At 39.5% G+C, this 216,705-nt stretch overlaps 5 protein-coding genes and 1 long non-coding RNA gene across 8 annotated transcripts; 3 read left to right on the forward strand and 3 right to left on the reverse strand.

The window, feature by feature from the left end:
• Positions 1-1,510: 1,510 nt before the first annotated feature.
• LOC124410108 (bone morphogenetic protein 1) lies at positions 1,511-30,483 on the reverse strand. Of its 2 annotated transcripts, none has more exons than XM_046888271.1 (15): positions 29,946-30,483; positions 14,022-14,174; positions 13,612-13,816; positions 12,530-12,793; positions 7,006-7,377; positions 6,736-6,914; positions 6,123-6,353; positions 5,811-6,035; positions 5,261-5,728; positions 5,069-5,191; positions 4,489-4,807; positions 3,909-4,200; positions 3,622-3,835; positions 2,954-3,204; positions 1,511-2,878 (listed from the first exon to the last, which is right to left on the reverse strand). In XM_046888271.1, the coding sequence occupies exons 1-15, from the start codon at positions 30,124-30,126 to the stop codon at positions 2,714-2,716; spliced, it is 3,642 nt and encodes a 1,213-aa protein (XP_046744227.1). In that variant the 5' UTR covers positions 30,127-30,483; the 3' UTR covers positions 1,511-2,713. The 2 variants fall into 2 exon arrangements, with proteins under 2 accessions (XP_046744227.1, XP_046744226.1); XM_046888270.1 differs by lacking the exon at positions 29,946-30,483 and adding an exon at positions 15,047-15,584.
• Positions 11,881-27,094, forward strand: LOC124410110. The gene is made up of 3 exons (XR_006929569.1): positions 11,881-12,066; positions 16,841-16,843; positions 26,916-27,094. It is a non-coding gene; the product is annotated as an uncharacterized LOC124410110 (long non-coding RNA).
• Positions 30,484-80,241: 49,758 nt separating the features above from the next.
• On the forward strand, positions 80,242-81,066 carry LOC124408484 (U1 small nuclear ribonucleoprotein C). The gene is made up of 2 exons (XM_046885432.1): positions 80,242-80,395; positions 80,472-81,066. Exon 2 carries the CDS (start codon positions 80,518-80,520, stop codon positions 81,025-81,027), a length of 510 nt encoding a protein of 169 aa, XP_046741388.1. The 5' UTR covers positions 80,242-80,395; positions 80,472-80,517; the 3' UTR covers positions 81,028-81,066.
• A 1,927-nt stretch (positions 81,067-82,993) lies between these two features.
• On the reverse strand, positions 82,994-135,260 carry LOC124408485 (NHS-like protein 1). Of its 2 annotated transcripts, none has more exons than XM_046885434.1 (11): positions 134,324-135,260; positions 100,773-101,029; positions 98,703-98,869; positions 98,388-98,594; positions 97,727-98,302; positions 96,893-97,340; positions 95,826-96,696; positions 94,751-95,056; positions 85,055-85,703; positions 84,132-84,600; positions 82,994-83,793 (listed from the first exon to the last, which is right to left on the reverse strand). In XM_046885434.1, the coding sequence occupies exons 1-11, from the start codon at positions 134,607-134,609 to the stop codon at positions 82,996-82,998; spliced, it is 5,034 nt and encodes a 1,677-aa protein (XP_046741390.1). In that variant the 5' UTR covers positions 134,610-135,260; the 3' UTR covers positions 82,994-82,995. The 2 variants fall into 2 exon arrangements, with proteins under 2 accessions (XP_046741390.1, XP_046741391.1); XM_046885435.1 differs by having other exon boundaries at positions 84,135-84,600; positions 134,324-135,258.
• A 3,487-nt stretch (positions 135,261-138,747) lies between these two features.
• LOC124409305 (ubiquitin-like domain-containing CTD phosphatase 1) lies at positions 138,748-141,530 on the reverse strand. Its single transcript, XM_046886844.1, has 2 exons — positions 141,130-141,530; positions 138,748-139,893 (listed from the first exon to the last, which is right to left on the reverse strand). Exons 1-2 carry the CDS (start codon positions 141,287-141,289, stop codon positions 139,061-139,063), a joined length of 993 nt encoding a protein of 330 aa, XP_046742800.1. The 5' UTR covers positions 141,290-141,530; the 3' UTR covers positions 138,748-139,060.
• A 7,601-nt stretch (positions 141,531-149,131) lies between these two features.
• LOC124409405 (lymphocyte antigen 6G) lies at positions 149,132-203,667 on the forward strand. Its single transcript, XM_046886997.1, has 4 exons — positions 149,132-149,908; positions 167,825-167,955; positions 194,775-194,832; positions 203,049-203,667. Exons 1-4 carry the CDS (start codon positions 149,842-149,844, stop codon positions 203,195-203,197), a joined length of 405 nt encoding a protein of 134 aa, XP_046742953.1. The 5' UTR covers positions 149,132-149,841; the 3' UTR covers positions 203,198-203,667.
• Positions 203,668-216,705: the final 13,038 nt, after the last annotated feature.

The following is a 216,705-nucleotide window of genomic DNA, read 5'->3' on the forward strand; positions in this document are numbered from 1 at the left end:
TTAAAACAAAATTTATTGCAGGCATAATTTTCTCATTTACTGACCGACTTACTCAAGTTGTTTTAAATTTTTATAAAATCAGGGACTCGAAAACCCATATTTTAAGGAAGGAAATATGGCGTCACCACATTTTTACAAAATAACAGAAAAAATTCTAGAAATTTGAGACATCATTTTTGACCGAAACAAACCCAAAAATCCATCGGGTTAGGTCTAGGACCCATTGGATTGACGTGAATGCACCGTATATATACTAGAGTGTGTAAATAAAAATTCTTCCAAACTGTTTCAAAAGTTCCATTTACGTATAAAAACACGCCTGTTAAAATTTAAGCTCTAAGTATTAACATTATGAGGCTGCTCATCGCACTTTTCTATTTTCTATAAGAATGACATTGGAAAAATGGTTTTTGCTCTTTCTGATTTTTACAACTGACTAACGATGCGTCGTACAGAAAATTTGCAGACATATTATTCTAGAAAATTGAACACTCTTAATTATTTTGTGATGAATTCACTCGTTCAAAAGTTATTCCTGGTCAAAAGTTATTTAAGGACCTTAAATAAATTTTGAAAGAGTAGGTTTATTATAAAGTGACAAGAGAGCTTTTTTAAAGAGCGTGAAATCCTTCACAAAAATATATTTATGAATCTTCTGTACGACGCATCGTTAGCTAGTTATAAAAATCAGAAATAGGAAAAACCATTTTTCCCATGTTATTTTTATGGAAATTAGAAAAGTGCGATGTGCAACCTTTTAATGTTAATATTGAGAGCTTCAATTTTAACAAGTGTACTTTTATACCGAAATGAAACTTTTGAACCTTTTTCGAAATGCTAAATATTTTTTTTTCCCCAACACCTTAACGTGTATCACCATGGCGAATATTGTTATTGTTACAAGTTAAATCGAAGTATCGACATAACTTATCCACGAAAGTGTTCAATTCTACATTAAAATCAAACCGATATTACGCTTACAATATATGTGTATATATGCAATGGTCAAAATATGATTAATAGATTATGGATTCGGTTTGTCAAATTTAATTTGAAACTACAGTATGAGAAAATTTTCTTATCAAAATTTCATTCAGTATTTACTTCATGATATACATTCAGTATAATTCATTGGCAACTTCTTGAATTTGGCAAGATTTTTTTTTTTTTATATACAAACTACAAGTACATAAAATATTTTGCACATTGAATTGTAAACGCAGAAAAAGGAAATCAAAACTTAACTCAATAGAATAGCAGCGTAAAAGTTGATACGTAAATCTGAGCGGTACACTAACACATCTTTTTATTTACTCATTCGTCATACACCATGTACACATAACAATGTACGTATTATACAATATATATATATATCACTAAGTTATTAATTAATTATTTATTTACAATCATAGCAATTATAGTAGTATAAGGTGGGTATATTATATTATTAATGCTTTATAGCATGTTTTTTTCTTTACTTTTTTTGTTGCAACTTTATCCTTTTGTGTTGTTTCTACTATTTTGTCTTACACTGACAGAAATTAATCCTTCTGTTTTATGTGGATATAATGAATATTAGTTTAAATACTAATTATTACTTTCTCAAAACTATTACGAGTTTCAGGAAAAACCGCTAAGTTTAAAAAATCAATTCGCAGTCGATATGAACGGAGAAATTCGGTTGTTTGAGCATTTGATGTTATTACGTACATACAAAGAATCCGACTATAGTACTTAATATACTATTATTACGAACAATATAGCAGTACATGAATGATCACATATAGCTTAATTTTATCCATGACAAAATCAGTGTCAAAATACAAGAGAGGAAAATGAAAATATAAATTGCTCTTATCTTTATTCATGTTTACTTAAATTTATTTATTTATTTATTTATTCACTTTTTGTACCAGAGCCGCTGTCATTTATGTCATGTACAATAATGGACTTCAACCGTCCATGTACCTTTTCGTATTATCTATACATTACGGATCGATTCTTTGTTGCTTTTATTAAATTCAAACAACAACCTATCTAACGCTTGTGTTATTAAAAAGTAATTAACATCGAAGAATAAAAATGACATACTGAGATTTAAAATAACCAATTAATGTCGTTTAATGTATACATGCATGTATATAGAATTATAGATATATGTGTATATATATAATTATGTATACGTATAGTTTAAGTTGGGCGACCTTTGGATTAAATTAAACTTATGCGCATACATATAGATATAGTTCGTGGCACGTAGTCCAAAGTTCGTCTCTTTAACACATTTTATAATCATCACGATGATCGTCACTAAATATTGTTTTTACAGTATATTGCCAGTACCATTAATGGCTAACTGTAACAATAATCGTAATTATAACTATCAACGTTATTATTATCATTATTATTATTATCATGAACGCAATCTTGCTTTTCATGTCAAATAACGTTGTCTCATATTCTTACACCGTCAAATTTATCACCTACGACAATTGTTGAAACATCAGTCGTTATACCAAAATCGAGGCTCTTCTTATTGGAATACGTTTGATTAAAAACAGAGAAACATCATATCACACGTCATTCGAAGAGCAAAACGATCGAAGAGATGCTGGTGGTAGAATTTTCGCACCCACGTTCATCGAGGAATTATTGCTCGTGAGACAGGTACAAGGAATTGATTATCCTCGCGAATAACATTGATGACGCTCGATCAAAGATTGTCGTCATCTTCGTCCTCGCCACCCTCGATGAACTCCTCGCTGTCCTGGGAATCAACGGCGTAATATTCGGCGGAGAAACCCTTGTTCGATATCGAATCATCGGATCGGAACCTGATCAGAAGTGCCTCGTTCATCGATATAATGTCCGTGGGATTCTGTGAACCAATAGCAAAGTGAACAGAGGATCAAAATTTATGGTCAACAACTTTAACAAGCTTCCAACAACTAACCGAGTCTCCGCAGAACCTTCCGTAGCTCGGACCCGAGGTGTCCAAGCTCGCATAGACCTCGACAAAGTCGTAACGACATCCACTCTCGTCCTCAAGCTTGAAGGACTTGAAGGACAGATGAACGTTTTTTCCAATCGGCGCCTCTATCGCCCAGTCGCAGTCGGAAATGTGCTCGTAATTGTGGTCACCAAACTTCGCGTGGGAGTAGAGATACTTTGGTGTTTCACTGGCCGTCAGGTGACCACCGCAGGCTGGAAGCAAAGAGAGGATCATGGGTAACCGCTGAAACAGCGCTTGGAAGGATCAGGAATCCTTGCTCGAGGAGCAGTAGTTATAGTTGTGGTTAGTATGCAGCTTGCCTTAGAAACATAGTTTTGGATACAATATGAATTTGGTTGTAGGTCTGACCTTCTGAGTTCAAAAATTCGAAAGGACTTCATGACTCTACATGATTTCAGGCTACCGCAAGTGACCTCAAGTGACTTCACAAGACTTTTTTACAGTGTTACATCCGATTTGAGCAATCGTTATTCGCCCACTGGTACAACGTTTTTTGTAATTCCATTGATACATAAACCGTCATTGACGTGACGATATAACCCATTTTACAAGAATTGTCTATTGACTTTAAAAAAAATGAAACTTTTCTCACTTATGGGTGAACTCACCAGTCGTATGTGTCGCTAGGAATCCTTTCCTCTGCACGGACTCATCGCTTTTGAAGATCATGTACATCTGGTTACCCGTCGCCAGGATTGGGTGCGGGACTTTACTGCCACAGAACCTTCCCAGAGTGTGACTATCCGGTGAGTCCCCGTCGTATATCGCGATGTGGTCATAGGCGCATTCCTGGTGGGGTTCCATCTCGAATACGTTGAAAGTCTGGAGAAGTCAAGTGAAGTTGAGTTCCGAGGTTGGTTCGTAGGCATTTGTCGTTCTCGACTGTTTATCTTACCAGCTTTATCCTGTGTCCCGCTGTCGTTGTGAAGTGCCAAACGCAGTCCTTTCGTCCTGGATAGTACTCCGGGTAGTTTGGAGAGGTAATCGTACCCGATGACGAGGTGATCTCGTACTTGCAGCCACCCTCTTTGCAGTCGTGACCGTTCTCATGGAGCGTGAATCCGTTGTGACAAAAGCACTGGTACGATCCTATCGTGTTTCGACATTCGTGTTGACAGCCACCGTTGTTGATCGCACACTCGTCCATATCCGTAAAGAACACTGCTGCGAATCCTGACTTCTGGACGCTGAAAGTTAAACCGTCAAGAAGGGTAATCGGTGAACGCCGAGACATAATTGACTTTAAAGTGCGAGGGGTTGAATATTCCTCGATCATGCAGCTCCGCGTTTTCATTATGTTCATTTTGATGCACGTTTTTTATCGGGAAATGTTACTTCAGCAACACTTTGAGAACTGAGGACTTTTTACTTGGAATAGATGATGAAAAATTAAAAAAAGAAAAAAAAATTTGACTCGCCAAAGAATTGAATGGTCAACCCCTCGTCGAAGTATGAGTATTATGATTTTTTTTAACCTGTTATCAGACGTGAAGGTAATGCGCATTGAATTACCCTCAGAAGTTAGAAGAGGAGGAAATTTTCCACCACAGTATATACCGTGCTTCCGGAGCACGTCGTCGCCCAGCTTGCTGTGTACCTCGACGGAATCGTACTCGCACTCTTGCTGATAAACGTTGTTACCCTCCAAATCGAAATGCGTGAAATTCAACGTTATCCGGTACTGTGGCGGGGCTATTATCTCCCACACGCAGTCCTTGTTGCCCGGATACGCCTCGGGGAAGGACGGACTCGTTATCGTTCCGTTACTCATATCGTATATCCCCCCACATGCATCTGTGAAGCATTGTTTTTTCAATTATCAACCCTCCGAGTGACAGCCAGATTCATTTTTCCTTTTGATACAGCCTATTTTGTGTTTTTAATACAATTGTGATATGAATTATCGGAACACTCGTGATTTACCGAACCATTCCAACGTGCTTATCCAAATGGAAGATGTTGGAGACCAGAATTCTTCTGACAAGTACAAGTAAATAATGACTCGTTTCTAAAACTACCACAGATCACCGAACATGTGAAAATTTTCTCACTCACCTTCGCAATGTTTTCCATCAGAGTGCAGCTCGAATCCAACTCTACACGAGCATTCGTAGCCTCCCAGGGTATTGATGCACTCGTGTTCGCAGCCATGATCGATCAGCACGCACTCATCGAACTCTGTTGTATAATGTGAAAGAAATTGGATTAAATCAGAAACGGGAATGGAAGCTGAAGCGAGCAATTTACCTTTCATGAAAGTCGCCGAGAATCCAGCCTTCTGGACCGAACCGTCGCTGACGAACTTGACGAGCAGCTGGCTCCCGGTGGATCTGATGTCGGGTGGCACCTTGTAACCACAGTAGACGCCGATCAGATGCGAGTCAGGATTGTGGCCATCGCGCACTTCGACGTAGTCGTAAACGCAGTTGTCGTGGTTCTCCACCTCGAAGGACTGGAATTTCAGGGCGACCTGATAGTCGTGCGGAACCGAAAGCTTCCACACACATTCCTTGCTGGACTGGTAGTCTTCAGGATAATTCGGAGACTCCAGGTGACCAACACCGTCAAGTTCCAGCTCCCCACCGCAAACAGCTTCGTAGTTCGCGGTGAAGCCTCTGTGCCCGTTGTGGTGATTGGAGGTCACGTAAGTGACCAGCATCCGACTTCCCGTCGATATCACCGGCTCCTGGATCCTCCCACTGCCGCAGTATCGCCCTGTGGAATCGATCGCGGAGGTCAGAGAAGACGAGGAACATGAACACCCGGAACAAGACGGAGAGACGCGACCTTCACTCACCCAAGACCGCGCTCTTGTGCCAGTATCCGTCCCGGATCTCGATGTAATCGCTCCTGCAATAATCGCTCGTGAATATGTCCAGCGAGGTGATATTCAGGACGATCCGCTCACCGTGAGTCGCCGTTATCCGCCATTCGCACCGCTCGCCTTCCGGGCTTGACGAGCCCACCGGATAGACGGGGGAACCGAAGCTACCAGCGTTATCTTGGAAGGTCCTTCCACACCCTGCAAAGAGGATCAGGTATCATCCCGGATAATCATCGCGTGGAAGTGGTCGATTCCTCAACCATAACTTTTGCCAGCCATACTCACTGTGACACTTGTAAAGCAAATTGGTCTGCGCTATGTCCCCCTCGCTGAGCCGGATGCGCTGACCGATTTCCGGACGCTTTTTACCGTGTGTCTCCATCGGCAGTATAGTGTCCAGGTATGTTCCTTTCGAGAATGTATTCTTCGCGTAGTGCATTATCGAATCATAGTCGTACGGGAGTCCCAACGAGTTTACCTCCTCTTCTGTCAGCTTGTTGAAGTTGTACTCTTGACCTGCAGGTCCGACGATTAACCGTAAGATTAAACGTTAGCGAATAGTTAAATTGCATTTGATTCTCCAAGAATATTCACGGAACTCGATCCTGGGACAGTTATATACGTACACAGTAACTGAGTAAACTGTGCAGTTGAGAAGGGTTCATTCTACAGCGGAGCGGACACTGTATATATATATATATATGTACACGCATAATTAAATACAACTTTACACAACCATTAATTAAACCTGTGAATTTCAATTTGTCTTGGCCGTTTGCTGGTGTTTTACCTAAATCACCGTTTCCGTTTAACGCAGGCTTCCGGATACTTGGACCGAAACTTTGCGCCGGGGGAGGTTTAACACCGTGATGCAATAGTCTGGTAAACTCAAACTCACCGCTCATTATATTGTCGCGTATAATCTGAACGTGTCTGTCTCGGTCCGGGCGAGTGTGCTCGTGCCAAAAACCAACCACGTGGCCAAGCTCGTGGACCACGATTCCAAACTTGTCGCAGTTCTTCCCGATACTTATTGCCTGCGGTCCGTTACCCCTTTTTCCAACGAACGAGCAGCACCTTCAAAAAATAATTATTCGTTGGTTACCCTGATCCTTTGGCCTGGCAGAGGTCCTGTAATTAAAGAACTTAAAATCGACGATCGACTTACCCACACGGTCTTTCGGTGAAGACGATGTAGTTTGGATGCTCTCGTGGTACTCGTTCGACGAACTTGACGCACGTGAAATTCTCCCAATGTCTCATCGCCTGCTTGAAGAGCGCCTTGTGAGCACCTGAGAAATTCGCGTCTATCTCGTAAGGGATTACACCGTGGTCCCAAACCCTTTCTTTACGAGCGGTTGCTGCACGTCGGGATCGAACGCGAAGCGAAGTCCTCGAGAAGGACGTACCTCGAGTGTTCAATTGGTACTTTGGCTTGTGCTCGTTGTAGAATTCTATTGAGCGAAGACGCCGGTCGTGAAGAGACACAACCTCACTCGAAGAGTCGAGCTCGTCGTTGACTATCAAGTGACGTTCTTCTCTGAAAAGTTCGTTGGTGAGAAGAAAAAAATATTGGATGACTAAATACCGGTGAACACTCGTCATTTTGAGTCACATAATATGTGTTCGACCGATTGAAACGTTCCTTGTTTTATTTGGAAACTCTATTTGTGATATTCGTTTTTTGATAATTTTGCAATATATATGACAGTGAATTATGATGTGCCCCAACGTTTCAGGAGAGTCTCTGAATGATTAACGATAACCAAAAACTACCCTTTTCCCCGGTAATCCAGGTTACTCTAACTTAAATGTTTACTAGGGGATTACAAACAAGCCCCTAACAATGCTGCATGAGGGGTGGGTGAGTTTATTCTTTGCAGATGTGTTAATTAATAATATCACTGCAAGCGTTGCGTGCTCTGGCTGCAGTGACGCACAGTGAAATATGTATAACAAGTACCCTCGGATCAGCACCGAGCTCGATGGATAAACGAAAATGGCTCGCTAGGGTGGCTCAGTCGAAGTCAATTACTAACTGGGCGCGACGGGGTGTAATTATCACTAATAAACCAGTGGCAGAACCTCACGCTAATCTTCTCTCAACTCATGAACACCGTCTGTACTGAACGCTTGTTAAGAATATATGATCAGGGAAATTGACATGTTTCCTGAAATACGTGATCTCCGTGTTCTCAAATCTTTTTTGCTCGGATTAATCAGTGACTCGAAAACTTGTATTAATTGTTTTTTCAATTAACCAATTAATCGATTGATCAGAAAATCGGTTGACTGAAAGGGTGGATTAATCGAAGAAACGACTGATTAATTGCTTGGCAAAAACTGATTAATTGGAAGCTTTTATTTGTCGATGGATATGTAGAACGATTAATTGAGAGGGCCAGTTTGTCGATTACTTGGAAAGAGGATTGATTCATGGGGCCGATTATTCAATCCATCGAAAAGATACGATGAATGAAATGGAATTGTCGATCAATTGGAAAAACGTTTGATTAAAAATGCTGGTCGATCGATTAATCACAACAACGCTTGATCGAAATTTTGATTATTCGAAAAAACAGTAAATCCAAGTCTACGAGTAGTCGCACAGCTCTACTCAACGCACAATATTATTCATCCTGAATTCTGCAGAGGATAAACGAATCTATATGACAGCTGCAGGCTCAAAATTCAACAAAATATTTCATTGAGATTTCCATATGAGAAATCAGTTTCTATTAAAAGCAAATGAAGTCTCCAAACCTTGGATTAATTGCTGCATATCATATGACTCTGAATTTGTTAATTATTCTGAAAAACTTCACAGGCTGAGATTAAACTATGTAGTTAGAATTATTTCTAATATCGTTTGAAAATTTTTTGTAAAAGTATTTCATGATGTACAGTTAATGAAAAATAGACGGAAAAAAAAACGAAGAACCTCAACCCTCGATAGAAATGCTCTAATCAATTTCCGGTACACCATCTCCTATTTTTCTTTTCTGCCCAACGTTCCCGTAAAAAAAAGTTGAAAAAAGAAAAGCAAGAAATATGAGGCAGCTTAACACGCGATTACCGCTATATAATAATAATGGCGACACGTAATGACTGACGTGTTTTTCTCTACTTCCAGGGAAAGGATGTTGGGATGACGAGCTAATATTTCCCGAGGGTTCGCTTCACCGCACAGAGGCAACTTTGACATGACGTGATCTGCATTAGGCTGACAGCTGAGAAAAGGCCTCTTTGTTCGACCGGACGAATGTGCACCCGCGTCGATTTCGGACAAAAATTTACTCCACTTCACCGTCCTATCAGAATATCCCATCTTGGCGTAAAAGCTGCAGAGATTAGATCTCACGCATTTCCAGAGGCAGTCCATTTGGTGAGTCAGAGAACTCGCCAAATTCTAAACTTTCAATTTTCTGAGTAGAGTTGACGCATAAATAAAGATAGAGAGTCATTCTTTCGAGAAGACTTTCTACTTTTCTAAAAAAAAAAAAAAATTGCCGACAAAAAATGTTTACAATCACAAATAACAAAATAATTCAAACAGACTACGCTGTTTAAAAAATCACCATTTTGATTTTACAAATATAATTGCCTTATTATGCTTTGTTCGATACCTTTTCGTGAAACCTGAAGGTTTTCACTCGGGTAAGTCAATTCTGTTTTTGAATACTAAGGATTTCTTCCAAGCAAGCTGAGAAAGCAACGACAGCAGAAAGAACAGAAAAATGGAAAAATGTGAGCTGAAAGTAAATTGCAAACGGTGCGATTCTCCGTTTTGAAAGCCGCTTTCATACCGTTAACTTACTGTCGCGTTGCTGGAGGGTTTTATTTTTACGGTATGCGATATGGGGCGTCAAAAGTGCCTCTCGACAGCGATATTTTCAACGATGTCGACTTCTATCTACGAACCCTCGGGGGACCGATTCCAGTTTCATTCGTACATCAGGTTGCGCGGAATGTGGGCATGAGTCGATTACCAGTCGCCAGAGCTGACGCTCGACTTTTTGCAATAAAAATGATATTCCTACCTGCGAAATATATACTCCGGCCTCACCCCTCAGGTGATAAATTTTAGAGCTGCACCCCGCTGCATACACGAACAATATTTCGGATGTGAACCGCGGCTGTACGTCCAAATAGTCCATGCTATACGAATTATCATTGCACATATATTCGCAATTTTGTGCGGATTGTGTATCGAGTCGAAATTTGTCCAGTTATGAATCAAGTCGCGAGTCACGTAGTTTCAGAATTATCATGCGATAAATGGATCGTTAAGTTGTATTCTGTCGATCTCTTCGCTCATTTAAATTACTAAGATGACGAAAAAGATAAAAATAATGTATGAAACGTTTGCGATCTAAGTTTTGTGTTCGATTTTTTCGGAATTTTGTATTTTTTTATTTTCTGTACATATAATATGTACACTTTTTTTTTTCTTTTCTTATAATCTACGAATGCAACATTCTAGTTTTTTTCCCAATTCATATTATGTCGAGTTTGCATCGTCAAGCATAAATTTTTTGCACATGCCGCATAATGGCTGTGAAAAATATCAAGCTTTCAAATTTTGATTACAGAAATATTTTGTCCATTGAAGAGAAAAGGTTTTAAATTTGTTTCAGAAGCTTCGAAAAGGGTGAAAGATGTTATTAAGACTATCGGTAAAATATATTCCGAGAGTTTCAAAGACAACAAAGTAGTATTTGAAACATTTTTTACATCCAGTAAAAGGAATGATACCTAAACCTACTTTTTCGTTCTTTTCTGTAACACTTTTCTCAATTTTGACCAAACGATCAAATTTAAAGAGAAAATATTTCAATTTTCACGTAAAATGGAATCATGGAAAATGTTTTTGGTTGAATGGAATTTTGTTTTCTTTAGTACACCCAGATAATTTATTTAATTGACCTACAGTGTAATAGGAAATCAATTCGCAGCGTTGATTCAGTATGATATGAAAGAATATTCGATAAGATCGATAATTCGATTCACAGTATGAGCAGGAATGAGTGCTGAAAAAATGTTACACTTTTTGAGAAATAATAAAAGCTCAAAAGTGGATAATATAAGGTAGAAGAAAAAATCGAGCAAAAGAAAACAGACTCAATATGAAAATTTTTCGAAACTACACTTTTAATCACGGGTTGAAATTCGTAATCGTTGAAAATTTGAGGGACTCTACAAGCCATTGCAAAAAATTTCCGCTGCAATTAACTGCAGCGGTTGGCTTCGTGAGAAATTTCTATCAAAATTTGAATCATAATCGCACTATTTAAGCTCGACCCTGCACGTCGACATACGTGTCGATAAAACGGATGAAATTGGCCCACTTCCAGGATAAAGTCCGGCATAATCAAGTAAGCGAATTGTTCGCCAGATCCGGATCCGCAATTCGCCGTGTTTGACGCTTTCACAGGCTCGCCTACATACGTACATACCTATAGATATAATCCACACATGCATCGATATTATGATTATTATATACACATAATTTAAGCCAGAGTAACTAAAGTTCTTTCTCTCGGTAACTTCCATTGTCTGAATGGAAACGACGTCTAGTTTTCCAGGTACTTGACGTAGGTTTCAATCGTGCAGTGCGGCTTTTGCACGACGCATAGATCATTCCATTATCTCTGTCGGGCCACCATTACGGCTCACAAGGGACCCCGGCTCTATGGGGGCTTGCAAGCTCGCGCTAGCTGCTCCGGACTTCCGCGGGTTTGCACGTTTGCTTTTGAATTCGCGAATCACACCGCGAATCGTCAACGCGTGCATTGCAGGAGTCGCTTTTTTCCTTTCGTGAAATAAAAGTTTGCGAAAATTGGTGGACTTTCACAATAGCTTTAGACTAATCTAATAAATCTGTTATCGATTCTCGAAGTAATATTCATGCCTGAATTTGATCTTCAGTAAATTGTTTCAAATCTTTCTCTTCATTGGTAAAACGATATTGCATTGAATATTTATCTTCTCTACTCATCGTCACTGCAAAAAAGAAAAGAAAAGAAAAAAAAAAAGGCACACGTCTAATTTTGAAGGGAGAATTTTGCTCCCGGTCGACGATGGACCGCTTGAATTGAAGTCTTTTTTATTCGGCAATGCGTCGATATATCAATCCTGGCACAATGGGAAATGAGCCGGAGACCCTACAAAGGCGCAGATCTGAACGTTCCGGAGAAAGGCCACGTCGAATCTCTGTTCTTCGACGCACGTTATCTGCATGTATATATACGTATGTGTGTGTGTGTGTATATATATATATATATATATATATATATATACATAGCGCAGGGTACGAATGACGCCTGATATTTGTCCCGAAGCTAAACCTGAAGCCGAAGCCTAACCTGAACCCCGGAGATTAATAGCTCAACGTATTAGCTCGCTTATATATATATATAGATGCGATGCTTCGGTGGTCTCGCTAACTCGCCGAAAAACTTTTTGAATTTGGGCCCTGCAGAAACAGGTAACTGATTTTTTTTCTCCTCTTGTTCGAAAAATGTATTGAACGCTTTTGAAAAATTTCTTTTACGTGTAAATTTACCGCAATATATAATATCATCCACGTTATATATACTATCAACAATTAACATCCGAGTGAGAAATTTTTTTAGCATAAAATGCAGGAAAAAATTCAATTCAACGTGATATGATCTGAGTGAAAATAGTACCTGTGTCTCTGATGCCGACGACGACGTTTTTTATTCCCGCCGTTTTCCGACTCCGAAATTTCAGGGAGCTGAGACGTGGGTCCGGATGATGCTTCTTGGTAACCCGGATGGCGTAATCTTACTTCCCGTGGTAATTCGGTCGGTTCTGAATTTTTCCGGAGATTTTTACTCTCGGTTTCCACCGCGTCGATCCGGTGATCTCGATTGCTTCGATGATCGGCGTGCCTCACGCGCGATGATTCCTTCTTCTCTACTTTACTCGATCTTAAAACGATAATGGATATCAGAGCTGAATGCTTGAGTCCCAGATAAAATGCCGGGAAATTAGACAGTTGATGAAATCAGGGTTTAAACACTGATCAATTGGTCTAATCGATGGATGAGTTGAATTTTTATAAAAATGAAAGTTGGAATTCTAGTTTACTGACTCAAACAAAGAAAGCTTTATTAGTAAAACGTATTGGTAGAATAAATATATCCATTATTCTATTCCTTTAAAAAGAAAATCGTATAGTTTATCAAATTTCGATAAGACCTTATTCTATTTGCAACAAATTCCATGAAAGATTTGTAAGGAATTCATTTTATACGGAGAAATTAAGCTACAATTCACTCGAATTGAACAAACATTGCATTTTTCGAATCGAAAAAACGGTGGAATATCATGCAATTGATAAGTAAAGTTCTCGAAGTATGAATCATCATGATTTTTTCATTGGCACTTGTGGGTTTCAAATTTCTTACTCAGTCAAAGAGATATTCTGTTTTAACAAAATTTGATTGAAACCAGATTTTTTTAAATCGTCCGACATATTTCTGCATTTCAATCTTGTTTCAATTTCTTTTTTTTCTTCTGCGCAAATTTTTTTCCTCCCCCTCCGACGCCGTTAATTTCATTCTCTCATTTTTAGAATTCCCTGTTGTAATTAAATTATGGAAATTGGCCTTTTGTTCTCGTCCCAAATAGCGGCGAGACTCCAAAGCGAGTGAAAAATTCCCATAGAAATCACAACTTGTGTAATTAAAGTGCGAACTTGGATTCTGTGCAAGGACTTGAGCTACGAATCGAAGGTCCTACCCACCCTGAATCAACCCCGTAGTTCGCCGGCGAGTTCTTCGTCTCCGTTGGACTGAACTCAAAGGCTTCACCAAAGTCGGATCCTCCGATTTCGTACTCGTTTCTGCTAACCATGATTCCCTCCGAGCCTCCCTCGGTCAGGTGAAGTCCTGCCTCCTCCGAGCTGAATCCTTCAGCCCCATCATGTTTCTTTTTGAACTGCAAGACCTCTGCGGGGAAAACACCCAAGTTTTTTTTTTATTTTCTCCTGGTTTTTTCGGTAACGTGAAAAACCAGTGAAACCGCAAAGTCAAATTCATTGATTAATCCTTTCGAAAAGTGAAATTTTATTTACAATCAGTGAAAGAGACATCCGAACCTATGAAAAAATATATCTGAATAATATAGAAAATTTTAAGTGAATGTTGTACGAACCCGTGAGGCCTTCTTCTTCGACTTGAAGACCCTCGTTCAGAATCTCGTCTCTGTATTTCTCCAACTCTTCGAGGTAGCTTTTGTTGAGCTTTTGCTGTCGCCATTCTGTCTCGTATTTGATATTTGGCAATGCGATATCACCGAGAAAACCACCTGTAATTAGACCTTGAATTGCATACTAGGAAAATGACATTAACAACATTCAAATTCAGATTTGGTACAATTATTGACTTTGTGGTATAAATACGTCCCAATTTAATTAGGAAGAGTATTTTTATTTCAAAGTTCTGTTAAAGGATTTCAAATATTTTTCAGAAAGACGATAAGTTTTTTCGTTGAAACCGTTGTCAATTCATTACTGGGGTTTCATGGATCAAAAATACAGCTGTTTGGGCATGAATTGATGATTAATTATTTTTGACAATATTTTGAGACCCTACTTGACGCATTTTGTGGATCCAGGAGAGAAGGAGTAAGGAAATTGAAAACTAGCAGGTGAAAAATTGAATAGAGCGTGGTAATTTGAAATGATCAAGAATCGTCGTTTATACATAGGCTGTTGATCGCAGTTAGAGGCAGTAACCGTGACCACTCCGAGCTTATCTCGTATAAAGACACTCGGCGAAGAGGTCTAAGGACGCCTGAGCGTCAGAGACACACTGAATTATCGTTTGCCATAAATCAAACTGAGTTATCGGTCTGGACACAAAAAAAGAGGAGAAACAGAAGAGAAACGAGACGAGAAGCCATTCTCAAATCGTTGGTGAATGTAAACAGCCGAGCATTCGCTATCTAGCTTTCGACCTCTTCTTGGAAATAATATCTATATGCATTATAGAATTAAAGCCGAGTTCACAATAACACGAATTGTGTACATAATCGTTGCGTACACGTTGTTCGACTTTATCTCTGATCGAACATTATCTTCCAACGACGTGTCATGAGTTGAGTTCTTAATCATCGAGCACTGATCTTCTCACGCCATCCACTACATTTTCTACTACAACAGAAGACTCGTTACCGACCAGCCTTGCAGACGTCGAGGTCCAGGTCGCCGGTGATGAGGGTTGGAAACTCGATCGAGAAGAGCTGCTCGATCGTAAAGCGCTGCCGGTTGCTCGATTCGGGTTTTGCCGCCCGCGTCTCGGCGCCGACGAGCAGGGCGAGAAGGGCGAGGAGGGCGAGGAGGATCGGCGTCGACCCCATGCCAGCCTTCGAACCTCCGGCCGATTCGAATCGACGGATCGAACTTGACTCCGACTCGTAACACGCGATCACTCAGGGCGCCGATCTCGGCTCTCGGGGATGCGGGAGAGGCGTCGGGGAGCTTTCGATGCTTCGCGAGGAACTTTTTCACATCTTCCGCAACTCCGCGCGCTTTCCGACGCTCCGGGCGACCTCGTGCCGGAAAAGCTCGGCTGGAAGCGCGGCTCGGATGTCGGCGGGAAACCGGAAGGCGACGCGACTCGGGACGGCGGAGGATCCGCGGGCAAACTGACTCGAGACAGGCGCGGGGGCGGCCGAAAGCGCTCTGGCCTTCCTCGGGGCGCAGCGGGCGGATCGCCGGCGTCGAGGGGCGGCGGGGGCGGCGGGGGCGAGCCGGGACTTGGCTCCGCTAATGAAAGAGAGCCGACGCGCCGCGCCGTTCGGTCAAAGTTCGGATCTCGGTCAGAGTCAGCCTCGCCTTCGACTCGCCGGCATCGCCGGACGACGCGAGTCGCGCTCAGCGCCTCGTGGAGCCTGTCGCCGGATCGGAATCCCGAAAGAGTCCTGGAAAAACTCCCGAAGGATTCCACGGCGTCGCCTCCTGCTCCTCCTCCTCCTCCGCTTCTTCCTCCGATCTTCGTCGCTCGCGACTCTCCCTGCACCACCCAGCACTGACCTTCCCGGCTCGGCGAAGAGCGCGGATTGCTCTCGGCGTCGGCGGCAACTTTCTTCAACCCCGATCCCGCCCCCGTCAACCCCCGCCGCTGCGCCACTGAGCCACAGAGGCACCTGCGCATTTCGTATACAGAGCTCGAACCGTTACCGCGTGAATAGATGTAGATGTTTAAGAGTCTCAAATGCACCGAATAACGTTTCAAACACTGAATGACGGTGAAAAGACGACCGATGAAAATTTGGTCATCTTAGAAGGTCTTTGATAGCTTGAAGAAGTCTGTTTTCTAAAAATAATGTAGTTGAAACGACTCTTAGCTTTGGTACTCCGAGTTTTCGAAAGTGAAGGTATACATTAGTGACATAATATCATAATGTTTTCAAACAGAATAAGGTCTAAAAATATAAGAATTTCAACACTTCAAACATACCATACGATTGGATTTTTTTTTTTTTTTTTTTTACTACTACATAATTTTGTTTGTTGGTATCATTTATGAGTAGAATGTTGGAATCTATCAAAGTGTACTTACAAGTGTGTAGTTGAAAAATTCTACGTAAGGTTGTTCGAAATGGATTGATCAAAATGAAAAAAAAAAATTAGTTCCATTTGCATAAAACCGCAGAATTCATCGCGTTTTCTGTCGAATATTTTTCACAATCTACGTTCGTCCGAATTTTAGGAGAAAGAAAAATTACGAAGACATTGTAAATAAACGGATACGGGATAAAAATTTGTAAAAAAAAAAAAATGAGATCGAGTTTTACGAGTTAGGCAAAATTCGATGCAGACAGTAAAACGGACCGTAGATATTATCAGAGATCAAAGTTACGTGTAAGCTGTCGATTTCAACGAAACGCTTCATGCATTCATGATGTATCCAACCCAACGTTTTTTATTCTCGGTAGTTTACGAGGGTTTTTGCCCCCCGGCTCTGCAGGATGTATAATCTATGCAAATCGCACGAAAAACGATGATAGCTTACAGCCGCGTGTGCCTCCGTGACAAACACACACGAATCGATTAATCGCTTGTGTGAACTTCCGTGTTGTCGGTCACATGTGTAGGTACATAGAGCTCTACTCACGTCGCAATGGGAACCGTGGACACACGGCATGGCTGCTCAGGTACACAAACGCAATCATTCGACAGGCACCCCCGAATTCACGTTTAGGTGAAATAGGGTGGAGCGCAGCCACCCGTTACTGCATTTGCGAACGTGACGCAGGGGGGCCCATTAATTAATAGCATATACCAAATTATACAACATAGTGCGCATATAAATGCGTTGTTCAAGCGATAGGAATTTTCAGAGTTCTGCCATCGTTGTTACGTATAATTGTGTGTACAGAGCTGTATGCGCATATCAATGTTCACGCGAAATCGATATCGATATCGTCTATAACCACGCCCCTTTTTAATTCTGGGGGAAAAATCTGCGAAATACTATTCAAAAACCAAATGAATTGCATCAGGCTCTCATTTACCTATTTCATCTCTAATTTTGTCAAATAAGTATCGTCGATTTTTATTTCGTTCTGAAATTAAGACTTTTTTTTTCTTTTTTTTTTTAATAGGGTTTAACACGTAAGTGTCAGCGGGGTTTCGTTAACTTTTTGTGGAATCTTGGGAATTGGTATGGACATTTTGGAAATTATTATGGGGTTTTGAGAGTTTCTTATCGGCATCAACTTCCGATGTGAAAAACTTGGGTTCTGAATTTTCTCAGAGCTTTCATAGCCATTTTGAAAATCCCATGGATTTGGATTCTTCGATGGGAACAAAGAGGTAAATAATCAATTTAGAGTGGCTGTTTCAATTCTTACTCACAATCGTTTTAAAAAGTACTTGTGATTACAGTTTCACGAAATTTCTGTATTATCATAAATTGGGACAGCTGTCGGTAAATCCCCAGTCATTCAATTCGCCACATGTGAATTCTGCCTTATGACTGCAGATCACTATTGAAGCCCTCAATTTTTTAACCTTCGAAAGGCTTCGATAAATGTTCAGGACATTACACAATCAAGGTGGGATTGCTGCGATGCAGAAGTAAGTCTTTCTTCATATATAATCTTTCGAATAAAAGCCTGCAAGTACAAAACGATCAGAGATGCAACAAATCGCAGTTTGCGATTATTAATCGCGTATGAGTTTATTTTTTATTTTTCTCCAAAAGCCAATACGTCGTGAAAAATATCGTTTGTATATATCTGAAAATTTCTGAGTTTAACTATAGTTAAATTTCACGGCGTCTTTTACGTCTTAAAGACGTTCCATTTGAATTATGCATATTTGTCATATTTTTGTGAAACGAATTTTTTAACTCGCTTGTACTTGCAAAGTTTCTTTAATCTCGCATCATTTTCTGTCGATCTCACTCTCATTCATCACCAACAATTATTCACAGCTTTTAATTTTACTTCTAATTCAACTTTTTCACTCTTTTCTTTTTCACCGTTTCACAGAAATGAAACTTTAATGAACGCAGACGTAGAAGGCATGGCAGAGCTTGCAGTGCACACAGCTACTTGAATTGGAGCGTGATAAGTCACGGCCAGAATCCAGTTTTATACCTTATACGTACACCATGCAGGTCGTTTCTAGTTTCATTTTGTCGACGACGCGCCTGTTCTTTCATAGAATCACGCGGTAATGTTACCAAAGACAGAGAAAAAAAATAACGTTTTCTCTCTCTTCTCAGCCATCAATCATTCGCACGGTTGTTCACCGGAACACAAATTCTTCCAGATTTCGTGCAACGAAGATGATTCGCCGAGGCTTGAATATACGATTTGGACACTCACGTGCACTCGGGTAATTTCTACCGTCTGCAGAAGTGACTGCAGTTTCGTGTCGCGTATTGATTTCAATATCGAGAAGCCTCTTCATGCGGCGCAAGGTAAATGGACGTGTACCGTACATGATATACGCGTTCGCACGTATAATCGCGAGTGTGTGCAGTTTCTGTACTTGCAGCTGTGGAAGTTGCGTAACTTTTGCAAGCACCGTTTACCCCGCGCTTGAGTTGCATAAGACTCACCTTAACGTCGCTACTCGCCCTGCGATACCGTCCAAATCCTGAAGTATGAATGAAACGTTAGCATGCAAGAAAGAAACAATATCTTTGCTGTGTAATGGAAATCAATTGGAGAAATTTTTTTAAACATAAGCTAAAATATCAACAATTTAAGAAAAAGTGGGAATATTATTTATAGGTCAATTCAGCCAGCCTCCAGACAATAACATTTTTGATTTGCTTTTGGTAATTTTTTTCTCTTAAACATTTTTATGAATTATTTCAGATTTTTCGGAACAACCGTTTCTGAGTTAAGATTTTTTATTCTTTCTACATTTCTGAAAAAATTCAGAAAAATTTTTCAGAGCAAGGACAACAACAGAAAAAATCACAAAACCAATTAAAAATGTTGTGGTCTGGAGGTTAGCTGAATTGGCATGGACTCAAATTTGTTCAAACCCATTTCCATCACATGGTTGTTCAAGATGTTTTTTCATTCGTGTTAACTGTACTATCAAACGCGCAAATTCCATGACTAAAATTGTTTGAACGTTTCCTTGCCTTTTTCCATTATGGCTTCTGATTCACGTGTAGAATAATTATATTCATCGCCGTAATCGGTGTTTATTAATTTCCTTTTCTTACCTAAAAAATTAGTATAAGTGTATCACGGTAGCTGCAGTTCAGTAATTCAAATTAGAAATGACCTCGAAGGTATGAAATGGGAAAAAAGTTGTGATATTCTAATATTCTGATCCGTTTCATTCTATCCTACATGTTAATGTGTTACAAATTTATCACCCTATACATATATCTAACGTGTGTACGCGTGTGCATTCGAGGACACGCGTGAGACCTATACATGTTCCACATTATCAGCGATGCGACCTAATCTCAGCGTCTTTGACGTCCTCACGTTCGTCCCTTCTTTCCAAAGCCGCCAGCTGTAGGTAGTGTGTCAATCTTGGGGAGAGTAAGAAAGACCAGAAGGAATAATAAAAATGAAAAAGAGGGATAAAAAAGGGAGGGAAAAATTGAGAGAGAGGGAGAGAGAGGGAGAGAGGAAGTAGCCTCGGTCGGAATAAGTGTTCTTCCGTTCTTGCGCGACACGACCTGGTGACGATGGCCTCCTTAACTTTACTTTTCACGCAGCTAAACTTGAACGGTGTTTTGTATTTCAGGATATGTTTATGCGGCAAAGATGATATCGGATATCGAGATGCAGGAGAGTGAAAATGAAAAATACCGTCCAAATAATAAATCCGTGACTAGAAAATGATACAACGATAGTTGGAAAACAAAGTTAAGGACGTTTTTACTCAATGAGAAACATAATTTTGGTTAGAAAAGTTCATGGAAGTAGAACTTGAATTATAAAAATAAAGATTAGGATTAAATCACATCAATTACTTTTACGTATTGTTTGATCAGTTTTTCGTTTTTGTTTCTGAGAATCTCTATTTCGTTACAACGGAATCTGGAATTCATTGCCATTTTTAGTAGAAGGTCTGAGGCGAAAGAATGATTTTTGAAGAGGATTCTTTCGATGTAATTTCAATTGGATTTTATTGTCTACTTTTCCTCTTATTTCTTCTCGATGAGAAAACGGGGAAATTACAATCTCATCGTGATGTCATTCCAGTTCTTAATCACCCTCACCCCATTTTCAATTGCGATTCTCGCGATAATTTCCGCGACGATTTCGCAGTCTAACAATCACCGCTTCTGTATATATGCTGAACGCTGCAGCAATTTCTTGCGATTAATTGTCGGTTGGAAATTGAAACGAGATCTTGTTTGTTCCTTCTTCCTATATATGATGCAAACCGCTTACTTTACAAATCGCAGATGAATCGTATATTATTGCTTTTTCCTTCTCCACTGTAATCGACTCTTTCATGCTAAAACTACAATCGAAACCCTTTTTATAACATTTCTCATCATTGTAATAATTTATTCAAATAAATTTTGAATGAAAACAAAATCCTCGTGTCAATTAACGAATTTGAAAGGTAAAAACTGATAATAAAATTAAAACAACAATTAAAGACATTCGCATCCTGCAAGCTGGCGACTTGGAAGGAATAAAAATAGCTTTCAAATCGTCGAGTTAATTACTAGCTTCAAATTCTCAGCCTTTAACATCCATCACTAATCAATTATGGCATGTCGATAGTTATATAATAATGAAATAAGAATTTGTATTTAAAATAACTGAACTAATAAGGTAAACTCGTAGCGTAATGTTAATAATTTCGTTCGATTATTCTTTGTTTTTTTCCTATTAAAATAATGTGATATTAAAATAAAATCGATTGTTTAACAAGTTTGAAAAGGAAGTTTGAATACACTTAAACACGTACATTATACCAAGTAGCTACAAGAATGATCGATGAAATTTAGCTTTCAAAAGAAAGAGAAATGAAAAGCTGAAGCTTTCAGCTTCTCCATTTTTTACCTCTCGACTCGATGGAGCTTTTTTGCTTTATTCTTTTCAATTCAGTTCGTTTAACAGGAAAATCTTAGCTCAAGTTTCAAACATATCTCTTACGTATATATATATATGTATATATTATATATGTATGTATACATTGTTGTATACTGAATATATATACACGTGGCTTTCCATGTCGACTGAACCAATGATTTTATAAGTGATATAATTTGCCACGAGATTACAGCGAAATACTCGCACGTCAGGCAGAAAAAATAAATCCCCATTTTGCAAATGGTAGATATTACATTATCCGCATACCGCGCGATAAATTGCACTAATCATTATAATTATACGGTCAAGATACCATAATTGCGCAGATCGAATTTATCTCAGGTCCCTTCAAGCTGCAAAGTTTCCTGCAAAATCTCTCTTCTCTTCTTTCATACAATTTTTCTTTTTCTGCAGTTATTAATATTTTTTTCCTGTGCTCCTCCTTTGCGTTCGTTGATGTTAGAATTAGTCTTATATCGCCTATACGTATTGTAAAACTTTGCGTAAAGTAATAAAAACATTCCGCTGAATTTTTCAGGAATTTAACATTTCCTCTTTTTTTTTATCATTTCAATTCCATCTTCAATTCTTTGGAGGCTTGGGGAAAAAATTGTTTTTGCTCGTTATTTCTCTAGACTCCATTTGCAATTCGCTCGGATCTATATTTTTCTTGCTGAGGTACGTACAATGTATATATACATAATATTTCGGTCAACTTCAACTAAAAGTATATACTTCAATTTTCTCTCCCCTTCTCTATCTCTCTCTCTCTCTCTCTTTTTTTCTTCCTCTCAATTATACTGCAGCTTATCACGCGTTTCTTCGAAATCCGTTAGAATCGTCGACAACTTACAGTGAGACTGGCATCCGTATATACTCAGGTATATGTACGTAGACGCTGTTATGTACGCGTTTTCCTTAGGTATACCGTATATACACGATACATATGTAAAATATAAAGAGAACTGCGACAAAAACTCGTCTGTGGTCCTCATCCCTCTTTAATCCAGCCGATGGTTTATGCTCCTCTATCTATGTACGAGGCGTAGCCGGTGTATGTACTTATATACCTGGTTATATAACTATATATGTATACATATGTGTATATATACGTTTATACACTCATCGCTGAAATGGAATACCTCGACGGGAAATTTGATACGGCTAATAGAAGTGTAGCGTGACACCTTATAGACTGCTCACGGATATTGTTAATATTTACATAAATTTTTGTGTATATATATATATATATCGTGTATATAATAAATTATGCCGAATGGAAAACAATACAACTTACTAAATCCGAACCGCCTAATCATGTTATTATATGTATGACTTATGTAATACATTTCTCTATTCGTGGCTATACCAAGCAAGTTTTAGTTCTTTAGAAGATGACCTGGCTTTATACTTGCATTTTGATTAGTGAGTAAAATTGATTTTAATAAACAATTTTACGGTATTAAAATGATTATATGAAATATCGTCTTTTGTCCGACAATTTATATAAATTACTTTTGTTCTGGATCAATATCGAATGTACAGTCTTTGTAGAAGAACTTTCGAGTCAAAACTAAGGGGAGAATCGAACATCTCAAAAAGACCGTCTGACTGAAGTTAATTAAATTGATTTTTTTTTTTTTTTTTTGAAAGTATAAAAAACAGTCTAACAGAACGGAAAATTTTAACGACAATATAGCACGATATTCCAAATAAATGCGTCTATTTTATCAGATTGGGGAATAATTTCTTCTCTGAAAATTGTGTATGCTTTCACCTATCTTGATCCTCTAGGGCTTTCTTTTTCATACTTGAATTCTCCGTAAGCCACCCGCAACGTCAGATTTTTTGTAGCCATAAAATATTTTAGCTCACAAAATATCCATTCGCTTTTATACACTAACCCATCAAGATTTTACTAATCTTAATTATAGACTTGAGATCAAAGATTTCCAGAAAATTTAATTTAACATATACGTAAATTAGAAAAGTAATTGGTGATTGAATTTCGTTCTCACTGCTCATTATAAAAGTAAAATGAAATCAAAATTTTACATTCACATGTCGCGAGAGATATTGTTAATGATAGTTTTCGTTAATTACAGTTTTAATAACTTTGGATTCAAAGAGATATGAAAATATTTATTGCCTCGATATGTTTTTCAACGCGCTGTATAACTTTTTTCTTTGCATCTTTTTTTCCTTGTTCTATTTCGTTCTCCCTTTTTCCTATTTACCAACTCCGTAATTGAATCTAGAAGAGCTATTTGGCAACGCGGTCATTCGGTAACTAGATAGCTGCTACTGCACTGGAAGGATTTTGAGATGGATAGATGCTGAATCCGCAGGAGCTCGACCCTCGACGTTATACTTGACAGGAATCCTTCGGGAAGGTTTCCCCGGAATACAGGATGATTTTTCAATCCAACACGGGTAAGTCTTTCAATTCTAATTATTTTAATTTTTCTTCGTGTCGTCGTTTCTTCATTTTTCCCCCAATTTTCATTTTCAACGTGTTTGAAATACTTACTCTACCGCAAATTATTCCTGACTTCCATAATATTTTGTTAACAAAATTAAATCAATAAATTTCAAAAATAATTGTCGTGAATCAAGCTGAATAAATTTGATTAATTGTTGTTTTTCTTTTATTTTTTAACTATTATTATTATCCTGTCTGGATTGAAATTCTGACGTTTCCCAACTGCTGCAGCGTCTTCTCACAGAGATAATATCGCCTTTATGAGTATTAATTATCGACAAAGTCGTGGCTTTCGACGTGACCTTGAACTGGTTGCAGATCGCTATTAGAACTGTTTTTAGAGTTCTAAGAAATCAGAAACGTACATACAGCATGTAAAAATTATGTTAAGACGCCTCACGATGAGAATCGAATTCGTTTATTAACAAAGGATGTAAAATAATATCGCAGAATGTGATTGTAAAATAATCGCACCCGATCGCTTAAATTATTCAATAACGACGATAATAATCGTTGATTAGAATATATCTGGCTTAGAGTGCATGAGTAAAATAGAAATATATTATATTATAATATATATTAATATATAATACACAATAATAATAAATAATAAAAGAATACTATGGAACACGTGAAAAGTGATATAATTAATAGTTTAAACAGAAAAGAGAATTTGATTATGCCAGTAACAAATATTCCAATTCAATAGTTGAGAGTAAAAATATAGTACATATTTATAAATTATGATGAATTTATTATTTTTCTATCGTCTACTTTCAGACTCTGATTGTTTATCAAAGTGAAATTTAATCGTCACTGCGGCACCCCTTGAGAGGCGCCTAATGCGAAAGGATATACTGAATTAATTAGCTCAACTTTGAACTCGATACGGATTTGAATCTCCCCTTTAAGCGGGGAGCTTAAGCTCGTTCCAAAGTCTCGGCTGTTCGCTGTTATATAGATTCGCATGTAACGTACGTCGTGCATGCAGCTTGTATGCGAAACTCGGTCTTACAGCGATTATACGATCGCCTAGAAAATCAGTTTCTACGTACATTATCCACACGGTTTCTGGGCTTATCGGTAATTGCAGTTTGACAAAGACCTAAAGCGCGCTTTCAGAGCGAAACTTGTTTGACGCTTACGCAGTCACAGGAATTAGTAGTGGAATGCCAAAAGCGTGTGAAACACCCCATGGAGGTGATTTAAAAGAATTATAATAATCAAACGATCGATTAGAATACCATGTTTAATAAATTTTTAATAACAGTTTACATTTTAACATTCGAAATATAGTCTTTTAACCACACAGCGAACCGAGCGAAAAACGTATTCTAAGCCTATTCTAAACATTTCATAAGAATAATTCATTGATTAATAAAAATTGTTCGTCCAGGGAGAGAAAAATCTGTGTTCAAATTTAACTTCGCTTGTTTTTTAAACCAATTCAGGATTTTTCAGTGGTTATCGACATTCTTTCAACATATTTTGGTGATTTACAATATACTGTACGTACGCAACTAAAAATTTGCAAACACAAAACACGGCTGGATGGTAAAGGAAGCTTGCAAATGTGAATAGAGTTATTTTTACCAACCCCACCGCGTTGGGTGGTGTTTCGTTCGGAAAAGACAATAGAACGGGGGTTGAGAACTCACGCTTACACCCACTCTTTGGCTAATAAAAGTAAAGCACTCGCGACCCAGTTTCTGCTGCTGAATTGTTGTGTTGTGTGGAAGCTGTGGTGAAACTTGGAAACAAGCCGTATCACAAGTGCAGATACATACGTGTATATTGTAGGTACATTCGTGTGCACATCCATATCTCTAAATAAATTATTCATCCATCTAAAGTGAATAAAAAAAAAGAATCGCCTGATTCACACCAGAAGTGCACTCAGCAGTATATTCATTCGTACGCATGATTTTTTTTTAAGACTGAATCAACTGAAACGTGCAAATCAAAAGTTTGGAAAAGAGAAGAATTAAGGGGTCAAGAGATCTCCAGCGATGATATTTTTGCCAGTGATAGTGATGTTATACGAAAGAAATTTCATGGAAGAACATAAATTGAAATTGATGTTTTGAGAAAAGGCTTTGTGATCAGAACATTAAAAATGATTAAATTACTACGTTCTGACCCAATTTTTATACTTGTGATGACGAGTTCAGTGTACACGTCTTAATCTACCAACATATGAAGCAAGAATTCCGCATTATTCTTCCCCTTGGAAAAAAAAAAATTGGCGCGAAAAAAATAACATCAGTAAAATTGAATCGAATTAACAAACTTCAGTTTTTTATTTTTTGAATAGCTATTTTATCATTCATGTTTCCGAACTGTGTGATCTTTGTAAATCTTTGGTTGTGAAGAACGGGTTTGATCCTTACGTACATATTAATTATTCATTATTAATATATAATTAATATATTGAATAAACGGATTAAAAGCAATTGTCACTGCAACGTAAAGCTTAATTTTGATCAAACTAACTAAAATATAGTAAACTGATAAAAACCTCTCCGCGAACTTTTGGCTGCAACAGCCTTCGCGACGGTGAGTAGCAATAAAGTTCTGGAAAGAAACGAAGACTAGGATCTGGTAAACGAGGATACCGGATAAAACTATTGTATTCAGTTCGACGATTGCTTGCTGCCTAGGCACTATTGAAGGTATGTATATATATTGAGTGGAGACCTTAAAGGCTATCCTCGTGACAAGAGGCTCTTTTATCTCTTCAACTCTCTCTCTCTTCCTCTCTTTCTCTCTTTTCTTACTCTCGATTTTGCGTGCTTGTGATCGAATGTTAGGCGATGGCTACTCTAGTTGTTTAATTCTTTACTATCAATTGCTACTATTATATTGTTAATTATATCTCTTTTAGTCACAGACTAATTCATTTTTAATTTTCACTGTCTAATATCGTTCTAGGCTATATATATATATATTCATCTATCTATACATCCATCCAGCCCTCCCTCCTTCTCTCTATCTTTCTCTCTTTCTCTCTCTTTCTCTCTTTCCAGAAGATGAGGGGAGATTCGTCGCATGCTCCTCCTCCTCCTTATTGTTCTCCTCGTTCGCGGCTGATCTTGAACGAGATCGTTGGTCGCCATGATCAACGAAGCAGCTTCGGTTTTCACCCTTGAGTCACTTGAGACCGAGGAAGGACGCTGGGAAGGGTGATTAAACTTATCGGACGAAACGGTATATGCAATGGCTGTGATGTTTGGGAAGCTTGATAGAAAGGAAGGCATGATCTGGTATACCAATATTATACGCATCGGCAGGTCTATCGATCATTTGCTAACGATCTGGGTCCGGGATTTCAATTTTTCTACAATTTTAAAATTTCATATCATGTACTTATACGCAAAAACCCTGCAAGTTTCAGACCTTCAATTTTTTAATTTGTAGTGGGCTGATTTTCACTTTTGATTTCTTATTGTTGCCAACTAATAGCGAGAAAAAAAATGTACCATAGAAGCTGTTTTCGATGTGGAAAAGTCTGATTTTTCCAACCACATAATCTGTTTCAGGTAGATACTGAGGAACCTTAATAGCAAGTGTTTTTCGTATGTTTCCCAACTTTTATCTCAAATTTGACATTCTTACATCTTTTACAACTCACGTTCTTGGGAAATGCAAGAAATGATATCGATTTTATACAGCATATCAAATTTTTCACCGTCTTATAGTCAGAGAGATTTTTGTTCCACTATATTGCTAAACACCATACAAAAATATTTGAAATGAGTGAGTAAATTTGAAAAAAAAATTAGAGTGTAGAAGGTAGTTTAGGGAATATTATATTATACAGAGCAGATGGAACGAACAAACAGTTTGTGGCTATCAGTATTTGTTTACTGCCGTTCCCAGTCACAATGAAGACTAAATAATCAGTGCCTTTCACGACAACACGCGACGATGATGATGATGATGATGATGATGATGAAATCAAGAATGACGCGTGAATCGATTGACGGATGTTATTATGTTAAATGGATTCGCACAAGTAAAAAAAAAAAAAAAACGTAGATAAAAAGCAACCTTACATGATCTCTGCTGATGATTCGTAATGGGAATTTTGCAAGGCGATAAAAGCCGAAGAAACAATCAATTTTTATTCACTTTTCTGAAACATCAAAACCCCAATGCGTGTTTTATATACTGTGTCAATATGTATTTATCGATATTGGATATTTCATGCTGACAGAGATTTCTTTTTATGCTAGTATGATACTGTGACTTTGATATTATACGGTTCGAAACACGTTGTAGATAGGATTTTAAATCAGTCGATTGAAACTCGTATGAAAATCCAGATCATCACGCAAAAATGAAAACAAATAAATAAATTAAAAACTGTTTAAGTCAGTACATTGCGTCGGCGATGTACGTCTTAGCCAGTCAAGATGGCAAGTTGTTTTCGCAAGTTTCGCGTATTGATCTCGCCTCCTAAAGTTCGGATCTCTTATATAGGCATAGCTGTTGCTTGCGAAATACGCACACATCGTCAATTTTGAGGCTTGAAAGGCTCTTTATTCAAAACACACATACATACAGACATAGGATTATAATAAATTTCCAAACTTGGGGAGCGTGATCGATTATTAAGATGCTTATAAATTCTGCCTCAGCAGCTTTTCTAGTTAGGGAGAATTTTTTTTCTGAAATAATAAGCAGCAAGAGAAAAAAGTGTACAATTACATTTTCGCTGTGCGAGGAATTTTGAGTCATCGCAGTATTCGACACCGGTGACGAATCAGAAGGCGAAGTTATATCATCTGCCTGGATAGAAATGCCTTTCACACACGACGAATCCGAGCTGGCGGTATTATAAGTTTCGAAACGGTCCCAGGTTGCGGATCAAAGGAGTCTAATGGCCTCGTTGCGCAGATCCGAACTCGTCTATTTGGGGCATGGAAGAGAGTCTGTCTGTGTCACTGTGCTCAAGTCCTTTGAACATCAGTCGAAATCGGATCCCTTTCTCGGATCTTCCTCTCAATTTCGGTACGACGTCAAATACAGGGATGACAAAATGCAGCGAAAAAATTGACGACTCTGTGTAACTTCCTACTGAAGGGGTTGCGGTGGAACCGCGAAACTGCAAGAGAGAAGTTGGCGCGCAGGAAGTTACGAGAGGCCACTGCAGAACGAAGAAGGTATGTTACGCTGAAGTCGCTGTACCGAGTGTTCGCTAAGCCTTTTTCGCAGTTAATTCGTCAAGTTGTCCCTCTGACATTTCATGTAGTTGTGCACCCCGCGAGTTCATTAATTAACGCTGCAAACCGCCAGTCGGTAAATAGTTAGGCACATGTAGAAGGGTGTCGTTAAGTGATAAATACAGAAGCGAAGGGATTATTTTCACCGGCCAAGTCCGTTTCGCACGGAGAAACAACCCCCTGATAAATATTTACCCCTCCATAATTTACGTATTCATGAGGCGCTCGGATTTGAGTAAACGATAAGTTCGTGTGCTATTTGAATTCGAAGTGTGGACCTTGAATTCTGCGTACTTGAGCCAGAAAGTACTTGCAAATGATCAACGCGATTTTTCGTAGCGTTTATAGCAAAGAGAGAAATGTATTTCCGTGCGTACTAGTTACAAGCGCGTATAAATTATGGCTTTGGAATTCCTGAACGGTAATGCTAACGAGCAAAAAGTACACGCGGGTGTTCTGCCGCGTGCTGTTGAGCCGTCGCGTCGTTGGGTTGGATCTATATCACGTCTAGGACTCGCGAATTGTCGCGTGCGTGTATTTTGTACAATGTATGATTTATCTATGCATGCAGGCTGCGGCCGAGGGACGGCGTATTCCGTCCCCTCGAAATGCCGAATACAAAAAACTGCGCTCGACCTGCGGTGACTGCGTTTCGATTATTAGATTAAAGATCGTTGTACGCGGACTTTTGGCGGCGCCTATACAAGTCTTGCATAGCACGACGCCTCGTGGCGGCGAGATTTCACTGCTTATTATAGAGCGAGGAAGAAGGATGGTGATCGACGAGGAACACTGATGTTTTCTTGAGAGGTAATTGAGTAAATTACTGACCAGCCTTGCAGACGTCGAGGTCCAGGTCGCCGGTGATGAGGGTTGGAAACTCGATCGAGAAGAGCTGCTCGATCGTAAAGCGCTGCCGGTTGCTCGATTCGGGTTTTGCCGCCCGCGTCTCGGCGCCGACGAGCAGGGCGAGAAGGGCGAGGAGGGCGAGGAGGATCGGCGTCGACCCCATGCCAGCCTTCGAACCTCCGGCCGATTCGAATCGACGGATCGAACTTGACTCCGACTCGTAACACGCGATCACTCAGGGCGCCGATCTCGGCTCTCGGGGATGCGGGAGAGGCGTCGGGGAGCTTTCGATGCTTCGCGAGGAACTTTTTCACATCTTCCGCAACTCCGCGCGCTTTCCGACGCTCCGGGCGACCTCGTGCCGGAAAAGCTCGGCTGGAAGCGCGGCTCGGATGTCGGCGGGAAACCGGAAGGCGACGCGACTCGGGACGGCGGAGGATCCGCGGGCAAACTGACTCGAGACAGGCGCGGGGGCGGCCGAAAGCGCTCTGGCCTTCCTCGGGGCGCAGCGGGCGGATCGCCGGCGTCGAGGGGCGGCGGGGGCGGCGGGGGCGAGCCGGGACTTGGCTCCGCTAATGAAAGAGAGCCGACGCGCCGCGCCGTTCGGTCAAAGTTCGGATCTCGGTCAGAGTCAGCCTCGCCTTCGACTCGCCGGCATCGCCGGACGACGCGAGTCGCGCTCAGCGCCTCGTGGAGCCTGTCGCCGGATCGGAATCCCGAAAGAGTCCTGGAAAAACTCCCGAAGGATTCCACGGCGTCGCCTCCTGCTCCTCCTCCTCCTCCTCCTCCTCCTCCTCCTCCGCTTCTTCCACCGATCTTCGTCGCTCGCGACTCTCCCTGCACCACCCTGCACTGACCTTCCCGGCTCGGCGAAGAGCGCGGATTGCTCTCGGCGTCGGCGGCAACTTTCTTTAACCTCGATCCCGCCCCCGTCAACCGACACCCCTACGAACCGAAGCTCTCGCATCTGCGCACTTGCCGCATCCAGCTATAGGCTCGTGGTATATGCTTCAAAAATTTTCACAGGGTCCAAATTACGCATGTGATACTTTTACCAGATCTACGATTCTACTGGATTCCCGAACCCAGATCAGATATCGAGCTTCGCATTGCGTAAAATATTTCACTTTTTGCAGCTTAAGCTCTGCTATAGTAATTAATCGCCCGGCTTTTTCTCTATTGGATAATCATGTATTAGGCGCGACTTACGTGTCGTTATTTCACCATCCGCAGCGTGAAAACTAATATCGTTGCGAAACAGCAACACTGCAAAACGCGGTCCACCGAAGCGGTATAACGCGGCTACACTGCATCACGCCAGTTCTGACAGACGTAATTCTATTTCCTCGCTAATTAGATTCATGTGATTTCAAGTTTGTGCGTGTGTGTATAATAATTTTAATTACATCGCTTATAGCCACGCCCGCACGTCTGTCAACGTATATGTGTAGTTATTTCTTTGCGCCGCAATTCAGAGCTTACATAATGCCTCGTGTAAAGTCTAAATGCATCAATGAATTATTACAACAGTACATATTTATGGAATAGTATAAATGCCAATGCAATAAAGTACAGAAAATATTGCCCAACTTCAATTATATTATAATATCGATAAAATGTACGTAAAATCGCATCATGAACAAATTCGCAACATTTTTTCTGCAGACTATGATTACAACTGCATCGGCATTTAAACACTTATCAATGGTATACAGTCTCAGCTCATTTCTAAGGAAATTTGTGTTCAAATATTAATATCTATGCGTACGGAGATTCTTGCGATGAATTTTTTGAGAGTAGTTTAAAAGAGCCTAGTAGTCGCTATGAAACGGAGCTTCTGGGGTAGAATCCCTTCCTTATCCGCAGAGTGAACTCTATTGTATTAACAAATCCTACTTTACTTAAAGTCAGTGTTAGCTACAGAGGTAATCAGTCTATTTGTACTAAAGGGGAGTCCTTCTATACCATTAAACTGGAATTGTAATCGCGAGCGGCGCAGAAAATCATTAATTAATTATCATTTGTTGTAGATTTTGATCACTGGGGAAGACACCCGAATTTTCACCGATCAATCGTTGATCTGTTTCACCGACCAATCTCACACCATCAACCGATAAGATCTGGTCTGTTTCCGATTTTCGCCGTAAGTTGGAGATTGAATATTGTCTTTGAAATAAAAATAATAGAAGGATACTTCGAATATCTTTCTATTTACTCCTAGTTATAAATTGTTTCCTAGATAATACGATAATTCAGGATCATGTCACTTATTCATAAGTTGAATGAATTACCTTTTTTAACCTAAGTTACCTAAGTTGAATAATTTACTTTTTATTTACTCTTAGTTATAAATTGTTTCCTAGATAATACGATAATTCAGGATCATGTCACTTATTCATAAGTTGAATAAATTACCTTCTACTATTTTTTTCAAAGTTCACTAATCGGACTGTATCAAGCTATATGCTGAAATATTAAAGGCAAATTCAGATCTAGCATCAAATTCCAATCGAATGTCCACTGGTTGAGTTTTCAGTGATTTATTCTACTTGGAGCAATCGATAACGATGAGAGGGACTTGCGTAAAAAATTCATGCTTCGATAGCAGCGATTCGGGTTTGTTGTAATAAGATGTTTGAAACATGGCGTACCTACATATCATAGAATACGGCGTATTGCCAATAGAAAATATCCATATTCAAATTTTCTCAAATATATCAATAAAATGTGAGAGACTTTCAAATCTCTTATTTGTGAATACGCGTTACGTAAACGTGTGAGAATCAAATCATCCTTAGGTATTGACAATGACTCGGCAAATATCCTCGGTAAATCTCTCGATTAAAACATTTTCGGTAAGCCATAAAAAAAATAAAAAAATCGCAACGATATCATTTCGTCTCACTAGCCAACGGGTGGAGTAAAAGATCCTTGAATTCTCAAACTTACGCAACTGTTGCTTTACTCAAAAGCATGCTTGTATCGAAATTTCTGAATCCTTAATGTGATAGGATCCACAGTTGTTAACAGAGTTTCCGTTTTAGAACGCCCGTCTTCGAACGGTACCACGGTATCGTTGGTCACAACATAATTATGGTAAATCATTGCTGTGATTAAAACTCCACCTTTTTCGACTGGGCCTTGGTAGAATGCTGACTAAAGTCTGACAATTTTGAATTGTGCTGAGATCGATTCTTTATTGCATTGAATCCAGGTGATTTTGCTGCAGGAATTAATTGCCTACAGTGCAAACACCCTGCGAGCAACGCATCCAAGTTACGCTAAAAATAAGCAATTTTTTTGTTGTTATTTCAGATATTGGTCCTTTGGTGTTCTAAATGGCTATTTTGCATTTCTCAAAGTCCAATCACATGAATCGTTGTACAAAAGGCGAAAACAGCAAGATTCATCTTATGAGAAACGAATGAAAAATGACGTCAAAAATATAAGTGATTTAAAACGGATTCTAGCAGAGGCGAGGAAGCTAGATCATGCATGCAGAACTCAAATTTACGATTTATTCAATATGCCGTGATTCTGATATAGGTGTTCAAGTGTAGGTGTGTGATAATTAGGTGAAAATGGAGAAAAAAATTTAAATAGGGAAAAGAGTGTGATGCGGAGATACGATTGCTGATTACGTAGGTAGGCTGATCATGATGAAGAGGAATCGGTGTGCAGTGTACATTGTCACAAGCAAAATTATAGGAAACGTACTGCAATACATATTGAGGATTATGTTAAAATTTATATCTAATGTGTCAGCCTGTGCACAGGTATAACCCACGTCTGCAAAATAGAATGTGTAATGTATGATCTTGCATTGTCTCTATTTCATGAGACCAACTATGAAATGGATAATAAATGAATTTAAACCGCGTGTCGATTGAAAAAATATCATTGAAATTTATGCATGGATGCGATTCCGAAAAAAGAGATTGTTCAGCCAGAAAGAAAGCATTACTGACCCCGATAGATATAGAGCGAGTATTCCGATAAGTTGAAACCGTATTGGTAACTGTTTTGAATGCAGTATTCCGAAAAAGTTTGTCAAGAGGAATCGATGAAATGCTGTCCCGATACGCTGCAAGCAAAGCATCTGAAGTGACAGTCAGAAGACGAAGCACGTAATTTCACAATTTTTTTGCTGCAGGACTTTGCGTCGTGGTTTCTCTGCTGTTAGTCGTACGCTTTTTTTAATGTGTTGTTTGAGTCCCTGGGGTTCCAGATAGCCAAGAAACGGTCATACAAATCAATTCGGAGACCAGGAATTCTCAGCTCCGAAAATCGCGAAAAAAAGTGAGGCTAACCCATTTGGATTTTTATCGAAAATTTCGACGACTTTGAAAAGTGCTGTAATTAATTCTTCAGGGCACTATTTCGACGTAATTTTAAGGGAGAAATCGATTAAGCGCAGTCCCAATACGCTGCAAGCAACGGATCAAAAGATATAGCCAAAAAACCAAAGACGTATTTTCTCGATTTTTCTGCTGCTAGTCTTTGCGTCGTAATTTCTCTGCTGTTGGTTCTACGCTTTTTTTCTTGTGTTTTCTGAGTTCCTGGGCGTCCAATTATTCTAGAAAGGGTCATACAAATCGATTCCGAGACGAAAAATTCTCGGCTCCAAAAATGACCAAAAAAGTAAGGCTAACCCCTTTGGATTTTTTGCGAAAATTTCGACGATTCTGGAAAATGCTGCACTAGATTCTTTCAGGCACTATTCCGACGTAATTTTGCGAGAGAAATCGATTGATCGCAGTCCGAATGCGCTGCGAGCAACAGATCAAAAGTTGCAGCCTATAAACGCTAGACGTATTTTCTCAATTTTTCCGCTGCTGGTCTTTGCGTCGTAATTTCTCTGCTGTTGTTCCTACGCTTTTTTTCTTGTGTTTCCTGAGTTCCTGGGCGACCAATTAATCTAGAAAGGGTCATACAAATCGATTCCGAGACGAAAAATTCTCGGCTCCAAAAATGAGCAAAAAAGTAAGGCTAACCCCTTTGGATTTTTTGCGAAAATTTCGACGATTCTGGAAAGTGCTGCAATGGATTCTTTCAGGCACTATTCCGACGTAATTTTGCGAGAGAAATCGATTGATCGCAGTCCGAATGCGCTGCGAGCAACGGATCAAAAGTTACAGCCAAAAAACGCAAGACGTATTTTCTCAATTTTTCTGCTGCTAGTCTTTGCGTCGTAATTTTTCTGCCGTTGGTCCTACGCTTATTTTCTTGTGTTTTCTGAGTTCCTGGGCGTCCAATTAATCTAGAAAGGGTCATACAAATCGATTCCGAGACGAAAAATTCTCGTCTCCAAAAATGACCAAAAAAGTAAGGCTAACCCCTTTGGATTTTTTGCGAAAATTTCGACGATTCTGAAAAGTGCTGCAATAGATTCTTTTAGGCACTATTCCGACGTAATTTTGCGAGAGAAATCGATTGATCGCAGTCCGAATGCGCTGCGAGCAACGGATCAAAAGTTACAGCCTAAAAACGCAAGACGTATTTTCTCAATTTTCCTGCTGCTGGTCTTTGCGTCGTAATTTCTCTGCTGTTGGTCCTACGCTTATTTTCTTGTGTTTTCTGAGTTCCTGGGCGTCCAATTAATCTAGAAAGAGTCATACAAATCGATTCCGAGACGAAAAATTCTCGGCTCCAAAAATGACCAAAAAAGTAAGGCTAACCCCTTTGGATTTTTTGCGAAAATTTTGACGATTCTGGAAAGTGCTGCAATGAATTCTCTCAGGCACTATTTCGACGTAATTTTGCGAGAGAAATCGATTGATCGCGGTCCGGAGGCGCTGCGAGCAACGGATCAAAAGTTACAGCCAAAAAACGCAAGACGTATTTTCTCAATTTTTTTGCTGCTGGTCTTTGCGTCGTAATTTTTCTGCCGATGGTCCTACGCTTATTTTCTTGTGTTTTCCGAGTTCCTGGGCGTCCAATTAATCTAGAAAGGGTCATACCAATCGATTCCGAGACGAAAAATTCTCGGCTCCAAAAATGACCAAAAAAGTAAGGCTAACCCCTTTGGATTTTTTGCGAAAATTTCGACGATTCTGGAAAGTGCTGCAATGGATTCTTTCAGGCACTATTCCGACGTAATTTTGCGAGAGAAATCGATTCATCGCAGTCCGAATGCGCTGCGAGCAACGGATCAAAAGTTACAGCCAAAAAACGCAAGACGTATTTTCTCAATTTTTTTGCTGCTGGTCTTTGCGTCGTAATTTTTCTGCCGATGGTCCTACGCTTATTTTCTTGTGTTTTCTGAGTTCCTGGGCGTCCAATTAATCTAGAAAGGGTCATACAAATCGATTCCGAGACGAAAAATTCTCGGCTCCAAAAATGACCAAAAAAGTAAGGCTAACCCCTTTGGATTTTTTGCGAAAATTTCGACGATTCTGGAAAGTGCTGCAATGGATTCTTTCAGGCACTATTCCGACGTAATTTTGCGAGAGAAATCGATTGATCGCAGTCCGAATGCGCTGCGAGCAACGGATCAAAAGTTACAGCCAAAAAACGCAAGACGTATTTTCTCAATTTTTCTGCTGCTGGTCTTTGCGTCGTAATTTCTCTGCTGTTCGTCCAACGCTTTTTTTCTTGTGTTTTCTGAATTCCTGGGCGTCCAATTATTCTAGAAAGGGTCATACACATCAATTTCGAGACGAAAGATTCTCGGCTCCAAAAATGACCAAAAAAGTAAGGCTAACCCCTCTGGATTTTTTGCGAAAATTTCGACGATTCTGGAAAGTGCTGCAATGGATTCTTTCAGGCACTATTCCGACGTAATTTTGCGAGAGAAATCGATTGATCGCAGTCCGAATGCGCTGCGAGCAACGGATCAAAAGTTACAGCCAAACAACGCAAGACGTATTTTCTCAATTTTTTTGCTGCTGGTCTTTGCGTCGTAATTTTTCTGCCGATGGTCCTACGCTTATTTTCTTGTGTTTTCTGAGTTCCTGGGCGTCCAATTAATCTAGAAAGGGTCATACAAATCGATTCCGAGACGAAAAATTCTCGGCTCCAAAAATGACCAAAAAAGTAAGGCTAACCCCTTTGGATTTTTTGCGAAAATTTCGACGATTCTGGAAAGTGCTGCAATGGATTCTTTCAGGCACTATTCCGACGTAATTTTGCGAGAGAAATCGATTGATCGCAGTCCGAATGCGCTGCGAGCAACGGATCAAAAGTTACAGCCAAAAAACGCAAGACGTATTTTCTCAATTTTTCTGCTGATGGTCTTTGCGTCGTAATTTCTCTGCTGTTCGTCCAACGCCTTTTTTCTTGTGTTTTCTGAATTCCTGGGCGTCCAATTAATCTAGAAAGGGTCATACACATCAATTTCGAGACGAAAGATTCTCGGCTCCAAAAATGACCAAAAAAGTAAGGCTAACCCCTCTGGATTTTTTGCGAAAATTTCGACGATTCTGGAAAGTGCTGCAATGGATTCTTTCAGGCACTATTCCGACGTAATTTTGCGAGAGAAATCGATTCATCGCAGTCCGAATGCGCTGCGAGCAACGGATCAAAAGTTACAGCCAAAAAACGCAAGACGTATTTTCTCAATTTTTTTGCTGCTGGTCTTTGCGTCGTAATTTTTCTGCCGATGGTCCTACGCTTATTTTCTTGTGTTTTCTGAGTTCCTGGGCGTCCAATTAATCTAGAAAGGGTCATACAAATCGATTCCGAGACGAAAAATTCTCGGCTCCAAAAATGACCAAAAAAGTAAGGCTAACCCCTTTGGATTTTTTGCGAAAATTTCGACGATTCTGGAAAATGCTGCACTAGATTCTTTCAGGCACTATTCCGACGTAATTTTGCGAGAGAAATCGATTGATCGCAGTCCGAATGCGCTGCGAGCAACAGATCAAAAGTTGCAGCCTATAAACGCTAGACGTATTTTCTCAATTTTTCCGCTGCTGGTCTTTGCGTCGTAATTTCTCTGCTGTTGTTCCTACGCTTTTTTTCTTGTGTTTCCTGAGTTCCTGGGCGACCAATTAATCTAGAAAGGGTCATACAAATCGATTCCGAGACGAAAAATTCTCGGCTCCAAAAATGAGCAAAAAAGTAAGGCTAACCCCTTTGGATTTTTTGCGAAAATTTCGACGATTCTGGAAAGTGCTGCAATGGATTCTTTCAGGCACTATTCCGACGTAATTTTGCGAGAGAAATCGATTGATCGCAGTCCGAATGCGCTGCGAGCAACGGATCAAAAGTTACAGCCAAAAAACGCGAGACGTATTTTCTCAATTTTTCTGCTGCTGGTCTTTGCGTCGTAATTTTTCTGCCGTTGGTCCTACGCTTATTTTCTTGTGTTTTCTGAGTTCCTGGGCGTCCAATTAATCTAGAAAGGGTCATACAAATCGATTCCGAGACGAAAAATTCTCGTCTCCAAAAATGACCAAAAAAGTAAGGCTAACCCCTTTGGATTTTTTGCGAAAATTTCGACGATTCTGAAAAGTGCTGCAATAGATTCTTTTAGGCACTATTCCGACGTAATTTTGCGAGAGAAATCGATTGATCGCAGTCCGAATGCGCTGCGAGCAACGGATCAAAAGTTACAGCCTAAAAACGCAAGACGTATTTTCTCAATTTTCCTGCTGCTGGTCTTTGCGTCGTAATTTCTCTGCTGTTGGTCCTACGCTTATTTTCTTGTGTTTTCTGAGTTCCTGGGCGTCCAATTAATCTAGAAAGAGTCATACAAATCGATTCCGAGACGAAAAATTCTCGGCTCCAAAAATGACCAAAAAAGTAAGGCTAACCCCTTTGGATTTTTTGCGAAAATTTTGACGATTCTGGAAAGTGCTGCAATGAATTCTCTCAGGCACTATTTCGACGTAATTTTGCGAGAGAAATCGATTGATCGCGGTCCGGAGGCGCTGCGAGCAACGGATCAAAAGTTACGGCCAAAAAACGCAAGACGTATTTTCTCAATTTTTTTGCTGCTGGTCTTTGCGTCGTAATTTTTCTGCCGATGGTCCTACGCTTATTTTCTTGTGTTTTCCGAGTTCCTGGGCGTCCAATTAATCTAGAAAGGGTCATACCAATCGATTCCGAGACGAAAAATTCTCGGCTCCAAAAATGACCAAAAAAGTAAGGCTAACCCCTTTGGATTTTTTGCGAAAATTTCGACGATTCTGGAAAGTGCTGCAATGGATTCTTTCAGGCACTATTCCGACGTAATTTTGCGAGAGAAATCGATTCATCGCAGTCCGAATGCGCTGCGAGCAACGGATCAAAAGTTACAGCCAAAAAACGCAAGACGTATTTTCTCAATTTTTTTGCTGCTGGTCTTTGCGTCGTAATTTTTCTGCCGATGGTCCTACGCTTATTTTCTTGTGTTTTCTGAGTTCCTGGGCGTCCAATTAATCTAGAAAGGGTCATACAAATCGATTCCGAGACGAAAAATTCTCGGCTCCAAAAATGACCAAAAAAGTAAGGCTAACCCCTTTGGATTTTTTGCGAAAATTTCGACGATTCTGGAAAGTGCTGCAATGGATTCTTTCAGGCACTATTCCGACGTAATTTTGCGAGAGAAATCGATTGATCGCAGTCCGAATGCGCTGCGAGCAACGGATCAAAAGTTACAGCCAAAAAACGCAAGACGTATTTTCTCAATTTTTCTGCTGCTGGTCTTTGCGTCGTAATTTCTCTGCTGTTCGTCCAACGCTTTTTTTCTTGTGTTTTCTGAATTCCTGGGCGTCCAATTATTCTAGAAAGGGTCATACACATCAATTTCGAGACGAAAGATTCTCGGCTCCAAAAATGACCAAAAAAGTAAGGCTAACCCCTCTGGATTTTTTGCGAAAATTTCGACGATTCTGGAAAGTGCTGCAATGGATTCTTTCAGGCACTATTCCGACGTAATTTTGCGAGAGAAATCGATTGATCGCAGTCCGAATGCGCTGCGAGCAACGGATCAAAAGTTACAGCCAAACAACGCAAGACGTATTTTCTCAATTTTTTTGCTGCTGGTCTTTGCGTCGTAATTTTTCTGCCGATGGTCCTACGCTTATTTTCTTGTGTTTTCTGAGTTCCTGGGCGTCCAATTAATCTAGAAAGGGTCATACAAATCGATTCCGAGACGAAAAATTCTCGGCTCCAAAAATGACCAAAAAAGTAAGGCTAACCCCTTTGGATTTTTTGCGAAAATTTCGACGATTCTGGAAAGTGCTGCAATGGATTCTTTCAGGCACTATTCCGACATAATTTTGCGAGAGAAATCGATTGATCGCAGTCCGAATGCGCTGCGAGCAACGGATCAAAAGTTACAGCCAAAAAACGCAAGACGTATTTTCTCAATTTTTCTGCTGATGGTCTTTGCGTCGTAATTTCTCTGCTGTTCGTCCAACGCCTTTTTTCTTGTGTTTTCTGAATTCCTGGGCGTCCAATTAATCTAGAAAGGGTCATACACATCAATTTCGAGACGAAAGATTCTCGGCTCCAAAAATGACCAAAAAAGTAAGGCTAACCCCTCTGGATTTTTTGCGAAAATTTCGACGATTCTGGAAAGTGCTGCAATGGATTCTTTCAGGCACTATTCCGACGTAATTTTGCGAGAGAAATCGATTCATCGCAGTCCGAATGCGCTGCGAGCAACGGATCAAAAGTTACAGCCAAAAAACGCAAGACGTATTTTCTCAATTTTTTTGCTGCTGGTCTTTGCGTCGTAATTTTTCTGCCGATGGTCCTACGCTTATTTTCTTGTGTTTTCTGAGTTCCTGGGCGTCCAATTAATCTAGAAAGGGTCATACAAATCGATTCCGAGACGAAAAATTCTCGGCTCCAAAAATGACCAAAAAAGTAAGGCTAACCCCTTTGGATTTTTTGCGAAAATTTCGACGATTCTGGAAAGTGCTGCAATGGATTCTTTCAGGCACTATTCCGACGTAATTTTGCGAGAGAAATCGATTGATCGCAGTCCGAATGCGCTGCGAGCAACGGATCAAAAGTTACAGCCAAAAAACGCAAGACGTATTTTCTCAATTTTTCTGCTGCTGGTCTTTGCGTCGTAATTTCTCTGCTGTTCGTCCAACGCTTTTTTTCTTGTGTTTTCTGAATTCCTGGGCGTCCAATTAATCTAGAAAGGGTCATACACATCAATTTCGAGACGAAAGATTCTCGGCTCCAAAAATGACCAAAAAAGTAAGGCTAACCCCTCTGGATTTTTTGCGAAAATTTCGACGATTCTGGAAAGTGCTGCAATGGATTCTTTCAGGCACTATTCCGACGTTATTTTGCGAGAGAAATCGATTCATCGCAGTCCGAATGCGCTGCGAGCAACGGATCAAAAGTTACAGCCAAAAAACGCAAGACGTATTTTCTCAATTTTTTTGCTGCTGGTCTTTGCGTCGTAATTTTTCTGCCGATGGTCCTACGCTTATTTTCTTGTGTTTCCTGAGTTCCTGGGCGTCCAATTAATTTAGAAAGGGTCATACAAATCGATTCCGAGACGAAAAATTCTCGGCTCCAAAAATGACCAAAAAAGTAAGGCCAACCCCTTTGGATTTTTTGCGAGAATTTCGACGATTCTGGAAAGTGCTGCAATGGATTCTTTCAGGCACTATTCCGACGTAATTTTGCGAGAGAAATCGATTGATCGCAGTCCGAATGCGCTGCGAGCAACGGATCAAAAGTTACAGCCAAAAAACGCAAGACGTATTTTCTCAATTTTTCTGCTGCTGGTCTTTGCGTCGTAATTTTTCTGCCGTTGGTCCTACGCTTATTTTCTCGTGTTTTCTGAGTTCCTGGGCGTCCAATTAATCTAGAAAGGGTCATACAAATCGATTCCGAGACGAAAAATTCTCGGCTCCAAAAATGACCAAAAAAGTAAGGCTAACCCCTTTGGATTTTTTGCGAAAATTTCGACGATTCTGGAAAGTGCTGCAATGGATTCTTTCAGGCACTATTCCGACGTAATTTTGCGAGAGAAATCGATTGATCGCGGTCCGGAGGCGCTGCGAGCAACGGATCAAAAGTTACAGCCAAAAAACGCAGGACGTATTTTCTCAATTTTTTTGCTGCTGGTCTTTGCGTCGTAATTTTTCTGCCGATGGTCCTACGCTTATTTTCTTGTGTTTTCCGAGTTCCTGGGCGTCCAATTAATCTAGAAAGGGTCATACAAATCGATTCCGAGACGAAAAATTCTCGGCTCCAAAAATGACCAAAAAAGTAAGGCTAACCCCTTTGGATTTTTTGCGAAAATTTCGACGATTCTGGAAAGTGCTGCAATGGATTCTTTCAGGCACTATTCCGACGTAATTTCGCGAGAGAAATCGATTCATCGCAGTCCGAATGCGCTGCGAGCAACGGATCAAAAGTTACAGCCAAAAAACGCAAGACGTATTTTCTCAATTTTTTTGCTGCTGGTCTTTGCGTCGTAATTTTTCTGCCGATGGTCCTACGCTTATTTTCTTGTGTTTTCTGAGTTCCTGGGCGTCCAATTAATCTAGAAAGGGTCATACAAATCGATTCCGAGACGAAAAATTCTCGGCTCCAAATATGACCAAAAAAGTAAGGCTAACCCCTTTGGATTTTTTGCGAAAATTTCGACGATTCTGGAAAGTGCTGCAATGGATTCTTTCAGGCACTATTCCGACGTAATTTTGCGAGAGAAATCGATTGATCGCGGTCCGGAGGCGCTGCGAGCAACGGATCAAAAGTTACAGCCAAAAAACGCAGGACGTATTTTCTCAATTTTTTTGCTGCTGGTCTTTGCGTCGTAATTTTTCTGCTGATGGTCCTACGCTTATTTTCTTGTGTTTTCCGAGTTCCTGGGCGTCCAATTAATCTAGAAAGGGTCATACAAATCGATTCCGAGACGAAAAATTCTCGGCTCCAAAAATGACCAAAAAAGTAAGGCTAACCCCTTTGGATTTTTTGCGAGAATTTCGACGATTCTGGAAAGTGCTGCAATGGATTCTTTCAGGCACTATTCCGACGTAATTTTGCGAGAGAAATCGATTGATCGCAGTCCGAATGCGCTGCGAGCAACGGATCAAAAGTTACAGCCAAAAAACGCAAGACGTATTTTCTCAATTTTTCTGCTGCTGGTCTTTGCGTCGTAATTTTTCTGCCGATGGTCCTACGCTTATTTTCTTGTGTTTTCTGAGTTCCTGGGCGTCCAATTAATCTAGAAAGGGTCATACAAATCGATTCCGAGACGAAAAATTCTCGGCTCCAAAAATGACCAAAAAAGTAAGGCTAACCCCTTTGGATTTTTTGCGAAAATTTCGACGATTCTGGAAAGTGCTGCAATGGATTCTTTCAGGCACTATTCCGACGTAATTTTGCGAGAGAAATCGATTGATCGCAGTCCGAATGCGCTGCGAGCAACGGATCAAAAGTTACAGCCAAACAACGCAAGACGTATTTTCTCAATTTTTTTGCTGCTGGTCTTTGCGTCGTAATTTTTCTGCCGATGGTCCTACGCTTATTTTCTTGTGTTTTCTGAGTTCCTGGGCGTCCAATTAATCTAGAAAGGGTCATACAAATCGATTCCGAGACGAAAAATTCTCGGCTCCAAAAATGACCAAAAAAGTAAGGCTAACCCCTTTGGATTTTTTGCGAAAATTTCGACGATTCTGGAAAGTGCTGCAATGGATTCTTTCAGGCACTATTCCGACATAATTTTGCGAGAGAAATCGATTGATCGCAGTCCGAATGCGCTGCGAGCAACGGATCAAAAGTTACAGCCAAAAAACGCAAGACGTATTTTCTCAATTTTTCTGCTGATGGTCTTTGCGTCGTAATTTCTCTGCTGTTCGTCCAACGCCTTTTTTCTTGTGTTTTCTGAATTCCTGGGCGTCCAATTAATCTAGAAAGGGTCATACACATCAATTTCGAGACGAAAGATTCTCGGCTCCAAAAATGACCAAAAAAGTAAGGCTAACCCCTCTGGATTTTTTGCGAAAATTTCGACGATTCTGGAAAGTGCTGCAATGGATTCTTTCAGGCACTATTCCGACGTAATTTTGCGAGAGAAATCGATTCATCGCAGTCCGAATGCGCTGCGAGCAACGGATCAAAAGTTACAGCCAAAAAACGCAAGACGTATTTTCTCAATTTTTTTGCTGCTGGTCTTTGCGTCGTAATTTTTCTGCCGATGGTCCTACGCTTATTTTCTTGTGTTTCCTGAGTTCCTGGGCGTCCAATTAATCTAGAAAGGGTCATACAAATCGATTCCGAGACGAAAAATTCTCGGCTCCAAAAATGACCAAAAAAGTAAGGCCAACCCCTTTGGATTTTTTGCGAGAATTTCGACGATTCTGGAAAGTGCTGCAATGGATTCTTTCAGGCACTATTCCGACGTAATTTTGCGAGAGAAATCGATTGATCGCAGTCCGAATGCGCTGCGAGCAACGGATCAAAAGTTACAGCCAAAAAACGCAAGACGTATTTTCTCAATTTTTCTGCTGCTGGTCTTTGCGTCGTAATTTTTCTGCCGTTGGTCCTACGCTTATTTTCTCGTGTTTTCTGAGTTCCTGGGCGTCCAATTAATCTAGAAAGGGTCATACAAATCGATTCCGAGACGAAAAATTCTCGGCTCCAAAAATGACCAAAAAAGTAAGGCTAACCCCTTTGGATTTTTTGCGAAAATTTCGACGATTCTGGAAAGTGCTGCAATGGATTCTTTCAGGCACTATTCCGACGTAATTTTGCGAGAGAAATCGATTGATCGCGGTCCGGAGGCGCTGCGAGCAACGGATCAAAAGTTACAGCCAAAAAACGCAGGACGTATTTTCTCAATTTTTTTGCTGCTGGTCTTTGCGTCGTAATTTTTCTGCCGATGGTCCTACGCTTATTTTCTTGTGTTTTCCGAGTTCCTGGGCGTCCAATTAATCTAGAAAGGGTCATACAAATCGATTCCGAGACGAAAAATTCTCGGCTCCAAAAATGACCAAAAAAGTAAGGCTAACCCCTTTGGATTTTTTGCGAAAATTTCGACGATTCTGGAAAGTGCTGCAATGGATTCTTTCAGGCACTATTCCGACGTAATTTCGCGAGAGAAATCGATTCATCGCAGTCCGAATGCGCTGCGAGCAACGGATCAAAAGTTAAAGCCCAAAAACGCAAGACGTATTTTCTCAATTTTTTTGCTGCTGGTCTTTGCGTCGTAATTTTTCTGCCGATGGTCCTACGCTTATTTTCTTGTGTTTTCTGAGTTCCTGGGCGTCCAATTAATCTAGAAAGGGTCATACAAATCGATTCCGAGACGAAAAATTCTCGGCTCCAAATATGACCAAAAAAGTAAGGCTAACCCCTTTGGATTTTTTGCGAAAATTTCGACGATTCTGGAAAGTGCTGCAATGGATTCTTTCAGGCACTATTCCGACGTAATTTTGCGAGAGAAATCGATTGATCGCGGTCCGGAGGCGCTGCGAGCAACGGATCAAAAGTTACAGCCAAAAAACGCAGGACGTATTTTCTCAATTTTTTTGCTGCTGGTCTTTGCGTCGTAATTTTTCTGCTGATGGTCCTACGCTTATTTTCTTGTGTTTTCCGAGTTCCTGGGCGTCCAATTAATCTAGAAAGGGTCATACAAATCGATTCCGAGACGAAAAATTCTCGGCTCCAAAAATGACCAAAAAAGTAAGGCTAACCCCTTTGGATTTTTTGCGAAAATTTCGACGATTCTGGAAAGTGCTGCAATGGATTCTTTCAGGCACTATTCCGACGTAATTTCGCGAGAGAAATCGATTCATCGCAGTCCGAATGCGCTGCGAGCAACGGATCAAAAGTTACAGCCAAAAAACGCAAGACGTATTTTCTCAATTTTTTTGCTGCTGGTCTTTGCGTCGTAATTTTTCTGCCGATGGTCCTACGCTTATTTTCTTGTGTTTTCTGAGTTCCTGGGCGTCCAATTAATCTAGAAAGGGTCATACAAATCGATTCCGAGACGAAAAATTCTCGGCTCCAAAAATGACCAAAAAAGTAAGGCTAACCCCTTTGGATTTTTTGCGAAAATTTCGACGATTCTGGAAAGTGCTGCAATGGATTCTTTCAGGCACTATTCCGACGTAATTTTGCGAGAGAAATCGATTGATCGCAGTCCGAATGCGCTGCGAGCAACGGATCAAAAGTTACAGCCAAAAAACGCAAGACGTATTTTCTCAATTTTTCTGCTGATGGTCTTTGCGTCGTAATTTCTCTGCTGTTCGTCCAACGCCTTTTTTCTTGTGTTTTCTGAATTCCTGGGCGTCCAATTAATCTAGAAAGGGTCATACACATCAATTTCGAGACGAAAGATTCTCGGCTCCAAAAATGACCAAAAAAGTAAGGCTAACCCCTCTGGATTTTTTGCGAAAATTTCGACGATTCTGGAAAGTGCTGCAATGGATTCTTTCAGGCACTATTCCGACGTAATTTTGCGAGAGAAATCGATTCATCGCAGTCCGAATGCGCTGCGAGCAACGGATCAAAAGTTACAGCCAAAAAACGCAAGACGTATTTTCTCAATTTTTTTGCTGCTGGTCTTTGCGTCGTAATTTTTCTGCCGATGGTCCTACGCTTATTTTCTTGTGTTTCCTGAGTTCCTGGGCGTCCAATCAATCTAGAAAGGGTCATACAAATCGATTCCGAGACGAAAAATTCTCGGCTCCAAAAATTACCAAAAAAGTAAGGCTAACCCCTTTGGATTTTTTGCGAAAATTTCGACGATTCTGGAAAGTGCTGCAATAGATTCTTTTAGGCACTATTCCGACGTAATTTTGCGAGAAAAATCGATTGATCGCAGTCCGAATGCGCTGCGAGCAACGGATCAAAAGTTACAGCCTAAAAACGCTAGACGTATTTTCACAATTTTTCCGCTGCTGGTCTTTGCGTCGTAATTTCTCTGCTGTTGGTCCTACGCTTTTTTTCTTGTGTTTCCTGAGTTCCTGGGCGTCCAATTAATCTAGAAAGGGTGATACAAATCGATTCCGAGACGAAAAATTCTCGGCTCCAAAAATGACCAATAAAGTAAGGCTAACCCCTTTGGATTTTTTGCGAAAATTTTGACGATTCTGGAAAGTGCTGCAATGAATTCTCTCAGGCACTATTTCGACGTAATTTTGCGAGAGAAATCGATTGATCGCGGTCCGGAGGCGCTGCGAGCAACGGATCAAAAGTTACAGCCAAAAAACGCAAGACGTATTTTCTCAATTTTTTTGCTGCTGGTCTTTGCGTCGTAATTTTTCTGCCGATGGTCCTACGCTTATTTTCTTGTGTTTTCTGAGTTCCTGGGCGTCCAATTAATCTAGAAAGGGTCATACAAATCGATTCCGAGACGAAAAATTCTCGGCTCCAAAAATGACCAAAAAAGTAAGGCTAACCCCTTTGGATTTTTTGCGAAAATTTCGACGATCCTGGAAAGTGCTGCAATGGATTCTTTTAGGCACTATTCCGACGTAATTTTGCGAGAGAAATCGATTGATCGCAGTCCGAATGCGCTGCGAGCAACGGATCAAAAGTTACAGCCAAAAAACGCAAGACGTATTTTCTCAATTTTTCTGCTGCTGGTCTTTGCGTCGTAATTTTTCTGCCGTTGGTCCTACGCTTCTTTTCTTGTGTTTTCTGAGTTCCTGGGCGTCCAATTAATCTAGAAAGGGTCATACAAATCGATTCCGAGACGAAAAATTCTCGGCTCCAAAAATGACCAAAAAAGTAAGGCTAACCCCTTTGGATTTTTTGCGAAAATTTTGACGATTCTGGAAAGTGCTGCAATGAATTCTCTCAGGCACTATTTCGACGTAATTTTGCGAGAGAAATCGATTGATCGCGGTCCGGAGGCGCTGCGAGCAACGGATCAAAAGTTACAGCCAAAAAACGCAAGACGTATTTTCTCAATTTTCTTGCTGCTGGTCTTTGCGTCGTAATTTTTCTGCCGATGGTCCTACGCTTATTTTCTTGTGTTTTCTGAGTTCCTGGGCGTCCAATTAATCTAGAAAGGGTCATACAAATCGATTCCGAGACGAAAAATTCTCGGCTCCAAAAATGACCAAAAAAGTAAGGCTAACCCCTTTGGATTTTTTGCGAAAATTTCGACGATCCTGGAAAGTGCTGCAATGGATTCTTTTAGGCACTATTCCGACGTAATTTTGCGAGAGAAATCGATTGATCGCAGTCCGAATGCGCTGCGAGCAACGGATCAAAAGTTACAGCCAAAAAACGCAAGACGTATTTTCTCAATTTTTCTGCTGCTGGTCTTTGCGTCGTAATTTTTCTGCCGTTGGTCCTACGCTTCTTTTCTTGTGTTTTCTGAGTTCCTGGGCGTCCAATTAATCTAGAAAGGGTCATACAAATCGATTCCGAGACGAAAAATTCTCGGCTCCAAAAATGACCAAAAAAGTGAGGCTAACCCCTTTGGATTTTTTGCGAAAATTTCGACGATTCTGAAAAGTGCTGCAATAGATTCTTTTAGGCACTATTCCGACGTAATTTTGCGAGAGAAATCGATTGATCGCAGTCCGAATGCGCTGCGAGCAACGGATCAAAAGTTACAGCCAAAAAACGCAAGACGTATTTTCTCAATTTTTTTGCTGCTGGTCTTTGCGTCGTAATTTTTCTGCCGATGGTCCTACGCTTATTTTCTTGTGTTTTCTGAGTTCCTGGGCGTCCAATTAATCTAGAAAGGGTCATACAAATCGATTCCGAGACGAAAAATTCTCGGCTCCAAAAATGACCAAAAAAGTAAGGCTAACCCCTTTGGATTTTTTGCGAAAATTTCGACGATTCTGGAAAGTGCTGCAATGGATTCTTTCAGGCACTATTCTGACGTAATTTTGCGAGAGAAATCGATTGATCGCAGTCCGAATGCGCTGCGAGCAACGGATCAAAAGTTACAGCCAAAAAACGCAAGACGTATTTTCTCAATTTTTCTGCTGCTGGTCTTTGCGTCGTAATTTCTCTGCTGTTCGTCCAACGCTGTTTTTCTTGTGTTTTCTGAATTCCTGGGCGTCCAATTAATCTAGAAAGGGTCATACACATCAATTTCGAGACGAAAGATTCTCGGCTCCAAAAATGACCAAAAAAGTAAGGCTAACCCCTCTGGATTTTTTGCGAAAATTTCGACGATTCTGGAAAATGCTGCAATGGATTCTTTCAGGCACTATTCCGACGTAATTTTGCGAGAGAAATCGATTCATCGCAGTCCGAATGCGCTGCGAGCAACGGATCAAAAGTTACAGCCAAAAAACGCAAGACGTATTTTCTCAATTTTTTTGCTGCTGGTCTTTGCGTCGTAATTTTTCTGCCGATGGTCCTACGCTTATTTTCTTGTGTTTTCTGAGTTCCTGGGCGTCCAATTATTCTAGTAAGGGTCATACAAATCGATTCCGAGACGAAAAATTCTCGGCTCCAAAAATGACCAAAAAAGTAAGGCTAACCCCTTTGGATTTTTTGCGAAAATTTCGACGATTCTGGAAAGTGCTGCAATGGATTCTTTCAGGCACTATTCCGACGTAATTTTGCGAGAGAAATCGATTGATCGCGGTCCGGAGGCGCTGCGAGCAACGGATCAAAAGTTACAGCCAAAAAACGCAAGACGTATTTTCTCAATTTTTTTGCTGCTGGTCTTTGCGTCGTAATTTTTCTGCCGATGGTCCTACGCTTATTTTCTTGTGTTTTCCGAGTTCCTGGGCGTCCAATTAATCTAGAAAGGGTCATACAAATCGATTCCGAGACGAAAAATTCTCGGCTCCAAAAATGACCAAAAAAGTAAGGCTAACCCCTTTGGATTTTTTGCGAAAATTTCGACGATTCTGAAAAGTGCTGCAATAGATTCTTTTAGGCACTATTCCGACGTAATTTTGCGAGAGAAATCGATTGATCGCAGTCCGAATGCGCTGCGAGCAACGGATCAAAAGTTACAGCCTAAAAACGCAAGACGTATTTTCTCAATTTTCCTGCTGCTGGTCTTTGCGTCGTAATTTCTCTGCTGTTGGTCCTACGCTTATTTTCTTGTGTTTTCTGAGTTCCTGGGCGTCCAATTAATCTAGAAAGAGTCATACAAATCGATTCCGAGACGAAAAATTCTCGGCTCCAAAAATGACCAAAGAAGTAAGGCTAACCCCTTTGGATTTTTTGCAAAAATTTTGACGATTCTGGAAAGTGCTGCAATGAATTCTTTCAGGCACTATTTCGACGTAATTTTGCGGGAGAAATCGATTGATCGCGGTCCGGAGGCGCTGCGAGCAACGGATCAAAAGTTACAGCCTAAAAACGCAAGACGTATTTTCTCAATTTTTTTGCTGCTGGTCTTTGCGTCGTAATTTTTCTGCCGATGGTCCTACGCTTATTTTCTTGTGTTTTCCGAGTTCCTGGGCGTCCAATTAATCTAGAAAGGGTCATACAAATCGATTCCAAGACGAAAAATTCTCGGCTCCAAAAATGACCGAAAAAGTAAGGCTAACCCCTTTGGATTTTTTGCGAAAATTTCGACGATTCTGGAAAGTGCTGCACTGGATTCTTTCAGGCACTATTCCGACGTAATTTTGCGAGAGAAATCGATTCATCGCAGTCCGAATGCGCTGCGAGCAACGGATCAAAAGTTACAGCCAAAAAACGCAAGACGTATTTTCTCAATTTTTCTGCTGCTGGTCTTTGCGTCGTAATTTCTCTGCTGTTCGTCCAACGCTTTTTTTCTTGTGTTTTCTGAATTCCTGGGCGTCCAATTAATCTAGAAAGGGTCATACACATCAATTTCGAGACGAAAGATTCTCGGCTCCAAAAATGACCAAAAAAGTAAGGCTAACCCCTCTGGATTTTTTGCGAAAATTTCGACGATTCTGGAAAGTGCTGCAATGGATTCTTTCAGGCACTATTCCGACGTAATTTTGCGAGAGAAATCGATTCATCGCAGTCCGAATGCGCTGCGAGCAACGGATCAAAAGTTACAGCCAAAAAACGCAAGACGTATTTTCTCAATTTTTTTGCTGCTGGTCTTTGCGTCGTAATTTTTCTGCCGATGGTCCTACGCTTATTTTCTTGTGTTTTCTGAGTTCCTGGGCGTCCAATTAATCTAGAAAGGGTCATACAAATCGATTCCGAGACGAAAAATTCTCGGCTCCAAAAATGACCAAAAAAGTAAGGCTAACCCCTTTGGATTTTTTGCGAAAATTTCGACGATTCTGGAAAGTGCTGCAATGGATTCTTTCAGGCACTATTCCGACGTAATTTTGCGAGAGAAATCGATTGATCGCAGTCCGAATGCGCTGCGAGCAACGGATCAAAAGTTACAGCCTAAAAACGCTAGACGTATTTTCACAATTTTTCCGCTGCTGGTCTTTGCGTCGTAATTTCTCTGCTGTTGGTCCTACGCTTTTTTTCTTGTGTTTCCTGAGTTCCTGGGCGTCCAATTAATCTAGAAAGGGTGATACAAATCGATTCCGAGACGAAAAATTCTCGGCTCCAAAAATGACCAAAAAAGTAAGGCTAACCCCTTTGGATTTTTTGCGAAAATTTCGACGATCCTGGAAAGTGCTGCAATGAATTCTCTCAGGCACTATTCCGACGTAATTTTGCGAGAGAAATCGATTGATCGCAGTCCGAATGCGCTGCGAGCAACGGATCAAAAGTTACAGCCAAAAAACGCAAGACGTATTTTCTCAATTTTTCTGCTGCTGGTCTTTGCGTCGTAATTTTTCTGCCGTTGGTCCTACGCTTATTTTCTTGTGTTTTCTGAGTTCCTGGGCGTCCAATTAATCTAGTAAGGGTCATACAAATCGATTCCGAGACGAAAAATTCTCGGCTCCAAAAATGACCAAAAAAGTAAGGCTAACCCCTTTGGATTTTTTGCGAAAATTTCGACGATTCTGAAAAGTGCTGCAATAGATTCTTTTAGGCACTATTCCGACGTAATTTTGCGAGAGAAATCGATTGATCGCAGTCCGAATGCGCTGCGAGCAACGGATCAAAAGTTACAGCCTAAAAACGCAAGATGTATTTTCTCAATTTTCCTGCTGCTGGTCTTTGCGTCGTAATTTCTCTGCTGTTGGTCCTACGCTTATTTTCTTGTGTTTTCTGAGTTCCTGGGCGTCCAATTAATCTAGAAAGAGTCATACAAATCGATTCCGAGACGAAAAATTCTCGGCTCCAAAAATGACCAAAAAAGTAAGGCTAACCCCTTTGGATTTTTTGCGAAAATTTTGACGATTCTGGAAAGTGCTGCAATGAATTCTCTCAGGCACTATTTCGACGTAATTTTGCGAGAGAAATCGATTGATCGCGGTCCGGAGGCGCTGCGAGCAACGGATCGAAAGTTACAGCCAAAAAACGCAAGACGTATTTTCTCAATTTTTTTGCTGCTGGTCTTTGCGTCGTAATTTTTCTGCCGATGGTCCTACGCTTATTTTCTTGTGTTTTCCGAGTTCCTGGGCTTCCAATTAATCTAGAAAGGGTCATACAAATCGATTCCGAGACGAAAAATTCTCGGCTCCAAAAATGACCAAAAAAGTAAGGCTAACCCCTTTGGATTTTTTGCGAAAATTTCGACGATTCTGGAAAGTGCTGCAATGGATTCTTTCAGGCACTATTCCGACGTAATTTTGCGAGAGAAATCGATTCATCGCAGTCCGAATGCGCTGCGAGCAACGGATCAAAAGTTACAGCCAAAAAACGCAAGACGTATTTTCTCAATTTTTTTGCTGCTGGTCTTTGCGTCGTAATTTTTCTGCCGATGGTCCTACGCTTATTTTCTTGTGTTTTCTGAGTTCCTGGGCGTCCAATTAATCTAGAAAGGGTCATACAAATCGATTCCGAGACGAAAAATTCTCGGCTCCAAAAATGACCAAAAAAGTAAGGCTAACCCCTTTGGATTTTTTGCGAAAATTTCGACGATTCTGGAAAGTGCTGCAATGGATTCTTTCAGGCACTATTCCGACGTAATTTTGCGAGAGAAATCGATTGATTGCAGTCCGAATGCGCTGCGAGCAACGGATCGAAAGTTACAGCCAAAAAACGCAAGACGTATTTTCTCAATTTTTCTGCTGCTGGTCTTTGCGTCGTAATTTCTCTGCTGTTCGTCCAACGCTTTTTTTCTTGTGTTTTCTGAATTCCTGGGCGTCCAATTAATCTAGAAAGGGTCATACACATCAATTTCGGGACGAAAGATTCCCGGCTCCAAAAATGACCTAAAAAGTAAGGCTAACCCCTCTGGATTTTTTGCGAAAATTTCGACGATTCTGGAAAGTGCTGCAATGGATTCTTTCAGGCACTATTCCGACGTAATTTTGCGAGAGAAATCGATTCATCGCAGTCCGAATGCGCTGCGAGCAACGGATCAAAAGTTACAGCCAAAAAACGCAAGACGTATTTTCTCAATTTTTTTGCTGCTGGTCTTTGCGTCGTAATTTTTCTGCCGATGGTCCTACGCTTATTTTCTTGTGTTTTCTGAGTTCCTGGGCGTCCAATCAATCTAGAAAGGGTCATACAAATCGATTCCGAAACGAAAAATTCTCGGCTCCAAAAATGACCAAAAAAGTAAGGCTAACCCCTTTGGATTTTTTGCGAAAATTTCGACGATTCTGGAAAGTGCTGCAATGGATTCTTTCAGGCACTATTCCGACGTAATTTTGCCAGAGAAATCGATTGATCGCAGTCCGAATGCGCTGCGAGCAACGGATCAAAAGTTACAGCCAAAAAACGCAAGACGTATTTTCTCAATTTTTCTGCTGCTGGTCTTTGCGTCGTAATTTCTCTGCTGTTCGTCCAACGCTTTTTTTCTTGTGTTTTCTGAATTCCTGGGCGTCCAATTAATCTAGAAAGGGTCATACACATCAATTTCGAGACGAAAGATTCTCGGCTCCAAAAATGACCAAAAAAGTAAGGCTAACCCCTCTGGATTTTTTGCGAAAATTTCGACGATTCTGGAAAGTGCTGCAATGGATTCTTTCAGGCACTATTCCGACGTAATTTTGCGAGAGAAATCGATTCATCGCAGTCCGAATGCGCTGCGAGCAACGGATCAAAAGTTACAGCCAAAAAATGCAAGACGTATTTTCTCAATTTTTTTGCTGCTGGTCTTTGCGTCGTAATTTTTCTGCCGATGGTCCTACGCTTATTTTCTTGTGTTTTCTGAGTTCCTGGGCGTCCAATTAATCTAGAAAGGGTCATACAAATCGATTCCGAGACGAAAAATTCTCGGCTCTAAAAATGACCAAAAAAGTAAGGCTGACCCCTTTGGATTTTTTGCGAAAATTTCGACGATTCTGGAAAGTGCTGCAATGGATTCTTTCAGGCACTATTCCGACGTAATTTTGCGAGAGAAATCGATTGATCGCAGTCCGAATGCGCTGCGAGCAACGGATCAAAAGTTACAGCCAAAAAACGCAAGACGTATTTTCTCAATTTTTCTGCTGCTGGTCTTTGCGTCGTAATTTCTCTGCTGTTCGTCCAACGCTTTTTTTCTTGTGTTTTCTGAATTTCTGGGCGTCCAATTAATCTAGAAAGGGTCATACACATCAATTTCGAGACGAAAGATTCTCGGCTCCAAAAATGACCAAAAAAGTAAGGCTAACCCCTCTGGATTTTTTGCGAAAATTTCGACGATTCTGGAAAAGTGCTGCAATGGATTCTTTCAGGCGCTATTCAGACGTATTTTTGCGAGAGAAATCGATTGATCGCAGTCCGAATGCGCTGCGAGCAACGGATCAAAAGTTACAGCCAAAAAACGCAAGACGTATTTTCTCAATTTTTCTGCTGCTGGTCTTTGCGTCGTAATTTTTCTGCCGTTGGTCCTACGCTTATTTTCTCGTGTTTTCTGAGTTCCTGGGCGTCCAATTAATCTAGAAAGGGTCATACAAATCGATTCCGAGACGAAAAATTCTCGGCTCCAAAAATTACCAAAAAAGTAAGGCTAACCCCTTTGGATTTTTTGCGAAAATTTCGACGATTCTGGAAAGTGCTGCAATAGATTCTTTTAGGCACTATTCCGACGTAATTTTGCGAGAGAAATCGATTGATCGCAGTCCGAATGCGCTGCGAGCAACGGATCAAAAGTTACAGCCAAAAAACGCAAAACGTATTTTCTCAATTTTTCTGCTGCTGGTCTTTGCGTCGTAATTTCTCTGCTGTTCGTCCAACGCTTTTTTTCTTGTGTTTTCTGAATTCCTGGGCGTCCAATTAATCTAGAAAGGGTCATACACATCAATTTCGAGACGAAAGATTCTCGGCTCCAAAAATGACCAAAAAAGTAAGGCTAACCCCTCTGGATTTTTTGCGAAAATTTCGACGATTCTGGAAAGTGCTGCAATGGATTCTTTCAGGCACTATTCCGACGTAATTTTGCGAGAGAAATCGATTCATCGCAGTCCGAATGCGCTGCGAGCAACGGATCAAAAGTTACAGCCAAAAAACGCAAGACGTATTTTCTCAATTTTTTTGCTGCTGGTCTTTGCGTCGTAATTTTTCTGCCGATGGTCCTACGCTTATTTTCTTGTGTTTTCTGAGTTCCTGGGCGTCCAATTAATCTAGAAAGGGTCATACAAATCGATTCCGAGACGAAAAATTCTCGGCTCCAAAAATGACCAAAAAAGTAAGGCTAACCCCTTTGGATTTTTTGCGAAAATTTCGACGATTCTGGAAAGTGCTGCAATGGATTCTTTCAGGCACTATTCCGACGTAATTTTGCGAGAGAAATCGATTGATCGCAGTCCGAATGCGCTGCGAGCAACGGATCAAAAGTTACAGCCTAAAAACGCTAGACGTATTTTCACAATTTTTCCGCTGCTGGTCTTTGCGTCGTAATTTCTCTGCTGTTGGTCCTACGCTTTTTTTCTTGTGTTTCCTGAGTTCCTGGGCGTCCAATTAATCTAGAAAGGGTGATACAAATCGATTCCGAGACGAAAAATTCTCGGCTCCAAAAATGACCAAAAAAGTAAGGCTAACCCCTTTGGATTTTTTGCGAAAATTTCGACGATCCTGGAAAGTGCTGCAATGAATTCTCTCAGGCACTATTCCGACGTAATTTTGCGAGAGAAATCGATTGATCGCAGTCCGAATGCGCTGCGAGCAACGGATCAAAAGTTACAGCCAAAAAACGCAAGACGTATTTTCTCAATTTTTCTGCTGCTGGTCTTTGCGTCGTAATTTTTCTGCCGTTGGTCCTACGCTTATTTTCTTGTGTTTTCTGAGTTCCTGGGCGTCCAATTAATCTAGTAAGGGTCATACAAATCGATTCCGAGACGAAAAATTCTCGGCTCCAAAAATGACCAAAAAAGTAAGGCTAACCCCTTTGGATTTTTTGCGAAAATTTCGACGATTCTGAAAAGTGCTGCAATAGATTCTTTTAGGCACTATTCCGACGTAATTTTGCGAGAGAAATCGATTGATCGCAGTCCGAATGCGCTGCGAGCAACGGATCAAAAGTTACAGCCTAAAAACGCAAGATGTATTTTCTCAATTTTCCTGCTGCTGGTCTTTGCGTCGTAATTTCTCTGCTGTTGGTCCTACGCTTATTTTCTTGTGTTTTCTGAGTTCCTGGGCGTCCAATTAATCTAGAAAGAGTCATACAAATCGATTCCGAGACGAAAAATTCTCGGCTCCAAAAATGACCAAAAAAGTAAGGCTAACCCCTTTGGATTTTTTGCGAAAATTTTGACGATTCTGGAAAGTGCTGCAATGAATTCTCTCAGGCACTATTTCGACGTAATTTTGCGAGAGAAATCGATTGATCGCGGTCCGGAGGCGCTGCGAGCAACGGATCGAAAGTTACAGCCAAAAAACGCAAGACGTATTTTCTCAATTTTTTTGCTGCTGGTCTTTGCGTCGTAATTTTTCTGCCGATGGTCCTACGCTTATTTTCTTGTGTTTTCTGAGTTCCTGGGCGTCCAATTAATCTAGTAAGGGTCATACAAATCGATTCCGAGACGAAAAATTCTCGGCTCCAAAAATGACCAAAAAAGTAAGGCTAACCCCTTTGGATTTTTTGCGAAAATTTCGACGATTCTGAAAAGTGCTGCAATAGATTCTTTTAGGCACTATTCCGACGTAATTTTGCGAGAGAAATCGATTGATCGCAGTCCGAATGCGCTGCGAGCAACGGATCAAAAGTTACAGCCTAAAAACGCAAGATGTATTTTCTCAATTTTCCTGCTGCTGGTCTTTGCGTCGTAATTTCTCTGCTGTTGGTCCTACGCTTATTTTCTTGTGTTTTCTGAGTTCCTGGGCGTCCAATTAATCTAGAAAGAGTCATACAAATCGATTCCGAGACGAAAAATTCTCGGCTCCAAAAATGACCAAAAAAGTAAGGCTAACCCCTTTGGATTTTTTGCGAAAATTTTGACGATTCTGGAAAGTGCTGCAATGAATTCTCTCAGGCACTATTTCGACGTAATTTTGCGAGAGAAATCGATTGATCGCGGTCCGGAGGCGCTGCGAGCAACGGATCGAAAGTTACAGCCAAAAAACGCAAGACGTATTTTCTCAATTTTTTTGCTGCTGGTCTTTGCGTCGTAATTTTTCTGCCGATGGTCCTACGCTTATTTTCTTGTGTTTTCCGAGTTCCTGGGCTTCCAATTAATCTAGAAAGGGTCATACAAATCGATTCCGAGACGAAAAATTCTCGGCTCCAAAAATGACCAAAAAAGTAAGGCTAACCCCTTTGGATTTTTCGCGAAAATTTCGACGATTCTGGAAAGTGCTGCAATGGATTCTTTCAGGCACTATTCCGACGTAATTTTGCGAGAGAAATCGATTCATCGCAGTCCGAATGCGCTGCGAGCAACGGATCAAAAGTTACAGCCAAAAAACGCAAGACGTATTTTCTCAATTTTTTTGCTGCTGGTCTTTGCGTCGTAATTTTTCTGCCGATGGTCCTACGCTTATTTTCTTGTGTTTTCTGAGTTCCTGGGCGTCCAATTAATCTAGAAAGGGTCATACAAATCGATTCCGAGACGAAAAATTCTCGGCTCCAAAAATGACCAAAAAAGTAAGGCTAACCCCTTTGGATTTTTTGCGAGAATTTCGACGATTCTGGAAAGTGCTGCAATGGATTCTTTCAGGCACTATTCCGACGTAATTTTGCGAGAGAAATCGATTGATTGCAGTCCGAATGCGCTGCGAGCAACTGATCGAAAGTTACAGCCAAAAAACGCAAGACGTATTTTCTCAATTTTTCTGCTGCTGGTCTTTGCGTCGTAATTTCTCTGCTGTTCGTCCAACGCTTTTTTTCTTGTGTTTTCTGAATTCCTGGGCGTCCAATTAATCTAGAAAGGGTCATACACATCAATTTCGAGACGAAAGATTCCCTGCTCCAAAAATGACCAAAAAAGTAAGGCTAACCCCTCTGGATTTTTTGCGAAAATTTCGACGATTCTGGAAAGTGCTGCAATGGATTCTTTCAGGCACTATTCCGACGTAATTTTGCGAGAGAAATCGATTCATCGCAGTCCGAATGCGCTGCGAGCAACGGATCAAAAGTTACAGCCAAAAAACGCAAGACGTATTTTCTCAATTTTTTTGCTGCTGGTCTTTGCGTCGTAATTTTTCTGCCGATGGTCCTACGCTTATTTTCTTGTGTTTTCTGAGTTCCTGGGCGTCCAATCAATCTAGAAAGGGTCATACAAATCGATTCCGAAACGAAAAATTCTCGGCTCCAAAAATGACCAAAAAAGTAAGGCTAACCCCTTTGGATTTTTTGCGAAAATTTCGACGATTCTGGAAAGTGCTGCAATGGATTCTTTCAGGCACTATTCCGACGTAATTTTGCCAGAGAAATCGATTGATCGCAGTCCGAATGCGCTGCGAGCAACGGATCAAAAGTTACAGCCAAAAAACGCAAGACGTATTTTCTCAATTTTTCTGCTGCTGGTCTTTGCGTCGTAATTTCTCTGCTGTTCGTCCAACGCTTTTTTTCTTGTGTTTTCTGAATTCCTGGGCGTCCAATTAATCTAGAAAGGGTCATACACATCAATTTCGAGACGAAAGATTCTCGGCTCCAAAAATGACCAAAAAAGTAAGGCTAACCCCTCTGGATTTTTTGCGAAAATTTCGACGATTCTGGAAAGTGCTGCAATGGATTCTTTCAGGCACTATTCCGACGTAATTTTGCGAGAGAAATCGATTCATCGCAGTCCGAATGCGCTGCGAGCAACGGATCAAAAGTTACAGCCAAAAAATGCAAGACGTATTTTCTCAATTTTTTTGCTGCTGGTCTTTGCGTCGTAATTTTTCTGCCGATGGTCCTACGCTTATTTTCTTGTGTTTTCTGAGTTCCTGGGCGTCCAATCAATCTAGAAAGGGTCATACAAATCGATTCCGAAACGAAAAATTCTCGGCTCCAAAAATGACCAAAAAAGTAAGGCTAACCCCTTTGGATTTTTTGCGAAAATTTCGACGATTCTGGAAAGTGCTGCAATGGATTCTTTCAGGCACTATTCCGACGTAATTTTGCCAGAGAAATCGATTGATCGCAGTCCGAATGCGCTGCGAGCAACGGATCAAAAGTTACAGCCAAAAAACGCAAGACGTATTTTCTCAATTTTTCTGCTGCTGGTCTTTGCGTCGTAATTTCTCTGCTGTTCGTCCAACGCTTTTTTTCTTGTGTTTTCTGAATTCCTGGGCGTCCAATTAATCTAGAAAGGGTCATACACATCAATTTCGAGACGAAAGATTCTCGGCTCCAAAAATGACCAAAAAAGTAAGGCTAACCCCTCTGGATTTTTTGCGAAAATTTCGACGATTCTGGAAAGTGCTGCAATGGATTCTTTCAGGCACTATTCCGACGTAATTTTGCGAGAGAAATCGATTCATCGCAGTCCGAATGCGCTGCGAGCAACGGATCAAAAGTTACAGCCAAAAAATGCAAGACGTATTTTCTCAATTTTTTTGCTGCTGGTCTTTGCGTCGTAATTTTTCTGCCGATGGTCCTACGCTTATTTTCTTGTGTTTTCTGAGTTCCTGGGCGTCCAATTAATCTAGAAAGGGTCATACAAATCGATTCCGAGACGAAAAATTCTCGGCTCTAAAAATGACCAAAAAAGTAAGGCTGACCCCTTTGGATTTTTTGCGAAAATTTCGACGATTCTGGAAAGTGCTGCAATGGATTCTTTCAGGCACTATTCCGACGTAATTTTGCGAGAGAAATCGATTGATCGCAGTCCGAATGCGCTGCGAGCAACGGATCAAAAGTTACAGCCAAAAAACGCAAGACGTATTTTCTCAATTTTTTTGCTGCTGGTCTTTGCGTCGTAATTTTTCTGCCGATGGTCCTACGCTTATTTTCTTGTGTTTTCTGAGTTCCTGGGCGTCCAATCAATCTAGAAAGGGTCATACAAATCGATTCCGAAACGAAAAATTCTCGGCTCCAAAAATGACCAAAAAAGTAAGGCTAACCCCTTTGGATTTTTTGCGAAAATTTCGACGATTCTGGAAAGTGCTGCAATGGATTCTTTCAGGCACTATTCCGACGTAATTTTGCCAGAGAAATCGATTGATCGCAGTCCGAATGCGCTGCGAGCAACGGATCAAAAGTTACAGCCAAAAAACGCAAGACGTATTTTCTCAATTTTTCTGCTGCTGGTCTTTGCGTCGTAATTTCTCTGCTGTTCGTCCAACGCTTTTTTTCTTGTGTTTTCTGAATTCCTGGGCGTCCAATTAATCTAGAAAGGGTCATACACATCAATTTCGAGACGAAAGATTCTCGGCTCCAAAAATGACCAAAAAAGTAAGGCTAACCCCTCTGGATTTTTTGCGAAAATTTCGACGATTCTGGAAAGTGCTGCAATGGATTCTTTCAGGCACTATTCCGACGTAATTTTGCGAGAGAAATCGATTCATCGCAGTCCGAATGCGCTGCGAGCAACGGATCAAAAGTTACAGCCAAAAAATGCAAGACGTATTTTCTCAATTTTTTTGCTGCTGGTCTTTGCGTCGTAATTTTTCTGCCGATGGTCCTACGCTTATTTTCTTGTGTTTTCTAAGTTCCTGGGCGTCCAATTAATCTAGAAAGGGTCATACAAATCGATTCCGAGACGAAAAATTCTCGGCTCTAAAAATGACCAAAAAAGTAAGGCTGACCCCTTTGGATTTTTTGCGAAAATTTCGACGATTCTGGAAAGTGCTGCAATGGATTCTTTCAGGCACTATTCCGACGTAATTTTGCGAGAGAAATCGATTGATCGCAGTCCGAATGCGCTGCGAGCAACGGATCAAAAGTTACAGCCAAAAAACGCAAGACGTATTTTCTCAATTTTTTTGCCGTGGTCTTTGCGTCGTAATTTTTCTGCCGATGGTCCTACGCTTATTTTCTTGTGTTTCCTGAGTTCCTGGGCGTCCAATTAATCTAGAAAGGGTCATACAAATCGATTCCGAGACGAAAAATTCTCGGCTCCAAAAATGACCAAAAAAGTAAGGCTAACCCCTCTGGATTTTTTGCGAAAATTTCGACGATTCTGGAAAATGCTGCAATGGATTCTTTCAGGCACTATTCCGACGTGATTTTGCGAGAGAAATCGATTGATCGCAGTCCGAATGCGCTGCGAGCAACGGATCAAAAGTTACAGCCAAAAAACGCAAGACGTATTTTCTCAATTTTTCTGCTGCTGGTCTTTGCGTCGTAATTTTTCTGCCGTTGGTCCTACGCTTATTTTCTTGTGTTTTCTGAGTTCCTGGGCGTCCAATTAATCTAGAAAGGGTCATACACATCAATTTCGAGACGAAAGATTCTCGGCTCCAAAAATGACCAAAAAAGTAAGGCTAATCCCTCTGGATTTTTTGCGAAAATTTCGACGATTCTGGAAAGTGCTGCAATGGATTCTTTCAGGCACTATTCCGACGTATTTTTGCGAGAGAAATCGATTCATCGCAGTCCGAATGCGCTGCGAGCAACGGATCAAAAGTTACAGCCAAAAAACGCAAGACGTATTTTCTCAATTTTTTTGCTGCTGGTCTTTGCGTCGTAATTTTTCTGCCGATGGTCCTACGCTTATTTTCTTGTGTTTCCTGAGTTCCTGGGCGTCCAATTAATCTAGAAAGGGTCATACAAATCGATTCCGAGACGAAAAATTCTCGGCTCCAAAAATGACCAAAAAAGTAAGGCTAACCCCTTTGGATTTTTTGCGAAAATTTCGACGATTCTGGAAAGTGCTGCAATGGATTCTTTCAGGCACTATTCCGACGTGATTTTGCGAGAGAAATCGATTGATCGCAGTCCGAATGCGCTGCGAGCAACGGATCAAAAGTTACAGCCAAAAAACGCAAGACGTATTTTCTCAATTTTTCTGCTGCTGGTCTTTGCGTCGTAATTTTTCTGCCGTTGGTCCTACGCTTATTTTCTCGTGTTTTCTGAGTTCCTGGGCGTCCAATTAATCTAGAAAGGGTCATACAAATCGATTCCGAGACGAAAAATTCTCGGCTCCAAAAATTACCAAAAAAGTAAGGCTAACCCCTTTGGATTTTTTGCGAAAATTTCGACGATTCTGGAAAGTGCTGCAATAGATTCTTTTAGGCACTATTCCGACGTAATTTTGCGAGAGAAATCGATTGATCGCAGTCCGAATGCGCTGCGAGCAACGGATCAAAAGTTACAGCCAAAAAACGCAAAACGTATTTTCTCAATTTTTCTGCTGCTGGTCTTTGCGTCGTAATTTCTCTGCTGTTCGTCCAACGCTTTTTTTCTTGTGTTTTCTGAATTCCTGGGCGTCCAATTAATCTAGAAAGGGTCATACACATCAATTCCGAGACGAAAGATTCTCGGCTCCAAAAATGACCAAAAAAGTAAGGCTAACCCCTTTGGATTTTTTGCGAAAATTTCGATGATTCTGGAAAGTGCTGCAATGAATTCTTTCAGGCACTATTCCAACGTAATTTTGCGAGAGAAATCGATTGATCGCGGTCCGAATGCGCTGCGAGCATCGGATCAAAAGTTACAGCCAAAAAACGCAAGACGTATTTTCTCAATTTTTCCGCTGCTGGTCTTTGCGTCGTGATTTCTCTGCTGTCGGTCCTACGCTTTTTTCTGGTGTTTCCTGAGTTCCTGGGCGTCCAATTAATCTAGAAAGGGTGATACAAATCGATTCCGAGACGAAAAATTCTCGGCCCCAAAAATTACCAAAAAAGTAAGGCTAACCCCTTTGGATTTTTTGCGAAAATTTCGACGATCCTGGAAAGTGCTGCAATGAATTCTTTCAGGCACTATTCCAACGTAATTTTGCGAGAGAAATCGATTGATCGCGGTCCGAATGCGCTGCGAGCATCGGATCAAAAGTTACAGCCAAAAAACGCAGGACGTATTTTCTCAATTTTTCTGCTGCTGGTCTTTGCGTCGTAATTTTTCTGCTGTTGGTCCTACGCTTATTTTCTTGTGTTTTCTGAGTTCCTGGGCGTCCAATTGATCTAGAAAGGGTAATACAAATCGATTCCGAGACGAAAAATTCTCGGCTCCAAAAATGACCAAAGAAGTAAGGCTAACCCCTTTGGATTTTTTGCGAAAATTTCGACGATTCTGGAAAGTGCTGCAATAGATTCTCTTAGGCACTATTCCGACGTAATTTTGCGAGAGAAATCGATTGATCGCAGTCCGAATGCGCTGCGAGCAACGGATCAAAAGTTACAGCCTAAAAACGCTAGACGTATTTTCTCAATTTTTCCGCTGCTGGTCTTTGTGTCGTGATTTCTCTGCTGTTGGTCCTACGCTTTTTTCTGGTGTTTCCTGAGTTCCTGGGCGTCCAATTAATCTAGAAAGGGTGATACAAATCGATTCCGAGACGAAAAATTCTCGGCTCCAAAAATGACCAAAAAAAGGTAAGGCTAACCCCTTTGGATTTTTTGCGAAAATTTCGACGATTCTGGAAAGTGCTGCAATGGATTCTTTCAGGCACTATTCCGACGTAATTTTACGAGAGAAATCGATTGATCGCAGTCCGAATGCGCTGCGAGCAACGGATCAAAAGTTACAGCCAAAAAACGCAAGACGTATTTTCTCAATTTTCCTGCTGCTGGTCTTTGCGTCGTAATTTTTCTGCCGTTGGTCCTACGCTTATTTTCTTGTGTTCTCTGAGTTCCTGGGCGTCCAATTAATCTAGAAAGGGTCATACAAATCGATTCCGAGACGAAAAATTCTTGGCTCCAAAAATGACCAAAAAAGTAAGGCTAACCCCTTTGGATTTTTTGCGGAAATTCCAACGATTCTGAAAAGTGCTGCAATAGATTCTTCTAGGCACGATTCCGACGTAATTTTGCGAGAGAAATCGATTGATCGCAGTCCGAATGCGCTGCGAGCAACGGATCAAAAGTTACAGCCTAAAAACGCAAGACGTATTTTCTCAATTTTCCTGCTGCTGGTCTTTGCGTCGTAATTTCTCTGCTGTTGGTCCTACGCTTATTTTCTTGTGTTTTCTGAGTTCCTGGGCGTCCAATTAATCTAGAAAGAGTCATACAAATCAATTCCGAGACGAAAAATTCTCGGCTCCAAAAATGACCAGAAAAGTAAGGCTAACCCCTTTGGATTTTTTGCGAAAATTTCGACGATTCTGGAAAGTGCTGCAATGGATTCTTTCAGGCACTATTCCGACGTAATTTTGCGAAAGAAATCGATTGATCGCAGTCCGAATGCGCTGCGAGCAACGGATCAGAAGTTACAGCCAAAAAACGCAAGACGTATTTTCTCAATTTTTCTGCTGCTGGTCTTTGCGTCGTAATTTCTCTGCTGTTCGTCCAACGCTTTTTTTCTTGTGTTTCCTGAATTCCTGGGCGTCCAATTAATCTAGAAAGGGTCATACACATCAATTCCGAGACGAAAGATTCTCGGCTCCAAAAATGACCAAAAAAGTAAGGCTAACCCCTTTGGATTTTTTGCGAAAATTTCGACGATTCTGGAAAGTGCTGCAATGGATTCTTCTAGGCACTATTCCGACGTAATTTTGCGAGAGAAATCGATTGATCGCGGTCCGAATGCGCTGCGAGCATCGGATCAAAAGTTACAGCCAAAAAACGCAAGACGTATTTTCTCAATTTTTCTGCTGCTGGTCTTTGCGTCGTAATTTTTCTGCTGTTGGTCCTACGCTTATTTTCTTGTGTTTTCTGAGTTCCTGGGCGTCCAATTGATCTAGAAAGGGTAATACAAATCGATTCCGAGACGAAAAATTCTCGGCTCCAAAAATGACCAAAGAAGTAAGGCTAACCCCTTTGGATTTTTTGCGAAAATTTCGACGATTCTGGAAAGTGCTGCAATAGATTCTTTTAGGCACTATTCCGACGTAATTTGGCGAGAGAAATCGATTGATCGCAGTCCGAATGCGCTGCGAGCAACGGATCAAAAGTTACAGCCTAAAAACGCTAGACGTATTTTCTCAATTTTTCCGCTGCTAATCTTTGCGTCGTGAACTCTCTGCTGTTGGTCCTACGCTTTTTTCTGGTGTTTCCTGAGTTCCTGGGCGTCCAATTAATCTAGAAAGAGTCATACGAATCGATTCCGAGACGAAAAATTCTCGGCTCCAAAAATGACCAAAAAAAAGGTAAGGCTAACCCCTTTGGATTTTTTGCGAAAATTTCTACGATTCTGGAAAGTGCTGCAATGGATTCTTTCAGGCACTATCCCGACGTGATTTTACGAGAGAAATCGATTGATCGCAGTCCGAATGCGCTGCGAGCAACGGATCAAAAGTTACAGCCAAAAAACGCAAGACGTATTTTCTCAATTTTCCTGCTGCTGGTCTTTGCGTCGTAATTTTTCTGCCGTTGGTCCTACGCTCATTTTCTTGTGTTCTCTGAGTTCCTGGGCGTCCAATTAATCTAGAAAGGGTCATACAAATCGATTCCGAGACGAAAAATTCTTGGCTCCAAAAATGACCAAAGAAGTAAGGCTAACCCCTTTGGATTTTTTGCGGAAATTCCAACGATTCTGAAAAGTGCTGCAATAGATTCTTTTAGGCACGATTCCGACGTAATTTTGCGAGAGAAATCGATTGATCGCAGTCCGAATGCGCTGCGAGCAACGGATCAAAAGTGACAGCCTAAAAACGCAAGACGTATTTTCTCAATTTTTCTGCTGCTGCTCTTTGCGTCGTAATTTCTCTGCTGTTCGTCCAACGCTTTTTATCTTGTGTTTTCTGAATTCCTGGGCGTCCAATTAATCTAGAAAGGGTCATACACATCAATTCCGAGACGAAAGATTCTCGGCTCCAAAAATGACCAAAAAAGTAAGGCTAACCCCTTTGGATTTTTTGCGAAAATTTTGACGATTCTGGAAAGTGCTGCAATGAATTCTTTCAGGCACTATTCCGACGTAATTTTGCGAGAGAAATCGATTGATCGCGGTCCGAATGCGCTGCGAGCATCGGATCAAAAGTTACAGCCAAAAAACGCAAGACGTATTTTCTCAATTTTTCTGCTGCTGGTCTTTGCGTCGTAATTTTTCTGCTGTTGGTCCTACGCTTATTTTCTTGTGTTTTCTGAGTTCCTGGGCGTCCAATTAATCTAGAAAGGGTAATTCAAATCGATTCCGAGACGAAAAATTCTCGGCTCCAAAAATGACCAAAAAAGTAAGGCTAACCCCTTTGGATTTTTCGCGAAAATTTTGACGATTCCGGAAAGTGCTGCAATAGATAATTTTAGGCACTATTCCGACGTAATTTTGCGAGAGAAATCGATTGATCGCAGTCCGAATGCGCTGCGAGCAACGGATCAAAAGTTGCAGCCTAAAAACGCTAGACGTAATTTCTCAATTTTTCCGCTGCTGGTTTTTGCGTCGTAATTTCTCTGCTGTTGGTCCTACGCTTTTTTTCTTGTGTTTCCTGAGTTCCTGGGCGTCCAATTAATCTAGAAAGGGTGATACAAATCGATTCCGAGACCAAAAATTCTCGGCTTCAAAAATGACCAAAAAAGTAAGGCTAACCCCTTTGGATTTTTTGCGAAAATTTCAACGATTCTGGGAAGTGCTGCAATGGATTCTTTCAGGCACTATTCCGACGTAATTTTGCGAGAGAAATCGATTGATCGCAGTCCGAATGCGCTGCGAGCAACGGATCAAAAGTTACTGCCTAAAAACGCAAGACGTATTTTCTCAATTTTCCTGCTGCTGGTCTTTGCGTCGTAATTTCTCTGCTGATGGTCCTACGCTTATTTTCTTGTGTTTTCTGAGTTCCTGGGCGTCCAATTAATCTAGAAAGAGTCATACGAATCGATTCCGAGACGAAAGATTCTCGGCTCCACAAATGACCAAAAAAGTAAGGCTAACCCCTTTGGATTTTTTGCGAAAATTTTGACGATTCTGGAAAGTGCTGCAATGAATTCTTTCAGGCACTATTCCGACGTAATTTTGCGAGAGAAATCGATTGATCGCGGTCCGAATGCGCTGCGAGCAACGGATCAAAAGTTACAGCCAAAAAACGCAAGACGTATATTCTCAATTTTTCTGCTGCTGGTCTTTGCGTCGTGATTTTTCTGCTGTTGGTCCTACGCTTATTTTCTCGTGTTTTCTGAGTTCCTGGGCGTACAATTAATCTAGAAAGAGTCATACAAATCGATTCCGAGACGAAAAATTCTCGGCTCCAAAAATGACCAAAAAAGTAAGGCTAACCCCTTTGGATTTTTTGCGTCAATTCTGACGATTCTGGAAAGTGCTGCAATGAATTCTTTCAGGCACTATTCCGACGTAATTTTGCGAGAGAAATCGATTGATCGCGGTCTGAATGCGCTGCGAGCAACGGATCAAAAGTTACAGCCAAAAAACGCAAGACGTATATTCTCAATTTTTCTGCTGCTGGTCTTTGCGTCGTAATTTTTCTGCTGTTGGTCCTCCGCTTATTTTCTCGTGTTTTCTGAGTTCCTGGGCGTCCAATTATTCTAGAAAGAGTCATACAAATCGATTCCGAGACGAAAAATTCTGGGCTCTAAAAATGACCAAAAATAAGGCTAACCCCTTTGGATTTTTTGCGAAAATTTCGACGATTCTGGAAAGTGCTGCAATGAATTCTTTCAGGCACTATTCCGACGTAATTTTGCGAGAGAAATCGATTGATCGCGGTCCGAATGCGCTGCGAGCAACGGATCAAAAGTTACAGCCTAAAAACGCAAGACGTATTTTCTCAATTTTCCTGCTGCTGGTCTTTGCGTCGTAATTTTTCTTCTGTTGGTCCTACGCTTATTTTCTTGTGTTTTCTGAGTTCCTGGGCGTCCAATTATTCTAGAAAGAGTCATACAAATCGATTCCGAGACGAAAAATTCTCGGCTCCAAAAATGACCAAAAAAGTAAGGCTAACCCCTTTGGATTTTTTGCGAAAATTTCGACGATTCTGGAAAGTGCTGGGATGCATTCTTTCAGGCACCATTCCGACGTAATTTTGCGAGAGGAATCGATTGATCGCGGTCCGAATGCGCTGCGAGCAACGGATCAAAAGTAACAGCCAAAAAACGCAAGACGTATTTTCTCAATTTTTCTGCTGCTGGTCTTTGCGTCGTAATTTCTCTGCTGTTCGTCCAACGCTTTTTTTCTTGTGTTTTCTGAATTCCTGGGCGTCCAATTAATCTAGAAAGGGTCATACACATCGATTCCGAGACGAAAGATTCTCGGCTCCAAAAATGACCAAAAAAGTAAGGCTAACCCCTTTGGATTTTTTGCGAAAATTTCGACGATTCTGGAAAGTGCTGCAATGGATTCTTTCAGGCACTATTCCGACGTAATTTTGCGAGAGAAATCGATTGATCGCAGTCCGAATGCGCTGCGAGCAACGGATCAAAAGTTACAGCCTAAAAACGCAAGACGTATTTTCTCAATTTTCCTGCTGCTGGTCTTTGCGTCGTAATTTCTCTGCTGTTGGTCCTACGCTTATTTTCTTGTGTTTTCTGAGTTCCTGGGCGTCCAATTAATCAAGAAAGGGTCATACAAATCGATTTCGAGACGAAAAATTCTCGGCCCCAAAAATTACCAAAAAAGTAAGGCTAACCCCTTTGGATTTTTTGCGAAAATTTCGACGATTTTGGAAAGTGCTGCAATGAATTTTTTCAGGCACTATTCCAACGTAATTTTGCGAGAGAAATCGATTGATCGCGGTCCGAATGCGCTGCGAGCATCAGATCAAAAGTTACAGCCAAAAAACGCAAGACGTATTTTCTCAATTTTTCTGCTGCTGGTCTTTGCGTCGTAATTTTTCTGCTGTCGGTCCTACGCTTATTTTCTTGTGTTTTCTGAGTTCCTGGGCGTCCAATTGATCTAGAAAGGGTAATACAAATCGATTCCGAGACGAAAAATTCTCGGCTCCAAAAATGACCAAAGAAGTAAGGCTAACCCCTTTGGATTTTTTGCGAAAATTTCGACGATTCTGGAAAGTGCTGCAATAGATTCTTTTAGGCACTATTCCGACGTAATTTGGCGAGAGAAATCGATTGATCGCAGTCCGAATGCGCTGCGAGCAACGGATCAAAAGTTACAGCCTAAAAACGCTAGACGTATTTTCTCAATTTTTCCGCTGCTGGTCTTTGCGTCGTGATTTCTCTGCTGTTGGTCCTACGCTTTTTTCTGGTGTTTCCTGAGTTCCTGGGCGTCCAATTAATCTAGAAAGGGTGATACAAATCGATTCCGAGACGAAAAATTCTCGGCTCCAAAAATGACCAAAAAAAGGTAAGGCTAACCCCTTTGGATTTTTTGCGAAAATTTCGACGATTCTGGAAAGTGCTGCAATGGATTCTTTCAGGCACTATTCCGACGTAATTTTACGAGAGAAATCGATTGATCGCAGTCCGAATGCGCTGCGAGCAACGGATCAAAAGTTACAGCCAAAAAACGCAAGACGTATTTTCTCAATTTTCCTGCTGCTGGTCTTTGCGTCGTAATTTTTCTGCCGTTGGTCCTACGCTTATTTTCTTGTGTTCTCTGAGTTCCTGGGCGTCCAATTAATCTAGAAAGGGTCATACAAATCGATTCCGAGACGAAAAATTCTTGGCTCCAAAAATGACCAAAAAAGTAAGGCTAACCCCTTTGGATTTTTTGCGGAAATTCCAACGATTCTGAAAAGTGCTGCAATAGATTCTTTTAGGCACGATTCCGACGTAATTTTGCGAGAGAAATCGATTGATCGCAGTCCGAATGCGCTGCGAGCAACGGATCAAAAGTTACAGCCTAAAAACGCAAGACGTATTTTCTCAATTTTCCTGCTGCTGGTCTTTGCGTCGTAATTTCTCTGCTGTTGGTCCTACGCTTATTTTCTTGTGTTTTCTGAGTTCCTGGGCGTCCAATTAATCTAGAAAGAGTCATACAAATCAATTCCGAGACGAAAAATTCTCGGCTCCAAAAATGACCAAAAAAGTAAGGCTAACCCCTTTGGATTTTTTGCGAAAATTTCGACGATTCTGGAAAGTGCTGCAATGGATTCTTTCAGGCACTATTCCGACGTAATTTTGCGAGAGAAATCGATTGATCGCAGTCCGAATGCGCTGCGAGCAACGGATCAGAAGTTACAGCCAAAAAACGCAAGACGTATTTTCTCAATTTTTCTGCTGCTGGTCTTTGCGTCGTAATTTCTCTGCTGTTCGTCCAACGCTTTTTTTCTTGTGTTTTCTGAATTCCTGGGCGTCCAATTAATCTAGAAAGGGTCATACACATCAATTCCGAGACGAAAGATTCTCGGCTCCAAAAATGACCAAAAAAGTAAGGCTAACCCCTTTGGATTTTTTGCGAAAATTTTGACGATTCTGGAAAGTGCTGCAATGAATTCTTTCAGGCACTATTCCGACGTAATTTTGCGAGAGAAATCGATTGATCGCGGTCCGAATGCGCTGCGAGCATCGGATCAAAAGTTACAGCCAAAAAACGCAAGACGTATTTTCTCAATTTTTCTGCTGCTGGTCTTTGCGTCGTAATTTTTCTGCTGTTGGTCCTACGCTTATTTTCTTGTGTTTTCTGAGTTCCTGGGCGTCCAATTAATCTAGAAAGAGTCATACGAATCGATTCCGAGACGAAAGATTCTCGGCTCCAAAAATGACCAAAAAAGTAAGGCTAACCCCTTTGGATTTTTTGCGAAAATTTTGACGATTCTGGAAAGTGCTGCAATGGATTCTTTCAGGCACTATTCCGACGTAATTTTGCGAGAGAAATCGATTGATCGCGGTCCGAATGCGCTGCGAGCAACGGATCAAAAGTTACAGCCAAAAAACGCAAGACGTATATTCTCAATTTTTCTGCTGCTGGTCTTTGCGTCGTGATTTTTCTGCTGTTGGTCCTACGCTTATTTTCTCGTGTTTTCTGAGTTCCTGGGCGTACAATTAATCTAGAAAGAGTCATACAAATCGATTCCGAGACGAAAAATTCTCGGCTCCAAAAATGACCAAAAAAGTAAGGCTAACCCCTTTGGATTTTGTGCGTCAATTTCGACGATTCTGGAAAGTGCTGCAATGAATTCTTTCAGGCACTATTCCGACGTAATTTTGCGAGAGAAATCGATTGATCGCGGTCCGAATGCGCTGCGAGCAACGGATCAAAAGTTACAGCCTAAAAACGCAAGACGTATTTTCTCAATTTTCCTGCTGCTGGTCTTTGCGTCGTAATTTTTCTTCTGTTGGTCCTACGCTTATTTTCTTGTGTTTTCTGAGTACCTGGGCGTCCAATTATTCTAGAAAGAGTCATACAAATCGATTCCGAGACGAAAAATTCTCGGCTCCAAAAATGACCAAAAAAGTAAGGCTAACCCCTTTGGATTTTTTGCGAAAATTTCGACGATTCTGGAAAGTGCTGGGATGCATTCTTTCAGGCACCATTCCGACGTAATTTTGCGAGAGAAATCGATTGATCGCGGTCCGAATGCGCTGCGAGCAACGGATCAAAAGTTACAGCCAAAAAACGCAAGACGTATTTTCTCAATTTTTCTGCTGCTGGTCTTTGCGTCGTAATTTCTCTGCTGTTCGTCCAACGCTTTTTTTCTTGTGTTTTCTGAATTCCTGGGCGTCCAATTAATCTAGAAAGGGTCATACACATCGATTCCGAGACGAAAGATTCTCGGCTCCAAAAATGACCAAAAAAGTAAGGCTAACCCCTTTGGATTTTTTGCGAAAATTTCGACGATTCTGGAAAGTGCTGCAATGGATTCTTTCAGGCACTATTCCGACGTAATTTTGCGAGAGAAATCGATTGATCGCAGTCCGAATGCGCTGCGAGCAACGGATCAAAAGTTACAGCCTAAAAACGCAAGACGTATTTTCTCAATTTTCCTGCTGCTGGTCTTTGCGTCGTAATTTCTCTGCTGTTGGTCCTACGCTTATTTTCTTGTGTTTTCTGAGTTCCTGGGCGTCCAATCAATCTAGAAAGAGTCATACAAATCGATTCCGAGACAAAAAATTCTGGGCTCTAAAAATGACCAAAAAAGTAAGGCTAACCCCTTTGGATTTTTTGCGAAAATTTCGACGATTCTGGAAAGTGCTGCAATGAATTCTTTAAGGCACTATTCCGACGTAATTTTGCGAGAGGAATCGATTGATCGCAGTCCGAATGCGCTGCGAGCAACGGATCAAAAGTTACAGCCAAAAAACGCAAGACGTATTTTCTCAATTTTTCTGCTGCTGGTCTTTGCGTCGTAATTTCTCTGCTGTTCGTCCAACGCTTTTTTTCTTGTGTTTTCTGAATTCCTGGGCGTCCAATTAATCTAGAAATGGTCATACACATCAATTCCGAGACGAAAGATTCTCGGCTCCAAAAATGACCAAAAAAGTAAGGCTAACCCGTTTGGATTTTTTGCGAAAATTTCGACGATTCTGGGAAGTGCTGCAATGGATTCTTTCAGGCGCTATTCCGACGTAATTTTGCGAGAGAAATCGATTGATCGCGGTCCGAATGCGCTGCGAGCAACGGATCAAAAGTTACAGCCAAAAAACGCAAGACGTATTTTCTCAATTTTTCTGCTGCTGGTCTTTGCGTCGTAATTTTTCTGCCGTTGGTCCTACGCTTATTTTCTTGTGTTTTCTGAGTTCCTGGGCGTCCAATTAATCCAGAAAGGGTAATACAAATCGATTCCGAGACGAAAAATTCTCGGCTCCAAAAATTACCAAAGAAGTAAGGCTAACCCCTTTGGATTTTTTGCGAAAATTTCGACGATTCTGGAAAGTGCTGCAATGCATTCTTTCAGGCACTATTCCGACGTAATTTTGCGAGAGAAATCGATTGATCGCGGTCCGAATGCGCTGCGAGCAACGGATCAAAAGTTACAGCCAAAAAACGCAAGACGTATTTTCTCAATATTTTTGCTGCTGGTCTTTGCGTCGTAATTTCTCTGCTGTTCGTCGAAAGCTTTTTTTCTTGTGTTTTCTGAATTCCTGGGCGTCCAATTAATCTTGAAAGGGTCATACACATCGATTCCGAGACGAAAGGTTCTCGGCTCCAAAAATGACCAAAAAAGTAAGGCTAACCCCTTCGGATTTTTTGCGAAAATTTCGACGATTCTGGAAAGTGCTGCAATGGATTCTTTCAGGCACTATTCCGACGTAATTTTGCGAGAGAAATCGATTGATCGCAGTCCGAATGCGCTGCGAGCAACGGATCAAAAGTTACAGCCTAATAACGCAAGACGTATTTTCTCAATTTTCCTGCTGCTGGTCTTTGCGTCGTAATTTTTCTGCCGTTGGTCCTATGCTTATTTTCTTGTGTTTTCTGAGTTCCTGGGCGTCCAATTAATCTAGAAAGGGTAATACTAATCGATTCCGAGACGAAAAATTCTCGGCTCCAAAAATGACCAAAAAAGTAAGGCTAACCCCTTTGGATTCTTTGCGAAAATTTCGACGATTCTGGAAAGTGCTGCAATAGATTCTTTCAGGCACTATTCCGACGTAATTTTGCGAGAGAAAACGATTGATCGCAGTCCGAATGCGCTGCGAGCAACGGATCAAAAGTTACAGCCTAAAAACGCAAGACGTATTTTCTCAATTTTCCTGCTGCTGGTCTTTGCGTCGTAATTTCTCTGCTGTTGGTCCTACGCTTTTTTTCTTGTGTTTTCTGAGTTCCTGGGCGTCCAATTAATCTAGAAAGGGTCATACAAATCGATTCCGAGACGAAAAATTCTCGGCTCCAAAAATGATCAAAAAAATAAGGCTAACCCCTTTGGATTTTTTGCAAAATTTTCGACGATTCTGGAAAGTGCTGCAATAGATTCTTTCATGCACTATTCCGACGTAATTTTGCGAGAAAAATCGATTGAGCGCAGTCCGAATGCGCTGCGAGCAACGGATCAAAAGTTACAGCCAAAAAACGGAAGACGTATTTTCTCAATTTTTCTGCTGCTGGTCTTTGCGTCGTATTCTTCTGCTATCGGTCCTACGCTTTTTTCCTGTGTTTACCTAGTTTCTGGGCGTCCAAATAATCGAGAAAGGGTCGTACGAATCGATTTCCGATTCCGAATCGGGGGTCCGATTAGGTAAGAAAGACTCATACAAACCGATTCTGAGACGAAAAGTTTTTTTCTAAAAAATAGTCAGGCTTACCGCAACTGACTGTTGTTGAAAATTTCGATGACTCTGAATATGCTTCAAACATTCTTTTCATACGCTCACTCGACGTCGTTTCGCTACAGAAATCGATTGCGCACAGTCTGAATACGCTGCGGGTAACGCATCGAAAGTTAATGCGAAAAATTTCTAATCTTGTTCTGAGGTCACATTACGATCGGCAAAGAAAATGTGAAATCCATACCCCGATTTTTTCGGGTTTAATTCATTCACAGTAACTGCAACACGCCTTCATTCTATTACAAGTGCTTCCGTGTCAGTGTACAATATTTGAACACGTGGTAGACTAGTATCGAAGTGATGAACAAAAATCACATAAGGAAAGAAAAGTGTCACGCCCATTGCTTTAAGTGTATAAAGTTAGTTAAGTAAGTATAAAGTAAGTTGTTATAAACTAGAACATAAAAAGTAAAAATTCAGCGTGATTACAGTCGTCGATATTTATAAATTGTCTGATCATGTGGCATTAAATCTGTTTGTTTGATTTACTCTATTCTCACAGTTACTAAAGGCCCTCAACATCAATTTATTGCTGCATGATACTTACAATAGAATATAAGAATCACCATAATTAGAACGAATCGTAATATGCTCGATTTTCTGGTTCAACCAGCATGACTCATTTCCATATCGTATCCAGAAATATGTTTTTCAATTGTAGTAGGAAATTAAAATTGATAAATAGTGTATAATAACTAAAACTAAGAGTTTTCCTCGGTGCAAAATATTGATTTATGTTTCAAACAACAAGAACCAACCACCTTTTTATTTTCATCAATTGCTAGTACAATCGAATTGTCATTTGTAATTACAAAGTGAGGCCAAAATTATATTTTTGCAAACGTTCAAACTTGAGTCTGTTTTTATTTTCAACCATTGTCTCAGCTCTGTTTAGTTGATTAATATAATAATTACAAGTAAATTATAATAATAATTATAAGTTAATTATAATAATAATTAAGATGCGAGTTAACCACGACACGTGTTCTGAAATGTGCCTGAGTGTACATAAGTATTGGAATAATTTTGATCGAATGAAAACGTCGAAATTTAACAGTAACATGAATCCCGGCGATGATGCAATGATTTAAGATATTGAGGAACTACTGGAATTGATAAAACCCATGACTTCGGTAGAATGTTGTAATTTATCGATATTCGGTACGAAAGATAAAGCAGTTTTGGTGAAGTTAACTTTTACGCAGAAGTGAAACATTTCTTCGGGCACCTGCAAGTGTTTGTCTGGCTATTAATCACGTATGAAAACGTCAACTCATCATATAGATTTATTAAAAAGACATTGCTGTGCTTAACGATTACCTGAAATGAACGCTAAGATTAAATGGAAAGTCACTTACCTTTCGATGGTTTTGCTGTGGGCGGTTCTGCGTGCTCAGCGAGAGGTTGAAGAGTGTCTTTTGTTTACTAATTTATAAGGTTTTAGTGGTTGAATGAATAAATGAATTTTAGTCAAGTCAAATTTAAGGCAACACCGGATGAAAAAATACTGTTTATTAAATATACGTGATTAGATTACATGAACAGTAACAAAAGGTAAATTTAAAGGATTTAGTTAGATGTAAGTTTTAAAAATGTATGCAAAATGACAAAAGGTATATTGATGAATTTGATTAAACGTAATAATTTTAAAATGTATGAATAAGGGTTTAAACAAAGACGAGCGATTGTATGGAAGTGAACCCATCGAGTAAACCTGAATAAGTGACGTTTCGTTAAATGAAAGAACTGAAATTGTTGTCTTATCGAAAGTAAGAATGAAGAAAAGTGTTGTCAAATCGCAGAACTGAAGTGAAGTAAAAACCATTGGACGGAGTTCTCCCTTAGAATTTTGGAATTGACTAATAGAACTAATCAGAAAAACGAAACATACTATAGGTATAATTTCTGATCGAAAGAAATATATAAACCGGAAACACCCCCTAATTGGTTCTTCACGATTTCTGGAAGGTGAGACCAATCAGGGAAAAAAAAAGATACTTAGTGAATTCTAATTTGTTGATATTTTGCGCGCCCCGGGCCCAGGGGTGGTGGGACAGTTACGTCCACTACCGTTCTACTCACGGTTGCAAGTGAGAACCCCGCGTCCTTTGTTTATACTTACTAACTAATCTATTCTATTGTTGCGGTATCTCACGTACCACCTTCATGGATGGTTTTTATTTTCGGGCATTTGTTTAAGTATTAAGAAAATAATCAAAGGAAACCCCATGGCGTTCACATGTAGGCGGCTTATCTAGTTTTAACAAATAGAAGTAAAGGAAAGAAAAAGAACGAATCGTGCAAGCGCTTAATGAGAACTAGAATAAAATCGTATTATGATTAATATTTAGGGAAAATGCTCAATATCTAGGGGCAGAGGGTATCGAGGGTGTGACACTGCTCAGAATGATAAGCACCAAACGCACCAAAAATACGTAATATATGTGATGAAAATTTCACGTAGCTTGAAATAATTCGTTCCCAAATCCATGTTTCTGCATTATAGCCTCTCTGATTAACTGACGAACTGCGATTAGAATCTCGGCTCTCAACACAACTTTCATTATCAACCCAAAATCTTCAGTTACTGTCACTTCATCCTTTGTCAAAATGTATTTCTGTGGAATCGTTGTTGTGAATGCTTTCATCAACATCATTGTTGTGCGTGCAAGAAGCTCTTCAACTACAAGATGGCATAAACAGTCTTTAAGAAAATTGAACCAACAGCTGAGATTTCGTAGTTACGTTGTCTACACACTTATGTTTAATCTTGATGTTCGTTTATAGATCCTCAGCAACTTGCGTCCGGTAGAAAATAAAATGGCTAACTTGTTTAAATATACCAGTGATTAAAAACGCTGATTGCTTTTAATCCTTACCCTGTGAGTCTCACAACCCTTGACCAATCGGCATAACTCCCAGAGTTCGATATCGACGACCAGCAGGGGACATAGACCCGTATAATAAAACCCTTTGCGTAATATATACGCCGCGGCCATTGCCTGTTACGGCTTCCAACGGTATAAGCCTCTTACCGGGTATCGCGGTCATTATATTTAACGTTTGACATGGGCTGGTCAACTGACGCAGAGAAATGGTCAACCGTCTCATTCCCTGCTCCGTACTAATACCCCGAGAGGGCATCACTCCGGAGTATCACTGTACATAAAAACGGGCAATTTCTTCATTTGAACCAGCAATGTCCAAATTAATCCATGGAATAGTTCTAATGTTCTGTTTCACATTCTCGCAGCCACTTATTTTAGTGTTTTTAGTCACTAATTTTTGGAAATACTCTGACGCGATATTTTTGTACTGAAAAACCTGAAGTGGCAAACATTTCGCACTGTGAACGGAAAGAGAAATAGAGACCAACACGTGCCGCATGTGCAGCCGCAGTGGCAGGGCGAGAATGCGACACAAAGTTTAGTTAGTACCGCACATGAGGGGCGAACGGTCGGTGCGTAAACGGCATTAATTAAAATCACGACTCACTAGAGGGTGAATGTTTAAGGTTTCGCAACTCTCGGTATGATGTATGCTTTGAGAGAGAAAATAGCAATGGAATTGAGCGAGAACCGAGTAGAACAAGCAATGTCGTGGAATTTAATATCTCTGCAAAACGGTACTGGCTGATCGATCAGCTAATACTTTTAAGCCGATTGTACGATTAACGGAAAAAATACGAAAACTGTTCCTTTGGTATATCCTGCGGCTTGTAATAATGTTATATTATCTGATAAATTTAGTACAAATTATTATGAATTGAGAGTTTATTTGAATATAATTTAGAATGAATTGGAACTGACGAAATGAAGGTAAGTATTATGGGTAAAGAAACACGAGAAAGAGACAAATTTAAAACACAGTAAGACGGATTCAAATTACTTGAGTAAAAGTATCTCATAATTCTACGTACCTATTATACACAAATGACATCAATCGTTTGATCTTGCGCAGCAGGAATGGGAAAACAGTGAATAAATTGATGATTTTATTTCAAATTAATTGTTTGTATAATACAGCTCAAGTCGAGGATAGGAAGCTGAGGCAAGTGGAAGAGCATAATAAGCTTGGGCTGGGTAACGCGAGCTAAACTTTATCGGCGGTAATGAAGGAGAAAAAAAATTGAAAAAAAGTAAGGAAGGAAAATGGCAAAGTTGAACTCGTTAAACGGACTGGCTGTGGGTGATTAATCAATGTTAATAACATCTCAACTGCGCTACTCTGCAGCAGATCCGAGTAATGGTAGCGATTAGCCCCTGCTACCGTTTACTCTCTTCTCTAGAAAATTTACTTTAGATGTATTAACTTCAAAGTTTGCAAATTATCGTTAAATATTTTTTTCTTCAATTTTTTTTGTTGAGTTTGTATTTTGTGTGTTTTTGTACGTTGCAAATAATAAAAAAATTGAAACGATCGTACGTTTAATGAATTATTTTTTGTTTCATCTCGACACGTGTATTTTTTTAATATTTTTGAAATAAAATCGTAAGTGTTTCTATGCATATTTTCACTCACATAAAATGAGCGTAGAGTCTTTTCTAAATAGCGCAAATAATTATTTGTTCAAATAAAAAAATTAAATTAATAACATACTGAAAAATTTCATGTAATTATCGAAATATTATTGATTATACTTTTTCATCTACTGCACGGTAAAGAGTCAGAGTAACGCGTTTATTTAATTCGTACGGAATTCCCTTCTATCAGTCACCAATTGCTGTTTATAACAATATACTATTCCGGAATGAATGTTCAGCTCAAAATTCATTAAAAGAGATTTCCGTACGAATCAAATAAATGTTGAGCGAAGAAGTCACACAGCAAAGATAAATTGGTTGAAAAATATAGATATTGGGTAAGTTAATGTTCTCTGTTTGAAGTCTCGAGACTGACTATTTTTCCAATAATCTCTATTGGCTGAGCTTTTTAAAAAAACTAAAGAGTCGTTCCGACTGGTGTAAGAATGTCGAAATATCAGGGTTGGCTGAACCCTAAAGCACATCAAGTTTTTTTAATCATTTGTTCATGCTACAGAAACATAATTTGTTAACACTCGTGACATGTTTGGTTTCGACCACTGCGAGCAGCGGCAGTTTGCTAGGGTAAGTTTTCTCTGCATTATCCATTGATTTTGTAACGCGAAACACGGTAGAGTACCGGTCGGTACCGACTGGCGTCTACAGTCCAGAATGTCTTGAAAATTGGTTAGAAAAACTATTCCATGACAGAGGACGCCACCAAATAAAGGGCATCGTGGAGCCTCAAGCCTCTTGCCTCGTTCGTGTACTACGGTCGTTCGAAATATGTCACCAAGCAACCCCTCCGAAACCCTCTTATTTCCCTCTGATAATAATTGAACGAACGAAATTCAATTGCGCTCCATGCGGCAAACCGTTGTATTAACGAACCGTGCGCTGAAATCTAACTATCCATCATGTAACTTTCACATTCTCACATTTCCCGTCATCCAAGCGTTCTGATTGGTTTGCAAGGTTGAGTCAACTAATCAGAATGCTTGATTATTGGGAAATGTGAAAAGTTGCATGATAGATAACCTGACTTTGTTTTCCGGAGTTTTGTCTCCTACGTATCCGGTGAGGAAAGAAAAAAAAGATCATCAGCCATCTCTGTCTCTCTCTAACGACGTATGCACGACAAAGACAGAAATGGCTCCGTTATTGACCCTCTAGAGAGTAATGAGACAACACGGCACGCGGGTTTTCTCTCTCTCTCTGTTTTGCAGAATCAAGGTTTCGCTGACGCCGTCCAGAGAGCGCTGCGAGACAGACTTCGATCGTTGACTTGAGTCTGAATCTGAAGAATGCATCTTCACCGGCAACAATATAAAACATTAAAGATACGCCATTTTGTTGGTGTAAGTTCTAGTGGAGTTCTGCTTTCGCTTTCGAGGAAAGGAAACACGTAATTGATCGTTAAATAGCAGCCGCAGTATTTTTCTGACAAGATTAAACGATCTCTGGCAAAGTGTAGCGACATTTGCAGCTCTCGCAGGGAGCGCGGGAGAAAATCGCGAGGTAAAGCATCAGACCTAACCTAAAACCTAACCTTAAGCATAATACTCGCTAACTCAATTTCTGTTGCATTCCTCAGTCACAGCTGAGTGAAGAATTTCCAGTCAACAAATACTCGCGCAGAGATGCCAAAGTACTATTGCGACTACTGCGACACTTACTTGACGCACGACTCTCCTAGCGTCAGGAAGACCCACTGCCAGGGTCGAAAGCACAAGGATAATGTCAAGTACTTTTACCAAAAGTGGATGGAGGAGCAGGCGCAGCACCTCATCGATGCCACCACTGCAGCTTTCAAGGCTGGAAAGATAGCGTCTAATCCCTTTGCTGCCAACAAGGGCGCTGCCATTCCGCCACCGCCGAGTCTAGGCCCGAGACCTGGAGTCCCACCGCAGGGCCCACCGAACATGATGCACCCTCCAGGGATGCACGGAGGTCCGATGGGGCCTGGTGGTCCGATGATGATGGGGCCCCACGGACCAATGGGACCTATGATGGGAATGAGACCGCCAATGATGGGGCCCATGGGCCCAATGGGACCAATGATGGGACCCATGGGACCCATGGGGCCCATGAGACCACCAATGAATGGGCCACCACCACCCATGGGCGGACCACCGCAGCTGAAGACGTGAAAATAATAATGATAGTTGAAAAAATTGATGTTCAGAGACAAAGAAGAAGGACTCTTTTTGCTGTGCATCGCACTTATCATTCTTTTCTTGAATTATTCTTCTCATACTTTCTGTTCACGGTACAGATTATTCTGTAAAGTTGAAATATCCGATCAGACTAGGAACAATCCCAGGTTTCTGTATATTTGTTTCTTATGAAGTGAAGCTGTGAGAATTAAATCTTAAGACTTAATCAGTTTGTTAATGTCAGTTATTGATACTGATAATTATTATCATATGGACATCAATATTGTAAATACTATCAAATGGATATTGTGCAAGTTCATCGACAGCCTGGAAATTATGCGAAATGAACAGTAAATTAAACCGTACATTACTATTCATGTCTATATTTTCCCGATCCATCTGTTACGGTTTTCTTTTTCAAATACGTTGAATTTCGTGCGAATACACGAAAATTGGATATGTAAATTGTTACGAATTCAAAGCAGCGTTAATAGAACACGTACAATGAAGTAGTGAGGTGGACACTCGGTCACGAGCATCTCCATAGTTCGAAATTTTTAATCGCAGCACTCATAAACTTTAATCTGATTTTGCTACCCGCCATCTTGAATTACATGTGAATGAAGTCTTCCTTCCAACGATAAATTGAAAAAAATTAGACTTTTCCACACCTTTTGAATTCTACTGATTGGATTTTTCCCTTATATAATTTATCGTCACATCGTCGAAAATTAAGCTGATGATAGAGGACATACAAGGATTGGGAAATTTATTAACAAACTGAGAAAAAAACAGTAGATTACTATACGATAATATAGCTTGTATGCAATGTATAAAATTCGCTTCTTTATTCAAGAACAGAGTGCGTAACATGTTTCGGCCTCAACACGATGTGTTCAATTTTTTCTTTTTTCTTTTTCGTTTCGTGCCTTTTGTCATCCAACATTAATGTGAGTGTTGCATTGTGTGCGGACGACCGTTGTGTCTCGTTATAATCGCACTCTCGCGTTACTCTCTGTCTTCGATTCGTATAATACGTCTGAACTTCAAGAATCGGTAATTATTATCATTATCAAACTCTTATAAATAATTTAAGGCAACCAGCTTTCAATTCAACATAATATATCTAGCAGCTTTTAAATATTTTTACTCTCATTCTCTCTCAATATATTATATCAATATATACTTATATACCCAGGAACCTATATGCATGTATGTATATCGCTTAACAATAAACTAAACGTTATATAGCTTTGCAATCTTTTTTATTATATTATTATTTTTTCTGTTTTACTGTAGATTCATAGCCAATGTGCAGTTTCGATTATATGTTAATCGTTTTTCTATTTCTTCTTTTACGCTATACATCAGCTGCAAATAATTTACAAATGTGTTTATTTTCCTCTTAGTTTTTCCCTCGTTTGTCGGGTAATCGCATCTCCACAGATTATTTGTACCCAAGTACCTACGAACGATTTTATTTCACTTTCTTTGTATTTTTCTTATTTTTTCGCGTTCACCCAAATAAAACAATAGTCTAGCAAACTATTACAGAGATCATTGCGTTATAAAAACGCAAAACTGTACGAATTGTAAACTGTTAGGAATTGATTCATATTTTAGATCATATACTAGGTTTATATACTCTAATTATTGTTCTATCGCATATTTACAGTCATTTAATTTATCTTTTTTTTTTCGTATTCTCACATGTTTTTTGCTGCCCTTTTTCTCTCGCTTCAGTACAATCGAATGATAAATATTGTATGTACACTCGAAGCGTATTACTCAATAATAATAATAGTAGTAATAAAAATAATAAATTAATAACCTAATGTTCTGTGCAAAATCGGCGAAATTATAGACGTCTTTCAAAAAAAAAAAAAAAAGATGCATTAATATTTAAAAAACTGCAAATGCGGTTTTACTTTTGAAGGACTGAAATTATTCTTCTTGTTTATTTCAAAGGGCGGTTTCTAGAGCGGGTGCGCTTGGGCTGCGCGAAACGTTTTGCACGACGCCATGTTGAGGAGATTCGGACCTGGCGCGATTGTGCCTAGTAAAATAATTGGTAGAAGTTTTGTTTTGACTCGTTGTCCAGGAGGGTGTAACGGTTGCCGGAAAGCTGGCCAAAAACTGGGCCCTGGCCAACTGATTGTTGATTCGTCTGCTCTCGGCGATCCCATGCAAATCCTGAAGTCCCGCAGGAACCGTTACGCTGCACGGAATTTGCGACGAGTTCTCAATCTCTTCGAACCTTTCGGCTGAGCCTTTATCGGGGCCCAACGGCCGCCTCTTCGGGGTCGCAAAATTGGCTGCGTTAATACTTGAGTTAGGAACGTTTGTGATGGGTGCGATAATCGCCTCGGTTTTTGGGCCTGGGCCCCCCAAGTCCAGCTGCCGTTTCGAGCTGGGCCTCGACATCGGCGAGGGGTTTTCCGGTGATGGTTTCATCGCCTTCTCCTCGGCAGCTGCGTCCTCGATTATTGTCGAGGACAAGACGTCGGATCGTGGACTCGGGAATCGCCATGTTGCTCGGGGACTCAGCACCTTCACCGGGGGCGGCGGCGTCTGCAGTTGCTGTTGCTGTCGCTGTTGGTGGAGCAGCTGTTGTTGCTGTTGCTGAGTTTGCTGCCGCGATAGCTTCAGCTGCTCAGCTGCGGATAACCTCGTTGGGCCCGATTTCACGCTCTGCTGAAGCAGCAGGCGCTTGAAATCACGACGAGACGTTGACGATATTGGGTTCATACTCTTGGGTACCTGGAAATTCGAAATCGTGTTAGTGCGGCCAGTAGTTTGCCAGGAGTTTGAGAAATTTATCTCAACCTTCATTTTACCAGTCTGTAAAATGAACCATATATTTTGGAATAATTTGAGTTGATTCGTTTTTATTTTTTCAAATGAATTGGGGTTCATCTATTTCTTCGAAAAAATGACTAGAATTTTTTTTCAGCGATCTTTTAAAGTTTTTCAAATCATATCTTGACTTGGACTCTGTAATTACTTATTTAGCAACAATATGGTTTACACAAGTGTAACAATGAAATTAATAGAATGTATTTATCCTTGCGTATTATATAATTACGAAATTTTCTCACCACCGGAATGTCCTGTGACTCCGGGCTCCAGCTGTGTCTGGAGTTTGCCTGATTGTGGGAGGAAACGGCACCGGGCTCGCCGAGAGATCGAAGATCGGGTTCCTCCTTGATATTGAGGCGTTTTTTCGACTTGTGGATCATGGCGAAGAGCTCCTCGTTGGACATGGTGCTTCTCGTTGGCGAAAGGACTAGATTGGCTGGAGTATTCCTTCCGGAATTGTTCTGGACTGGCGGGGCGAGCTTGGAATGATGCTGCGTGCCTTGCGCCCCCGTTTTCGGTTCTCCGCCCCCTGGCGTCGATGACTGGAATCCCCTGTTGCCGCCAGGTCCGATTGGCGACAAACCAGCCTGCCGCAGAGGGTCTTCAACCCCGAGTGACTTCCACCCCTGATGGGAAGGTGGATTTTGAACCGGGGGCGTTGCCACGAATCGGTAACCAACCGCCGCCAAACTCGCAGGAACGATGAATCTGCAGAAAAGGAAACGTTTACAAGCTTTTCTTTTTTTACATTTTTGCGCACTGCTTTTGGAAATCCCCAGGAAAGATTATTGCGTCCGAATTTTGTCTATATGCAGTCGGATCGAATATAATTTATAGATCAGAGAATCAGATCGAATTAGAGATATTTGGATCTATTGATTATACGATCTAGTTCCACTATTTATTTCCGAGTAAATCGTATTTTTTTTAAGAATCAACCGATTCTCTTGATAAAATTGAGAATTTCAGAATATTCTAAAATCACGGAGAAATGATGTAGTCCCACAAATTGTGAAATCTAGAAGTTTGAAGAATCCTTCACACGCTTAGAATGTATATCGAACTTTTAATATTCGATATAAAGAAATCATCTTCCACGGATTCCGAATTCAAATTAATATCCTCAAAATATATCACAATTCTTTTGAAAATAAAATTATACCTATTCCTGGGAACCGACGCCTTCTGTTCCTGGCGTTGATTCTGCGTTCTTCCCGCATCATTATTGGCGATGTGTCCATCGCTGCCGAAACCGTGACCGGAAGAACGCACGGCGCGTTCCGCAGGGGCGGAAAAATTCTGTCCGCGTCTGGCCATCATGTGCATGGCGGAAAGAGGGCCGTGTACAAGGCCTCGAGTAATGTCGGGAGTGACGCTTCTCGGTGGTTCGATGAGCTCCCTTGGCGAAGTCCGGGAGTTCGGCAGGGTGTAGAACTGCTTTCCATTTCCATTAGCGTTTCCGTTTCCGTCATAGAAACGATCGCTGTTTCTCTGGTTGTTCTCCCTGTCGAAGTACGCCGATCTTTGCGGAACCCGGTTCTGGTTCTCCTTGTAGTTGGACCGGTTATCGTTCGTGTAGTTGTACAGCTTCTCCTGATCCGGCGCCTCGATCTTCCGTGTCGTTCGAACGGTTCCATCGTTAGGGCAGATATTGGTTTGCTTCAAGTTCGACGATTGCCGACGAGGATCGCACTGCAAGTTTTCCGCTCGATCTTTGAGCTGCGGTGGATCTATGTATGGTGGTGCCGTCGGCTTTTTGCTTAAACTGTCCTGGGACACGGTCTCTTTAGGAACGGCTAGCAACGCGCTGTCTGTAACAAGGAAAGATTGTAAAGATTAATAAAATTTCTATACTTTTTTTCCCCTTCTTATTCCCTTTTAATCCGAAACTTTCCCGTCCATCGAACTTTTCCACCCCCGACGTTTTAGGTTGTATCATTCACTTGGTGTACTTTTGCTGGAAACGATCAGCTGATCGCGTGGCGTGACGCCATATTGCTATTTGTTATGCTTATACTTTCTGGATTCTAAGAAGATATAGATATTATACGTGTTTTCTATCCCAGTCTATATAATCGCATTTCAATTATTATTAATCGATTCGCTGACAAAACTATTCACTTAAAAAGAAAATTGTATTTAATAATTCATTGGCGCGAAATGAGTCAATTTTTCAGTGAATAATTTAAGTAAACACGAAGTTTCAAGAACGAAGAATTCCTCTTTTATCCGAATCGTTTTTTCTGTCTTACAATTCAGGTTATTACTCATCGTGAAGGAAATTTAACCGTCGTAAATAGATTATTGAACAGGCTAGTCATACCAAGTGTGTTATTGAAGAAACGCTTAAGCTTGGCAAAATTGATAAGTCGTCTCGATAGAAAAACAACTATTGTAATGTATTTGACAAAATGAATTTTTGGCTGTTCGATGATCGTGGTAACTAATAATATTAAAGCATCTTTTACACAACGTACGAAAACATGAAAAACTGTCACAATCAAGCACTATAGGGTTGACCGTGAAAAAAAAAAATAAATAAATAAAACAATGCAAACGGAAATGAATTGCAGAAATTATAAAGTTGCATTTGAATGAACAAATACGAAAACAGTGAAGCAATTGAATGATGGTATAAATCGAGTTGATGATTTGTAATAGAAATACTTTTTGAACTCTGAAATCTAAACATAAAGAAAGCATTCAAAAGTGATTACATAATCCAAGTAAATATGTATACAAAAGTGGGTAAAAAAATGATTTAAGTATTAACATGAATTAACCGAGACCCACTCAAATTTTATCAATTATTATTAATTTTTGAATAAACCTTATCAAGTTTGTCACTTACGTTGCACGCGCACGTGATTCATGATAATGATATGTAAATGTATAATGATGAGTACTCACCTTACCACCACGAAAATAAAATGTATTGTTACAAAGTGCAGATGTGCATCCCGTGTATTATACATTATAATATAATATGTATATTATAGATATGAGGAATGAACTTAATTATTATGATTAATATTATTGTGAGGAGAAACAAAAGTATTTATCTAAAAATCTATGCACACAACACAAACAAAAGTAGAAGGTGCAAAGTAATAAGTTAATTACGTGATAGAATGAGACAAATACTTGAGAGAATTAGATAAAAAAGAAAATAGTTATAATAATAAAACAAATGAAATAAAAACACACTACGAAACAAAACACGAAAAAACAGTACGAACACTTGAATGTGAACTACGTTGTACAAAATATTTACAAATTATTATTATGATGAACGTGAGTGTTTAACTACAGGTGTTATGTAAATATTATATAATAATGAGTGCAGGTGGGTGAGAAACGAAATGACAAAATGCGTATGAAAATTATAGTAATTTTTTTTCTTCATTTCCATTAAAAAACAAACAAAAGAAAAACGAAAAAAAAATCGAAACGAAAACAACACAACGTGTCTGTTATCGATATATATATATATATATATATATGTGTGTGTGTCTGTGTGTATATATATATATATATATATATATATATATATATATATATATATATATATATATATATAATATATAAGGGTTATAAAATAATAAATTATGTACAAAAGAAATAGAAACAAATGGAAAAGACATGTCATGTACAAATGTGTGGGATGTTGATCGTGTGTTGTATTATATACTTGTGTCATATATTCAAGTTACTGCATGTTCCCCGCATGTTGCGATCGTGCGTTGTTTTTTTATTCTTCTTTCTTATTCTGTTAAGAATAAAAATTGATATCGAAAAAAAGTTCAAGTTAATAGCCGAATTAGTGTCGTATGCCACTTATAAATTTGCTTTCATGAATTCCAGTTAATACACGCATTTTTTTATTAATTCTTTCTCATGAAGATGAAAAATCTGAAGTTAGTTTGATGTTAGATGGGTGTTAGAGACGTTGCCTCGATTTTTCAACGTACGAAGGACACGCAATACGCATAATGTATGTATGCATATGTACTATACAGAGCCGCATGCAATTCTAACATTTCGTCATTTTTTGATTTTGATTTTTCTTTAGTTGTTTTCCTTCGAACAAATGAGTATAAACAATAATAATAATAATAGACACAGATATCGTACATTCAACTACATAAATACACAAATACTATAAATGGTAGATTTATCATCTAAATATGGATGGAATAACGGTGCGGTTTTGCTACAAAACGATTGCAAATTTTATCTCACTAAATAATATCGTGATTATTATTTTTTCGCTAATTTATGCAGTTGTGCATTATTATTCTGAAATTTTTATTCATTTTTTTTTTTTTTTCAAACTATCGAAACCGCGCAATCGGCAATCGTTCGTATTATACACATGTATAGAAATATGTAGAGTCGATTTATTTTACAATATTTACAATAATCTTTCTTGTACTTTTACGATTCGCCTATTAATGATCATCGACATTACACATACTATATTATATAGACGATTTTCTCCATATTACTTATATCATTAATATACCTATAACGTCGATTTACTATTCACTAATTGGCACTTATTTCTTCAGGGTGCTTCCGAAGCTATACATAATACGTCAGATATCCACAAGTCTCCAAACGAACGCGAGATTAATTATTGTACAAGATAATATAATACCGACCTCAGTCATCGTCACCAAGCCAGTTTCTGTTACAGGCTTTTTTTCTTTCGAATTAATCTAAAGAGCAGATATAATTTTATCATCACGGTTCGTCGATGCGTTGACGTTTATTTTCAGGTTTTAATTTTTCTTTTATTATTACTATATTATAACGTTCGACAATAAGTCTAACAGAATGTTCTATATTCACCGCGTAAATTAGCCGACTTTTGATCCGCGCAACAGTCGAGGGACTATCAGGGTTTACTTTTTTCAAAAGAGTTAGAAATATAACAAAATGCAAGACCGGAACTACAAGTTTCAAGTATCGACAACGTCTATATTATGGTGGTTCGCTTTAAACTTGAATTTTTTTTTTTTTTTTTTGCCTCTCGCCCGAAAACTCAGTACCAAATTCAGAAAAAACAATTCTCGTTGAAACGCAGAGCGAAGACAAAAAAATTAGAGATTGCTACAATTATCCATTTTATTGTATTATTTTATTTTTTTTCATATTGTGGATCAATTTATTATTTCTCATAAAAATCAGTACTGAAAACAAAATGGGGAAATTAGTGTGCTTGATATTTAACCATCAGTAACAACCTTCAAATAAGCTGTTCACAGCCTGGTCTTTCGGCAGAATTTCCTTCTGACTATTACACATCGTTGTGTCATGTGGGAAACAAAAATAAAGAAATAATTTATTCCAGTCGAACTACACTTAAAACAATATTGACTCATTTACGGCAGTTATTAACATTTTTTTCTCTTTTGACCTTCGGTAGCGACCTCTAAATATGTTTTTACGTTCTGCGCTTTAACGAAATTTTTTTCCGAATTTGGCATCGAGTTTTCAAGCAAGAGGCGAGAAAAAATGAAAGTTTAAAATGAACCACCCTACTCTGTATAATTAATCGCAAAAAATCATCTACTTCGTATTCCTCGTCAAATACAACTACAATCAATTGTTTAATTGCTATTTGCATACTTATTAGTGGGGCGTTAATTCCGGTACCTACTCGATAGCTAACGTCTACTACATATTGGATACATAATGTATACTTGTTTTTCGAACTTTATCAAATATATCGTAGTCATGTTCACGAGTATTTATACACACTCATGAATCAAATTTAAAACTATTGCACGTGAATATATTATATTGTACGCATTCAGGATTTTCATAAGTAACATAGGTATTCCTATTATATTTTATTAATGAATCTTTAATCAACACTCGAATATCAGGCACAAATATAATTGCGATAATTTTGCAACACGGTTAAATGCTCAGTTTTTGGAAAAAAATGTATAAGATACTAGTTTCAAACAGTAAGTTTTATTGATAGTTATTATTTGTAAAGCTGGAGATTTACGATTATGAATTGGCTGACTAAGAAGATCATATGTATATGTATTTTTGTGTAATTTGAATTGCATACAGAGAAAATAAGGTCAGCTGAAAAAATAAATTGTTGATTCGATAAAGACGAAGAAGAATAAGAAGAGGAATAAAATTTCATTTATTTTTCTCAACGGCGGGGGGGTTATCGTAGAAATCATGGCCAAATAATATTTTACTTCTAACAGATGACTGTTCGTCATATTTTTGAATCAGTATGTATGTGCGTGTATAATGTGTATAATAAATCAGACACTGCAACGAGGGGATTGCGAGTGTAGCGCGTGTAAGCTGATAAAAGTACTGTACAGATCTAATTAAAATTATTGACAGATTTACGAAAAATTTTTTCTTTCATCATCAGGGCCCCTTATGTTTTACGTAATATGCTTGAACCCAAATAATAATGTACAGACGCAAATCTAGGAAATGTTGAGAATAACAAGAGAGCATTGGAATCGAAAAAAAAGAAGTATGCTAATCAAACTTTAAAGTTCGAGCTGTGTAAACGACACGTCATTTGATCCACTTAGTTTAGTGAGATGGTGTGTGTAAATGTAAATAATTGTGGATGAACTACGACAATAAGGTAAGCAGTAAAGTATGATTTATGGTTTATATGTGGTATCAGGCCTCATTGAGGGGCGATAACGCCAGGGTGACTAATGATTTTTTTTTTGTACTTCGCTACATTTATCCATAAAGTATGTGATGTATATAACATACACGGAGATATTGTAAGCAATTTGTATAATAACGCGACTCTGTTTCCGTACGTGATGTTCGATTGGCCGCGTTGTTTGTCGAACGTATAATTGCATTAGGAAAAATACCAAATGACGAGTATGAATGTTTACTGACAAATCGCGATTATAAGTATAAAAACTAACGCTATTTTGATAAGACGTCACGTACGAAACTTCAAAGCTAAAGAGAATTATGGAGTGAGAAAAAAAAATTTAGATAGCGAGAAAGAAACGCTGAAATCTCTAGAGTTTGTCCCCCGCAGATTGTTATGTGTGCCGTATGTTGGCGAGATGCAGGTCGCGTTCCATAACCCAAATGACTCCATCATTTCGTAACGATAAATGTGTATTTTTAAACATTTCGAACAACGATATCGTCCAGAGAGAGAGAGAGAGAGAGAGAGAGCGCAATAGGTGCATGCAAAGTCAAGAAGTGAAAGAGTATATTGTGTGACTAGGAACGAAAGTTGGTGATTGTGACTTCGTTCAAGCGGAAATCCCACGAGTTACAATCGCCAGCGTTTGGCCCGCGTCACACACGACACTTTTAATGACAAGTGATTGAAAAATGGTAGGGCCTCACGCGGCAGTTTTGCGGGATGCAATTTCGCAATTTCTTCTCCCTGGGGACGAAAGTGAAGCAATTGTGGACTTTGGAAACTGTGGATTTTTCTGCGGAAATTGGCTACTTTCGCGTATGATAAAAACAAAAAACACTTTATATGGAACAAATCAGTAGAAGTAAAAAATCGGGATTCATAACATCAGCTCGGTTGAAAAATTATCACCTAGTTTGAAGAAAAATAGAAATTTCGCATCAAACAAACCGGTATTTAGTGTCTTGAGACAAAATCATGGAAGCGAGAAGCAAATTTAAAATCAAATACATCGTGAATTTGAAATATCGATAGTAATCGTTGCGATAATTTTGAAGTTATTAAATTGACAAAGGAAATTAGGATTTGGTGTCAATTGAATCGGAAAACCGGTATGTGCAAACGATAATCAGTCAACGAAGTCAGAGAATTGATAGTTTCGAAAGTTGAAAAGGAAATTTCATGCCAAACCGTAGTCACAAAATGTAAGAAATCGATAGTCATCGTTGATCAAATAAATCGAGATCATTCGAAAATCGCCATCCGTTCTGAATTAAAGTCAAAAGGAGGTAAAAAGTGGATTTGAATTCGGATCATTATAAGTTTTGAATGAAATGACAAGCATTCATACTGTTTTGACATTTGAGTTTCGACACTCTCAAAAAGAAACGGGTACACAAGATTTTCAAAATCTCTAAAACATGGTGTCTCGAATTTCCAGGACACTGATTCTTCTATTTAAAAAATAGAATCAAAAAATTACTAATCATCCGTTAAAATTTATCCAGTCATCGACTTTGTTAGAACTTGTTCTCTCGCGTGATAAGTTATGATTTTATTTTCTTTTTTTGTTTTTTTTTTTTTAATTTTACCTCATAGAACGCGTCGGTTCCAGTTATCCTCCATGATACAAGCTTGATAGGTGAAATTTTTTCTGACTTTATGTTGGCCTTATTGCACTCGATGAGCAAAGCATACGAGAGACCGGGTACCTCACCACAAAGTATAATTGTGCTAAAAGACTATTTATGGTACTGCCAATCTGGCTTATAAGCTGATTTTTATTCAAAAACTTACGGGCTCTTCGCGCTGCAAAGAACAGGAGATGCCTCGCGAGCATGATCGAGATTCGAGTCCCGCGTCGGCCGGACGACCGGCCACCAGGACAATCTGAAGATGACTGGTCTTCCGGCGACCGTTTGTCTAGCAGAGAGCCGGCCGCACAGTATTTGAAACCCGTGTCAATTGATAACGTGATTTCTGCCCATTCCACTTTTCTCTCCCTCCCACTCGGCGGCAGTGATAAGAAATGTTCCGCGCCCCCGCCGCCCTTTGTTTCTCCACATTTTCCCCACTTCTCGTTCGCCGTTTCAGGCAGTCTTATTAATTTTTACACAGTATTTATTCTGTCGTTTCGAATAACTGCGTTACTTTAGAATTGGTAAAATTCGATTGTATTTATTCCACTGTCCGACTCCTTCCAGCTAATCACCGGACCAATGTCACAAAATCGGTAACACCGCACAATGGGACTTTGTTCTCGCGTGTTGTAATGACTGTTGTTTAACATCGTCACGTGACCTCGGCCGTCTGGGGGGTTATAAACAGTCTGATGCAACCGGGCCGGCTATTGAATCAGCTTTTAATACTGCGTGTGCAATGTTACCGGCACCCAGCTCACTTTTAAACAATGTTTGCCCTGTCTAGCTCCATTCATTATTTGTTTCCTTGTTCTCTTGCCCCGAGTACATAATGCCCCTTGACTTGCTTTCAATGCGTATCGCTTTTTATGGATTCTCGGAAAAACCACATATGTATTAATACCCACATTCTGCCCCAAGATTCACTGACAGTTGACCAGACTCCGAACCCCTTTTTTTATCCTAAGATTTCAGTGATCTGAACTTCTCAGGTTAAATCCTGAGCTCTCTAACTCTCGCCGAAAGTAAACTAACGTGTAATTATTCTTGCCATCATTATCTTCCTTGTAAAATAGCTCCCGACAGTTTTTGTTAACTGGAAATTATTTTACAGCCACATTAAAATGCGAAGCGGATCAGCGGCGGCCATGTTTATCAGGAATAGATTCATTGTGTAGAATTTACATCGATGACTGTCGCGTGAACAAGGAAATCACATTTCTATATGACATTACAAAGAATTCTCGAAAAACTCTTAATCTCGTTGAATATGTATATACATATATATGTGTATACATAACCTGCTTTGTAAAACGAAAGGCGTATAATGTGTGTATACATGACTCAAGAGCGCAACAGATAGCGGTATCTCGCGAAAAATACTCTGCTCGCTCTTTGCTGGGGTTGTTTGTTTTAACGAAGCCGCAATCGAAGGGGAATATTCCACTCGCGTTGCTATCGAGGTTACTTCCCGATCGCAATTATCGTCGTTGGCAAGTTCCAATGTACTCCAGTCAATGCCCGTAACTTAGGGTAGCTTTAGTGTTTAGTCTATCTGAAACCAGAATCCCCCGACTTTCCCGTTGAGAAAAATTTCACGCTTTCTCTCTCTCTCTCTCTCTTTCATCTCTTCCGAGAAAGATAACAAACATGATGTTCAATATTTGTTTTGGCCAAGTATACCTAATGCATTTTTACAGTATTTCCTAAAACTAAAAACTGTCTTTTTAAATTATCTCAGAATTGTTTTTGCCTAAAGATAAAATGAACTGCAGACTATTTCGGGATTTTTGCAACTGTTCCTTAGCGATTCGTAACTTTGGCACTCTGACATTATCACGCCTTCACCAAATTTCTGTGTCATTTCCAGCGTACTTTAGTACTCGGGCTGGTTCGAGGTCTTGAGCTCTCGGTCTCGGGCTAGTCGGAGTCGCGGGAACGGCGAGTTTGGGCTTGATATCGATATCGAGTGGATCGTGATTGGGTGGTTCGGGACTAGATACAGTTTCAGGATAGTTAATGCGTTCGTTGATGAGATCCTCCTGCAGCTCCTCGGAGGGTGTTCTAAATATTTTGGAAGATTTTTCGGAGTTAATGGATAGCTTTTTGATGAACATAATCGGACTATTGGCCATGCGATAGCTTTCGCTGCGTTTTATTTTACGATCGGACCGTTCGAGCTTTGGAGTATCGGGGTTATCGCCGACAGTTGGCGTGGTGACGTGATCCGCGTTTATTTCCGGGGTCTCAGAGTTGATGAACTTTGATTTCTCACTGAAATTCACCACATTTTCCTTTTCCTGAACTAACCCTGACTTCCGGCCAAAGTTCGGCGTGTCGAAGTCCGATATCAGCAGCTTTCTCACGAGCTTCGGGGTTGTGCCGCTTGGTCGCAACTTCTCTAAACCGTCGGAAAACTTATCTCTACTCCGGTTCACCCGGTTGCTAATCGGCCGCAGCAACGCCTTTGACTTTTCCTCGGCCTCGGCTGCCGATTCGCGATCGTTTGGAGCGCTCGTATTGGCTACTTGCGTCGAAGGCCGCTTACCTTCTTCGCCTTGCACGTTGACGTAGGCTCCTCTCACATGTTTCTGGGGGCTGGTGGGGCTCGTGGGTCCCACAACGGTGCTCGGCGTCCTTACGTAGTTCGGACTCGCCGCTCTTTCCGGGCTCTTTGGCGCTCTGATTATCAGCTTCCCCAGCTGCGGTGACATCGGTGGCGACGATCTTTCTGGACAGTCCGTTGTGTCTCGACCTCGTCCCGATGGATCTCGATTCACCGCTCGTACCGTCGCCTGGGCTCGATGCAACAGCGGCGAAGTCGTCGGGGATACGCCTTCCTTCACGAAGGGCCCTGAAATTACCAAGTACACGACGTCAGTTCAGCGATTTCAACGTCATATCAGAAAATTATGACGAATTTTCAAGAGATTTTAATGAATGTTGATTGGACTTTCAAAACATTTGACGATAAAGATTATACTTTGAGAGAGTTTACGTGATTTCAAGGTTATTAGATTATAGGAATTTCTAAATATTTTATTTCGTCACAATAGATATCGTGGGGTTTCAAAAGCTACCACGTCATTTTGATGGCTTTTGTGAGATTAAAAAAATTTCACAGAATGTAGTAAATTATGGCGTTACGACGTTTTAAATCAATGGAAATATTTGCGAATTATCTTGAATTGAATTATCGTGAATTATGGAAGATTATTTTCAAATAAATCCAATGAACAAAAGTCATTCAAATCAACTACTAAATTCCTGAATATTTCACTTTCGAATGCACATTTCAAACACGACATGGTAGTTTGAATTTGTTTGAAATGAAGTTTATATAAATGGCATTGAACCTCTCAGAATTAATTTAACCAATTCGATTGTACACAAGCTTAAAATCTATATCTCATTCTCAGTTAAATTTCAAATACCGAATATTATCTCTCGTTTTCATGCTAATTCCAATAAAGATATCAGTGACTATTGTACATAAACGAGATTTCGAGCACTGCGCAATCTCTTTCTGGGAAGGTGTCTGTAGATATTTAGCAAGCAATAAAACAGATGCGATCCCTAAAACGTAATATGCCGAGTAACTACCAAAAAAATCCACAATTTACCCGGATTGAAGGTGGTATGAGCGCCCTTCCGCCTCTTGAGGCTGTCCGAGGAGTAAACGACCTTGCCCTCTGAGTCGAGGGTGACCCTGGCGCCCTGCCTCCTGCGCTCCAAGGAAGAGTCCTGCTTCCTGGGAAGGTCACTGAGGCTGACGTACTCGGCGTCCTTCTTGAAGAGATCGGCATTGGCGTAGGTCACGGCAGGCTGGGGAGCACGGACAAGAGTGGACGAGTGATCGGACCGCTTGTTGTTGTTATTCCTCACGTCGGCTATGGTGACATAGTCGCCTGAGTCTGGATTGGTCGGGTCCGGCTGGGCTGCGGTTCCCGTCTTGGTCGGTGCAGCCGAGGTCTTCTTCCCTCCCCCGGGAAGAACGCACCGAAGCTTGCCCAGGACGCCGCTGAGCGGACTGACCTTTGACGAGCCCGCCGCGGAAATATGCGGGCTTTGGGAAATCCGTCTGCAGGAATTTTCGCCAGCCTTCTCCTGCGGCAGGACCGTCTGGACGGTGGCGTACGGGTTCTTGTCCTGCCCGTTTATCACCTCCATCTTCGAGGTACCAACCGTCGCTGACATCAGTACCGAGCCCAGCTCCATCCGCCCACTGAAGGCCTCTCCGTCTTTCGATGTCTCGTCGTCTGAACCTGGTGGCGTTATCACGCACATCGACGGTATACGACTGGCGTTTATCGCCGTCTTTGACCTGATCCTTTCTACTCGCTCGCAGCCCTCCAAATCACTCGACTCCGAGTACTCGAACTCCGAACATGACCGACCCGTGCACGCTGGACTTGATGCCGACTCCACTGGCGACGAAGACGTGTTGTGGCCACTGTCTGGCGACTGACCACCGTTTTGGTTCTGACCATGAACCTGACAATAGTAAAAAATTTTGTCAATTCATGTAAAAGATTCTGTTCAAGGAATTTTTGGGCTGCTGACCATGGTCAGCATAAATTTATTATAGAAATACGAAACAAGCGCATCCATCGTATTCAATCTACGATTTCAGTTATGGACGCTTGATCTGACAAAGACACTCTAACAACGTAAACTGACGATATGTTACCATTGCCACAACCGTCAGGCTGGACTTCCGTTCCGGAGGAGGTGGCGCAAGAAGAGTGGTGCAAACGGTGCCGGCCGAGCTAGTGGTGGTGGAGGTGGAGCCCCTGCCAAACAGTTCGTATTCATTTTCGGCAATGGGAGAAGCAAGTTCTGGGCTGAGGTCACAAGACTTGGTAAGTGGGCTTTGAGGCAGGGATTCCTCCTCCCTTAGAGTCTTGAGCCCAGAATCAACGTGGAAAGAGGTGTAGTAACCCTCGGTGTCGCATGAGTAAACCGAGGAGTTTTCACCGTCGTCGGAAAAGGGTACGGCGGTTATATCATGGATTATATCAGGGGTCAGAGTTCCCTCCGAGGTAACTGAGGACGATGCCGAAGTGTCCCTTCCCTTCGGCCGTCTCATATGGCTCAACGACGTTGACGAAGTTCCGATCGAAGCGGTGGTCGTCGACCTGGAATTAAAAATGAAATATCTATCATTTGTTTAGCTGCTGAGAAATTTATGGAAAAAACACCCTCTATGTTAGGATTCCTTTTAAAAAGAAACATTAAAAATCATCTGGGTGTAATCATGAGTTCAAGGGTTATTCTCAAAATTGAGGGTCTATCCTCAAAAGCGGTCGGTTGTAACCATCGATTGTTGGAGTTAACCTGTCTAAAGTTGACTGTTAGCCCCGAAGTGTTGATAGTGAACCATCAAAAAGAATTGAAATCTTACTAGCAGTTTGAGAGTTATCCTCATGAGGCTAAACCACGAACTATTTTGGTGTACCCCAAGTCTGCGAGGCTTGGCACCGAAAGTTAGACTTTTTTCTGTAAGGAATGAAACGACCTGTACCTCGGCGGATGAGTGGTCGTCGTGGTTTCGCTTCCGATACTGGCCCTACCGCTCTCCGAAGAGGCACTCCAGTTTCCGGAGCTGGAGTGCGGAGCGTCTTCGCGATTTCCTTTACGGCGTTCCCTGCGCTGAGCGGCGCTCTCCCTGAGCTTGACGTTGGCCTGACGTTCAACCGGAGGTGCAGTTACAGGGATGCTGGAGGTGCTCTTCCCGCTTGAGCTCGACGAGCTAGGCTTGCGCTCGTGGAACTTCTCCTTCCTCCTCCGCATCGTCACGGTCTCGTAGATGTTGATCTCCTCCGGAGAGCCGGTCTGCTTATCCTCGGCCAACTGGTCCTGCTCCTCGGAGCGGTTCGATGCTCCTCCAACGCCTGAATCTTGCACGCTCTGACTCGACTTCGGACTGATCAACTTCAGTCGTGACATTCCCCAGGCCTTCAGCGTGTTGAAGTGCGACTTCTTCTCCGACGGTGACTCCTTCTTTGAGCCAAGGAGGTCTGTACTCGCCGATCTATGCGCCCGTGAACTCGTCGCTGGCGATGCTTCATCCTCTTCCAGACCCTCCGTCGTTGTTTCCCTGTGGAAGTGAAGCTCAAGGTTAGTAATGACCCAACTAATGTCAAAAGCTGTTCTTTCAACAGCGACACGTTGTCAATGCTTGCCCTCCTATCGCCTGACGGATTTCCTTATGGTCGATACCGGCGATGGTGTTTCGCCGTTTGCCTCTCGGTCTCCTCGGTCGGGATCTTCGCCTTATGGCAACTTCGTTGCTCTCTTGTCCAGCCGGCGAGAGAAGGGACCGTCGTCTAATGGACATTCGTTCGAAGCCCCTTCCGCTGACGTCAACGGCGACGACTTCAGCCGGGAATCTGTTGAACGAATGTTTATTAGTGTGATAAATCAATCGTTTGCTACCCCGCGGGTATTCAATATTTTAGGGAATGTTAAAAATAGTTGGGCTGAGGCAGTGTACTCACTTGAGAGCGACAGCTTGCACTTGTTCTTCCGGGCTCGGTAGCTTATGGTCAACGGCATCGTCGTCAGTTGCATCGGTAAGGATCCTTGACATACAATCCGGAGGCACGGTAACGTCGCCAAGGGCTTCCGTCGACGTCCATCTGCGCAAGTCTTCGATGGCAGCCGGCTGAAATGAACGATTGAATAACGCATACTGTAGATAATGCAACCTGACGATCAATGGTCAGGTTATTGACGGATGAAACTTCGGGGTGGAACCCACTCGGATGGAATTTGACGCTGAACAACTGTCCGGCATGCGGTATGACAGTGTAAAAATTATTAAACGCATTTTCGAGTAAGAGGGATTAGATGGTTATTGAACCGGAAGAATGGAGCCGTCGCTCATCGACACGAGCTAGCCGATCGAGACTCGCCGGAGAATTGTTATTGTCCGTGATGTTATCTTGCACGTAATTAGATCTAGTGGCATCTAGTGAAAGAGGATATTATGTTTCACGACTGGTTTTTTTTATCCCTGGTATTTTATCAGCCTGGCTAGTTGCCGCGATGAGATCTGAGTCCGCGTGTTGTGTCATGCAGCTATCCCACTTGTTAAACCGCGTCTTCGCCAGCTCGTTCTCTCGACAAGTTCAAAAATCCAGCTAAACCGATCCGCCTACCAACAACTTACATAATTTATGCAAAATTGAAGGCACGGACCAATCAAGAAGTGCTCGAGACCCCCGGGGTTCTCGGTACGAAGAATAAAATTATGCAAATCAGGTCGGCGCTCAAGCATTACAACCACCCACCGACAGGACAAGAAAAAATATATAGACATTCACGAAAGTAAAGATGAATGACGAAGCTTATCTGAGCATAAATTTTTGCGCACAAAGGCTTCAAGGCTATTGCTCAGTCGGTGAAAAACGTCCGAACAGTGAAAGCGAAGCCCTCTGGAACCGCTGGCCGAAGGTTACTGTGGATCCTCGAGACCATTAAGGCGATCTCACAATGGCAGGAGAGACATTTACGCATTACAGAGATGGACGCGACCGTTGGTGCTTTTGAATCAGCTTCGAATGTATTTGCGACTTCAAGGTCGCCTACCTCTCCAATCACGTTCCGGTGAAACTTTGCTTGGACGCGTTCAACGTCCGTTCCAATCCGTCTCTATGAGCAACAGGTAGATAGCCGTGATCCCAGCAACGAAACGTACTTCAGTTCCAATCCGTTCAGCCTATTAACGCCGCTGCCAGCAGCAGGTAAAGCAAAGGACCACCGCTGAAGATCTAATTCCCAGGAAGGCCGCATGAAGGATGAACACGGCATACCTGACCGAGGCACAGGTACCGCACCACGTCCTTACTTCAAAACATTCAATCCCCAGGGAGTGTCTACTTCGTGTCCAGGAAATGAATCAGCGTCACCGGATCTCCGCTGTGAATATTTACTTCCCGCCGACTTTCGTCACGCGCGTGTTAATCTAACAGCTTTCTGCACTCTCTCTCTCTCTCTCTCTCTCTCTCTCTCTCTCTCTCTCTCTCTCTCTCTCTTTGGAGATATTTTCAAATTTTTATGTCATTCAATATTTTTTATTTTTTAGTTCTATTGTACGTAGTGGTATTCGTATCTAACATGATTCTCTCTCTGTGTTGTACTCTTGGGTTATTCCGTATTACCTACATATATTGTTATTCACTTGCTTCAAGGCCTGACTGGGCGAGGGCATAATAAAATCCAATCTCTCTCTCTCTCTCTCTCCAGAGTTGTAATATCGAATGGAACAACTAGTCACGTCGAGAATCGGATTTGTGCGACACCCTGTATAAATCGCAGTTTGTACCCATACCAGCGCCAGGCTCAAGATCCCTGATGGAGACGAGAGACCCCATGAGCACGTTGTGTTGGTAGGAGTAGGAGGAATTCCGGCGTTGCCAGACCGGACTCTCCTCTTATTTTTGTGGTTCTCATTCGGAAACCGGTGAATGATCGTTACGTATGTGTATGTTTACAGTCCCGCGGAAGTTGACCCGATTTTAACCGGCTACAGGACTCGGAAGGTAAGAGGAATGAGGGTAACTCACCACTCTGGACTCGATTTCCAGGCTCTGATCGACGCGTTTCTTGCCAAGCACAGGTGTGCAGAGGTACATGTCCGTCGAGTTGTTCCTGCCATCCCGACTTATCGAGTCCAGACTTCTGACGGCTACAACAGCCGCGGCCTCGTACAGCTCCCTCAGGATCCTTGGCCTCGTCTCAACCGTGAATAGCGTCGTCTTGACATCGTTTCTGCAATGGTAGTGTTCCTTGCGGGACGCGAATGTCGAAATGTCAGACTCCGCTGAAAAAGAAAATGAAAATATGAACGAGAATCAAATTGTGGGAAAACTATTAAACCTCGTTTAAAAGCTCCGATCGAGTCCCATCCACAACTGGTATAGTACAGTACAGTGAATGGCTCGATTCCATTTGTAGGTACCCAGACCAGTGGAGTTGCTTTGGGAGTGCAGCTAATGCCCCTTATCCGGTCATATGGTTTTTTTTCGGCCATGTCACATTGTCGAGGATCCAGCGATACACACCGGCTGTGACTAATAAAAACTCCTAGATACCCAGCAGCGTAACGGCTGCCCAGTCGAACCGTGTCGCTGATAGGATATACCTACTGGGAATGAATAGCGGGCTCATTCAATTACATTACAACCTACCAAATGACGCCCGAATCGTGCATCATCGCGCGGTTCATCTGGAGCATTGGATCATGAATTTAAAATTATACGTTATCGCTGGCTCAGGGATCTTCAGCTTGGTCAATTTACAAACATGGATAAGTCTTCTCTCGTAATGAGTGATCAAAAGTGACGACAAAACGAATGATTACACGAATTATTGGAGGAAAGTTGAATGAATTTGACTGTCATCACGGTAATTGATCTACCAGGCTAAGCCAAATCGAAATTAATTTGTTAAACGAGCGCGGCGAGTTTGTAATTGGGGTCTTTTCAATGTAATCTCAATTCAAAGTTTAACAGCGAACTAGGTATAATGGCATTGTGCGAAACGCTTCCAGGGTATTGTGGAGCCTGTGACCGTGTTTGTTGTTTGTGGTATGCCATTGTTCAGCCTCTGGTCTTTGTTTTACCCGAAGGTACAAAACAAGAACCGAACACACGTATACATAATACACGATGTATGAGTAATAATGGGTCCAGAATTTATCATTCCATAATGACGTTCAGTTTTTGACGTGGGATTTTAGATCAAGAGAATCGTTTTATAATTGGCTGTTCGTCGCTGAACGCGACACATGCACCTAGATTCGGAGCTCGAGTCAATGGTCAAGAGTCGCTAATATCGCCGCATCTTTAATGTGCAGACAGCAGCAGTTTCTCAGCATAAGATCGTCGCTGCTGTCTTCGCGCGCGGCTGCAACGGAGTTATATGGTTACTTTTACAGACGTCAGAAGTGCGAGTTACGAGTCAAGGCCACTTTCGAGGCAGTTACCCACTGGCACGTTCACTCTATCCTCTGGGCGCCCATGGTATCCACGCTCGTTATACGAGCGAGCAGGTTTCCTGGTGCATCGGTTACGTGAGCCAGTCGGCGATTCTTCAGAGCATTGGAACCTACCCTCGCAAATTGCTGCAGCAATTTTCATCAAAAGTCCCTAATGAATGATAAAGTCGCAATTAAGCGCGTGGCTAGACTCAGAGGCGAGGGAAGAAGGCACCCACTCTTCACCTTCATCATCATCATCATCATCATCATCGTCGTCGTCGTCGTACTCTTCTTGTTCTTCTTCTTCTTCTCCTCCTTCCTCTTCTCGATCTCCGACACGTGGGAGGTCTTTTTCAGGGCAGTGCAAACTGCAAGGTGTCCCGAGGGGTTCTGCGCGGCGGCAGAACCAAGATATCAAGAAACGGTGTAATTTGTGCGTGCACAGCACACCGGTTCAAGTGGAAACGCACATTATCCCCCCACGCTCCCCGAGAAGACGAGTATAACGCTGGCTGCACCGTCAGAAATGCAACGTCCCCTGAGGTCCCGACTTCGGCCTGACTTCGACTGACTGACGCGGTCACATTACTCACGTGGACAGTTAAAGTATAACGTGAGCACACGTTCCTCTTCTAGTCATATCCTTGCTCAGTCTTATCTCACGATTACCATCTATCCCCAGACATCACCACTGTCATACATGGATACTCAGAGACGTCTATGCAGGTAATTGCCCTGGATTTCCAAGCCGAAGGTTGATGATCGAATCATTATGACATACCTAATCTTAAGCAACAATAGACACCCGTTTCGACGTTTCATCGACACGGAGAAAAAAAAATGGAATATTTTTCCAAAGATATGGAATATAAGTTATCGACATTTTTTTCTCTAGTGTACATAATGCAAATTAACTCTTCCGAAAGCATATACATTAACACAAGAACTAGTGCTTACCTGTGCAACGCAATAATATTCACAGGGGAAAAATTTATCGATGCAAAATTTTTCGCTTACAGTGAATGGCGAGCCGGACTCCTGGCGATACTTTTCCCCGTCTTATGTGTGCTTTAATTTTATTTTTACTTTTTCTTATTCTTTTTTCTTCCTCTCGAGTCTCCGGTTCATTGCAGAAGGGTCTGTTGGATCTCGCCGGTGCAGGAGGACTGGTCCGCGATCTACGGTAACCGCATTCCTTCGTTCTTTTTTTCGTGCCTCTTTCCATCCTTCTTCCCCTCTTTCTCGCTTGATCCTTTTTTTCGTTTTTGTTTTTACTCTTACTTTTTCCTTTTCATCCAGCGACCCGCCTCGAGCCCTTTCTTTTTATCCAACAGGGCTTCGCCGGCGTGTTTTCACGTTTTTTATCTTGATTTTTTGAATTGTATTCGGTCCTTCTTTTTGGTGTATTCTTATTCACAACGCAGCGGTGGATCCACACATATTTTTATTCCAACCTAACCTGTAGCCTCTGCTTTAACTTTGCCAGATACGCTGCACCGGGAAATACACGCTGATATACCTGTGTGCATCATGCACCTGCAGTTAATTTACAGTTTCCTAGATGCTTTACAAGCAATTAGATGGATGTGCCGCAGTCCTCGAGGAAGATGCAGCCTTTCGATTCTTTATTACGACAGCTGTAATGGACAACAGTTGTACTCATACATATTATTATAAGTACCGGTACCTACAGAAAAATAGTTTCAGGAAGATAAGAGGAAGAATAAAATGAAGAAATAACAGCATCGGAATTTTTGCAATTCTCCAAACGGTTATCATTTTTTAGGGTAATACGGAATAATCTGAAACCCATGCGAATGACGAGGAACGATTGGCAAAGAATTTCTTACACCGTGAATTACTATTCAGAAAGAATAACACTGATAATCAGGATTGTTTCAGAGCAATACCGCGATTACTGAGTGACAGGATGATTCACGCTTGATCTCAACACTGATGCGAATTTATACCACCCAAAAATGTAATTTGCGATGAATCAAATATTTAAAGAATGTCATGTAATGAAGCTGATTTAGTTTTACCCGTTTGAAGAAGTCCTCACAATAAAGGAAATTTTTTTACAACAATGGATTTTTACTGTTAACACCTCGTAGTTTCCACATTGAGAAAAATTACATTATTCTACAATTTCTTCATCGAAAAATCCATATTTATTATCCGATTCTCGTAACCAAAAGTTAATTTTATTTGTAAATGAGTGTTCCTCAAATTGACTAACGTAAGCTAGAATTTAAATAAAAGTAACGTACTTCTCGCTCAAGCAAAAGTCTATTATCTGTAATTCACAAAGATCGTATACATCAGATTTTTTCAACCAACTGACAAGCTAAATAGAAAATATCCTTCAACCGATTTCCACCAAATTAATTTATGAACAAGATAATCTATTCTTCGTAAAAATCAGAAGAACTATTCGGATCCTGCGGTAAAAACCTATAAACTAGTGTCATTTCTTTAAAGTGATCAACAGCAAAGTGCCAACAGTTAAAACCGAGTGTTTAAAATTGTTTCTACAAATAACCGGAATTTTTTCACTGGAACATAACGATCATCAGCTTCTGTCGCACTTGTCAAAGTTCTAATTTGAAATCTTCTTGCATGACAAATTCTCCACCTAACTCTACATCCCAAAGATCTTCAAACATCGTTCGACAAATTGCGGTTATACCTGCGAGTAGCAACGTAATAATTCACTCTCGAAATTGACATTGTCGTTTTTTTTCCTGTCGCTTGCGCATCAGATCAGAACCAAAATGCGTCATGCAGCAAGTACAATAGATATATATAAATCGTTGTCCATTGCATAATGGCGACAACAAACTTGGTGACCGCCTGGATCCCGATTGTGGATGACGAGGAGGCCTATCGGTCAGTGCCATTGCTCACAATGTGTGTAAGCCTGGTCGCAGGTACTATTATGCCTCAGGTAGGCACGGGAATCGGTTTGTGCTCCTTCTCTTTCATCCCGGAGGCAGCGACCGGTTCGCCGGCGCCGATCCGAGCCAAAACTCATTGACCAACAAGCCTCGGGCTGTTTTCTCCGTTCTCCACCAAATTTGGTCTACAGTGACCTCGGCGAGCCTTATTCGGGAGAATAACACCGACAGGCAGTGCTCTCACGATTTTAATGCTGCGATCGTTGATGTCCGTAATAACCGGGACGCCTGCTTCGCGAAAGCCTACATGAGCGGCTCGATCTAACGATCGGTGCAAGCCGTTGTGATTATTGCAAAATTCCTCCTCGATCATGCCGATTACTTTAAGTTCCCCCTGCGTATACCGAGAGAAATTAGTAGTTTTCGTTTAACCATTTTCAGTTCTCTAACAGGACTGAAAGATGTTATGATCATAGGTAGAAAGTTAATTTGTATTTAGTAGGTGTGATCAGAAAATTATCTACTATGTTCTACTATTCTCTTTGGTTGTGGTCACTCGCGTGATATTTTATTTCGACTATTGTGATAAATTAATGCTGTGACTTTGTTTAATAAAAGAAATGCACTGAAGTAGACAAGCAAATTCAACGCGACCATTGAATAGTTACTGATTTTATGACAGTTTCCTGTAATATCAATGGCAGTAGTATTCAAACTGTTATTGAAACATCCCAATTTTTTAGTCACTATAAAAAGCAAAATTTTTTATTTCTTCTTTAGTAATTTATTTGTTTTCCCTTTCTTTTGCGATTGTTTTATGAACGATCAATTGATCGTTTGTTTAACTCAAGAATTACTCACATACTCTTGCAGGCGCTGTCCGCATTACTTAAACCAATTTCAGATGGTATCTGCATTATAGCCTTGAAATGTTATTTCATGGCCATTATGTGCCACGTGCCGGTACCTACTGTTCTTGCCTCGCGTGATGACACGCCTCTCGATTATATATACTATAGCAAGGTTTTTCGTAATGAGACTTGTGCTTTTGTGATACCAAAAACCCTCTTTTTTGTCCAATTTTAGAAAATTACATAAATACCGGAATGACAAAAATTCTTATAACTCGATGAAGCGGTTTCTCCTTGCACTCTCGTAAGCTGATCGTCCTTCTTTATTTCTTCCCACATGCTCTGCGGAATTAGGTATGTGAAATTATTCAATCAAACCGTACAGTGGAGGGTGGGACAAAGTCTGCGTCTGGGGGCCCCAGAATATTTTTAAATAACAAGGGATAAAATTAATCACCTGAACTTTTCATTAAATATGAATTATTCGGAAATCATAATTACTCTAAACAATTTATTCTGATTTTAGGCATTATTTTCTTGAGGAGCCCACTTTGCCCCACCCTCCCCTAATCAAGGATCAAAAAGTGAAACTAAAGGTGATCGAGTCATAATAACTCTGGAATAACTGAACTATTACGAGAAAAAATCGTGTTATTTCTTTATAAAACAATATCTGCAAGAATTCACTGTGAGATGGAATTTTTAAGGAAATGTCTTTCGTTTTAACTAAATGAAGAGCTGATGACAAAAATTTATGTCAATCAATTTGCAGACGATTTATTTACGAACAAAATAAGCGAGATAACTTCGCAACTATTGTCAGGCTCCAATCCTAACATGCATACTTGTTAACCAAAGTGTTGAAAAAGCCGATCAATCGGTAATTTAAATGGGTCTAAATTAATCGTAGGAATTTGTTAAATTCGAGGAACATGGTGTCGCCTGATATTGGAGTGGGTTAAGATTTCATTTGAGCGTGTCACTTAAAACTTGTCGGCAGCTATTAACGCGCCTGGCGTCGTCGGCGTCGGTTATACGTTTCAGTTCGGCTCTGTGCCGTTCACTGTGTATAACTCATTCCGGGACCGAGGAGAGAATTATGATCCATCTAAAGTACAGTTAACTCAATTCTAGGCCAGAGAGTTAAAACTGTAGACGAACAACCCACGAGCCGGCAGTTTAACATTACCGCGGCAAGTTCCTCTCAAGACTCCTTATTCACTTCACAAGACGTTCGTGATACGCGGTGCGGCAAAGAGATGATGCGATGAACGCTTCATGGTCATCAAAATGAGCGATCGTCACCGTTTTGGCAACGGGAAGAGGGGAAGTTAGCATTATTATTCCGATAGTTAAACATTGTCTTTTCAACAATGTGTTATCACTTCAGGTTATTATCAAGTGGTCGTTAAGATTGTGTTATGTGATCAATTTTTATCCAAGGATATCCTGAGAACGAATCAAGGGATTTCGATGTGCTTGGTTTGAATCGATTTAGTTTTTCCTAACCTAGTGCTGCAAAGATTTTCAGCAAAGTCGGTCATCTTTCTGAATTATTTGCGAAAACATGAATTCTTTTAATCAGACCATAATTCGGAAACTGATGGATCGAGTCAGAAGAAACTTGGTTCAACGATTAGTTTTCATTTAAAATCTAACTAATCAGACTTACAGCAAAATCGTATAAATCATGATTTTTTTTTCCCGTCCTTCTGTCCCAAATTCTTATTTCCGCAAATAACGAGAATACTGAAAAGCTCTACGTGTGTTCCTTTTAGGCCAGACTACTTTGCCCGCAACTTTTCTTGGCAACTTGGAGGTGAAACTATTGGTGGGCCAAAATTTCAACATCAAGGCGAAGCGTTTAAGGCAAGCAGGGGCGATTTGCGACGGTGTGTACTTGCATGGAAAGCATCGAGCGGCTCGAATCAGCTCGAAGGATCCTCAACCCGTTGAACAATCGGTGCCAGTGTACGCGAGTGGTGTGCTCAAGAGTCGGCTTTCATCTCCAATTAACCTCGTCTTAACAGTCTGGCTAATTGACTGTTTTCGCCGTTTCTTCCTAGGCTCGTTATCGTCTAGATGTTTATTGTTTGCATTGAAATGCCGCCGACGTCGATCTTCTTCTCACACGCCTTGTCAATGCGTCCTCCGTCTATCGTCCGTAACGAATTTCCGAAGCCACTTTCCGACTCCTGCATCCATAATTGAACTCGAGATGAATATTGTGTACTGGTTAAAAATCTTCGACCTCGATGGTCGATTCCCCGTCATAAATGGCATCCTTTGGTATTTTATATCACACGACGTATTCGTCTTGATGCGGAACACAAAAGTGTACCGCAAGTCGATTAGAATTTATCGTCCGATCGCTCGAGCTGCAAGTCACGTGCGGATCAGGCAGCCTAAAGGGCACGGCTACGTATTTCAAACTGACATAAATTGTTGCTCTTGCTTCGGTTCGAATAACGCTTGTCGAGACTTATTCTGTCCGTTACTGTAAACCGAGAGAAATTTCTACTTGTGGTTAACATTATACATGATCTCATAAACCATCTTCATCTTTTGCCACTAGCCGGAAAATATTTTTCTGGGTACAACGTGAAAATCAGTTTTTTTTTGCTGCAACCAGAAATTATACGATGTGTTACTATCCTTCTCGATTATCATCATTTCTAAATATAGCAAACTAAAAAACCAGATTACACGTTGCAGCGACCAAACAATTTAGGTGACAACTAGAATATCACATTAAATTGCTAATTATATGACACTTTTCTGTAAATCAATCCTAATACATAAAATAAACTTAATAAATTAAATAAATTGTTGTAACGATACTGATCGCCTTAGAATTTTCTAGTAACTATAAAATCTTTTATGCGATATTCTTCAGACACCATAATCACACAGATCAAGCTGCAAAAAGAAATGAAATTCAGTTTCCGATCTTATCGAGTTCAATTCGAAATCTGATATCGTCGTGTGAATTAATCAAAAGGAAGTCTCGTTATGAGGCGAGAATTCACACCAGTGCCAGTACCTCGATCCTTACTATCCGACGACGTCTGACCGCACGACCGCAATCTTTTGTAAAATTTCTCTTTGATTGACAGAATCCGAGGTAGGTATAGCGGATTGACTGTCCGGTACGATATCCGTACTACGGTCGGTACTTTCGACGATAAATCAACGGTTTTATGTTTAACAGTCGAGCATGTAACTAGGCCGAACGATGTGCAGATTTGTTTAGATTCTGTACTTACAATTAGATTCTCAGTAACAGCTCGTCTAAAAAGCTCGTCTATACGCGGAATGTAAATGTCCTTCGTGCATGTTCAAAAGCGACTTTTGATGGTCTTGAAGAAGAAAAAAAATTCATTGTGTTTCAAATTTAACTTTTAAGACAGTCTGACACAGTTAGTTGTACGATTTTTTTTACTATTCTGAAAGTTAAGAGTTTTTTAGAAAATTTTTTCATTGGCAGGATTTACTATTTTTTTAATTTTTCGAATGGGTGTGTGGCTATATCACCATAAAAATTGTTTAAAATTTAATCTTTATCAGTTGTAGCACCGTACGCGTTGAAATATTTCGCTTTCAATATCACTGGACCGCATCTTGCAGTCAATATTTCGAGATGACAGACAATTTAACGATCTCGGTAAACTCGACTGCGAGTTTCATTAACGAGAACCGATGGTCTGGTTTTGTGTTTGCTTTTTTTGCGTCTGGGGCATTGAAGATAAAAATCGATGATCAATTGATGACGAAATGGCGCGACGAATTTTTCTCATCCGTCCAAATGGTAAAGCTAGAAATAATTTATTCAACTTATACTGACGTGTGCAAAAATAATTCTAAGACTGATTCCTACACTTCTATTGCATGTTTATCTTCAAGGTTCTACGGAAAAAGGGTTTGACGGATTTTGTGGCTTTGCTTCATCACGCCAGCTACACAGTCGATGAACTATAGCCAGGAGGGTACAGAGTGGGTATGGCCAAGTATGCGTGGGCAGACGTGGCTCCACATGGATGCTGGGTCCTGTTTGCCCACACCTTGTATTATTATCCCTGAATGTAAGGCCGCGCGACGCCGCTGTCTGGCTAACATTAAAGCCTGAAATATCTCCGTTTGTACGATTTTATGGAGGAAAAAGAGGCGGAAAAACTAAAAATTTTCTCAAACAAAAATGTGTCAATTTTTATCACTGAAACTCACATCAAGTTTTCATATAAATCTCATTCATAGTGAGGAAAATTATTAATGATCTTATATAACTATATGGATAAATCAAATGTTTGGCTTGTCAGACTTTCAAAAGTATAGCAGAAATAAATTTAAAAGATTGAGCTAGGGCACAAGATTTTGTCTGAATGATAAATGCTTCTTACGAGTTGCGATTAATTTTCGAGTTTGTCGGTGAAAACTTATCACCCATTAAAAATTTCCACCGGTCACCCGTGGTCAGAGTTTGTAAACTTTTGGGTAGAATTTATCTAAAGTACAAGCGATGATCCCGAGTCCTAATTGCTGCAGTGAGACACAAAAGTTCGTAGCAAACACAGCGTTAAAAGCCTCTCAGGATTCTTTTAACCAAACTCTCAGAGTGGCGGAAAACTCATTACCGGAACAATACTGTATATACAAACTCAACAAACCCGTGTTAATTCCTCTTCCTCGCACCTCCTCATAGCCCCGAGACTTCATTACGCTGCAGGCGCGAATTCACCTTGAAAGAAGTAATCAATCTCGCGATCTGATAAGAATCGCAATCTATAGACCATCAACCAGTATTGCACTCTTTCTGTTATCGAGTAAAAATTGTTTTATTTCGTTTCATCATATTTCTCGATACGTTCGAATTTGATTAACATTTTACTTAAGTTTCCTGATTTTTGGAGCACAGATCTGTTTTTGAAACACTGCTCGTAAATTTGTTTTCACCGTAATTATGAACACAGAGTTCATTACTTTCGAAGGATCTCGTTGCTAAAAGCTACACTATTTTCTCAACTGCAATTTATTAAATGTTGCTTTTTAAAGTAAAATTACAAATAAAATTTCATTTAACTGCAATAAAAAGTGAACCAAGAATAGTTCATTTCGAAAAATTTTCCAATCAGAATAGATTTCACCAAACTTCAAATGTATCAAAATTGTGGCGCAGGTGTTTAAAAAAATGATATCTGAAATAGCATAAAGGCATCTCGACAAAAGAATTCTTTAATTCATTCACTTTTCTTCCCAGGAATAAAACTCGGCACCAATTATATGCATATATGCATATACGCGCTGGAGGTTAAATACAACGAATGGTGGGTTATGTCATTAATGCGCGCGAGCGGCGGCGATAGAAACTCGTCGTCACTATACACGGGGCTGATTGTGAGACTGACCCCTTTCGCAGCCGAGGATAGACATACACACCAGTAAATCCTTTATGCTGCAGACGAAACCCGAGCCAACTTGACGGTCGCCGCCTTCCTCGTATGCCTACAAGCCGCACGCGAGAGAAACGAAATGCCCGATAATTAATCACTTGGTACACGTAAAGTGTAAACGAGCCCGCCCCAAGTACCTATCCTGCTTATAGTCCTGCGAGTGTCTGATGTAACTTGTTCGTAGGCAATCAGGACTGAGGCTCTATGGCTGTTCATTCCACTTGCTCCTTAGTCTCATTAGGAATGGAGAATAAACGACAGCGAATAATCTCGTCAACCTTCATTTAAGACCGAACCAAACTCTGATTATGCATTCAGACTAATTTCAGAATTTTGAAATATCGAAAAAATATGGTATATAATTATAGTTTATGGGAGATGGGAAGTGAGAGAAATATTGTTGAGATCGAGCGAAGAATGGGCTTGAATTTTTCAACGGAAAGTTTGAAAAATTGTCGACATGAGTAAATTTTACATATCCTATATACACCGAGAGAAATTTCTCATTGTTCTTATTATATTATATTGTAATCATTACTTATCAGCACTTACCACGATAACTGAAGTGTATAGTTTTGGATAAAAAATAAGAATTAGTTCAGTAGCTGTAGCAGAAAATCTAGTCTTTGCTACCATTCTTTTTATACTCTTGCGATAATTTTACGTCTACGCAAGAATAAATTGATATTAAGGCTTTATTTGACTGTCTGTAAAAATGTATTTAACTAAAAGAAGAAATTTAACGTTACAGAAAGCAGAAATTTTATATATGGCAACTGTAATCAAATAGAATTATAGTTTCTTGAACCACATATTCTTGTAACTCCAACAATGTTTCAACCTTTACTGTAATGATATCCGTTTAACTATAATTTTCTAGTAGGTACCCATAACAAATGAAATCTAATAACCAGCTTCGTTTTCTCTAGTTGTTTTGCAAAATTTCCGCGTATCTTGTAATACCGCGAACTGTTCTACGTGCCGTCTTCCAGGAACAAGACTGCCGGAGGATTCGCCAATTAGCTGGACTCTTCGCCGGCTTATGTACTTGGAAATCGGGTCTAGAACCTGCAGTCTGAAACAGGCAGGTATACGAAACGGAGAAAGAAGCCGGTCGGCGTCTGCACCGAGTGCCCCTTGACATTCGATCCCTTTCTTATAGATATAAGGTTTCTACGATCTCCTGTTACTCTTGACCCGCCAGAATTTCATGCGACAAAAATCGCTCTTTTATGCATCGCTCATCTCTGCATTATCGCAACGTGATTATTTTTCGCGAGTCGAATAATCAAGTAATCATTCCTGTGTTCATTAATTCCATATACAGAAAGGGGAGGAAAATATTTTAGATGATAATGAAAATATTTTGAGTCAAGTCTTTGTCAAGTCTTACTAAAAAGTAAGTGGGTGATGTTTTTTCTTCATCCAATTTCACAAGAATTATAAATTCACCAAAGTATGACGTCACTCATGCTAATAAATATCAAAAAGACTGACTATATTCAATTGCCTATAACATTCGCAATTGTTTCTTTTAACGAAAAAGAAAAACTACGCCACAATTATATCAAGTTACTGTACCGAATGCACTCATCGATATTGAAAATAAAAATTTAGGACAAAGTTTCTAATTCTCATGTGATTCGGCTCTGCCTTGCTGGATGTTAGCTGCATAGAAGCGAGAAAGATTAAAGCAACTGACCTCTCGCGTTCGTTCAACGTTGTGGAAATTAACCTATGTACACAAACGTGCCGTTTATACAGAGCCTACAAAGCGAGTAATGGTAAGACGCGGTCGTGAGTCTGCCACGAATTACACGAATTATTTCATCAATTACAACGCAGCCTCCTGGAAGTCCTCTTGCAAGTAAACGCTCTCGCATTCCTGCAGTAAACGGCGCGATACTCAAAAGGTTGTAATAATATGTCTGTTTGCCGCTACTGCAGCCCGAGTATAAATTCGCCTCGAGATGAAATCCAGACTCCCAAAGGTACCCATGGCCTTGTCAAACACGCTCTTGAAACTGCGGGACTCCCACCGTTCCACCATCCATCCCCAAAAAGGAACGAAGGGGACTCTGGCTTTTGCCTTCCGCCTTCTCCGTGTTTATAGAAAATACCACGAAACCGACGGAGAACAGAATCAGGACTAATTTCTTGGAGTTTATTACCCGGAAAATTTTCTACCGAATTGAAAGATGAGAGGACTTATCTGGGAAATAATACAAGGTAGTATATGTTTTTTTTTTCTACCGTTTTTAAGGGAGTATATAAATTACTGAAAAAGTGGGTGAATTCCGGGAATTCATGTCTTGAGAATAAATTATTCAATTCAATTGGGGTTAATTTTATCATATATTTGAATTTGTTTTTTTGTTTTTTTTTACGGGGGATGTTTCGAAAACGCCAACCGATTTACTTAAAATTTGTAGTCAGTATTCTTGAATAGGTTATCCACTTTGCCACGATCCAATTTTTTGTAAACTATTAAATTTGTTTTGTTGAATTCGTAAGAACGTCGTAAAAGTCGAACGTAAAATCGACTCTCGACTTCAAACGGTTGACATTTCATTAAGAAATTTTTATTTTCTGAACTTCGGATGTTGACAAAAAGAAAATAGCAAGTTGACAAGAAACAAGTTCGATGGAAAATAGTGTGAAACAAAGCTCGCACTACACATTTTCGACAAAATAAAATCCAATCGAATTGAATAATTGGTTGTCAAGGTATAAATTCCCAAAATTTAGCCACTTTTTTATACCTCTATACTTTGTCATACATCGCCTTATTAAGCGACGCGATTTTCTCTCCCTCGATTTCTGGACTTAGTATGAAGCTCGTTCGATGCGGGTCTTTAATGTTTAATCAAATATGCCGGAGCCGTGTCGGGTGGAGCTCATAAAGCGATTCCCAATAAGCGACGGTAATTTGGACAAAATTGGTCGCGTGACCAGAAAGGATATTGAATTATTAGTTTCCTGTGTACAAGTAATCACTAAATTCTGCTGGCAAGTGTGTGATATTAAACCTGGAAGCCGAGCGGTGAAAATATTCAAGCAGCCTAGAAATCTCGAAAAAATCTGCTTAAATATCTGCCGACCAACGCCCATTCAACTCGCAATCAGTATTAGTAAGACTCCGTGGACTTGAATATCACGCTATTTGCACTTTGCGCTGTCGCGAAGCCCACGCGCGCCTCCTCAACTCTTCTTGCACACTAATTGGATAAGTTTTAATCGATTATAAGCCGCATGTAAGGTAAAATTAGCAATTACGATGCACAAACTTGAAGCAAATAATCGTGCGCGATTGCTAATTATCGTGGTGGAAATTCAGGATCAGGAATACGTACTGGAAATCGTTGATCCGGAAAACAAACATAAATGTTTACTGGGAATTTACTTTATCGCAGTAAATCGTGCTATATAATCAAATACGATTCAAATCCACAAGAGATCCATGAATCGATACGAATTCGCGGAAAAGGTGCGACCCCTACACGTTTGGGTCAATAAAAGGTTATTTGTGGTGTGTGGCTAGCTTCGAATTCTCGTTTTTTAGATTAGATATTATTTGTGTTGTTGCTCTTATCGCTGTTTCGATATGTGTATCGCAAAGTGTATACCAATAATAATACGCTGTCGCCGAGGGAAAGTCAATGTTTAGTTCCCTAAACCTGGAGAAAATCGTGCTGCGTTGTGTGCGCTTGTAGTATAAATTTTTACGCCCGTGAAAGACTCACCTCATCGAAAAGGAACGGCCAATTTCCAAACCCATAAAATATGTACCCTGATGTACGTATACGTCTCAGGGTATCTCCAACACCCGAAATTACGGTCGACCGCATAAGGAAGCCAAAAGTCAATTTCGGGGAATCGATTTTCCTCTGACAGTATAACAAGCCAAAGTGCGCTGGCCAATGCCAATATTTCGGCATTCATTTATCGCTTGTTACAATGAAGATGAAACTGAATGTAAGCGTGAAGCATAATAATAAGATACGACTGAAGTATTCAGACAAACGCGTGAGTGCAAATAAATCAGCGCAGCACGAGGTCCGGAGTATCGGCAATTTATTCAACGATAATGCATCATCGATTCCGGTTAACCGTCTTTCATCCTCTCTTCTCCTCTTCTTATCAAAGCCGTCTCGAAGACGTGGCAATGCGGCTCACAGAGAGCTCTGGTAAAATTACCTCTGACGCGTGCCAGACGTTCCCATTGCATGTGTTTGCAGGGGTTTAAGTAGGCGCTGAAGACGAGTGGTTTATTTTAGTCTCCCTAACGTGTATCTGTATAAACGGAGAAATTTTCTTGTAATCGGTCCTCATTGATACCCCTTAGAGGCATTTTTGTCATTTTCTTTTTTTTCTTTTTCGATACTACAAAGGGAATTAAACGAGAATCAGCATACCATGTGGATGTAGTTTGCACGTATACGAATACCGAAGCACTTGAATTCGTAAGGAGACAACGCACTCGAGGATCACTGCTTACGGGACATTCGAGTCGGACTTGAAATAAGACAGGAAAGTTTAGCTTCGGGACATTTGCCAGAAACTAAGGAGCCTATCTTGGTTCCAAAGCCGAGTACCTTATACTTCTTGAGTGGGCATATATACCCGACCGACTGCTTTTGGTCTTACGTTTTAAATAGAACCGTAAGGGGTGGCCGGCCAGGAACAACCCGCACGCTTCTTGTACCCACTCGGGTATGTATCTTCTAGACTTAACTAAAATAGCCGCCGCTTAAGCTGCACTGACACTCGGTGCTCAGACCAGACATCCCAACCTTTGACTAAACACGGGGTTCGATTTTTTACCGATTCCGAATCTGGAACCGGTGAAAAAACAGAGTCCAAAAGTGGCTGAAGCCGCTCAGTTTATTATTCCGAAAATTAAATAACGTCTCGAAGCTTATGCTTATGCTTATGAGCATTTTCCCAATAGTGTTTGAGCTGCAAGTAAGAACAATGAGAAACGGGACTTTGAAGAGCGGGTCTTTCAGGAGATACGGAAATGTCAAATAGCGCCTGCCACTTCTGACTGCAAACACGGCAGTATTTTGACCCTGCAAGCATATCAGTGCGCACTAACGACAGTCTATCCCGTTTCTTTCACCGTCGGACAGCCGGCGCGTGGATGAGCAGACGGAAGAGTGGCTTTGAATAAAGTAAAGTGAAGCAGAGTAAAGTTTAGTGAAGTGGGGAAAGAGGATGCAAAGTAAATAAGCACCACGCCGAGGGAAAGTTTAACGAGAAGACAGCTAGACGGGCAATTAGGTCACGCCCAAGAACCTCAGCCTCCTTCTCACATTTTCCGGAAACGATTACTCTCTCCGTCCGGTCATTCTCCTCTCAGTCTCGCGTTGCGGCATCCATCCGCATAAATCGACACCGGCTTTTGAAAATTTCTGCCCTAACTTCCTCCGACGATGCAACGTAGAATTCAGTCGCGGTCTCTAAGGACGATAGCGCGAGGTTAGTGATCCGGAAAGTTACACGACCCTCAGCTTCTCTCAGCCGAAGGCATTAGGCACGGTTATTTTCTGTCCCGAGGGTGAGACACTCGAGGAGTAAATATACATGGTATATCATACTCGGTTTGTTTTTCTTGCTAAAAGTGCATTTCTCCCTTTCCTCTAGAGCTAGGATTCCATAGCCAAGCTCTGTTTGACCTACGCTCTTGATCCCTCCCTTCCTCTTCATCTAATTTCAGTTTTCGCAGCCCTCGGGATATCGCTTCGAGCATCATCGAAAACCCGTACTAATCGTCGACATGGTTTTTTCCCAGTATTCTCTCCGGGAAAAACCGCTTCGAGTGGTGTACAAAGCTGCATACGCGTTGATTGCGTCACTTGAAACTGAGCCGAGAGTCTAGGAGAGGAAATGGAATTTGGCCAATAGCCTGGCCAAAACCCGATCCTGACTACCACGTAAAGTGCACCTTTGTGGAAATTCGAATGCACTCGATACCACGGAAAGCCATTTGGAGCTGCTCCAGTCGTTGGCACGTACAACTTGGTTGTCACACCTCGACCATCGATCAGGCTGCACGCCACTTCACGGTGCTGTGCCCACTGTTTCTTTTCTCTTTCATCTCCTTTTCCGATCACTCCCTTTTCTTCGCTTTTACTAGCCTTCCTTTGTTCGAAGTTTGTGGAACCGCCCCATGCTGCCCACTTCTCCACTCGACTGGATCCCGGCCAATTTTTCTGTTGTCTCGCAAATTGCATCCCCTTCGCTACTACGCTATCCTGTAAAAGTTGCACCGCTGCAGTGTGCAGGCGGTCACCGAGGAGGAGTGAATGAACTCCGGCGGTAAATGAAAGTGTCCACATGCGTTACGTGAAGTTACCTTCATTCGGTGTGATTTTCCAACTGCCTGTACGATCACCGTAACTCTCCGTCAATTCTCACGTGACCGCAAAGAGTCTCGTTCAACATCCACGATCCATCGGTGTCGACACACTTTCAAAGTCCATTCTAAGAGTGAGAGGTAGCTAAGGACCAGTGAGCGATTGATCGCTGTGTGCAGTCAGGAATGTCGTAACTTCAGGAAACTATTAAAACGGAGACCGTTAAATCTGCGATGAAAAAGTTTTGTCTACCGTGGCCATAAAGAAGGAACTTTCGAACTTTGAATTGGACTTCAGCCAAGTCATGTTCTTGGTGCACAGTGTGTGCACATTTGCCAAGTAAAAAGAGCGAATCGCAATTTTTCTCGCGTCACAGCTGCAGACTTATAAGCCATTGCACCGCCGGTGTTACGCCCGCGCAAAATATTCCCTTTCCCAAAAAAGTGAAGGAAGAAGATAAAGAAAGAACAAAAAGTCTTGGCACAGTTTACCGCCAGGCTACGCCAAGGACCGTTTGCAGATTCATCGCTCTCCTCGAAGGCCGTTCAAACCAACTTTTATCTCTCCTTTACTTTCTCTCTCTCGCTCTCTTTCTCCAAAGTTTGAATGAGCCGTACGCCCGCAGTACGAGGCTTGGGAACGTGGGACAAAAGCCGCATTCTACTGCCTGCAAGCTGCACACATGCACATCTAACTGTAAATGGGAGGCTGTTACCGGACCGAACACAACACACAGCGTAACGCCGTGTCCATTCAGAGTCCTCCTACGTTCACCGAACTCTCTTTCCACCTCTTAGCTGCTTCTTTTTGGTCTTCGGTTTCGTATACGGTATATTTTGACGGAGCAAAGCAGTCTAAGCTCGCACCGATTGCAGCCACACATGTCAGGGTGCATGACTTTACTCTGCGCCCGTGAGTCGATTAGAACAGGTCCGCCCACTGATTCACTCGGCAATCGACAAAGTTTCATCCGGAGTCAGGACATCTCTTGGGACTGCGGTGTGGAGTGATGGTAACAGTGCTGCGCAGGAAACCGGCGTGCAGCGTGGTCCAAAAGTAGGCTTGGAGACGCGAACGAAGTGCTTCTGAAAAACGAGAATCACGTTCCCGACCACCCTGCCTCAGGGGCCAGCGCTTGAACCCTGATCGCCTCTTCGGGCTCGAGGAAGACGCAGTCGAGGCCGAACGATTACCACGCGGCCAGCAGCAGCGTTGTAATAACATGTCTCCTGCACTGAGGTAACGCGATAGCATAGCAGCTCTGAGATCGTTGCGAGTAAAAGCTGCATTCGGTTTGCCGCGGTCTTAACGGTCGTATAAGACCACACTGATCCATGCAGCGACTACAAGGTATATAATCTCCGGTGCCAAGTGTCAACCGCAAAACGATCGCACAGTTGCAGTCCGGTATCGCGCTTTGAGTCGTCTCTCTAATGGTTTCAGCTAATTTCCCGAGGTCGAATTCTTAGTTTCATCCAGCGAGTACGGTGGACCATTTTCCAGGAAGGCTTCCAGCTCCTCCCGGAGAAGCCGTTGTCCAGGGTGAACGCTACAGGGTGGAGGGTATCCCGAAAGGCATTCGTTACGGTGGGCCGTTGACCCCGGTTCATCGGTCACCTGGGGTTCTGGGTTCTCTTGCGCACTTGTCTCGGCAGCGATTTCCTTATTTGGATTCGACTCTCTGTCCGCCGCCTGAGAAGCAAAACGGGCATGAGGGGCACTTGGCTTCGAGAGTCTGCTACGGCGCCTGTGTGCGGCTGGCTGCGTGCAGCAGGCTTACTGCTCGCACACCGACTCCATCATGGATAAGAAGTAAAGTCGATATTACACGATTATTTATCGCCCCCTGCTGCCGCGGCTACTGGTGCAGCCCAGACGGACGGTCAACCCAGCAAAACACCGTTTCCGCGACGACGAGGAGACATCACGTGCCTCGCATTTTCATTAAAGTCCATGCTACCAGCAGTTCAGAGAAGACATGCGGGCTTTGAAGGGGTGAGGGGGGGGGGGAGGTGAAAAACGTTTTCGAAACTATGGTCTTTCTTTTTTTTTACTATACTTCTAGGCGTGGGAGTATAGAAGCTTCAGAACTTCCGACCGTGGTATTTAATTAGGGATTTTGTGAGGCGGTGAAATAGAGCTGATCGGTGTCTTGTGATACCAACACGACCACCAGACCTTACGCCATTATCTTGAAACGTGGCGACTAGCGAGGCTCGCTGGTCGGCCGGATATCTCTTTCACAATCTGTGTCAAGTTGGTCACTATTTCTTAACCACGATCCTTCGTCGACAAACCCCGGCGTACCTTGTAGAGCTGTTGGACTATGAAGGAGATAAGCGGCGAAAAGGTGAGAAGAGACCGTTTTCCTTTCAAAGGAGATAAACGCACTCGATAACCTCGCCACTTCCGGGGCATCTTTGACACTTGTAATGGGTATACCTCGCAGTGCTCGGCGACCCTCAAAACGCCATGGACACGTGTGGATACACTATGTGCATTTTTCACCCTTACTTTTTTGGTTGTTTTATTAAAGCTATGCGAGACGTACAGTTCGCTCAAAAAATTATTCAAACAGATGCTGTTAAACTAGAGGTGTGAAAAATAAAATTGAAGTTCGTGAAGTTTAATTTTGTCAAGTGAATCTGCATTCCCTTGTGTAGGGAAAAATTAGGATTCGGATATTGAGATAGAAGATGTTCAGTTCTTTGCGAATATTACATACATTATTACGAATAAAATCTCAAAAAACAGTTTGCAATGAATTTTCAACAAATTTGACGCATGAAAAAATGTTTGCGATTCAGTAAGAAGCTGGGGAAAAATTAATCTCCAACGAATATCCGAAGAGAATTAATTTATAGCTCAAGTTGGCAGTTAAAAAAATGATTCAACTCGATTTTTTCCCGCGTTGAGAAAGTATTGTTCTGTAAAAGAATTTAACTTGATCGACTCCAGTCACAGTTTCGAACCTTGGTTTCACGCTGCTGTTGTTTGGTCTTCTCTTTCGAAATCGTATAATAAAATCTTTCTAACATCCCGACGAAATGAAACGTGGTATTTCTAGCACCTGTCGATGAAAGTACCTCCGGCTAAATCACTGTGGCTCATAGGGAGATAGAAAATTAAGGGAGAGGCCACGCCGAAATGGCGGAACGGCAGGCAACTCAACCCCTTCGAGAGTCCCCCTCGTGTGGATTTTGCATTTAGCACATGTGTGGTGATCACACTCGACGCACGCACGTGTGTGCAGGTCCTCCAGGCAGCTGACCATCGGACCACTTCTTGCACTGCAGGGGTATTAAAACGACGGGCTGGCACCTAGCCGAGCTGCCAGGGTCCGTCGGGGAAAAAAGAGCTCAGTATAATGCCCTGCATCGGCAGATGCAACGCTTATTGTAATCAAGATCCATCATGACAGGCCGCAGAGCTCGTCAGGGCGCATTGTTGCCAGCTACTCCTGAATCAGAAGGGCGGTAGATTTCCGCTTCCGGATCTCCGGGTGTCGTTAATCTTGATTTTATGTTACGGTTTCCGGCCCGTCGTGGAAACGCAAAGATGGCATTGGAGCCATCTCGTGAAAAGGCTTCGGCTGCTCGAGGTGTGTTCGTGAGGAGCCTGAAGCTGTTCACGGGTGGTTCACGCTGCGCAAGGTGTGGAGGTTTATACCTCGTGGCTTCTTGGAGTGTGAGAGTCTACTGCAACGTCCCTCAAAGAGTTGTGCAATCGACGCTTAACTAATATATGCCTCGGGTGAGGAAGAACGCGGGTATGGTAATCTATGGTAATCTCTTATAGCGCTTGTACCGAGTCGGCCGATCTCTTGAGAAACCAATTTACGTACCTATCCATGCACCACTACTTGCCCACCCACCTATCTCTGTGTCACGCGATGTTAAAATATCAAATATACCATGTATGCACGCGTTTCTTGGCTGCACGAACATGACGTTTAGAGTTTTCATGCCTGTACCTACCATTATACGGTGTACTTTATGCCCAGAAAAAACCGAGTCCCGCATGTCACGCTCATTGCTGCGGACTCTCGCGAGTTAGACGAACGGTACAAGTCCAAATTCACAGTAACTCTCAAAAGTGTGATCCTCTGTTAATTATGAACTTTTGAACTGATGAGATCCGATATAACGATAAACCTGAGCATCGACCATTCGCATCCACGATTCACACCTGATTCGGAAGTCTGCCTTTTCTGTCTTCTGAAGTGAGAATTCATAAGAACCTCGTATAATAACTTAACCTTCTTCCGGCCATCTGTTTCTTCTCTAGGCTTATAGCGCTGTGAAGATAGTCGATTCAATTCACCGACTTGATCAGGATTAAGAGACCGCAACATCGAACATTGTGAATCAGGAAAAACGTTCGCGATCCAAGTAAGGATGCGGAATCAGTGAGGCAAGTGTGCGAGTGTGGAATACAGTGAAGTGGAGAGTGAGGTCGTTCGACAACCGGGATCGCGAATACACGTGGGGCGTGTGAGGTCCAGCCTGTGCAAATGGCATCAGATACGTGCAGAATCCGGTAGATATCAGCTACCGAGAAACTACCAACCAAGAGATATGAAACTTAAGGACATTCCTGCCAGACCCTGGAATGGACGCGAGCATTGCTCGGCTCTTTTGCTTTTATTTCGAGGCCGTATATGTATCCGCAAGGATTCTATTTTCTCCTGTTATCTCAACCATTTTCGAGGCGGTCAATGTAGTTGATGGAGAATAGCCGCAGAAAGCTTATCTGGATATTGCGAACGAAAATTTGAAGGATTACGGAAATCGCGAAAGTTGGTCAATGGCCAAACCAAGAGAGAGAATGAAATTGAATTTCACATTCGTTTCGGTCACAGTACATCTCCTCGACGCATGTAATATAACGTTTAATCACCCCGGGGATAAAAAAAAAATCACGCTCACGCGTTATGCTCGAGGGGGCAATAGTCTGAGGATCGTGAGAAAAAGATGAAAAAATTCCGTACTTAAGAGATTAAAATTAGAAGACCCGCTCCGGCAGCTAGCCTGCAGGCGTAATTTGATCCTTTCCACAAAAGATTATCGCGTCTTACTATCGCACGCTTTCGTCGTCCCGGCGTGAATCTGGCACCTTGTCGGTAACAGTTTCTATTCTTCTCCTTCTCTATCTACGTATATGTGTGTGCAGTTTTTTTTGTGCTGTTCAAACCTCGCTTCGTTTAAGCTATCAGCTTCCTTGGCTCGAAACTGCAGTCTGTTGTTTATTTTCCTTTGCACAAGAAGAAAATAAAGAGAAAAACAAATCGTTAATATCGATGGCTGATCCTTTTCTGCACGACACGTAGAGCCACGGTACGTGGTCGGTAATTGAACTCATGGGGTCTGCAGAAGCCGAACGTCATTCCTCCTGTCTGACCATAATGTGACGAGTTACCAGTATCGTCTATACGCGGTTGAACCGATCGCGTCGGTGCGGCTATAATCGGGTGACCAGTTCTTGAGAAATTTAACAAAAAAATATCTATGTAACGAACGTTCCATGACCATTCTTCTCGAGCAAGTACTGGTACCCACATAAAGAAACCTAACTTCAAAGCACGTTTATCCTTAACCCGTTGCAGGATTCCTGAGGGAGATTCTTTAGCCGGTTCAATTTTCGTTTCAAACTAGATTTTGTTTAGGAATCTGAAAGGGGATAGTGAAAACAGGCTTGATCCTTCGTCTGATTCCAAAGAAACCATAGAAGAGCGGTCAGTAGTGGACATGCTGCAATTATCTGCCAAAAAAACTGCTTTGATCGGCAACAACTGACAGTGAGTGAATGCTAACGAAATTGGCAATGGCTGTTTACCCTAAAAAAAATCGGTTACAAGTTGATTTCATTTTTATTTTTCACCACATCACTGCAGCGCATATCTACTCGGTTGGGAATCGAACCAGTAGTTTCTTCATTTCTGCCTACGAACATTGTCAATATCCGATAACGAATGCCATTGAAGCCCGATGATCATCGCAAGTTTTATAACGGAAGGAGCTCGCCTGCACGAGTCGGTCCATTCCGTGTGGCGTGTAAGTTTCCCCATGAAGGGGGACAGGATACACTGCATCGAGAGGATTACAGGATGCAAGAATGCTTCGGAGCTGGGAGCGCCTTTCTCGTCGTACGTGCCTTGTAACCAAGAGACAACGACGTCTACGCACACAGTGCACACCCACTTGGTGAAGAGCGTGCACCGATCCCACATCCACAAAATCATCGGTCATTTTACTCCCACCGTACTCAACGACCGTACGTGCCTAAGTCTTGAAATGAAATTTAGTACCGATAATCGAGTGACGATTAAACTGAATCCGAATGACCAAAAATATGAACAGAAGAACCCCAGCTCTGGACGAAAGTCTCGGCATAGTATGGAAAATTGAGAGCAATTCAACCGGTATATTGCAGTATAAAGTAGAGGACCAGGTCGAACCAGCACTGTTGGGGGTCGCTGATCTGACCTCACTTTCCAACGAAAAACCACTGCTGCCTGACAGCGTTTCAAGAGCGTTCAGCGATAATGATATTTGTTGATTTGGAGCATACAAGCATATACGCGTGTGTGTACAGTGCATCGGTAAGCCATTGCTCAGCCGTGGATTCAATAGCCAGTTCTGTTTATCGATTGATAGAACAGAGAGAGACAAACGCGATGAAAAGAGGCAGAAGCTGGAACGGCGCTAACACCAAGCTGCCACAGAATGAGTGGGATCTAATATCGTATCGAGGAAGTCTTTGAAGTGTTTCCGCTTCCGGAGCCGACGATCATCCAGCGATACCGGCTCGTCGAAATTCAATACCGGACCATTATTTCAACTTTCGAAACTTTTTTATCGAGTACGCGTGAAGCAGGCATCAAGAAAAGCCGAAGAGACGTGTCGCCTTTGGTGAGCAAACGACCCACTATAGGTTCGTTTGCATGGAGCTAGTAGTGGCCAGTCTATTTCCTATCCGTCTATTCATAGATCACCACAGTGCCTATCCTTAGCGGAGAGCAATATTTACCCACAGAAATAACCGAAGAGCTCGAGGTTCCAAGACTAGGCCAACATTGACTTATACCCAGGTCAAAAGCAAGCTGTAGTGACCTTGAGAGATGGAGGAGTGCATTAAAGTGTGACACAAGCAAGTTCCCAAAATTGCATTTCCTCACTCGCAGTTCCAGCCGGCAGCACTGCTGCACTGTGGAGGACGTCGCGCCGGCGATTCACCTGTCGCGAGTCACGCTCTGTTTGCCATGATAAAAGCCTCCTGATAATCCCCATGGTTACCGGTAACGGCGATAAACCAAGGTGCAGCGATACGAGAACTGGCCAGGCTTCTCAGACTTTGGTTTAGTGAATGAAATCGAGAGATCGTAAAGCGTCCAAGTCGTGTGTTCACCTACCTATGAATCCTGTGATCCGGATAATCGTTTATTACAATGTATGTGCAATGGGCGAGTCACCGAATCGAAGGTTTTGTTTGGAAAATTGTTGTTCGTTCCCTTTCATTCGTGTGGGAATTATTACAGTAAACAGTAGAAGTGATCAGTCTCGGAAGCTTTGAACATCGGTGGTTGTACTCGGAACGCTGGTACCGTTGAAAATTCATTCGTCCAGGCTCAACGAACGTCCGGTATTTTGCATTGTTCATTTTTCAGAGGGCTGACCACTCGACCGTGACTAACTTCGTGTACGATATTCAATATACCGATACGGCTACGCCTTCTGACAACGAGCGTTCAAATTTCGTATGAGTAAACCCGCCGTCTATCGCGTCTCTGCCTTTGGGACAAGGAAGCAAGCCGAGACTCAAGGCCGCGGTGTTTTTCATAGCTGTTTGTTCAAGCCTCGGTTTCGTCGTCCGTGTTTTCAAACTTCGATACAACGTCTACCGCTCGAATTCGATGACTAGTACCTAAGTGGAGCAGATCCTGAAGATCGGAATTAGGCAAGGTTTGCGGTAGCCGGACGTGATTTTTACCAGACTTCATAAGAGTGGTCATCTTTCGATTCAACCTTCCAAATCCTGGAAATAAATCAAGTGGTTTTAATGAAATTCTGAAAACGATTTCACATCGTCGACACAGACTGCAAAATATTTCCAAACAATAACCATATATCTGTTATATTTAAACGACTCTGTTATTGTCGAATAGTATGCCGAATCAGATTTCCATTACGTCATTTGAAATAATCTCGCATTTGACTGTGAGAGAGTCCATCGAATGGGATTCCTTTTTAACAATCCGTGGCACACCAAGCCGGCAAACTAAGTCACGTCACGCTGAGACATGCCACAATGATTTCATTTCATACCATTCCATTTCATTTCATTTCATTTCATTTCACTATATAACACAGCCGCACGACTACACATCGCGGCAAAATTGAATCGACAAGCGTCACGCAGCCGAATCGTCTGCAGGGTGAATATGTGCGAGTGCAGTATACCTATATGGCAGGCGGATATAACATCTGCTTGAATTCTGCGGCAGCATCAGCTACCTGGCGAACATGCACTGCACTGCTGCACTCCACTTCTCTTTTCATCTTCATATCTCTCTGTTTCTCTCTTTTTCTCTCTCACTGCAGCACCGCGTTTCGGATGTCATATGTTGCTGCTGCCTTCCCCGTCCCGTTTCACCGCACCAAAACCGCAGGCGGTATTCCCTCTCTATCAAAACACAATGGAATATATTTTCTTCTGCAGAACGGAACAACAGACCGACGTGGCGCACTGGGCTTACTGAACCGTCAATTCAACTGGAAACACTCGAGCACAGAGGGCCGATTTTGTATTCATTATACGCCGATTAAATTGATACACATTGCGGATTGATTTAACGAACGATTTACCCCCGGGGTCCGTATCGGAAAATAGTTATCGCATTTTCATTCTACCCTTCTCGTCATTCGGTGCTTGAATTCGTATTCAACTGTAATAACTGTTCTTTCGATTAGAGATAGAGAAATCACCGAGTTTTACGGTCCGTCTCTTTTGCTTCCCTTCATCTTCTCCTGATATTTTCGTGAATAATTTAACGGCAATCGGGCCGGCTGTAAAATCAAACCGATCGCGTGGCAGAAGTTAATATTGATGATACCTAAGCGATGGTAATGTGCCCATCACGCACGGGTGCGATAGAGACGTCACCTGCTGCTGCTGCTGCTGCTGCTCGGTATCTAACAAAGTAGAACCCAACATTGTACGACATTTGGCTTGCTTCTCGACGCTTTTCAACTCCCGTATCATCACGCATATTGTGCAGACCCGTAACATGTGGCATTTTGTTGTGGGTATCGTTGTTGTTGTATAGCTTGTGTCAGGACAGCCATTGTGCCCTGACCACGAGTCTTCCTGAGTACATTCAAAGACTCGTTGTAAGACCCGGAAATCAGAACAATCGTCACGTCATGAATCCAGAGAAGAGTAGGTGCGCCATGTGTTCTTCATCTTCTTCTCACCTGCAATCTCTAAATCTCAAAGAGCACTTCGACTTTCCTACATTTGGGTTTTTGAAACGGGGATCAAACTCGGTCACAGGCGAAATTAAGGTCCCACATTGACTGCCTGACAAACATAAATTACGAGTCGTGCCCCTCGGTTTGAATGGGGATTTAATTTGCTGACAATAAGTCGATTTTCGAGCATAATGCCGGGTTCTCCCACATTCAGTTACGGTCGCCTCTAAATCGAAGCGTTACCGAGGAGGCAAATACCCTGGGGGCAGATCACGGACCCCGACAACTTTTACAGTTTAACCTGATGTAGGGGGCCCGTGCAGACTTTGCAGGTAACGGTGCAGTGGAAGCTAATACGATCGAACTGGAATTTGCACGCCCGTTCTGTATTTAAACTTTCAATTTCACCCCGGCAAACCGGAGCCGATCAGCGATTGCCACTGCACAGTATGACCGACGCCTAAGAAGAATAACTAAATAGGCGAGAACTGCCTTCTCCACGCCTTGGACCAGGTGAAAATTGATGAAAAATTAAACAATCAGTGAAGTATAATAAAACTTTGGTATGACGACACCGTGAGCCGGGAAAATCCGGGCGTTTAATCCGTTCTATCCTCTTATTATTGTAGATATATGTATTCGTATAATTCATGGGCTTTTCCGGATTGTCCATCGACAAGATTGCACGAGGGGCGAGTGTACGGAATGTCAATAACCTGGGGCGTCGCGTGTTCGAGCTATTCCCTCGACCTCGGTCCTCGGCTTAGCCGGTCGATCGGTGGAACAAAAATGGGTGGTAAAATCCGGACAAAATCATTCAACGCATGAAGCGTGAGCTAGTCTCGAAGCCCGCGTGCAACGGGAAGATACTAGATGGTAACTTAATAATCGAGGGCTTGGTCTCTGGCGATCAGTGTTGTTTTTCCCGCCGGCACGCGATGTGCGAGTAAAGAGTATGACGTACAAGCGATTTTCAATACCTGGAAAACACATGTCGATGATTATTTCTGCAGCTTGTCGACAAGCTTTTTGCGTTTTCTTAGACTCCAAGACTCGGTGTTTCAGCGGATGCAGTTTTTAATCTGAATAAACGGTTTGTTTAACATCGTTTGTTAGAAACCGTTTGCTTTTCACCATTTTTATGCCCTCGTCGATGTTGGTAACAGGTGGCGTTGACCGTTGAAACACACCTGATGCCACGGTTGACCTGCCCAAGCGTCTGCAGGAAGAGACATTTTCACCTGCGACAATTCACGTCGAAAGTTAAAACCGTGAGCTATTTTTGTTTTATCTGGGTACATAGAAAGCAGAATGAACTTTTTCTCTCGTTCTTCCGTTTTTTATTCCTTTTGTGTCACTTTCATTTTCATCATAGTATGCGCAAGTGGATATTTTAATTGAAACTAAAGTCGCTTCGAAGATTCAAAGTTTCATCAAGTTTCATAAAATTACTTTCAATTTTCAGTAAAATCCAGGAATCTTAAAATTAGGCTATTCAAGAGTTTAGTGGTGAGTTTAGAGTCAACTTATTTTTAGATAACCTTAATTCACGATACGAAATTCATTAAGAAAGTACAAATATGCCGTGCAATTATCCATTCAAATAACCTAGTTCCTGTAGCTTCGATTAGTGTTCCGGTTTGTATAGCCAAGAATTTCGACGACTGCTATTCGAGGGTAATCGAGAGTGCAAGTGTGAGTAAAATGCACACACACGTCAGAACGCAAGTAAGGAAGAAGAATAATAAAAGTGGGACACTGCAACGGTTCTTGCCGTTCGTTTGTCCCCTCTCTCGAACGTTTCTCGGCACCCCTGGAACCGACGCAAGGAAGGAACAGCCTTTTATTTCCCCGCCCGTTTCTTCTTATTCCTCTTCATCTTCATCTGACTTCCGGCTGCCAGCTGGTACGCCGAACGAGTGGTGTAGCAACGGGGCGGGGATCGGTATACCCGCTATATACTTTCCGTTTAATTTTAGCCATCCGTGACACGATCTCTCTCCCTCGTCGCCTTTACCGCACGTGCGCTTTACTGCTTCGATTTGCGGCACGGAAATGCGGAATTTCCCCTCCGATTCCAGACACAAGATTCATCGGTGATCGGAGGGTGAAATTGTTGGCATAAATCCATTTCGTGATCGAAAAGAAGTAGGCATGAGAAACACAAGAGTACCGAATTTGCAATGAGAGACCGTTTTCTTGGTGTTTTCCCGACGGCTGAAGCTGCCACGCGCTTAGAAAATAATACCAATTGTATTTACAATATTTTAAATATAAAACAGGGCGACTAGAAGTGATTACTATATTTTACAGTTAAAAGTAACTATCATGGTATAATAGTATGAATTATTATAATATTGTATTTGAGATAGAGACATGGTAGTCTGAACTCGTGTTATGGCCAGAAAAAAATAGTTTCATGTTGAATTACTGTGCGGCTTATACAAGGCTCTTCAGCCATTTCAATATAACATTGCTAATTGGATATTGCTATTGATACGAACCATTGCAATCTGACTTTGAACATTAGGATAATGACGAGAGTTCATAAGCAAATAATTAAGAGTGCTGCGCTAGCTTTATGGTGCAATAAATATAGTACATTCCATATACAGCTTCTTATACTATGATGATGATGATTTTGCAGTTAACCGAAAAGATTTGTACTATTTTCCTACATGTATATAGTTTCGTATACAACAATATTCATGATATCCTTGATCTTTTTTTTAATTAGAGTTACTTTTACTCATATGTGTGTATAAATAAACGTTGTAACTATCAAGATATCGCGCCATTAATAATGATTCTGATTTATAGAAATATGGATAGACATGACCATACAAATTTTTAACCACTCAGAAATCAATCGTTATACTACATTTTTCTAAGAATTCACACGTGTACGAAATCACCGTCAAACTATACGTTACAGGTATACCTATACGTGGCAACGAACGGCAGCCGGTAGTTACTCGCTCGCCATGAAGAATTTTTCTTCCACAGCTGACGGAGACCCGTTTCTTTCCTTAACAGGGGGCCCGAGGGCCCAGGACCCCCTTCTAGCGGCCCCTGCAGCCCTGCAGAGGGTTCGAAACGCGTATCATGCCACCTCATTCAACCCCGACTCGACTGCGGGGCAGATGTAGAGAATTTTGTAGCACGTTTTTGAACACAGCGACGTGGCCGCATAAGGCCCAAAAATTTTCTGTACTAGCAGTCAGCGGTAGTCACGAAATATCTTACCATTAATCTCTGTCGTCGTCTAATGTTTGTCTCATGATCCATACGCAACGCTTAAGAGAGTACGTCTGGATCTTTCACAGATGTGATTGGATGAATGTCATCACTTGTTGGGAATCTTGAGTGTATTTAATGACTTCTAAAGCAGTCACGTGGTCCAGGCAACGCGCTGGATATAGAAATGGAAGTTTTTGTTGTACCGTTTTAGTACCCGAAGGGCGTGTGCCACGGTTTTTGTCTGAGACGTCAAAAAAGCGACGGGCACTTCCTCTTTCCCGAAAAGAACAGCGAGCAAAAAAATCGACCGCAGCTTGTATCACCGAATGTAGTTTATTTTCTTCAATATTCCGTACATCATCAACGACCCGAGAACGCGGTAATCGCACTTTATCAGTTCATGAAGGAGGAGTCAAGGAAAGCGAAACTTTCCCACGTCAATTTCCTCCTTCTAACCACGAATTCCAATTCCTTTTCTCGCTTTTGGTCAATTAATCTAATTCAATCGAGAGGGTCAAGCGACTGGCTCCATTCCTCATGCCACTTCCCGGCATCCAACCAAGTGTCGCTGCGCTATCGCGCATGCAAGGTATTATAGCGGGTGATTAATGAACTATTAGCGATCTCGAGGCGCACATACACTCGCAACAGACGGCCACAAGAAATTAAAACAAGCCTGTGTCAGTGGTAGGTATCGAACCCGCAGGGGGCCGATAAGATAAGCATTGAATCGAATCTCCGCTGCAGTTTCTGCGGACAGCCGAACACCAACTGCAGTATAATCCATATTATATATATGTATATGTATATTATGTATACGCATGACCCCCGCAAGCGGAATAGCAAACGCGAAACCTGAGCTGAATAAACACGGCCAACTGCTGCAACTCCTCCAACCAATGTGCAACTGCGTTATACACGCACGGTAAAGGGGTTTCGGTTATCACCTGCGACACGGAATGTCACTCTACGCGAATATCACGTTTGCACCGGCTCTGTCATGGTTCGTGATCAGTAGCTGCATGACTCCGTCCAACGACATGACACCAGCATTTCATCGTCGATAACGATTAGCTTAGACCCCCGTTGACATTGGCAAATTACCGTCTGGTTTTGTCCCTTGACAATTGATCATATCAATAAGTTTCATAAATATAACATCTTCTGATCTTCTCCAGAGATGTTTTCCGTTTTAAATAAGGCATTGCGTGATGGTGTCAACACATCTCACGGAGGTACTGCGGATGAAGTGCATGAAACGTATCTCTCGCAGAATACTGCAGTGTCCACCAGGGTTAATCAATGGACATTGCTGGTCACACTCTCAAGTTTACTAATTGTAAGTTACAAAAGTGTTTGAGAATTTTAATACAATGTCTTTAAAAAACTGGATCACTTAATTACGATTGTTCCACACCTGTTGCAGTGATCATGGATGGAATCGATGTGAAATTATTATACTGGTTGATTCCTGCCGGACGATCTGAGGAAGACGCGTGAGAGATGTGAACGGAGCTAGACAAGGTCTGGAATATTACCATAATTCCGTGGGTATCGAAGGGGGGATCAACCCGAATAATCTATAAGAGTAGGAATGCGTGCTTGAAGTTACGTGGTGGCTAAGCTGAGCCACCATTCACTGGAGTTCGATTAATCCCGAGGTCCAAGGTGCTCAAGAGCCGGTCGGGTTATGAAAGCCGGTACGAGAGACAGAATCCCCGCTAACCAAGCCAACTCGCTTAATACTCGGCCATAAAGATTGCTCGCCCTTTGCTGGTAAGAAATTCCCAGCAGCAAGTAACATGAAAGTAATGCTGGCAGTAGCAGAATGCGAAAATGAGAGGGGAAATGGAGAAGAGAAGAAAGGAAAGCGCCAGCTACCTGTGGCTAAGTCTCGACTAACCTTACCGCGTTTCGGAATCCGTGCTGCATGCCGAAATTCTTTGGCTAATTTTTTGACCGACGATATTTCTGAGAATTCGTGGTTTGAATAGTTTGCGGAACTCTTCCGGACACTGGATGAGAAATATCGACGATTTTCTTTTCTACACCGGGTAACGATCGATGGCAAAGCTGTAGCATGCAATGTCATTACTGGCACAGTTCACGATACGTGATATCGGGTTTGGGCCCGCCCACGAGTTGGTGTAATTACAGGTATGAGTAGGTACACAACGTCCATAATGTATGAATCTCTGATAAATATAAAATGGATGAGAGAAAAAACCCGTTCGTGTATTACAACTGATGTATGTGATAAATATCGTTGATCAAATGAGGCCAGATAGAGATCGGTGGCTCGTAAAGCCGATTGCCACTAACGCCGCGTGTGTCTGTGTGTACACACGGTATATACAGTGTGGATACCAGATTAGATCCAGAGTTGTTCAACGTTTCATTTTACAACAGCCGGAAGTATTTTTTACGTACGCTTGGGGGGCCTAAGCTCGATCCTCTTTTTCTCCCTTTCTCGTTCTCTTATTTCTTTTTGTTTTTTGTTTTTTTTTTATATTCCCAGGGTAAAAACGTAACAGAGTTTACTCTCACTCTACTCTATGGCGTTTCGCGGTTTTCTCGGTTAATTCTTCAAGATTTGTCTGGCCGAGTAAAATGATCTCATTTTTATCAGACTGGGGTTGAAGTCCAGGACACGATAACCATACAAAGTGATCCAATTTTATGAAGCAATGGTTCATCAACTGCGGCTGTTCAAAATCAGGAATAGCATTCTAAAGAAGACTTTGGATGATCGATCCTGAACGACCATCGGTTAAAATTGACGGAAAAAAATTTTCGCTACGAACTGCCATTGTGTGCAAAATCCACCGGCAGACATGCCGCGTGTACTTTTCAAAACTTGTTTTGTATTTTTACGAGCGCTGATGAGACGGAGGACACTGGTATGGCTTGGGTGTGTATTCCTGGACGGAGTGAGTGGATGCGGAAAGAGTCATGGCAAAATAGATCTATGGCTTCCATCGGCAAACAGCTTAAGTTCCTTCGGCCCCAGAGACTCCGTCCTATCCTTCCCTCGAAGGGTCTTCGGTGTGTCCAACCTGAACTGCTAGTACTTGGGAAAAAACGGACAGAAACGAATGTGGAGACTTCCCTTACCGAAAAGACTGCATAACACTGAGAAAGAGAGGAAGGGAAGATAAAAGGCGGCCTCGGATGCAGCTGACGCAGGTATAAGGCTGCAGCCAGACTGTCTATACGATCCGGATTGCGGATATCTTTGCATGGGAACACAAGGCTCTCTGATCGAAATCCATCGCGAATCTCGTCGCACGTTCAAGATTTCCCGCGCTGTGTACTGCAGCGACTAGAAAGTGTGCTTATGCAGCATCGAAACTTCCGTGCAATCTGACGAGAAAGCTTGCGAGCCAGGGGGGTCAAGGGTCAAATCCACCGGTTAGCTTGGTGATCTAAAAAAATGTAATATCTGCAATGGTGACCCGAATTAGCGTCCGATCACGCCAACACTGCTTTTGCAGGCATCTTATCTCCGCCACTACTCTCATTTTTAAGGAACCAGACTCAATGTGTGGCCAACAAACGCAACGAAGTCACAATCGCAATTTCGCTTCGTTCGCAGCTGCATTGTGCGAACGGAAAGTGGATACTGTTTGCATATGCGCATATCGGAGCCCGCGTGCTCACCGGGAACAAGAAGGCGCTCTTTGTCGGGCCCGAAGGCGAGGGGCCTGTTGGGGAGGCGAGAGTAGGCGTGGAAGAGCAAGCAGACTTCTTGGGTGAAACTGGCCTGAGGTCTCGAGATAATCGTTTCCCACGCCCGGTCGGAACGTCCACCCAATAACAGACGAAAAATTTCAGGCTCATCCCCTTGATTTTCGGAATAAGGATTTACTTACGGACTGGGACCTTCTTCGGGTCGATCGTTGCCAGACACTCGTCGACCTTGTCGACCCTCAACCTTAGGGCCCCGCTTCTGTCAGCTATGGCAGTCAGCTCGGAGGTCAGCTCGGCGAAGATGTCTTCGGCCAAAGTCAGCACGCAGGCGAGCTGCTTCAGGCAACCTGTCAGGGCCCCGTGAGCGACGGAATCCAACTCGGCCCCGGCGGTCCCCGAAGAGGGGCCCGGGGGTACGTGGCCCCTGCAGAGCAGCCGCGGTTCCACTTTTCTGGCGACGAACGGCATCTCGATTCGCTAATTCTAGCTTGTTAACGATCATAACATCCGGGTGGGTCTTCTTATCAACGATTGTCGATTCTTTTTTTCTCACGTATTTTCAACTCAGGCCCATCGCGGTAGGTTTCATCGAATACACGCTTCATTGTTGGATCCTGCTTTCGTTGCACTTGCCGGATTTCCCCATTTGATTTCACACATTTTCACAGTGTATTTAGCGCTTCACCGTTATACTAACAAATCATACACACCGAACACTTGTTGTACATGAACTGTATGAGGGAATGAAACGTGTACACTGTGTGTTGTTTAGAACGTAATTCGAGCTGTTTGTTTGTTTTTTATCTTTTATCCATTAAAAATGATTAAACAAATTCTTGTTGATGCACTTGTCCTCCTGTAAGAAATTCGCGAGTATTTTACATCCGTTAACCCCAATAATTCGGAAATTCATTTCAGATATGCGAAAAATAATAGGGAACTTTTTTGCGGAACTATCGAGTGCGGATTTACCGGTGATAAACGAATCGCGGGAAGGGGAATTTCGGACTTTCGCGTCTTTTGAAATTCTACATTTTCTTCGCCGTTGGGAAGCGGTTCACCCGGCGGTCGTACGCGAAGTGCGTTCAGGCGGAGACTCCGGCCGTCCTGGCGGCTGCCGGCCGGCGCCGTTTCGTTTTGAACCTGAAACCCGCTTTCACGGCGTCGTGACGTTGCCCAATGGAAGCGACTCGAGTCCAGAACCTGCGTTGTAGATAAGTTCAAAGTTGCCGAGTCTGTTTTGTCGATGGTAGCACGCACGTTTATCGACAGACGCTACAAACTGACGACTATTACTTCAGCGTAATAGGCGGGAAATACAAATTTTTATTAATTTTATTCTATTAATGTGTGTAGAAGCGTTGAAATTTTTTTTAAATTTATAGCTGCGAATTTTGAGTATTTTTAAGAATTTTTTCATTCAGATCACATGGATGGCATCCTGTATTAGAAACGACTGCGCCACGTTGTATCATAGCGACATTTTTTAGGAATTAAGGAAGTAAAATGAGCTCGTATAATAAGAAATATCCGATTTTCAAGGGTATTTAGTCATTTTCTTCGTACATCTTGAAACACAAAAATAGTTGTAAAATGATAAGGGCTGTTATACGTAAACAAGAGTCTAACAATATGGAATGAATCATAGTAATAGTTAATTTCCTCTTCTTTTCTCATAAAGAATAATAAGGAGTTCGACCACAGTTCGACATTTGGGGTACATTTGCGGTTATGCAGCCGGTAACAGTCCTGTAACTATCGATTAGTTGTTTCCGATTAAGCTCACGATATTTTTGGGACTCTGGGCAGGCCCTGCCTCAGCTGCTGTGTAAGCGAATGCACGAAGAAGAAATTCTGATAGGTTACATGTAAAGTCGTGATTCTGGTGCTAATACAATCAATTCCTCTCGTAAAATTACTTGTAAATAATACAGTGCATCAAAGAATTGATTCCAGAATTATTCAAAATCGTCAAAATTTTCACCAAAATCCAAAGGGGCTAGCCTTACTTTTTTCTGGTAAAAAAAAATCTTTTGTCTCAGAATCGATTTGTATGACATTGTCTTTACTAATTGGACCCCCACGAGTGCGAAAAAGTGATGAAGAACAGTAAATGAACAACAGTGGATGTAGAGTCGAAAAACTTTCCAACATGAAAGGGTTCCGTGATTTTATATGAAAAAAATAATTGGGATTGTAGGATGAAATATGGAACGAAATGAATTAATCCACCACTCAATTGAGCCAAGGAAAATTGTTGTAATTTATTGGCTCGCTGGGAAAAAGCCGCTGAGCCATAAAAACCCCTTATTAGTACAGTAATAAAGTTCTGTCAAGAGTGTATGAGGTGTTAAGAGTACGATCAATGGTTGTGTCTCGCATACGGAGAGCTTCCCCGAGGTTCATTCGCGTTCCTTGAACGCGTGAACCTACGGAAGTTCGATCGACTGGCGAGAACCTACTGTTTGTAATTAGAGAGGAGAGGAACAGAGACTCAACTGAGAGGATAATCGAGGAAGATAAGGATATCTAAGAAGGAACATCAGTTTGGTGTCCCCCTCTGATTTCGTTGAGACTCGTGTATGTTGTAAGAAATTAAAAACTAAGAGAGACGTATTTTTTTATCCGCAGAAAAACGGTTTAGAAGGGTGAAAACGACCCCCAAAGATGGGAACCCAACGAGGTGATTATAATCTTGATGCGTTTGATGGATTTGAATGAAACTAACGCTGAAGTTTTCCTATTCATTAAAAAAACATTTCAGTGTTGGTTTCATTCCAATACATGAAGCGCATTAAGAAATCACTCCGTTAAGTGCCCATCTTTGGGGGTTGTTTTCACCCCTCTAAACCGTTTTTTTGCAGATAAAAAAAAATAATAAGTCTCTCTTAGTTTTTAATGTTTTACAACATACATGAGTCTCAACGAAATCAGAGGGGGGCACCAAACTAATGTTCCTTGTAAGAGGATCCGCGGCGATGGTATTGTTACCGTAGACTCGATCAGACTGAACTATTCGAGCGTCACTTCCCCGTCAGTTATCCATTCTTCCAACAATCAGCGCCATCTTTCGCGATTAGCGATGATCCACCGAATCGCGAATCCCGCGATCGCGCCTAAACTTACCACGGCTTGTTGGTAGCGGTACTAGCTGTAGAGATTTCGGGTATCAAATGGGGTAGAAAACGCGCGCGGACATGAGGAAGGAACGGATTGATTCGGATAACGGAAATACGATGAGAATTGATTTTTTTTTTCATTTTAATATATTGTTACAAAGGGTGAAATGACCCGTTTTACCTTATTTAAAAAGATCTAGTAGTCATCACAGATATAGTGCACCAATAATTGATTTCAGCAATATTCCACATCGTCGAGACTTATAAATACCGTGGTTATTGTGACATTAAATCTCTTTGTTTGATATGAATCACCATAATCAAAACGAATAGTAATATACTCGATTTTTTGGTTGAAGCTAGAAAATGAGTTATTTTTATTTTGTACCCCAGTTAAAAAGTGTGTAGTAACCAATACTAAGAATTTTCCTAGGTGCCCAAATTATTCTTCATATTTTAAAAGATAAAAAACAACCGCCTTCTAAGCACTACTCGCGTCCTGAAATAATCCTCAGCATACATAAGTATTCGAATATTTTCGATCAATCAAATCAAGGCTTTTACCTAAAATGCGAGACGGATACTAAGCGATAATCGATTTGATAATGAACTATAACAACGGTCATTCCACACATTTTTCAGGCATGATAGTGAGATTCTGTAGTGAGCTGTGATATTGGAAAAGATAATTATGTAAATCCCGGAGTAGATGCAACGATTCAAGGTGTTATGAAATTACTGTAATTGATACATCTAATTATTTCCGTAATATAACAAAATATGATGATATTCAGTACGAAAAATGATGCAGTTTTGGTAAAGTTGACTATTTAAATTGAAGTGAGGCGATTTTTTGATGTTCAGAGACGTCTATTTTTTCGGCCTAATCGATTACGTTGGTAACACAGATTCAGCCAGTAGCGGCACTGCAGGCTGAATCTACGTTACCAACTGTAATTGACTCGGCCGAAAATCTAGCCGTCTCTGAATTAATGTCTGCGTGTGTACAAGCGTTTGCTGAAATATTCTTCATTTAGAATGATAAGCATGAAACTGGCCGACGATAAGTAATATTGAATGTGACCAAACTGTTCCACAGCTTGAAACAATCCTTTTTCAAATCCATGTGCGCTGTAAAATTATTATAGTCTCTGATCCTTGGATCCTAAAAAGAGGTCTAATGAATTTTCGTAAAACATCTCTTGAGTTAGAGGGCGGGTTAGATTATAGTTCGCTAATAATGCTGGAAAAAAGAAGAAAACAAAGAAAAATTTATTTCTATACAGGATTCATAAATAACTTAACATTTATACACGATACAATAAATGCGCCAAAGTACATACGCGAAAACGGAGTGAAAGGGTATACATATATTCATCATACTGTAAATATAATAGTACAGTCACTTATGCTAATGGGCAAAAATCATTCCTGACCTCCTGAGCATAATGAACAACAACTTCAGCTACGTATAAGAATCCGTCATATCGAAAATACATATTTTTAATTAATTTTACATACAGGTAATCTTACCATAATCACATCGTCTAATATACGACGTCTCTATTATAGGTATAAAAAACACAATTACTCCTCTTCTCATCGAATACCAAAGCTGTGTGGTAAAACCTGTACAGCAGGCAGTGTCCGCGTTCATATATTCCGTATACTTGTACAACATAAACTAAACAAGGAGATAATAATATTGAACAAAATCGTCAAGGGGTGAAAAATATGTCGTCGCAACGGCTGGAGAGGGGAATCGGAACAACAAAATTTGCATAATTCGATTCAAAAATACTAGCGTTTCTGCTCATCCCCTTCGCTGCGCCTCTCGCTCCTCTTTTTCTTCGACACATATTCCTCCCACTTCCTATGATTCAGGGTCTCAAAGTCGTTAACTTTGGCAATGAGTTTCAAATACTTGGCGAGTTTGAGCAGTTCTCGATCTTTATCCCTGTTGAAGTGTGCCTGTTTGTAAGGCCTTATCCTGAGCCCGGATTGCGGGTTCATAAGGAAATTCCGTCTTATGTCGTCGAACATGATGGTGTTCTTAGCCGAGAACTGCTTGTATTTTCCCCATATAACACCTAGCGGCTTGACATCGACGACGCTGTACTTCGGCGTGTGGACCGTTATCATCGCCAACGAGTCCAAGTGAAAGGCTATCTTGTAATTCGGATGAGAAGAGACTCCGAGCATCCGCATCTTCTCGTTTATCCACTTCATGCTCGTCGCGGACCATATCACGATGTCGTAGTACTTGTAGGCCATGGTAAGGAACTCGTGGAGATACGGCCGCATCAGTAGATGGCCGCTCTCCGCCACCGATCTGTGGTCGAAGAGGGTGTAGTCTATGTCCAAGACCAGCAGCTTCATTCCCTCTCGAAGCGGGTTCAGCTCTATTACCTGGTAGTCCTGTATCCTGCGGTTTATTTTCGCCAGGTAAACCTCGGCCTTCTCGATTATCACCTCTTCCTCGGCTATGTCCAGGTCGTTCACCACGTCCGGGACGTTTTCCGGCGCTTGGCTCGCTTCCGCGATGTCCTCCTCTCGCGAGCCCATCAGCATCAGCTTGAAGCCCGGCTTTATACTCAGTTTTCCGATTGTGTCTTCGTCCTGCGCTGCTTTACCTGGATTTGGTAAAACATAAAGTTTGTTAACAGCTCTCGATTTTGCTGATGGTGTAAACCAGAAAACGTGGTTTACGTATGGCGTGATAACAATAATTGCGATGACGACCCTTGTTGATCGAAGCTCATTTTTCCGAGATAAATTACATAAACAGAGAAGTGAAGATTATTTTGATTCTTTAGAATTATTGCAGGATTTTCTTTTCCGACATTTTCTACTGATTGAAGCGATCCTTTTTCGCATTCCAAGTAGCACTTACTCCGGATCGATTATCGTGAATATCGAAACGAGAATACTTTCGGTTCTTTCATTTTTTACTCATCAATAGAGAAAAATGTCACAGACTGAATTCCCAATGTACAAGATTTTTCTCGAGGTAAACTTATGTCTTTATTTATTTCTGACGCCATTGAATTTGGTGTGAAAGCCACGAATAATTCAAAACCGAAATAAAACGTCCAGTGTGCCAACGCCGTGCATGTTGAAATTATGTGCATACTTGAAATTTTATTCGATTTACAAAATTAATGTTCCTAGCTTTGGGAAGATGGAAATTGTTATGTAAATAGCTATGAAAACAGGAATGGCTAAAGCATAATTAAACTTTCGGCTAATTTCTAAACCTTCACCATTTATTTAAATCAGAATACTGGTTGAAATAAAAAAGTTTATGATATCTGCTAAAATTCAGCAATAACAACGATAATTCTCAAGTTCTGCTTTGAAATAACACGAATATAATTATTGGAGTTAACATATGACATCAATAATATTTTTGTGAATCGTTAATACTTAACAGTCAACAAAAACTGAATTTTTTCCGGTATATCGTCATTGAATGTCTGATGCAACTAAACGCGATTCGTCTATAAGAAAGAACTGTACAGCCTCGATGGATTCGATAAATAAAATAAGACGAATAAACAGCTTGTTATCGGCATGTTAGATGAAACTCCCGTCCACGTGTTTATATCCTTAAGGATAAATCGTGACTGTATATTACCCTGTATAGTTATTTATGTACAGAAATAAAGGCTAGATATTTAAATTATGGAACGACAGTTCGATCATCGGCATTATCCGAATATTATAAAAAACACATTCGTAAATCGATAATGAATTAATCGTCGATCCAATGATCAGCATCGTTATGGCGTTGACAAGAATGAAAACCAACGCAAAGACGAGCAGAGCGATGATAAGGACTATCGAGTCAAAACACAACATAACATAACCTTTAAATCTGAGGTTGAGAAGCTTCTGTCGTTCAGGCCTTACGCCAGTTTCCTTATGGACGATATCCTTGAGGGTTGATACGGTGTCGTTTTCGGTTATGTTGCATATTTCGTATTCCTTTCCGCACCATTTTACTATCATCCTTACTTCGTTGGCCATAATTTGCTTGTGCGGTTCTCCGCGTTGTTGTTAACAGCTGTAATTGTTATCACCGATAGTAGAAGTAGAAAAAATCAAAAATATCGTCAGACGCAGCAAACTTCACGCAACTCATACGCGCAGTTATTCAACGAAAGTATCTCTGGATGTGTCTTTCTTACATGTAACGCGTGTAATTTCATGTAATTTCACCGTTAAATCGCCACAAAGTAAACTGACGGAACAAGCGGAGATTTCACAGCTGACGGGAATTAATAACACTCACCGCAGCGCCACACGGCGGGATTTCTCACACCGACATACTTTCCCCACCCGCATCAATCTCCGCGTTGGTCACGTTGGCACACATGATACTTTTCGCTAATCCGGATTGTGGCGCCATCTGTTTCACTTCTAAGAACTACATCCGTCAACAAAACCGAGCCCAAGACTTCCGTCTCTGGTTGGTCGATAATTCAAGCCGCTTGAGTTATTTCGCCTCAAGACTGCACATCCTATCCCCCCCCCCCTCGTCCAAAATTAGGTTCGCCATGAGGGGAGATAACTTAATCAGGGTGTCCACCTTTCCAGAAAAAAGAAAATTCTACGATGACAAAGTATATAGGGTAAAAGGTAAAAAAAAAAAAAAAAAAAAAAAAAAGAAAACGCTGTCGTATTCAGTGGGAAAACCAGATGAAATGTAGGAAATGTAATTATAAGTTTAAATTGACAAAGAACGATTAATTTTTAAACAACTGGAATTTTTTACAGTAAACGTTGTTATCGTCAAATACGTGTAAGACAGTTTTTTCTTTTTTTTTTGCAAACCTGGCAAGAATCTGACCTATATCACATGTTTTTTGAAACCGAGGAGTTTTCAAGATTTTTTATCTGTATGAACATATCATAAAAGAAGAAGGATAATGCCGGATAAGAATAGTGATTTGGCCCGAGAAACCTTTTGGGCTAATTATGGTTTTGTTATGTTGGTACAGTAAAAACCTACCTTAAACTTACCAGCTCAAAAAACACAGTTTTTCGGATTTATTCCTTAACTTATCGCCTAGTTAACGAATCCTTATGAAGTAATACAGTGTATAGAGAAAGTAGATTAAATTCAATTTGATTTTTTCAGATCTTTTTCTCCCCCCTCCCTGTGAAAAAGAAAATTCCTAATTCGTTTAAAGATAGTTTTATCGATAACAAAGGTATACGCCACTGTAAAATTTCTATCTTAAGTGTATTTTGATTAAAAAAACACGCTCTATTTTTAAAAATTTTACGAAGTGGTGGAACATACTGACAATGACGAAAAACCGTTACTTTCATCGTTTTTGGCCGTTTCTACACTTCATTTTACTTTGAATCAATTGAGGAACATGGAACTAAATATTTTCTACCGAATATGATACAGACATATCATGTATAATAGACTGGTCCAGAGAAATCGACTATTTTTTTCAAAGTCACGCATTTAATAATTGTAGTAAGAGAAAATAAGACGCCCGTTTTAATTGGAGCCCTTGATATCAATATTTAAATATTCCTGAACGCAATTTTCTGTTTTCCGCCAACGCCGTAATAAAACCATAATTAGCCCAAAAGGTTTCGCGGGCCAAATGATTATTCTTATCCGGTACTTATTGTTAATAGCCTTTATTCTAGTCAAGTATACGGATGCTATTAGCAAGTAAATATGTAATTGGATCATATACTTAACCCAAGGAAAGCTTACTTCATTTTACACAACATAATATGTACAGACAGTTGGTTAATTCTGAACAGAATCAGTGAGAATTTATTCGACCTGAATAAATGTTTCACTTGCTAATAATCAAGAATTCGTTCAATTGAATGAATTTAATTATCTTGTGACTTTTTCTTGTCAACAGATGTAAAATTCAGAGGATAATTATCTGAAAGATATATTTCAATTCTTAAAGTAATTCATTTCAAAGAAGAATATGCGATTATTTTATTTCGGTTAGAGTTGATTCAAGATTAAGAATCCGAATCGCTGCATTAGTCTGATCTTGAATCTTCAATAACACTTGTTCTGGTCACCGTATCTGCAGTGATACCGAGTTGAGAATCAGGCGATTCGAAGGTCCTTCCGTTGGCCATTCATCACCCTCGCCAAAGATCAGGAACATCGGACACAATCGTGTGTTATTGATTATTGTTATCCACTGCGGGATAAATGGTGACGGCATAAGGATCGGAAAACTTGAGTCTCGAGACCGCCTTTAGAAACCTTTTCGGGTTCGCTTCGGATACATTTAGCTTCATTCAGTGCCTGTCGTCGACGATCAGACTTAAAACATACTCACAAAGGAAGGGTTTCGTGACGGCTCTTAGTCGAGCCCAAATGTCCGTCGCCTGCCGGCCCGCTTTTTGTAATGACACGGTTCAACCCGTCGTTTGCGATCAAAAAGCTCCTTGACTAAGAATCATCGTCATCAGACATGATGAAAAAGTATTACGAGAGAAAATATCTTCAAGGATGCCCACGAAAATTATAGAATTTGTACTTAAAACAAGTTTATACAAACAGTTTTTTTTTTGTTTTTTAATAAAAATTCAAAATTATCCCAACGACTCAACATTTATCCGTTGTTAAGTGCTTTAGTTCGGTATTAAAATTGATTCACTTGTCAATACAGATCATTGATCAATTATATTATGAAATTTTGTTTGAAGGTAAAAAATTATTTCACGGTTCCGAAATTATCAAATTACGTTTCTTTCCTTTTTACCCGAGTGCAGGGTACAGGCAAGTGCAAAAGTCGGTATGTATACATACCTATAGAAATTCCCAGTGCAAGCAGCACAGTGTAATAGCGGTAATTAAATTTGGTCATTTTAGAGGCTAGAACGTTTCGCGCGACCTAGAATTTAATAACCACCTAGAATATACTTTACTAGCAGGTAGAATTCAGGTTATTACACCTAGACGCATATTATGTACGCATATTACCCCTCTCTTAAAGTAAGAATTTTCCCCTCTAACCATGCATCGCCTCGACGCGTAGTATTTAATAAATTCAAACTTAGAAAACATGAAGAAAAAAAAAACACTAAAACATTGAAAAAGAAACTTAAAAAGAATTTCAAAATTGTTTGAAATTTGTTTCGTCGATTACACTAACAGGGTGAACACTCAATTTCGATTTGAAAAATCCCTGACTTTTCCCTGTTTCCCTAACCCAATTTTAAGTTTATTAATTTTTTTTTTCATTCACTTAACTTTAGCCGAAATATTTTTAAAAAATGTTGGTACAGCTACCAAATCAGACACAACATAAATGACAACTATCTATTCGAGTTTGAAGAATTGAGTTCTCTACGGAGAGTTTTCGTATTTGAAATCAGGGCAGAGGTCGGGTTTTGAGGAATACATTATTTGTCAGCATAGAATAACACGTTTTTTTTCAATCGTAGGTGTATGTGCTTATCTAAGACAAGTAAAGGGTGTCCGAAAATTCACGGAAGAAGTAATTTTGATAGAAAACACAGGCTTATAATTAAAAACTTATATTTTGCTGGTGCGTATGTGCCAGCAAATCCTTCAGGAGGTCATTTACTAGATATGCTATTCCATACATGACCCAATACTGCATACTTTATGAATCAACAAAAAATGTACAGTTTTTAATTATAAACCTGTGTTTTCTATCAAAATTACTTGTCGCGTGAATTTTAGGACACCCTTTACTTCGATAAATTCCTCGACCTGCACAAAATTCCCTGACTTTTCCATGCCAAATGGAATTCTCTGACAATTCGAGATTTTCCAAGTTTTCCAGGAGAGTGGCCACCCCGACTGATTCATTCACATTCATTAATATCATTTGAGATTGCTGCACTAATTTACATCGTGTATATTCCTCAAGTGTATAATTATAATTCACAAGAATGGAAAAATCATACAAAACTCTAAAAATTTCATTCATGACACGTTCAAACTGTCAATTAAGTGCCAAAAATTATCGAAAAAACGTAAGAGATAAAGTTTTTACTTTATCTTTTTGTATGTTGTGATATGCAATATGTAGTAGATGTGCTGTAAAAATTTCCCGCCCGCGGAACGAGATAGTTTACTATATATGCTCCATTCGCTGCAGCTGCAAAAGACTTGCGAAGTATTTCGAAACTCTCTAGCTGTATACACAAATCTCTAGTCGTGCCCGCAAGTTGAGTTCTGGAAAATTCTTGGATGTGTCTAAGATGGTTCGCGTCAGCTGGTGCTTATACGCTATACCGCGTGCAGAAGTTTCGCTTGTCGATGTTATGTACTCACCTACGTGTGCTTCGTACATTCAACCGATATAGGTAATGTATGTATATGTATACATAGTCATGTGTGTCGGCGACAACGTTGTTAAAGATTAATTTGTCCTACTGGAGAAGTGAACTCGCGTTCGACGCCGGCATTAAAGTATCGGCGTAAAATTTATATCCGAGTTACTCTATCTGAATTGCAATTTAATATACCGTAAAATACAGTTCAATTTAATAACGATCTATCTACTATGTATGTATTACAGAACTAGTCTATCAGATGATAGTTTCAATGTCAATTTTTTGTTAAATTTTTAGAAAACCGAGTGGAGCAGTAAAAGTTTTAATTTGTTACATATTTGCATGCTAAAATTAGTTATGCATAGCTTGCAATGAAACATTGCTTTGCAATTTGCAGAGTACAGGATTTCTTAGGTTATCGCAAATTTACGTGAAACATTAAAACTTATTCAAACATTCTAGCAAAAATTTTCGAGTGCGATAAATTTTATAAATTATTGTATCAAATTCTGTAAAGTCAATACAATAAATGAATAAAGAATCGGTGTAGGAAGTTCAAAGTTGTTTTAAGTTTTTCATTTTGACAAGAGACTTGAAACAGAAAGAATATAAATTGAAATGTTCACATTTTTACTGGACAAACTGTAACAAACAAGTTTTAACATCTGTGAAATGGCTTTGAAAATATGAACATGAAATTTTACGAATCAATTGAAAATTTTCAAGATTTTCGATAAAGCGTCCCAGAATTTGGTATATTTATTTAGGATTTTGTGTTGCGAGCGGTTCATATCTTCCCAAATCCTCAACATTCGGATCAGTGAAGTGATTTCACCGATTTACATTCTTTCTGAATATTTTTAAATATTATATATACCCCAGTGAAGAATTAATCACAGGAAAAATATCTTCTTCCGTCGTTTAAAAAATGAGAAATTAAAAATTGTTTCGTTGCTTGGAACGTAATTTCTAAGGTGAAAATATAATAAAATAAGAATGTAAATACCGTCAGCTCTAGCTGAAAGCTTACAAATAACTCAACTTTGTTTTACACTATTTCCCAGACACTCGACAAGATTGTATTATAGTAACATGAATAAAATTCTCGTCTAGTATTTCAAATCCCGCCCTCGACTGTCTTCAAATCGAAAGTCCGAATTTCGTTGCCGTGCAGATGGTACGAATTATAAAATAGTCCGCAGGCGTGGAGTGAAAATAAAATAAAACGTGCCACACTGCAAACACCCACACACGTGACGCGATAAAAAACCGTCTCTATCCGTAAAAAATAGTATAAGAGAAGAAAAAAGCGAGGTATAGATATGGGTTGAAGTTGCAGCATCGATGCAACGTGACGGATTTTCCCCTCTGCCACTATTTTTCCGACTATTTTGTGACATGCGTAAAAGCAAGAGCGAAAAGAAAATCAAAAGCGTGACAGAAAAAGAAGAAGATTGAAAAAAGGGTGGAAAAAAGAATAGAATGAAAACGAATAAAATCGCGCGGAGAACGGTGTTTATTTAGCATATAACACAGCACGTGGTCCCCGCAAAATTCGCGGGGGGTTTTATTTTCGCCCCTGTACACCAGGCGATAAAACGAAATTTATCACAACGCAGTCGAGCTGCTGGATCGAAGAACGCTGCAGGATATGCAGCAATCTGGTCGAGTCGTTCCCTCCATGCTGTGAAGGCGAATTGTCTACTAATCGTTTTGCAAATACTCCCCAACCCCGGCAATCAAGTAGAGTGATAAGCCAACCTGATGGATTTGGTTGGCTAAGTCATTCCGGGAAATAGATGCATCAAGGGGCTTTTCTCTTCACGCTGACGTTTCCGCTGCTGCTCGTGGATTATACCAGCGAGTGTGCAACTGGTAACATTACACGAATGTACACAGAATGGGCAAAAAAACAGATCTGTAGAACCGTCGTCTCGATTCTCGACTAGTCGATGCTGGTAAATCGTCGAGCTAGTCTGTTCGTATGATTATGTGAAAGCTCTTGAGCTCGGACACAATGAATTAATTATGGAATGTATAAAGTTGAATGCGAAAATTATATTTGACATATTGCATGCAATTGTATAGATATATTTAATCGTAACGAAAGGCTTACAAGACAAAGCGGCGAGAAATATTATTAAAATTAAACATTGGCAAGCTTTCACGCGTGTTGTAATATTTTAACGATTCAGAAGCAATCATCACCGCATTACTATTGTAAATTCATCACTTAGTCAAGCGCTTAAACTCTCTGAAGAAGTTTATTATATACAGATGAAGCTTACGGTGTATATTTGAAGCTTGCAAAAGAAGAAAAGCTACGGCCCAGACATCTTTGTGCTCAATTTTTACAAAAGAATAATTATAAAGGAAGAATTCCCGCCATTAATCCCTTGTTATAAACGCGGGAAGAGGACGAGTAGAAGGTCTACTCTTCGTAGGAATATATTTTGTATTGTACAGCCGATGAATGTTACTTTGTGTATCAAGTATACATGGCAAAATTAGCCAATTATGAATTCAGCAGCAGTTTTATGCAATACCTGTAATATTATACATCATACAAGTATATTAACTGCGCTATGTCTCATAATACGATCCAATCAAGGTTGCAGATAAAATGTGTATACGATGAATTTTTGTTCTAATTTTGTAAACAATATTTCGTTCATTGTTCGCAATTGTAAAAATTGTATCAACTTATCAAATATACATGAATGTGTAACAGTGAAGAAAAACATTCATGACAAGAAATCATATAACCCATGAAACACTTCAGCTTTATTCAATTTTTTCACAGAATGAAATTTCAATATCAGAGATAAATTAATAATATCAAATTATATCATTAGTAATCACTTTGACTACGTTAACACTGATTGAATTATTCTAAGTCGCTCAAAATTTTTTGTTGACACTCATTCATCATTATCATCATTATTCTTACTGTGGTTTCTCAAAATTCGTCCTTCCAGTTAATTTTTCAATTCTGGGTTTTTACTTTTTGGTATACATGCAGAGTAAAAAAGAAAAAAGGGAATCAGATTAAATCATTAAAAAAAAAAGAAAGAAAAACAAGCTCAATGTGACGAAGTAAAATCGATGGATTAGCAGTTTTGTCAGTTTTTAAAGAAAATCATGAGTACCTTTCAAGTTCCGCGTTGCGCACAAGGGTTGGTCCGATTCCGCGGGCCGCACAAGGCTTTGCGCGAAACTCTACGTCAGTTGAACAGCGACGCCGCTGACGACGCAGGTGAAAGCGACGCTCTCCCTCGATCGAGCTTGAAGAATATCACCGTAAAAACCGTACTCGAAGTACGGTCAAAAAACAAGGGAAAAAGAAAAAAAAACTGCCGAGGAAGATTAAGAATTTCGATTTGACAAACGAATAATAACAAGAGTAGGAATAATTTTTTATTTCTATTCCTCGTTTTCTTTCGTTACATTTGTTGGGTTTTTTTCTTAAAAAATTTTAGCCAACCGATCGCTGCTGCTGACAAAATTTTACAACAAAATATTGAATCATTGATTTTCACCTCATGATCCGATATTGAAACAGAAAGAGAAAAATACAATCCTTGTTAGAATAAACTAAGCGGAGAGAGACTTGGTGAAAAAGTATTTTACAACTTTTATTACTATACATATGAATAGCGTTGTAAAGTTTCTGCAGACGGTATATTGCAAATTTACGATTGCATTTCGTCGCCTCTGCAGTGATATAAATTAATCGATTATTACAGCAGAAATTCATGTGATAAGTATAAAAACGAATGCTCGAGTTACCGAGGGTGAAATAAACGTTGAGTCGACTGAAATCGTGGAAATAAGTGAGCTAATAGTATTAATGACAAGTTCCAGAACCGAGTTCCAGTGTCGAGGTGTTTTTTGAGCTTCGCAGTGATCGAAGAAAATTTAATAGTATAAATAATCTTTCGTTTGTAAAGTTTTGCGACGGTTTGCCAGCAGCAGTAGCAGATTCTGCGAGAGAGATATTGCAACCTCGTTCATCGCTGCTTTGATAGGAAATAAACAAGAAATAATTAAGAATACAGAATACTCAGCGACTTTATCCATCGCAGAAAAGTTGTTCGTTTCATACTTCGTTGTGTGTGATAATCAAGAAGTAAAATAAAGTTGGTATAAGCAGAGGGGTAAAAATTACAAGTAAAATAAAGGGCAGAGGGAGAGGAAGAGAGAGATACCGAAACGAAAAAGTGTGACTGAAATAAATTTTTGGACTGCACGCGCAACTTCAAGGCGGTACCATGTCTTCTTCTTCGGTGAAATTCTACGCGAGGATCACGATTTTATTACTATGCGGACTCTGCATCGGTGAGTCTCATTTAAAAATATATCTATACACAGTGGTGATGAGGAATAAAAAATAATTACGGGATTCAATCAAGCCAAGTTTAATTGCAGTAATATTTCCTTGATCTCGAAAATAAGTTTCAATTGCCTGTCAAGAATTTTAACCTTATATTTCACTGAGATTTAGGTAGTCGAAGTATTGAAAGAATACAAAACACGAAATGCAGAAAAATGTATATTTGTTATGATGTAAACCAACGTTAGTATTAGAATTACAGAATTTTATTCAGAAGGAATAAAATTCGTATTTTTTCAGTCATTTTTTATTACGTAAATAAATTTCAAGTTTATTGCAGATATTTATGGTTGATATTTACCACCATAAACACGTCTCTCGTGAGTTGGAAAAGCAAACGATGTCATCTTAACTGCTACTGAGGCTGACTAGACGCATTCCAAATATTGCTGTACCCGCTTAGGGTATTTGTCAGCAGTCGGGAGAAAATCTCCCTCAAAGTAAAAAGTTTATCTATCGTCAACATATAAGTTTTATATCTATATGTATAGATGTGTACTTACAGTGGAGGAAATAAAATTCTTTGGGAGTAATTTACGCCTACAGAGAATCGCGTAATTCGTTCGAACTCTGAAGAATTTCTCGTCGGTTGATAAGAAAAAGAATAATATCTAAAGAAAACAAAATTAGAATAGTCGGGCAGGGAAGTAAAAGAGTTGTGAAGTTGGTTAATAAACGAATTTTAAACTCTCCGATCGGGAGGAAAAAAACTGTTGAAAAAAAATATGAATCATCAATTTTCTTCTTTCCAATATCATGTAGCGAATTTGCAATTAAAGGTCCTGATAGTGAATTTCGTAATGTTTTGTCGGAAAACCTACGGGTATTAACGATTTTCCAAAAGCGGCGGCCATTTTGCGACCGGAAGTCGCGGTGGGTTGATAACTCTTCGCGTAAATCCTGACACCCGAATCGTCGAAAAATTAATCACCCTGTAACCTCATTCACACGTTTTTTTTACATCTTGTGTTCATCTATTAGAATTAGTTTTTTTCTTCAGGATCCTTAATGAAATTCCAAAAATAGAAAAAATTAATCAGAGTGTGACGAAAGAGAGAGAGAAATTGAAAAACTACTTTATTCGTTTTTTTTTTTTTAACTTGATATCTAATTTCCTTTGCGAACAATTAAAATTTTTTTTTGCTCTTCTAATAATGTAATTAAACTTCGCTGTTCTTGAATATGAACAGAAGTATACAGAAGAAAACAAAGTACGACGAAATTCAGAAAAATCGAGAAACAACGTTAATCGTGCTTTACTAGAAACTTCATGTCTAATTTTCTTTATTAATGTATTTTAATTCTTATTTCCTCTTCCGAGGAATCCAATTCAACTTTGCGAATACGACAGAAAGTATGTAGAAGGAATAGAAGTGCAAAAAAATTTAACAATATCGAGGACCAGCATCGTTCGCACGCACTTCTTATTCATCGATTTCAATTGATAAATTCTTTTTTTTTTTTTTTCTTTACAATTATAAATCCAATTAAGTAGAAGAGGACCGAAGCACAGGAGAAAAACAAACCAAAAATCTCATAAGTTGTTTTCTCGCCCTCGGACTTATCTGGCTCCATCCGGGCCACGTCGCGGCACGGAAAACAGATTTAATTGGGGAATCCATTCGACCTACATCTGTCACTATATGCCAAAACGTATCCGGGAGCCATTGGCGAAAAGTAGCTGCCACGATGATGGATAAGCTGGCTTAATGCCTAGATTCATAATACGAAACGTTACTAAAGTTGCTCGAATATGGGTTGGGGTGGTCGGTTGAAAAGCGGTGTCTATACAAGTTGAACTTTCCTAGAATAATGAAAATTCCAAAAGCATATGTTACGCATCGCATCTCTTGTGAACCGGTGCAATAACCACGTGTGTATTACCAGCGCACAAGCAGATCGAATGGTGTAACTACTGTGCACAATTGCTGTCGCGTATCAAAGCGAGTGTCTATCTCTCTTGGCGGTTGTTTCCTGCCTGCATCCTGCAGGACCAGGAGAGTTTAATTGATGCAGCTACAAGCTCACGTCAAAAAATTGGCCCAGACAATAACGTGATGAAACGAAGACTTGCAAAAAGTCTCTGACGATAGTCTAGTCACATCTGACTAAAAAAGATCCAGTGGAAGAGTGAATTTCGTAAAGATTAATTTTGAAAGGTATAGATAAACATGGAATGCAAGCCAAAGTGTAGATTATTATCTAAGAATTCACCTCAAACTTCAAATCCGCTCCACTCATGCGGTATTCGAAAACTGGAAAACAAAACGCAGATAGTAACACAAACCGGAAGATAATCAGTAAATAAAGAGTACAAGTCAAGTCGATATTCCAAGTAATATGAAATTCGCTGACACTTATAGATGTACCGGCTTTATAGCTGTGATACGTCGCTGCACGTAAAATGCATGAAACATACCGCACATATAATGCATTATACCCATAATATCACGAACTCACTCATACCGATTCGGTTTTCTACAACGAGAAACGCTGCGCACCATTTCCCCGATATTTTATCTCGCAACTGGACGACTAATTGCTCCTGTACATTGTAATAAATATATAGGTATAGAAATAAACCGGATGAATAATACCGCACCGTTTAAAATCGGGTTAACGCGCGTACACACACGATGCGAATAACGAATGTGTGTTGTGTATTATCATACAGACGCAATAAAACACGCGAAACGTTCGTCCGTGTTTGTTTGCACGCAGAGTGAATATGGTGACGGGATATAAAGGGTGTGAATCACTCCGTTTTGGTCGGCGGATGTCGGGTCCAATGTACCTATGTAGCTGCGTGTCTGCCCGTGTCGTTAATTATCACCTATACCTTATCTCCAACCCCTTATCCCCTCGCCTTCATCAACGACGGGATTATCGAGACGGCGTTTATATTGCCGTTCACTCACCGTCACTCGCTACCCTCCGGATGCAAATCTATAGGGCGAAACGGACCGGTGAATTAACCTCCTATTACCACCGTCTTTCACACCTGCCAAAGTAGGTTCCTCGTTTATTGGTTTACAAAGCGACGCTTCGAACCACCGAGAACGAAAATCTACGGGAATTAAACCGGCTGTACGGAATCTAAAGTGGCCACGGAATTTCGGGTGCAGTGTAAAATAATTTCAAGGTTAACGTGATTTGAGATTATAAAGTCGCTCAAGGCACTTGCTTTTTTTGCAATCTAAATAATCACATGTTCATAATTGAATTACACCGTGATTATGTAATTCGAAAATTGCTGTATCAATGTGAAATTTTTACACACGGAAACTGACTTTTCAATTAACCGGGTGAAAAGTATGTGAAAAATTCGAATTTCAGATGGAAAAAATCTTGGATAAATTCAGAGAATTTTACAATTGAAAATTATTGGTCAGTAATCTTTCGTTGATAGATTTTTTGACACTGGGATTTTTAATTGCAGCATGAAACACATTATTTACCACGCAGACTTTCTTTGCCACATATATACCTACTTCGGGAACAGAAGAGAATTGAGATGAAAAAAAGTCTGCATTCCGGGGAATTTTACTAGCGACTCTCCGGGTGACGCGGAACTTCAGGGTCATTTGAACAAGTGTTTGATAGGAGGCTTACGCTTTGCCTCAGGGAGCTTCATTGACGGGTTGAGAACGCGTAAATTCAATTCGAACATCGAGATCCGAAAATTGAACGGAAATTACTTTAAGCAAATGGGTCGGCGGGTATATTGAGCCACGTCACTGACGTGCTGCACACCTTATCCTGCACGTCAGGTTACGCGGGTTATGAATTATACATAATAGACGCCAATACAGCAGGAAATTGGTCTTAGCTGGTGTATAATTTTCGCGCGTACATAGAAAAAAGAAAGAGACGGAAAAGGAGAGACTAGAATGTAAGAGACATTCGGTAACGCATAATCTCTACTCGTACACGATACAATTCTGTTCTGCTCCTTGCGTAATGCGCCAGCCTAATGAAATTTTTTTTTTGTTATACCAGTAAATTTACTTTGCACAAGTCTTGCCAATTGAAACTGAAACGCAAGGACAAATTGCATGTTTAATTCAGAACCAGTCTCGCTGAGTTTTGCACCAACTGTTTTTTTTTTTCATATCATTCTGTAAAAGTAGATCGCATTCTTCTTTTCATGTTTCAAGCATGATCTACTCTGTTATATATATTTATTTTCTTGTGATGGTCAAAGAGAATATTTAACTGAGCTGTTAAAGCTCATTTGCATATCGCATAAGATAACAATTTAAGAAGAACCAGAACACACGTTAATGAAAATATAAGGAGGTACGATCCAACGAGTTTGACAAAGGTGAACACAATTTCTAGCGAATTCAATGTCTGCGAAAAATTAACGCATTCAACACCTATTGCAAGAAAATGTACATCCCGATATATATCTTATAGAATATGAATGAGGTGAAACAAATTGCATAGTTGAACTTTTAGATCAATCGTAGTATAGCGATCGTTTTGCTGGTTAGATTAATTATTGCAACGTATCAAATATTCTACATCCTTTTCACCGTGTTCCGTTTCTGGAGACGAGGATAATTCGTCCTCGCCTCGTAGTTTTCTCATTTCTCTCTACGCTGAGTTTAAAAATATATTCTGAAAAATTTATAGCTGAACCCCTGCTATTTGCCACTATGATTTATACCAAGAAGCCTCTCTGAATACTAACCGGATTCACGAGTTTAGTTTTCTGGCAACGAACTCGCGAATTGCACCCTTCAGGGTTTCATTATTCGGGGCGACAAACGTCCCTATATCAGCAGCCCGGTTAACTCGGGGTGAAAAATCACATGACAATTGCGCTAACTGTTTACTCTGTCCTCTGGTAAATAGACGAACTAATGAAAACAACAGTGAAAACTTATTGCATTAATGATTAATGCAACAATTGACGCGGTAAATAACAACCAATCAAACAATTTTCACAATCGATTGGTTGTCAGGTATATACACATAGTGAACGGTAATTACCATCAGAATTAATGGGAAACACAGACTAAAAGATTATTTGATGATACGTGGAATCCACTAGATAATCAGTCATTCATTACCAAAAGCAATGTTCGAAATGTATGAATAATTGTAAGTTAATCATAGGGTGAGCTCAATTTTATTACGAGGTAGTAGTGAAACTTGTGTATTTATCGAATTATTTATACGATAATCGTTAGCTATAACACTATTTGAAAATAGAAAAATAGAAAATACTGAAATCTTGAACAAAAGATATCTATGCTTTATTTCAAATTACTTGAAAATTGAATTCACGCTACGATGGCTCATTTGATTAAGATCACTATTATTTAGAAAGTCAGTGAAACGGATTTCATTTTTTTTCAGCAGTAAATTCAATATTTTCACTTTTAGATCAAAATCAATATCGGTGCAATGTAGTGAAATTAAATACGTAACAATGTCAAAATATTAAAAAGCGTTTCGGTAAATTTGTAAAAAACAATCTTTCGAATAAAATAAATCATTGCACAGAGTTAAATCAAACAAATATACTAAACGTTCAAGAATTTTGAAGCGATTTTAACCGAAACACGATTGATGTCGAAACTTTCGTTTACAGTAGGACTACGGGATAATTAATGTACGACTAACACGCAAAGCGAACAGAAAGTATCGATTTCGGGGCCAACTTATCTCTTCGATTTGACTGTACAAAAATCCATTAACTAGTCACGTACAGCAGTGCTTCATTTTATTCGAAACGAGGCAACACACTCGCTAAATATACTCACAGCGCCATTTTATCCATTGAAAAATCGAACAGCCCAGTTCCATTTTTTGATTTCGTACCTAAGCCTTGGCGTGTCAAGAGCGTGGAGGAAGAGTATAAATGATGAATAAGAAATGAAGAAATAAATTTCTACCCCTGCCCTCCTGCCTCTACGTTTTTTTTTTTGCGGATAATATGTCACCGAGGAAGTCTAAGCACGCGAGATTGAGGGCCTGTCGCGAGTTCTCGCGTTTTTGGGGTTGCGCAAGATGATAGAGACAGAAAGAAAGTAAACGGGCTGCTGGAAAGAGGAAGATATAGAATGTCAGAGAGTACCTGAATTTTTCAGGAGACAAGGTGACGATGTAATACCGAATCGAGGCGGTAAGTTTGAAATATATTCTACAGATCCGTTGATTTACGGTGATCCGGGCTGACTAAACATGCCACGAAAAGACCTTGACCCAAGTTATGATGACCAGAGGAGCCTGAGGGAGAGGAAATCTTCTGTTGACCCTGGGCTTGCTGCCACTAATAACTTCTTTGTAGGGTACGCCGAGGCGTCAAGCTCCTTTCAAGATGAACTTTTCGCCAGGGTCTCTCTTCATCACCCCGCCCTCCTCCTCACGTGTGCTGCGGAGCTTTTTCTATTGGACAAAAGAGGATAAGAAAGATGATGAGGAGAAAGAGGAAGATGAGGAGGAGGAGAAATAAGACATAGGCGAAGAAGAACCAAGACGACAAAAAGAAAGGGGAGAGTGGGGAACTGCACACGCACCTCCGAGTGTTTGAAGGCCTATTTTCGTCCCACTTTTGCCCCCGGACCTTTATACATTGGGCCACATCACTCACTTACTTTGCTCGTTTGCTCGCTCTTCTGGCGCTGATCGATTGCAGCCTGCCCGAGATAGAAGACTCTTGGCGATGAAGTTCCACTTCGTGTTTACTATAATTATTCGTCAGGCCGGGAAGCGTCCCTGGCTAACCGTGGCAGCGCCATTATCGTGAATAATCTGCTGGGTCTTCAAAATTGAACGAGATAGAGCTAGAAGGAAGGGTAAATATTTAGTTACTCTTAAGGGGTCGCCGAGCACTTTCGAAGTCTGAAACAGTGGCTCTATACTCAGAGCCTCTTTTCCGTTTCCCTGCAGCGGTTACTCTCTACGAGTCTCTGCTTTTGACACAAGTTTCCATAATGGTTTTATTACAGTAGTTGTAAATTTAACACAGTTTTCCTAGAGCCATAATAAGGGGATTGAAAAATGACGGAACTAACGTTACGCTAAATCGACTGAACAAAGACATCGTCTCGGTTGTTTTTGTCCTGATCATAAAGGATGGTGCATATAATTACCCCGAGTAACGTGACTACGTCAAGATCACAGAGAAGAGATAATGGAGTGTGAAAATGGTAAATGAACCTAAGCCATGTTAAGGAAGAATACCCAAGTGAATTCGAAGGGGTAACGTGCCCTCTAACGGATGACGTATTAGCTAAATGAGTGCATTGTGCAAGTGCATTACTTGGATGGATGCAAAAATCTCGGGGGAGAATGAATATTGAAATAACTCACCGTGGATCGAAACACCGAAAGCAACCGTTTTCTCTCTTGTTCGGATTTATGATTGTGATCCGTGCATATCGGCCTTTTCAAGGGTCGTAGGTAGAAGACTGTCCAAAGTGACAGTCGTTGTTAGAGCATCCACTGTAGTAACGTACATTGGATGCGGGTGGTTGAGTTTTCTGGGTGCGCTACCCCGGCTGATAGGTATACATCCAACACTTTCAGAGCAAGTGTCTAGTGCTCATCCTTTGCACGCTCTTCTTTACACGGTTCTTCCAGCCTCATCCAGACGGGCAGGCGTAGCCGGCGCCTCATTGTTAGCCAAACTACCCGCTTTTCACTTCTACTATGATGCTTAAATCCTCGAGAAAAAATGACAAGGTGCTGCTCTGTGGCCCAGTTCGTAGCTTCTTCTACGGGTCGACCTTGGCGCCCTGAGATGACTTGACGATATTTTAAGATCCGTTCGAACTTGAGACTCCTTCGGTCGATGGAATGCCGAGGTCTTGAAGACACCTGGTTAAGAGCAACTGAACAAATGATTTATTCCCACAATATTGGTATCAAGTAAATAAAAGATTGTTGAAACCGATCTAGATTCTTATACGAATCTTTCAGAGGGACCTGAAATTTAGGGTCAGCATCTAGTGAAGAGTAGTATCAGGCATGAATATGTCGAAGCAAAAGTAGTTGGTTTAATTGTGCTCAATTTGAAAAGCACTATCTCAAAATCCATTCGAACTCTAGAAAAAGAGCATCCAAAGGTGGCGTAGTACCATTAAGTTGCGGTATCAAGTGGTTGAACGGTTTCTGAAACTACTCGAAATTCTTCCAAGTACCTACTTCAACGATGTCTGAAATTCGAATTCTGACGTGTAGCAGAGATCAGCTAGGAGCACAAGAATATGGCGATGGAAAAGCTCGGTTGTTTGAGTTCGATTTGAGAAGCACTTTGGTAACCGAGTCACGGAGAAGGGTATGCGTGACTCGGTTAGTTGTAACAATATTGCAAAGCGTTGAAACGGGTGAAAGGACGATGTCGTCGAGGCATTCGCGTGTAGAGAGAATGTTTCCTAGTTTGCCTATTTGGAACGTGAGTCTCGGGAGTTCCGACACGGAGAGCCGACGAGGTTATAAACGTTTTTGCAATCTTTCCTCTCACACTCTCTCGCTCTTTCTCATCTGCATGAGACGTTTTCGGCTGGGGGTTAATATTTCAAATCTGTCAGATGCAGCGGCCCGTCGCCTCGGACGAGTTTCGCCTCTCTTCAAAAAGCCAACCCCACTTCTCATCCCACTCTCGTCACCTAGTTTGGACTTTCTTTCTCAGGTTATCACCAGCTGTCGTCTCTCCTTCCTTCTCTATCTTTATCTTTATCTCTCGCTCCAAGCCTCGAGGTGTGTCCTTTTTTCCTCGTATTTCATCGGCCTGGACGAAAGGAAACAAAAACAACTGGTAAGAACAAGGATGGTACACCATGTTTCTGGCACCTCAAGCTCGCAGCGAGCGCCCTCCTCCCCTCCCACTCTCAAAGTATTGTTTCGATAATGACAAGGGGCGAGATAAGGACTGTCAAAGGCTGCGAGACCCGTGCGAAGTGGGCTCAAACTCCACGGGGAAAGAAATAAGCAAATAAAAGAAGATGAAGAGAAGAAAAAACGCTGATAGATAATAGGCAGACTCTCAAAAACAGTCAGTGTCTGATTGTAAGAATTGACTGGTCCAGGCGTGTGCCAGAAGGCAACCGAGTGTTAGTTTTTTCTTTTTCTTTTTCTTTTTCCTTTTTGTTTTGCTCATTTTTTTCATTAAACCCGAAGCGGCAGCGCTGCTACAGGCCTGTCTCTGTGATGGTGCAAAGACAAAGATCCGTATCCGGATATCTAGCCGGGGGCAAAACGGTCCTACCACTATTAGCTGTGCCTCCTCGTTTCTCCAACACACCAAACTTTGTACCCTTCCATAATGAATACTTACGCCAGCTTCTATACTGCGACAAAAGGCCCCCGATGGTTTCCTGGAGTCGCGCCTTCAGCTCGTCTGCCTTCGAGGCTGATAATTATACGCTCTTCCGTTTTTCAGCTTATCCGGCTCGATCTTGAAACTCCTTTGCCAGAAGCCTCCAAAGACCGGATCCCAGGATAGGATCCTCTTCTCCTGCAGTTACATTACGAACGATTAGTTTCTCTGTCTTCACTTTCGTTCGTGTTTCTAACTCTATTTGCAGCTGCATCGTCGATACAGCTGAGCAAACTTCAGAAGGATCGTCGAGAGTGTCGATCAAGGAACACAAATCACAGTCCGTTACAGAGGATTCGATTAAACGCGTCCCGCAGTCACAGTATCTACACAGAATCGAGTGTTTGCGAGGTCCTGTCAGAGGATCGAAACCGCGTTGAATCAAGCTCGAGGTTGTGTAGCAACTGCAAATTTTCAGGAAACTATACTGCCAACTGTGAACCCGATATCACTGTCTCTAACTTTTCCCCGGATATTTCCTGTGCAAGTCCCGAGTGTTTCCTCGCGGCGACCGACCCTCGACCAGAGATTAAATCGCATCGGAGCAAAGGGCTAATCCTCCCTCCCTCCATCTCTCTTATTCTGTTTCTCGCTCTGTCCAGGGACGCCAGGTCATGCTGGTAAAGTTGTGTTATAGTTTATTCAGACCATGGAACGGGGGATCAAGATTAACGATGACGTTGTCGAGGCTGCAGCTTCCCCGGTCACGGTACACCTCGTTAACTGGATTAGCTATCAAAAATTCATCCACTTTCCCAAGTAAATCAAGACGAAGTTCAGGGCCTCGAGAATAATCAACGCTAATAAAACTTCAATATAAACAGAAATCATGAACCTCAAGTTTCCTGGATCTAAGGAAAGTACCTGAGATGCGTGTCAAGGATTCTCTTATCATAAAAATGTAAATTTTTTTGAAAAAATATTATTCACTATTAATAAGCGATAATACGCCAGTGATTCTACTTTCAGGAATTCAACCCTTATTTAGGGGGTTTCTTACCTCTGAAACAGCTGACTCAGTACATGAAAAAAAAAAAGAATAAAGATATCTAGTCAGCTTCACCTCGGGTAATTTCCTAATTGTTAGTCGTTTTCATTTATTATACCACGGCGAAATTATACTCGAATATGCAGAACTTACCGCTGCTGACCAATCGCTGAACGGATTTTAGGCGCTTGATGCAGATCCGTACGGTGGCATATACATATATTCCGCAAATCACCATATTCCTCTTTCCACTTGAATTTATACTTGCCGAGACGATGGTGGATGTGCATCCCAGGGTGGCAATCTGGGTCAGTTTGCCCAGAGCTTCTCTCTCTCTCTCTCACTCTCTTTCTCTCTCAAACACCGGGCCTCGCCTCGGTCACTGCACCACACACTGCACACAGCGTAGCTGTCATGTTCCGCTGAAAGCTCCAAGTTCCAGCCATCCGGTTAGTGATCAGCTTCTGGACGATTCTGCGGCTTATTATCCGCTAGATCCAAGCGATTGGAAGAATATGATGAGCGATGAACTGCTGCACTTGCGTTATTGTGTCAATTCCGCATCGCCATCGTGGTAAAGAACGGCAAGTTTCAGTATCGTTTACACTTTTACTTGACCAGAGGAAAATAATGACTCGGAAGAGTCCAGCAGAAATTTATCATTGGCACTTGAGACGATCACTTCAGATCGGAAAAACCGGCATGGGATGAATAATACAGTTTCGATATCGTACGATGTCTTGACTGATTATTGATATAATTTGCGAAGAGGATTATACAAGAGGGCGTAACTGAAATTTGGAATCGTAATAAATTTTTACGGTTAGGAGTACATATTCCTTCACTAATTTCCTGAACAATTAACGTGAATGCATATGAATTTGGTTTCCATGAAAGAATATCTTGTCTTGGGATTTTTTTTTAGATCAATGGTGAAGAAAAGATTGTTTCAACTTACTCAAAACTTCAACTCGATACTTAGAACTCAAGTTAAACAATCTTCTTTGTTACCATTAAATTTGAAAACGATCTCAAGATGACACGGCTTCTCGATAAAACCAAATTCCGATCAATTTCTATTAAAAATACAAAAAATAAATGTACAAACATGTAACATGACTGTAAAACTATAGTGGAGTCTGGCCAAAGTCTCGTACAACAAAAAAACAAAATGATCTTGTCCAAAGCCGATAGCCAAATTCATTACACCACACGGCCGCGAAAAAAACCATAATTCGCAGGAACCTGATGAAGAATAAGTCTTACCAATTTCAGAGAAAAAAAAGTGCAAGTTGATTTGGTCAGCGCTTTCTTTCAGAGCCTTAATTGGGGATTTCCTCATTTATGACACAAGCTGCGTTTCAGCGGATTTCGCGCGATGCGGTTCCGAAATTGAGGACGGTTAGAGAATGACCCGTCTTCCGATAAGAGGAAGAGCCAGCGATCGCAGACACTATATAACCAACGATCCAACACTCCTGAAAATTTCAAATACCATTTCTCACGGGACTGTCAGCCCCGCGTCGCGCGCTTTAAATTCCAAGCTTAACTCTCCTGACGATGGCGTAAAGTGACATTTTTCACTGCATGAATTCTGAATATTCGCACTTTCCCACTGTAGTTCAAAATACACGCTCGGTCATGCGGCCAGGAATTTCAATACAACCAACGCGGGTCGCTTCAACCCTTCCACGTCTTACACTTTTCTGTCTCTCAGTACAATGACGTTGAATTCACTTGGACCAAATTAATATGAATTGCATTTACCAAATGACGCAGCGTGTCGAATTTGACCAATCCTCGATGACAGTCTCACCGAGAAAAAATCATCCAAAAGTAAGAACTTAAACAAGAAATCACGACGATGTTTCCCTGTGAAACCTTCAGCAGAGTTGACACCTCTCAGCACGAGGTCCTTACAAAGGCACAAAGCAAAGGCGCGCACCACATTGTCGGGATTATGTCGTTCGACGAGAGGTTCGATCCAAACGTTGATACGACGAGGAGAAGAAGAAGCATACACTCGGCGAGGCATGACGTGAAATAATGAGGGAGGGTAATTAGCTGGCTAAGCATTTCCTCCAGGGGTTATGTAGTGGGTGCTCTTATCCTCGAAAGAGCGGACGGAGGCTGGCCGGCTGTGCAAGGCGAGACGAGGCGAACGGCGACTGTCGTGTCTAATCTGCATCTTGGCCCCGGAGGCGATGTGTGAATACTGAATAGCGCCTCGTACGACTTTCCTCCCCCTTCTTTTGTTTTTTTTTTCTTTTTTTTTTCCTTTTTTTTGCGGGCAAATCTCGTCTCCGGCTTCACCTGGCTGTCTGCACGAGCTTCCGGAGAGTCATTGAGGCCGTCGAATAACTGCCGAGTAATGTAAACCCGGCTTATTTCCCGATCTTCACCTTCGAGTCAATTACATTTTCGGAAACCTCGGGGGTGGATCTTCGAGCTTCGAGGGTCGAGATGAGTGCTCTTGTGGAGTTGCGAAAATCTCGCGACACTTAATACCTCTTCTTTACATAGTCGAGGCGCGGCTTGGGCCTCGCAAATTTTTACGGCTCGCTGGCTGGCAGGCATGCCGTGCCACTTTCGAGATCAAAGAAGAGCTTCAATCCTTCAGCGTGTAGGGTCGGATCAGGATCTTCGACCTGGTTTGGTACTCGTAAAAACCCTTCAAGCAGTACCGGTGGTTTCAGAATTTCTAACTGCAAGATCGAGCACCCGGAAGCCGCATTCCGTTGACAGAAATAATGTTAAATCAAGCATTTATAGGACGCCCAGTCGTGACGAAGAAGTTTTCACATCAAAGCTTCACAAATATCACTGAAGTTAATCCAAAAGAAATGAAAATCTCCCAGTGATATATGAAAAAATTATCGAACACTAGATTTGAACTATAAATTCATTATTATATTCACATCATGAGAGACAATCGAATTATTCAACCATTCTTTCATAAAAAAAAGGTCCATTTTGCTTAGAATTAGTCTGCGTCTGATGAACAATACATACGAGTTCAAAAATGTAATTAATTTCTGAAGAAAATAAGCTATTTCTTATTATTATTGCAGAAACTTGATTACAGTCAAATCCTTTCCTGCAACTCAAGTCAATTTTGTTAATCTTTGGATCCAGACGCCAAATCCAGGATCTTGAATGTAGATTACGGGGATAAGGATCAGTTGTCGATATACGGTAACTGGAATCGGGCGTTTACTCCGTTTACGCGAAGTTCCCGCAAGCTCGTGTACACACCATAAGTTTAACTCAAGCTGTGTAAAGCGCGAGACAATATTGAGTATCCGGCTGCCGACGCGACGTATTTTCGCCGGTTCTCGAATGCCGATTACTACCTCGGCACATCCTGAGCATGGCGAGAATCTTGTGGTTGATCGTGACGGTTCAACGCGGAATGCATCACTTCTATCTCCCTCTTGCGCCCACGAGGCGATACGGAATTGAATTTGCAAACCGAACAAGCCAAGGTAATTCGTTGTTACTCATTAGTCAGCCGACAAAGAGACGAAATTACACAAATTTTCTATACTAGCAGTGAAATTCTTAATTTATGCAATTCAGGGTACATTTCAGCAAAAAAAAAAAAAACGCATGAATTTCGGCAACTGAGTGTGAATTTTTCTCATGATTGACATGTCGATCGGTAAATAAATATCCTCAATCGCATAAATACAGGCGGATTTGCACAATGCTAAATTGTCTCGGTGACATTTCCACGAAATGACCTGGTAGAGTGGATCCTAGATTGTATTATACCGTCTCTAAAAAATCGATGAAGCACAATTTGGTTGCCTTCGGCCGATAATTGCCGATCAATTATCGCTTGAATAATAAATAAAGTCTGGGTCAGCTTTAGATCGTAAACGGACGTTCCAACTCCCGATGTAGCGAACTCGATTGGCTGATATGGCCAGGGTCTCTTCTGCTGCCTCGCGAGATTAAGGGGCGGCCGATTATCCGAGGGTGGAGAAAGTTTATAAGAGAGATTAAAGGCGTGTATATATACAATATACCTATATATAGACGTACGTACATGGATAAGAGATAGAAGGAAAAGAAAGAGAAAAAGAGGAAGAAATCTCGATACAAGGCAACTCACACTCAGAGTCTATAATACCTGCGTTCCTATTAATCTGCCAGGATTAAGGATCACGACGCTCGTGCTTCTAATACTTTATACAAAGGAAATATAAATAAGGAGTATAAAAAGGCGGCTGACGAACGATGGTAACGTTCGGATTCTAGCGCCAAAAACAACCACTAATAGCCTTACTTTCGGCCGGAGTATAAAGGCGTGAAAAACTTTCCTCTCAAGAGATATGATACACACACTCGAGTTGTGTACCTACATATATCTTGTATAGAGGTGTGTGAGATTCCCCGAATCTCTTCACAGACTCATCGCAAAAGTGTAGAGAGAAGATATGACGAGGATGAAGAAGAAGAAGAAAAATAAGAATAAGAGGAGAAAGAAGGAAAATTAATAACGTAAATGAAAGTATGAACGTCCTCGTATTTCAAGGAAAAACAGAAAACAATAAAGCAAGAGATAAACCGTGCGACGTTGAAGGATTGAACAAATCTTCAAACCTGCGAAATAACCTGCGCCAGGATTTTCACTCCTGCAGAATTAGTTATTGAATGATTTATTGCTATTCGAGTGTTGATTTTTCCCTTTATATAAGTATTCGAGGTTATATTATTCTTTGCAGAAACTACGTGGCGAACGATTCAAACTTGAGATATTATCAACGTATCGAAAGTTACTCCTCTTCTTCACAGAGCAAAAATTATTTCGTTGCGATTCTTGTGCTCATCCAACCACCGAAGTAAACCTCCTCGAAAAATGATAAAGAAAAGTTTGGCGACGCCGTGTTTTGCGCTGATTGGGTTTACGATCATGTATATAGTATATATATTTATAAAATAGACTGGCCCGGCTGCGGAAATTGAAAAGTTCTACGGAAGAAACACAGATTTTCAATGGGGTCGTCTCGGTCTGGTCGTAAAGGACTTTTTAGATTGTTTCTGAAATCCGAAGCGCGTCGTTCGCTACGAATCGCACACTTACAATAGCTTTGCGTCTCTTTCTCCGCGTCATTTGCACAAAAATGGCTTTCCTAGGACCGAGGGATCCTCGCCTTTCCCATCCTTCTATCCTGTTCCCGAAACGGACCATCAGCTACCCGATCTGAAAACTCAGGCCACTGCAACCTCCGTAATGAAGAGACTATCGGTTACAGAGTCTCAAGTAGCTGCACTGGATGTTCGGAGTGTAATTAAGGAGATCATTATGTCACAAAAACTGATTACCATACACCGTATACATGATTTTCTTCCTCGAGTACCATGAATTACTGGAAGGTTTGAAAAATTCTCAGTTACTGATTACCGTTTGAAGATCAGAAACTACGTTTAAACAGCAAACATCAGTTATGAACATCATGAAACAGTCTGAATTTGTAGTACTCGACAGAAGAAATCGATATTACTATCCTGTAATAATCAGTTACCGCAACATTATTCTGGTTTCCTTAAGTGCACTGCCATGCACCCATGAACGCGTCACTTTGAAAGTATAGGTAACCAATTAATTGTAACGCGATATCATTTTTTATGGTGCCTCAGGAATCAGGGTTGATGAAATGACAGTTACATTGATCATAAATCCTGATCTAGACCATTCGATGATGTTATTGTCGGGAATTTGTTAAAAATAAAAATTAATCAGATACCGAATGTTCAAGGGAATTCGTGAACTTGTCGTGGGCAATTGTCCGTTTCGGGTTAGAATCAATAAAATTCTCCTCTTGCACTAGGTTCCAGGTTCTTCGCGAACCATTTCGAAGGGTCGCGTCTGGTGAACACGTTCTTTCTCAGCTGACCACGGCCAGAGGACGAGACCCCCAGTCTCTTCCGATATAAGCAAGAAACAACTTTTCCAATTTCCCGCGAATTGCTATAGTGAATTGAGATCCGATACGCTAGCTATGACCGCTGGCCCCAAGTCGAGAGAACTCCTTTCATACCGACCTCTGATGATGACGACTGGCACTGCTCGCTTGCATACAAATCATCCCTATTTCATTCTGTATATGTATATGTGAGTGTATACTATTGTATACATATATTCTCTGTCATTTAATCACGATCCTGGGTCTTCGGACTTCGGGAGACCCCATTCCACGCTTGATTGATGATAAGAAAAGAGAAAAGTAGAATGGTTCGGTTGGGGTTCATAAGTTGGAAAAACACGTGTGGTAATCTACTTCGTCGTGATATGGTCAAGGGGATATACTCACGGCATTTTCTTTTGACCTTTTGAAATTCATTTCATTGTCAAATAATTGCGATTGCGATTTTTTAACTACCATAGACTAGAATTCGTGAGATTTACATTTGTCGAGATGTTTTAATTCCACTTGAAACCTCGTCGAGTTACTAAACGTAGTCATGCGAGTGCATTAACTGAACATCAGAATCATGCACCAAGATTATTGTTACAATGCAATCGACTTTTCGATGTCACTTTAGAGATGACCAAAGTACACAGCATGTGTCCAATTTCAATCAGTTATCAACTCCGAACCATCCTTTATCAATGATTCCATTTTTACAGTAGTTTTAGCATACTGTACACCTGATACATCCTCAATTATCGAAGAGTCGTCAGCAGTGTCTTGATTGCTATAGCGATACACACGTAGCAACCCATTCGATAGTAGGTACCCAGAATGCATGCGCTGCAGAACGTCTCGACTACCCTCATCAATGTTTCCGATGTGAACGACGTGATTAAAACCGCGACAAGTGGTTTAGACCTCGCGGTGTTAACTCTTGCGTAACATATCCATCGGTATTGCAATTAGTTGAACCAGGCTGAATAGTAGGAGAATCAGAAACGTGACGTGGGGTCGTGATTATTAACACATCGCTAATGCGATACTTTTTCGAAATTCCATTTCCTACAACGAAGTAGCGGCAGAAGGTCATCGCTATTCCGTTCGAAGGGTTCGGAACCTCTTTTCAAAGCCCCAGGGATACACATCGGACTCTTCTCCTTGGGAAAGACGTTATACTTTAAGACTACTTACCAACGGGATCAGTTCCAACGTAGCCTGCACTGCAGTTAAGAAAACTCTAAAACTCACGTACGCTGCACAGGATGATCTTTTTTACGCCTCCACATCGAATGCAGTCTTCGGTTTTTCCCATCATTCGAAGTTGAATCCAAGTGATAAAATTGTCCAATGAAAAAAGCCATTATTCGAAGTAACAGGATTCACTGAAAGAAAAATTGATTTTATAATATGGTGTCAGTCTAACTCTATCTGACGTCGATTTGAAACTGTATTTAATATATGTTTGATGTGAAATATATTCACTATCTGATACTAAATTTGCAAATTTGGCACAAAAATTATCCAGCAGTTGTTGTTGTTTCTCAGCTTGTTTTCAGCTTGCACTCACAATCGGATTCTTTTTGAGCTAACCTTGAGTTGTTATCTCATTTTTTTTCAGGAACGACACAAGGACTGAACTGCTTTATATGCGGCATGTACAACGACGGCGTCGGCAGCATTACTCCCTGTCTAAATTACACAGCTCAGATGCATCTGAACGAGTGTCCGAAGGACCATACATGGTGTATCGTGAGTATATACAGTTTACGACTAGCAATTACCTTTTTTCATCCCCATTAATTTTATCTCCGCCCACATTGATATTAAGAGTGTTTGAAAAAAATGGACAATTTTTTTTTTTTTTTTCAAAGAACGTTGAAAAATCGTCATAGTGTCCCTAAATAAAGATCCCGTTAAAATATGAGCCTTTAATATTATTATTTAAAGATGGCGATTCTCAATTTTCTATTTCTATTTAAATAACATGGAAAAAAAATTTCTGAACTTTGGAATTTTAGTAGGTACTTGTAACCAAATCACTGTACAATAATAGACCAGATAGATTTTTGTAGGAAATTAAACGCTCTATAAAAAACAGTCTAAATGAAGATTCGCGTAAAGCGAACCGTTTCTAAGTTATCAAGCCTCAACCATTGAACTTTTCAAAATAATATTACATCATTATTTTCAACGGTTTAATAGTTTAGGCTTGATAACTTTGAAACGGCTCGCCTTACGCAAATATTCATTCAAACCTTTTTTATAGAGCGTTCAATATCCTACAAAAATCTATCTTGTTTATAATTGTACAGTAATTCGTTTACGAGTAATAAACTTTTCAAAGTTCAAAAAAAAAAAATTTCCTTTTTTATGGGAAATGGAAATAGAAAAATTGAGAATCGCCACCTTTAAATCATAATATTAAAAGCTCATATTTTAACAGGATCTTTATTTAGGAATACTCTGACGATGTTTCAATGTTATTAAAAAAAAAAAAAAAAAAAAAAACTGGTCGATTATTTTTTAAACACTCTAATTTATGTACATATATATACAAATAACAGTGCAACTCGTACAAGTACTAGTACAAGTACAACTAATCATTAGATTTTTCTACGAGTACCTTTCTTTCTTTATTTCGTTCTTTTTTGAATTCATAACGCGTAATCGACTCTTCCCCACGATTCCACCAATTACGCGCACTAAAGCTTCCTGTGCACAATAAGCAAGCAAGGATAATGGCATACCTATACCGTGACATTTGAATCGGCGCCAAGGATCATATGCCGTGACTATCCTGCACTGCACTACATATGTATATACACACACGCGAGAGCTGACCGTGATATTTACGTTATTCGAACACACAACGGGACAACACAACGATAGCCTGATATTCCAGCTAGGCAAGCTACCGGATTTCCAGCCAAAGTAACGACGGAGAATATTGTGAATTATTCATTTATATACGTATATCATACATACAGTATACAATTAATGGGCAGCCATTGAATTGCTTATCTTGTTATCGGTTCCAATAAAAAAAAAAAATACACACACACACACACAGAAGCGCAAGGCAAAAAAAGAAAAACTCAACCAGAAGAACATGAAGAAGAAGCAAAAAAAAAAAACATTCGAACAATGAAAACCATTGTCTATACAAAGTTTGTAAAAACTGTTTATAGCCACGAGTAATGTGATAATAATTTTTTTGGTTTACAAACTTCAATCATTCAGTCTTCGGTTACAATATGTGAGAAAGAAAAAATGATTTTCAAAAAAATGGATAAGAATATATTAGATCTGACAAGTAGAGTTTATGATCCTTCGGTCGTGTAATAATTAGAACCTGCGGCGTTTTCATTTTACTTTTCTTTCCATCGCAGCGTATACCGCATACTTATATATTCCATTTTTATTCTCTTCCTATTTTAACTAATTTCGTCTCGTTCGAAGGCAGACTCAGTTTGCTCGGTGGTTCAGGTACAACGTACTCTTTATAAATTACCAAATATTACCATAATAGGACGACAAGGAAGAAGCACTTTTCTCGGCTGTATAGAAGATCTACATAGTATATACGTGTATACATATATGCATATCCTGAGACGTATATGTGTACCTTATCAAGAGACAGTGCAGTCTTGCCTTGCAGTTTTAAAGCGGGAATATTATCCTTTGAAAAATATTATAACGTCGCGGTCCCCGTCGCGTCGCTGCTTCTCGTATAATGAACCGACAATTTCCATCGTGCTATTTTCCAGCATTTAAACTGGATCGTTTGAAATTTCATCAAACTGCAGTAGAGCGAATATTTCGTGCTCTCTGAATCCTTTTTGTAGCTTTGAAATATCTTGATGCACGTTTTAAACTTTATATTATTTCCTTTTTCCAGGTAGAAATTCATCCGTTTCGTTGTGACAAGTATCCCACTTTAAATAATTATTATTAAAAGAAGAAGAAAAAAATTTAACACTAATAATAATAATTTATTTAATTTTTTTTTTTTTTCCCCAACACGCCAAGTTAAATCAAATGAAAAAAGTCAGGACAATGATAGATCAAATTAGAAAAGTACGAACGTAGACGAAAAGAAATAAATTTTTTTTTTTTGTTACGAAAACCAAAGAAAACCGGCAGTTTCCTGAATTTCTAACGTATCTTGAATCTGTTTTCATTATCTTATGAAGACTGAAGGGTTTTTCTTTCGATTCAGACGATATTTTTCGTAAATTGTTTTTTTTTTTTTTTTTGTTTTTCTTTTCTTTTTTCCATCAAGCTCAACTGTTCAAAAAAATCTTTATCCCAACTGGAAAGTGTCCCAGTTCTGAAGGAGAATTTTCGAATATGAATGAAACTGTAACAATGAAACGCGTTAGCAAAGGAATAGGCATTCTTCGCTGTTCTACTTTCAATTTCTTTTCCCCTCCCCTTTCCCATTTGGCGTGAGAAAAATCTTTCCGAGATTAACAGCCAAAGCGATTGTCGAAATATGCGGCAAAACGAACAGCGAAGACTCGCGGGAGTTTGAATGCATTGAGAATCGGGGATTACGAGTCGTTCCCGTAACACTGCTCACGGTACAAAAGACTACGCCGTGTTTTTTTTCTTTTTCCTCCACTCTTTTTACCCCCTTTTTTCACTGTCTGCACGCGCAATAGGGATTCAATTTTTCTGAAAACTCCATTCGTCTCACGTCTGCGTGTATCAAGAAGCAGAGGGTGAAAAACACAAGCCTTGAAAACCTGCAAATACCGTCTAAAATCATTATTTCCAACGAAAACTTTTAAATTTGATTTGAGTAAAATGTTGTGAAACTTTTTTGACTTCGATAGTTTTCTGAGCAAGGACGCAAGGAATATTTCACAACGGACAAAATGTAAAAGTTTTTTATGACTTTTTTTTTTTTTTAATCAGGTCAGGAATTCTGTCGTTTAACTAAAGATATTCGCAACTTGTTTCCTCATTTTGAATCCTCTTAGAACTCCTCTCGAAATGAATCAGAATTATCGTCCATCGTTGTTCGTTTTAGACAAATTTTTAAATAGGATTGCGAAGTTCTTCACGTTCATATCGTAAATTGGAATTTTTGCAATACTGTTTAAACTACGTACTGATAAAAAAAAAAAATAGTAGAAAATAAACCAATGGTTGGAAAATATTGTTAAAAAATTGGCTGTTGCTTTTTGTTTCGAGATAATGCGAAATAACGGTTTGAGAACAAACCAGGGTGAACGATAGCATTCCCATAATTCTCCATGTCAGGAAAAAAGCTGATACTTACACATTTCTTGAGCTTCGCTGCGTAACGAACGTGGCGTTTTGTACACGTATCATGGGCACGAGGTTCGGTTCGGGGACGGCGATTTCATGAACCTGCACTACTCAACTCCAGCGAATCTGCATAGAGATTGAACCGGCGGCGATGGTTACGGTGTGAAAACTTAATATTTCCCTTCAGTGGTCTTGTTATATAGGTACAACGATATTAGAGAAGCGAGAAACTGGCGGAGGAAGCAGATATACAGAGGCGAAAAAATTGAAACGACTATTTCATCAAATTCTTCATGAGTTTTTCTCCCCGTCTCGTTCACACCGCGTTTTCACAAAACGCCCGCCGCCACGCGATGAAAAGTTTTCCAACTACGTTTCGTTTCGTTTCGTTTCGTTTATTATCATCTCCCCACATCCTCTCTACGTTTTACATTCGAATCGCAATTGTATATTGCAATATCCATAATCGAAAGCTGAATGCCTTGTTCTAAAAATACGATATTCCAAAAAATCGCGGATTGCTAAAAGAAAAAAGTTTGCGACATTGAATTTTGCAAACGCTTTTTCAACATGCATAAAATTTTTGAGAAAATTCTTCAACGTACAGAAGAATTTCAAACTCTATCCTTATAAAATATACTTCTATTCAAACTCCAAAAATCGTTTCTACGTTTAAAGCGAGCTTGTGAAAAAAATGTCGAGTATTTTTACCACTTTTAACAAATTACCATGAAATTTAAATCGTACGTAACGATGTTTTCACATTAATTCATATCCTCCCGTCTTTCTTTTTCAAATTTTTCTATTACTTCAATTAAAAAAAAAAAACCTTGTAACAGAAATTTTCGACAAATTTGTCGACTTTGCAGGTATTCAAGTCTTCATTCATTATTTAATTACCTAATAACTATTTGCTGCAATTCCTAGCATTGTTATTATATTTACGACGTTTAAAAATGTTAGAAAAAATCGTAGAAACCTCAAACGGTTTTTCTGATTCATCGTATACATATATATATATAATATAGTTCAGCGTTAGACTGAAAGAGAAAAGAATTTTTCCGCGAAAATAAGGGCACTCCGCACGTGCCTGTTATACTGTGTTTGAAATGGGCGATGCCATTGACGTTGCGATATTGGAGCGAAGGAAACTCAGGATTACTGAGTAGCACTATCTATACATACATACACCCCCCCCCCCCTCCCTCCCTCACACACAGACGCACAGACACACAGCTACATGTGTATCGTACACGTAACGTAGGTACTTGAAGTATCTGCACAGGCTTGCATTGAAATTCGACTGAAACGAAATGCAAATTTCACGACTACGATTGAGCCTCTCCATGCCTTCTCCCTGCAAGCTCTGCGCCGAGTTTCAGAAAAGCGTACGAGTCTCGCTATTCGATTTTCTGCTTATGTTACGTAGGTATGTATATGCATGTATATATCATGTATACAATTCCACAGCAATCGGTGCCGGAATGTTTCTACTGGAAGAATGAAAAAAAATTTCATTCGTCAATAATTTCAGGAAGTTTTTTTGCCGTGCATTTTCGTGATTTCGTGCAATTCTTGTTCTTTTTTTTATTCGATATTTTGGTGTTAAGATTATTAACGTTTATGGAATTTGAAGAATCTAATTTTATCGATTTAAAGCGTTAAGCTCTTGCGTTAATCAATCATTTTACAGTTATAAAAGCAAATTGACATCGTATATTTGCCAATAATTTGCGTAAAATAAAACTCTTTGGGAACGCAGAGAAAGGTTTTACTTTCCAAAACGTAGCAACGTTTTTTACAAGTAGACGTTGAACTGAAAGTTTTTATACTGTAATAGTAAAATAAATAAAGAAAAGAAAAACTCTGACAAGTTTGTCTTTTAAATTTTGCCAACGAATCGTAAAGGTATTTCCAACAGACGAGAAAATATTCACCTTGTCACTTTTTAAACGATTATTAGTTATCTTTTTCCGACATCACGATCAGGGTGAGAAAATTAAATACACGGATAAAAAGAGCAGAAGTTGAGCTTCGATTGAGAATTATAAGGGTAACCCAAGTTATTCTTTCTGTCAGCAGCCTCGAAACCGTTGGAAGAAAAGTTTTTACAGAGATTATCTCCGAGATTGCGGGTCGATTGTACGTAAAAACTATAGTAAAATCCTTACCCTATAAAACAAGAATCAATGTCAGCCTTTCAAAAATTCGTACAACATAATTCATAAAAGTTCTCACAAGTTATGTAGGTGTGAAATTTTTCGCTCAAGTTATTTCTGCATTATTATTTCACAATGCTTGCTTTTGCCTTCGATATAACAAAATATCTCAACTTTCGTCCGAGTTTTCAAGATAATATACACAATCTTTTTCTACATTCATTCTATTTGTTTAAAAATCTTGTATTTCGATTCTAAATATTATAAGTCTAACTCTTTTTGCGTACCGATACGATTGATTTTTCTTTTCTCTCTTTTTTTTTTTATAAACAAGATCAAATTACGATTATTTATAGACGATCAAACACACGTTTTACAATTTTCTTATTCCTGTTATTATTTTTTCTTTTCCCCAACGTATTTTACAAGAATGAAAAACATCGTTACAGCCATGCTTAAACGAATTGATTCAGAGAAGAGACAAAATAAATATTGCATAAAAAAAAAACGATACCTACATACAACTCCCTTCCGTTGTTATGTTCCTTAATTTTTCAATTCTTAATAAAATAAGGGAAACAAATAGCCAAGGTGTCCAGTAACAATCGTCAAGCAACAATTTCAATGAGTTAATTCCGCGCGTCTTTCTCCAGCAATCGTAGGACGACTCAACTAGTTATTTGAGTTTCCGAAGCCTGTGTGAATCGACTTGGGCATTCATACAAGCCCGGACTCGGATGTGTGGTTCATGTGTACGTCACAGTTCTGCCTTCAGGGTGCTTCATTAGAGGTAAAAGCACGAATGCAATATACATGGTATGTATAATATACCTTCCTCCTTTGCAATATTGGCACGGAGGCCCCGAATGGGTAACACGGATGGAAAACGCTCCTCACATCCACACGCCCATGTTTACCAATATCGCGTATGGCCCATGCTACGTTTCCGGTCCGATAAATTGAAAAGCCAATAGCTCACCGCGATAGGATATATAGGGTTATGTAGGATACAGGATAGGGGTGGCATTCGCACGCCGCGCCGAATATCCTGCAGGGCGAATGTGTGCCGCTCTTTTTCAGACTTTTCTTCTTCTTTTTTTGGATTTGTTTTTTTTTTTTTTTTTTTTTTTTTTTTTTATACACTTTTTATTTTTTCTCAATCCACGGTATTTATGTATAACCGAAACGCGTTACCCACTCCTTGGAAATTGAAATACATTATCCTTTTATATTTACAGCCGTTCCTTCAGAGCTTTAAGGAGGTTGAATGGCCAAGTGTTTTTTTTTTTTTTTTTTTACTTTTTATCGGTTTTGTTAGGTGATTTTTGTAAGTTGATTGTTTGTTAAATTTTTATTTTAATCAGCTATGAGGTTCTTGAGAATAATGAAAACTTGGACAAAGGAAGGTAAATGTTACCGATGCTTCGTTTCAAATCGCTTCGAAATTATTGAATATCTAGAATATTGTTCGATTTCACTCTATACCATGGCTTATTTTATTCAACATACTATTTTCTACAACGTTGCTGGGACAAATCTTTTTTTCTCAATACTTTAATATTTCAATTCAACATCACCATATATTTATCAGAATCAGTATTGGCGTGATGTTGTGAAATTGAATATTCACCGGTACGAAGATGTTGAAAAAATGTGTTCAAGTGAAAATTTGTAAAGAACAGTGTTTTCCGATAAAAATTAGCCACCGTAGAGTGAAATGGAATAAATCTACTAGATGCTTAACCATTTTTAACGTATACGAATATTTAAATACATATATATGTATATACGATATGAATTACACTCAAGTTTTCGTTTCTGACAACATTTTTTTTTTTTTTTTGTCCCTTCACTTTTAAACAAATCTTCTTAGCCTGAGAATAAAATAATTTGAAGAATACTAGATGTTCGACTATATCGTAATAAAATTAATAGAGAGTATCGATTTTGGCAAACCAACCTTTGCAAGAGATTTTTTCAGTTCATGCTACCGATTAGAAACCTATAAGAATGTTAATTGAGAAACTTAAGCACGGTTTTAAATTCCTTTCACTTATCTTAAATCGCAAATAAATAATACTAGAATATAAAATATAGGGTCAAAACTGTTCTAGGATAAAAAGTATATAATGTGATAGATATAACGTGGAATATAGGTATATCTATAGATCGAATTCGATATACCGTAACTGGCAGAAGTTTAGAGAAGATGTGACACAGTTGAACACGTCGCTAACACTGTTACAGGTCAAATCCTATTTCGGTTATTTGAGATTGTACTACCTCGCAATATACAACATATAATACACATTGTACGAAGTACACAGCCCAAATGCACACTCACGCGCTGTTCATATTCAAATTTTTATTCAAACCGATATATATCTATATATAAAACATGAAAAGTTCGACAAAGAATACTCTCGGTGACAAAGGACGACCCCTCAAGGTCTCTACGAGATATCGAAGATGAGAGGACTCTGACTATCGCAGAATCCAACCTGAAGAGAGATGAAGAGGAAGAGTGAGCACAGCAACTGAGAACTACTCAAAGAAGTAACTTTACTTGCCACTATTCTGAACTTCGGTGTGATTTACGTGGGCTCTGAAAATTTTGTACGCATTGCTATAAGCCAAGTTTTTTTTTTCTTTTTTTTTTTTTTTATCGAATTTTATGCACCGGACATTGCATATAATTTTTTTTTTTTTTTTTTTTTCGTTATTGTTATCGAGGGCTTGGACAGATATTATTTTTGAATTTATATCATTTTCATAGTCTAATAATTATGGTTTTATAATTTTCTTTTTTTTACTTATAATATACATAATATTCTCGCAGATGGTTTTGCGGATTCAACGGTTTTTACTACGATGCAAAATCGATTATTTTATGAAACGTGCAAAAAGTGTTGGAACGAAAGCATGATGAGTCAGAGGTTGATAAAGTATCACCGAAGCTATAATATAGTTACATTTAACTATAAAAAAAAAGTCTTAACAATACAGGTAAAGAATTTTAACCGTATTTACTGCGTGAGATAAATCGTACCGTTCTACTAATTTGAAAACATTGTTTAATATTGCGATTTTTTTACTTTTCTAATAGTCAGGATATTTGCAATTAAAATTCAATGTTTTCAAATTTTCTCCCGAACCACCGAGCTTTTTTAAACTTGCATTAAGGGGTAATAACACCTTGTGTCCATGAAATCAAGAATCATTTTTTCCAATTTACCTAAAAAAAATGAATTCATATTTTTCAATTACGTTGTTAAAACCTTTTTCATTTTTTGTCCTAGATTAAAAATTGCGACCTGCAAGTGGTCGCCCGTAAAAAAAAATTTTTCTTTCATCAGCCACTCCACCGCCATTTTGTATTCAAATAATTAAAAAAAAAAAACAAAAAAAATTTCCTATATATCAAGCCTTATATCAACATAATTATATGAAAAATAAAATTAAGAAATATCAATTCATTTCTATTAGATAAATTGTAAAAAATTACCCTTGATTTCTCCTACGCAATGTGTTTGTTACCCCTTAAACTAGATTAGCTTCGGTTTTTCACTTTTAGACCCTTTGTATCTGGTCATATATTTGTTCCAACACATTTCTAACGTGATTACTGTACGTTCCATGCGTCTTTATATACATAAAAAAAAAAAAAAAAAAAAAAAAAAAAATGGGTTCTTCTCCGTCCAAAATCAAACCCCCTACTCGGTAGTGAAATTTTTTTGAATCCCAATCAGTAGATACCAGCAAAAAAGCAAGTGGCGTTCAACCGCGTACCGGAAGTTGCGCTGTTGAGCTTTTCGCAAAGGATGCTGAGTGAATGTGGCCGACGATCATCTGCGAGAGCAGAGATGAGTCGGCGCTTCTATATTCCAAAGCCTTTCTCGCCGACCAGGACCAGAACCGAGCGTCCACATCCGGAGTTCCTGTGGTTTCCGCCGAGAATCACACGGAGCTAAAAAGCCACCCAGCATGGTATAGAAGTGGCGCAGTCTCGACAAAGCCGAAACCCGGCCAACCCGCGGAACTCGTTTGAATGACCAATCTCACTCTGCAGACTTCCCGCAGGAATTCGTTGGTCTCCTCTCTTCGAGCACTTCGAGCAGACATCCACCGATAGCTAGAATCTCTCTCCATTTATCCTTTTCGAAGGCGATTAATGCAGATGCAAACCGCCATTTTAATCTGATTTCAAAATGCTGTACAGTTTTCCATCGATTTATTTATTCGATTACTTAACCGAAAAAATAACTCTGCTTTTTGCACTTGAATTTTTACATCTCAAACCGACTGATTGAATGATTCAAATGAAATTTTGATGAAAAATCTAGCCTGAAGGGAGGGGGCAAAATTCATTGAAATGTAGTGCTCGATGCTCTACATCGAAATATAAAAATATTAAAGCCGCTCTGATTACTCTGTGTCAAATTGGCACGTTATTCGTATCAATTAGAAATATATAATCTGTACCATCGAAGCATTTATCAGCTTGTTTTTTTTTTTTTTTTTTTTAAGTACGATCGTTTCACAGTCACGATCACTGATATCATGTTTGTTCGCATAATGTACCGTGTATACGTATATTATACACACGATACACACGTGTATCAAATCAGTGAATTCAATACCCATGGTAATTACGTGGCTGGTAATTGGCTTCTGGATGGGATGTCGATTGCGGTATAGAAAAACCAAGCTAATCCCGAGGGATGGAAGCAGTCGCGTCGAGTTGAAAAATATAAAGAAGAAAGGAAACATTTTTACAATCGCGATCCGTTCATTCACATTCTGATTGATTTATATATTTGTTTTTGATGATATCTGAACGATACAATTCATCTGGATTAAAATCTGGTTACACGAAAAAAACGCGATTATAATTAACCCGAGTGAAAAATATTGTTGAGATATTTAAAAATTTTTCAAGTGATTAGTAATTTTTTTATTAATATTTTTTTTTTCCAATATTTTTCATTGTACGTTGAACCCTCTGCAATGGTTAGAATTATTCAAAAAAGAGATATTGAGGTGAAAAGCTAGAAACAATGAGAAATAAGAATTAGGATTGATGCAAACGTTTATCCTGATTTCTACTGATCCATAAAAAGTTCCACAATATAAATATAGGTGCGATGAATTTTTCGTGGAGAAATTTTTTTTACCCTCAACCGCAATGCTCAGCATTTGTATAACAAATTTCGTCGAAATTACGGAAGCGAGAAAGCAGTTGTCTGGTTTTCGGGTGGAATACGTATCGCGGTTTTCCCCCCTCGGCAGAGTTAAATTCTTCGACTGCATTACAACGGTGTGGAAAAAGAAAAGTATAAAGTATATACTGCGAAAGAATGAATAAATAAAAAAGAACGAAAGGTTAAATATACAAAGGTAATTACACCAAATTACACCTTTTGGAAATATACTACGCAGCCTCCTCAGCTATCTCGGCTTGTAGTAATTTTTTATTGTTACGGTTCTCGTATTTCGTATTTTCTTACTTCCTTCTTCACTTTATAACAATTCATTTGAGAAATTTTTCTCGCCTCAAGTCATTTTTCGCTCTCGTTTTTCAGCTTGCGTGGAATTTCACTTTTTCCGAATTATTTTTGCGAATATCGAAATTCGAAAAGAAGTGTATCAATAACCAATTATCACAAAAGATCAAAATAAATTCACTCGTGAAAGTTAATTTCCTGAAAAGGTTTTCAAAACCCCATAAAAATTCCTAGAAACACAATAATATGTTTTCAAAATCCCATGAAAAAAAAAAAAAATCATCAAAATCTGATAAAATTTAAAAAACGCAAAACTTTCCTTCGCGTGGGATGAGAAAAAAAGCAAGAAGCACACTTAAACACTTTCTAATTCTTAGCGAAACAACAACGGTTGCCACAAGAGCGATCGGATGGAGCTAAGGGGGATGTAAAACGGGGTGAATTGCATGCTCGGCGTAGGTTCAAGGGGATGAGGACTCTTTGGCAGTAACACAACGAGCTAGGCCCACGTGGGGCAAGTAACCCGTTAAAGGAAAGGCCGATAAACAAACACAGCCAAGTCTCTAATTCAGAGGGTAATAATCGGGGTCCAACCCCAAGTAAGTGAACCCCATGTGGCTGCCCACCACTCGTATATAAGAAATGAGGTGACCGTGTTACGTTGCGCGAAAGCACCTTGTACACGTGAAGAGAGACCTTCTCAAGGTCCGCCCCCAATTTAACCCTTGTAATTTTTACTCTACTAAAGACGTAACTTGCAGGGAAGCCTGTAATTTGCCCGCCTTGCTCCAAATTTATAGTACAGCTCAACGTGCCGGTGGTGGTTGCTGCTGTTTATGATATCCATATATAGCACCGTAGAAATTAGAGGAATTTTCTCAGTGTGGAAAGATGCCGGAATATTATAATTAGGAAATTACTAAGCCGTGTGTCTGGCGCATAGCCTAGACAAGAAGTGTTCGAAAAGAGAATTGAGCTTAGATTCGACGTAGTAAAAAAATTTAATAAGCGTCGAGTTTATGTAAGTGAAGAAGTTCGACTGTTGATAATAATTCCAGACGAGTTGTAGGAGAGGATGGAGCAAAATGGGTCCTTTGAATGTTTTTAAATAACAAAGGATAAATTATCCACCTAAACTTTTTATTAAACATTAATTATTCGGAAATCATTTACACGAGTAATTGCACACCTTATAACGCGAAAATTTTCAAGTTTTGCTTTACTCTCGATTCGTCAAAGTCAAATAATTTTCTGAACTTGAATTTATGATTACTATTTCTCGAGAAAGCTAGATAATAATTTAACATAATTCTTCATATGAAAATTAAACATTTTATTCTAATTTAAGGCATTATTTTTTTAAGGGACATACTTTGTCCCACCCACCCCTATTACTGTATTGTTTTTTTTTCTTTCGTCTAACATTAGAAATTAATATTGTCATCGTAAAGGGGGAAAAATAAATTATGAACAGATAGTTTTGAAGTTTTCATCTTTTCATTCGAATTCGCTGTTTTGAAAATTGATATGAAGTAAATTACCGTGATCTAGATGAGTGATAATTTGTTGAAAGATCGCGAACCGTTTCTCTTCGTGTTGCAGGAACGATAAAAAATTATAACGATAAATAAAAACAAACATTAAAATTACTCGTAGAAAGAAATTGGTTCAATATTTACATGCGGTGTGTATAAAAAATATATATATATATGTATATAATGTGATTCGCGAATTCGTGTTCTACCGTGTAGAAAAAATCTGGTGGAAAAAATTACCCACCAATCTGAGCAGAGAATTTCGCGTGAAATTGGCTTATTTGTTGCTAAGTGGAGAAAGAAAGACGAGAGAAAACAAGAACCTAATTCGGCCGATTTCAGATACCGATAATGCAGGTAATACGTCACGTAAAATAGGGCAAAAAGATTCGACGAATAAAAAGAGAAGAGTAAAAACAAAAAGAAGGATGGAAAACGTAAACTTGCGAGCGCTGACCCGCCAGAGATCCTCGAGAGAGAGCTGCTGCTTTAGAAAGCTCGACTGCAATTTCGGGGATGATTGTATTCCAGAATTTAGACTTCCAGATTCTGCCCTACGTGCTTGAAATACTTTAGGTACATCATGTTTATACACGAGAAACAGGATTTGGCCTCGGGACGTTGCCTCTCTCTGTTCCTCGGATGGAGTTCTTAAACTGCGAACACGAATGTGGTCGTTGACTGCTTACATATGGTATGTATAAAAATCATACAAGGTCGAAACAAAATGATACGGCAAAATACATTTTTTTTTTCTTATTTTGTTTTGTTTTTTATGTGAGTTTGAAGTCGTGCTCCTCGGAATACGTGACAAACGAGAACCGTTCAGAATCCACAACGCCGGCCAACACCCAAAATATATTTTTGAATACTCGAGATTTGAATGGGATAAAGGTTTATACAGAGAGATTTTATCGGTATTCCGATCGATTGTAACAAATGCGCTAAGAATTTTTAGAAGTAGTGAAAAACAGAGCTTTTCCACTTCATCAAGTTATGTATAACGATCCACGTCTCGTGTGAAAACGTAATTGAACCATGAAACGAAAATATATTATTCTTATACTGTTTAGAGTTATACTGGTTCGATTCTTGATCCACAGACTTGTCCCTCGACTTTCTACCACATTTTGAAAACATATTAAGAGATGATGAACGAACGAATCCCCGTCTCGTCAAGAACATCTTGCAACGAGAATGGGCAAATACGTGAAAAACGTTTTATTTCCCCGGATGAGATAAGAGAGCTTTTTCTGTCCGACAACACGAACCCCAGGGTTGACCCCAATCGCGGATTTACCCTAGCAATTAACGACATTAAGGGATGATCTTAGAAGCACGTAAGAACCGGATGATCCCTGTTTTACGATTACCCTTCTGACCGAAGTCAGTGCGGGTACGGAAAGCCCGGAAGTACCACTTTATGCATGACAATAAAAGCTCAATCCACTGTCGGACGAACCTTCGGAGTGATTCTTTTTGGCAGTAAAACGCGAATACGCTGACTGCCTGGCGTTTGCGGTTTTCCGACTCGTCTCGTCTCGACTCGACTCGAGGCTGCAGTGCAGGTTTGTTGAATGGATCCGAAATACACTCCAAATAGAATACGAAATACGTATTTTTCGACGACCGTAGGTATCCAATTAGTATCAAACTTTCTCTCTACGTTGGGAAAAATCACGCGTTACACTCGAATTGAATTTATTTTGTATATATAAAGAAAAATAAAATCTGAATAAAAGCAGACAATAATTTAAATGCAAAAAATATACCATTTCTTTTTTTGCTTTTGTTTTTATTATAGCTGCCCACGACATTATTTTACCTTTGTCAAACTGTAAAATATAACCATTTATCAAAATATGAGAAATGGAAATTTTTCTGTATACATTCTCCAACAAAATGCATAAAATCATTCGTAAATTATAGTATTTAGAATATCAATAACTATTTATAACTATTAAAAAACAGTATAGGTAGCATCTTTTTTCTATAACATTCATGTATACCTGTTGAATAAAATTTTCATTACGATAAAATTGCATGAAGATTTGTATACCGGTTCAGATTTTTTACGTCATTTGTAATTTCTTAGTTTGTTCGTTTTCTTTCGAAACTGTGGTTGTTGATCACCAATATTTTTTTTTTCTTTCTTTTTTTGTGCTATCGATATTCCCAAATTATTGTTTGGCAGGGCGGCGTCCAATATTTCACATAACAACCACCGCGGTGAAATACATGCCGGACAGAATTCGTTTAATTAAATCAAGTGAAACAGGTCGTTGTTCGCAACGCGTAGCCCTTTGTGATCCAAACTTCTTCAATTAGCCTAATTGGTCCAGTGGGGTCGCAAGGATGCGTGTAAAATAAAGAAACGTGTGAAATTCGCGTGTGAAAATTTATCGGCTGGAAACAAGACCAAACAAGGAACACAAACACACACACGCACAAAAAAAAAACGGAATAAAAAGTCACCATGCAATTGGAGTGATTTTCATCTTTTTCCTTTTGTTTTTATTATTATTTTTGCTGTTGCAAGCAAACGGCGAACCTTTGTAACGCATAATTGACTAATAAATCGTATTACCTTTCTTCTGCTTCGAGGGGGAGAAAGAGAGTTTTCGCAACGTTGTTTGGCGAATAACGGTAAGAATAAAAGAAAAAAAAAAAAAAAAAAAATCGTCACGAGAAATTATACGTTCAGATACGAGTAAAATCCTCTTACGTTTCTTTTTCATTACAAATTATTAAAAAATTATTTGTTCTTATTTTCAAGGTGGCTGGAAGCTTGACTTTTTGAAATAACGAAATAACAATCAGTTTAATTTAATTCTCGTTGCGTACATTTGAAAATTTCTGTTATATATTTTGATTATATTATATTCAACTTACAATAAAAAGAAAATTGCACAAAATAAAAATTTTCACCAATAAAAATTACGAATGGATTCATATACGGAATTATGCAGCAGACGTTTGCGGATATTCTAAATAAAACCATTTGGAATTAAAATGTGCTATTTTCCGAGGCGAAATTTTTCGAACTTGTTTTCAGAAATGTTTTTTTCTTTATTTTTACTTTCAAAATTTAAGCAACAGTAGCTATAAAACGGATCACTGGATTCGGATGATTTTTTCTAACGAGCTGTGTAAAATTTCATAAACTCCCCAAAAATTTCAACTTTATCGACATCGGGGAATAATCGGACGAGATATTTGGATAAAGTTGGAATTTTCGAAATGTTTTTGAAATCCCAGACGACTTGTAAAAGAAAAAAAAAAAAAAAATTGTCCGAATCCTTTGATTCCTGCAAGTTTGTTGGTAAAAACGTTGTTAAGTTTCTTTTAGGTTTAAAGATGTTGACTGGCCAAAAGTTGATACTTTATACTAACTTTGTTACGTTGAGTATTTCGCAAGTTACTGTATCCGTAGGCTACGGAGAATTGTGAAAAGTGTAAAACTAGAAAATACTGAAATCATAAACAGAAGCTTTTCGTTAGATAGAACGTTTCATTTCAAATCATTAAGAAATAGTTGAAAAAAAAAAACCTGGTAGATTAAGAATAAAATGATTCAGAATAAAACGAATCAGCATTAGAATAAAATCAACCTCATCTACCATCTATTAAACAATTTTCAAACGATTCGAAACGTAGAAGCTTTCGTTTGAAATTCAATTATCTTTAATTTTCATATTTTCAAATACAAAATTAGCTATTGACAAGAAACAAATCTAATGATCCGATAAACACCATTTCGAAGCTTTAACTTTTCCCTCACGAATCGGGGCAGCTCTGATTAAATCTACATCATCGGAAGCAGGAATATCGGGAGAAGCGATGGCCGAGCACCCCCCCATCCACCAAACCGACCTCGTTCACTTACCGAGGTGAAACAAAAGTTGCCATTAGGGTTACGTATCTCCGTCGCAAAACGGCGTGGCGTCAGGGGTTTGAAAGGCGAGAGGCGGTTGTTCTCGGGCGTATAATATGGGTTCCATAAGCGTCGAGAGTGGCGAGGCACTCGGTGTGCCAGAAGCCATTCGTTCGGGGTGAATTCAACCCTCGGCTTGCGCAAACACATAGAAACACGAGGGGATGGTGGCGGTGGTGAGGGGGTGAGGGGGTGAGGGGGTGAAGAAGACGATCGGCGCTCTCGTCGAGCAGCCGCGAATCGACTCGAAGCTTCTTCGCTTTATGGAACTGGCAGTTTCCTCCCCGTTTCTTGCGAGCCTTAACCTCAGGAGCGCAATTGTCGATATAGGGATTCGGAGGAACGTCGAGGATGTTACGCTGTTGAGCTTCTGTTTCTGCCTCTCCGTTCACTTTGCGTAACATCCTGCCTCCAGATCATATTATAAAGGGTCCTTTTCCCCTCGAAAGAGGCTGCATGCCTGATGCTGAAGGGACGCGGAACCAATTTCTTTTACCAATTATGGATTAGTCAATCGGGAAATTGAATTCACAAGGAGAAAAACACGGGAGTCGATATTCACAAAATCGGCCGGTAAAAATTATTTATATACATATATATATATATATATATATATATATATATATATATATATATATATATATATATATATATATATATATATATATGGAGAATTCCATGCGAACCCAAATCAACGTCTGACTCTCACCATTTTTGATTTTGTTCAACAATTTTTCTACAATTCTCAGAACTCACAAATTGTACCCGGAATGTTTTCAGATCTTTTATTCAATTGGTTAATTATTTATAAGTATTGAAAGTGATTTTGAAAATGACCATTTTTTTAAATTTTTGGGCCGATCACAATGGGCCGATGTTCTTTCTATCTTTCTAACACTAATAATTTTATTGATCAACCGAAACATTGTTTAAGCGGTCTGAAAATTCCCGCATAGATTCAAAACTTCTATTTTTCACTTGAAACACCTGTAGACCGGTTTCATTATAACATTGTCAAAGAAAAGTTGAATGTGTCAAAACAATAGACAAAAATCGCTTCATAATGGAACCGGTCCAGAAAAATTCTAAGTGAAAACTAGAATTTTTGAGAATTTTTCAGGGATTTTCAGACCGTTCAAACAGTTGATGAAAAAAAAAATTGAACATGCAAAAAAAATGAGTACTTTATTTAGGGAAAACAAGCACGAAAAACCGGTTAAAACAGGCTCGTCTTACATGAATACAGTTACTGAGAATTTGAAAAAAAGTCCTTTTCTAAATCACTTTGAATATTTATAAATAATTGAACAGTTGAAATAACAAATCTGAACAAAAATTAGGATACTGTTTCGAGGTTGCGACAGTTCCAGAATTTTTTTTTAACAAAATTAGAAATTATGAGATTTAGACATTGGTCCGGTTCGCATGGAATTCCCCATATATACATATATGTATAAAGTATATTCTAAACATTGAATAATATGAATATGGGAGATAGTGACTTGATAAGTAAAATCGCTTTATTCATGAGTTTCCATTTTCCTTTTGTCACTTTTACATCCTTTTTTTTTGTTATTTTACTTTTTTTTATCACGTATACGATCCTGACGCACGTCCTTTAACGCGGTATTATAATATTCTGGAATACGAGAATCTGCGAAATTAAATCATGATCGAAAATGTAACATTTCCACAAATCACTTTAAACCGAGGTGTAATAAAATTTCTCCGTTTCTTGGTCTTTAAATAAATTCTTCAACAGCACGATGATAATTCTTCTCTCTCGCTTGCTCGGATGAGGAGAAAAAAAAAAAAAAAAAAAAAATTATAAATTCTACGGTTCTTAAGAATTCAAGCCTCGCGTTTTCTTTATAATTGTATAAATGGTATTAAATCCTGACCTATATACCGAAACCTAATGTGTCAAGACGATCTTGTCACTTGTTTAAATATCAACCGTAAAGATAATTAACTGCCTTTTAAATCGTAAAGCCTGATCACTGAAAGGATTATATTTTTACCTTATAATGGAGTTTCTGTAGAGAAATCGATCGATCGAAAATTGATAATAAAAATTTATTCAAATTATTAATTGATTGATAAACCAGTACAAACAAATTCTTTCGGTTAAAAAAAAAAAGTTGACATAGAGATTGTACAAACACATTTTTGTTGGATCAAATTCGGGAAATTTATCGATTGATCCTGATAACAGTTTGATCGATTCGAAAGATTCTGCAAAGCTCCAAAATTTGACTAGCAAAAATGACAAATAATATCAAAGTTCAAAAATGTCGATAACCAGAATGAATGAAATAATAAAATAAGAAGCTTTGATCGCACACGTGCGTCATGCTCCAGCTGATTGAAAATCACACGGCTGCCGTTCCTTCAGGATTTCCCGCTTATTAATACATGCTCATTATTCGCTTTTTATCCTGGAACGAGCTCGAGACTCTTTGCTCACCAACCAGCCAGCCAACCAACCAACCGTGTGGACCGTTCCCGTCATTTTGAATGACGTCTACTATAGAGGGGCTAAAAGCGCAAGCGTCGCTTTTGCTTAATTAATTTTAATTTGACGATCATTTTTTTTTTTTTTTTTTTTTTTTTTTTACTTTCCTTTTCTTTTTTTTCCAAGGGAGGAGCGCGGGGGGCGCGGGAGGGGGGGGGGGGGGTGAAAAGCTTTTAATACCGTGATAGAATGAACGTCCAGGACAAGGGGCGTTTACCAATGAACACGTCGATCACTGCAGCGACACAACGACAGGGAGAAAAGAGATTTTTGAAAGTAAAAGAGACGATCGCGAGCCGTTGCGAACCTAAAAATATGGCACGTGCAGAATTTCACTTGAGATTTATTTTTACCCTCCTTAACCTTTCCTTCCGCTTCTTTTCTTCGGTGTTTAACATTCGGCGACGAAGGAATTTCACGGCAAAATAAGAAAAACGAAACGAAAAAAGAAAAAAAGAAAAAAACAACGCACTACTACTGCTTGCAACGACCCTAATTGAACATCACTCGGAAATCTTCGCCTTCGGTTTACTTTTCCTCTCGTTTTTTTTCTTCCTTTTCTTTCTTTCATCCCAACGTTTTTCTTCTCTCTACGTTTTATTTTGATTTTTTCTTTCGAGGCAAGTTTTTCCGTTTTTCTCTATCTCTCTCTTTCACTTTGAATTCAACTTATTGTTGTATTTAGGAGTGAATTGGGGAAATTAGAGTCGTTAACCGGAGCCCTCGAGTGAAGGATGAACAAGGACGGCTTCGCTACGACAGCGAATGTATATATAAAGTAAAAAACAAACCAGGCTGAACGGCCAGGGTGAATATATATATATATATATATATATATATGTATATATATAACAAAATATATTGGCTCGCAAAACACGTGCCGTTCATAAATCGTGCGCATTATAATAATCGAGTATAATAAATATGACATACTTTGCTTCAACATACGCTGCAGGTAATTCCGTTCGATGTGTTATACATATATTACATAACTCGACGTGATTCAGAAAATTGCGGGAAATTAAATTAACAATACAGCGATAGAAATAGAAGAAGCGAAAGGAGAGGATACGTGAAGTAATAAAAATGCATTGAAATATGAATGCAGCTGTATGCGTAGAAAAAAAAGAAAATCAAATTATATAGTTTGATAAAATTCACTTTTTAAGAATAGAAAAAAAGCTCATCTGCAGTGACTGGCTTCGCGTTGATAATGGCGATGGCTGCATATATATATATATATATATATATACGTCGGAGACAAAGTTTAGCAGAACTTAGAACGATATACGTATGTATATACAGAACGAGAGAATTAGAGGGAGGGGGTGCATGGAGGGATGAGGATTAGTGAAATGGAATGGCGGGTTATGAAAAGGGGTGGCAAAGCGAAAGGAGGGGAAGTCTAATTAGAAACTTGATGAAAGTTCGGAGGGTCAAACCGCTCCAAAACTCATCAGTCAATTCTCAATACTAGGTTTATACTGGCGCGCCCGGGCGATAATTTGTTTTTACGGATTTTTAAAACCGTTGGAATATTTCTCAATCCCTTTAAATTTTTCCCCCGCAACTCGTCCTACAGGATTGGATACGATATCCCAATGATAAAACTGTCCTCCCTAAGGATTTGTGAAATTTTTTTACACCGTCTGTAAACATATATATATATATATATATACGTATGCTAATAACCTGTAAGGTAACTTGGATACGTAAAATATAAGTATACTTTTCACTCTGAAAGGGTTGCACGGATTTTCCCAGGGGTAGAAATTTAATCGTCATCTCGCAAATCCTCTGATTTCAAACATTCGGTTTAATCCCAAGACTGCAGGGTATGAAATCCTTCCTCTGAATGGAAATGCGATGTTAATTAAAATTTCAAAAGTTTGTTATTTCATTTTGTCACTCAGTGAAATGTTTGATACGAAATTTTTCGATAGATGAGCAAATGTAGAAGAATCAGAGAAAAGAGTATGGTTGCAATATCGAATTTTCAACGAGGCAAAAATCTATTGTTTCTTATACAATTTCAAGATGTAGAAAGTTGAAATACCAGGGAACGGAAATTTAAGAAGGTTAAACTACAGAAATATAGCAATAGCAATAGCAACAGCAATATAGCTTATTCATTATGTATTTTTTTTAAATATATTTTGCATAAATTTCTACACTTCGAAACCTTATTTGAGACCCAATAAATCATGCGATGCTAATTCGCATTCTACATGGAAATCGGTGATGCATATTACCGTGAATCGTCTGCAGGATTACGCGATAACTCGAAAACCGTGACGTGCGACGATAGATCGAATTCCTCGGGCTTGAGCCACGACGAGAGAGAAAGAACGTCGACTTGCAGTACGGACTTTGCATATACGCTCTCGTAACGCCTTCAATTTTCCGCGAATCCCCCGATTTTGCACGTGATAAGTCAAACCGCGAACAGAAGCCGGTTCATCCTTATACCCAACCTCTGGAAGCTCCTCTCAGTTACAATTTATACCCTCATCCATGAGCAGTTAGGATACCTTATCCTCGACGCGTTCTTTGCGAGGGCGAAGCGATCCCGCACTTCTACAAGCTGCGGCCGTGCCAAGTGAGGATCTGACCGCAATCGCATCCCATTTCTATCCAAAACTTGTTCAAATAGCGCACAAGTGCGGTAAAGCCTGGATATATTTTACCCGTCGTACGATTACAATCATATCTATGGCGTGAAAGCTTATTTGAAAATTTCAAATCAGTAATAAAAGATTTTTTTTCAGTTAAAATTAATCGTCTATTGCCAATTAGTGGCACAATTAGGCCGTAACTTTTCGCATCACAGTTTCCAAAAAATCTTTTGTTTCCTGTTCTCCTTCGATAACCGTGGAATTACTTTCGAATTTTAAAAAAATCACCATTTTTTGCCGCTTTATTTTTTAACAATATCTGGACATATATTGAACAGGATTTCTTAAAAACCATTTATTTTAAGCTTCAAGTAAATCAAAAATTTCAGGTGTACGATTTAGTCAAAAAAGTATAAAAACGGTAAGATTATAAGTAACGGTATTTTAAAATTAATGAATGTATTTAGTTCTGATTAGTGTTATCGAAAAATTGTCCACCTTGATGCAGAATCAGATTGAAAAGGTGAATTTTGATAGAAATATTAGTTCAATAATTCATAATCTGACAATAAGATTGAAAGGTAAAAAAATTTTGCAACGCCGAATTCGCAAGTTCATGTAATAACAATAAATAATAACTGATTCTGTGCGTATATGAGTTTCACAAAAACTCAAGCTGACACGGTTTTTTCATAACACAAACATATTTAAAAATTATGTACGCCATTAGTTCATCTGAATGTTCAATTCACATTCAACTAAAGAGTTGAACAAAAATTCAATTTTGAACATTTTATATAATTTTTATTATTTTCTTATTCTGACTCAATTCAGCTCGATTAACCTGACCTGCACTTGTTTGGTCTTTAAAATTTCGTATTTCTTTAATTCGGAAATTGTTTTCTGGACTGAAAATTTCCTTCATCCATAACGGATCCCGGATTTCAGTGATCATTCCGTCAGCAAGATTGAAAAACTTCATTTTCACTCATGTGCCTTTAGCACTTCTCAAGTAAAATTCGAAATTGCGAAACGAGTAAATACCAAAAACTATTGCATTTCAGCTGAAATTTGCAGATAGATACTCTGTTCTTGGCCTGCAAATGATGATTATATGAATAAGCGGAGATTATAGGCACGTATATTAAATGGGACTTGGCCACGAGTTGAAGCTTTAGGGGGGCAGGGGGGGGGGGGGTCATTAGGTGCGAAGTGTCGGCCTCAAGGAATCCCGAGTAACGTTTTAAGGGGCGCAGCTGGTAGCACAGAATGCAAGAAGGGTGCAAACACAAAGTTGGAGTGTCGCCCGAGAGGGAAAGGAAATGTAGAGAATAAACCGAGTCCAACGAGTGAAACGAAACTTATTTTTTTTTTGTTCGTCAAACGAAAGCAAAGAGAAGATGAAAAAGAGGAAGATCAGTAAATTCTGCCTTTCACTATAGGAGCGCTTGAGTTAGCGAATTTCAAAGGATAAACTCAGAAGTAGATAGAGAGTAAAAATCTAGAGAAACGGAGGAATCGTTCTGTAAGAATTTATGAGAAGAATCAATTTTCGCAAAGAGATGAACGACAAACGGCAAATTGATCCCACAGCTGGCGGAAACTGCAAGCGAATTCCTCGAGCCCAACCAGCTGGGAAATGAGTCAGTTGGCGGGATACATTCTCAGAATTTCACTGGTTCCTCAACACCTCCCGAATTCAGATTCCAGTTGAGATTGGAAGCGTGACTGGTGGAGGAAAAAAGAAAAACTTAGTGCCTCGGCCCTCGAGGGTTGGGATTAATGTCGTCGACCACTTTACAGAGGGACTTTTGCTACCGATGTTTGCTTTAAAATATAGTCTCCGGAAGTTGACATCGACATTTTTTAGCAGTAAAATTAATACCAATCATCATACTGTGGCAGTAAATCTATTTTCCACCATACCAAACGTGATTTTTTGGCAAAAGGAATTGTGCCAAACGAATTCGCGTCTTTCATTTTCCGCCAAGGTTCTGGTCTCGGTTGGCGAACTGTCCGTGTGACAGAGATGAACCGGAAAAAGGTCGAAGAAGCCTACGACGACGATGATGATGATGATGATGATGATGATGATGATGATGATGATGACCGCGATGAAGGAGAAGCAGAAGAAAACCTCGATGAGAGCTCTTCGGTCGCAATATTGCTCATTTACGATCTTCTGTTGCCGACCCTTGTTGCCCTCGCAAATTCGATACATTGCTGTCGTTTTTTGAACACAGGATGATTCCTCTTCGCGCCAATTGCCGGAAGTGGGTTAGACTTCGTCATTTCGAATCGGTATTTCATTCGAATGGCCATGCGCTCAATTACCACAGAAATGGCATAAATAAACAGGGAAAGTGTCGCTGGAATCAATTGCTGTTTCTTTTGTTAAAATGGATTTTTGAACCGTTTTACGAAAGCGATTTGCAGTATCATAATTGCAATTTGAATTTGAAAAGACAAATGTTCATGATTCGAAATATGAATACAATTGCAAAATTCTATAATATTATGAAAATTATACATCTAGGACTGTAACGAATGATGCAATACCATTTTTGGTTTGAATTACACATAATCAAGTTCAATAATTGTTCGAAAGATGGTTGAAATTAAGGAATGCACAACTGCATAATTTTGCAGTTCCAACACAATATACATTATATTCGAAGCACAATTATTTTAAATATTACGCAGCCTGTGAATGCAAAGAATAATTTCCACCGTTTAGAGTACGATTCTTCTGAATGAAAATTAGGCAATTCTAATAAAAACAATTACACACATATCTTGGATAAACGCTTTGGAACTTCGAGAATAGACCATAAATATGAAAATTAAATGTCAGCTGAACATAATTAAATGAATACGGATGGTGTATTCAACTTTCAAATTGCGGTTCGAGCTTCATGGTCGTAAACTACACGAAATTGTATTTTCACTTCCAAGGCATTCTCGAAGGCAACGATTCGTTGTTAGACAAAGCTCAGAGGCGGAAAGAGAGAAAGAGAGAGAGAGAGAATTATGTATATACATATCTACAATATTCGTTTGTCTTCATCGTTCGTGAATTAGCGTCAAGTCCAACTTCCTGTTCGTCGAGAACTCTCGGTGCGGCAATCTCATTTGAATTAGCTTTAGCTTTTGAGCTCGTTGCCAAACGACTCGACTGTATTATTATAACGTCCCGATGTAATACGGATACACGTGAAACGTTTCCAGTTCATATCTCGTTACGTTTCTGCTCCTCAATATCGCCAAATGATAAATAAATAATGAGAACCGTCTACTTTATTTATTATAACAGAAATGAATATTCAAATTTGAATATCAGTGGATCCTGATGAAAACTGCGGTTAATTAGCGTGAAAAAGAAAGTAATTAAATTTGTATAAAGTATCAGAAAAAAGTCTAAGCTTTTCAAACCTGCATTTAATTTTCAGTATGAAAGAATAACGCGGAAACAATGGGACAAGGGTTTCCGGTTAGGAAAGTTTATTCACTCGTCCAAGAAGGAATAAAAAAAAAAACGGAAATAAAAATCTAGAGACTATATCGTCATCTGTTGTGTCCCTGACATAAATTTACCTCATGCAACAAAATACACAAGTCTAGACATAAATGTTGTAGACATTGAATGAAAAGCTTAATTTGTTTAAATTAAAATGTAGAAAAAGGATTTAAACAACTGTCTCCGAATGAATTACACATTCGAAAAGATGAGAAATCTTCTGCGCACAGAATAAACATTGGTTCGTATTTTTCTAACGGAAGAATGTGCTAACAATTAGAAGTAAAAAATTTAATTACAAAAAAAGTTACATTCAACCTTTAGGGTTCGAGCTTTTTTCCGGCTATAAAAATTCCTTTTTCCTCGACACGTCGACGGTGAAAGGAAGCGAAAAATCTTCTTGTTTTACAAAACTTGGCAAAGTTTGCGTCTATATATATATATATATATATATAAGTTTCGCGGATCAGAGTACAGGGTATCTGTTTCACCTTCGTTTCCGCATCAACGCTTAACGGAATCGACTTTGAATGTTACACGCACTGCGTTCAGAGTGCGAAGGGCATATTCCGCCTTGACGTGTACACAATAAGATTAGGCTGGTTTGAAGGTTCGCATCGCATGCGGCGAAATGAGGAAGCGAAAGGCAATCACCTCAGACATGACTGGAGCTGTGAAACTTTGGCCAAAGTTTTCCGCTCAAGTTTCGTGAGAGCTTTCAGGATTCCGACCTAATACCGCAGATTCGGCACGCGGCTATATACGTACATATATATAATATATATATATATATATTATATGGAATCTTACGCCTTGACGTTGAGTAATCTGTTAATCGCAAGATTCAATTTCGCCAATGGGGGTCCCCTCGTTGCATGGAATAAACCGATTGCATAACGCGTGTCAAATAATTATATTCACAAGTTACGAATTTAGGTGTCCTCAAGAATGCAAAAATGAAAATACTGGATAAATTTGTGAAAACTCGAAAGCTTGAATATCGATATTTTATTCTAAATTTCTCGAAAATTGTTATAAAACTAGTAGTTCGATTTCAATCTACGATGATTCGGTATATTCGGAAGACAATAATTTCATTCGAATTCACTGGGCTACTTTTTTTTTTATATCTTCGCATCGTTAAATATTCAATTGATTTTAATAGATTAATGGCAATATTGAATTCCATACTGGAAAACGAAACTATTTCGGAGAGATTATTAAAGAGTATCGATTTTTTGTGGTTCCATCCTTTCAGAGCCGGGTAATATTTCGATTAATCGTTTATCAAATATGCGTATAATTACTGTTAGGATTTCTCGTTTCAATTTTGTGTAATCAGAATTCCATACGAGCTCTGTAACCCCAACTCATAAAAATTTACAACGAATTTTAGACGATTTTTTAAACAAGTCTATCTGAAATTCAAAGAAAAAATTTACGGATACTGACCTAAATCGTGTAAAATTTTGAATTACAAGATACGATTTAATTCTTCTCTTTTTCTTTCAGAAATACGTCAGCGAGGGTTCCATTGTTCGAGATTGTGTACCGGAATGCCAACAAAAAGGTCAGTTTGACGATAGAAAATAATTGAGCCATTATTCCACTCCGTTTTCTATTTTTGTCTTTATAGTAATTTTCTCCACTCTTTACTGACGTTCAATTGGGTGAAATGAAATAAAATCATTCAATCAAATATATTCAAATTATTTTAACGGTATAAGTTAATATACCTAATAATAATCGTCATTGGGTTTTTCTAATAAAACGTACGAATTTCCTAGATTCAAGCGAATCTATTTTCATTAAAATACAATAGTGAATTGGAAGATTTGATTAAAACAAAAATTTCCACTTCTCATGATAATTATGTATAATTAGTATAGTATTTTGAAATAATTAGGTCGTAGTTTTGCTTTTTTTTTTTTTAATAATGACAATCGCAAAGGTTATGCAAATAAGAATTCAGCTACTTAGTATGTATGACTGACCTCATACTTTATTTCATTCAACCAGTTGAATTCGCTTCAACTTTAGAAGCAAAAAAAGGAAAATTATTTTTTCTCAGCTACCAAAGAAAGAAATATTAAATTGAGCGGACTATTCACGAGAACTTCTATTGGTGTTGGGAGAAAGTGGAACGCATCCGTACGACATTGCAAATCCGCACTTACAGCTGTGTATAACTGAATAAAACAGAAAAGTCAGAAGAGTGATGAAAGAATAAAGAGCAAAAGCCAGTGAATAGAAATTCTCGCAAAAGAGAGACTTTATCGGAAATTTCGTATACCGTGTGACGTGCAGATTTGCAACGCTTTTGCATGCAGCGAAAAGCGCGAACGTAACGATGTTAAAAATTCTCTGCGAAAAGCCTTGCAACATCCATCAATGCTGTACCTATATTACATAAGAAAGCCAAGTGGTTTATTTCATTTGGAAAATTCGAACCTGTAGATTTGAAAAATATGGGAAAAATAAAAATCATCCGAGATCTAAAGGACACAGCTCAACGCGGCATGCAGCGGATTTACAAAATCGAGATAGACAAGCAGAATTTTAATTATAAATACAGTCTTTTCGAACATCAAGTAGAAGTAACGAACGATTTCCTTGTTTTTATAAAAATTCAAACAATCGTCAATAATAAGTTAGGAACTGATAGGAGAATAATATAGTTTATAACGTAAGTTTTAAACGTATTCAAGATAAAAATACATGAACATCTCTTGTAAATATGCACGATTTGGATAATGATCGGTTTTTCTTTTTCTTTAAAAATCTTAAAAATTAATATTTATATCAAAAAGTGTAAGAAATTCATTAATTTTCTTGAAATACTCGACAAACTCGGTGTAATAATAATAAAAAATTTTACATAACTAATGCATAACGCCGTAGTAAGTATCGAAATTTATTTACAATCAGACAAAATCAAATTTTTCAAAACAAATCTCTATAAAATATTTTACAACATTGTGCGGAATTTAGATTTTTTTTTTTTTTTTTTTGTCGATACTTAATATGTTGAATCGAATATTAATTGAGACGTTAGAAAATGTAACTCATCGAGATTTTCTCGCAGACTTCGGAGACGAATTTTGTGAAAAGATTATCTATTCCGATAAAAATTGTAACGAAAAATTGCTCATCGAGTAATGAACACGTTTTACTTATTTATTTTTATCACGCGTAGAAAATTATTGCATGTGTACAGTCGCTATTACCGATGTAAATGAAAATTTACGATTTTTCATTAAAAACGTGCAAAAACTGTGCAGATCTGTACTTTCTCCTGTAAAGAAGTAAAAATTAATTATTTCCAAACCGGATCGTGTTAAAATAAATCACTTAAAATAAATTCACCGTTTGTGCACCTGCGAAAAGTCCGAGGTTGAAATTTCCGTCCTGTTATTGATCGAGCGTTTACCGGGCGAGAAACACTATTTTTCTTCCTCTTATTCGTCGGGTAAATCTCGCACCAGAAGGTCCTTCGGTGTGCGGAAAATCTATCTTCAAAATAATGGGTCGCTGGCCGACGACATGTCGAGGCCCTCGTCACGCTACAATAGACACTTTGCTCTGCACGGCCAGGCATCGATCCGTTGTTACAAGCGATTAAACATTGATGAATATTCATGTTTAAAGACGTTTGAAAAGTAAAATTAAAAAAATTTAGCGGAGTCAAAATTCTTTTTCAAATTTTCACTTCGCCCTTGTTTATTTTTTTTTTTAACTTTACTGATGTACTTCTTTAATTATTATCATTGTTATTGTGGTTATTATTATTTATTTTTGCAAGCTTGGAATATATAAGTGTACGTATACATATACGTTTCGTTTTTCTATTTTCCTGTAAAGTGAAGTGCGCTATTATCCATTATACTATTATACATAACTTGTTTATTTTTCAATATTCGATTGAATTTCAGTCTTAGATTCATTATTGTTATCGCAATCTTCAACAGCTTCAATTCATTCCGTCTTAACGAATTTCTTAGCTATGAAATAATTTTTAAGGAGTTGAATTCCCAAAATCCCTGCAATGAAAATATTCACCCGCATCAGGGTTTACCAAATTTCAAAAATATCGAAGCGACGATTTCACCCTCATTCACGTAACGTTTAAAAGCAAAAGAAGATCCGACCTACTAGACCGAGGAAAAGGAAACATTAATCAATAATGGAAAACAAGGAGTGCAATATACCTGCAGGTTGTCAGGTCCCGAGTCGCATGATACAGAAAAACCAGCAAGATAAAAAATTTATGTGGACAGTATCCTCGGCGAAACCACGTAGAGAGATAAGGTAGGTATCTACCTATAATCAAGGAATACATCCTGCGGGACACCGGCGTAAACTGAGTTGAAACATGAGTCACGTTGGTCGCGTCGAAACTCGGAAAGAGATTGGCCAGCCATCCGATACGCAAGGCTTCTTTATATTTCATCGGCTCTTTTGCGGGGCGAATTTTCGCCCCCGTTACACCTGCGCTGCGCAAACGATCCGCTGGAAAAGGACTAAAGGTCCTGGAGACCGAGGCTCTGATTTATGGGGGGATACCCAGAGGACACAGGTGGACCTCAGTGCCAGGTGAAATACCTGGCTTGTACACAAGATCATATGTCTCCAATTCCCGTACCTTTCCTGTATTCTCGCGCTTCCGATTCAACATGATTTCTCTTTGATCCTGCAAGTCTAGCACTTTCGTAAAAACTCGTCGAATAAAAGTTAGGGACAAATGAAAACAAATGAAAAGGAAATCTCCAGGAGGGTTTTTGTGTTGACGATGATGAAAATGAATGCAACAACATCCCTACTACATATAATGTGAGAGAAATAAATCTGAGATAATTCGAATGAAAGAAGCTAAGATGTAAACAACCTGAAAAAGGGGGTTTAGGATGTAATTGAGACATTCCGAATGATTAAACTCTGGTGTTTCTGATACGGTTCTAACGTCTTGGGGTCGTTTTAATCGATGACGAAATTCCCACAAACTTTCTGAAAGACATTCGAAAAATCTTGCTTCATAGAGTGGTTATAATGCTCAAATGTCATTGTCGAGGAACATCTATTGAACCGTACAATACTAACCAAGTCTTTATTCAAACAATGCAACCTATTCGTTACTGAAGAATCAATTATTGAATTCATGGAGATACATTCATGAAATGTATAAACCATTTCGTTCAGTGACATTTTTTGCGTTGCTCACGCTATCTCAAAAACGGTTTAACAGGGTAAAGTCAAATTTGAGGAGAACTATATTCTTTTATAGTTGATCTTCTTTGCCACGATCCAATTTTCGTTGTTCCACTACAATGGCAAGCGTTTGAATTTGAAATTCTACTCACAGTAAAAAATTTGAGACTCTTGTATTCGATCAGCAAAACAAATATATCAATCGTAAAAAACTCATTCGAATAAATCCCCAAAATTCACTCATTCTTTCATGGTCATCTGTACTCGAATCCCCCTAGTAAGCCATTCGTCGTAAAAATCGACTCGAAGTCCTTACCTAACACGGAAAGTGACCGATTTCGTTCTCAAATGCCGATAGCCAGTGTCCAAATCCTTCGAACCCAAGCATCAGCCATCAAGTTCGAAGTGGAGCTTTGGCGCCTCGCCACCTGTATCAAAGCCAACGGCACGAGGAAAAAAAAATTTCCGAAAGGTTCAGGATCTCAAGTGGAGTTCAGGGTCTCACCTGCGTATCCGAAACCAGGGGTAAAATTGCGAAAGGCTCTTCGTGTAAGCCTCAGGCGGGATTATAATTATGATAGACTGTGCAGGTGGCAGGTAACGTAGCGGATGTCATTCGCGGAAGATGACAGGGATGAAATAAGGATTAGCTTGGTTAGCAGGAAGCTTTGGGGATACGGCATCGAATCCGCCTCCGTCACCCGCGAGTTAACCATCCGTGAAACCTTTTCCCACGCTTCTTCCTTATCCGAGATATATATACTCGGAAATCACGCACGCGATACGGTTTTTTTCTTCTTCTAGAATTCCGCCGAACCTTGCAATTTCGCAGATATCTCGACACTTCGAAATCTCGCATTCTGTACGTATCATTTTTTTTTTTTTTTATTCTTTTCTTTTCCTGCGGGCGGGAAAAGCAGGGGGGGGGGGGTCATAAAGTTTTTCACATTTCTAAGACGATTTCTAACCTGGCGTAGAAAATTGTATTGAAAATTCCACCGGAACTGCATTTATTGGAAATTGTAGAACTGACAGGTAGCAGTTCCATTTTTAAAAAACAAAACAAACATTCTGAAAATTGACACAATTATCTAAAAATTATAATATAATTGTATTATGGAAAATTGCAAATTTTGATCAACTGTATGGTCAGCAATATGGTTTGTTAACGGTTTTTTGTTTTTGCAATTGAATAGGTTTTCTCCTTACGGGGATCTCCAGAATTTTACAACAGATTTATTGAAAACAGAAGGTAGAACGGTGTCATTGAGTCTTACGTAAGCTTAGAAAGTAGATTAATGATTCTAAAATGCCTGCTTTTAGCGTTTCCGATATTCAAACCGAGCAAAACGAACATATTCATCTTCGTAACCCGGTAGTAAAACTATCGATTTTAAAACGGCGTAAAGACTTCTCTGAAAAAATTGCGAACCGAAGGTCCCGAAAGTATCGAATATGGGAAAACCGCTCGACTCTCAGTGCATCCCGCATAAAATATTCTGGATCTCGGAACGTGTGCAATTTTGGCGAAGTGTTTTCGGCGTCTCAAGGGACCAGCAGTCATTCGAAATAACGGGTTGGTACCCACTTTTTGGCGTTACGCGTTGGTGTGTCAAACCAACTGCTCGAGATACACGATCTGTCAACTCGATTGTCAGAGCGGCGTCTATATGCGAGGCACGCTGCGATCCAGGGACAAAATAACGAGGAAACGATTGAATGTCATCGATTCTTGATCGGCAGTCGCGACGAGGACGCTTCGACCTCTCCAAAAGGACAGAGCAAATGTGATCCCCAGGGATCTTATACCTCATGCATTGAGTATCCTGACGCAGTTGACACTGATTTGGATTGTGAAATTCCCTTACTTTTCCACAGTTTCCAGATCGAATATTATCATTTTCCAAATATTTCGCGAGTTTCGAAATTTCAATAACGAACGAAAAAATTAGTCAGATGATTGAGAATTATTTTACTTTTCAAACTCCCCTTGAACCAAAAGAAATGTCGTTTTTTATAGAAAGATTTCTGGTCGTAGTCATTATACAGTCCTAAGCTATTTTTATTTTCTACAATAACCGAAAAGTAATACAGTTCCAGGTATAAAATGAAAATGAGTTCTCTAGCTGTAACCAAAAAATCTACTATCTATAACTATTTTTTTTTTTTATCATGGTCACTCGTGTTCTACCATTCTTTGTCACTACCCATTGCGTTTAATAATTCGACGTTTGCGGAACAACGACATGATTCATTCAACTGACAAAAATATTGCAAATCAGACTACCACAAAATATAACCTTAACAACTATGATCACTGTGACGTACACAGGAGCTAACGTTACTTTCTTTTCCTTTTATTTTTACCAGTAGATAGCTAACGTTCCTTTGATTTCGCCGAGACGAGCCCGTCTCATCAGCCACCTTATTCATAGCTCGATTTTACACTGGCCGCCGCTCGCTGGAGCAGCCTCGTTCGGCGCGCGCAATCGCCGCTGCGCATGCGCAGTACGGTACAGCAGCGCTGCGCTCGCGAAGACGCCCAATCGTATTAGTGTGCGTGTACGGTCATCCGGTGGACTCTTCGAAGGAAAGATGGCGAGACCGCATTGCCACCTTGTAAGGTCAAGCGGACTCTTGGTCGACTTGGTACTTCCAAGCTGCTTATCCGCATTACGGAGCTGCCGGGTCAGCGAGAGCCGAGGAAATCACCTCGTCATAGTCTTTCGTCTCCTTTTCACAATTTTCTCACGCGTGCAAGTCATTTGCCGAAGGTCGTACGACACAACCGGGATTTATTTATAAGTGGATAAATCCCTTATTATAAACTAACGGCTCTTACGAACTTGATTCTCACTTCTTTGACGGAATGAAAGAGAGGGTTATACCGAGCTAGAAAGCTTAATGTTTAAAAAGAGAAAAAAAAAGCTGCGTGAGAAATAAATAATGAGCTTCTTATCAGAACACAAGTCAAAAATCACTGGATTGTCGGTTGGCGACAATCACACTAAATAAGTGCTGATTGTAATAAAATTTTCTTGCAATTTCACCAATATTTAAACTGTTATTGCAACGATATACCGGATGAAATTTTGCTCGGTGTAATTTTTTGAAACACTCTTATCTAGCATTGTCACTTTATCTCAGAGCGAGTTGCGCGATGAATAAGGCTAATTGAAAATAGCGGCTACCCTCGGGGCCTGCAGAGCTTTATAATTACACTTTCATTAACATTTTTATCTCGATTTGAGAAGAAGATCGTTATACTAATTTTCGTGATGCCTGAGCGGCTGACCTGCAAGTAACGAGCCTTTCTTTCATTTTTTGTTTCCACTCCATTCAGAAGAGTAAGCTTCGCGATTATTATCATAATCACGCAAAATACCAAAATTATGCATCCGCTTTACTCTAAAAGTAAATGTCAGATTATTCTAGAAGCGGGAACAATATTTAAACTCAAGAAAGAACGCAAAATTCAAGGGGGTAATCGATTTCAGGTTATTTGTTTCAGAACATTATTCATTCAGGATTGAAATTAACTGTATAATTCATTCTGTATGCCTTACAAAATGAACATATAAGCCCTGTCCCGGAAACTAGCAGGATGACCTGGGATTCGTTACTCTTACATACTTTCTACGAAATTCAACTCAAATCTCTATTTATAGGTATAACACCAAAAATATCTTTCTTTTCTAATGTTCAACTAAACATTTCCGTCTGTCTTTCTTTCAGATATTACCGTAAACATAAAATTATTCTTATTCACTTCGTAGAAAATAGTCTTTGGAATACCTGAAATTAATGAAATCAAAAAAATCCAATTGATTTTTAACCAAAATCTTGAATCAATATGACATAAAGGATCGATACCCAAGCTTTTGTCAACTATTCCCATAAATTTTCTATCTTAAAATTGTATTGATAAATACTCATAGTACTTAGTCAGCCTCGCAATAACATTTATTATAAACATTATCGATTTCTGCCAACCTACAACCGCCTCGACACTTTTCATCGCTTCGCATCCATGCGGAAGAGTGGATATACAAGGAGAGAGAGTTCTGGACACAGATTCCTATGCCGACATTCAGCGAATAGGAATTTTGTCCGATGAGGGATGAAACTATGGTAATACGGGGTAAATCGTGAGAAGGGTAGAGCAACGAAACGATCCGATAATCTACGAAGTCAATCAGAGTGTGAATATTCCCTACCGCCGAATAATTCAGGAAAGGGTTCGTCTCTCGGCTTAAGTATCGGTAACTGTCGGTATAGGAATCTGTATCCATAATCCTCCTCGTACATCTACTCAGGGGTGAAAAAAATTAATCTCGAAATGAATCTATCGAACAATCAAAAAGATGAACTTGCAACGAGCGGCTCATATAATAAAGATAAGAAATATCGAAGACAAATGGGAAACGATGCAGTTTATCGCCATTCTAATTTTTTCGGGATCCTAAGGCAAGTCGCCCGAACCAAGAGGGGGAGTCGTTCCCGGGGGATAAGCGGGGAATCCTCCACCCTTCCTCCACCCCGAATATCCCGAATTGAGCCGACGCGTTATCAATGTTTCAGAGTCCTGGAGCACTAAAACGTACTGCTGTCGGGAAGATGGATGCAACTCGGCCCCCAGATCGTCGTCGTCCACTTCCAGTGCCATAATGTGCGCCTTGGCAGTGCTCCTCAGCCTCTTCCTTCAGCAGGGGAGCAATCTTCGTGGCTAATAACGCTGCTTCGAGGGGTCCGGACATAAACAACAACGGCGGGTGGTAACAGACCGTGATTAATTCCCCATCTCACCCAGCGTCTCTGCTTCCTCTTCTTTTTCCTCTTCTCCTTTCTATTCTTATTATTATTCTTCTTATTCTCATCCACTCAAACTTCACGTTCCTTTATCTCATTTCATCTTTCTCTTTTCTCCCACCCTCCGCCACTTTAGCTGTCTTGTGTATTGTGATCGGAAAACAAACGAACAAAGGAGAATCAGATAAAAATATCAATAACAATAATAATGTAAGTAATAATTGAAATACGGTATACCTTGTTTCTTCTTTTTCAGTGTTTAACACTGCGAGCTTTTTTACTTTGCGAATATTAAAACTTGTCAACGAAATTCACAAAATTTTATCCGAATCTAACGATTTTTCTTTTATTCTCCTCTCTCATTCTTCATTTTCTTCGAATAAATATTCACTCTTTCCATTCATTATCATTATTACTATTATTGCTATTGATATTATTATTAGTACATTATAGGTACATTTTGCGTTGCATTATAAATTTGTAAATATACGCAACTTTGACTATTATTATTAATAATAACATAGCTTGTAAACATTGAGAAGGTACGTAGTTGTATAATCAGTTCACATGAAGGATCATATTCTAAAATACTATATACATATAATATGATAACGCGATAAAGATAATTGTAATGATAACAATTATAATACAATAAAGTGCGTACATATAATAGCGATAATCAAGTATAGAGAGAGAAAAAAAATAAAAAATCGAGAACAAAAAAAGTTCATAGGCATGAATGTAACGAAAGAAAATCGGTTACACAAAATTAAAAACTGAAACAAGAAAAGTGAGAATGAAAACGAAGAAAAAAAAAATGAAAATAAAAAAAAACACACACACCACGCGTCGTAAAAGAATAAATAAAATCATCGCCCCTAATGTACTTGTATAAATAATATAACCAACACAAATGATCGCAGCGGTCGATATAATAAAATGCAAAAAGCATATTCTGCGGGAATTCGTCGCCAGATTGATACGATAATTTCGCTGCAAACGATTTAAACCAATTGCCCCCGTGCAGCGCCATTAATTGCAGCAGCAGCAGCAGCAGCAGCAGCAGAAGCAGCAGAAGCAGCAGTGCCGACTGCTGCACTCCATTTATTTATTGGATTTTCAATCAGGCGTCGATGAGGGCGTGATTTTTATACCGCATGCGCCTGCAGTTTCCGGTTGAATTTTTCACCTTTTGTTAGGCTATATTTATATACATATATACCTAAGTGTATAAATTGCCTCTCTCTTTTTCGGTCTCTGGGTAAGTAATAATTCACGCGAATACCTGCATGAAATACAGACAGAGACCCTCCGCGTGAATAATTTCGTACGATTTTCGAATCTGACGGCATCGACGAAATGCAGATTTTATTATCTCCACCCAGACGAGACGATCTATTTATTGCAACCTCGTATTTAAATAACTTGAATTCCTTCAAATGGCGAGAATAGATATACTTTTAACGGATTTCACGATCAGGATTAAATAAGAAAAAAAATGCGATTTTTCATAAAACAACGAACTAAAATCATCCGAGGTTGTTGTACAAATGTTGTCGAAATATCGGGAAATATTTGCTTTGTAAAATGTACTAATACTTTTTAGCAATTAAATCTGTATCAATTTTTTTTTTTTTTTTTTTTTTTTTTTTTCTTATTCTTTGTTCGTTTTCGAGTAAATAATACCGCAATGCGTGGCTATAACATTACATCGCAATTTGTTGCAAATGCATTTTACTAAAATTCAATTGAGTTTTTTGTCTCGATTGTGTTTTTTTCGCTTTGTGAATGTAGCAGAATAAGCGTAATAACATGATCGACGATAAAGAAAATTCCGAAATGACGATTTACAGTACAGAATCAATTATAGTAAATTACCAAAACATAATTGCAACGCTATACAATGATAAATCTACCAGCAACCGAAACGCTAGCGTTATAAATTATTATTAAAAACAACTCTAAGCTTTACGTGGAATAACTACATACAGATAATGTTAAATGATTCATACAAAATATATTATATATATACATGTATACATATGTATATGTATACATATATATATATATATATATATGTATTATATGGATATGCATACCTATTAAACTTATAAAATTATTCGAATGAGAATAAAAAAAAAAAAGTAAAAAATAATAATACTAATGATTAACGAATGAATAAAAAAAAATTGAATTAAAATAACAGTAGTCAAGTAATAAAGAAGGTAACCAAAAATTTAATCGAATATGAAGAAAAAAAAAAGAAAAAAATCACGATAAAATATAGCTTCGACAGCTTAAAAAAATATATATATATATTATATTATATTACTATCGCGTAGTTAGTTATTATTTTAGACGACTATCATTCATCCGAGTAACAAGTGTATGATTATTAAATTATAAAAATTACTCTCAAACGATCGACGAACCGAGTACCTATTACCTAATTTTATACTAGAAAGATGAAAACTATCTATATTATACACATTCCGTGAACACCGATGTTATAAAATACACGTTGGACGATATTTTCATTTTAATATTAATTATAATCACGAGAAAATCGTCGTCAAATGATTTTTTGTCTAGATCGATCACATTTTGTGGGAGCAAAGAATAAAGTAAAAAAACAAAAAGGGCAAATTTTAAAATTGATTTTAGGAAATTTTATCAAGTTATAAAAAAGAAATGGAATAAAAAATAATAACAATAATAATAATAACGACAATGATAATCTAACGAGCTAGCCATCAGTACCAAGGCATCCACATAACTTATACAATGCATTGAATATTATTATACGTACATGAATAATTATTATGTGAACAAATGGCATACATGCATATTGAAGTTAGAAATTTAGACGGTAACGTTCATTATTATTATTACTATTACTAATATTATTATCAATATATACATATAAGATATACGAATAAAATGCATAATGATCCATTATATATATATATACCTTATAAATATAATTATTACTGCACTTCCATAGAAGATAATTTACAAAAAATTACACGCGTAAGATTGTGTGAAAATATATTAAAATATTGGCAAACTTATACCTAACATTGTATTCGTTATGGTTATTCACGCTTCATATTGATTGAAATATTTATCGCAATATTGCGTATTATTTGCATAATTTCCCTCTAATATCATTGATCGTATTTGCAAAGCTAGTGGGAGAAAGAATAGAAAACCTATTTCTGCTGGTGCTTATTTCAACGATGACGAAAAGAACACGATTTGTAATTTCACCGTAATCACCTTCGTGTAAACTTCACTATCTGAACTCGTTCATTCCATCATTATTCTAAAATACGTATAATTGATTTTTACTTTTCATTGCAGCAAGCTTTAATTCCAATGGTCGAAGTTAATCTTCCTAACTTTTGACGGACGTTCTTTCCTACACGCAGAAATAGTCTTACGCGTAACATAGATTTAGCCTTAACAAAAATTTTCGAAAACCATTTGGATGTTCTCAGCGCTCAATACTCTAACGTATTATATCAAACACTAATATTTAACGTGATGTATTATAAGTTATACGTAATCAATCAATTTCACTTGTAATCAAGATAATTCAATCAGTTTCTCATTATCGTTATTATTATTATTGTTGTTGTTGTTATTGTTTTTAATATTGTTGTTATAGTTCTTATATCTGTGCCTACATTATACATAACTTCATTACCATACGAAATACTTTCGGGAGAGCTTTGCAAGAGATATTATAGAGAATCTAATTTTTCGTTTTCTTTTTTTTTTTTTTTTTTTTTTTTTTTTTGCAGACGTATAGATCGAAATATATAGTATACATATATATAATATGCACTGATCATTTTTAGATCAATGGTTTGGCACGAAATGTAATATTAGAAAATTAAAATTCATTGCAAATTATTCTGCACAGTTCTATTTCACAAATATCGTTATGAAGAAAAAAATTCCAACGAAGAAAAAAAGAAAAAAAAAAAACGAAAAAACTGCACGCAATTTTTTAAAATCATTGTATCGTACCTGATATATATTTATCAGAAATTGGCAGCATGCGAGAAAAAAAACTTGTTCAATTGATAGACGAAGGTACGTTTCACGTCGATCGTTGAAAATCCGTATCAATTAATTAGCTCATTAATTAATTATTCCTGTCCTCGTTGTACTGTACGATAATTTTTTTTTTATCCACTTCATCACCCTTGCATTATTACATATACATATTATATTATATATATATATACAAATAGCGCGCGGAATAACGCGCAGAAATGGTAAAAAATAAATAAATAAATATATATATATATACACGTAAGAATCGTATTTGATGAGTAAATAAAATAACGAGCATTATATACCTGACAGTAGTATGTATCTATATGGAAAAAAAATATACACACACACACACACACACATCTGCATCACAGATCATAAATTGGGTACCTAATAAACTATGTAACAAGTTGTACATTTATAATAGAAGATGCAATAAAACATAATCGAAATCGAAATACATGTTTGTCAAAGTGGAATTTTGACGGCACGCGCTGAGCATTTGATGATTGAAAATTGGAGAAAAAAAAATTCTTCTCTCTTTTTTATTTACGAATAAAAAATTTCACTCTAATACGAACAAATTATCTTTCGAATTATATTGAAAAATAGTTGCTTATACGCGTATTACATGAAAAAAAATAACATCCTTTGTCGATTATCATGAAAAATTCATCGATACTAAAGTTTTTCCAATCTATTCAGATACGAAACTGAACGAAAATTTCTAAATCAAGCTTTGTTTATTCGAGCAAACAATTTGTCTGAGTCCGGTTTTTAGAGGTCGAAGAAAGTTTTGAAACATTGAAAAATCTGCTGTTCTACTCCTTTGGTTAAACTCTTCAGAATGGTTAATTCAAGAAGCATGTCTGTCTTAAATCTGCAGGAACGAGGATAAAAAGCCTCAAGAATGATCGGAAGGAAGAGAGAAAAGAAAAAAAGCACCAGCTGTGTTACTATATTTATTTTAGAATTTGTACGCTCTGTCGTCCATATGATTTCACAGAGCGTACCGATTCTTCAATAAGTGTCGTCAACGACAAGCCTCGTATGAATCCCGAATATCTGCACTATCTACGTCGGTAAAACAAATTTGCCGTATCATTGAAGGGTGAGTCTAATTTTTTAACCTTATATTATTTCGTAAGAGAAAAAAGAGAAAAAAAAAAAAAGAAAATCATTGCGTTTTATATCCCGTAATAACTGGTGCAGTTGAAGTAAAAGTTCTTTGTTGATGAATAAGAATCGGCAGAGGGTGTGAGGAGCTTTTTTATAGAGATCGTCCGCCATGTATTTGGAGGACTTTCAGTTGCGGGATCATTTTTTACAGCGGTGACCCTGCAGCTTTTTTACCCAAAGGTGAAGTGAAGCTTCCAACGGCCGCGATATACGTACACTTTTTTTTGCGGAGATTAATGACTTCGCGAGAAACGACTAATTAAAAATTCATTTCAACTTTGCTATCAAATTCTACATTATACGTGAAGCTTCCCTTTTTAACGGGGAAATGGGTATTCAAATAGCGATTTCAAGAATTTAGTCAAATCCCACTGAGTGGAATGATACGACGTTTTCAGATCGCCTTCTTTCACCCCTAATGTCAGGATATTATACTTTAACCCTTTTTTAACAACAGGGTTTTCTTTTTCTAACCCATTGATTAATTGTTTTTCGAAAGTTTCGTCGGTCGACTTATTCCCACGGGTAAAATAGGTCGAATTACTATAATTATTAGACGATCGTTATGCGAAAATCGCATGATTTCTGTTTATATGTATAAAGTTTGCCGGAAATCAAAATACGTAATTACGTTATCGTCGCAAATATTGAATTACACAATAATTTAATCTCGCCTTTTGGGTCAATCAAATCTTTCCACTTATAAGCGGTAAAAATTTTCGAGCTTTGACATAGTTTTCATAATTTTCCGTTTCAAATGTTTCAAGATTCTTATAATGATAATAAATTCTATCTTGTACATTGAATATTTCAATCAACAAGCTCGACGCTTGAAATTTCTATTATCAAAAACTCTCAAAAATCGTGAAGTTACACAGAGTCTCACATAATTATCAGTCGAGAGTAAGATAAAAATCGGGCATGAAGAGGTGAAGACACCGTCGTCAGGAGCTTTGAGAACTTAGCGAAGTAAAGAAGACTACGTGCACCTAATAAATATGCTAATGCAGCTATTTTCTTTCATTGTTTTCCTACTTCTTGTTACAAATTTATTTATTTTTTCATTTTTTTTCTGCGACGATTTAAAGCAGCTTACAAGAGTTGGACTAAAAAATTTATCAATTATCGCTAAGTAATCTCTTTTCCAAGGTATAAATCTGAAAAAAAAAATCTAATAAATAAACGAATAGTAAAAAATGTCTTGAGCAACAGGAAGCAATAATTTTATCACATCCTTCCTCGCTCGAGCGAGTTTATCCAGAAAAAAGGGGAAATTGAAGTTCGCAAGGCAATCTTGTAAGTCGCTTTAACATCACGTGACTTTATTATAGGGTTATTCGGCTATATCGCGTCAGATTTTATTAACCGTTGCCGGATAAAAACGTTCAAGGTAATGTAAAGACTCAAACCATGTTACGTAAATAACTTTATGCAAAATAATATTTTCCTCGTAATTTGCTTACCCCAGCTTACGTGTACATATAATAAGCTTTCTCCACCGCGGTTATAAATACGATTATTAAATGGGACGTACGTATACTAACTTCCCAAAAATTACATGGAAACCGCCTCCTAACTTTATACTCATTATTCAGCTGTCACAAAACCTGGGCCTTAGAATTTTTCCACCTTTTATTACAACCAAAAACGATGAGATATAATTGAAAAAACGGAGATAAATTTCATTTTTTATACTGCATTATAAATTGTAATCATCGTTAGACGAAGTAACTATTTTTTGTTAACTACATTTTTTCAATTGAATAAGACTTTGAGGTCAAATTATCGTAATAGCCCCCCCCCCCCCCCCCCCGCGCTCCAAAAAATAGAAAAGACGAAGAAAAAAAAAAATATTTAGTAACATATATTAGATTTTCTGGTTAACTAGCTAAAAAATTCATTTTAAATTGATACTCGGAACTTTATTTCCCGGTTACGATGAGAAATAAAAATAGTTAAATACAGCAGAGTAACGAAAAATAAAAATTGCTTTCCGTGTACCTGTCGTATTAAAAAATTTGAAGCAATTCGTCTTTCACTCGCGACGCGTGTTTAATTTCGCACGTGTGTAATTTCCGAGGGGTAGTGATTTTAATTAAGATAAAGGTTAAACACCGTTGTATTGAAATGCAAATTTTCCAATGATTTCCAACCGCGAGTTAAACCGGCGTAAATATTTGTCTTTAGCAATTTCCGTCAAACGAGTTTAGGATATATACATATAATACTGTAGGTACATCATGGTCTAACACAAAGCTTTTGTCGTGCTTATCTGGATAACAATCTGCGGGATCACGTCGATCGATAAGGGACACATTCTCGCGTGTTTATAATGTCAGCCATTTACACCCACATATATGCACTTTACATATACGTATACTACGTATAATCGATCTATTCATACCGGATTGTAATAATTATCTTCTCTGACCTGAATCCAACATTAGAGATCATATCTATTAAAAGGGGATTGTGTGGATAAATATTTTTACTTTCGATGAACTCATAGACGATTCTTGTATAAAATACAAAATCGATAAATGACTTTTTTATTTTTCTGAAAATCACTTTCCGAGTGGGATGGTCCTTTTTTTTTTACCTGGCGATATGAAGATTTTGAGAGTAATATTCCGATACCTATTTTCTAGTACAACGAAGTTCAATTGCCCTGCAAATAGTCCTGAATATTACGATGATGACGATGACGATCGATGAATCCGTGACTATCGTCTGAAACTTGTATTTTTCGGTCGTGTAGAAAAATTTGGAAAATATTTTGTAGCATATTGATAATATCCGAATGGAAGAAAATCTCTGAAAGGGAGAATTATACACCCGAAAACTGGTGGATCGTTCGCTGAAGCAATTGTAAGTCGGTCGTAAATTCAACGGAATTACAAATCATATTTTAAATCAAAGAAGCTCGGAACGACATTTTTATCCGTTTCTGAGAAAAGGGTTCTCGACGGACGAACGGACGGACGGAAAACGAAGTAATTCTATAAGAGTTCGGTTTTTTTCATTTTGACGTCCGGAACCCTAAAAATGAACGAATTTAATTTGATGCAAATTTTTTTTTTTTTTTTTTTGTACGTAATCTGATTAAACCGAATATATAACTTATAGATATAGTTTAATTAGACAAATATATTGAGATCTAATCAGATTTCTTTATACTTGCGAATAGTACGTATTCAGATCAGATCAAACAGAGACAAAATTTGTGTGTAATTAAATCGATTTATTTTTTTCCCGAGATCTAGTTAAACCAACTAAAGAAAAACTCAGAAACAATTATAAATCACTTGATATCTCCGTAAGTGAAATAAAAATTAAATGATCACATATACTCTGAAAAAATATTCTCCTAAAGTTAATTGAATGAAAAACAAAAAGATTCAATTTAAATACAATCCTATTAAATAATTTACATTCATTTCATTCTATATGAAATTTCTTCTATTTTTTTTTTTTTTTTTTTTTTTTCACTCTTTCTATTTTTCTATTTCAAAGAAGAAAATTTATTTCTAATAGTTTTGCATTGAGATATATGTGTAGATTTTTCTTCCGGGTGTGCATGTATGCTCGCCTGATTTAGAGAAGCGTGCATAAAACTTGTCGAAAGAAATGAACAAACTGCGGTGGTACAGACATGTGGGTGAATTCAAGATTGAATTTTATTTCAGGTTAAGGTATTCGCTCCGCGCAGTAGAGTAAGATCGAAGCTTTATTGCTTTTCTGACCCAGATGGAAGTTTGATGGAAATCGTCGAGCGCGCTGCTCTTCATTGTCGTTTTATCGAATAGACTATATACTACTTATATATATATATTATTCTACAGACAAAGAAGAAGAGGGAGAGGGGAAGCAGAGAAGGGGCAGATTGTTCGTGTCGGCGACACGCATCAGGCTCGTTATCACAGTCCCAACATGTTCGATCGGTGCTTTCCCTGCGAACTCTGGGAATCGCCCCAATATGTGTATATATAGGTATATAGGTGTGCGTGTGTGTGAATTTTATATATATATATGTATATATATATCAACAAGGAAAAACATATTACACGCGCTAATATCTCGGTTATATACCGGCCGCTGCTAACGGCTTTCATATCTGCAAGCGCAAAAGCTCGAAGGCTCGGACTCTTGCAATTGCACGCTCTTCACCGTATATATATATATATATATATACCTATATTAGGGTGGTTGTTGAATGGCTTTTTTTGGAATTTCAATGTTGGATGGTCGTGGATCGGCTCCAAATGTAGAAAAAATATTCTTCTAATTTTTTCAGATTTCTAAATCGAGTCTTTACTGTCTTTACCGAAATTCGATTTTCTTTATAATTAGAAAAATAGGGAATTTTACGACTTCCGGGATCTTGCCCATTCGGAGCGGTTTCTGTGTGAGAAATTTTCTCAGGATTACGAAAAAAATAATTTAAATAATCCCACCTGTGCGCAAAGTTGTTAAAAATCGATTTTAATAGCGAAAAATTCAGGAAATTTGATTTTATCAATATAGAATACCAAGGCTTGCTTATTATTATAATTTTTTGTTATCGCGCTCCGCTCGCTAAACGCTCACATGCCCCCAGTGACCCTATGGCCGTATTTTATCTTTTATTCAAGGATGTATGTTGCACATGTTTCAGCTGAAAATTGTATTTGATCAGAATTTTAGTATTCCGTGATTCGACAAAAATCTGAAAAAATTCAACAACAATTGGCATACTATGAACAACAATTACCAACATTCGTATTACCCAAAAGCTATTAACAAATTGTTCAAACAATGAATTATTAAATAATAAAAAAAAAATTAGAGAAATGTTTTTTCTAGATTTGTAGACGATTTATGACCATTTATCATGATATAACATTTAGCGATCACTCAACAGAAAAAAAAACAATTTTTTTTATTTTGAATTTATATTTAAATGAATTTTTATTCTATAAATCAAATAATAACAAAAATCTTCATATATTGCTGATAAAGTTTACTTTTGTCTTTTTCACGTCAACACGAATTTTGAGTCTGGATTCTAGACGTAAAATTTTAATACCATTCACGTAAGTAAAAAGAGAAAAAATAGTTTCGTTCGATAAAATTTGCTTTTGTAAAAACGAGAGAGATATTTAGGATTTTAAGAGAATTTACATATTTTGTCAAACATTTATTTTAAATATTTACAAATCCTTACCAAACGGTTCAACAAAATTTATTAAATTCATCCGAATTTATCTCCGCGATAAATCATTTTATCGAAAACATTTGTTTCTTTATCACATTGGTATCGTTGATTAATGAATTTTGATTAAAAATCAAAAATACAAAATTTGCTACTGGCAATAAAAATAAAAAAAATAAGAATCGAAATAAAATCTGTTTCGATTAAAACTTTCGAATAATAATTTTTTCAGCGAAAATAATCCATTTCGAAGTGAAATAAAATGAATGTACTAGACATTTTACCTTGGAATGAAATATCGATATAATCTCAGTTCTTTTTTTTCTCATAAAATCATCATAGAACAACGAATAAAATAATTCGAATGAAATGAAATCAACGAAAGCATTTATTTCCAACTCGACACAACTCATCAATTCCTCGATAAAAGTTCTCGGAGAATTCCTGGTCCCTGCAGAAAGTCGGAAAGCGCCGTTTCCGAGGCTTTTCCACGTAGATCCGAGGCGAAGGAAGGGGTTGATTGTAAGATACGCGTATTAGCAGGCATAGCAGCCCCCTTCAAGCCCCCTTCAAGCCCCCTTCAAGCCCCCTTCAAGCCCCGGAACTCGGTGCCTCCAATGCCGAGGCTTTGCGGACATCCCGAGCCGAATGCTTCGGGCTCGTTCCAAACCTAGTTAAGGTATAATCCTCGACAACGAACGGCAAATTGCAACTTAATTCCCCCACTTAAACGTCCAAAGTGGTATTAACTGCCGAACCTTTTCCAACTTCCTGTGTAGGTACATGTAGCTTTACACGGCATCGTATTGCATTTAATCTAATTGTCCCAAAAATATAGGTATAATAACGATCGATGATCCAGGAAAAACATTGACGATTAATAAAAAAGCATGGAATACTTTCGATCAAGAACTTAAGAGTGTAAAACTTTTTTTTCTCTTGTTTTTCATGAAATCGGACAAGATTTTAAGATCCAATTTTTTATTTGCTAATTATTGTTATTAATTTTATTTTTTATTCTTCATTTTTTTCCAAATTTTTATCTCGTTCGATTCTTCGATTATAAAATTTTTAAAAATTTATAATTGTGACTATTCGAATGAATTTGTAACTCAAAAGTGAAAAGGAATGTCGAGAAAAGTGTAAGCCTGTTTTTTTTTTTTTGTTCGTCTTGAGTTATAGATTCTTGTTATATCCTCAAGAAATCAAAAATCAAGAGGAATTGTTTGATAAATATATGACACATTAAATTTTTTTTATTATTGTAACACATAATACACAGTCATAAACTGGGATTTGTTGATATGTGTCATAATTTTCGTATAGAAAAAATTAATTTCACGTTCGATCTATATATTTCTAAAACACATTAAATTTTCAAAAACTCGCTTTACAAAGCATAGAATAAATATGTCCACACTTGTTCAAGTGTAATGGTTCTAATGCAAGAAATAAAAACGATGTTTACATACTTGATTTATTAATTTCCTCCATCGAATTCAACGCTATTGGTTCCTCAAGTTTCAGGAAAATACCTGCTCTTTTACGGGGGTTGAATATGGTAAAGATTAAACGCTACAGAAACTCTCATTTCTCCATCAAAATCCAATAGTAGAATAGTTATATTTTCGAATTCTGCGTAAAGGATTTCAAGTAAACGCTCAATGATTTGACAAAAAAAAAAAAAAAAATGAATCGTGTTTAATTTACTTTGGCATCCATTGTCGAAGAAAGTAGCAAAATGGATTCTTAATATTTCTGAATGCTTTTCACTTTACATGTGAACAATTTCTATTTCACAAGTTTCCACCAAATTTTACGATTTTTCATAAGATTCCAAAATACTTCAAAGACATCAGATTCGAAATAAATCCAAAATCTTTTACGCGATTTTAAACAACTTAGAAGACTTTTCAGAGATTACACAAGATTTTAGGGATTCCAACGATTTGAGATGATTTAACAGCATTTCGTTTGAACAAATTTCGTGGGATCGCCCAACATTTCAGACGAAGCCGTAAGATTTTAACGAGCTTAACAGGATTCTAAAGGATTTCATATGATTAAAGAAATAATCCGATATCGTGTGTTGACGATTTCACAGTATACTTCATAAAATGTCATAAGAATTAAAAAAATTTCAAGAGATCTCAGGGATTTCATATGATTTCAAAAATGTCAAAGATTTTTCAGGCGATTTAAAAATCTGATTTTTAAATCTTTTTTCATCCTCTGCTTCTTTACTTTCGCCTGTAAGAAATAATTACATTTTCACGAAAAATTGATAGTAATAATTTTCTTTCCCACAGCATGGTCTCGTTACTAATTCCTCCATTTAACGGACAATAGACATTCCTGAAAAGAAAACCATCTCAACTAATACTTACATAATATTACGAAGTTCAAAAATACGATTTATCGATGATAACTTTCCTTCCTCTCGTGTAGTGATCTCTCAATTAAAAAAGCAACAAAAAAATCAAGGTTTTATTTAGCGCCGTATACAAAACAATAAATCATCTCAAATCTATATAATAGCTGTACATTTAAATCTGGAATAAAATCCAGATAATAAAATTATAAAATAATCCAATAATAAAATTTAAATCTTTAAATATCGCACACTTGGATCAAACGAACTTCACCGTATATCTCAGTCATTCGATCAGCAATAAATGAACAAAATTATTACATTATATCAATATGCTTAGGCGTGTATAACTGAAAATAAAATTTCGGTGCATCGTTGCAAATAAAAAGACCCATCAGACTCGCGGTAGGGACATAAACACACGTACATGCATGCATGGGATCCAAATTACGTGGACGAGTCGACGGGGTTTGAAATTCAAAGCAGCCAGGACTGCATGAATAATAATTCGAGTCGCCCGGTAAACACGTATACAAACCTAACCACCTTCGAACCTCGTACCTACACGCCTCCTGTTACACACACCCGAGGGTGTTTTAGGCGCGATAAACTCATTGTCGCTC

Source organism: Diprion similis, chromosome 8 (assembly GCF_021155765.1).
Source record: "Diprion similis isolate iyDipSimi1 chromosome 8, iyDipSimi1.1, whole genome shotgun sequence".
NCBI classification, from domain to species: domain Eukaryota; kingdom Metazoa; phylum Arthropoda; class Insecta; order Hymenoptera; family Diprionidae; genus Diprion; species Diprion similis.

Excerpts from the sequence above, each read along its gene's own strand:
- LOC124410108 (XM_046888271.1), bottom strand. The coding sequence starts at position 30,126 with ATGGGGTCGACGCCGATCCTCCTCGCCCTCCTCGCCCTTCTCGCCCTG. Across the intron at positions 14,175-29,945 it reads CCTCGACGTCTGCAAGGCTG|GTGGTTTTCTCGGTGATATC; the intron begins GTCAGTAATTTA and ends GTCTAATTACAG. Across the intron at positions 3,836-3,908 it reads CGGGACACAGGATAAAGCTG|ACTTTCAACGTATTCGAGAT; the intron begins GTAAGATAAACA and ends TGACTTCTCCAG.
- LOC124408484 (XM_046885432.1), top strand. The coding sequence starts at position 80,518 with ATGCCAAAGTACTATTGCGACTACTGCGACACTTACTTGACGCACGAC.
- LOC124408485 (XM_046885434.1), bottom strand. The coding sequence starts at position 134,609 with ATGCCGTTCGTCGCCAGAAAAGTGGAACCGCGGCTGCTCTGCAGGGGC. Across the intron at positions 95,057-95,825 it reads TCATACCACCTTCAATCCGG|GGCCCTTCGTGAAGGAAGGC; the intron begins GTAAATTGTGGA and ends TGGTAATTTCAG. Across the intron at positions 84,601-85,054 it reads GCGTCGGTTCCCAGGAATAG|ATTCATCGTTCCTGCGAGTT; the intron begins GTATAATTTTAT and ends CCTTTTCTGCAG.
- LOC124409305 (XM_046886844.1), bottom strand. The coding sequence starts at position 141,289 with ATGGCCAACGAAGTAAGGATGATAGTAAAATGGTGCGGAAAGGAATAC. Across the intron at positions 139,894-141,129 it reads TCTCAACCTCAGATTTAAAG|GTAAAGCAGCGCAGGACGAA; the intron begins GTTATGTTATGT and ends TACCAAATCCAG.
- LOC124409405 (XM_046886997.1), top strand. The coding sequence starts at position 149,842 with ATGTCTTCTTCTTCGGTGAAATTCTACGCGAGGATCACGATTTTATTA. Across the intron at positions 149,909-167,824 it reads ACTATGCGGACTCTGCATCG|GAACGACACAAGGACTGAAC; the intron begins GTGAGTCTCATT and ends ATTTTTTTTCAG. Across the intron at positions 194,833-203,048 it reads ACCGGAATGCCAACAAAAAG|AGTCCTGGAGCACTAAAACG; the intron begins GTCAGTTTGACG and ends TCAATGTTTCAG.